Raw genomic sequence first — 219,916 nt, forward strand, 5'->3', positions numbered from 1 at the left:
AAGGCACTACTAGACCATAAGACTAATGTGCCTATGGAGTTCCGTACATATATCGCAACCGGTTTTCCAGTTATGCTGCGGAAACGAACCTGGTACAAAAATATGATATTTTCAGCAATGTTTCCATGGTTACGGAAAAAGTGCAAAAAATGAAAACCTAAAAATAGCAAAAGGCACTACTAGACCATAAGACCAATGTGTCTATGAAGTTTCGTGGAAATATCTCTTCTGGTTTTAGAGTTATGCTCCGGAAACGAACCTGGTACAAAATATGATATTTTCAGCAATGTTTCCATGGTTACGGAAAAAATGCAGACAATGAAAACCTAAAAATAGCAAAAGGCACTACTAGACCATAAGACCAATGTGTGTATGAAGTTTCGTGGAAATATTTCTACTGGTTTTAGAGTTATGCTCCGGAAACCATTCGTACGTACGTACGGACAGACGGACGGACGGAACCCATTTGTATATCCCCCGCCAACTTCGTTGGGCGGGGGATAAAAAGCACTATAGTCACAAAATCTGCATTAGCATGGGGTTAGAGACACTGAGTATCAGAAGAATAGATTAACTAGATATACTGGGGTGGGGTAGTTCTAGTCTCAAAGGACAGGGGGCACAAATTAGATATTAGGGTGGGGCAGACCACGGTACTTGTCACATGGATATAGGGTACAAGTCATACTGTGTTGGGCAGGCTGAAACTGGTCTCAAAGAATAGGGACAACATTCACATAGGGGTCTAAAAGGATAGGGTGCATCTTTCACACTGGTGTGGAGGAGGGGCAATGGTAATACTAGGGTGGGGCAAGAGGGACTAGTAATACTGGGGAATTAGTCATACTAAGATTGGGTACTACTGAGGGATGCTGGAGATGGTCAAGGGGCACATATACTAAGGTGTGCACAGGGTGTTAGAAATACTTACACTGGGGCAGCAGGCACAATAAGCATACTTAGAGCAGGGTAAAGGCATAGATAGTTATAGGGGTTGGGTTGGGTGGGCAGTTATATAATTAGGACCAGATGGCATGGGAGGGAGGAAATACAACTGAACATATTGTAGACAGATTTTTGGGGAGAGCACCAACTACAGACAGTTCTAGGGGGTGGATTGGTAGACAAGAGATCATGTTTAATGTAGACAGAAGTGTAGGAGGGTAAGACACATACAGCTAAAAACAAAAAAGTGACAGTTCATCTTGAATACATGAAGGATTGATGTTTAAAGGCATAGAGAAAAAAAGGATGTCATTCATGAGCAAACAAAACTGGTTGTAGTGCTGGTAGTGGGAGGGGGGAAGGGGAGGTCATAATGGAAACAGGGCGACTAAGGAATGAGTAGGAGGGAGAGCACCACACACTGAAATTGAATGTAAACATGCAACAGGAAGGGAGGGGCACAAGTCATAAGCAAATGGTACTAATAAATGGCACTGGAAGGAGGTCAGACTGTATCACATACATCTAGGATATTTAACCTCCGCTCTACAAAATACATACATCTAGACTGTTTAACATCGTTCTACAAATTCTCTGTTCTCAGTGTAAAAACGATAACAAATAATGCAATGATCAAAGTCATTCTAAATTACTAACACTCTCTAAAATGACAAATTTCCATCAAAATAGTTCATGTATGTTAAAACACTTTGTTTCTAAACAAATATTTTAACAGAATTTTGTACAGTTTCTCTGCCACACCAAATTATGTACTGTCGTCCCAGCCTTGAACATAATAAAACACTGGTGTAGATAATATTATTACACTGACCACAGTAATTGACCAGGGAACTGGACCATTCATTTGGTATTTTCAATATTCTGACAGATCTTTAACACCTACAGCTCTATCATTCTTTACCTGTTCATACACAATAGCTAATAAACCTCTACTCTCTTTATGTGAAAAAACTCTTAACTTGTGTCGGAGCACAACTTCCCATTTGTACTCAATGGCTCAATTTCTCTGATAATTGGTGAGAGAGATGTTCTGAAAAAAATCACTCGAAATGCTTACTGTTTTTTCCTATAAATGGCAAGCTTCCTCTTGAACCAGATGAACAAAGAAAGACGTTGGCAGGCTAACAATTACTCCAGTGAAATAACAGCCAATTCCTTAAGAAAACGTCACAAACAGTTGGCCAGCACCACTACCAGAGGCTGTGTAGTCCCCTACAGTACCAGACTCGCACTGACACTACAGTGAGGCAGTGAGATGCTCTGTACTGATGCCTCAGAGTGATTCACCTACACTGTGTATTGATTGTGATACTGTTTTGTTACCACTATAAATCAACATTTTATCAACATGGCCAGTAAAATGTCATGAGCACCTTACCCCGAGGAAAAATCTGCCCTGTTAGATACTCAACTAAATACCCAGCGCAGACATCAATATAATTAATTATGGCTGCAGAGCTAATTTTAACAAATGTGGAAATGAATGAGTCAACAATGTTTCTGCTTCAGTAGTCAACACTCACAGAACTGTGTTCACCGTCTCAATGTTTAATGACCATATATGTAAATTATGTGTCACAGGGCACTTTTTATCGCCACAAATAGATAATGATTTTAACCCTGATTGAGAGATTAGTAGGTAGAAGCTCAGGAAGTACTTATATGGCTATGTGATGCAGGAATCCCATAATGTTATAAAAGGTCAGAGTGACAAAAAGACAAAAATGTCACCCTGGTAAACGCAGGATTATCACAAAAGTGTAATGGAGAATCAGAGTTTTTCTGTACACATGCAGTATCAATATTGTATATAAGTGTTTAAACAAAACAATTAAAGTATCTTCAACAGATATACCGGACCATCCTTAGACATACTGAACCACCCTATTTTTAAGACCTACATGATCATCCTAAAACAAACTGGGCTATTCTAAGATATGCTACATCATACTTGATTATCTTTCAAACATACATGATCATCTTAGACATACACGATCATCCTTAGACATATTGAATCATTCTAAGACATATATGATCATCCTAAAACATAAATGATCATCCTAAGACATATATGATCATCCTATGACATAAATGATCATCCTAAGATATACTTAAATCATCCAAGACATACTGGATCATCCTAAGACAAATTGGGCTATCCTAAGATATGCTGCATCATACTTGATCATCTTTCAAGACATACATGATCATCCTAAGACATACAGGATCGTCCTAAGACAACGAGATCATCCTAAGACATACATGATCATCCTAAGACAACGAGATCATCCTAAGACATACAGGATCATCCTAAGACAACGAGATCATCCTAAGACATACATGATCATCCTAAGACATACATGATCATCCTAAGACATACTGGATCATCCTAAGACATACTTGATCATCCTAAGACATACAGGATCATCCTAATACATACTAGATCATCCTAAGACATACTGGATCATCCTAAAATAACAGGATCATCCTAAGACATATTGGATCATTCTAAGACATATTGGATCATCCTTAGACATACATGATCATCCTAAGACATACTTGATCATCCTAAGACATACTTGATCATCCTAAGATATACAGGATCATCCTAAGATAACTGGATCATCCTAAGACATACTGGATCATCCTAAGATGTTCTAGTGTACTTTACTGAGTATTATCTTCAGGAATGACTGTATTAAAGTTTAAAAGTGTACATGCCCTAAGGAATTGTGAAATGTAATTGTTAATGCTATATCTTGAGTCCGGAAGGAACCTATACACACAATCAAGACGACAGACTGATACAATAAGTTCAATCCTATTAATAATGTCACTTATATACAATTAAATATACATACATTTTACTTCAAAAATACTTCAGAACAGTTGTTCAGAATATGCATGTCATTCAGGACAGATCCTTAAACTGTCAATTTTCTGAATAAGACACAATCTGACAATGCAAGTTTAGTTTCAAAGTTTAATTTGTGGGTAAAAAAATCAACTTAATGAGAATCCTGGAATTCATAACATCATACAAAATAAAACCTTCCTCAGACTTTCATCATCCATGGACAAACACTTAGAAATATCAAACTAGGATATCCCTACCCTCTGTAAGGAGTGTGTTCTGTGTTGTGCTAAATAAGCCTTGACCGAGATTTTCAAAGTCAAAATTCCTCATTTCAAATGTAAATGCGAGTCATAATGGCCACATCTGAAACATTTACACCATTAAATCTACCAATAAAACCAAAATTACTCAGTGATGGAGTGGTGAATCTAGAGGACACAAGCTCTAAACTTGTATCCAAATTATAGTAAATTTAGTTTGTTTGTCCCCTCCCAAGATTTAGAAAATCATGCTCATTACCACACCCATATAGCTTCCTGAAAGGACAGGACAGTAAATGTCAGGCTACAATAATATCACCAGTCAGGCTGGCCATTATATATGTCAGGGGGATAGTATGTCACTCTATGGGAATGACAACTAGAAAGCACAGTATCATATTTATATTAGGGGGGGGCGAGGGGCTAGACAGCTATAGAAAGCACCGTATCATATTTATATTAGGGGGGGAGGGGTAGACATCTATAGAAAGCACCATATCATATTCATATTAGGGGGGCAAGGGGCTAGACAGCTATAGAAAAGCACCATATCATATTCATATTAGGGGGGGAGGGGCTAGACAGCTATAGAAAGCACAGTATCATATTTATATTAGGGGGGGGGGTAGACAGCTATATACATATATATTTATATTAGGGGGGAGGGGGGTAGACAGCTACCTATAGAGAGTACTGTACAATATAATATTTGTAATGTAACTAGACAACCACAGACAGTAATACCATATCAGGATACATTATACCAGATCAAAAATACATATTGAATGGTTTGGAAATAAGGAACCATTATTGGCATACTGGAAACCCAATTTATTTTCACAGCGACTTAGTTTCAAATTTTTATGCTTAACCATTTTTCACTGCAATTCCACGATTCACTTTACAGGTGATTTCTTTACATGAATTCTAATCACTCGCCAAATTTGTGAAATTAAAACACGCAGAAATAAGTTGGCTTACAGTATCCACTTGATGAACACTTTCACATTCAAACAGATGTTTGAAATGTACATTGTCTATGGGTGATTTGGGTAAAATACAACATCTATTGTATGATTTGAAAGAAAGGAAAATACCTGTTGAACTTTATCAAGAGGTCATGGCCACAACAACCAAACAGTCTACTGCACATCAATTCTAGCTGATACAAGTACAGTAAAAACCTGCTTTAGCAACCACCTCTGAATAAGAACACCTGTATAATGAGACCACTCTGTTTAGGTCCGAAATATATAGTCAGTTTAAACCCATTTTGACCTGTGTAGAAACACCACTCCCTTATAAAGACCATTTTCTCTTTGTCTTTTGGGTGGTTACAAAATGTATTAAACAGTTTAGAAATAACGACCAGGACTTTTTTTTTTTTTTTTTGGGGGGGGGGGGGGGGGAGAACAAGAACCTAAGGAACAGATAACCCAACACTAAAACAATATGTCTCATGTGGTGTTCAGTCTGAAGGGTAGGCTTATCTACATAGACATGCAAGTTTGGCTGTTAGCATCCACATGATCAACTGTAAGGGTCATGCAAAGTAAGATGTCTAGTGATATCTGTAATGGGAAACAAAGCATAAAAAGACAGAGTGTGGAAGAAGTGTTCCTAACAGAATGGGGTGAAATATCCAGAACCTCTGACTTGATATACTGTAAATGTACATATTTTAGTGGTTGTCATATTTTAGTGGTTGTCATATTCCCCCCCAGGTATTCTGTGCTGAAATAGATTGCATTAATTACATTACCAAGTATAAGTATAGCTATTACTATGAATCACATATGTCATATGGCACCAATGTGTTAAAAATCAATTCTGTGCTGAAATTTGACTGCACCAAAATAAGTATATTTGCAGTATTACAAGTACTGCAAGCCTACGTATAATTGTAGGAAAAGATGAAGTTATCAAATATATTTAATGGGAAATAAATCAAGCAGCACATTTGGGTGTGTATAAAAAAGTAGAGGCCGACATTTCTCTATTGTTTACCTGTAGACGGAGATGGATATGGTGGAACATGTCATATATGGATGACCTCACAAACACATAAATTGTCCAGGAACACTGCGGTCAGTCCTGCTGGACATCCAATACATCAAAAGGGTCACATTCCATCCCATGGACACATCATAACATATATCTCAGGTCAAAGGTCGCACTATATATACATTTGTTATTATACTTTACAGGATAAGGACAAAATTTATCACTTAGTCAGGTAATGCATATGTGTACAGCAGATCTGATAAAAAAACAACCCACGCTTTTCTGCCTAGATGGGACTTTTTTCACTCGATCCTATATATCCCTGTCTGTCTAATTACCAAGTGATCTAGCACCCATGTTTTGTAAAGTATATGCTTTAATATGCTGCTGCCCATTTATGAAGCTGCATATGTATAAAACGGGGCCACCAGTCTACATAATAACAAAATTAGCAACAGAATTGAGTTTTATCATTTTTGCCTCTGTAATAATCTGATTAAAGGTACAAATGTTTCAAATTAAGGGGAGATAATCTGACATGAAAAAAATAAATAAAAAATCTGGTTGTCCCAGTTTAAACTGCTTATTATTGCACATTAAAGATAAAAGTTAAAATATTTTCAATATCTTTTAACAATATTCAAGCACACAAATTGTATTAGTAAAATTATGAGAACATTCAGATGCAGTATTTTGACACCTATTTATATGAACTGAAGAACTATATCAACATCTTGCATCAATAATACCAATATCCTAATAAAGTGTTCAGTAAAATTCATCAAGCATTGATGTTGTGTTTTGTTACAGAAAAAGGATTTTATTTGGTTTGTAAGCTAACAAAACATTAATTTGTAACATTTACAGATTTCTGGACTTGTAATTGGTTTTGTAAGCTAACAATACATTAATTTGAAACATTTACAGATTCCAGGCCCTCGTTGATACATGTACTTATTCTAGTATTTACATTGAATACAATTAGCTGATTTAATCATTCAATCTTGCTAAAGTGCTTGCTTAATTGGCAGTATTACTCATCATCACTAGGAGTATATAAAGCTTTCCTAACCAAGAGTTTTGACATATTACTCATTAAACAAGCCAATATTTGTCTTATTTCTCTATCTTGCATACCATAAACAATAACAGATGTTATTCAATGTAAATATTCAACGATAGGTATTTTGTGACTGCGATTGGCCTGTAGAATATATATTAAATATTGTGTAGCTATACCCCGTATTAACCTAGAATTACTAATGATGTACCATTAGACCACCTTACCTTTCACTGCGTATTATATCCCTATGAATCACCTGGCCAGCCTGTTTCCAATAAATACTATTGAGTCACTACCAGCCTCTGAACCTAGACTGCTCAGTAAAATCCAGCCGCTCACCTACACGCTAACTCACAACTCTACAGGTATATCAGATTTTCTACGTTTTTTCCCTAGCCCGGGGAAAGTCAAAACAATAGTGACCCAGGAAATACCTAAGTAAGATAGGTATGCAGGTGGTAGTGCCAGTTACTCAAGCGTGACTGAACATCTGTAAGAGCACTCCTAAGGTGAGGAATTCAGACAATGGCAAGTTACACTCAAATAGCATAGTAAAAAGTGGACACCAACATCAGGTTACTCGTCACACATACAAGATATTTATAGGCCCTGTTTTTCATTGTGACACTAGAACAGGTAAGAAATGCTGATTATGTGCAGAATTTACCACAATAACCACTGGATTCCACCACAATGTAGCACCTATACAGGTAATACATAGCATCAATATCAGTTACTAAATCATACAGGTAATACATAGCAACAACATAAGTTACTTAATCATTCCAGGACTGCTCTCGTTTATCTGGGAAGGGACCTTTTTACCTCTTTTAGGAATAAAATTTGGAAAATATTTCTAGGATCAAACTGTATCTTTGGGTAAATTTGACAAAAATCTGACATGTTTTTAATTGAGATGGGTCTTATAATCTCCCATAGTTGACCTTAAAAATTCCTGCATACATACACGTCCATGTTCATTATACGAAAGTTATAAGGATTAGTTCTCTAGAAATAATGTAAACTATTAAATGTGACCTGTGACCACAAGATGTTTTATTATAGATTTTCTTTATTATATAGTAAAGTTTGAGCTAAATGCATGTCTCTATATTATTTCAGAATGCACAGAAATCCCAATAAAGCCTATTTACCTTTGACTAGATGTAATCAGAAAACAACAAAACCAATCCTAAGTAAAACCTTCATAAAAAAGAGAAATCTTCAGTAATTATGAAAATCATTTACCAATTTAATCAAAATTAAAGTTAAAATTAAAGTTTACGCCAAACCCTATTTATCTATGATGTAACAGAGAAAAACCTGCATAGTGCATAAAGGCATAACTCTCCAGACATTTTCCATCTCAGCGCTTTATAACTGAAAGTATTGATTTGATTTACACTCAATAAAAGTTTAATATCATATTAGCCCTGCAGATTTGGTAATGTGCCATTCCAAATTAGATTTTGTGTGAACCCCTTGAGAGAGTCCACTAACTAATTGGATCAGTTAAACAGTTCCTTAATTACACAACGTTCTGTAGAGAACATCGTCCTCTCTGTAATCTTACAACTAAACTCATGTTCATTTACACCATGTTATCGCAGTACAAACAGCTTTTCCGATTGTCTCCAGCTCGCCCTACACTTTGAAGTTTAAGGATTTTTCTTTGCTGCAGCAGCGGTATTAACACTGCACACAGATTTAAAGTTGTCACATTAATCTTGGTGCTGTAATAGCAGCTGCAATGACCTTGGAAGCATGTCTAGCATCTGCTGCTCTGGCCTTGGGAGACGTCTAGCATCTGCTGCAGAACTTTGGGGCAATTATCTAGAACCTCTACAATGACCTTGGGGCAATTGTCTAGAATCCCTGCAATGACCTTGGGGCAAGCGTTGGTCAGTACCTGATACTGCCCCATATGGGATTTGCTTGGGGTAAATGGTAAATTTAGGAAATGTCTCAAATATTTGGGATATTCTATTGCAGAGACTTTTAAAGGTAAAACATTTGCTTCATTGACCTTTGGGAGATATCAAGGTCACTGCTGCCTTGACCTTAAGAAGGTGTCTGCAATCTTCTTCAATCTCCCGAGGCAGACATCTTATGACCTTGAGAAGATAGCTTATATCTGCTGCAGTAACCTTGTAGAGATGTCTAACAAATGTTGATATGACCTTATGGCTAGTAGATGCTGCTGTGGTTGTCCAGGGTTCTAAAGTCTAGACATACACGACAATGGCCTTGGAAAGATAATGCCTAAGATGATGCTGCTGGAGACAGAGAAAATGCCAGTGATTGTAGGATTAATGCAGAAATTACATTAGAATGTCTTACATCTAATAATCATTGGCTATTGGGTGTTTTTGTTCCAGTACTGTTTCACAGATCAGTCAATAACAAGCTCAGACTAAAAGTTACACATTTCTACTGATCTATCAAAGTCTCCCTTCCCTTCTTGAGAGAGGAAACGTGACACTATAAAGAAACGGATGTGATAAAAAAAAAAAACAAGTCTGAAAATCGTAATGATAATGTGCTGGGTCTGTGTCCATCCATCTTAGTGTTTCCTCAGTCACCCTTTAGTTTTCTCTTGTGTAAATCCCCTTAGAACCGGCCTGCTGATCTCTATCTATATCCATCAATACACTAAAACCATTACTCTTGTTGGGATGTCAATTACCGTACACATAAAATCTTCATCGTGCTCTAACATGGTTTAATGTTCTGGAAGTCAATCCATAATATACACTGTGACATACAGTGGTACACAGTGCTTTATACAGTCTTGTTTGGTTGTCATGGCATCACAGGGTGAAGTTATCAGTATAAGTCTATCCAATAAGTCTGAGTCTGTCCAATAAGTCTTAATCTAGTCAATAAGTCTTAGTCTACCCAACAAGATCAAATCTACCCAACAAGTCCAAATCTATCCAATAAGTCTGAGTCTGTCCAATAAGTCTTAATCTAGTCAATAAGCCTTAGTCTACCCAACAAGTTCAAATCTACCCAACAAGTCCAAATCTATCCAATAAGTCTGAGTCTGTCCATTAAGTCCGAGTCTGTTCAAAACAGAATGGTCTCCATGTAAAAGAAAAAAAACATTTAGCTGAATAGTTTATATTTTTGATAATTTGATAAAACAGGAAGAAATGGCACAGTGTGGGTGACTACATGTGTACTGCCCGTGTGTTGAAGCCCTGACACTTAGCAGGGTTAGGCCACTTTAAGTATCAATGATATCTATGTCAAGTGTGGGGTCTCATGTACATCCGCAATCTATACAGCACTTTACCAAGAAGTTCTTTGGTTAGCATCTGTGTTCTGTGTCATGAATACCAAAATAGTCAGAAAAAAGTAAAGTGCAATGAAAGATCATGGTATACTGTAATTATTTGTTGACTGATCATCTAAATGCTTTGCAGGTCATTATTTCATTTAATAGCTAGAGCAACAAAATGTTTTTTGAAACATGTTTTTAACGAATATGCTTAAAACAAAGTAATAGATATACAGCAGGATGAAGCATTTTCAATTGACCAGCAGTTACCCTATCACTGTAAAGTCTATACGGTACAGAAGGTACTGAATTACATTGAAGAAGAACTAAATTTGCTGTCCCCTTATAACTGTCTTTAACTGTATTTGATATTTTAAATGATATTGAAAACTATTTCACTTCTTTCCTACAGACAATCATACCAATACAATTTCCATGAATTTTGGCTTATTTGGCTAATTTTAAAATGGAAGAAGAAAGAGAAAATATTGTTAAATTCTGTACATCTAACTTTACATTTGCCTCTAGAAACAATACAAAATGAAAGCCCTAAAATAACACGAAAAAATTGACTATGTCAGTATCAAAAGCTATCCCATACTTATTGCTCTCCGACTGCAAAATTTAACATTGCCTAAAACCAAATCATCTCCTTGCTGGATTCAGCAACATTATAGATATCATTATGACAGTCAATATTTTTTCATCCAAAAATTCCTCTTTGTACCCTACACAATCTGGAAAAATCGCTAAATGCAAAAACCCAAATCAGTTGATGTGATAAACAGACAACTAGTGCATCTACCTCTACTGAATGTTAGATGCACCAGGTAGATATGCTCTCAACTATTTCGTAATGAGGCATAAAATTGTGAAAAAATTATAATGATAAAAACAGCAGAAATTTCAAAATTAGAGAAAATGTACTTGCCCTTGAGAGCTTGCTGGTAAAACGTGACAGTAGTATAAACGCCAAACGCACACAGACTGCATGTAAACTGTGTTTGCATGCATTTATCTCTCGCAAATTCTGTATGAGGAAGTTTATTGGTCTCAATTGCTACAAAAGTATTTATTTGTGCTTTAATCAATACAAATTCAAGTACCGACTATTATCAATCTGATCTGCTGGGGACTTTGGGGAAATTTACTGATCAATCTACCACAGAAACCTGCAGTAACAAGGATATAAACGACAGCAGCCACTGATAGGCAACTCTCTGATAAAGAAACAGACTATTTTATAATGGTCTGTATTTTTCTGTGAGGCTACCTTGAGTCAGATAAAATACAATATCTAACATCAAATTATTTTAGACTCGTTTCTGATGGAATCCGATCCAAAGTTGATCACTTGATTCTGAAATAATATTGCAGCGCTCATTTTTATAAAATATTGTAATCAGGTAATAACTCTTATCACCTTGGGAAATTCTGAAAAGGTTACACTTTGATGCTTTTCTGATCTCTCCTGTTCAGTTCTAAATGTATTTCACACAGTAAGTGAAATTAAAACACATAAAACTATGACAGGTCTTGGAATATCTTTACGATATCCGGCAAATGAATATGGCTGGTACAAATTAAGACTTTTGAATGATAATGTCTTGGAAAATCATCTACAAAGAGGAATTCATCATACACAGAGGGTTCAAAAATAGAAGGACTAGAAAAGGCCATAGAAAGGTTAAATGAATCATTCCTAATTACATAAGTGTTAAGTATAAGAATGACTTTCGGAGAGGTTGTGAGACTGTCAATACTCCAAGCCTCTTTACAAGCCAGAGAGAAGTAATACTGCTATCTATAGTTAAGTCTGTTATCAACATTAAAACATCAAAATTGAAAATTAAAACTTGTAACCACAATCTAAGAAATATTAATTTCCTGAAAGGTTTGGCTCCAGGAAGGGTCCAATACACTCTAGCTTTTTAAGAATACCTACACAGAAAGCCCCATTTTTCCACAAAAAGATTAATGATCTAGCCTAGATAAGTACATAAATTAGATTCCATCAGAAAGAATGTTAAACACTGCTCTACTGTGGAAAGTAATTCATTTCAAATATTTCGTATTTATATGTAGGACATATGTTCTTTGAGGTGAAGTCTCTGTGCCACATGTAGGTTCTTCATATTAACAGATGATGTAAACAAGGCACAATGAATGTTTATACCATTTATTCATTTCAAGTATAACAAGTACAACAGCAACAATTCAAGGCTCACATAGGGAGAATCAGAGGCGGAGAATCAGAGGCGGAGAATCAGAGGCAGAGATTCAAAGAAATATCAAAGACTCTGGGATTCTGACTCTGGGACAAAGCTCAGAGCTAGAGACTTGGAGAAAAAGACTTAAAGCCTGAGACTCAGAGACCAAGACTTAGGGACAAAGATACAGAGCCAGAGACTCATATACAAAGACTCAGGGACAAAGATTCAAAGACAAAGATTCAAAAACAAAGATTCAGAGACCAAGACTCAGGGACAAAGATTAAAAAACAAAGACTCAAGAACAAAGATTCAGATCCAGAAAGAGATGGAGACAAAGACTCTGGGACAAAGACTTGAGTATTCAGAAACAGAGATTCAGAGAAGAATACTCAGGGACAAAGATCCAGTCAAAGACAAGGACACAGAGACAAAGTCCAAGAGTCAGAAACTCCAACAGGGAAAATCTTTTCTTACATTATAGGTTTTCTAAAATTCTATTAATTAAGTGTGATATTTTGATTTTAAAATGCTGTACATCCAAAAGAAATTTACCAAAATTCAGTTATGACATAGGAAAACAGGCAGATTTCAGTGAAGTGAATATGAAGCATAAATGCACTGATTGACCATTGTTCAATAGGAGATTTCAGAAAAGATGGCATGATGTCACAGAAAGTTTACATCCGGGTCCTCAAAGGTACAAACACAGTATGGCGACTAATAAAAACAATAACAGATACGTACAAATGTACATCCTTGCAGCGCTACACAATTGATACGTTGACAAAAGTATACACTTTCATATTTGCAAATTCCGATTTTAAAATAGTTTCTTATTGTTTCAGAGGTTACAGACATTTATATTTATAATTGTTTATTGCTAAATATATTTGTGTAGATTTAGTGTTAAAGCAAGCTTGTGAAGCGGTGCCGGGCCGTCACATGTACCCGCTTTTTGTTCACATGTAGAAATCCATGTTGTGAAAAAGTTATAAATAGATAATTGATATCAATGTATCATATTTCTGTTATACAGGAAAAATCTGTTCATAACACTATTTGATATAAATATAACGAAATGTGAACCACCTGGCCAGACCACAGCCGCTTGTGCATGGCTTTGCTGGTAGATCACCAGATATATTTATACATAATTACCAACAAACATCTCAATAAGTACTTGTAAAAGATACATATTTCGTTATTTCCCATGTATATCTTGTTTTAAATGAATGGTATAAACCACTGTTACACATAAATGAAGATGTATGTGTACGTACACGTACAGTATGGCTGCCGATATCTCGAAAAATAAAATAGTGAAATCGTTCAATTTCATGAGTTTATTTTTTAATTTTTAGTCACTTTTATTCCATGTGCTGTAATGTGAAGTCCCAAATTGAGATGATATTACTTTAAATAATTTGAATACATTTTAGATAGACTACATTTAGATTTATGAATATAGCTAGAATGTAATACTATAAATGCCGACCAGGACACATTGCGCACGGCTTCGAGAATCCTAAAATACTCGAAGTTTTGTTCAAAATATGATAAAAAGTAACTATAAAATGACTCATTTAAATGTCATTAACTTAATTCCAAAATTTCTGACGAAAAAGTTAACCAGAATACATAATTTTGTGACTCTGAAAAATGACGAAATTCGGGATCTCGGCAGTACTGTACGTAATGGCTGCCGTGCGCTTGGGGTAATCTACGAAGACAAATTCTAATTTGGTCATAATCACACATCGTAAGGTGTTTTACCAAGTTAGACTCAGTAATCGCTTATTAAAATGTCAGTATAATATTTGGGGAAACTTCAAATTTAATTTGTAGTTTCTGTCAATTTTGTAACTTCTGTCAATGTCTATACGTAGGTCTATTGTCGACCGTGTTTTTTCTCGTGGCCGTCAAAAATGGAGTATAAACAGAGTAAAATATATGAATACCAGAAATTTATATCTAAATATTATTGTTAAATATACTTATTTATCCTTTTTTATAACTAAAATAAACGCAATAGTTCTCGGATTGTCGTACTATTTATTACAATAAAAAGTTTAAGATGCTCCACCGCCGACAGAGCATAAATGATATTCATCATTTGAACAATAATTGGTGTTTAATCGTGTATATATATGCCTAATTAACACAAAAAATAACATAAAATAATTTATTTCGCCTTTGGTGCACGCACAATCATTACTTCATTCTATATAAGATATAGTGCCACGGAATTTTTTCGGGATGCAATTAATTATCTTTTATATTTTTAGCTTGAAGCAAAATTAGAAGCTCAGACTTTTCAATGGTGGTAATGGTGTAAAATAAGTAACTTTTGTAACTGAAGAAAAATACAAAATCGTCTGCTCCTGTTTTTGATAGTGAAAATTTTTTAAAGTGAACAGTCGGGCAAGGATGGCTAAAGTCGGTAAAAATGGTGTGAATGTATCCAGTATAATTTCTTATGAAATGGAAAAATAAAATCTCTCGCCAAAATCTGTCTGCGTACGAAGAAATTAATTTAAAGTATAGGAATCCCGGCTGACTATGTCCGTGGTTACATTTACACGCAGCCTCGCTTTCAATACTTTCAACTTTCCTTTACTTTAATGGTCAGAACTGGGAAACGTAAGCAGAACTTGGCCATCGTATTAATATGTGAAAACTTTTGGAAGGCCAATGAACGCATTTAGACTGCTTTTCTTTGCCCGACTATTCACTTTAACAAACATCGCAAGCGGCTTTGTTCCCACTATGTTTATGTGTAGATATATTGAGTTGTACCTTTGAGTGCCCGGATGTACCTTTGTGTGAGGTCATCCCCATCTTTTCTGAAATCTCCTATACATATGTTATAATATGACCATGTTATATCACCACTGATATGGGGAGTCCTAAAGACTAATCAGTAACTTATTACAAGCATTGATGTAATATTTCTCTTATCTCATGGATAAATATGATTTATACTGTATGTATTTCATTATCACAATTGTATCTAGACCACTCAAAATTATTATACAGAAATTGTTATCATAAAAACAATACTTAGCTAAAATAGTTATGATCACAATCACCAGGTATTAACCCGATTATTGGTATGTGACTATCAACAAATCTAGAATTTCAGTAGAACAGTAAATAAACATATCAGAATTTTGCACACCAAAGTTAATTGCTTTTATCACATGAGTTACTTCAGAACCTTGAAATGTCTGATGTTTATTTAATTAAGAGTTTATATATAGTACAAACCTGTTTTAACTTTTCACATGTGAACATGATTTGTTAGGTCACAAACTTCCCACAATGTCACCCACCTAATTTCTCAATTAGTCTAAAACCTTATTTATCATCTAAAATTTAAAACATTCCAATTCCTTGGCACAGTAAAAACTTTGGCAACATGCAATTTTAATCCTTTGCATGTTCAACAATTTCCTGTCTCAGCGAGGCTAACAGTGTAATCAATGCGGCAGTGACTGATGATGTAACATGGGTTTATTTAGATTTAATTGTATCTTCCATGCTGAAGTCTTTTTGCCTAATGCCTGTGTTTTCCTACTTCTATTCTCATTACCAGGGTCTCTATGTTTGATTTCTTTGTAACACAGTATGGTTACTATTTGGTTTTAGATCTCAGTATTGAGATTTTCATGATTTCATTATCGCACACTCTGCAAACATTTTTTTTTAATTAGGATATCTTTGAGTCTTTAATTTCATCAACTTTTCTCTTAACATTGCATAATGACAAAAAAACTTTGTAATTTGTTTAGGAATGTCAATGTGCTGTGCTGGTATATGGAGTAAAAGTCTAGTGATTAGGCCCATTTACAATTGCAAATCAGTTAATAGATTGACCACAGGACCATGGTTGTTGATGATTTCTTGCCTGAATTTTCATACTAAATTATCTCCCCCTAGTTTAAAACATAGAATCTTATATCAGGTAGTGACATAAATTTAGAAATTTTAGATACTGGTAAATAGTTACATATCTTAAATGTTAAGTTGTGCTAAACACACTTTGGTTTGGTTTGTTTATTTTTACGTCCTATTAACAGCCAGGGTCATATAAGGATGTGCCAGTTTGTTGGTGGGGGAAAGCCAGAGTACCCGGAGAAAAACCACCGACCAGTGTTCAGTACCTGGCAACTGCCCCACATGGGATTCGAACCCGCATCCCAGAAGTGGAGGGCTTGTGGTAATATGTCGGGACATTTTAACCACTCGGCCACCGTGGCCCCTAAACACATACCTGACATGTTGGCAAATTTGCCTCTTGGTCACTTAAGGTGAAGTCTAGTTTGTTAGATGTGTTGCATTAGTAATGGAAATTTGGCCAAGTAATCAAATGACAGAGAGAGGGTAAAGTCTCAAACAGAGTCATAAGTCAAATGATGTAAACAAATCTAAGAGCTGGTCTTGTTTAATTACAATCATGGTAGCAATTAGGTTTGAAAACATCTGACGTAATTACAGATCTGGAGTTGATCACTAACCTAGCTGGCACTTAATAGTCTCATGTTTCATTTCAATTTGATATACATGTATAATTCACAGGTGATGTGTGCCATGTTTATTTTCATTTAGAAATTTATAGCTGATGCAGCCATTGTGGGTGAACAAGGGTCACCAAGGGTCAAAGGTTATGTGTACTGTACAGAAATCTGTCAGGTCTAATTCCTGTTAGTAAGGACAGACTGGTGCATTTCCTGTTGTGTATTTCATTGTTTGATTTCCACTTCCTGCATGTGATAGACAGTTGATGTCATTAGTAAGACAGTCTGGCTATTGTCTACCTCCATCAATTTATTGTTTTTCAGACACACACAACATTTCTACCTCTATCAATGATAGATTTGTTTTCCGGCTTTCCTCCATCTTCTAAACCTAGCACATCCTTAAATGACCCTGACTGTTAAAAGGGACACAAAAACGGACAAACAACTATAAATCAATTCAGCATCAAAGTCACACATTAATGGAATATTTGTTTGCAAAGGTATAATTCAACGATTTAGTGTATTATTGACATGTTTCTATACAGAATCTCAGTAACAAAGATTGTGAAATGCATGATATGCATTTGTAGATATCTAATCACTATTTAAATAGTCAAGAGATACCTTTCATAGTGTAGTAATATGTTTGAATTCTATTTGGTTATTATGTCACAATGTTTTACATATTGATAAATTTACAATTTTACTACAGTTATCAGTCAAATCGCTGTGACCTTTCCTGTTATAGATAGTACATGTTTGCTTTACGTATCAGTGTTGCAGCCCTGTATACATGTAGCATGCATAAAGCTGAAACACACAAATCTGGGGTTTATGTAGCATATAGCCTGAACTGAAACCACATATATTTGTATTGCCAAATGATCTTTATACATAGGTAAATTGTGTTGTAATTGGCCAATTGGAGCTCCCAAATAAGTGGTCTTATTAAGGAGGTGGTCCTAATACAAAGGTGGTCACTAAGACAGGTTTGGACTGTAGTGTATACAGCTATAAAGGGCTTCAAACAGTAAGTTATAATGAAAAGCAATGCCATATTAATGGATTTTACTGCCTTGTTCAAAAGGTGATTGTCCAAAAAAGTCAAGCATGAAATGTAATAAAAAGATAAGAAGGACTGTCATATTAGGTAAACAAAACAATCAACAACTATCTTACATGCTAAATCATATCAGAAACAGGACTATATATGAACGACCAGAGACAGTGAAGAACGCAGATAAAAAACCTGACCCAGAATCCTAACATTCCAAGATAGTAAGTTGTTTTAATACAATACAAAAACAGGGGTATCAGCTCCTAGCTTGGGCCTCTCTTATAGCCTGCCACACACCAAATCACCATTCATCTTCTCACAGATGTACACAAGTGTAAACAATTCACACAATACAACTTTCTCTTCCTCACCAACCTGTGCAAAAGCTATGTTACACAAGCTATCTGGTGCAGTAGTATTTATAGCCCTACATCAATAGACGTTTGTTTTTTTGTTGTACGTCTATTTCAGTCTTCAATAATGAAATATTCATATCTGAATCCACGTTTCCATGCTCATCACAGCATATTGTTCCTTCAACTTCAATCAAATGTTTCATGATTCTATAATTACTTTTTACAAACGTTATAGATTTTTTCAGTATTTTTTATTTTTCGAAATTCTGGTGTGTTTGACGCTTAAATCGATTGAATACCAACACGAGAATAGTTCTAGGGAACACATTCTAGAAATTATCTAGGTTTTTTTGTACATTCTTGATAGCTGACATTTCTAAAGAAACATATCTTGAAGTTAATGGGTATACTGAAGAGCATTTTACCAACAAAGTGCTCACATTTTATCTGATGCATTAGCCATGTACTAGCCACGTAGGAAAAGTGAAATCCAATCCACTCTGCAATTTTTTTGACAATATCACAATTTACAGGTCCACTGCGTCATTTTTTATTGAGTTCTGCCTGTATGTCATTCCATTTCCATAGAAACCTTCCCAAAAGTAAAACCAATAGAGCATCTGTGTACTTTTTTAAGAAACATGAAAAAAGCGCACCTTTGATGACATAAAGAAAATATCTAATTTTATTCAATAACACCCTTGCATGTTCTCATGCCCATGGTGGTAAATTTCCTATAAGAACAAAATCTCTTGCTTTTTCTCAAAAGTATACAAAATATTGGCAGTTGGTTCTTTGTACTGTATCATAAGCTTACCAATTATTTCCCTGTATTCTGATATATATATTTAAGACAAGTCATTCAGATAAGATCACAAACTATCTCATTTGTCTTTCTCACTTATCATTATTAATACTTTTTCTTCAATTCCTGTTATTCTATAGTTCTATAGTTTGATCAGAAACAGTTGATGCTAAAACTAGTCATCTTGGTGAAGCAAGAAAATGGCCTTATTCATAAGAATTGGTATATGGTGTGCTGGTACTAACCAGGATAAATGGTTAACTGACACTAACCAGGGTAAATGGTTAGCTGACACTAACCAGGGTAAATGGTGAGCTGGTACTAACCAGGATAAATGGTTAACTGACACTAACCAGGGTAAATGGTTAGCTGACACTAACCAGGGTAAATGGTTAGCTGACACTAACCAGGGTAAATGGTGAGCTGGTACTAACCAGGATAAATGGTTAACTGACACTAACCAGGGTAAATGGTTAGCTGACACTAACCAGGGTAAATGGTTAGCTGACACTAACCAGGGTAAATGGTTAGCTGGTACTAACCAGGGTAAATGGTTAGCTGACACTAACCAGGGTAAATGGTTAGCTGGTACTAACCAGTGTAAATGGTTAGCTGACACTAACCAGGGTAAATGGTTAGCTGATACTAACCAGGGTAAATGGTTAGCTGACACTAACCTGGGTAAATGGTTAGCTAAATGGTTAGCTGGTAATAACCAGTGTAAATGGTTAGCTGACACTAACCAGGGTAAATGGTTAGCTGGTACTAACCAGGGTAAACGGTTAGCTGACACTGATCAGGGTAAATATTTAGCTGGTACTAACCAGGGTAAATGGTTAACTGGTACTAACCAGGGTAAATGGTAAGCTCATACTAACCAGGGTAAATGGTTAGCTGACACTAACCAGGGTAAATGCTTAGCTAAATGGTTAGCTGGTACTAACCAGGGCGAACCGTTAGCTGACACTAACCAGGGTAAATGGTTAGCTGGTATTAACCAGGGTAAACGGTTAGCTGACACTAATCAGGGTAAATGTTTAGCTGGTACTAACCAGGGTAAATGGTTAACTGGTACTACGGAGAGTAAATGGTTAGCTGATATTAACCAGGGTAAATGGTGAGCTGGTACTACCCGGGGTAAATGGTTAGCTGGTACTAACCAGGGTAAATGGTTAGCTGGTACTAACTAGGGTAAACATGGTATCTGTTTATTAAAATTCACCTCTCCCACTATGAGTGCTTTGTTATCTCTCCTATCAACACAATCCCTAAAGGTTCAGAGTTGGAATCAAGCCCAGACTATCTATCACCTTACAACTGTAGTACAGCTCACTTATAAGATGCTCCTCATGACAATTGACTGGTAGCACAAGACTTTCAACACTAAAGACAAATGTTCATAAGCAGGTACATTTAATGCTATCAAATCTCAGGGGTCGAAAATGTTCTGTTAAATGATATCCATCCAGATAGAATTCTCCTGGACCTATAATGTATCTAGACAAGATTGAAGTCCATATCTGTTTTGAAAGATTCTGATATACAAACATTGACTAAGTTTTGTGATTGTAAATTTTTAATGGTTTCTTTCATTTTTTATTATCAATAGACACTGGCATCATTCCTGATAATAAAGTTCATGGAAAAAACAAATGATTTCTGACTGATTCTTTCTGATGTATATATATGAAACATGATAGTATCAAAGCCATTAGCAGCATTGACAGTGTAGTTTTGCCACGGAACCATGGGTTAACATAGCAGGCTTGTCTGGTCAATTAAGCTAAAAGTCTTTCTATCCTTTAATCATCCATACAAATAATTGATTTTCCAATTTAGAGAATTGCAAAAGATTAATTTAAAATGTTGTGAATGCATAATCTGTACAACAGTCACAAGGCAACTGCATTTTCTATTTTCTGATCATTTGATCTGACAACTAAAACACATCCCTGGAAATTTGAGGAATCACTTCAAGAGGTCTGATTGAATACAATGCCTGGCAGTGCCAATAGGATATTCATACAAGGTTGAGCCAATACCAACAGTAAAATTCCAAAAAGATCTGCTCAAACATGTAAAACATTAGTTCTATTTATTTATTTTACGAGGACTGCAAACAGCCTTAAGACCACTAATTCTTCCTAAACACACCACTTTGATATATAGAATTGAATGTCCTGTATATAAGAATCATTATCAAAGTAAAAACCTTAAAAGAAACTCAAACATAAATCATAAGATTGGTTCTTTATGAAACATAGATGTATAACATAATCATACAAAAGGTATATATTGTGCCTCTAAGATGCTGTATTAATCAGGATGGCCATGACCTTCAGGAATTCAGATATATTCCAATTCAATAAATGTATAAATTCTGCTGATTCATTCCACCCTGTGTGTCAGGATATTCCTTTCAGTATCATAATGAACTACTTTAAGGCAAAAATCATTCATCTTTGCAAATTACCTTGGATTTTTTTAAAGCAGCATTAACCTCTGACCATCTCATTCATTGCAGTTCACTGCACACTTTTTTGTGAGGTAGGTGTTACACAAAATGTTATTATGAATTTTATCACCATAAAGTTTGAAAGTTACAATATTAGCAGGAACAAGTTAAAAATGGTTGCGAAACCATCTGGATTACAATTTGTTCAGACTGCTAAATTCTGTCTACTTAGTCAACAATCAAATCCTTCCCTGTCATTTCCACCATGATATTGTGAGCTTTCTCGACAATCAGCATCTGGATTATCCCACTGTATTAGACCTTTGACATCAAGGTCAACAATTAATGCACTTTCATTGCACATTAACATTAGGTGATGGCCAAATACCTTCATGTTGTAGTTCATTACAAAGAGACAAAACATTAATAATACTATAATGTTGTTTAATGTAGATTAAAACATAACCTTGTCACCATGGTAAAGATTCATCACAAAATGTTCCTACACATTAACAAAAATCTTGTATGTATAGATGAGTACAAGTTTGTGTTATGAGAACCACTGACACTCCATCAAAATTCCACACAAGTAAGTGTAGTAGTAGGACTTGTGTAACATCATATGGGAACTCTATACAAACACTTTCAGTGACCTTGTTTAGAAATGACCTTTCAGCATTGCTGTAACTTTAAATTAAGATGGAATTTTATACCAAATCTGAGAACTCCTTATCACGCCCCCACATTCCCATGACCTTGGGTGGCCAATCCAAAACACATCAGGTTTCCAACTCTAATTTTCTCAGGCAGTTCATGAATGAAAACCACATTCAGATTCAAGGTCCTACCATCTACTAACCTCCACATCAATCAGGCCTATTTAGTAATTTCTTCAAGAAAATTTTCAAGAAAATAAGGTAATATTTGAAAAACATGCAACAACACTAATATTTTGTTTATTTCGTATAAAGAAATTCCCTTCTATTTATCATGCATATATTGTCTTCTGTGACTTTGAGGAAGAAACCTTTGAGAAAAGGGGAAGTGTAGATAGAGGCACCGAACTGGGTTGATCATCGGTGACCAGGTAGCTCAATCAATAGAGAATCTGACTAGTGTTCGAAGGTAACAAAAAGGTTTATTGGTAGATAATCCGACTAGTGTTCGAAGCTCCTAAAGGTTTATTGGTAGAGAATCCGACTAGTGCTCGAAGGTCCTAAAGGTTTATTGGTAGAGAATCCGACTAGTGTTCAAAGGTCCTAAAGGTTTATTGGTAGAGAATCTGACTAGTGTTCGAAGGTCCTAAAGGTTTATTGGTAGAGAATCTGACTAGTGTTCGAAGGTCCCCAGGATTTATTGGTAGAGAATCTGACTAGTGTTCGAAGGTCCTAAAGGTTTATTGGTAGAGAATCTGACTAGTGTTCGAAGGTCCCCAAGGTTTATTGGTAGAGAATCTGACTAGTGTTCGAAGGTCCCCAAGGTTTATTGGTAGAGAATCTGACAAGTGTTTGAAGGTCCCCAGGATTTCTTGGTAGAGAATCCGACTAGTGTTCGAAGGTCCTAAAGGTTTATTGGTAGAGAATCTGACTAGTGTTCGAAGGTCCCCAAGGTTTATTGGTAGAGAATCTGACTAGTGTTCGAAGGTCTTAAATGTTTATTGGCAGAGAATCTGACTATAGTGTTCGAAGGTCCTAAAGGTTTATTGGTAGAGAAACTGACTAGTGTTCGAAGGTCTTAAAGGGTTATTGGTAGAGAATCTGACTAGTGTTCGAAGGTCCCAAAGGTTTATTGGTAGAGAATCCGACTAGTTTTCGAAGGTCCCCAGGATTTCTTGGTAGAGAATCTGAATAGTGTTCGAAGGTCCTAAAGGTTTATTGATAGAGAATCTGACTAGTGTTCGAAGGTCCCCAAGATTTCTTGGTAGAGAATCTGAATAGTGTTCGAAGGTCCTAAAGGTTTATTGGTAGAGAATCTGACTAGAGTTCGAAGGTCCCCAGGATTTCTTGGTAGAGAATCTGACTAGTGTTCGAAGATTATTGGTAGGTAATCCGACTAGTGTTCGAAGGTCCCCAAGATTTATTGGTAGGTAATCCGACTAGTGTTCGCAGGTCCCCAAGGTTTATTGGCAGAGAATCAGACTAGTGTTTGAAGGTCCCCAGGATTTCTTGGTAGAGAATCTGACTAGTGTTTGAAGGTCCTAAAGGTTCATTGGAAGAGAATCTGACTAGTGTTCAAAGGTCCTAAAGGTTTATTGTTAGATAATCAAACTAGTGTTCGAAGGTCCTAAAGGTTTATTGTTAGATAATCAAACTAGTGTTCGAAGGTCCCAAAACTTTATTGGTAGGTAATCCGACTAGTGTTCGAAGGTCCCCAAAGGTTATTTGTAGGTTATCCGACTAGTGTTCGAAGGTCCCCAAGATTTATTTGTAGGTAATCCGACTAGTGTTTGAAGGTCCCCAGGATTTCTTGGCAGAGAATCTGATTAGTGTACGAAGGTCCCCAGGATTTCTTGGTAGAGAATTCGACTAGTGTTCGAAGATTATTGGTAGGTAATCCGATCGACTAGTGTTCGAAGGTCCCCAAGATTTATTTGTAGGTAATCTGAATAGTGTTCGAAGGTCCTAAAGGTTTATTGGTAGAGAATCTGACTAGAGTTCGAAGGTCCCCAGGATTTCTTGGTAGAGAATCTGACTAGTGTTCGAAGATTATTGGTAGGTAATCCGACTAGTGTTCGAAGGTCCCCAAGATTTATTGGTAGGTAATCCGACTAGTGTTCGCAGGTCCCCAAGGTTTATTGGCAGAGAATCAGACTAGTGTTTGAAGGTCCCCAGGATTTCTTGGTAGAGAATCTGACTAGTGTTTGAAGGTCCTAAAGGTTCATTGGAAGAGAATCTGACTAGTGTTCAAAGGTCCTAAAGGTTTATTGTTAGATAATCAAACTAGTGTTCGAAGGTCCTAAAGGTTTATTGTTAGATAATCAAACTAGTGTTCGAAGGTCCCAAAACTTTATTGGTAGGTAATCCGACTAGTGTTCGAAGGTCCCCAAAGGTTATTTGTAGGTTATCCGACTAGTGTTCGAAGGTCCCCAAGATTTATTTGTAGGTAATCCGACTAGTGTTTGAAGGTCCCCAGGATTTCTTGGCAGAGAATCTGATTAGTGTACGAAGGTCCCCAGGATTTCTTGGTAGAGAATTCGACTAGTGTTCGAAGATTATTGGTAGGTAATCCGACTAGTGTTCGAAGGTCCCCAAGATTTATTTGTAGGTAATCCGAGTAGTGTTCAAAGGTCCCCAGGATTACTTGGTAGAGAATCTGACTAGTGTTCGAAGATCCTAAAGGGTTATTGGTAGATATTCAAACTAGTGTTCGTAGGTCCCCTAGGTTTAATGGTAGAGAATGAAAGTAGTGTTCGAAGGTCCCCAAGGGTCATGGTAGAGAATCTGACTAGTGTTCGAAGGTCCCCAAGATTTATTGGTAGGGAATCACTAGTGTTCAAAGATCCTTATTTACAGAACTTCTGTCTGAAGTTGGAAGGATTAGTGGTTCAAATCTCATTCTGGCTGCTACATTTTCTCCCTTCTGTTAAAGATATATGAAAATACTCTTGACTTTCTCGTATTGGATACTAGGCTCCATGGCAAAGAATGCACTTACTTCTAAGCTTTAATGGCAAAGAAATCAAAACATGTTATGTTCAGACACCAATAACTTGTGAAAGAGCTTTTGAAGTTTGGTAAGGATCAGTTGTTATTGCAGACGTGGTGTAGTAAGGAAGCACTAATAGCCAGGCTTCATTGTTTACAGAGAAGGTAAAGATTGAGTTTCACTTACTAGGTCTACGGCTCACTACTACAAAATCTACAAGTATTTTCACAGCACTGATATAATGAAGGAGAGACCTCTTGACTCCAGTCTCACAGATTGTATTTCAGTACTTGTCACATCTGCCTAAGATCTGCATTAGCAAAAGGCCAACACCATTAGAATCTCAAGTATTTCTCTCTTTCAGTAAAACTTGTTTTACAAATCCTGCAACATGCATAACTTCAATTATCAGAGGTTTTAAATCTTGATTTTCAGTTCACGTGCATATATGATTGAAATGTTGGCTCTGAGGGAAAAATGCCAAATAATGGTGCAACCAGAATCTATTATCATATCTGCAGTAGTTTTTTAAATTTCACATCCATATCATAATTCAAAACCCAACACTTCAAGAGAGCATAATTTTAAACAGTGCATCAGATTTCTCTATACAGTACAAATAGTTCACCCTTACAAGTTATGATTATTTCAAGGCCAATGATTTTATTTTCTTGAGATTTCAATGTCAAAGATACAAATGAACTTTAAAAAAAAAAATTAACCTTAGGTCAATAACAGACATTTCTTGAGTACATTTCATGAAGAATTCAATATCAAAATCAGATAAACTAAAGGATTAATGGCCAATGATATTTGAACTATCACAAATTATGTTATCAATCATGCTTTCAAAAATGTAATAACAAATATTGTTATCAAGTGTTGATATGTTATAAGATTTTCTGACCTTATCACAACATTTTGAATAACCCAGTAAGGGCAGTTGCTAAAAAATCCAGATATGAACATCATAAGTATAACTTAGCTCAGTTGGCCTTGAATTCAATCAATTACCTTAAATTACCCTCCAACTAAGTTTGTGAAGTGTCTCTAGGGGAAAATGGCTAGGTAATAAATGACTATCCATTGATTTGTCAAAGGATGTTAATTATCCAAGTGACCTTAAGAAATCTTTTTGTACCTGACAATAACAAGTAGATTACAAGTAAAATACCTGAATCTCTTATCAAAATGTTTTTGCCTGCTTTAATCACTGATGAAGTAGGTTATAATCAAGTGCTGAAATAAAAACAACTAAACTATCAATCAGTACGTATTTTGTTTCCAACCTTCAAAGACAAATTTGACAGAAATTCTTGCAATCTGCAAAATGTTGGAATGATCGAGATGTGAATAGCTTCCAACACCCACCTATAACTTGTGTGACCTGATCACCATGCTCTGCCGACTGTGGGGAGATTACCTCCTGTGTGGAGAGGAACAGGTGCCATTATTACTTCACACCGATGGAAAAGATTCCTCAATGAATTTTCTACAACAGATAACGTCAATGGGACAGAAATAGACCAGGATGATGCCCTACAACGTTAACAGCTTCCTTCAGTCTCAACACCAAACTTCTTAAAAAAAACCAACATTTTTTTGTTTTTTTTTATAAAGCAGATGAATTCACAGCTAAACAAATATACATGCAGCTGATTGTAAAGGGAGATTTAAGGTATCAATCGTTATAAGAGCTCCTCCCTCACACAAAAGGATAGGTCTGGTATGGAGGCCATCACTGACTTGTACAATGTTAAAGATTATCTTAAAGATCTATGGATATAAACACAACAGACCCATAAAAATCAAAAAGAAAAAATCAGAGAGAGACAATTTAAAAATCTGCGGATGTCCATCAGCGCAATCTGTTGAGATTTCTGAAAATTATCAGATGGATATATCTTCGAGATAATTCCGTCCACATCTTAGAAAATGTCTCCTGATTGCACAAGGAATGATTATTCTTTCTAACCCAAATACAGTAGAAGCATTGTCTATTGGAAGTACACAAATCCTTTCTTCTGGTTGTCCAGTTTTGAGTAATTTCCAATGTCTAAGCCAGAAACATTGGATCTTTTTAATATTCCAGGAGTTGGTTACAATCAAGCGTACCTCAATGAGAGAGCATAACCTATGTATTATTTTCACCCATAATTTCTATGAATTTATGTCTCAATAAGTGAGCAAGGCCCATATTTTTTCCATTATTTTCACATCATTTAATATTTTTTCATTATTTTTTAGTCCCATTTTTAACAGATTTGTTTCAATAACATGACCCATGCACTTTTTCTACCAGTAATTCTACAAAGACCTTTGGGACTGCACTACACCATACAAAAACTAAAACACAATACCTTCAAAGTGATTGGTCTGCCAAAACTACTTTCTTCATGATAGAATTTTATTTTATCATACTATAAAACTATAAATATGTTATGGCTGTGTCACAAGCTAGGAACACCATGTATCGTGTAGACTGGTGAACCTGACTGAGTGACCTCAGTCACCTAGCTCCCAGAGGAAGGAGAATAGATTTACTAGACAAAAGTGAGGATTTTATGGCCGTCTCTGTAACAGTCTGTAGATATTGTTTTGTGTCCTTAGTTGCCTATCGTTGTCTAGTATGAGGAAACAACCATCCATTCCATGGTGGCTGATGACTTGACGTTTCTTGATAACTTTGGCCTTATTAGGTTATAGTATACCTACACTGTATATTTGAGTTACCCCCGGGGCACCAATATCACCCTAAACATAGAACACCTTACTCAGACTTTCATCATCTTACTCCAGGGAAAGGTTTATTACAAGACAATGAAAATTACTTTTCTGGTAATTGCTGAACAGCAATAGATAGGCCCCCTATATACTATCCACTACAAGGGTGGGCAGTCTAAGTATTGATTCTCATGACGTGTCCCAAAATACTAATTGTGCCTCTGAAAACAGATACTCAAAACTCTCAAATCACAAAACTTCTTTCCCCTAATCATATAAAAATACAACTGATTGTTAGTTGAAAAAAAAACAAAAAAAACAAAACAAAAAATTTATTATTTTCTTTTCTGTAACATCAAAGTTATTTCAATGATTCTTATTGAGAAAAAAAGTTGTTGCCTACATATTCTGTTAATATTTATCGATAAGCCTTATAGAACATATTTTATTGGCATTAATGTCATCCCAGCAAGTATGGCGTTTAGCTTCTCTAAAGCACTGAGAAGAGCAGAGAATGAATAATTCATTATAATAGGTAGATGGGTAGCTTGCTGAAATCCCTAAATGCCTTGGTAGGCCTAAGTAAGGAACAACAATCAAGTTTTATCTGTATTAATGGAGACAAGGAAAAGTTATTAAAACACTAGCAATCCTTTCCTTTACCAGATGATCATTTAAAACCCATCACATCTTTTATAGATGAGGAGGTCTCCATTCCAAGTATTGATTCGGAAGCGGGAGGTGTTGGAGAACGGGCTAGAGATTCCACACACCAGAGTTTTCTTCAGGAGCAGTTCTGGTTTACTTTGAAGAATTCAAAGCAAAAAAATAAGCAGAGAAACAGAAAAAAATATATCTTAAAATGAAATAAAAACTAAACAATATATATACCCAGTGTCATTGAGAATATATATTTGAGTGTTTTTGATAATAGGCTTCGGTATTGTAGCATTGTTTGGCTACAGCATCCATATACTACCAAGGTCATGTAAAAAAAAAATGATAGTTATTTCTGGCGATAAATCAAAAATAAGAAATTCACTTTACAGGATGAAATACACATGAAAATTAATTTTCAAAAATAAAGCATCAAATTCCTTGTGGATCAGCTGTTGTGTTTCTAAATGTAGTTTGAGATGTTGAAGCATTATTTCGGTGGTGAGGGTGCCCTGGTGTGGTTGGACTAGTGCGAGAGACAAGCTGATGTGTAATACCTATTATTGGGCAGAATCAGAGAACTTACACAACTACAGGTGAACAGCCTGCTGCCTGGGGATTTAATTAAAGGTTAGAATACCAGAACCTCAGGGTCGACCCAGAATCCTCGGTCAATACCAACAACCATACTTCACCAATACAGGATAGCTCAACAAAGGAATTGGTTTTAACCACAATGTAACAAAATTTGTTCTAGATTTTAGCAAATTCAAACTTTCACGATCTGATTTCAGGGTATTTAGGGTTGAAGGATTACTCAATATTTCATGTACAAATTATTGCCATCACAGCAATGTCCCATGAAATTTAGAAAACATCATCCTCACACAGATGATTGGCTATACATATCTACTTCCTTATAGACCAAATTGTATCCTCGACCTTCATATAAGTGTCGAATGTAATCTTGTAGTTATATCCTATAGATGTACTTATATATAATCAGTTGTTACCATCCAGTGGCTACTCAGGATGTTTATATTGTGTGTCATCCGACTGTATTTTCCTTCTCTGTTAATTTCTGTAGATGTACATATATTTATAGAAATCAAACCTTTAGAATTTCAGGAAATGAGAGGAAATTACTGACATTATAACCTATTCCGGATATTTTAAGTGTCTGAATCTGATCACTCTTGGACTATGATATTGTACAATTTTAGAAATCACAACGACACGCTCAAGAATTTAAATATAGTTTTACTGAAAACAAGAAATTGAGAAAGATACAGTTGTATGGATATTTATTTATTTCTTATACTTAAACTGTGTAAAAAGTTTTTTAAAAAAAGTTGAGATAAACTCAAGCATAAAATGCCTTGGAAGCGTTCCAAGACAATAACTCATGAAGGTTTTTCAGAACTACCTCCTAATTTTTCTTAGTGTTACGTGCACATTTAAATCAAACAATTACAAAACCATGTCATTGGAATTCTGAACTTCCATGGCAGGCTTCCTTTTATTCCATATCATGTAATAATTACAAAATCCCCCCCCCCCCCCAAAGCCAAAAGATGTCAAAGAATTCCGAATCTGTTGGTACCAAATACTTGGCAGCCAGAAATTCCTTTTTCTGAAATTCTTGTGCCTTTCACTATTATCCTTTAAATGACATTTCACCAGTTTTTCTTTCAGCTCCAATATCAGTTTAATTAACTTTCACTGGAAGTATTTTTTGTATCACCATGACATTATCAATAAATAAAACAAACCTTAATTCAGCTTTATGCATTAGAGCAATACGAATCCTTTCCATGTGGCTGGGCTTTCTATTTCTACAGCTAGGCTAGAACCCATTAAATGGCTTACCAGAGAGTGCCATTAATATCAATGATTTGAATCCATGTTCCACAGCGCACACACCAAAACAACATCATGATGCATATAAAAAATAATCCTGTCAATTTCCCTCTCATGTAAAATTTCATGAAACTTTGAACAATCTAGTCAAACCTGTCTATAAAGACTACTTAGGGACAAGAAAAATGGTTACCACTGCCACAAGAGTTCTTCATACACAGATTGAAATGTGTCAAAATTGACCATTTAGGTACCTCTAAAAAAGTTGTCTTATCAAGCAGGTGGTCATTATACACAGATTGATATGTGTCAAAATTGACCATTTAGGTACCTCTAAAAAAGTTGTCTTATCAAGCGGGTGGTCATTATACAGAGGTGGTCATTATATAGAGGTGGTCATTACACAGAGGTAGTCACCATACAGAGGTGGTCAATACATAGAGGTAGTCACTATATATACAGAGGTGGTCAATACACAGAGGTAGTCACTTTACAGAGGTGGTCATTATACAGATGTGGTCACTACACAGAGGTGGTCACTATATAGAGGTAGTCATTATATAGATGTGGTCAGTATATAGAGGTAGTCATTATATAGAGGTGGTCACTACATAGAGGTAGTCATTATATAGAGGTGGTCACTATATAGAGGTAGTCATTATATAGAGGTAGTCACTATATAGAGGTAGTCATTATATAGAGGTAGTCACTATACAAAGCTTTTACTGTATTCATGTTCATCTAAAATCTGTCACAACACTTCAATGTCAATGGTTGGCCGATCAGTCATGTAATTAAGTAAACCAGTATGTTCTTATGTATTTTACTTCTCAAAAGAAACAATGGTCTATAACAACCTACAGCAGATACACAATTAGCTGGATAGCGGAAGATAACACTGGTATTAAGAGTGCCCATAAAATGTAACTGTTTACCAACAGGACAATTAAGGTAATGTGCTGGATATAAATGGCAGTTTTGTAAATCAATTGTGGACTCCATTGTCCAGGTCGGCTGGGGCTGTGGAGGAGGGTTGTGGTGGGAGTGAATCATCTGTTTACACTGACAAGTGCATGTGCTCATTGATTGACCTATACCCATTACGATTATTACTCCAATTATTCCTAAGGAGGCCCCGTTTTATTTACACCATTACCATCCTGGACAAGGCATCACCGATCTGGAGTGCAGAGTAAAAGAGGCTAGCCAAGCACCGCTTCCTTGAGTAATGGAAAAGGAATGGACAGGAGAATGGGAACTGGTTACAAAGTACATTTGGACAAATCCAATGGAGGGCAATAAAATTGTGCTAACGTTTCACTACCCATTAAAACCATCCCGAGTCACCATGACTATGGAATATTGAATACATAAAATTAGCATATTTTGTAAAACAGATATGATATGTTCAAATAATTCCTCTGTTTTAACTCCATGTTGCTGGAACAGAGTGAGCATACAATGTAACAGGACTGCAGTAGACATGTTTGAAATGTACGGGTCCTATGTGCACAAGTTGCAGGAGGCCTGCAGTCAACAAAGACAACCAAACAAAAGTGCACATGAGCACCTATCAGAAATAACATGTGCAGCAGACATAAAGAGAACTGCATATGCAACTTACAGAAAAAAAAATGCACATGTGCAGCCACAAAGAAATAGTGCACCAATACAGGTGACGTCCAGATGGTCTGCTGTGATTTCTGTAGTGCATGTGATAGTCTGTTTTTGCAGACAATGATCTGCCTGACTGGAGATTGAGCACGATAGAAATTAAATGCGTTAACATGGATTTAAAATGGATGCAGTGTTCCCTATGGCACATTGGGTTTCAATTCGGAGGATAAATGCAGAAGGCAATTAATGCCAGAACTAGTATAGACCTTGTACAAGGTCTTCTGCTCAATTTCCATGGCAGTACCACGTTTTATATACTGGCACATCAATCTTTTGTTTGTAACATCTAATACTAAAACATTAAACCTTACTTTCCTAGGTTTTTCATGACTTGGTTTCCAAGGTAATCTACTGGGTATTCACCTAATTGGTTTCAATATACCATGCATTATACATCAAAATTCTCAGCTTTCATACACTTTGTCACTAACATAATCTGTTGGTGATTTGCCTCTACAACCAAGGTTTGAACTAATCTATACCGGATATCACTGGGACCAGAATATTTGGACAATACAGCCAGGTTTCTGGATTATACAGGTTTAACTTACTTTTAATTTAAAATCAGGGAAAATTATATACAAGTATGCCAGAATACATAGGGATATGGATTAGACAAGGGCCAGTTTTGACAAGTTATACTGTACTCGGTTTCCTAGGTAATTTCTTGGGCAATTAAGGTAATTTGCTTTATTGGCTTCCATCTGAAACCAAGCATTACACATTGTTTTCCTAAGCTTTCTGCTTCTGGGTTTAACTGGTAATCTCTTTAGTATATATTTTTTTGCATTTTGCTGATATACATTTGAAATTAACTTTTCTACAACACATTTCAAATCTACCATATTCGACCCAAAAAGTGCCCAGGGCGCTTAAAAATTGAAGCAAATAAGGGGCACTTAATAGAAACAAATTTGGACTAGCCTATCATAACATTATTCTACAAAGTAAGCCATAAATAAACTTTCATGAAATCGGTAAGAAAACCTATACAGTTTTAAATATTTTCAGTTTGCATTTAATTTGAGAAAGTGAAATTGAAACCTAAAATGGGGAAGGGGCACTTATAGGGATGGAGGTGCTAATAGGGATGGGGTGGTTATGAGGTCGAACACGGTATACTTGGTTACCCAGGTAAACACTGAAGTAGTTTGTCTTATTAATATTTTTTGTTCTGAAACCATATAATAACCTATACTTATAGATTAAATATATAAATATTAAATTTCCTTTATAACTTAGTTTTTACATTTATCAGTATGTTAACGTAATCCAGCGGGGAATCATAGTAGCTAACTTTACCCTTTAACTGGTAATATAGAGGTTACCCTGGTCATGTTACAGGTAATTACAATGATTACCCATAATTACTTCCTATTCTGGGGCCCTTACATCATTGAAATATTTGATACAGCTTGATGCAAATAAAGGCTACTTATCCAGGCATGTCTTCGGCACTGAATTCTAAATCAAAATTCCCAGTATCAGATGGAGAATGATTAAGGCATGAAATAAAATTCTAACTAAATCAATATCGCCTTATAAAACTTGCACCTTATCCTTTTAAGTTTTATAGTCGTGTTGTCATGGAAACATTGACACCAACTCCTACGTAATGGCTTACAACAAACACCCCCATTTGAACACAAAACACAAAATGTGGCACTGAAACTAAAGATGGCCTATAAAAGTCTATAAGCTTGGCCAGGAGCAAGTTTTAACTAGGTTATTACATAAACAGTCATTCCTAGGCATGATTCATACCATCCTCCTCTCGTTTTACTTCGTCAGACAAAAAATAGACGAAAATCAGGAATGTACATTTATACAGAGATATATTTAGAAAGATATATACCACATATTTTACAGACAGTTTACCCAATTCATATTAGCTGTCTTTCTGCTTGCTCTCTCGCCATAAAATGGTTAGAGTGGAGATTTTTTTTTTGAAAAAATCTATTTGTTTTCCTTAAGGTTATAGGTGACTTTGAGAAAGTTATTGGGTTATAAGGCACAAAAATACAGGTTCAGGACTCAGTTGAGGAAGCCAATAACTCTTCTCGCATTTTTTTTTTTTTTATATATATCTTTATTTTGGAATCGCTATAACAGTCGTATTCCAAAAGTGAAATTTAAAAAATTTGCACTCTTATAAATACTGATTTATTTGTATGGTACTAGCTTGCCATTTGACCTGAAGTTGTTGATGCTTAAGACTTTCTCAGCTGAGTTCTTCACTAAATTATCTCCCCTAGTTTAAATTTGGATCAGACATGTACATTGTAGTATGGAGACAAAATTAATCAAGTCATATTTTAGTGATTTTTTTTCAACATTCTACAGAATGGTGGACATTTTAGTATAGTACATTCGCTATCCTATGATTGAAGCTACATACATCCTAGACCACCACCAGACTTGTTGAAAAGATTACTAATACATTATCAGATTACCTTCCTTAATTTGAAACTTAGGAAAATCTAAGAATTAGACATTTTTTCAGAGACAAAAATCATCAAACTTTAGCTAGATTGCAAATCTAGTTCTAGCATCTACATATATCCCTTTACAATAGGGTTCTACACATCACTATCTTGAGATCAATCATCAACCAAGTTGGAAAATGAATCACCAAAAATCTACCACTCTGACCAAAATAAAGAGACCTTGTCATGAAATCAGAACAAAAAGATTCAAGGGAGGGAAAAGTGTCTGTTACAGCCAGATGTAGGAAATTCCTGAGATAGCGGAGCTTCTTAATCCAAGTACAATTTACTCCTCTGATAAACACATCAATGTTATTTACACTCAAGATAAACAATATACCACTATATCCAGCTAATTTACCAATGATACAGTGCGAGTGGTGTAAGGTACAAATATTACATTCTATATGTTATACAGGTAATACATATATTTGTATTTGGATTAGGGTTGTAACAATTTCTCTCATTTCGAGTCCAGGAATGTGTCCTGCAGTTTATTAAACTTAATTGGAAAAATCATAAAATTTCTTCTAAACCTTACTACAAAATAATGAACAATCCTTTACTAGAATTACATACAAGGTCGCCATCATGTATTACTTTGTAATAAGACCAAAGATCAAGGTCACTCATCAAAAGTTGTTGATCACCCTTAAACTTCAACCTCATTTGATTTTTGATTTTTTTTTCATTTGAGAATCATCCTTAAAAGGCATGTTTATTCCAATGTCAGACATTGATGGACATGGATCATACATTTGAAAGTGAATTTATTTTTTCAGCAGATATTGGAAATTACCATTACACAAAAGACAATTCAGACATGATACACATAATATGTATATACCATGCACCTACCACAAATTTGAATCTGTATTATTTTGTCCAAATCTTAAGTCTACTGCTGTTGTATGTATTGGTATATATGTTGTGCAAGGTCTCTGCAGTTATATTGGTATACCGTATTTTCCCTATTAAGAGCGCCTCTTCTAATAAGGGCGCCCCCCCCCACTTTTTTTGCTGAAAAAAATCAACTAATTTCATACAATTTTTGTGCCAGATTGTGACGATTTGTCTTTGCAGATGCTAAAAAATACTGTTTCACATCAATCCGATGCTTAAAAGACATCCGATCAGCTTGTAAATGCACTAAATTTATTGCATTGGACAACTTAGGACATCTTTGCTAAGTGTTTACACATAGAAATAGCAAGAACGCCATGTCCAAAATAAAACGTGTCACTTGAATGTCCCACACATGTGTATGGATGAAGACTCACTGGCAACAACATTTTAGCGATGTCTATACAGGTTTTATGAATTCTTACTGTATATCTATGATAAAGGTTCCTAAATAACAGGAATGTTATCTTTTCTAAGCATTTTATTGTGTGCTCTTGTCGGTAATTCCCATCTGCCACAAAACGAAAGAAGCGATCGAAAGCACTGTCCACCATTTTGTGTGCGCATGGTAAACAAACAGGCTAGCATGAAATGCCAAAATTCCGTGAAAGAGACATATTTTACCAATGTTTAATACTTCTGGTGCATACATTTCTTCATAACTGTGTAATTTCAATACTTACTTGATTTCAAAACGTAAGTTGGTTATAGTAAGTTTCAGAAAAAACATGAAACTAAAAGCAAGATGACTATAGTCTGTTTCAGAAAAAAAACATCTTAAAGTGGTCTCAAATAACGGCGCCCCCCTTGGCCATTTACCCGCACCCGGTGCCCTCATTAAGGAAAATACGGTATGTTGTGCAAGGTCTCTGCAGTTATATTGGTATATGTTGTGCAAGGTCTCTGCCGTTATATTGGTAAATGTTGCACAAGGTCTCTGCCGTTTATATGGTATATGTTGTGTAATTTGTATCAGAGATTTCACCTGATGGACTGAACATGACTAATCTACTACTGTTATATTGGTATATGTTGTGTAAGTTCTATATCAGAGATTTCACCTGATGGACTGAACATGACTAATCTACTACTGTTATATTGGTATATGTTGTGTAAGGTCTATATCAGAGATTTCACCTGATGGACTGAACATGACTAATCTACTACTGTTATATTGGTATATGTTGTGTAAGGTCTATATCAGAGATTTCACCTGATGGACTGAACATGACTAATCTACTACTGTTATATTGGTATATGTTGTGTAAGGTCTATATCAGAAATTTCACCTGATTGACTGAACATGACTAATCTACTACTGTTATATTGGTATATGTTGTGTAAGGTCTATATCAGAGATTTCACCTGATGGACTGAACATGACTAATCTACTACTGTTATATTGGTATATGTTGTGTAATGTCTATATCAGAGATTTCACCTGATGGACTGAAAATGACTAATCTACTACTGTTATATTGGTATATATTGTGTAAGGTCTATATCAGAGATTTCACCTGATGGACTGAACATGACTAATCTACTACTGTTATATTGGTATATGTTGTGTAAGTTCTATATCAGAGATTTCACCTGATGGACTGAACATGACTAATCTACTGCTCAAGTTTCTGGTAAGTGCATTAACCTTTCCACAAGTTCTTTGTTGTTGTTGGTTTGGGTGGGGTTTGGCAGTTCTGGATGGATAATGCCATGAGATGGTATATGGAGTGATAATTATAGTATTGGTTACACAACAACAGAAGCATTTCTATCATAATATCAGGGACAATGGTGTGAAAAAATCTCAAAGCTTACTTCAATCTCTCTCAGTCTCCCTAAATCAGGTGAATTTCTCATAATCATTTATCATCTCTCCTAGTCTATTTCAATCACTCCCAGTCTGCTGTTTCAGAAGTTAACTCATCAAATCTACTGCAATCTTTCCTTGCTTCCTGTAATCTGGTGTATTTCTAGCATGTTACCTGCTGTAAATATCAGATTCCCTAGCTTATTTCATTGAGTTTTATTGTCTCCTATTATCCCCTGTAATATTTGAAAGTCTGTATCTTTTTCTCTCCTTGCTATCATCTGATGTATAATACACTAGTTTAAATCTATTTCTCTCCTAGCTATTACAGCCTGTATCTTTTCTCTCCTAGCTGTCATCTGCTGTATGTTACAGCCTGTATCTTTTCTCTCCTTGCTGTCATCTACTGTATTTTACAGCCTGTATCTTTTCTCTCCTAGCTGTCATCTGCTGTATATTACAGCCTGTATCTTTTCTCTCCTAGCTGTCATCTGCTGTATATTACAGCCTGTATCTTTTCTCTCCTAGCTGTCATCTGCTGTATATTACAGCCTGTATCTTTTCTCTCCTAGCTGTCATCTGCTGTATATTACAGCCTGTATCTTTTCTCTCCTAGCTGTCATCTGCTGTATATTACAGCCTGTATCTTTTCTCTCCTAGCTGTCATCTGCTGTATTTTACAGCCTGTATCTTTTTCTCCTAGCTGTCATCTGCTGTATATTACAGCCTGTATCTTTTCTCTCCTAGCTGTCATCTGCTGTATTTTACAGCCTGTATCTTTTCTCTCCTAGCTGTCATCTGCTGTATATTACAGCCTGTATCTTTTCTCTCCTAGCTGTCATCTGCTGTATATTACAGCCTGTATCTTTTCTCTCCTAGCTGTCATCTGCTGTATATTACAGCCTGTATTTTTCTCTCCTAGCTGTCATCTGCTGTATTTTACAGCCTGTATTTTTCTCTCTAGCTGTCATCTCGTATATTACAGCTGCTGTATTAAGCCTGTATTTTCTCTCCTAGCTGTCATCTGCTGTATATTACAGCCTGTATTTTTTTTCTTATAACTGGTCTCTGCTGTATGTTACAGCCTGTATCTATACCTCTTCTAGATTTTATCAGCTGTATCAATCTCTCCTCTTGCACTTCAATCCAGTCTCTCTCTTTCAATACGTATCTCCCAGTCTCTTGTAATCTTTTTCTGTTGTATATTTCAGCTGGTCTGTATCTCAGAGACATATACTAACCTCTGGCTCTGATAACATGTATATTTACTCAGCTTTTGTCAGTAATTACAATTTCCTCTTCTCACATATAGATTAGAGACAGGTGATTATTGAAGAACATCTTTCGCACAGATAGTTAGACTGTTCAGTTTCACAAATATGGGGAGATAATCCAGAAACTGATGACAGTCTAACCTTAATATAGTGACTAACTTCTGTGTAAATTGTCAATAATCATTTTCATGGCCCATCTGGACCACAATGGCCAGACTGAGTAATTGGGAGACATCTATCATGTGAAACCATTATTCACCTTCATATTTACAATCATACGATAATATCATAGAAAGTTTCTTTTCGCTATCACCAGACGCACATCTGTCAAACAATCCTATAGCAGTAATATATATCGTGACCAGAGGAAATTAGGGCTACAGAATCATTCTAACTATATAAACTTTGTTCTAGGTGCATCAGAGATGGGGTTATGGGGTGCAATGGTAACAATACCATGTTAAATGTAAAGTTAAACTATTCACTGTAATAGTCCCCCACATCAAAATCCGGGATGGGACCAAAGACGTCATAATGGACCCTGTGTGACAAGCCTTAGAGGTATAGCACGACGAGACACTTTTGATCATTACGTCGTGTCTAACCTCTAACAATCGAGGCAGGATTCACACGGCGCAGAAATGGGCTCGATATAAATTCAAAATTTCAAGTTGTGTTTACACTAACCTTTTATATCCTGAAAGAATTATCCCAAATCATGTTAAATCCAAAATTCAAAACGTCACTATTGCACTGTTATACCGAATTTAGACATTTCTATACCCCCACCACTATTTGTAAGTCTACCCGGTCGCCATTTTTACTCGGTTGTTACAAATTACGGAATGGTGACGGAAAGTAAAAGTATCATTATCTATGAAATATTTTGCAGTATTTCGACTAAAAATGCATCAATTCATTTAAAAATTTACAGAATCAATCAGAACTAATAAAAAAATACTTGTTTCCGTGCATACAAACAACCTTGGTTACCACTATTAATATTATCTTTCCATTTGATACACCGTACTATAATTTGATAAACCGGAAGTGACGAAAATTTGAATAGGAATTAACCTACATTTGTAGATTATACAGCGATGCTATGGGTCAGCTCTTAAATGTGTGATTATTCCGCGGATTAATGTTATGTCATACCTATTCTTATACCAGGATGTGTTCATGGATAACTACTGATTCACGCTATACATGTTTTTTGACATTCTGGTAAGTTTTTCACTTGGTAATTAAGTGTCAAAGTTCCGCTCTAATTCGAGGGCGGAACTTGCGAAGACTCGTATAGGGTTCGGGCATTAGATCTCGATATTGCACATCAGAAGTTTCTCAATATCGAGATCTAATATTATTGGATTAAATGGACCCTGTGTGACAAGCCTTATGGCTAATGCTAAAATTTCTTTCAAGAGAAATATAGATATAAAATATCAATATTTTTTTTATTAAAACAATCATCACTTCTAATCTATCAATCAAATTTATTCAACTATAAGCATTACATAACTATCAACAAATTTCAATTTCAGATAAACAGTCAATATTTCAGAGCCCAAACAAGGTACTTGTGCAAGTACGCGCACACACATGCATATGAGCGCATGCTTTGAACGCGTGTCTCACACTACAGGGAAATATCAATAGACACTTTCACACGAGAAATATCGAAAGCAAATATCAACTTACCACAAGATGTTTACAGCAACGTGTTCTATCTTCAACTGTTTTTCTGTGAAATCCTTAGATGGAGAATTAGAACTAGTCGTAGTTATAGACACTACATGCTAATTCTGCTATCGACAGCGTTCACGGTGACACACATCGCCGGGTCACGTGGTACGGCTCTCGTCTGCTAGGGGATTCAGTCAGGTTTTCGTCTCGAATTTCAACTATTTGACATCAATATTGTGTCGAATGTAGCATTATGCATTGATCATTCATCCGTATTAAAAAAGTGTTTTTGTGGCGGGGATTGCAGGGAAGTGTGCTTTAAAATCAAACTGTTTCATTTATCATGCTAGCAAAATAAAATTGAACGCGTACACAATTAATTTGCACGACCATTCAAGTTTGGACTCTATGAAGGAGCAATTGTAGAACAATAGGCAGACAGTTGGGCTCATGGCATGGCATTCCATATCTACATTGCAAAAAATTAAGACATTAGGACAACCTCCCCTGTGCCATAATCTGTTATATATTCTTATTTTGACCGCTTTGATAGTGAAAAGTCTATTTTACTGTGGGGATTAATGAACTTTGTGTTATTATAATTTTATCCTCCTTTGAAAGTAAAAATTCAATTTTACAGTGATGATGTTTCAACTTTGTGTTCTATTCAATTTTTTTCTTGTTTTGAAGGTGGAAATTCCATTATATAGTGGTACATCATCGCTAAGGCATGCACGTGCACCAAACTCGGTTGCGTTATAGTATCTCTTGCTCTTTTGGATCGTGCTCCATCGATATGTATTACATGTACAAACATATCTTTCAGAAGAGAATCATACAATTAGTTCAACTCAACGAAGATAGTCTTTTATGCCTATATTATAAGCTAAAGTAACTGGTACTCGGCATAATTTCATGTATGTTTTCATTCTTTCCTCGTGAGAATGTTTTAATAAACTAGGGAGTTTCCGTAAGTAACAAACAAAAAAGTTAGTTCTGGACATAAAAAAAACAACTATATATCATAATTACAGATCCAGTAATGTATTAAGATGATTGATAAAAACTAATGCCACGGAATATACCACACGGGTTTGATTTGATATGTAGAGGAGCAGCCCATAGCCAACATCGACCGACTGTCTGACAAAATCTCAGTTTTCTTTCCGCTCGGAAACGCAAAACTACTTCGTCAAAGGAAAGAAACCAGAGCCCTCAAAATGCTGACTTTTTTTCAACAGAATTCTAATGATAAATTATTTCCCCCTAATTTGAAACTTAGAAGTCTAGAATAAGACAAAAATTGTGACAACAAATTATCAAACTTTGGTTTTCTAATTTTAATGATGATTTTGATATATAAGAAACTGGTAACGAGCCTACAACATGATCAAACGCCAAAATTCATTTCGTGAAATGTCTCTTGGTCAAGTGTGACGAAAGTAACATTTGAGAATAAAGGGTTTTTCACTCCATAAATGAAGCTAAGTTATGCGTTCCATATAGATGAAAAATGCCACTACCTGTGCGATCCCGTGACCGGCTTCCATGACAGTTCAACGAGGGACTTCTTGGCCCCTACTCCATTTTTAATTGTGACATGTTGGTCATTATATTTCTTTCATTCGACATTTTACATCTGTTTGTTTGGGGGCCATCACATTAAGATGTCCGGTCGGATTTATCACACACATACTGACCTAAATATCAAAATGAATACCAGGGAAATATGACATGTTGATGAGTGGACATGACAACTATGGACGCCTGCACAGGTGGGAACCGGAGATATATTACCGCCAGGCGTTTAATGTTTACATTTTACCGCACCAGGTTGTTTACATTTTTGTGGGAAAAGAAAATTGTTCTTGAGATAATCATAAGCTGAAAGCCGAGCCTCTGGCTTTTGTGTTATTTGAGCCACAGGGACCTGGCACGAAAATTTTCAACCAACAGTGTACATCTGTACTGTTGGTTAAAAATTTTCGTGCCAAGTCCCTGTGATTTGGGCTATTGGTTGGAAGAAGATATTTGATATATTTAAGCTTCCCAATATCTTTCTAAACTCAAACCTAAGCGGAGTATCTCGAGTCCTTTGGATCAAAATGAAAATATATGGTGAAATTTCAGTCTTTTGAATATAGCATATTTCGACTTTATACATATCATCTACATTGCTATGCACGGTAGGAAGTCCTTGTAGTTAGCCGTATTTAACTACATGTCTCGAGGTTTTGCCTATATTGGGTTGTTTGGTGTCTTTAGTGACATGCTTCAGTGAGATTGCACTATAAAAAGGACAAGAGTATAAATACAACAGGGAGATACAACATACCGACAACATAACGAACATACTGCAGTCTCCCAAAACACACGCACTTCATGCACGCAACACGTACATTGCATACAGGATATTCCATCCACAGGCGTTTGGTTCTATAGACATTTTTCTCTATATATATTTATATGTAATACTGTGACAGTGTTAAGGTCTATAACTCGGCCGACCATATAACACTACCCAATTTCAGAAAAAAAAGTATGATTATTAACAAACCGTATAAGATGTGACAATGGGAATACTCTAGACCGACAGCCAGATAATTTATCTTTGATTTGGTATATGATACAACATATATGATGCCGTATAAATATCACTAGGTATCCAGAAACATCGGTAAACGGGCAGATTTGAAGTGGCCGGGCACTGTGGTGTCCTCCGATAAACACGCCAGGGCTATAATCGGTAGATGTCTATAGACCCACTGAACGCCTGTGGTCCATCCTTAACCCTGGCTCTTAATAGAACTAAAACCCAATCATGCATTGTAGTTTTTACATCACTGGGTTTGTAATTTAAATGAAAATTAATTAAACAAAAAAAAATCAAGTTTAACACAAAAAAAAATCAAGAAAACTATTAGATTAGCATAGGATCTTGCAAACCTATTCTCATTTGTCGTGTTTATCAAAAACATTAACAAAGCCCAACAAAAAAGCAATAGATCAAAGCAACAAAACGACAGAGAAAACAACACTAAAATATCAGAAACGACAGTACAGCAAAGAAGCGACAAAGCGACAAATAAACGATGGTACAACTACAGTTGTTACAAAGCAAACTACATATTGCAGCAACTCCTGACAATTGCATGAGGAAAACAAAACTATTAGATTCAGTCTCTCTAATAATTGATCGTTTTCCGTTCACGTTAATTCTTTTCAATTTAATATCAAATTAAAAGGGGCATCTTTCCCATCTGATTTCCGTGTAATGCTGCATTCGTTTTTGCTATCTTTGCAGTCATGCTGTCGCGAGACGTGCAGGCCTTCACTACAGAAACACGAACACGTGGAATATTGTATAGAATATATTCCTGTAAAAGCAAGTTTGTAAAACTGGAAGCTTAGATTTAACTTTGGGAAATGTTTTGTCAGTCATGTTTTGTAATGCGTGCAACACGTTTACATTATTCACAGGCGTTTGGTCTGTGTATTATTTATGTCTTAATTTAGTTCTTTACAACTCCAAGATGAGAAAAGGCACCAATAGTATTATTTTACATGTGCTTTTTCAGTGATTGTGACAATCAAGCATTACCCGTAGATTTACATAATTGTACAATATACAAAGGCAATTCTAATATATCTATGGTATGTAGAGCAAACCATTAAAATGACACACTAGGTCCCCGAGTCCCAATGCTGTTTGGTACGCAGTGGTATGGACAAACAACTGGTGTTCAAATTATGATGACGACGCCCACTACCAAGAGACATAAATGGCATTACTGTAGAAATGAAAGTTACAACATCCTTAGTTTGTTTCATGTCTTGCAGAAGAGAAAACGCTTATTGGGTAAATCTTCGAATAATAAGCGATACTAAATTGCGCAAGACAATTTTCTCTAATATTTTTTTCCGTGGAACATTGCCGCTGGATTTGTACCAGTCGCTAAGGCACAAAGTGTCGTTGCCATGTGAAATTATTAAAATGTGCGCAATGCGCTGGAGCCGACTGTCGCTCAAAAACGTAAAGCTTCCAGATCTTTTGAACGTTTGACATTTGTTCAGAGAGAACAGCACGGTAATTGCCTTGTGACACTTGGATGTTGCTTTATCATTGAGGGGAATCCCAGATATGGGAAGCCATTTTCGGTCGTTTGGGGTAATTTTGACACGAACGGTTCGAAAGATTTTGGCTTTTTCAAGCATATTGATATTTATGACGCGCGACTTCCTAGAAAAAATCTTGGCTTGATTGATGTCATGGACACAACAAAAGGGAAAATATAGTTATAACAAAGGCCGAAGCACATGACGGCTGATGCATTAATAATGTCAGAACAGAAGGAAAGATCTTCTAGAAAATTAGCGATATAAAATAAATAAATGTTGGTTTGTAATAATAATTTGTGATAATAACTATTGACATCAGTATGACCATGGATGGAAAACTGCCATATTTACACGCGTACACGGATACTTTTGTAGTACCTACAATAACAGATACAATCTGCGAACCACTGGGGTGACCGCCTTATATCCCTACGGCCCGAAGGCCCGTCAGTCCGAAGGCCCATCAGTCCTAAGGCCCGTTAGTCCGAAGGCCCAATAGTCCGAAGGACCGATAGTCCGAAATCAGATAAAAATCAGATAATATAATTGGGATTTATATGCGAAATGAAACAAACGTTTATTACAGTTTTCGATGCAAAAGATTTGTTGTAAACTTGCTAAGGTATACATAAATGTATGTGACTACAGAATTGATACGGAAAATGATATAAAACAACGAAATGTAGCGTATTTTCAAAAAGAGCATAATCTTGAAATACATAAACGTATTTGATATTAAAGAGTATTATTTTTATATGTATAATGCAATCCTGCTTAATATCCCCCCCTCCCAAAAAAAAATTAAAATAAATAAATATAAATGAAATAAATATCATTATGCGGACCATTTCCATCATTATGGGTAGAATAAACAATTAAAAAATGAGGAAGCAAACATAAGTCCTTAAATACATGTATATATTGTACAAAATAACGACGTTTACAGGTATAATAAAAGTCATTTTTCGGTAAGATTTGATTATATACATCATTTATTCATGGAGTAATGTTAATCCTAATGCAATACAGTGTACAAAAGGCTAACAATCGGACATTTTAAAGTTTGCATGTTTGTAAGATAACCAGTAGAATGTATGCTTGTGAGATATTCTATAAAATGTAAGATGTTGTTTTTATTATTGTTTTTTTTGTTATTATTATTTTTTTTTATTGTTATTTTGATGTAATTTTGACCTGGCATTAATGCATGAAGAAATGGCAACTCGCTGGCCATAGAAATTGTCAGATCAGCAGTGCCAAAATTTTTTTTCGTCAAAATACGTTAATTATAACAACTCTATAACTTGCAATATTTACTGATTTTCGGACTAACGAGCCTTCGGACTATTGGGCCTTCGGACTAAAGGGCCTTCGGACTATTGGGCCGTAGGGATATAAGGGTGTCACGGTAGCATGGCAAGAGACAATTGCTCTTTCTGCTCGGCAATCACGACTTGACTACTTGACTACATGTATCAAGTATACTCCTAATTCACAATTGCTGGTTAGATATTTTATATCCCCGTTGAACTATGGGGCAATTAGAAGCAAAATGTAATTTTGTAATGATGAATGATACACAAAAGTCGTGGATCTTTTAATTAGTTGTATATGGTATTGTTATTATATTTCCTAATAGTAATGGTCAGCATGATTCCGAGTTATTACCCGGTACATATGCCCACCTCTGCAACAAAGAGAAGCGTTAGTCGATACTAATAACTGAGTAGGAGAATCCTGTCTCTGATATCCGGATAATTAGTCCAGAGAAAGGACGAGCCGTGTATTGTAACCGTTTCTAATTTATCAGTTACCGTGGGTATTGGGGTGAGAAATCGATGTCGGGGTGTCGGGTTCCTAGACATGGAGTGGTCAGTCTAGGGTCAGGGAGAGTGTTATATGATTTATGCTTACGAAAGACATTTATTTACAGATAACACAAATAATCTCCCTTACAGGTAACACATAAATAATCTCCCTTACAGGTAACACATGTATAATCTCCCTTTCAGGTAACACGTTTATAATCTCCCTTACAGGTAACACATATATAATCTATTATCAATGACACATCTGATCCTCTCACTTCCGATATAATCTTTGCACCTACATGGTACCGCTGTCTAGCTGCGGTGGCGTAGCTCTTGACGACGGGCGGAAGATTTCTGACAAATAGTCGTCGTCAACGGAGTGAAGGCAGTGCATGATTCTATAGTTCTATAGTCACTGTCCAGAGTTTCTATCCATAGACCATTTATTTTAGAGGTTTTGGGTGTCTACAGTTTGAGGTTATCTAAAATGCCCGGCGATCTGGTCAAACGACCAGAACAATTTGGGGCTATAGCCAGACAAAGAAGGTGTCGGTCCCTTTGGTTGTATGTGGCATCCGTCAATAGGTATAGTTTATAAGGTTGGGTTCTGGAGCTCACAGAGAAAAATAATCGCGTTACTGTCAAAGAGCACCAAAAAGCCTATAGACTCACGAGTGAATATATTTTGTCAGTTGCGATAGACTTAAAGTCAATAGTCGGGCAAAGAAAACCAGTCTAAATGCGTTCATTGGCCTTCCAAAAGTTCTCACATATTAATACGACGGTCAAGTTCTTCTTAGTTTCCCAGTTCTGACCATTAAAGTAAAGAAAAGTTGAAAGCATTGAAAGCGAGGCTGCGTGGAAATGTAACCACGGACATAGTGAGCCGGGGAGGACGTTTTAGAATTTCCACACTTTAAATTCAATTTCTTCGTACGCAGACAGATTTTGACGAGAGATTTTATTTTTCCATTTCATAAGAAATTATACTGGATACACTCACACCATTTTTACCGACTTTAGCCATCCTTGCCCGACTGTTCACACCTTGCCCGACTGTTCACTTTAAGCAATCCAGCGATGGGCATTTTAGGACAACCAGTGACTGAATATCTTAGAAATTGGTATCTGAAAGGAGTTGGTCATCATTTCAATATTTATCGCATGGATATATGTACTGTATCCACATTAAAGATACTCCACCGCTGACAAATGGTATTTTTTCACTATCAAAAACAGGAGCAGACGATTTAGTTTTTTCTCTTCAGTTACAAAAGTTACTTACTTTACACCATTATCATCGTTGAAAAGTTTGAGCTTATAATTTTATTTCAAGTTTAAAATATCAAATATAATTAATTGCATCCCGAAAAAATTCCTTGTCACTATATGCTATATGGAATGGTGTACTGATTGGGCATGCACCAAAGGTAAAATAAATTATTTTATATTATTTTTTGCGTTAATTAGACATATATCTACACGATTAAACACCAATTATTGTTCAAATAATGAATATCATTTATGCTCTGTCGGCGGTGAAGCATCTTTAATATACATGTATTGTCATATTCCACTACAGTGATTTTTAAGGTGTCTTTTCCCCAACATTATTGTTTAATATACATGTGCTCTTTACCGTGTAGTTTTAAAATCGCGTCTCATACTTACGTATACTGTAAAAGAAAACGCCAGACGGTCACGTGCTCAGACTTTCCGTATAAAGATATTCATTCTCTCCCGAATTGATTTTTTGGGGGAAACAGAAAAAATACGGAGATAAAACCTCCATACCAAGCCATCAGTTGCCCATATATAGATTGTGTATTTATGGTGGAATCCCTGTGATCGCCAGGCAGACCTTCTGTGTTACACACGAATATAGGGACATATATACAATTATAATTAATGCTCCTATACGACTGGAAGGCTGTAAAACACGCGGTTTACAGCGACCAGAATGGGGGTTTTATGTCCAATCGGGCAAACCCATGTCCTACCAGAAATACTGTTCGTCACAAACCGTACCGTGTCCAATACACTATATAATAACAGATCAAACTACGCCAAACATCCAAACTCTACCAACTTTCGTTCGCAAGTTGGCGGACAATTGGAATTGGACGGCCTGCAATAGAGCCCCAGTGTAGCTTGAACAAGTATTCGAAGCAAGTGATTTCAATTTTACCAAGTTCTATCCAAATATTGTTTTGTGTGCACATCGCTATGTCGCCACAGCATAAAAGTTTCCAGGTGACGCTTAGACGACTACTAATACCTTTCTTATATCGATGATAAGGTTATATTACAGAAGGTTTACATAATTAAATAATCAATCTTCTGCTGTTGAAAATCCAAATGTATTGAAATTATATAGTATGCTGTATTCAATTAAATGTAAAACCGTTGCGTCATAGGTCTTTAAACGTGTGTTGTGGATTCATTTATACGTGTAAAGTACAATTTAGAGGACGATTTTAACCGATTTTTGATTGGGCTGGTGGTCCATAACTATTTGTAACTAATTCTGTGAAGTTACCCAGTCCAGAGTTTGAATTGCTCATTTGAAATAATCGAGTTGTGTATCCGAGATATTTTCAATACAAAATGATACTAGTTTCACTATCAGAACATCAGGAAATCGTTACAGATGATTCATATTCGATATTCCGTATTGCCAATGTCGGGGGTGGAGGATGGGATTGCTTGTTGTTCAACATGTCGCTAAGGAAACGCCATAAAAGCCGTTGTGGTTTTTTTGGGCATCAAGTCATTGACAAATGTCAATGTTTTTTTCTATCACATAGGCGGAATTCCATCACCTAAACATCTTCCTGTAGCAGACGACATTAGACACAAATGTAATTTACTTGATCAGTCTAGGAAAGATTTACATATTTGGTAAATTCAGACATGGAATTAAACGTCTGGAGACGCTTCCTCGTACACGAGATGACAGTTCCGTAACAGGACGAAGCAGCGATTTTTACACCAGACATCGCTTCCTAATTCTCGCTTCCTACATCGATCTTACATTCTTGCTGATTTAGCAATTTCTGGTAACGTACATGAGCAAATTAAGGAATGGTACGCCCGCCACGACATTAGATATTGTCGTTGAACCATTGCCTATAGGTATAAAGTCTATTTCCGTCGCTGTCTCCACATTGATAGGCTACGGTTGGTGATCATTTCAAATGGTAAGACGTAAATAATCTCGAATTGAGACAAAAATGATAACTTTAACACAGGCAACTATTCAGGTCAATTTCAGGTGAAATTAATTCAGGTCAAATTAAATTTACCTGAAAGAGCAAACACGTCTAATTCAATTCACCTGAAATTCACATATGAATATTTTTTACATGTCAGGTGAAATTGACCTGAAATTTTCTTCGTATGGAATTGACCTCAATTTCATGTCATTTTCAGGTGAAATTCAGGTCAAGCTCTTTCCGAGTCAAATTGATCCGAAGATAGTTTGACTGTGTATCGTTTTCGATTACCAGGCCAGAATCAGAAATGATGATAGAAATTGGACTACATTAATATATTGAATTTTGTAAACAGAACTCGACGATTTGGTGAATTGATGAAATAATCCACGAAATAAAATGAGATAATGTTACAATGACGTAGTCTATACTCAAGGGATATAGTCTTGCATCAAGATCTAAGACAACAGATCATAATAAAACTTATCTCATAGCTGTAGCAGTCATACGTATGATACTAAAGATGTTAGAATGTTTTTGATAATGAACTTGGTCTTTGGTCTGAAATTCAAGATGTGTTGATTCGGAATGAGGCCGATTGGAGCGCGACGTTGCTATTCGTTTGCCTCCATGATCTCTTTATTACAGATGCTCGGTAAGTGTGCGCCATATTACAAGTACCCGTCCCATAACGTATGCTTTTCCTTATCTATTTCTAATAATATTAAACTAAGAACGCTAGTGTTGACTGGTTTATTTACGTCCTATGAACAGCTAGGGTCATTTAAGGACGGTCTGTATGAAATGTCTGCATAGTTTGGTAGGCTGCGATATCTTCGTGTAGTATCTCTTGTCCGTTTTATAGTGCTATCTCACGGAAGCAAACCGTCAAAGACACAAGACAGCACACCTCATCCGGTCACATTATACCGACAACGGACAAACCAGTCGTTCCAATCCCTTTAAGCCGAATGCTAAGCAGAAGCAGAAACTGACAAGTATAAAGAGAAGAAAATCCAGCCATATACAGAATACTCCTGTGATCATTTTACTGACATATGCTGGCAACTCTATTGACCCAGTTATTGTAATGCATTTGTGTCAATAAATAATGTTTCAGGGGTCAATACATTGTTTAAACAACAATATTGACACTATTCAACAACGGTCCTAATCGTTTCCATAATGGCATTTTCATGCAGCTAGCATGGACAAACAACGTTTTAGTGATTACACACATTCATTATGAATCACATGGACTCTATTTATTGGCGTCAATAAGATGACCAGGGAAGATGACCTTCTCCTGCTGATGTCGATACAATAGAGTCGTCTATATCTGGGCGGGCTAGTTTTCATTGACCTCGTCTTTGACAGTATAAAGAGTAATTAAATGTTCATTAACATAAATAGCAGATCTGTTCTGTCAATGAGGATTCTGCACTAACCAAGCACTAGCCCCAGGGGAGATGTGCTACAGTAATCCATCTGTTGAGGGTCCCGTCCGCGCGCGGGCCTTTGTCTCAAACACGCGCGCACACATTACGACGTGACTAATCACTTGATCGATACCGGACAATGAATCACATTTCCGGAATATCAACTTATGTTGTTGAGAAAACAAATGGACAAAGCACTTTTGTATGAAAGCACAGACTTCAATTGATTTGTTGTTTTAGATAAAGCATTAAATCGATGATCAACTATCTGTAAATCACATCATTTAATTCAATAGCTTATACAATCCTAATGATATTGTTTGAATATAAATGTACCAAAACATTAAAGACGTTGAAAGAAAGTACAACACGTTTTAAAAATGCTGCAGGCAAACCAAACATGATCAATGTATACGGCATAAGGGAGATAACATGTACAGGCGTCACAATTATTGCTACCATAAGAAGTCATGCATGAAGCCATATTAAAATAACGATTCTTCCCCAGTTATTTATCGAAAGTTTCAGAAATTAAGATTTCCACGTTGACATTTAGTGATCCCTTTTAATTTATCCCTTAATAAGTGGTCAACAGTAAATCGACAAACACTAATAAGTAGTTTTTTTATATCAGAAACTTTATGAATTTAGAGAGTATACCATATCTAAATTGCTGGTCTCTGCTAATATCTAAATACACACACACAATATGTATGTTGTACATAGTTCTGCCATTTCCCCCTGAAATACTGCATATATATCTTCTTTCCGTATTTCCCTGGTGGGTCACACATGTATGATTCTAAGTCCCCTTTCATGTAAACCAGTCGGAACTTGTTCGGTTTATGCTACTTTAGGACATAAATGGACAAGAAGCTCCGAATAGACACATTTTAGCGGGAAATTCACTGATGTCAGCTGTTTTGGTAGGTACGTTTCCGCAAAGGCTAGCAAACGGTGTGTTCCCGTAATATAATCGAAAATGGAAACAGAAACGAAACCTATCCGAATATATTTGATATATATAACTCAGTTGTAAATCAACCAATCACCTTATTAATCTAAATGATGAAAATTAATGGTTTTCGTTTACTTACTTTTATATATATATATATATATACAGCTACTACATACAATGTATGTACATATTAAATACGTTTCTGCTATAATCCAGTAGATCAGAAATCCACAATGCTTGTCTTATAACTGATTACAAATTAAGTCTGTGTGAGACCAAATGATAGTGCACTGTTCTGTTTAATATGCATTTTTCTGTTTTTGTCATCAGAGATTTATATCTAAATCTGCAGTGTCATGCTTACATGTATGTTGCACACAATTTGTTTTTTAATAGGCCTACATCCTAGATACATCCTCCTTCGAACCAGGTTGTACAGTACTAACATGCCAAAAACAACCAAATACAAGTTAAAAGAAGTCAGACACAGCCCATTTAAAGATCAAACGAGGTCAAGGTCAAAAGGTTCATCAAATAGCAAAGGAACAAAAGGAGCAGAAAAGAGGTTAGGTTGCTTACAGAGTTCACAAGAAAACTAAACCCTTTATTATACTCTCTGACCATTACATTAGGAATGAAACCCTTTATTATACTCTCTGACCAGTACATTAGGAATGAAACCTTTTATTATACTCTCTGACCATTACATTAGGAATGAAACCCTTTATTATACTCTCTGACCATTACATTAGGAATGAAACCCTTTATTATACTCTCTGACCATTACATCAGGAATGAAACCCTTTATTTTACTATCTGACCAGTACATCAGGAATGAAACCCTTTATTATACTCTCTGACCAGTACATTAGGAATGAAACCCTTTATTATACTCTCTGACCAGTACATTAGGAATGAAACCCTTTATTATACTCTCTGACCATTACATTAGGAATGAAACCCTTTATTATACTGCTCTGACCAGTACTTTAGGAATGAAACCCTTTATTATACTCTCTGACCAGTACATTAGGAATGAAACCCTTTATTATACTCTCTGACCATTACATTAGGAATGAAACCCTTTATTATACTCTCTGACCATTACATCAGGAATGAAACCCTTTATTATACTCTCTGACCAGTACATTAGGAATGAAACCCTTTATTATACTCTCTGACCAGTACATTAGGAATGAAACCCTTTATTATACTCTCTGACCAGTACATTAGGAATGAAACCCTTTATTATACTCTCTGACCATTACATTAGGAATGAAACCCTTTATTATACTCTCTGACCAGTACATTAGGAATGAAACCCTTTATTATACTCTCTGACCAGTACATTAGGAATGAAACCCTTTATTATACTCTCTGACCAGTACATTAGGAATGAAACCCTTTATTATACTCTCTGACCAGTACATTAGGAATGAAACCCTTTATTATACTCTCTGACCATTACATTAGGAATGAAACCCTTTATTATACTCTCTGACCATTACATTAGGAATGAAACCCTTTATTATACTCTCTGACCATTACATCAGGAATGAAACCTTTTTACCTCTGACCGTACATTAGGAATGAAACCCTTTATTATACTCTCTGACCATTACATTAGGAATGAAACCCTTTATTATACTCTCTGACCAGTACATTAGGAATGAAACCCTTTATTATACTCTCTGACCATTACATTAGGAATGAAACCCTTTATTATACTCTCTGACCATTACATCAGGAATGAAACCCTTTATTATACTTCTGACCTACATCAGGAATGAAACCCTTTATTTACTTCTGACCAGTACATCAGGAATGAAACCCTTTATTATACTCTCTGACCAGTACATTAGGAATGAAACCCTTTATTATACTCTCTGACCATTACATCAGGAATGAAACCCTTATTATACTCTCTGACCAGTACATTAGGAATGAAACCCTTTATTATACTCTCTGACCAATGAAACCCTTTATTATACTCTCTGACCAGTACATTAGGAATGAAACCCTTTATTATACTCTCTGACCAGTACATTAGGAATGAAACCCTTTATTATACTCTCTGACCAGTACATTAGGAATGAAACCCTTTATTATACTCTCTGACCAGTACATTAGGAATGAAACCCTTTATTATACTCTCTGACCAGTACATTAGGAATGAAACCCTTTATTATACTCTCTGACCATTACATCAGGAATGAAACCCTTTATTTTACTATCTGACCAGTACATTAGGAATGAAACCCTTTATTATACTATCTGACCAGTACATTAGGAATGAAACCCTTTATTATTCTCTCTGACCAGTACTTTAGGAATGAAACCCTTCGTTATACTCTCTGACCAGTACATTAGGAATGAAACCCTTCATTATACTCTCTGACCAGTACATTAGGAATGAAACCCTTTATTATACTCTCTGACCAGTACATTAGGAATGAAACCCTGTATTATACTCTCTGACCATTACATTAGGAATGAAACCCTTTATTTTACTCTCTGACCATTACATTAGGAATGAAACCCTTTATTATACTCTCTGACCAGTACATTAGGAATGAAACCCTTTATTGTACTCTCTGACCAGTACATTAGGAATGAAACCCTTTATTATACTCTCTGACCATTACATTAGGAATGAAACCCTTTATTATACTCTCTGACCAGTACATTAGGAATGAAACCCTTTATTATACTCTCTGACCAGTACATTAGGAATGAAACCTTTTATTATACTCTCTGACCAGTACATTAGGAATGAAACCCTTTATTATACTCTCTGAAACCCTTTATTATACTCTCTGACCATTACATTAGGAATGAAACCCTTTATTGTACTCTCTGACCAGCACATTAGGAATGAAACCCTTTATTATACTCTCTGACCAGTACATTAGGAATGAAACCCTTTATTATACTCTCTGACCAGTACATTAGGAATGAAACCCTTTATTATACTCTCTGACCATTACATTAGGAATGAAACCCTTTATTATACTCTCTGACCATTACATTAGGAATGAAACCCTTTATTATACTCTCTGACCAGTACATTAGGAATGAAACCCTTTATTATACTCTCTGACCAGTATATTTATTGAAATAAGCTTTTTCATTATCAATACCTGTATTGAAATACTGAATCTTTCAAGTACTTTGAAAGATGCTTTTAAATTAATTCTAAAAAATAGAAGTTTGTAATTAATCAATTGATAAATCATCAACTTTATATAAATTTGACTCTGACAAGTCTTATTAAATATTTCAATGCTAAAATTGATGATTTCTATATGGACAGACAACCCACTACAAACCCTGCGTCCTTCCTGCTCACTGGCCTAGAAACACAATTCAATGCCAGTCAAAACATTAAGAATGCAGCAAAAATGAAACAGTATATGAGGAACCAGTTTGAGTTTTATGGTATAATGGCACCTGAATTAAAGATCATTACTAAAGAGGTAGGTAATCTAGAGTATTATATGAACAATGCACAACATTTGTTTTGATATGGCTGTACAGATACCGGGAAATGATTATAATTTGTTCTCTCTTGTAATAACCATTTCCATTGGTTTAAAAATTTATGTTATCATCTCATAATAATTGTCTCTGGTTGGCTTAAACAAGTCAACGGCATAATTTATAAGAGTTCATCAAGAATTACGGAATTCCCTAGGATTAGATGGAAATAATGTGTTCTGTTGCAATTTACTAAATCAGTCACAAGTATTATTTCCTTAAATGATTGACAGGTGTTGGGTACTGGACCAGAACTCACCCGCGACCAGGCACTTCAGTTTCTCTGGGATGCTTGGCAGAAACCAAACCGAGAATTCCAGATAATGGCAACTAATTATGCCATGAGCCATGTCGGTATCCTGATGGGTCCTGATGTGAAGTCCACCAAGCATTCTCTGGGTACCATACAGAAATTAATTACACATAAGAGTTGGTGGGACACGGTGGATATGTTGGCTTGTAATGGTACGTTATCATAATGAATTTATGTGAAAAATAATAATCATTTATATGCATACCTTGGTTTATATTTTGGCCCCGACGGAAAATGATTTTATTTGGCCCCTGAAAATGATATTTGGTAAAGTTATGATAATATGCCAATGTTTTACTTGGCAGTGATTGGTCAGAATGATTTGACAGGCATTGATTGGTCAGAATGATAATACCTGGTATGTCAATGTTTTACTTGGCAGTTATTGGTCAGAATGATTTGACAGGCATTGATTGGTCAGAATGATAATACCTGGTATGTCAATGTTTTACTTGGCAGTGATTGGTCAGAATGATTTGACAGGCATGGATTAGTCAGAATGATAATACCTGGTATGTCAATGTTTTACTTGGCAGTTATTGGTCAGAATGATTTGACAGGCATTGATTGGTCAGAATGATAATACCTGGTATGTCAATGTTTTGCTTGGCAGTTATTGGTCAGAATGATTTGACAGGCATTGATTGGTCAGAATGATAATACCTGGTATGTCAATGTTTAACTTGGCAGTGATTGGTCAGAATGATTTGACAGGCATTGATTGGTCAGAATGATAATACCTGGTATGTCAATGTTTTACTTGGCAGTGATTGGTCAGAATGATTTGACAGGCATTGATTAGTCAGAATGATAATACCTGGTATGTCAATGTTTTACTTGGCAGTGATTGGTCAAATGATTTGACAGGCATGGATTAGTCAGAATGATAATACCTGGTATGTCAATGTTTTACTTGGCAGTGATTGGTCAGAATGATTTGACAGGCATGGATTAGTCAGAATGATAATACCTGGTATATTTACTTGGCAGTGATTGGTCCAATGGTTATTAACTATCCTGATGACCTTGGACTTGTAATGGACAAGTGGATTGAGGATGACAATATGTGGCTGAGGAGAACAGCAATACTACACCAACTCAAGTATAAAACTAAAACAGATTCACACAAACTCTTTAGGTAATCATGAATTCTTTGTTTAATATCTGACTGCATACCCATCAACATATCTCAGAAAGTACTTAGCTTTCTAAAGCACACTAAACATGTAATGTGTAAGTTTACCTTGGATCCAAGTTTTGCATATTCCATTTTTCACCCAATTCAAAATGGCCGACAGGTGCACAATGTACTTTAGGGGTTTATCCTTCTTTCTTGGATCTTATGATCATCATGTTTGGTACACAAAATGATGGCTATATTATCACCAAAGAGCAATTCAGATTGCAATCAATCTTTCATATTAAAGTTGTCCTATCTTGCTTTTGTCTCCGATGAAATTCACTTGTTTAAAAAGAAAGGTAATAAAGATATTAGAACTAAATGTAAAGATGTGTTTGTAAAGTGTGTCTTACCCTCAGGAACATTCACATAGCTTTGCCATCATTTCTTGGTCTGTTGTTGCTAGTTTGATTTCATGTCCCATACACTTGTATATTAAACTGCATATTTGTATATTATGGAACACTTATTTTGTGGATTTAACAGGGACATGTAAATACAGAATCAAACTAGTACACATTACCATATCTTCAAAGCCTCCTAAGCATTTTCACAATAATATTATATTTCAATAAATACATCAGGTATACACAGGCCTGTCAGTGTTGGTTTTAATACCGTATTTGCCGCTTATAAGTGAACAAAGTTGTAGAGCCAAAAAAAACAAGAGGCCCAGAGGGCCTGTATCGCTCACCTGGTTTGTAATGCCAAGTAATGTTCTGAATATAAGTTCATTGTTTCTTTTCTGAAGGAATTTGAATATTTACCTCTAATTCCACTATTGGGCCCCACTCTTTCTGCTCCAGGGGGTCAAAGCCAAAATTTATACGAATTCTGTTAACCTCAAGGATGTTTCTGGCCAAATTTGGTTACAATCCATGCAGAACTCTAAGACAAGTAGCGTTTTATAGGATTTACCTCTATTTCCCCTATTGGGCCCCGCCCCTCCTGCCCCCTGGGGCGTCAGAGCCAAAATTTATACAAGTTTTGTTTCCCTTTCCCTAAAGATGTTTGTGGCCAAATTTGGTTACAATCCATGCAGAACTCTAGGACAAGTAGCGATTTTTAGGATTTACCTCTATTTCCCCTATTGGGCCCCGCCCCTCCTGCCCCCACGGGGGTCAGAACCAAAATTTATACAAAATTTTGTTTCCCTTCCCCAAAGGATGTTTGTGGCCAAATTTGGTTACAATCAATGCAGAACTCTAGGACAGGTAGCGATTTATAGGATTTACCTCTATTTCCCCTATTGGGCCCGCCCCTCCTGCCCCCGGGGGGTCAGAGCCTAAATTTATTAAAGTTCTGTTCCCCTTCCCCCAAGGATGTTTCTGACTCAATTTTGGTCGCAATCCATGCAGAACTCTAGGACAAGTAGCGATTTATAGGATTTACCTCTATTACCCCTATTGGGCCCCGCCCCTCCTCGCCCCCGGGGGGTCAGAGCCTAAATTTATTAAAGTTCTGTTCCCCTTCCCCCAAGGATGTTTCTGACCAAATTTGGTCGCAATCCATGCAGAACTCTAGGACAAGTAGCGATTTATAGGATTTACCTCTATTACCCCTATTGGGCCCCGCCCCTCCTGCCCCAGGGGGGGTCAGGGTCACAATTTATGCAAAATCTGATCCCCTTCCCCTAAGGAACTTTCTGGCCAAATTTGGTTGCAATCCATGCAGAACTCTAGGACAAGTAGCGATTTATAGGATTTACCTCTATTACTCCTATTGGGCCCCGCCCCTCCTGCCTCAGGGGGCAGGGTCACCATTTATGCAAAATCTGATCCCCTTCCCCTAAGGAAGTTTCTTGCCAAATTTGGTTGCAATCCATGCAGAACTCTAGGACAAGTAGCGATTGATAGGATTTACCTCTATTACCCCTATTGGGCCCCACCCCTCCTGCCCCAGGGGGGTCAGGGTCACCATTTATGCAAAATCTGATCCCTTTCCCCTAAGGAAGTTCTGGCCAAATTTGGTTGCAATCCATGCAGAACTCTAGGACAAGTAGCAATTGATAGGATTTACCTCTATTACCCCTATTGGGCCCCACCCCTCCTGCCCCAGGGGGGTCAGGGTCACCATTTATGCAAAATCTGATCCCTTTCCCCTAAGGAAGTTTCTGGCCAAATTTGGTTGCAATCCATGCAGAACTCTAGGACAAGTAGCGATTTAAAGGAAATGTTGACGGACGGACGACGGACGGACGCCGGATGCCGCGCCATGGCAATAGCTCACCGGCCCTTTTGGGCCAGGTGAGCTAAACAAGAGGCCCAGAGGGCCTGTATCGCTCACCTGGTTTGTAATGCCAAGTAATGTTCTGAATACAGGTTCGTTGTTTCTTTTCTGAAGGAATTTTAATATTAACCTCTAAATCCCCTATTGGGCCCCACCCTCCCGCCCCTAGGGGGTCAGAGCCAAAAATTTATACAAGTTCTGTTCCCCTTCCCCCAAGGATGTTTATGGCCAAATTTGGTCACAATCCAAGCAAAACTCTAGGACAAGAAGTGATTTATAGGATTTACCTCTATTTCCCCTATTGGGCCCCACCCGTCCTGTCCTCAGGGGGCCAGAGTCAAAATTTATACAAGTTCTGTTCCCCTTCCCCAAAGGATGCTTGTGGCCAAATTCGGTTACATTCCATTCAGAACTCTTTGACTAGTAGCGATTTAAAGGATTTACCTCTATTTCCCCTATTGGGCCCCGCCCCTCCTGCCCCCGGGGAACCAGAGCCAAAATTTATACAAGTTCTGTTCCCCTTCCCCAAAGGATGTTTGTGGCCAAATTTGGTTACATTCCATTCAGAACTCTATGACTAGTAGCGATTTAAAGGATTTACCTCTATTTCCCCTATTGGGCCCCGCCCATCCTGACCCGGGGGATCAGAGCCAAAATTTATACAAGTTCTGTTCCCCTTCCCCCAAGGATGTTTGTGGCCAAATTTAGTTACATTTCATTCAGAACTCTATGACTAGTAGCGATTTAAAGGATTTACCTCTATTTCCCCTATTGGGCCCCGCCCCTCCTGCCCCTAGGGGGACCAGAGCCAAAATTTATACAAGTTCTGTTCCCCTTACCCCAAGGATGTTTGTGGCCAAATTTGGTTACATTCCATTCAGAACTCTATGACTAGTAGCGATTTAAAGGATTTACCTCTATTTCCCCTATTGGGCCCCGCCCATCCTGCCCCCAGGGGACCAGAGTCAAAATTTATACAAGTTCTGTTCCCCTTCCCCCAAGGATGTTTGTGGCCAAATTTGGTTACAATTCATGTAGAACTCTATGACTAGTAGCAATTTAAAGGATTTACCTCTATTTCCCCTATTGGGCCCCGCCCCTCCTGCCCCCGGGGGACCAGAGCCAAAATTTATACAAGTTCTGTTCCCCTTCCCCAAAGGATGTTTGTGGTCAAATTTGGTTACAATTCATGTAGAGCTCTAGGACAAGTAGAGATTTAAAGGATTTACCTCTATTTCCCCTATTGGGCCCCGCCCCTCCTGCCCCCGGGGGGTCAGAGCCAAAATTTTATACAAGGTCTGTTCCCCTCCCCCAAGGATGTTTGTGGCCAAATTTGGTTACAATCCATGCAGAACTCTATGACTAGTAGCGATTTAAAGGATTTACCTCTATTTCCCCTATTGGGCCCCGCCCATCCTGACCCGGGGGATCAGAGCCAAAATTTATACAAGTTCTGTTCCCCTTCCCCCAAGGATGTTTTGTGGCCAAATTTAGTTACATTCCATTCAGAACTCTATGACTAGTAGCGATTTAAAGGATTTACCTCTATTTCCCCTATTGGGCCCCGCCCCTCCTGCCCCCCCGGGGGACCAGAGCCAAAGTTTATACAAGTTCTGTTCTCCTTACCTCAAGGATGTTTGTGGCCAAATTTGGTTACATTCCATTCAGAACTCTATGACTAGTAGCGATTTAAAGGATTTACCTCTATTTCCCCTATTGGGCCCTGCCCCCTCCTGCCCCCCAGGGGACCAGAGTCAAATTTTTACAAGTTCTGTTCCCCTTCCCCCAAGGATGTTTGTGGCCAAATTTGGTTACAATTCATGTAGAACTCTATGACTAGTAGCGATTTAAAGGATTTACCTCTATTTCCCCTATTGGGCCCCGCCCATCCTGACCCGGGGGATCAGAGCCAAAATTTTATACAAGTTCTGTTCCCCTTCCCCAAAGGATGTTTGTGGCCAAATTTGGTTACATTCCATTTAGAGCTCTATGACAAGTAGCGATTTAAAGGATTTACCTTTATTACCCCTATTGGGCCCCGCCCCTCCTGCCCCTGGGGGTCAGAGCCAAAATTTATACAAGTTCTGTTCCCCTTCCCCCAAGGATGTTTGTGGCTAATTTTGGTTACAATCCATGCAGAACTCTAGGACAAGTAGCGATTTATAGGATTTACCTCTATTTCCCCTATTGGGCCCCACCCCTCCTGCCCCGGGGGAGACAGAGCCAAAATTTATACAAGTTCTCTTCCCCTCCCCCAAGGATGTTTGTGGCCAAAATTTGGTTACAATCCATGCAGAACTCTATGACTAGTAGCGATTTAAAGGAAATGTTGACGGACGGACGGACGGACGGACGACGTACGGACGGACGGACGGACGACGGACGACGGACGCCGTGCCATGACATAAGCTCTCACGGACCATTCGGGCCAGGTGAGCTAAAAAGCAATTTTTAAACTCTTTCTGAACTCATGATCATGACACATTAATTTGTTACAGTAAACATGCGTATCCTTTTATACCTATATGTAATATGGAATATAATGCTGATATCAGAGGCATCACATGTTGTAAAACATCATTAAATCCATGGGATGAGGGCTTTACAACTTCAACTCCTTCTCCAGAAAAGGGAGAGGCGTTAATTACAGCGAACACGGTATGTAAATATTGCTCTACAGTTAGACCCCAACATGCTTCCATCAAGGATATTATGATAATGGTTTCGACATAAAAATCAAGAAACCACAGGGGCTTGTAATAGAAGTTTGGGTGTGCTGTGTACTTTGTAAAGGACCTTGTAGTATATGCATGGCACACCTAAACTCTCCCCACCCACCCAAAAAAACTTGTGTTACAATATATACATAGCACACCACACCCCCTCCCAATAGTTACAAGCCCCTGGGTAATAAACGGTGATATCTATGTTAAACAGGTATTGTCTTATGAGGAGTGAGGAAGAGGAGTTCTTTATCAGGAAGGCGATTGGCTGGGCACTACGAGAGTACGGCAAAACTAACCGAGACGAAGTGAAGACATTCGTAACTAAACATCGAGAGTCTTTGTCCAACCTCAGTGTAAGGGAGGCATTAAAACACATCAAGTAGACTTACCAAAAACTAATGAGCAAATTAATTTGTAACAAAACACCTTATCTTATCTCAGAGCCATTATTGAATAGGTTGATATCGTAAACTATCTCCACATTTTACAGAATATCGTTAATGATCATACAGCCTTTCAAATATGGAGTTATACATGCTGGGATAATCAAAAATATATTTTTAAATCAAGTTGAGAAAAACAATCTTTAAATTTATTGTGTTGTATATCATACTTCAGTTGTATACATGTTTGATATGTACCTGTATTAAATCATTTTTTATATAAATGTATAAGAAATATTTTGTATCTCTATACACTGAATAAATAAAACAATTTTAATATATGGATTTCAAATGGTTTACAGTTATTGAAGACTAATTTTGAATTACATGTCAATTGAGTGTCTCATGATTTGAAGCATTTGCTGGCAGTCCAAGCCAAAGTTTACGTCTAGTCTATCAGAGGTACTTCCCTTGGTTTCACTCCCTTCTTACTGACAAAATGATCAGAATGATCACTCAGTATTGTTACATTTTTAGCCCACCATCATCAGATGGTGGGCTATTCAAATCACTTTTTGTCCATGGTCCGTCCTTCCGTCCGTTAACAATTCTCTTGTTATCACTATTTCTCAGAAAGTACTGAAGGGATCATTTTCATCATCAATTTTATTTGTTTGTTCCCCTAGGGCCCTAGTTGTGCACATTGTGTTTTTGGACGGATCGGTCAACAAGATGGTTGCCAGGCAGCCATCTTGGATTTTGATAGTTAAAGTTTGTTATCGCTATTTCTCAGAAAGTATTGAAACGATCTGTATCAAAATTTGTATGACAGATCAGACATATCATTCTTTGGTGGGTGCCAAGATCCCTCTGGGATCTCTTGTTTTTTATCACATGCATTGGCTCATGGTTTTGTATGTTCGTGTTTAACATATACGGGTATTTGAAGGACACATTATAAGTCTGAACAAGATGGCTTAACATTTTATTAACATTTTATATCTGATAACATGCTCAAACGTAAGATTTCTTATTAAGATATTTTAAAAGTGTTGTTTTCTGTCTTGCTTGAAATGTTACATATCTCTGAAAAGGAAAACTACAAACTTTTAGTGTATGGTTCTGCTTGCTAGATCTTACAAAGATTTTTATAGAATGTGTCTGATCATTCCAATGTTCTCTAATAAAGCGTTAGTAGTAGTCAACAACAAACAATACAAGTAGGTGATTTCCTTTATGTATCAGGACATTCAAAGAACAGACTGTACTTTTACATGTATTTTGACATACGTAATATTTACAACATTTTAGGACAATTTGTCTTCATTTCCATTTCATTGCACTTTTACATAACATATATATATATCTATTACAATTCATGTGACAAGCAAATCATACTTTAACTATTACACAAGTCTTATCATATAAACTACGACTGGAATTAAATCTTGTAATTCATATTTTAACAAATATCTAAACACAGCCAGTTTAAGAACATTTATCCTACAAGTGATGTTGACATTGTCATTGTACACCCACTATATACATTTTGGTGTATTCAGACCTGACAAAAACTAAACTTCAGAATTTCAGCACAAGTGCCAATTTTAATGACCTACTTAAAAGTGAAACATTGTTTGAAAGACAAAGATAATTGTACCATTATTGACATCTTTTGTAAATATCTTTAATAATTAAACTTGCAGGAAAAAATGAAAACATATGACCAAATGTCTTATAATATAAGCTGTATTTTGGCTTAGGACAGAAACACTTTTTTTTCTCTTTTTCAACCCTTGCCAAAACAAAGAGGATATTTTAAGACACTTGCCATGAATTCTCTATGCTTATTTAATAATCCAAACTATACAAATATATATGACAATTCATAATGGTGAAAAAAATAGTGATGAAAAAAAACTGGAGGGAATGCTTACGAAGATTACATTGGTAATAAATTACTTTCCATGTAAGACACATATAAACTACTCATTGAAGAGAAAAGAACTGATTCAAATTTGAAATTTGGAAATTTGAATAACTGACACAGTACTCTGTATATAGACCAATCAATTCCTTACAAAGAAATTGTTTGGTCATACAATGTAGAAACACTAAAGTCACCAATGGTGATCTATTAGAAATGGGACAAAAATCAGTTACACAAGGTTTGGAGAATTAAGACAAGCAATATTGTGTAGTAACATTTGCTTGTTGAACTTCGTTGCAGTGGTTTATCCAAAGGATTGGCCTGGTCTTGTCATTATAATCTGATATATCAGGTTTATTGAAAGACAGGGCCAATGTATGTTGAATAACACAGATTTCTGTAATATTCACATTATACGATGCATAACTCAACATCAACCAACTTTACTTTGCATGTGATTTACTTTCATGAATTCATGAAAGGTTTTCTCCACGAATTAAAATCTCCATCATTTATAATTAGTAGGCCACAAAATGAAGTACAGTTTACAGTACCTGGGAAATTGTTTCTTTACATCAATACAAGTGTTTATTTCTTTGACGGGACATCTTAGTTTTACACTGTACCAGCATTTCATATGGCTAAACGGAACAGTGGGAAAATAAATTAGATAGCATTGAAAGTTTTGTATTTCCAAACTTGTTTATATACACTACAGTAGAATAAATAATCTGATATATAATCATCAACATACATATTTTAAATGACTTAATGATTCCAGTCATGCTATGGAAAAATTGATTTAATGAGATTTTGCCAGAATTTAATAGGATATGTCGTTTAAATATTTTACAAAAATGACATCTTTTAAAAGAGATCTCTAAACATGAACAAGATCATGTGACATGTACAGTAAAACAAACTCTATATATACAGTATAATGACCTTCATTTTAAATCATGAAAGACACCATTAATTCATAATAAATTCTTAGTACATCTAACAGGTTTTGCAGAAAGATATGATCATGTTCATCAAGACTTGAATTAATGGGATACAAATTGACAACAAATAAGGTTAAATTATTACAAATACAAACATTTATCTGGCCTTACCTTGCCACACATTGTAAGTAGATTTAAGTACACAATAATCATTTGGTGGCATTGTCATGATGAAACCAAAGTAGGATAATGCATCCGTATAAATTATCCCCCGTAAAAAAGTGAGTTTGTGTATATTCTTAAAATATAAGGAAAAGAGGTAAAACTGTATAGTGCCCTTTTCAAATTACAAAATAAATTGATCATTTATTCATTCAATAAATGAGATATCTGGCTAACTCATTAAATTTCAAAAAGCAAAACAGCAAATTACCAAATATTTAAATTTTGTATATTAAGAATTTAGATCAAATGATCAGTTTAGACAGATTAGCTAACAGCCAAACAGAACATTTACACATCACATTTAAAACTGGAATGCATTCGTGATTACTCCTGGTTTATACAGCCACAAGCACAAGCTAGAAGCTAAGTATACATTATTATCAAAGTCGGCAATAAAACCCAGGCAACAGTGAATCGCTAAAGGAACCTGGTGGGTTTATCATTTGGTTTGTCAACCTTACCACATTCTGACTATAGCAGTCACCACATTTTCAACTGTTACTTAAAGATAGTAATCTACCCAGGACTTCAATCATGATGTCCTTACAGTGTATTCAATCTCGTTACAAGTTGTCATCATTAACATTATTAAATTACAACATGTACAGCTACTATTAGTTTTAAAACCCCTATCCCAGTGATCTGATTGGTTACAAATGTGTCCCAGTTATAACCTAACTATAATTCTATTGTTAGCACTGTGATACCCGGAAACCATATTTGAGCTCTGAACTAATATCCTACTGGGTACATACATGGTACAACACTGATAATCATACTTCATGTTAACTCACTACACATACTGTCACCATGATAACTAGATGTCCACACTGACCAGTACAGAGTTGTCTCCCCTTTAGGGACTTCAATGTGTCTCGCATATATTTATATATATATATTTTTTTTATATTATACCATTCTGTCTAAAATGCTTCATATAACAATTGTAGAATAAGAAAGCTTTCCATTTAAACATGGCACACTTAACACATCAAAATCAGAATAGTCTGTTCATTTTTAAATGAAACATTTCTGTAACAGGAATGATTTTATCAGTACATGAATTCTGTCTTTGCAAATTACTGAGATATCTCCCTTCAGGAAAGAATCATTTATGACAATATTTTTTATGGGCAAAATTCACAACATTTTCTTTGAAAGATATGGTGTAATACTCACAAACACATGATGTCACAATCAATACCTGCCTGCAAAAGCAGATAGCTCTTTAATATGCAAAGACAGAATACAGCTGAAGGGAGCACTTATTTGTTACTAATCAAACTGATTACCTATAATTACCTAACATAAACACTTTAACTGATGTCACTGTAACATTTAACATGTATCCTATAGTACATGATACTATCAACAGGAATGAATCAAAAGTTACTTTCGTATGAGATTTACTTACAATGAACACCTGATCAGCACTTTTTACTACACAATACAAGTACACACAACAGTGGAGGTATCTACTGATGTTTTCCACAGTTTCTTTGTCCAAAGAGGACCTTGCTAATATCTCTAAAATATCTCTTTTAATAATGATAAAATATATTGTAGCCTGAACAAAATTGTGATTTTTTTCAAGTGCTCTAAAAACTGATGTGCTGTATAAAGTATCTGAATAATTCAAACAAAATGTTCTAATGTGAATGTCAAAGTTTTAAACAGAGAACAAATCACAAGCCGCCAATAGAACAAGCTCTTAAATAGTCTGCTTTAATATTATCCTCATAAAACTTAGAACACTGGTATGATATGTGTGGTATGTTCGTAGACATTTGACTTCTGTATATGTGTGGTATGTTCGTAGACATTTGACTTCTGTATATGTCTGGTATGTTCGTAGACATTTGACTTCTGTAAATGTCTGGTATGTTCGTAGATATTTGACTTCTGTAAATGTCTGGTATGTTTGTAGACATTTGACTTCTGTAAATGTCTGGTATGTTCGTAGATATTTGACTTCTGTAAATGTCTGGTATGTTTGTAGACATTTGACTTCTGTAAAGACATTTGACTTCTGTAAATGTACTTTATAGTCTGGAGCAATCCAATTTCAGCCCAATGTGATATTGTACAGGTTGATAACAACCACCATAATCTATAAACAATATACAGATAACATAACTATCATGTTTTAGGGCAGCATTGTTAGTGTAAAAGTACTGACATAACAGCTAAAATAGGTACTTTTATAGTATGCTGTACTGATCTATACATTCTATATGTCATACCATACTTATCCAACATTAACCCCATAACTAAAGATACCCCATCCAGGCTAGGTCTATTATTACCTATAGTACATGATACTATCAACAGGAATGAATCAAAAGTTACTTTCGTATGAGATTTTCTTACAATGAACTAAAGGCTAGGTCTATTATTACAAGTTAAAATCTCAATATAACAATTTCTTAGACATGGATGAAATCACTCCACAATTCCTAAGTTGATGTGTGTCCCCTTGAGCTTGTAGTAGAATATATGCAGTAGATTAGCACTTTGTTAATCCTGGTATGTTCATATGGAACAATGCCTGTCATCACAGTTCAGTAATGAAGAACTTTGCGTTCTAAATGTCCAAGCCATGTTCACGCTATATCAGAGCTCTGTTTGAATGGAAACATGAGAGCTCTCGCCTTCATGAAGGAAAGATTTGGGAGGGAGCTAATGACTTTTGTTGCCTCTGGTGTCAAGTTCTCGGCCGGCCGCACCTGTCGCATAGTGGAGTTGGTCTTCAGGTTAGCTAGGATGTTCTCTAGAGGCTGCATGGCTGACTTCGAGTCACGCTGGCCGTGCATCAACTCGGAGTCAAATACTACAACAAAAACAAAAAAAATTATATATCTAAGTTGAACAAGTGCACAATGACTTAGGTAAGTAAATTCTGTGATTTCCAATATGTATGGGTAACGCCATATTACAATCTACCTTATAGAAAGAGTATGGGTAACGCCATATTACAATCTACCTTATAGAAAGAGTATGGGTAACGCCATATTACAATATACCTTATAGAAAGAGTATGGGTAACGCCATATTACAATCTACCTTATAGAAAGAGTATGGGTAACGCCATATTACAATCTACCTTATAGAAAGAGTATGGGTAACGCCATATTACAATATACCTTATAGAAAGAGTATGGGTAACGCCATATTACAATCTACCTTATAGAAAGAGTATGGGTAACGCCATATTACAATCTACCTTATAGAAAGAGTATGGGTAACGCCATATTACAATCTACCTTATAGAAAGAGTATGGGTAACGCCATATTACAATCTACCTTATAGAAAGAGGAGAAGACCAATCTTCACATTTTAATTACAACAATCATGAGAGCTTGTATCAAAGAACTCGAAAAAACAACAAATTCATCTCTTAGCTAGAAAAAGTATTTAATTATATATCTTAAAATCTTTTACATTTCTTAAATTGGATAAATAGGATGAATTTGATTTTGCTATGTATGACTACACATCACAACAACAGGATTTATTCTATATAGCCCTCAAGTTTACATGCTATATATAAACCATGCATGCAAGGGCCCGATGGGCCTGTATCGCCCACCTTTGTTTGTCCTGGTACATACTATACACAGCCCAAGATTTTACACGACCTTACATGAATTGAAAGTCAAAGCCATTACCCAGCTTTGGTAGATCTTTAATCTATCCTTCTACAGGATCAATATTGAGTCATTAGATCTCAAAGTGATTAATAAGAAAAATTTAAAAGATTTAAGCATGGGTATTTCATGTGATCATGAAATTAGGTTAACGATAATTGATTTGAACAAACGCTTGTTAGCATACTACAAGCCTGTCTGACAGACTGAAAGAAGACCGACGTTTATGGGAGACAGAAAATATAATGGATGCTGCACCATAGCTTAAGCTCACTAGTTCTTCGGTGAAAAAGTTTCTATAAACATCCATCAAGTACTGGTTGCCCTAAATTAAGGGGCTTGTGGTTATGAAGGTGAAATAATATCAGTCATTTCATCTGTTTACTAAAGGTGACTGGACAAGGTTGACAAGGATATGAGCTGGTTTCGGGACCCATGGGTAAAGGACAATTTACTGTCGATAAGTGCACCTTCTGGTGATTATGACGTCACAAAAATCACATCAAATGATGATTTCATCATCACAAGGTGGTGGGACTAATTGATGGTATGTTGCACTTTATGTCGTTTTGGGATCTCAAAACCCCTGTATTGTATAACAACTCATTGTCATCACTGACTTTCAGATATACCAGAGTTACTTCCCATTACTTTCCCAGTGAAACGAAGAGAAGTAAGATTAACTAACTCTGATAGATCATAATGTAGCTAGCTCTTTATTGTACATGGTTATAATCAATTTATTTAGCATGTACCAGATAGATTTAACTATATTATTGATAGCATCACTGACTTAAAATTTATGTAAAAGAAAGGAGTACATGTATACAAACAATGGTGTACAACATCCATATGTCTGAAGGGAGGGGTTGTGCATGATATAAGCTTACAAGACAGACCTAGTGCCTAGAACAAAATAATTGTTTTATTATGCAACAGTTGAACATTAGCTTATAATTTGATTAGAATATGTACAGTGAAACCTTACTATAGAGAATAAATAACTGAAATTATGGCAGTGAATGATTTAAAATCGACATTAACTGTCCAGCATGTTGCTGTTCTGACGGACACCGTTACATATTACAGAATAATCTTAAAGTAAAGTGAGGTTTCACTGTACCGAGAAAGTTTCATCAAGCAACTTATTTATTAAGAAATAAAATCCACTCAATTAGGAAATTCATGCAACCTGCAAATAATTGATGTAATGAACACTTCAGTTATAATTTTAGCTTTAAACCATAAAATACAGTTGAGTACAATAACATTGATTAGGTCAGAAAGAAAATCATTCCCCCGGAAAACCACAATAAAACTGAAACAGATACATTCAAATGATAAGTGTCACCAATACATCTATAGCCTCTCAAAATGGTTCTTACCCCAGTCCCACTCATCTGTTGGTGGGAAAAGATCACAGGTTTTTGAGATGTGAGGTTATATTATTCCATACAAGGCTGGAAACTTGGTACCAGCATATAGAATTAGATACATGTCTATATATTGTCTATATTCAGTCAGAAGTAAATAGCTCTATCTCAGAGAGAATTAAAAAGATAAGCTTACAAGGATAGGTGTAATTGGGTAATCTTTAATGTAATATTTGTTATTTGTGTTCAATGCTGTATGAATACAACATGTTTTGTTTTATTTATAGATGTACTATAATGCTGTAAAGAAGTTTGTAATTGCCATGCTGATTATGTTTAATAATTAAATATATACATTGCTACTGTTAGCGTTCTACTGGTAATACAAGTAAATACTGAAAAATACAAAAAGCTGGAACTTTTCAAAAGAAGCATGCAATGAAGAGTTTTCAGCAAGAATACTGTAAATTCTTTAAGTTCATTTATAAATCAATCTATAAAAGCCAAATAAATGAGAGAGTATTAAATCAACAGAGGGATAACAATGAATCAATTTTGTAATATATAAATAATCAACGATTATATTTATCATACTTGCACTGTAAGAGAAGCATATAGAGTATAATAGGAAAAGGTTCTGTCTGACATTTGCAATGATTTGATTTGAAATTTACTGTTGTGAAAGAAAAATATCAAACAACTATCAAATTCTATAATGCCTCATGATTATCACAAATAATTAAGAATGAAGAAGATGCTTATTTTCTACAGCAATATTAATTAACTATAAATTCATATACAAGCAAAAAATACAATGAAAATACATGTATAGTTTAAAAAGAGATGAAATATCTAAAACAGCAGCCTACATATAACCCTACATGTATAAAGTCCCTAGAGCACAGCAAACCAAACACCCAAGTTAGCTCTACTTATAACTACACTCACTATTAATGGCAAGGCATTTAAGAAGCAATTCAATAGCCTAAGGATTCCCAGGAAAATCTATTCAAATGTTTTCAGATTTTCAAATAATGTATACATATATATATCGACATTTTACCAAATGTTTGTAAAAGAAATTATAACTTAAAGCATATATAATTAGGTATTCTAATTTCATATATGTACTGTCAGAGTAGCTTTAAACTATAAACAATCTATGTCTATCAATTTTGAATTCTGTATAAATTCTATTACTTGCTAATTTATTGATATCTAGATCTACTTATAATATGGTAATGAATTATTCCTCCATCTTTTATAATTTGAAAATTAATTTGTAAATAGGAAAATGATCCATGTATGGACTTAAATTTGAATGCAAGTGTTTGATTGATTTAACATCCTATAAACATCCAGGGACATTTGTCGGTTTAGGAGGTGGAAGAAAGTTGGAGTACCTGGAGAAAAACCATCAACCAGCTGTCAGTACCTGGCAACTGCCCCACATGGGATTAGGATTTGCAACCCAGAGGTGAAGGATTTCAGGCAATATGTAGGGATATCTTCATCACTCAGCCACCGTAGCCCCATTACATTTGTATATTATATAATGTAAGTATAAAAACAGTATTATTAGTAATAACTTGCCTGGTAATATTATTAATGGACCCTAAACCAACAACGTGTTAGCTAAACAACTGTGTGAAAAATGTTAATTAATCTAGTTCTGACATAACTTAAATATAATGTAAATGACTATAGTATTATAGATATCTTACCTCCCATCTTCGCCACCGCTTCTGCTTCTTTGACAACTAAAAAATCCAATTCAAGGCTTTTACTGTTGGCTGTAAGAACAGATTACATGTGTTAGTAGTGCCAGACCACTCCATGTGATTACAGAGTTAGAGTAACACTTATATATACATATAATTATGTACCCATGCTCACCAATAAGACCACCTTTTCATGATGGATTTCCATTCATACGAGGACAATTGTACTTTCCGTATAAAATTTCAAGGATTTCAATGGTCTAGTCCAAAATGCACACTGAAGATTTGAACTTGCTTGATTTTCAACATTTTTTTAACATTTTTGAACATAAAGAAAAGAAATTGAAATGCGTTAACATAGCATGCAACCTTTGAATTTCATGGAAAGAAATTTGTGTTAGTATGTAAACCTTCTGCTTTAATTTATTTATGGAGATTTTCAAATAGAATGCAGAGAAGTTATCCTATACTAATTTGTAGCCATATGTATAACCAATTAACCTTTTCAATGATGCTGTCAGGCACTTACATGAACATATAGTTACAATATAAATATAGACAGTGTTAATGTTAGAACAAAACATGCAGATCTTACAAAAGGGTCCAAAATATAAAGATTTTCACAAATTTCAATGTTTAATATACTAGATCATAAGCCAATTAGTAGTAGAGCATTCAGTTTAAATCTGCAAGATAGTGAGTTCTGGGTAAAACATCGGTTAAGAGATCTAAAAACGACGTGGGTAAAGTACATTTCACTGTCAGTCAGTTCTACCTTCCATTATTTGTGACGTCACAAAATTCACATCAAAAGATGACTGGAAGGCGGGACTAATTGACATTAAATTGTACTATACCTACATCATTTTGGGATCTTAAAACTTCTATATTGCCTACCACCTCCAAACTCCCTAGATTATAATTTTACAACAGTAGTAGTTACATTTACTTGCTTTTTAATAGAAGATCTATAGAATACCATTTTCGCAGTGCTACCTTTTTTAACAGCTTCAATAAATTACTATAGATGAAGTACAGTTGAATCTCAAACTCATATCTAAAATACTGTGTTCAATTTGAAGCTTTGTAACTTTTCATTCTATATTCAAGTATAATAAGACTCAATTTTTCTATTCAGCTACTACAGACTTCAAGTTACAGAGGTTTGACTACTAAATGTACTACTATATTATCATATTATGTTCTAAATTATCAATACTGATATGACGGACCCCATTTGTAATAACAAGACGTAAAAATCATCTAAGCATTCTAAATGTATTTTTTTTCCGGGGGAGACCCCGGACCCCTTAACACCAAATTCTCACGCCTTTGGGCGCTCGCAAATTCATCGAATGCATCGTAAAAACTCATCTCAGCCATTCTTAATCGTAATTTTTTAGCACCAAATTCTCACGCCTTTTGGGTGCTATCAAAATGCATCGTTAAACTCATATCAGCCATTCTAAATCGTAAGACTTAACAATTCTTCGCCGGGTACAATAATTTCATCAATATGCATTTGTAACGGTGGGGTACTTCCTAACAGTGGGTGCAAGTACCTACATATCTAGGGACTACTGGTGCAGATATGTACAGACACTATACACTTATTTATATATATTTCGTACAGACACTATACAATTATTAATATATATTTCGTACAGACACTTATTTATATATATTTCGTAAAGACACTTTACACTTATTTATATAAATTTCGTACAGACACTATACACTTATTTATATATATTTCGTAACAGACACTATACATTTATTTTTATTTCAATGTAGAATATTTTTTATGGCCAGCAGTACAGGTGTCAGTTTTATGTTTATTCAGCTTTATTTGATCATTTATTCACATGTTATCAGTTAACTTTGAAAAGGGCAAATAAGTCCAAAGGCCACATATAACTTTTTATAACATTAACCCATTCTCCATTTCTTTTTAAGAAATTATCAAAAACTTGATGTTTGCTTATGGAAGACAAAACATAAAACTTATTAATTTTTTATACTGAAAAAGTAATTAATTAAACAGTACTCAAGCTCTGTTTCACAAAAATAAACAAAAGTGTTAAGTCATTATTATCATATGCATTTAACACTACATTGTAATTTTAAAACACAACCATATTAGGAAATCCTAATTTAAGTTGTCCTTCAATTGAAGCCAGACACTCAATCCTTGCTGTGAGTTAGTTCAACTGGTCTGTGTAAAGAGAATCTGTGGCAGGATAGAGAGAGTGATAGACAGATGATCTATAAAGACAAATGGTAGGACAGAAACAGTGAATAAGCAGTAGTGATCCAACGATTGTAATGCTTCTGTCAATTAAACCTCTGAAATCAGACAACGCTTCACCTTAACCAACCTTTTATATATTAAATTCATAATAAATTGTAAAATGAGCCACCCCTTATATGAGCTGTAAAATAGGTATTGTTTGACCTAACCTACTACCTAGTATTTTGATATATTGCATATATATATTATATCATACATATATCTATACAGATTCTTGTACTAACGAATTCAAAAAATATATAAGAATATCTGAGTGTTCGCAGAGAATTCAAATGACTGAAGCATTAAAATGAAAACATCCATCTTAGCCTTGTCAGGTCTATTAGCATTGTACCGATAGATAGTGATCAAGTATATATTTGAATTTTAAATTAAATACCCAAAATAATCAAAACTTCCTCATTTTTACATAAGGAGAGAAAGATATGAAATCATAAGCAAAAGTCTGCAATCATATACTGGTGGAGTTGTTTTAGTACAGTGCTTGGATGACCTGGTTGGACCTTGGATGCAAGATGAACAAAAGAAAAATGATGGCTGTGAGAGACAAGCAGAGGAGAAAGAAGAAGCAGTAGAGGATAAGTGTATACATGTACCAATTTCTGCTGCAATGTCGTGTTCACTACCTGTAAATTTAACAGAGATGATAGCAGGTAGAATGCTGTGTATCAATGTGTCTTGTGTTATATATAGCCCCTGTACTGGAGTCTATGTATATTGTTTGTTTACAATAGTGTCACGATTTCGGTATATTTCCTGTCGAAACCAGTTCATGCGTTAGGTTTGGTTAAGCTAATTGGCTGGTAATTATTATCAAATGTATTGTTCATTTTTATAATACAGATTTTTTTTTTAAAGTACAAAGAAACATGTGATTAAAGTATAGTAAAACAAACTGATAGATAATGATCCTACCAATCTACTATATTCAGAGATCATAAAATTTTTCATGTTGCAATACCAGGTTGCAATATTCAAGCTTTTCTATATAATACTGAGCAATATATGTACATATATAACTGAATATATATACATGTACTTATGTTAGTATCCGATATATATACATGTACAGTATCTTCCATGCAAAAAACTTGTTGGCATATAAGCAGAGAATATATCTAATACCCGAATTTATTCATTACTTGAATTGCTCATGAAAATTCACATTAAATCTGAAACTCATTTAAAACTTAACTATATCAAAAGTTGAAACGATTATGCATACTACATTGGAAAGTAAATGGTAGTATGAAATCTATTTTAAATTTACATATATGTATGTCATGTTTATAATTGTATATTGAAATGTGCATATAAATTATTGTAAAGTATATATAAAGCAAGAACTAAATTAAAAACAAATTCATCTCAATGATTTGTAACTATAACATAAACGGTAAAACTGGGAAATGTAAACGTAAAAATCAGCTACAAGTTAGCCAGCCTGAATTAACGAAGGTGTAACTGTTATATAAAACCACCGCTACGACTGTCACCAGAGGTCGACCTGCTAAAGCACTGCATGCAGGTTATCTGACAGGGGATACACCAGACTATGGAGGTAGTACCGATGTACTTACCTTCCAGGGGGTTAGTAAGCCCACTATTGCTCCAATCAAACTGTACAGGCGGGAGGTCCTGAAATAGTCACGGTATAATGTCAGCCGGCATACACATATCATACCCTACTGCTGGGTAATTAGTAGGCCTATACCATAGTCTATCCACCGTCCAAATCAAATCCTCAATATTTATAATCTGAATCGCAATCTTTAATCAAACTTGATAATGATTTTAGGCAAAATTCAATAAAATTGTAACCAGCGTTGATCAGATTATGGTCTGTTGAGCAAATGATAGCAAAATTCATTCATCAAAGTAAAGACAAGAACTATGGTCATATGATTATTAGAATTCTGAGAGGGATATGGAATACAAGTCATTCCAGAATAATATAAATGTAAAACTAAGTATAGATAAAAAAAAGTGCTTGAAAAGGACCATTATTACAATATTCCTTTGACTCTATAAAAATCCTGGTATGGGTTTAGTTTTGTGACTATATATCTTAATAATGCTGAATAGATTCATATTGATTAAATATGAGTAGAAAGTGGACACAAGTTTTTGACAAACTATCAGGCATTGGGCTCTACAATGTGTTACCCGATTTCTAGTTTTGAAAGTGGCTGTCATTCGTTAGTATATACAATGCATGGGAAATTCAAGAACTTTAGTCAAATTTCAAAATTGAAATCTTGGATTAGGTATAAATGATGAACTGGATATATCATATATTTATATAAATATGTGTAGACACAATGATGGGCAGAGTATTTGATAAAATGACAAATTGGTGGATTTTTTTTTAGATTCTTGGAAATATAACTTTATACCAAAAAGACCAGCATGCAACACCACTACTTTATAGGGGACAATTCTATACTACATATTATACCACAAGACACCATTACATGCATCAGTGGTGATGTCATACCAGGGCTGATATGTATAGGTAATGTTACCTTGTTATCTCCCTTGTGACATACCATCAATTTTTTTTTATGACAAGGGATGTGTATTTTAATTTCTGTACAGTAAATAAGAAAATTCGGAGAACAAAAATGGAAGTAAGGATAAGAAATATAAAAAGAATACTTCTTACATAAATGTAATGGATGATATCGCAATGTATTGTATTAATTAGCACCTAAAATGTTGTATACCATGTCCCTTGGACATTTTAGTGTTGTGTCCATGTAGAGATATGGTTCATGTTTGTATAAGGTTTTCTGTTAGAAGGTGTAGAAAAAAGATGTGAAGGCTTGATTATAAAACACAAGTCAAGACAACACATACACGGAAACACAAAGGTGAGGATGAAAGAGAGTGTACAATGTTCATCAGACATGAGAGGAGGAAGGCACAATGTGTCACACATATACACGACAGATGTAAACATTCAGGAGGGTCAGAGAACAATAGATAATGCAGGGCTACACGATGGTAGGTACAGTCGTGTATGCAAAAGTTAGGAGTTGTAATCATGTCAGGATACAATTCTGCAGAACTCTTTATGTGACGCACAAAGAAATTGAATATTTTACTTTGTGATTCAGTAAATAAGGCTAATTCATCTTAATATTCAGGAATCATATTTCTGCCTTTTTTTTTACAAACTGATTTCAGCCAAAATTCCAACATAACATTTCCAAGATGCAGTGCACACTATCAAGAAAGGTGTTTTTAACATCCAAAATCAAACTACCGTTACATCATAAAATGTATATTTGATATGTAAAATCACAAAACCTTGGAAAATACTTCATACAATACTTTGTGTAGTCATGATTATTCCATGTGAAAAGCTCTGCTTGATTTAAAACATTTAAGAAAACATACATATATGATTTTTTCTCCTGATGTTCTATTTTTACCTGACTAGCTGGTTTGTCCTCCACCTTGGACGTGTCCACCAGTTTGTTGGCGTCTGATTTCGTCTCAGACGGAGGAGTGGGCCCCTTAGTTGGCTCCAACAGCGTCAGGTTGGCAGCGTACATAGGAACAGAAGGCTTACGATGACCTAGCAGCTAAAAACAGATCTTGTACTTCTTAATCACAGTCAATTTTAGTATCGTAATAAATCCTATGGTGAAAGTTGTTGTCTTCTCTTTAATAACGGTGACTTCAGAAATTGAAGCATGAAAACTATCTTTTTTATGGAATCTATGGTCTATATAAAGATGCCAGACCTTTCATTATGTGTGCTTGCTCAATGTGATAAAGTGATTGGTCTGTAAAGCTCTGGCATCTATATTGACCATAAATACTATAAGATGATAATTTAATGCTTATGTTTTATTATTTATTTACTTTAAAGGTCTATGCTTTAAAGTTAATGATGTTTTATCATGTAAACTGTTTATTTACAATGATTTAATCATTTAAGATGTAACAGCCATTTGACGGTGAACAGTTGATATTTCCATGTCAACGTCAAGATTTTAATGATGTAATTGTCATGTTTCAGACATCATTTAAGTCCGATAGACTTCACTTGTATTTGTAGTAATTGTGACATGTCAATGTAAATATAACTGAATTAACGAAAATTTCAAAATAAGAAATTTTTAAGTAGCATATTTAATATATATATCTGAATACAGGTAGTGAACAGTGAACTATTGTTTTGTTAAGTTGATATTGATAGGCAATATGAATACCTATTTGACAAAGTATAATTTTATCCAGAGCATCTAGCTTGTCAGGTACTTGTTGGAAAATCATACTTGGACCTTTATATCACTTATTTACTGTGGTATGAAATCTAACCTGATTGCCATATGAATCTTCAGATGACAATTCCTGGTTTGTGAGTTGGTATAAATCATTGTAATTATCACTATTATTACTTACGATGTTGCGGGTATCGATGCGTAGTGTTGTAAACAGTTTACTGTTGCTGTGAGATTCCGACCACAGCTTTGACAGTTGTATTGTACTGTTAGGCGACTTTAACTTAACCCAGATCTGAGGTCCAGTTTTGGATCTGAAAAACAAACACCAAATGCATATGTTCCAGTGTCAGTCCAGGTTTGACTTAGACCAACCATATATGATATAAAAGAAGCTTTGATTCTTTTCAGTCTATGCTTGTTTCATCATCCCTGAGCCTCAGATCCAAAGAAATGTTATGGTGACAAAGATGAGACAATGAAGTATGTTCAATAATTATATCATGGCTTTGTTTTAATTTTAAGATTGATTTTTTTTTATAGTAGTTTTCATTTTATTAAACCTTGTTAAGTACACGGCAAAGTACATTATTTTTGCTGAAGCAGTCATAGGAAATAGACAGTATTGTAAACACACTTACACTTTATTAATTTATATATGTACAGATCTTACTTGTCGTCCTGTGTTACTTCGTTTGGACAACAGTCGTCCAGAAGGAGAGGTGTTTTAGTCGCTGTATCATGGTCCGTTCCGACAAACTCCGGGAAACAGGAAGTGATCACCTCAGATGACGTTTGCTTGACCATAGGCTGAAATGTGAGACAATAACATAAATACATGGATACTGCTGTCTCTGAGACTTAACGTTATTCAATTTTAAAAGAAACAAATACCTCTGTATAGCTAAATTCTAAGATGCTAAAGATAGTAAGAGTCATATCTTACATAAATCTTACGTAACGGTATAAAATGTATCTTTTGAATCAAACTTTATATAAATCTTTAATTATATAAATCTTCCGTAATGGCATACAAGGTGTCTTTTTAATCAAACTTTATATAAATCTTCGGTATCTTATATATATCTTCTGTAGCAGTTACATGTAGATATACAGACCGTCTAACTCATCAATCATTAAATTGTCCATTGATAATTATAGGTTTAAAACATTTTTTTTTTAAATTATTTGGTTAATGTGTAACTTTTCAGACTTCTGTTTAAATCGGTTTAATTTAATCCAAAGATATTTGCTGACAAACCTTTGTCACTGCTGGTTCAGGTTGTTTGAATGCAGCGAAGCCACCAGAGCCACTGTCGGAATAACCCTTCGGTGGTACGGCGTGTTCAAAGTCCTCGAAGTCACCAAAGTCATCCTCGTTACTTCCTGCACCAACCTGGTCCGGAGTAGGCGGAGCCTGGAATGTCGCCCAATCGTCTTCATCCTCATTATCACCATCCGCTGCAGACGCTGATGGAAATGCATTAAAGCCATCAGATCCTGGCTTTGCCTCATCAGTTAGTACTGTACTTGTACCCGAATTATTTTTACTGGATTCAGAAGTAAAATGTGAACTAAAGTCAGCAAAACTATCAAAATCATCATCAACATCATTATCATTACTACAATTTCCTGAGTTAAAATCTAAACTTGCTATCTCATTGTTACTTGAAGTTGTTTGTGGAAATGATTCAGACACACTATTATCTGTAGGTTTACTACTATGGAAATCTGCAAAATCATCAAATTCATCATCATCATCATCATCACCATCCTTATTGACGTGCTTGTCATCAGATTTGCTTTCACCAAGCGTTGTTGGTGACTGATCAGTACCAGAATCGTCTGACTTAGTCACACACTGATCTGGTACACTAAACTGAGGTGCGGAATTAAAGTCAGCAAAGTCATCAAACTCATCATCCGAACCTTGACCACTAGGGGGTTCTGGCTCTGAACCCTGTTCACAGAGGGATTCCGGCTTGGTAAAGTCAGTCGCCTGTACATCTTTACTTTCTGAAGAAACAGAATCCTTACATAAATCTTCTTTGCTAATCACATTAACTTTTTCATTATTATCGACAGTTTGCTTTATAGAAATATCACAGTTTTCTTCTAATTTGGCTTCCAACGTTTCTTCTTTCTTTTCAGAACTGTCTTCTTCTGATGAACTCAAGTCTGTAAAAACAAATCCAGAATCTTTCATCTCTTGTGACTGTTCCGTAGATTCTTCATTGTCCTCCACTTTATGGAATGTTTCACTTTGTTCATCATCAGCCTTTTCCAATGCTGAAGAGTCTGAATGTTTCAAATCAATCTCGGTGGAATCCTGGTTTTCTTCCGGTTTGAGATGTGACTCTGCCTTACTAGAGCTATCTGTCGTTATAGAATCACTACTCTCGCTATCAAATTCATTATGGCCATTCTCTGTCACTTCATTAGACACCACTACCATACAATTGTCTTGAACACTTGGTGTATGTCTTGGACTGTCTTCCAGACATGCGTCACTAACATCTCCTTTGTCACTGCCTACCCTATCCACATCTTTTGTATCAGGAGATTCACCTGTACCCCTGACATATGCACCATGGTCATCATTGATAGTCTTATTACTTTCACTCTGCTCTGTTCCATCTCCTCCATCTGGACATGCCTCGGAATGGTGATATGTAGAGGTATCTGTAGATGAGGTACTTTGACTGATGTGTTGGTCGATACTTTCACCAGGAGATACTTGTTCATGTACGCTCTGCTCTGGAACAGAATCACTTATACTGTCTTTATCTAGCTCACTAATTTCATTCTCGTTGATGCTTTCAGATATCTTATCATTTGACACCTGACTATCAGAATGAAAGCTGTCCTTGCATTTACCATCATTGTTTTTCGTGTTTGGAATTTCAACATTGTCTTCTTGATTCTCTAACCTATCCATGTTTTCCATACTGCCTTTTAAAACCTCCTTTCCTACCGAAGAATCTGAATGAAAATCTCCAAAATCATCAAGATCAGACCCCTGTGTCTTATCTTCTAGTCCTACATTTTCGTCTGACTGAGGGAGTGGTGATATGTCCGTACTACACAGACCCGAATCCCCAGCCGATATAACACTACTGACACTGTCAAGATTACTCGACCGACTTTTGTGCATTGTTATATGCTGATCGTCACAGGACACTATTGGACTTTCTTGTACATTTTCGTTATTCACTTTGTCATCTGCAGATTTTAATGGCAATTTCATACAACCTGATTTAATGGAATTCTCTGTGTTACCTTCTGTTCTGGAATCATTGTTAAGTATATTATTATTCTCTGTCTCTGGAATCATGTCACCATTTTGTAAGCAGTTTGTCTTTGAATCACTTGCAAAAGCACTAAAATCTGCAAATTTTTCAAAATCACAATTTGGAGGTTCGTCTGGAATGTTGTTCCACTGATCATGAGCTGAAGACTGGTCAGAAAAAGCCTGGAAATCATTACCCACTGTGGCGGTTGCAAATGTCCCAAATTCATCATCAGCGTCATCCCAATCATTGAACCCTCCCCCACCATCCTCTAAAGGAGGGGGTGAGGACGACACCATGGGGATAAAGTTAGACATCTGGGCTGTCAGTCACAAAATACCCAAGCGACTGGATCCCTTCACATCATGTTCATCTTCTGCAAGTTCTTAAAATACCTGAAAAGAAACAAACTAACAGTATAAGAATAGCGGAATGAAACTTTACCGAACTGCTGAACTGCTAGCATAATTTACATTAAAGATGCATGCTCCACCGCCGACAGAGTAAAAACGTTACTCATCATTTGAACATTAATTGGTGTTTAATCATGTATATACATGTCTAATTAACACCAAAAAAAAAAAAATATAAAATAATTCATATTGCTTTTGGTGCATGCGCAATCAGTATTTCATTACATATAGGACATAGTGCCACGGAATTTTTTCGGGATGCAATTAATTCTTTTAAATATTTTTATATTGAAGAAAAAGTAGAAGCTCAAATTTTTCAATGGTGGTAATGGTATAAAGAAAGTAACTTTTGAAACTGAAGAAAAATACTATTTCGTCTGCTCCTGTTTTGTATTGAGAAAAAATACTATTTGTCAACCGTGGAGCATCTTTAAGAAATAATTAAAAATATAAGAATGTGCAAGGTTCTGGTGAGGAATTTTAAAGGATCAAATTTTTTTCAGAGCCAAAAAATACTAAATAAATTTGCAATGATATATGTTTTTCTACGTCACACTATGTTTTTTATAAAAACTCATCTATAGTATACCACAATATTGTATATGTTCAAATTTGTAAAAAAAAAAAAATCATAAATTACATTAATATGCGGGTTATTTTAAGAGAAAGAAGTATGCTCCCGACTGCGAGTTAAACTATGCTATGATGTTAGCATTTTTGTATATTCTGCTATGCTATACATTAATAAGCACAAGTATGACCAGGCCTTTGTAAACACTCAATATCATGTTATACAATAATTAAGCAATTGGCAGATGTAGCAGGTTTTTAATTGTAATATACTGTACATATTGATATGTCGCACTACTGTATATCAATATAATTTATAACATATGTCATATCATTACCCTTGTGCAGTTATATTATAATTTAGCTGTGATGACGTAGCTCTGAACGACGGACGGAAGATTATTTAATTTAGTTGGTAGATCTACAGCAGCAACTGTGCTGTCTGAGGTCACAGGTTCGAACCTAACTGGTTACACACTGCTCTCGCCCCTGTATGTTATATTTGGTGTCACAGACCAGGAGTCGACATTAACTATTTGATGGACTTGTCCCTTCGGACAGTGAAAAGAAACTATATATATATGTCCGAAGACTGGCTGCACATATATTGAATTACACTCACACTTTAAACAATCTGACAAGAAGATTGAGTCCGAAACCAAATCATTTAGCCATTATATACTCTGGACGTAATCTTTTCCTGTATTTCTTTGCGTTGTTATAAGTGGCATAATCAAATAAATATCAAATGTTTCATATATTGATTTTTTAACCCCATATTCATGCATTTAACCTCCCACACATAATACATACAAAAGGGATGTATTATCATCCATGGTCATAAACACATGTGTTCTAATGAGTGTTAACATACCTGTACAAATGTACATAGCCGTAATGTTTTTATTATAAATTTTGAGAACCACATTTTATCGTAAAATTGTCAGATTTGCTTAACGACACCGTATACGTAGCTTTGATATGAGACACCCCTTCAAAATGGATACAAGATATCCTTTAGAAATTCATTACATTAATGGCAATATTTGCTTCAAGATATCATAACGATGAAAACATGTGTTGGCTTCATATCTCGGTGCGAGTCAGTGTCATTTTTTTCAGTAAAATTGCCAAACGTCAGAAGGGGGTGGGTCATGTTGAATTGCTTTTTTCTTTACTTTTCTATGATACCAGTGACGAATATGTGTGAAATAATAGTAAATTTGTGGCGTCTAAAAATGTTAAGTTGGCAATTTCGGACGAATAATCATGGTTTACCTGAATTTTTTATGTCAACTGTGAACACGACACAAAACAGCTGCCATAGTGGATAATTTCCCAGAGTTCCTTGCAATGACTTCCGGTTTTGTTTTTTCACAAGTTAGCTCCCTTGCACTGTAATGTACTAGACACCCCGGTATCGTTTCACAAAGCTGCGTAACTTACGAACGTTCGTAAATATCTACGAAAAAGTTACGCAAAACTTGCGAAATTCGTAAGTGCATTTCACAAATGTTTTCGTAACTTTTTTGCGTAGCTTACGAAAAGACGCTGGAATCCTCGTTCCTACTGGCATTCTAAAATGGAATGATTTGGCAATTATTGAAAAAATATCGTTTAAAATCAAGTGTTGAGAAATATGTTATTAAAAATATATAATCATTCTTCAAACGTGCATTAAACCATTGAAACAAACTTGAACTGCATGTTTTCATCTTGTGGCATAATATATAGATCTATATACACTATTGTGATGTCACCTCTGATTGACCGATACCTCTGTCCATGGAATAATAGAATGAGGGAATGATGCACAATGTATTTAATGGCATTCTTAAAGGTTTGTAAACCTATTGGTGACAGCAAATGGCTTGAGTGTGCGCTCTTAGGTATGTACGAAGAATGTTGGCTTTTTTGCATTTTTTTGGGGGGTGGGAGGGGGGGGGTGGGGGGGCGGGTATTTTGGGGACTGAAACCACTTTAAGGTAGCTCCATACTTTTGGGAAAACCCATGTCATTTTTTTCTAACAGGTCTTATTTTCTTGCAATTTTCATGTAGATTTCAAATCTGTAAAGATAAATGGGTGTTCTCGAACTACTTTTTGAGATATTTGAGCTTGAAATATACCATCCATGCAAATTTGCTGACCGAAAATAGAAAAATTCGTAAAATTATGCTTTCTGTAATATTAGGGTGAATATAGTCTCGATCCTGTTGATTTTTTGTCCTAAATTTCTTACGATAGAACAATATACAAAACTATTTTATTTTTACAAATGCTTACTAATTTTTGTTATTTCCAAGGACCCTTTCTATACGTAATTATCATGTTTTGCCATATTTTCGCCCGTAAAAAATCAATGAATAGACCAAAAAGGAAATGAAAACCCATGTCAATTTCACAATATTTGTATATGATATGCCAAAGGTAATATGTTTTTCAAATATCATACAAAAACACGGGGTCCTCGATCAAAATTTCACAATTTTGTAAGCTTGAAGTTTGTAACTCGCAACCCTACCCCCATTTCATCCAGTGCTAAGATGGGTTATATTTGACTATTTTTTGAAAATCATGCCGCAAAAAAACATTCCACATCAGTTCATACGTTTTTGTGATATTATATCTGGTTTATGTCTGTTTGTTTTTATGATTTTCTCCAAATTGTGTGTTTAAAGGAAATCCGTATGCGATTTTTTTAGAATTCCGGAATTTCGGTCCGGCCGGGTCCCCTCTTATGATTTATAGCGACGAACGCCACTTCCGGTGTTTAAAAATCCATTCCCATTTACGACAGGGACCGCAAAAACCACAGAGATAGCATATAATTTTCACTTCACTGCTTTTATTTGATTTATTTAATGATTTTAAACATTCAATATTATATGTAGACAATTTTCACCCATTGAAAAAATATCCAAGTGTGATGTCGTGGCGTATCGGAAACCATTCTGGAATTCAAAACAACCTCCGCAACTTCCGGTATAGCGTCATATAAATTGGCGCGATTTTCAAAAGTATGGACCTACCTTAAGTGGATTTTGATAATTTCAATGAAACTTGTCAATACTCTTATAATCTTTATTTGGAAAGGTCCTTGGGAACGGAGGGGGGGGGGAGCAATTACGGAGGGGGGGGGGGGGCAATTGCATACACACTTGCGATCCATAACCCCCCCCCCCCACACACACACACACCCACACTTCCTACGCCCCTGTATATGTCTTGCATAATATATACAAATTCAATAAAATTTACAGCAGACAGTTCAGTTATATGATAAATTTGAGACAACGATCACGACCAATCATTTAAGTACAAATTACGAGTACAATGTAGTATTGTCAAACAAAAATACCGATTTAATAGGGCAAAGATTTGTGCAACTTAATTAGCATCGTCGGAAACCCACGAGTCACCGCCCTACGTTTGTCACAAATCACTCGTGGGTTTGAGTCACCGCCCTACGTTTGTCACAAATCACTCGTGGGTTTGAGTCACCGCCCTACGTTTGTCACAAATCACTCGTGGGTTTGAGTCACCGCCCTACGTTTGTCACAAATCACTCGTGGGTTTGAGTCACCGCCCTACGTTTGTCACAAATCACTCGTGGGTTTCCGACGATGCTTAATTAGATGCTCTCCAATATAGATGTATGTTACAGTACCGTGTAACTTATATATATAAATTAGACTTTATACAAAAGACATTGAAAATGAAATTCGTTAAATGCAAAAAAAGCCCTTTTTAGTAAAAAAAAATCTTTTACAAGACTTTAAAATGCAATTATGTACGTGGATATTGAAATAACTGCAGCATTTGCAAATATTATGTTAGAAGATCCAGAAACAAATCAAAGAGTTGCAACGTTTCCCAAGAAAGCTATGGATGAACTACATGTACATTTAGTTCTGGAGAAAAATACAAGGGTAATGAAGTTAAGTAATAGCAGCGAGTATGAAGTGATTACGTATCATTATTTACATGTAGTATTAAGAAACCTTATATGTAGAATATACACCTCCTGTCACTATTGGTAAATTAAAAACGTCAAACTCTATTACATCGTTAGATTATTTATCTTGAGCTTGATTTTGATACATTCACCTCTAACTTGCCACGGCTGATCAGTGGTTTCTCTGGGTACTCCAGTTTTCCTTCACCATCAAACCTTGTTGATGCTGTCCTCTATACTACTGTTTTTAAGTTAACGAGAACTGAATCGTTCTTACATGACACTGACTAGCTGTTAGTAGGACATTAAATTAAACAAATAAACAATAAACAGCGTACAATCCAAGACAGTCTGAACTGATCAATGTTAAAACAAAACGCTGAAATTATGATAGTTTAATTATTTAGTTGATATGATATATGTTTCATAACTATATCAGCAAATTTGGATAAAAGTACTTTGTGACCTTTTCTGTGTTAAGTACTTATGTACCTACAATGTATATGAGTTATCTGATGGACGACCAGGTGTCAAATGTTGTAGTATTACATACTTTTATTTAAGCCTTTTGTCTGTAATGTGTATGGCGACGCATATATGTATTAGATTTGTATGGTTTTATCAGAGACTTACATATGGGACTCCCATTTATATTTCTGAGGATTTTTACAAAAAACCCAATGTCGTTGTCGAATACCAGAAACAGATGTACAGGACATTTCTTAATGACACCGATTGGTTTTTTGAAAGTTTCAAAGGTTTAGCGCAACATTGGTAGAGGATAATAGTCAAAACATACGTCATAATATGGACATGTAAAAGATGTATATGTGTATTCTTTTAATGAGTAGCAAACACTGCCTGAATATTACTGAAGAATGTTTTTTTATTTACAAATGTTCAAAATTTTCCTAGAAAATAGGGATGGCCTACGTTAAATTAAGGTGGATGCCTGACAATAAACGTGGAAATATTTTGTCTCGGTGTATAAAGGTCAAATTTTTCTGGTACCTGTCCTACCTATATATTGCCACTGCCCCTTCAATATGACCGTACGTGTGGACATGTCTCAGGTCAAACTGAGAAACTTCAATATTTACATTCCTGTCCTTGTCCATTGATATACGGACCGTGTGACTCGCTCCTGTGAAATCTTTAAACTGTCAGGGACAATAGGACATTTTTGTAACTCTATAGCCAACATTACATACATCGACGAGTTGACACATCATAAGACCCCGGTACATGTGGATTGCACTGTATTATTGACTATAAGACAGACTTTTTAACCAGGTCGACCGGATATATGTAATCGATAATATGTGGGCTAAGTAATCCGAATAGGTCCCACGTCTGTATGCCGGGTCAATATCATCTTATTGATTGGTATTGCTTATCAGTCAGCTCACTGTCCCAAGAAAAAGTAAAGCATTGATGTTCCTGTACAATAAAACACACTGTGTGACTTTTGATTTATATAGGAATAATGTACATGTGATGCGAAGGGGATGGTGTTTGAGCTGACTGATTCATAGATGCTGGAGATGGGGGTCCATGGATGGGGAGGGGTTGGAGGTTGGGGAGAGGGCACTTCATGTGTGTCAAGCGTGCAGAGATCGGTAGACTTCATGATTATGGGTGGGAGAGCTAGAGGTGACTTGATGATTCTATGGCGATGAGGGTATTCACGATTCTATGAAAGGGAGAGAACAATGCCATTATTCTATACAGTCTAACCTGTTACCAACTAAGGGACCAAGAAAAAATGGTCTTTATAGCAAAGCGGTCTTATTCACCAGGTCATTATGAAAATGTGGTCTCTATGGCAGGGTTGACTGTATAGAAGGAGAGGACACTTCCAGGATTATATAGGTGGGACCGGATAAGGTAGTGGTAGTTCTAGGTAACTATTCATAAGAACTACAAATTATAAAAAATGGATAGTGTGACTAACATCGCGACAAAATCTGCAAGTCACGAGGGTCTAAAAATTAGTGACAGTCTACGGATATATTTTAGTCTATGGTATAGATGTGCATAGACGTTTTATTTAAGGCTCTAGAAAATTCAGTATATTCGGTAAAATGTGCTATAATTATCGAAATTTCCTAAACACATGTCATTTTTAGCCATTATAGGATAGATTCCTTTTGATTGCGTGGTGGGGGGGGGGGGGGCGAGAGGGGGGTTAGTAGGGGATGGGAGTGCATAATTGGGAGCGTATAATTATAAGAATTTAAATGCAATCCTAACTTAAATCAAATCGTCTTAATTTTTAGAGAAATACAATTCAATATACCTCTCTTTTTTATTTTCCTTTAAAATCTGCATGCATGCAAAATAAGATAAAGGATTGTACATGTAATCTGTCAAAAACATTAGGTTCACATGTAGGTCGCGCGAGGAGCACGTGAGGACAAGCGCCATGATATTTCTAATGTGATTAAAACAAACTATTTTAAGCTAGTGTATTTTTAAAGTTATAAATGTAAAGAATATCTCTGTGTAATCCCATCAAGTTTCCTGACAAAGAGACCCCATGGAATATCATAAGTGACTATACAACCACTAGACACCTCCGTTATAGTCTTAGAGAGGTCAGGGAGCGGGGAACCCACGTGTACAAACGTAAGAATCCCTAGGCTGTTATGGATTATATACTCCCACGTGTTCAGAGACTTAAAGCAGACAATATCTCATACTCCTCTGTTATGGTGTTATATTTCAGAAAACAGCCAGACTAATATTCACCATAAATAAGTTGTATATAAGGATCGACTTCAACACGTGTTACTACAGGCGAGTTGCTGACGTCAACCTTAGGGCCACCTGATATAATAATTATGAACTAAAAGAAATTAAATAAATATAAAATTTTACTAAAAGACAAATCAATGCAAATTGTGTAATGCACATCGTGTATAGCAGATGAACATGGAATTAGAAAACACTCTAATTGTTCTGTACTTGAAAAAAAATGTTATGCATATTAATTGAGCTAATGACACCTATTGGTAATTACACTAGTTTTATATTCTCAACGTCAGTGCACATTGGCCACTGATTGGGGTTAAATCTTCACACAAGGTCATTACTTTAACACATGATTATACTGCAAGTCTAGCACACACGTGACTGAAATGAGCGTGAAAAATGAGGGTCATTACACTAAGGAACATTCCAAAACATATTTTAGTTTAAAAAAATGTGGTTTTAGATGTGCATGATAAATCGTTTGCCATATTTGTTCAGCGCAACCGCACATGAGTTGAAATAAAGACGTAAAATCTTTGCTAAAGGCCAACCGAATACAAAGCCGATAGTCATATAAATAGGTGCAGTCACTATATATACAATAGTGATCTACAGAACACGACTCTTGTTTATTTGTAACTTAATGGCCCACTACCTTTCCGAAACGGCTTTTGGGATTTTAGAATTGTAAAATGAAATTAATGATTTTTAGAATCGTAAAAGTTATTAACTTCAAACAATTAAAAGAAATAGATTAAATGTAAATTTTCATAATATGGGTCGTATTATGTTTTCCGCCGTCGTTCTAATTATTCACTGTAAATATAGATCACGCATGAAAGCTTGTGTTTGTTTGGTGGTGCTTATCTTTTAGATATAATTTCTTGTACTATTATTGTTCAATATGAATATACTGCAGTCTCCCAAAACACGCACCTCGCACAACATACACCCAACACACATCATACATGGGAGGCCATCCTTACATGACCATAGCTGTAAATAGGACGTTAATCAATCAAACAAACAAACAAACAAATCATTTATTAAGATTTTTGTTGTTGTTGTTTTTGTTTCGGAAAGACAGTGTACCTTTAAGCATTCACATTATTTAAAATGGTAAATCCAAGGTGATGAAACCATGGAGTACCCACAGAAAATCACCGCTCTACACGACTATTTCCATAGGTGTGGGTAATTCGAACTCGCGACTCCATATTACCATGGCACGCTAAAGTACAGTATGCATTTAAGGCTAACGACCATACACACAATTAAGTGATGTAAACATTTTTTGAAGTATTTATTTTTGTTAACGCGTATTTATTACGGGTCAGCATCATGTTGATCACACATGTATTTTATCCAAAAGTTAAGCCAGTCAGCTTCCTGGAGGGTGACAATTGATGAGGTTCATGGTTAATGTATAAGAAACATACGTCACAAACACTGCGTTGTACTGTGTGAAGATTCATTGTTTAATTAATCATGTCAACTGCATATATCTGCTCAGACAAATATCTGTCGGTCAGCAGACAGCAGTAACGTGCGCGATCTACTTGAGGAAAATTCCGTGACGTAAATTGCTGAATAGATATACGTATACGTCTAACATAGATTAACTATATCCACAACTGAAACTATTTTGATAAACCACAACGGTAGCTTTAATACAGGAATTTCATCAGGCGAGTATTATTATTAGGTAATCAGTCTTCCGAATGGCACAACGGTCAAGGCAATTCATTATCTGACCTACATAAGACTATTAAATACAGTTAATTATACGGTTCATAGCCCCTCACACGTGTACACGTGTCAGATAAACGGCATACTAACTGATTAAGTTCTTAGTTCAGAAATACAGATCTATCGGATTATTAAATCTACGATATTAATACTAAATAGTTATAGCCACCCCACGAAGATTTCCATGTAGATCGCATCTAAAGATGTAATCCATATACTGACATATATAAATGGTGGTATAGCGGTACCCCCGGTGATGATAGTATAAGGAGTGTACAATTAGTGGTAGTGGTGACAGAAGTGTAATATTGGTGATAATGATGGGGAATTGTAATATTGGTGGTGATAGTGAAGAAGTGTAATATTGGTGGTGATGTTGGGGAATTGTAATATTGGTGGTGATGGTGGGGAATTGTAATATTGATGATGATGTTGGGGAATTGTAATATTGGTGATGATGGTGGGGAAGTGTAATATTGGTGATGATGGTGGGGAAGTGTAATATTGGTGGTGACGTAGAAGTGTAATATTGGTGGTTATGTTGGAGGAGTGTAATATTGGTGATGATAGTGACAAAAATGTAATATTGGTGATGATGGTGAGGAAGTTTGATATTAGTGGTGATGGTGGGGAAGTTTGATATTAGTGGTGATGGTGGGGAAGTTTAATATTGGTGGTGATAGTGGAGAAGTGTAATATTGGTGATGATGGTGACAAAAGTGTAATATTGGTGTTGGAGAAGTGTAATATTGGTGGTGATGGCGGAGAAGTGTAATATAGGTGGTGATGGTGACATAGAAGTGTAATATTGGTGATGATGGTGACAAAAGTGTAATATTGATGGTGACATAAAGGTGTAATATTGGTTGTTATGTTGAAGGAGTGTAATATTGGTGATGATGGTGACAAAAGTGTAATATTGATGGTGACATAGAAGTGTAATATTGGTGATGATGGTGACAAAAATGTAATATTGATGGTTACATAGAGGTGTAATATTGGTGGTAATGGTGGAGAAGTGTAATATTGGTGATGATGGTGGGGAATTTGATATTAGTGGTGATTGTGAGGAAGTGTAATATTGGTGGTGAAAGTTGAGAAGTGTAATATTGGTGGTGATGGTGACAAAAGTGTAACATTGATGGTGACATAGAAGTGTAATATTGGTGGTTATGTTGGAGGAGTGTAATTTTGGTGATGATGGTGGGGAAGTTTAATATTGGTGGTGACAAAGAAGTGTAATATTGGTGGTTATGTTGTAGGAGTGTAATATTGGTAATGATGGTGACAAAAGTGTAATAATGGTGGTGATGTTGGAGGAGTGTAATATTAGTCGTGATGGTGACAAAGGTGTTATTTTGGTGGTGATGTTGAGGAAGTGCAATGTTAGTAGTGATGTTGGAGAAGTGTAATATTGGTGGTGATGTTGGGGAAGTGTTATTTTGGTGGTGATGTTGGGGAAGTGTTAATATTGGCGGTGGTGGTTGGGAAGTGGAATTTTGGTCGTGACATTGGAGGAGTGTAATATTGGTGGTGATGTTTGAGAAGTGTAATATTGGTGAGGGTGCTTGGGAAGTGTAATATTGGTGGTGATGGTGGTTAAGTGTAATTTTAATGGTGACATAGAAGTGTAATATTGATGGTGATGGTGGATAAGTGTAATATTGGTGGTACAGGATATATAGGGAAATTGTTTTACCGATCCAATCGAAAATGACATAAAGAGAAGAATCAATAGGGACGTCACAATATTGATAAACAATGATGTGACGTCATGAATCAATGACGTTAAGTGTGAAGATAGCCTCATAATGAGGAAAAACGGTATAAAGCTAGTATATTAATAATCCGAAATAAAAGGCCAAAATAAATAAATTCAAAGTAAAATCAAAATCATTTCTATGGAATATATATTCAGCCACTATAGGGCCTTCTTCAGTCCGAAATAACACTAACACAACGTGTTCGTCTACATGTTTGTTTACATCTATTGTGTGCAGGTACGAAATGTCTCGGCCCGTTTGATGTATACGGCGAGTTATTTCGACCCAACATGCTATGTGCACTAAATCAACCCCAGTGTTTAAACAATGGTTATAACCACAAGATACTTTATCAGATAGACTCGTGTAGCCATAAGCATAACACTGACGTATCAAAAGGGGATATTATATGCAATCACATGCACGGTCGAAACGTCAGACATACCAGCTTTTCGAGGTGGCAATCGAAAGAAAAGTTTGACAATCGACTAAGGGTATGTTATTGTTTTGAGACAACTCGTACCTCACACTATTCTGTAGACATAGTGCCTATTACATCAAATCTAATAAAATAAAACACAGATTCCTATTATCATTACGTTTGATAAAAAGGATCAGAGAAAATCCCACTAGGGGTCACGTCCACGTGATCCTTGATAAAGACCAGTCAAATTGCTGCCCCCAAAACTTTCACACCTAAGGTCATCTCGCCCCAAGAGCACAACATAGCTTACCGTATATGTATACTGGGACGAAATGTCGTATACACTTGATGCAGCAAGGTGCAGAACCTACACGTGGTCGTGAGTACACGTGGTATAAAGGTCACCTGAACATGACATGACCCCCCCATGGGACGCTGTCAGATCCTCTAATCACCGGAATGGTCATAAGGATCTGTATTTTAATCAGATTTCCTATCACATATTGCTGTTCACAGTCGTGGTTCCCTAGTGACCACCAATCTCTCTACGGCAGGTTGCTCCCATTCTGACTTAGAATTGAGGAGCTTGTCAGCAACTGATCCGTGTATAGCGACCGCCTCTGAAACTTGTCGTTCGAGTGGCTTGGAGAAGGTCTTGATGACTTCACACTTGAAGTTTCTAATGTCACCTTCGTCTCCTGGGTGTTCTTCGAGCAAGTGCTTAGCCAGAGCATTAGAGAGATTACCACTCTCTACTTGGCGCCTGTGTTCCTGGAACCGGGTATAGGCATTTCGGCCGGTTTCACCAATGTACTCAGCCACTGTGTTGTGCTTGGCACAGATTTTGCATGTGGCTTTGTACAGCGCACCGGACCGGAAATGTAATGACCCACCACCAGAACCAGGGTTGCTCTGACACAGCACACACTCTCCTCGTTGACACTCATCACCAATTTTAGTGTCGGTACGAACAAGTTGCTGCTTGATCGTCTGCCCACCAGTTTCAACCACCCTGATATTCACGTCAAGTCTGGGCCCCTGTACCGCTGTCACCCCTCGCACACGTCTGGCAAGTTCTGCACCAGGAGTTGATGGTACGAAAATTACGGTGTCAGCTGGTCGAAACCACGAAGCCTTTTTCACGTTCTTCCTAGACCTGCGCTCATTCTCCTTCCAAGATCTATGCCGATATAGTGGCGTATCACCACGCTCGCTCGCGGATACCTGATTGGCATAGCCTCTGAGGGCAGCAATGATTACATTGGCCCTAAAAGACTCTGGGTATCCTGAGATCAGCATCATCTCTGCAAGATCCTCCATAAGCTCTTGGCGCAGTTCTGGTACCAAAGATGGTCGTCTGGTGTTACGCAATCGGCGCATGCCGTCCTGAATTAGGGATTGGCGTTTCACGGACACAGGGAGTGCACTGCGATTGAGGATGAATTGTGAGCTGGAAACCTCTTTCTTGTAGAACTTCCAGTCCACAGATCCATCCGCGTCGCGAATTTGGACCTGAATGTCCAGCAACGGCATCCATCCAGAATCATGGGCCGATGGATAGTCAACCTCCATTCTTGTATATGGGCATACTGAGTTGGCAACCTCTTTAATTATCTGCGCCGTCCTCTCATCTGCTGGTCTTATTCTATCCCTCTCCACCAATTCATCCACAATCACGATCTTGCTCTCAACAAACCTACTACCTGGTGGTAACGCCTCCACAACAAGGTTCTGGTCATCCACATAAACTTTGTGTACGTATACCTGGTGGTTAAGGAAGGTTGACACGGTGGCTGCTGCCATTTTCTGCTTGAACTGTCGGCACCAGAAAATCATATGGATCTTGGCTAACGCTCCAGATAATTTAAGACCAATGGGACCTCCTTTCTGTTGGTGGTATAAGTCTCCCTGAAACGTGTAAGTATGGTGGTTCATTACTATTTTGATCCCCTCTTCCAAGGCCAACGCGAACATGAGACGTGTCTCATCTGACCTAGGTACACTTTCACGTTCTCTAAATAGACTTTTGTCGGAGCCTGGTGGTCTTTCTCCCCTCCTCCTAGCTGAAGTAACTTCATCCGTTGTGATTTTGATGTCTTTGCCACGACTCCTGCGTTTGGGTATCTTATCATCAAGGCCAAGCACGTCTAGGTCCTTGCGTTTATTCTGATAAATGATCGCAAGATAAAGACCAAGTTCAACGGAATCCACAACTACCTCTAGGTCAGATCGAAGGAACTCCTCTCTCACTTCCTTCGCAACGGCGAAGGCATTGAGGCTCGGATACATGGCGGCAACATCCATTGATAGAGCTACTGGTTCTCTGGCACCATGAGCTGTGTTGTTATTGTACGATGTCACCGCTTCAAGTACATCCTCTGTGGATCGACTGATGACTCCGATGTCGTCAGCAACGTCTCCCAACGTTGAGATTATCTCAGAGAGAGTGTCTGAGAGAGGACCATTGATGCTCTCGTTAGCCCCGCATACCGGTCTTAGGGGATGACCACGTTCACTGGCCGTTTTATGGTCTTTCGGTAAACCATACAAGGGCGGTGCAATGCAATTTGTAGTGCGAAGTGCCTGTTTTACCCTGTCCGAATGTCGGTGTTGAATACCATCTGGGTCATCCCACCTTTCCCCCATTGTGAGGAACCTCCCCCATTGCAAAGCGTGAGCTCCAATCTCCTTCTCGAGTTTGTCGTGTTCCTCATGGCTGATAGTAGGATCATCATCGAGATGGGGCTGCATGAGTTCAATGAAATTGCTCATACTGAAGATAGCCGCCTTGCTGTTGGGAACGTACATAACAAGACTCCCGTACTCCGTTGCACCCACATCATTTTCTTGTTCTGTTTCAGATCGAATAGATTTCTGATTATGTTTCTTTTTAACTGAATCGCAAATATAAAATCAAAGGAATTCATGAAGAACTTTTGTGTACCCGCTAATTTATTTTTGACTTCAATAAAAGATAAGCATCAACTACTCAAAATTATATGGAATGCAAGTTTTTGTCTTTATCAGATAAAACTTAATTTAAATATGTGTTTTCATTTCCCATGATATTAAAAAAAATGTGGTACATATAGATCCAGAAACATATATACACAGAGATTCGAAACTCCTTCTTTGTCTTTGTTGACAGGCAGAGGGACCTCCGGTTTAAAGGCATTTTGCCTTGGCTAACTTCTTTTAAGTGTATTCTTTTAAACATGATATTTTTGGATCAACACAACGTTTAAACATTATATCATAGTTTGATGTCATCAGTTTTCCCGATTGATGCTATTTCATATGATTTTTGAAAACACGAAAATAATCAATTTTACCTGTTTTTTCGAATACCAGGCATTCAAAACCGGAAGTGCGTTTTGTTTTATTAATGAATAAGTTAAAACATTACTTTTTCTATCCAAAATCGTACGCAAACCATCTGAAAATTACTGAACTTTTACAACATGTCAAAGTTATTCTTTAATATTCAACCATTTAAGAGTTTATCTAATAAACCCTAAGCACATACAGAGGTACATCTACCGATCTGGAGGAGTTGCCAATCTCTATGTATTTATGTTTCTGATAGATCTTAATAGGTTTTTTTTTTAAATACAATGAAAATGAATTACATACGATTTCAACTGTGTAACGCTAGATCAAAATCCGATCTATATGAATCATCATATATAAGTTGTTCAGATACTATAAATTTATATCTAAAAGAGTATATCCTGTTAATTACACGTATACTAGTAATATCAAATGCACTATGTTATATTGGAGAGAACCTGTATAGGATTAGCTGTTGTTTGATCCTTAACTGTTAGATATTTTTTATGAAATAAAATTTGTTGAAATATTGAAAATCCAATATATTCTATATATTTTTCATTTACCTAGTTTTGAGACGGAAACAAAATGATTGAAAAACTACATCGTATTTTTTTGGTTACTTCAATATTAAATATCATAGATATACAGAATATCTAGGCCTCATACTATATATGTTGGAGTTACCTCCCTTCGACATTTACCTACATTTATATAACAATATATTAAAGAAGGTCTTCTTCCCAAATGTAAAAAAAATCAACATATTGAATCCAAACAAATTGATATGTACTTTAGGGGAATGACCTTTAAGATATCTAAGCGTGAAAAAATATACGCAATTGATTTACAATAGCAGTGCGCACGGAGTAACCTTTGACCTCACATTACACATGCATCCGGGCATTGGTAATGGTTTCACGCTGAAAGACTTGAATCCATACACAGCACTCGTGGACAGCGTATGATTGTTGTGCTTTGACAGCCTTCAAATGAGTCCAGAAATCCGTTGATTCAAATATACGACAAAGGTGAGATTTTTGTTTTACACATTTCTTATGTATAATTGCCTTTAAATTCGCTATTTACATTTTAAATTTTAATTTCTATCTACCGGTAAATCCATATCGATACAACGTGTTTGTGAAAAGCCGCATGCTCTCACATTTCATTGGATTATCGAAGTTTATGCTGCCCAATGAAATAGAGATTTCAAACCATCGCCTCTTTTGTATCTGTTTAGCTTATCTATGGACATTTTCTGTCATCAACGTTATGTACATTTTATTAGTGTGGTAGGTATCATTTTAATTGTTACAACTGTTACCCACGTGTCTCCACAAGATACCTAGCAGACGAATTTTTAGACTTCAGGTGTACACGTATACATGTACCTGTATGGCATATGTATGTCAGCTGATTTGTGAATGCACCATGTTATATTTCAAACTAATCGAATTATTCTAGCTCAAACTGTTGTTGATTTCGTATTTTGTGGGTACATTCTGTTTCATTATATGACAGCTCATCTTAGCCTAATCAGTAACCATATCCTATCTGAAAACAGGGCATGATTTAGCAATCTTGCCAATGGAAAATTCCCCACATTCTAACTGACGCAAGAATGGTATTTCTTAATACCGGTAGGCCTAAAAATGGGTACAATACAAAATACTACAAAGTTTTGCATCAGAAAGATTGAATTAATAAAGCATGTAGTCTACTACATATTATGTTTAGCAATAAACATTGAAAGCCCTGGTAAAACACACATGACATGGTATGTATTATAATGCCTGTTTTTCTTATATACTTTAGAATAGAAATAATTGTGTCACTATGACACTTTGTCGTGGATGCGTTGGGGCTTATCTGACAACTATAACTGCATTTTCATATCTTCTAGACATTTTATTGTTATTTTATCTGTTGTGTGTGGATGGGTCTTACTACAGAATATATGTCTCTCCCTCCTCCCTTTGCCAGTTCAAGATGGACTGTTAAAAATAAGATATTTGTTCTTTGATGGAGATGCTCTTGCCTCATCAAATGTAACATATTGATGGGATGAGGTAATTGATGTGGATTCATAATATCTTTGCATTATGTAATCTGTAACAATAAAAATTGTAAACTTTGTTGTTAATAGACAATGGTATTGTGTAGTTTCCTATTCTGTTCAAGCTTCCTGCTGTAACAAATAATTTCATAACCCTCACTACTGAATTCATTTCTCAGTTATCTCCCTTGACTTATGAAATTAATGATGGGGAATATGGAATGGCACAGGTTTACAATAATGAAATATGTTTTTCAGCAGAAAGAATTGTAAATATGCATGAAAAAAGATGTTTAAGAAATTGAATGTTTTTGAAACCTCATTCTATTTGCAAATTGCAGATTGATTATTACTAATTGTAATATAATTAGACTAATGTCAGAGTCTTGTGAATATTTCCAGCTAATACTAAGTTCTGGGCAGTGTTAAACAGACTTTTGTGGCTATAGTTGTATAGGGGAAAACAGATAACATTGATTTGTATCCACCAAATAAAAGATTGTGGTGGACCATTAGATATTAGCTATAAATGAATAGAGTAGAATCAATGTTTGATCAATGCTATCTAGAAAATCAATTTTTCTTGTGTCAAAAGTTTTTTTGATAAGTTTTTGTTGTTGCAATTGATTTTTACATGAAATGTCACAATATCAATACTCAGACACTATTAGACTAGAATTTCACTCAAAATTATTCTTTTTTGATCAAGGAATGATTATCGGTATTTAGAAAGTTTTTCATCAGTATTTTCTGAAATTATCTGAAAAGATAGGTATGTTTTGTAAAGGAATTTTAGATATTTATGCCATAAGACATAGCTACCTCATGATTTGTCTCATGCACTGATAATGTTGCTAAGCTTTACTCTTTTTTATCCTGGGAATTTAGTGATTATTACTGTTAAGATAAAAAGGTTGGTTGACCTTTGTAAATTTGGTAATCTACGAGGTACCAGTGAGCTTAGCTGACCTAAGGCAAAATATAAATCTGTGTTTAGCATACTACTATAATCTTGAATAATGTAACATGGGAAATTTGCCAGATTAGTGAGATTACTTACAAAAGCTATTAAATAGATAGTTATGAAAATAATGTATTAATTTAATCCACACCATTGTGACAGTCGATTAATTATAGTACATTTATTCTGAATTAATATACTACATGTACTTATAGGATGGAAACTTTTTGTATTTTTCGTCCAGTTATGTAATGTATGTTCAATAGAACTTTAATTTGGCAGAGAAAGAGATTTGATCATAAATAATAAATCATAAATATCATAAATGACATTTCCATGTTCTATAAAAGGCTAAAAGCAATCCCTCCACCCTAATATTATAGGCTTAGCTCAAAATCCTATTTAGAATAGTGATGAGTGGGGTTGATGTCTAAAAATAAAATTTAGTTCCATGGGGCATGGGTGGAGGACTTAGGGGACATCAATTTGCGTGTTTATACAACTTCCAACTCATTCTTCAGAAAAAGTCGGGAGCTTATGGGGGAGGGGCCCTAATTACATTGATACGATATATGAAGTAAATGTATGCTGTTAATCATTGCAACCTCCTCTTGACCTAAACAAATGACAAAGATGAATTCCAAATAAATCCTTAACATTGGTAGGTGGTTACTGAAGGTTTGCCAAAGTTGTGATTTGTAAATTGTGGTAACTGTTTATATAAATAAAAATATATATGGGTATATAATTCACAGTCTGGTATATGCGCTGTGTTGTTGTCAGAGCTTAGAGATCAAGTTTACTTGAGGTCTGGTGGCTATTTTAGGAAAGTGTGGAGCTGATATGTTAGGGACTAGGGCAGCTTCTAGTTTATTTCACAATCTCACAGGTATTCATCTACCTGTGTCAGCATATGTATTCATGATAACGTTAATATGTTAGATCAGGGTCTCCAGGGGATGGAGGGGTCATGGTATAACAGCATTTCATTTCTTACAAAAAAGATGGAAAGAAAGAAAAAAACACAACCTAAATCTGGATAAGAGTTTTGAGCATGTTACACCTGATAGTAGTGTAACACCATATCACTTGTGATCGACAGATGATCGTGATAAAGATATCAAATACGATGTCAAGAGATTTTAACTCCAGCCTAAGTTGACAGTAAAGAAAGGTGCTGCTGATTGGCTGATCTGTACTCCATCTTTATCAAATAGGTCACCAGCTTATTTATAATCCACCTCTATCAGTATGTGATTTTTGCACTTGAAGTCGAGGTCAATGGTGTGTTGGTCCCCAGGGTAGAAATAGTTTGACCATTGTGGAGTTATAATGATGATAGATATGGAAGGATGGCTAGTCTCCAACATTTGGTGACAATTTGGCAAGCACTAAACAAGGTAGGCAGGGTGTTATTTTACGACTTTTATTTTCACAATGCCAATCATTTGTGCACATGCAGTGATTTTATGCTTTAGTAAGTATTCTTATATCAGTCCTAAATTACCATATTAGTAGATTTTTTCTTACGAACTTGGAAAGAGCCAGCTGGATTTCATCATAATCCTACTATGCTAAGAGCAATTCATTTTTGAAGTCCCCAGGCCCTGGACCACATTAATACATCTGTCAAGGTTTTTTTGTACATACAAGTTATAAATAAGGTTGTTGTGCCATTGCTGTCATATTAAGCTACAGCCTCCTAAAATAACAGTGGTATATGTTATGAATGGTACAGTGCAGTGATGGATGATACCCTTTCAGGGTTCAGTGAACCAACATTCGTATGACATACACCATATAATGACATTGTACCAGGAAGGGGAAACAACAGTATTTATCTGTTTTGGAGACTATAGTCGACTGTATCCCAAACATAATGGCATGCATATTAGCAGATATATTTGGTATGCATTGGTTTCATTGTGATTAACGTTAACCGTAGGTGATTATGAGAATGAATGGAGTAAATGCTTGAGCAGTTATAAATTAATGTAAAATTTATGGATCAGATGCAGGTAAAGTTATGACAATGGTAAACATATATTTGTTCCCTTTGGCCTTTTTAGGTAGTCTTATACATTACTGAAGCTTACAGTACATTGACCCATCCGTACCATTAACCTGAGTTCCATTCATCTCATACATCATATTGCAGAATCTACTTTGTAGGGGGTAACGAAAGGTTGTTTTTACTTATCGCTTAAATTAAGAATGCATTTGATGTTTCTAAATGTATATTTAGTAAATTACTTTGGCACAGGTTTATATACTGGCAATTAGCTAATAATAAGCTATGTTTTACTGGTATTTTGAGAATCGGAAGCCAAGACATGCACTTACAGAATATAATACAGAACACAAGAGTATGTAAGGATATACCAAATAAAAATTAATTCAAAAGAAGTGATATATTAAAGAAACAGATCTTAGAAATTTATATAGGCAAGTTCTTATTATCTTTGACATTATCAATCTGGTGTAATTACCCTCAAACTTTGATCTTTTGGAAATGTCATGTAGTTGTGAGAGAAATGGGAAATACACATCTCGATTGGGGTTCAAATGAGAGTAAGGACATTCGAACATGAGCTGGTTGCTCTATCGATTGAGTTACTTGGTTACCGACTGGCCATTAGTGATGATCAAAAATCTTTAATACTCTTCCTTCCCTTTCTTTGCTCTGGAGAAAACACAAACTTAGGTTTGGTATTCACCTTTCTTGAAACAATGCTTGGTCACAGTAAACCAATGAAAGAAGAACGTAAAACTGCATGTCAAGAAGGTTTGAACCTGGGATCTCCATACGCTAATTGGATGCTGTATGCTGGTTGAGCTACTTTGTTGCTGCTTATTGACCTGACTAGAACCTTTATATTAAAAATTATCATCTTACGCATATTATATAAAAAACACCATTGTTTTCTGGATTAATGTTTCGACCGTTCACGTTCTTGGATCAAAATATAACCCAATCAAAATTTAATTTACGATTACTTAAATTCAAACACTAATTGCTTCTGGATGTTTTATTTATTTTGACATAACTTTCTTTAATAATAAATCATTAAAATATTTATTTTCATTGCCAATCTTTACAGATGAAAACTTAGGTCTTTTGCTCAAGTTCTGAATTGTGTGTGTTTAGAATAAATACGGCAAATGGCCAATAAAAGTGTGTTGGCGAATTTTTATTGTTTTAACAGTAAGGAAATGTTTTTAATGGCAGATAAAGTCTTTCTGTGACAGACTGAAAACACGTACCTAGTCTGATGGCTGCAGATATACCAGAGCTGATTTCCTTTACATTTGATGTGAACAAATTTTTTAATATGATTAAATGCTATGCAAAATGAAAATAGAAACATTTTTCAGACAAATAGTATTTGTTTCCAAAAGGATGGGTGTGAAAACTTTTTATAGAGAGATCCAATAACTGGAATCAATACTCAATCTTGTCCAGAAATAAAAATGTTTCTAAATAAAGATATTTGCCGCTGCGTGGGTAATCACTGAAATGTCTGACATTTTGGATGTACCTGTGACAATGAATAGATATTATGATTTTAAACTATGGATCTGAACACATGTACATAAACCCTACAAATGCACATTTACATTCCTAACACGTATGACATGTGCACAAGAAACTTTGAGAAGTGATTTACTTAAACCTTGTTAATTCATAGTTGGAACAACCTGTTTAAGTATAGTTATTTTGTTGGCCACATCATAAAGTCATTTAAAATCTGTTGTCTGGACAATTGAGTTGCTTAAATTGTTTTTAAAAAATCCAACTTATTTTTAAATTATTTTAAATATAAAAGAATAGGAGAAAATATGGAAGTTCAAACCTGTGACTTCCTAACACCAAATTAAATATCGAGCAACCGGGTCACTATGATCAACCCAGTCTAATATCGCTACATTCCTCTGTCCTTTCTCAAAGCCTTTCTTCTTTGAGACACATTTCAGAGACTCCTATATTACATTGTAGGTATTAACTTGGCATTTAGTAGGATACCAATTCTGTTTCGGGGGTTAAATAATGTAGTTAACAGACTGGCTGGGGTTTGGATCTGGGACCTCCAAACACTAGTCGGATACATACAATTGGGATTAAGGGCTCCAGGGTAGGGATTAACAATGCTATTTTCATCTGATGAAAAAGGGAATTAATATCAGTTTATTTTTATCAGAATTGACAAAGATTATTCATCACTATTCAATGGTGCATCAGGAGTATTTCACAACTTTGGACTTTTAACCAAGCCCAATGATCCAACTTGGAACTGCATTGGTTAACCAGTATCTGTAAATATGCTGGTATCTTTAATGCCCTTAAGTTGTTATTTCTTCACACTATGTCTAAATATCCTGTTAGTAGTTCTCATGGTAATAGATGTAAAAGTCCACATTTTATTTATTGATTTATTTTAGAAATAACCCGTCTTAATTTAGTACGATCAATTTGATGCTTCGAAGGTATAGTGTGTGGGTGTCATTATTAGAAAGTGAAACAGGAAGTTAGAAATGTACGAGTCTGTTGTGTTTCAATGTTGTATGTTTAATTTTAAATGAGTTCAGCTAAATTTGGATGGTTATTTTATTGTCATGGATATACATTATGCATGTATGTACATACCGTATGTTAAGTATCTGATTAAGACAAATGATAATTTTGTCGATTAATTGATATTTTTTTAACGTAATAGCACACTTTGAACAACAGCAGACTGCTAGTCTGATATATTAGCCTGATACAGTTGAATCATCTGGTTCAGTGTATTATAAATTCTCCCTTACTAGGAAATCAGTATCGCAACTAGTAAGTATCATCATCCTCTTTCTTCAGAAAATTTATGAAAGAAGGTCATGTCAAAGCAAATGATTTAAACTTTGAAGTTGCTTTATGACTTTTTCCAGAAAATGTCAAAATTAAGGGGAGATAACTTGACTGCAATGACCATTTCAACTTTTGAAGCACATTAGCAGTTACAACTTCCAGTAAAAGTTTTCCATAAACGATCCTGATGTTGATTAAGTTATACACATAATGGAAGCTAAACAACACGTTTAATTCACAAATGGGATGGGATAGATTGATTTGACAATAAATACTGAGGGAAGCAGATGATCACCCTGGCGAGTAAAGGGCAACAGAGGTCATATTTTAATTATAGGATTGACGTATCTGCCTAACGAGAAAGTACAGTTCTTTTGGGCTGTTTCTCTTGATTTGTGTTAGGAATCTATAGATTGGATTGAGTTAGCATTCTATCTCGATGTGGTATATTGCAGACGATTGATCGTTCCCTTCGCTAGCTCACCTAACCTCCGATGGCATTTTCAAGTTGGGCTGAGTATTGATTTGGCATTTGTCAGTGTAATAACCCACTAGAAAACAAAAACTGAACAAAAAATCTTATACAAGCACCAGTTTACAAAAATAGAAAGCAGTGCTTAGTCAATATATCTTTATCAAATTTAGTTAACATTATTTTCTTGGCAATATTGTAAATGAGCTTTGGCCGTTGGGCTTTACTGTAGGAGGTCACCATTTCTAAAGCATATCTCTCTAAATTAGGTATGGCTTGACATTTCTGTGATTAGATAGTGTGTTGTTGTGGCAAGCAATTTATACAACCAACACAAAGACTTAATAGTTTATACCATTTGAAATTCTTTAAAGTGCCTGCCTTTCATTTTTAATGGAGATCTCGCCTCTGTTGCTGATACTTGTGTTGAAATAATGAGTATTTTCACAGAGAATCTTCCTTTGAAAACCTGTACCTTGAAGTTTGTATATGGACATTGGTCACGTAACTACATGCATGCATTCTTGTGAAACGTAATGTGATGTTGATGAAAGTACTGGAAGTTAAGCGAGTCTATCAATCAATAAATGGTGAAGAAAACAACTTGTTTTCAAATGTCTTTTTGTAGGAAAAATGCTCAGATAATTAAGAAATTAATGGTCTAATAAATCAACCAATGCAGTTGGCAATATGGACAAGAATAATAAAAAAAACAGTGAGTGATTTTATTTAAAATGGTCCATATTTTCCCTAAGAGTCTGCAGAAAAAACCAGTGAGTGATTTTATTTTAAATGGTCCATATTTTCCCTAAGAGTATGCAGAAAGTAAGCATTGTGCTTGTGTATTAATTTATGAATATGAAGTAGAAATACTGTTAAATGTAACTTCTAAGGTTTTAATTCTAAGTTAAAACATACCAGTACAAGTCAAGACATGAACTTGGACAGTCGCACATTTTTAAAATCCTTCATAGTTTGTGGTTATGAAATGTCATTACCATTAATGGCCAAATTCGCAGCATGTGTTTTGCCTATTAATCTATCTATCTACTGGAACAACAACTGAATAACCAGGTTTGGTTTGGTTTCTTATCAACCACAAGGATTCCAAGTTCATTTAGGAGGGCTCCTCCTTTATCCCATGTATATGGGCTGAGTGTGTGCGTTTTGGGAGACTGCAGTATATCCGTGTTGTGTCTCCTTGTGATAGTGAGGTCTCTCCTGAATCGTACCTCCAAAACACAGCAGGATTCCTAGGATCTCTGTATTATATAGTCCTCCTAAGAAAGAGTGGTTAATGAGTTTCTACATGTTTACATGTGACATAACTCTTGTGACGAAAATAGAATGTACAAGTATTTTCGATTTATGTAATAACAGAAATAAAAATCTCTTTAAATGAATTACATTTCTTGTGATCTGTGATGTGTCCTTGAGTCTTTGTTCACTAGTTTACGTTCTCAAGGTTTTGATAGATTAATGCAAATTTAATGATTTAATTTCAACATATTTGCTGAGCACATACCCTGGGCAGGTAAATCAGAATAATTTTGATTAAGTGACGTGTTCCAATCTATTTTTCATTTTTTGTGGTTTTCTTTGAGAGGTATTTTGTTTGCTCATGTATTGATAGAAGCTGAAAATAAGCCAGATTTTTATAAGATTAAAATAAGAATAAAGATTTTGTATCCCCTGTGGATTCTTATATATCCTTGGGTCTCTGAGTATATAGATAATTTCCTTATGAGTTTCAGTATATTCCCTAGTTTCTACAGAATATTTTAATCTATTTTGAAATATAGCCTGCGCATGTAGAATTTATTGAACATGTATAAATGCAAAAAAAAAGACAAAAAAAAAAAAGACAAACAAAATTTAATTAAGACAGTCTGTCAGGGGGACACCTAAAATCTTAATTGGTATGTCAGATTTTATTATTATGCACCTCAGATAAAATTCAGCTCAAAGAATACTTATATGATTATTCATACAAATTTTAAAATAACAAATAAAGCACAATTTAATGCATTGAAAGTAAATTGCTAGGCATTATGCAGTGGATTTTGATAAAATGCATGATTGATATAATTTTTGCTGTGTATGCTATGAGCTGATTTCATCACAGCCGACGTTGTACCCTATAAATCTCGCTATTAAAATTGAATATTTTCTGTCTTGGTCTGACAGTGAATGACAGTTTGGCTATTGACACTCCATAATCTGTAGTTGGTAGGGATGTATTGGATGCTTCTAAATAGCATGGGCATTGTTTGCAAAAATATCAGAGTTATTGGCCTTTAATTTTGATATTTCCCCTGATAGTTATAGTTTAATGGTTTAATGGCCATATGGATTACTAACACTTGATTTTGTATTGTCATTCACACTACTGATTGAGAATATAGCTGCTCTGAAAGCTCAGTGGATTAAGGATGGAGATTTTTGTGTTGTTCAGCCATTTTAGCTGTTGTTCAGATTAATAAACCACAATCTTTGGGCAGGTATAGCTATCAGATATTGACTTGAGCTTGTATTTACTCTTGTTGAGTATCCAGAGGAAGTCCACACTCCTGTAGTTGACAGAGTCCTAAGTACCATAGTTCTAGGTAAGCACAGTACACCTGTAGATCACAAACAATGCAGTCCAACTATTACCTGTAACCAAGACACCCAACATGGACTGTCAGAAAAAAAACCCAACTTACTACTAGTCTCAGCGATTATTATATAAGTGGCAATGCAGCAAAGCTACTTGTGCTCTTTGATTATCAGTAGTCCAACACATGACCAAGTTTATTGTTGTACTTGGGAAATCTTGTAATGTGCACCAGCTATAAGTTTAGATATTAATTTAATACTAGGGAAAAAGTCTTATTAGTTATTAAATTTGATTAGCTGTTAACAGACAGCTGTCACCCAAAAAAGAATTTGCAATGCAAATATGGTTTGTAACATGTTGAAATGATATCAGAACTACAGTATAAGATGGTATAGGACCTATCTGAGGCACCAAAGTCAGGGAAGGACTTCGGCGGTCATATGGATAGAATATCTTTTTTTCTGATCCCCATGAAATAGATAATTGAATGTTTTATATGATTTAGACAAGATTTCAGCCATATTAAAACTTCAGGCCATTTGTTTCCTCATTTGCCACACTTTGTCATACAGAATTTGAGTGTTTGACTGAAATATATGTTGGAACCATTCTTCACCATCTGGTTATTTTGCGCATTTGATGGGAGTTGTCTCCCTTGAAAATGTAAGCTGCTAGAATCCCAATAAGTAGTTATCTCCCTTGAAAATGTAAGTTGATAAAATACCAAATAAGGATAAGGATATTCTTAAAGGGCAAGTAACTCTTGTCTAGATTAAGGTTTCATCTTATATCTTAGTTATCGCAAGACTAAAGAGTTACATCATGAAATTGAAATGTAGAATTTAACAATTAACTCCCAGAACAGGTATTAACTGTTTTCATGAAAACGTAGTTACTATCTAATGTCACAGAATGACTGATGTTACATGCAGTTTAGTGTCAAGCATCATTGTTGAAGGATTATGTGCAACATGACGGTCATATTCTTCTAAATAAAGCTATTTAACCCTTAGGTAGTTTTAGGTTACAGGTGAAAGAAATGGGTTTGACTACCATAAGTGATGTTAAATATCAGCCCTGATAAATGATGTGAGTTCCTTGAATCTACTGGACTTTATGTATAGTATACAGATGGGTGAGGTTTTTGTATAATTTCTGAATTGTAATACACTTATAGTGATAGGCACCACAGTTGTTTAAATGTACATAAATTATTACGCACATGTAATTAACATTCTGGCTTCTCTTGATTAGTAGGTAAAACTTCTCTGTAAATCCAGACAGATCTTAAAGTATTACTATAAGCTACAGTAGAATAAGGCTGAAAATCTGTCAAATTTGGCATCATACACAATTTTTCTTGTCTTTTTTAATTACGACTCATATATCAGCCCATACATAAATTTGGGTTATTATATATGTCTAACACATTTATATCTTTTCTGACCTCATCATAAATCTCCATGACAGCTAGCCACAGACTGTTGAAATATTCATATTTCATTTAAAGATTAAACCGCCCATGTTACACTATCATAAAAAATCCACTTTTCATAAAATACGTTTTACGCCAGATGTGAAACATACTATACGAGTTTACAACTGCTGTGTGCCTGCTACTATTGATAGGTTTTAGTGAATGGACAGTTGGAATTTTCCCACATTTAGGCCTAAGTTTAAGGTAATATGATACGGCTGCTGCTGCTGTAGCTACTGCTGGTGTATCTTCATTATCATTTGTTAGTGCATCGAAAAGTGCAAAGTCATATAGTGCAAAGGTTTTCCAGTGCATTGTGACAAAATATCTTTTTTTTTGTATTGCTGTGTTACAATGTAAATAAGGTTGAAAATAGTTTTATTGAGTTATCAATACATGTAATATATATATATATATATATATTATATACACAGTGTTGGAATGAAATCCTTGCTTGACTTGTCTGTAGGATATGGTGAGAGTATATGTTGGTGGACATGACACAAGCTTTAATTCATACTCATAACATTATTGGGTCAGTGGAGAAGTATTGTGTGTTTGTGAACCGGCATTGTGACACTCAGGTAGTTGGTCATGTCCTGAGTGAGGTTAAGTAAACAGCCTGTAGAAAGTGTATAAAGTGTATTTACTACAAAACAACTTCCGCACAGTGAGTATACACGTCATAACTATCTGTCTTTATAAAGTAACTAAAGCATTAAACTAGTCTGAATATCAGGTACTGGGTAAACAAATAATTTTTGTAAAGTGACAAAAATCAGTAAAGCTTGTCAGGGTAGTGTACCGTGACGTACTGGATACAGGCCGTTACAGCAGAGATTTTAGTGGTGGTTACAGAGTTTTTACTTTTATGGACTAATATCCTACTTACACTTGATAGACACCAAAACTACTGTTTGTACGTCTATACCATTCCAGCCAACATGCAATGAATGCAGTTTGCGTCATTGAGCATGTGTTTTATCACGGGGAGGCCTCTTTTGATGCGTGAGAAACTGACGTCAAGACACTACTGCCGAGTACTATTGGGCCAGAAATAGCTACACTTCGCCACAGCCAAGCTCGACTGCTATACATAGATGAAGGATTGGGATAGCTTGTAATCAATTTATGTAAAAACGGAGGAATTTCTGAGCTCACACTGGCAGAGAATGGAATCATAGCATACGTAAAAGAGTTGGTATAGCTGGAGTATATGATAGATAACTTGGACAGAAGCTATGGATAATCTGACTTCCTAGTGGCGAGTTCACAGGTAAGGGAAGGTGTAGTAAGGGATAGGATGAGGCAGCTGTGATTTCTCTCATACTCTCTATAAATGACACTTTATACCTTACTATAAACTGTATCGTTGACATTTTCAACATGCTGCTTTTAAGTATCTAAATTGGTAACTGATTGCTGTTGGATGCCTAAAAAGGTGTATATTGATTTTGTATAAGTGACAGCTCAGCAGTTGGGATCTGCTCGTTCTGAAGACAAACTTCAGGTAAACCAAGTAGAAAGATATTGATCTCCCTATACATTAATTGTGGGTGTTTCTTGTTGTCACCTTAGAAAGTTTATTCAGGATGAGAATCAATACAGTGAGAAATTCATTGCTGTAAAAATGTGTGGGAAGCGTTATAGCCTGCAGCGTTTAAATTGTAATTTTATTTACTTATCGATTTCTTTATTTCTCCAACCATTTTACAGGAGAAAGAAACTAACTTCTTTTTAAAATTTATTTTTCTGCCTCACTAAACATTTTGTTTCTGTATTGAATTGTCATTAATGCTCATTTATTCTATGTATTAGCCCACTTTAATGGTCCCTGGTAGAATTAATCTATTTGCAAATTTGGGTACAGCAATGATTGGTATTCATGAGTTAATTTGAAGGCATGCTCCCCTCTTTCTTGGCGAGACTTGGCTTTTGTATCAGCTGTTTTTGTCTTCGCCACATAAATCTTCCCAATCCGTTGCAGCAATGCCAAGTCTTATCAAGACCAGGTCCTTCAGTATAAGTAATTGCACGGTAGGCCCCTACCTGTGTTTTAAACTTTTAACTGGCTCACCTCAAGGACACATTCTAAGGGCCAATTCGGTGTAACCATACCTGGACAGTGTTGTACGTGTGAATACATGCACAAAAAGTACTAATACTATTATAATTCTGTGTGGTACTTCCTTGGAAGCAATGTGCAGAGCACCTGCTAGCTGTGGGGTGAACTTATCATATGGTTCTAATCTGTCAGGTAGCTTATCAAAGTCTTGGTGGTGTGGCCATCTAAGATCAACATCAGATACAGAGGTATGTTTCAGACATACCTGGTCTCCAACACCTTCTCATGTTCATACCTTAAGTGTTTTCTCCTAAATATTTACGGCAAATGAGATTCAGTTGTTTCAGGAAGACATTATACCGTCAGAAAAAATACATCTAGATAATATATAAAACATTTATTTGTGCATTTGTTCAGGAAGATATTTTAACACCAGGAAAATACATCTGAATAAATAAATGATGTACATAAAGAAATAATTGATTGTGTATCTATAGATGTTCATATTAAGGTTATAAATGGTAATAACTGGGATATATATACACACACGATACGATGACATCTGATACCTAAGGACGACAGTGTTAAAATTTCTACCCTAAATGCAAATCAGGAGGTTTAGAGCTTGGCAATCAAATTTAATTACCACAAACTTGATGATAAATCTTCCATGGAGAGCTATAAAATATTAAGACTTAAGTGAACTCTTTCCTGGTGTAGCTGTGCATATGAATTTTGCAGTACAGTCATTACATCTAGTTTTTAACTTTTATGTATCTCATTAAATATGCACATATAAGAAAGGCGTTCATGTCATTTTGAATGGAAATGATATGCAGAAGCTTAATCATTGTCGTCTTGTTCTTCAATATCTACTGCTCACACGATTCTGATATAATCAAAATTATTGTCAATGATGTTCTTTAAATCGACTACTGTAAGTCAATACAGTAATTTGTTGTAACTTAATTGAGAAATATTGATAAATTAATTACGAATGGAAAAAAAATCTATTTGTGATGAAATAAAGCGTACAATGTCATTTGACTCGAGCTGTAAGATTGACGTCATATCTGTGACCGTTTACTATAGAGGAATGTCATGGTTAGGCAACTCATTGTAAACCCTCTTTTGTTGTAATAGGTTGTTGGATTTCAACAAGAAAGCAGATCTTGAATTAATGCCAATTTGATAGGATTCATATTGATATCTGAGCACTGTACACAGTACTACGTCACTAATGCAATACCTCTACCTAGCCTCGTAGCTGTTAATCTGCATTATTGTAATCTCCTTCAAAACCTTGTAGTAGATAATACACAGGCGATACACGTACAAACGTCGTCCCCGGGAATTAGCGGGGTGTAGCATTTCTGTCTATACAAGAGATCTCAACTGTGAACTAGAGTATAAAACATAAAGATCGCTGTCCTAATCCGACAGGCTTGTGTTGTGTGAAGACCCTCGTATAACTATAGTTTGTACATTATGATACACAGGATTTAACAGGTAATGTCATAATTAGGCACTTATAGTTTGTAATTTTTATTGCATTGTTTGATTAATCAATTAAGATTTATTTAACTGCTTCTGTATGCAAAACCTTAAGTAGTCATTTAGGACTATAGGAGCATATTTGCAGTAGCGGTCGACTTGGCTACCAAATTGTGAATTCATGAATAGTTGTCTTAATTTGCATCACGTCATTATATGAACGTTAACTAACCTACGGTAATCTACGTGTAATTGTGGTGCACAGGTAAGTGTGAATGCCGGATTATTGATAGAAACCTATTAGTTGATTACTAATGGGATGGATGAGCTTAGATAATTGTGTGTGAGATGATTTAGTGTGCTGGGGGCATATATTGGGCATGATTGATGTAGCCACCTTGCAATCCCACCAGAGAATGCTGCCAGTAGATTCTCTGCCACAGTTTCAGCCTGGTGTATATTGGACTGCTGCTTCTGTTACCAGTCACTACTGTAGCTCGGCACATTCACCTACCTGGGAATATTGTAGTCTCTCGGCCAGTGTCGTGATACTGTTCTATCACAGCACTCTCAGATTCCGCTTGAAATTTTAAATGTGATGGATGTTGTGTTAAAACTAGAGAAGAAATAGTACACTATGATTTTGAATACAGAGCCCAAAGATGTCTGCCAATGTATTGATTTTCACCAATGTTTGACATTTTCCTGGAGAATTTTTGATTTAATTTTTCTTGCTTTTTGTTTTGTCTCTAAATAGGACTTTGCTGTTTTGGAATTTCTGGATTGCTGATTAAAGATACCGACGAGGAATTTTGAATCAAAATAAGGACTGACTGTAACGCAAAAACAACTCATACGACTCCAAACAAATTAGACTTTTTGGAGTTTTAATTTAAGACATAATAACAGTATAAAGTCATCGAGATGGATGTGGAATCGAGTGTAAAGTGTGAGCCTGGAAGCCCACTTGGACTGAGTAGGTGCACACAGCCCTCCTTGGACGAGAGTTTTGGTAGAGATGTATTCGCAGACTACAACGTAGACGATTATGGATCTGATGGAAATAGTGGGGATAACAGTGGAGACATATCCCCCTGCAGTATAGACAATGGAAAAATGGATTTTATATCCAGTTCTTTCTCTTCAGACCCCGAAAGTATGGATGGACCTAAACGTATATGTTTAGTATGTGGCGATATAGCATCAGGATATCATTATGGCGTTTCCTCTTGTGAGGCATGCAAAGCATTTTTCAAACGAACAATTCAAGGTAAGAATTTTCTTTCATCTTGCTAATTTATAAAACTGATTTATTGGAATTTTGTATTTCGTCATGAATTCTCTTCCACAGGTGCTGGCAGTGTGTTGTATATATATTTAGATCGGAACTAGAGCTGATTGTTGTGGTGTGTAGTGAAGCTGGATATATATCAGTGCATGTAGGTCGACTTTCATCAGAATTGACGTAAACCAAGATGTAGACTTGTTTGATCTGATTCACATCTCTCTCGGCACTGGTATTCTGTGTATACTTATCCATGTTTTGGCTGCAGCGTCAAGCTTTACCCAGAAAATAATGCCAATTGTGTTATCCCATTACTTCCACTGTTCAGTCTAGGCTACAATGGACAAGCCACTGACACAATACGGTCAACAGTCTTACTCCATTTACTTTTATCATACACCTATGAAATGATAAGACAGTCTAGCCATGAGCATCAAGCTAACCAGTAATGTGAATTGTCATCAAACCTAATGTATACCTTGTGATTTTTACACGTGTATTGCAGCATTACATGCACGGCAGGCAGTCATTCTAGTAATGATAGGACACCCAATCTAAAGCTTTTTTTTTGTAACAGTCAATATATATATATATATCAAAAGTACCAGATTGTACCTTGAAGGACCACAATCATTATTACATTTATTACAACACATAGATTATATTTGCTTATTCTTGCTGTTCTCAAATTAAATGGTCTTTCTGAGGCGATCATTTCTAGATTTAGCTGACTGGAGTGAATAGTGTCACTGCCAGAGCTACTTTCAGTACATTGGAATCCTTCCATGTATAGACGGACAGCTATTGAACTTGTCAATTTGCCAGACAAATCAGAATTGCTGACCAGAATCAATAGGGTAGAATGGTGGTAGGTGGCTGGATATATCCCCTATATATAACTAGGAATGGTGGTAGGTGGCTGGATATATCCCCTATATATAACTAGGTATGGTGGTAGGTGGCTGGATATATTCCCTACATATAACTAGGAATGGTGGTAGGTGGCTGGATATATCCCCTATATACTATGATGTTATAACTAGGAATGGTGGTAGGTGGCTGGATATATCCCCTATATATAACTAGGAATGGTGGTAGGTGGCTGGATATATCCCCTATATATAACTAGGAATGGTGGTAGGTGGCTGGATATATCCCCTATATATAACTAGGAATGGTGGTAGGTGGCTGGATATATCCCCTATATATAACTAGATATGGTGGTAGGTGGCTGGATATATCCCCTATATATAACTAGAATGGTGGTAGGTGGCTGGATATATCCCCTATATATAACTAGGAATGGTGGTAGGTGGCTGGATATATCCCCTATATATAACTAGGAATGGTGGTAGGTGGCTGGATATATCCCCTATATATAACTAGATATGGTGGTAGGTGGCTGGATATATCCCCTATATATAACTAGGAATGGTGGTAGGTGGCTGGATATATCCCCCTATATATAACTAGATATGGTGGTAGGTGGCTGGATATATCCCCTATATATAACTAGATATGGTGGTAGGTGGCTGGATATATCCCCTATATATAACTAGGAATGGTGGTAGGTGGCTGGATATATCCCCTATATATAACTAGATATGGTGGTAGGTGGAACGGTGGTAGGTGGCTGGATATATCCCCTATATATAACTAGGAATGGTGGTAGGTGGCTGGATATATCCCCCTATATATAACTAGATATGGTGGTAGGTGGCTGGATATATCCCCTATATATAACTAGGAATGGTGGTAGGTGGCTGGATATATCCCCTATATATAACTAGGAATGGTGGTAGGTGGCTGGATATATCCCCTATATATAACTAGATATGGTGGTAGGTGGCTGGATATATCCCCTATATATAACTAGGAATGGTGGTAGGTGGCTGGATATATCCCCTATATATAACTAGGAATGGTGGTAGGTGGCTGGATATATCCCCTATATATAACTAGGAATGGTGGTAGGTGGCTGGATATATCCCCCTATATATAACTAGGAATGGTGGTAGGTGGCTGGATATATCCCCTATATATAACTAGGAATGGTGGTAGGTGGCTGGATATATCCCCCTATATATAACTAGGAATGGTGGTAGGTGGCTGGATATATCCCCTATATATAACTAGGAATGGTGGTAGGTGGCTGGATATATCCCCTATATATAACTAGGAATGGTGGTAGGTGGCTGGATATATCCCCTATATATAACTAGGAATGGTGGTAGGTGGCTGGATATATCCCCTATATATAACTAGGAATGGTGGTAGGTGGCTGGATATATCCCCTATATATAACTAGGAATGGTGGTAGGTGGCTGGATATATCCCCTATATATAACTAGGAATGGTGGTAGGTGGCTGGATATATCCCCTATATATAACTAGGAATGGTGGTAGGTGGCTGGATATATCCCCTATATATAACTAGGAATGGTGGTAGGTGGCTGGATATATCCCCCTATATATAACTAGGAATGGTGGTAGGTGGCTGGATATATCCCCTATATATAACTAGGAATGGTGGTAGGTGGCTGGATATATCCCCTATATATAACTAGGAATGGTGGTAGGTGGCTGGATATATCCCCCTATATATAACTAGGAATGGTGGTAGGTGGCTGGATATATCCCCCTATATATAACTAGGAATGGTGGTAGGTGGCTGGATATATCCCCTATATATAACTAGGAATGGTGGTAGGTGGCTGGATATATCCCCTATATATAACTAGATATGGTGGTAGGTGGCTGGATATATCCCCTATATATAACTAGGAATGGTGGTAGGTGGCTGGATATATCCCCTATATATAACTAGGAATGGTGGTAGGTGGCTGGATATATCCCCTATATATAACTAGGAATGGTGGTAGGTGGCTGGATATATCCCCTATATATAACTAGGAATGGTGGTAGGTGGCTGGATATATCCCCTATATATAACTAGGAATGGTGGTAGGTGGCTGGATATATCCCCTATATATAACTAGGAATGGTGGTAGGTGGCTGGATATATCCCCTATATATAACTAGGAATGGTGGTAGGTGGCTGGATATATCCCCCTATATATAACTAGGAATGGTGGTAGGTGGCTGGATATATCCCCTATATATAACTAGATATGGTGGTAGGTGGCTGGATATATCCCCCTATATATAACTAGATATGGTGGTAGGTGGCTGGATATATCCCCTATATATAACTAGGAATGGTGGTAGGTGGCTGGATATATCCCCTATATATAACTAGGAATGGTCTGCTAACTCCAAACACCTCAAAGCCTCCAGGACCACTCAAACTAGCAGAGAAATTCGTCTGTAAAATTTTGCCATATGATGATCGGATTATCAATAATTAAAGTTAAATGTTAAGTCGCTCCTTTATTTAACTTTTATATTTATCACCTATAGATTTGGTTTTGTGCTGGGTTAGGCTACTGTAGGCCAGCTAGGATGTGATATAGTGGCTGTTTCTATCTACTGATATTGATACACATAAGGTACAGAGGACCTTATAGGTAATAAAGCTGTTAGTGAAAAGGTAACATCATACATTCCTGCTGCAGTCCTTTGACACTCTCTAGTTAACAACTCTGTAATTGTAGCTGTACCAATCTGAAATCAGAACCAGCCACTAATGTGAAAGGTCAATGAAAAGTATAAGGAACCAATTTTTCCTGTCAATGCAAGACTGCAACATCTAAGCTAGAGTTGGAAAGAAAAATGAAAAAGCCATCGATTAGCATTACATTTGAAAACTATTAAATATCAATATTATTTTCTTTTTGACAAAAAGATATTTAAAAAAAAAGATCTTAGATTCTATTGGGATATTGCAAGTCTATGTCTTCAGATAAGTAAGATAATATATATTATTTGTAAAGAGTATGGCCTTTGAATTATCAAGATATAATCCTCATTGCTACAAATCAACTGATGTTTAAATCAGTTTATAGGGCTACTCTAGATAGATACAAACAGTACATGTATACTAACATGCAAATGAGTATTTGAGCAGGAGACACTAATTTATCTCATACTGATTATCTGGTGCTTTTGTTATTCAGCCGTAAAAAAAGTTTAAAAGGTTAAGAAAACAGGAAAAAGAAAAAAACTGATATAAGTACACTTAGGCATTTAACCTTTTTAAAATGCATGCATGCACTAATAAAGCCTATGTTTTGATCTCAAAATTTGAGGATTGGCAGGTTTTTGCTCAAGACGGTAAATTTTAGTGACATATCCCCGAATGATTTATGAGTTCATTGTTCAATTACACCAGATTTGCTTACATTAAGTACCATTCAAATGAGAATGGATATATTAATTCTGGAATATTCTTTAAAGAATGAAGGGGATTATGATACAAAATTTGAATAAATGGCTTACACTCTAATACACTGTATCTTATTCCCCACCTATGTACATGTTTGTTGACCACTGCTAACTAGCGTTGGGGGTGTATAACTAGTCAAACACTGGCGTTAGGTTAAGTGACAGGTAGAGATGGTAATTATACGTGTATTTAAATATAAACGACAAGACAGTTGCCACTTTAACTACCAAACACAAGTGGATGTCAAGGCATATATTGATTTAATGAATAACTTATCATTTTATTAAGACTGCATTGCAAATACACCTGCTATGGACAATGATAGAATTGTGTGACTGTCCGGTACAGAGACACACTACTGAAGACTATCTGTAGTAGATATCGTAACAGCATTATATCTCCACAGGTATACACATTGTACGCTCCAGTAGCTATTTTAGCCAGGATAACTGTGTCATATGTTAAATGTATTTGCCTAACAAATCAGCTTACACCTATGGGTTCACACATGATACTTATAACCATACATAATTCCCAAACCATACAATCTGGGTCCTCGACTGGCTTGCAGGCGACCGAGGCCACTGATAGAATCAGAATTAGCAAAGATTAAATATTCGCCTGTGTCTATTATCTGGTGGTCATAAGTTGTTTTAAATACTATCTATACAATTTGTATAAACTACTTGAAATTTAAGACTGGAATATGTTCCTGCATGCTGAGTAAGTCACTCCTTTATAATCTGGCTGTTTTTATAATGAATTTGTACGAGAATTGGAAATCACACGTAATTAGCACTTCGAAAGGCTAAGGAAATAAATTCATGGCATACCTTCTTAGGCATTTTGGTTAGCTGTTTCAGAAGTTTGAATTTTGCATTGTTGTTTATAGCCAATGAGCCAGGAATTTCACTTTTCTAGAAAGAATTTTTAATAAGGATTAGTGATTCATTTAATAAATCCATTATTAATGAGGTATCAAAATGTACCCGTGGAAATCCATGCAGCAGGTTTTTATCTTCATAATTAGATTCATTTGACTGATCCCTTTGCAGCAGTTGGATACAGATGAGATACACACAGAGATAGTAATATGTTTGTTGTGGGGGTAGCTTGTTTATAGATAAGATGAAAATAACATATCAAGTTGTAACAGCTGTAATAGATCGGTCTGTAGTCATTATTATCATGCATTGCATTATTGCTGGCGTAACATAGCCTATCCTTAAGGTTTACATAGATTTTTGTCACTTCCTTTTAATGTCCAGGAAAAGCCAATTTATAATGTATTTCCTGAAAATATTTGACATACTTTAAGAAAAATGGCAATCTCAAAACTTTGAGAAACACAGAACTTTGACGTCACAGAAGTGCCCAATAGAACTTCTGAAACAAAACCCAAGTAGAAAATGTAAAGTATATAATACACTCAGATTGATGAAGACTTAGCCAAAAAGATAAAATTGCATGTCATTTAGGAAAATTATAGATTTAATGTCAGAATGGAGCACACACATTCTCACAAGAGTATTAAGTCAGAATGGTATACCTTCACGAATAGTGTGGCACCAATGCTTATGGATAATTGGAATCACATAAGAGATGGCAATGTCTTTTCAAAATATTGATTATAGTTAGTTCTATTACATAATCAATTGTATTCAGATTAGATTACATAGAATTTAACAGCATTCAGTAATATTGTATAATCAGTTGTAGGTTCTTTATAGAGTAATAAGTTTCATTGAAACCGGTGCTTACATAAAAGCTTTGGCTTGTGGCCAGTCGGCCTAAATTTTAACACAATATACTACAGAATACATAACGTCTGAAAGAGTGTCAAGCCATGCAATCCGATACTATAGTGTTATTAAGGTCTGACGTAATACTATTGGAGTTATGACGTACATAAAAGATGAAATTAATAAAAGATAACACTATATCTAGATTTAGGTTGTTAAAAAATATGACGTCTCTTTGATGTGTGTATAGGGAAAACTAGTGGACTTTTAAAGATATGAAATAGAAGCCAGTGGAAATTTGAGAATTGCCAGAAGTGTGAAGTTTCCTGGGAAATCATTAATTGTGATGAAATGCTATCCCATCTTTTTTAAGTTTGGTGTTAATGTTATTTATCAGTGAGGAAATCCAGCTTTCCAATGTGTTGATATATGGGTTGAATTGATTTCTAACCTGATATTTTTGTGTGTGATCAGCTAAGCCTCCAGCATCACTGGGTTGTAGATCACAAAGTCTTGTTGCACAATGTATGGAGTTGACAACGAAGGCCAAAGTGGCAGATATCATAATTGAATGTTGTCTGTCAATCCATCAGTGCCACTAATTGCTTCCCTTTTTCGCCAGTCTTTTGCAGATCAATTATTGGGCTTTATTTGTACTAGCTGTTGGCCACTGATATATATTGTATAGTTAGGCTAATACAGACCCACAACACTTTCTGCTTACATTAGGAAAATCTTATTAGATCAAATTCTCGTTCAACATTCAGTAATTTTGACATTGCCTTCTCTTCGTGTCAAATTTTGATACAGGCTTTCAGTGTTTTACACCATACAGATTGCTTTCTTTTAACCCATGGCTTTCTGTGCTTTCCCTGAAGGTAAACCATTTATCTGGCATCAACCATTTAATAATTTTTATATTATTGCTTTAGTGAACAACAAATTTCATTTTAGATGGCAGTTACTTGTATAATTAAACAGTTATGACGTAATTCTTCCATCTAGACTGCAAATTTTGCAGAATTTATATAAATGTGACATGTTCATGCCTTTGACTGTTAAACCACTTTTGGTGCTTGTGAGTATAATGATGGAAAGTTTCTGTCAGACATCTGATGACGAAGATGTCTTATTTGTATAGGAAGTAAGTAGAAGGTCTGTGATTATCAAGTGAATTATATGATTTATACAGGTAAAAATGAATATTCAAAAGGAAAGCACTGCAATTCATTATGTGTATGATGTGGTGTGTAGCGGTACTGACGTCACAAGTTGGACCTTAGAACCTGACGTCTCTCTCGCCGACCATATATCTCCTAGACAACTATCTTGACGTCAGGCACCATTTCCATAACCTTTGACATTTAGCTGTGAGAAATAGTTTTGAATGCAGAGCTCTATCTCTCTGTTGACTTCTATTACTATCTATCGCTACTGGTATATTGATTGAATGTGTACAGATTTTAAATACAGTCGGGGAAGGTTTTTTAGGAAAGATAATTAAACTATAATGTGTTTTTGTTTTGCTTTGGTGATGTTATTTTGTCATCTTTTGGCGTTTTGCATTTCTAAAACTCATTGATCTATTTTAGAATTTCACTTTGTCTTGTTTTCCTTAATACAGAGTTGCTGCCCTTTGGACTTAGTTGTTGCCCTTTGTTTTAGATAAATGATCTTATTTTTTGAGTGGAGGTGAGAAGGGAGAGACCTGTGCTGGACAAAATGTTTTTTTTTTATCATTATAATGTGATTATTATTTATACAATATCAAATGCTAATTGACTGCATTGCAAATACACTGTTAATGCAAAATTTTGTGTATACCCTGATAGTCTCGCTGCCTTCTTCCCATGAGTAATGACAGAGGTTGGGTCTTTCATTGAGGGCAAGGACCTTATCCCATATATAGCATGACTGACCCTTCGTTCAATTCATTTCAAATATGCTCATGGCTAAATATCAACAAGCTTCAGTTAACAGTCAATTAAATCCATTGAGAAAGACAGATAGCAGGATAATGCAGAGTCATCATGCATGTAGTGTTAAAGGACTGGCCAGCCGTAGTCATGTGTTTTCTGGTCGCCTTCATTAAAGGGATAGATAGGTTTGGCCTAGACTGTATGATATCTTTGAAAAGATAACCAGGAATAGATAATGAAGAGGACAATAATGCCAGCTCTTGTCTTTCAGATTTCTACTCGAATTTCCAACGAGTAATAAAATTTTTAGGAAGGGTCAACAGCTGATCGCCATGAATAGGCTGAAAAGATTTGGCTTACTGAAAAGTCTTGATATTACGTTAAGTCCATATTTAGATTTTGAATAATCCATAAAAAAAGTTTTGTGTATTGGTATAACACTGAGGTAACTTAAGTGTAGCAACTATTACCTGTAATTCTATCTGGGCTATCCTGTGACACTGTAGCCTTGCTTCATACAGAGGAAGCCTCCTCTTTTCTATATCTTTGTCAAACTTACAGAATATGTAATCACGAATCTGGCAACAGAAGTCTTAGGGGTTGAAATTTATTATTCATTATTTTTTTCACTGATAAATATTCATATGGGACCAAATTTTGTACGCAGTGACTGTAAATGTAGGTGTCCAAAGATTATGTATAGCGTCTCATTTATTTAAAGTGTCATATACCTCAATGAAGTGAAGGGTATTTGTCAAAAGACAGAGGGCAAACCCCAAATATGAAAAATGATGCCCTGTCTTATGAGGTTCTAGATAGGACCAGTTGCCTGTCTGTTTGAAAAGTGTCCGTAATAGCTGGTTTATATAAGGCTTAAAATACTAGGTAGATTTTCAATATATGTTTTATGTCGATTTGATAGCATTAGGCTTTAGATGAAGGCTTTACAAGTATGCAAGTAGAATACATAAGTTTTTGGCTTTTGATACAGATGTTAAAACTATGACAGTGAAAGATATTGTGTCTTTGCCTTAATGTTATGTTTTAAGCAATGAAAGCGGATAAGCAGACAAACCCAGAAATTAGTAGTTGCCTTTTGTTATTGCAAGGTGTGTTGATGGAGATGGAAGATCTCAGCAAAACCAGCAGTGTCATGTGAATTCCTGAAATAAGTCAATTTCATGGGGTCTTTGATCTGTGTTGGTTGTGAACACATCAGGTGTTGTTTTAACATCATTTCTTAATTCTTTCAAAACTTTGGAATTGCCCGGTTAGTGAAAACTTATTGGACATTTGGTACCAAAAAGTAAAACAAGTTCAGACAAGAAAAGAGCGAGCAGTATGTAAAACATACACCAAGTAGGTAATGACTTAAACGTATTGGTTAATGTGTGACAGTCGGTAATACCAGTAGCTTGGTAATGCTGTAGTATAAATAGCAAATGACTATTGGTAATTTGAGGAAGCTACAGTTTCTCTCTTCATTTACTTGTCTCCACTCCCAAGGTAATTATATTTGTAGATTTTGAATGATAAATCTTTTGAAATAAATCTATTTCATAAAAAATACATAAAAGCCTCAATATCAATGTTAATGAAACATCTCGGACCTATAAATAGTAACACCATAAAGTATATACTAAAAATATACAACTAGAGTAAGTGATACTTTGACAATGTAGTAGCTATGAGTCAGGTCCGTCTCGTCTACTGCTGAACTGTACATGTACCCTCTTGATCATAGTACAATAGCCCCACCAACATCCCACTAACTTATTGCTTGTCATTGACACTGTTGCTTTGTCTTTGTTATCTTCTCTCCTGATCTTCAAAACCGATCTTTAAAATCAGAGACTGGAATTTAAAAGTACAATATTCACTACTGGTGCATGTAACTCTACATTAACACAGTGATCAGCTGTCGATCAGCTGTTCTGTGTGTATAAAACCTTAAGGAACGTATGAAATGAGATAAAGATTTATTCCATAAGATTGTGTGTTTGATCAAGGCCTGACATTCCCTAGCAGTGAGAGACAATGTATTTTTCAGTAATTGTGCTCCTGTAATTGATCGTATAAGTTATATTGAAAATTAAACAAGCAAGAATACTTTTCCTTCAGTTTATTCCTTTAATTTGAACATAAATCTGATTGCATATGGAAGTCATTTGTAGTTTATGGGTGATTTGCATATAGATAGCATGCATGCCTATGCTCGGCTTGTTCCTCAATAGTTTTACTAGGTAATTTGTAGATCTAGGAGTCTGCCAACATGACATGTTTAAGGGAAACTGTCGTAGATATATCATGTATCTGACTTAAACAGTTACGTCAGCCCGTTATGCAAACTGTTCCCCAAAGATCAGACACAGAAAATATACCATTTCCATTGATAATTGACTCTCAGGCTATGTCTTCAGTAAACATTAACCAGAGAAATGATATTGGATTTATCTCTGTGTATATTTATTAGAACTCCATGTGTTTAATTCAAGCAGTCAGCTGTTATCTTGGTATCTAAATGTGCATGATGTGTGTTTTACAGAGTATATTTAGCCCCATATGTTCCTTCACAGGGCCATGTAATCTACCGATAACATGAGATTACTAGAATCGAAACTATTGCAGATATGTTGTGGGCTTTTGGAACACCTGTTATCAAATCTGAACCATAATCAGCCTATGGAAAAAGACAATGTATTAATATGATGTTCTTGAGTGATTGTTGCACCAGACTAGACCAGGGGGTCCTCAATCACTTCACTTGAGTCATAGCATTTAACCGCTAACAATGATTACTTAAGTGCTCTAGTTGTGTTAATCTACTTCTGCAAAGAGAATAATCTTGGTGGATTTAGGAGTTTAGCAGTCAATCTGTGTACCTTTGGGAATGATTAATTCACTCTGTCCATTGGGACTGACGATTCTTTCTTATGCAATCTCTCAGTTTTTATCAAAGGCAGAGAACAGATTGTTGTAGGCCAGTCTTACCACCTTTCTCATTGTAAGCCAACTCAGGTTCTTGTTGGAGGTTTGGAGGAAATCAGAGGCTAATTAAATCAGTAAAAAAGTAGCAGTGATTGGTGAGCTGGCCAGCTGTTCCTATTGGTCCAGGAGTCGTGTCAGTTTGGTACTAGCGGTCTTACTGTCACGTAAATATCAGATATTTATGAGAGCTCTTTCTTTGGGCATTGATTCAGTTGTACAAAATTAATTATCCTTTTGAAGATACCCATGCATCGCATGTACAGGCATGATTAGATAATGCCAGGCTGGAATCATGGCCAGGCTTCTGTGTAAAGGTTACACCGGATTGCATCTGGTGTATGTGAGGTTTTGGAAACCTATGTAGCACAAGAATCTTTGGGAACTTTGACTTTCCATCATTGTTAGGTCATAAGATGTTAGTAGTGGAGCAAGAACATGTGCTAATTTGTTAAGATAGATATAAAGATGTCGGTTGACTATGCCATTGCTGATATGGAGTTGTTTTCTTTCACGCATAAGAGGTAATTCAGAGGAATTAAATCTCTCTTGTTTATTGGTAACAATTATAGTAGTCTGTTGCTCTAATGCCATGGTTGTTCTCATTGGTTGATATTGATGAGAACTCTCTTGTTCCTTTTTTGTTTCATCTTTGTAAAATTTGAGCTCTTTTTCATTGTCCATCACTTTCAGAATGAATCTGCCCGTAGTCATTGGTTATTTTATTACAAACTATTCAATTACTTATTTCCATGGATGGGTTTCAAACGGCAGTAGCCATATTGAATGGTACTCAAAGATTACAAATGACTGCTGGTTCCTTGGTGATTACTTGGGAGAATGGGAGATTTTGGACAATGATCATTAATATTGACAAGAAGAGTGTTGTCATTGATCGGAAGCCTCTACAAATAGCCTGTTTTTATTACGTGACGTCTGATGTGGTGGGATTTGACATAAGACATTGGCGATGGTTCACCGTCTGGTGCTCAAACCTTGTCATGACTACAGAGCAGTATGTCATGTTATATATATAACTATACAGTCTGATGATGACATTGTCTAAAGCCACATAATTCCATAAGTGACATTTTCTGTTTTCCAACTGTAGTGATGTTGTTGCTTTTTATATATCCACACAATGCTGGCAGTGCCACTATCTGTTTTCTCGAAGTTGACGCTTTGTATTTTATCATATTTGGTTGGTTCATATTCTGGTTTCTGTTGGTTCTGCTGGTGCCATATTCTACACCCATACAACTCCTATAAGGACCACTTTGTATTTACATAAAGTTTTTGTGATGCCACTCTCACTATGCCACATAATTTTTTCAGTACTAATTTCTGTTTTTACACAGACTGGTAGTTCCTTTATCCTTACAATACCACCTACAGCAGTTCAAAACCAATCCCTAAACCATATCAGATTCAGGGAGTTTCCTAACAGATCTAAATCAATCCTGATTCAACAGTTGCTTAATGCATTGCGTATGGCTGCTATTCTCACAGCTGCAAAAAGTAATACACTTGTGCATTAAAGAGAGAATTAACCAAAACACCAACACATGCAATTGAAAACAATTTAATTGCAGGCAGTTTTCATTGTCATACAGGAGAAGTTATGTTTTCCCCCATCAAGAAACCTTTGTTTTCTGTGCGCAATTATCCAAAACTTCAAGACCTCGTATACCAAGTGAGTTTTCAGACGATGTAAAAATAGACCTATCAATGATGATGTTATTGAGATTTTACCACGAGTAGTATTCCATTTTACATGGAATTGATATTGATTAAAACCATAACCTTAATGTCTGATCTAAAGCAGGTGCTCCTATAAATTACTACGCTGGTGCAGTTAATGGTGACTGGTAATGACTGGTGCCCTTGCCGATTGATTCAACGCCTGACTGTTATTTGTAATAAAAGGTGGTTATGTGTTGAAAAGTTTAAGTTTTCTGTGTTGATGTGTCCATGATATGGCTATTAATATAATTTCCGTTTGTTTTAAAAAAAATTAGTTTGCCGTTTTTCCTATTCCTCACTTCCTGTTACCTTGACGAAGACAAAGGTGGACGTTGTAAAGATGACCTTGTATCACCTATCTCATTACCAGAGCCATTACGTGGGCTCCTTAAGGAGGTAACCTTTCCAAAGATGTTTATAGTTCAGTTGTTCTTAGAATAGCCCACTCATTGACAAGCGTATTGTTGGCGATGGGAAATCTATCATACTTAGATAATGTCCAAGAGGAAGTTAGTGGTGCTTCATTATTTACCAGAACCTAAGTGCAGATCTTCTTCATATTTTGCTCCATTAAGGTTGTTTTCATTATCACAGTCAAAAATGTATTTTTTTTAATTCAGGCCTGATGATTTTGGCCATGTCTTGATTTTGAGTTTCAAGACCCTAAAATAATAGTGCTGGTTTGCAATGTCTGAAATGCTACATTAAAGACAGAGAGCTAATTTGTCGAAGAATGATTACGAGATTTTGAAATCATTGTATACTGCAGTTGTAAGGTATATTAAAGATAATAGTATTGAGTTGGATCTATGTTCCTATGATAAGGTGTCAAGTAGAAGGCTGTATAGATCATTTCTAAGCCAGGTTCTGAATATAAATGGTCTATGTTCTGTGCTACCCACGGACAGTAATCCAGCCATCCAGCTTCAATGTTAAATAACGTCCATGTTTATCCTATTGATAGATTGATGGCGTCCAACCTTCCTGATCAATCAGTATTTTATTGAACCCTCGTCTAATGTCCATTCAGTGTTGCAGGAAATCAAATAGGATTTGTATGAAAGTCCTGGTGGCGATAACACCTACAAAAAGCTAAATCGTGTTTGACAAAACTATTGATATCTTTGTGAAAGGTCAGGCTTTTGAATTTATTTTTCATCCAAAATACAAATTAATCAGAGCATGACATTGCTGTTTGCGGTTGCCGGTTGAGTGCATTTGTAAATATCAATATACCTTTTACTTCAACACGTAGCAAAGATACTGATCTTAATGTGAATATTTCAGAATAATCCTGTAAAGCTGAGCAATATGTGGAAGTAAACATATCATAACTGCTAAAAAATACGTACAAAACAACATAACTCCAGCCATAGCTGGTGCTAATGAAGGTATGCCAATGGCAGCCTGTATAACGAAGTTAATCAAAATTTTTGATGCCAGTGAAGGGAGTGAATCTGATAATTATGCTGATTAGGCAGAATTTGCCACATAGGTTCGTAAACTCATGAAGTGTAATAATGCTGGAGTTAATGAAATGTTTTCTTTCAGTATGGTAAGCATGACATAAAACGCTAGAATTTTATGGTAAATGAATTGCTGCTAATACTGGTATTTGTAGACAAAGTGGTGATTTAGAGGGTGTTTTGGTGTGTCAGCAGAGATGGTAATTCAATAATGGGCTTCAGAAATAGTTTTAGGATCTGTCCATCACACCTATGAATTTTACTACAGGGGAGTTTAGTACCAGCCTATCGAATCAAAGGAAGATTTGCTTCAACAGAAAAAATAAAATCCCCAAACTCAACAAACATTTGCTGTTTTAATCTTTATTAGAAAAGTGTCGCCTAAAGAATGTTTCCTTTTGCATAAAAGATCTTGTCCTTGCATATATACTTTGCAAAATGGTAAAAGCCTACAGGAATATAATTGTTGCCATTGGAAAGCAAACTGCTGAAACATGTTGCTATTGAAACAAAAACCTGTTGAGGCATGTTGTTACTTGGAAATCTAGCTGAAAGTAAAATAATGAATGCTGAAACTCATTGCTACATGAAAATAAACATGCGAAGTAACCATTGTAGTATGTTACTATCAGGAAGAAGGTGATCATGAACTGGTAGACATGCATCCATTAGCTGGTGGACAGGCATTGATGAACTGATGGAGAATGAAGGAAACTCTTGTTTTGTAGTTTGAGAAAAAAGATAGCGATTAAGATGCTTAAACTATTTGACATCAATGCAATTTAGAAATCAATACATTTGTTTCTTTCAAAGATGATGGATGACATTGTTGATTGTTATATCTTTGATTCTTCCTTTGTATCAAGTGTTCCTCAGGTCATCAATCAAAGTTTTAATTACTCCAGCTTGAGTATGGATTAGGAAATTGCTGGACTCTGATGGAGGAGCTCACATTTTGAACTTAATCATAATTTTTTCATGTTTTGATTTGCAGCTGCATTAACAAAATCAGAATGAATGCATAAAATACTGCATGATCGGACCCCATATGAATACAAGTTATATGTAGGCCAATAAATTATCATTGGGTTTATCAGCCGCTCTATTTTTTAATGCTATGTTAGTTGTTTTTGACTTTGTTCCAATGGGTGAGATAAAAATGCTATTGATAACAGAGCCCTTGTTCAAGCTAGAAGTATGACAGATGGCGAGATCAAATGGGGCTCTATTGCATTAGACTTGCAACGGCTGACACTTGTGTTCAGGTTACAAATTACTGCACATTCTGATACGTACTCTAACTTTACATTTATAATCAGCTGAAAGCATTGGCTCTAGTGCTCTAATCATACATAATATCCGTGCATATGTTATAATTTTTGCATTACTATCAGCTATCTAAAATCATCTCTCTAATGGGAAGAGCAACAATAAACAATACAACAATAAACAATGGAAAAGTACTGTAGAATGGTTTTTACCAGTCATCTGTACTCAAGGTAAAGTAGACTAAAAAGTACATATATAAATTACATTACTATAGTATACTGTATCTAATGTTGTGCAGTGTGGACAGGAAAACAAATGATGATCGCCTCCTCTAAGGGTGTTTGTATATCAATTGTCACTTAATTTAGATAAATGGTATTAAATATACCTGTTTATCTGTATAGATTACCTCGCCCATCTCCAGGCCTATAATTGTATTCCTACAGTCTTCATACACTCATTACTGTCCATCTCTCGTCTCCCCAATACAACACACACCTACCGGACTCAGAGAGAGCTTTATGGATAAAAAATAGTCATTTGCGCATCAAAAGTTTCCTTCTGACGTGAAACCTGCCCTTAGTTTATTGATAGGTTGAGATGTTTGGTGAGATTGTTGGATGCGATTCTTGGCTTGATAAAGATATATATTGGAATGTAGGAGTAGAGTGTTCACCAGGAGATCGACAACTAGCTCTTTCAGATGGAATAGATAGTTTCAGCAGCCAAATTTGAAGATGATCATGTGGAGACTGTTTACTGGGACATTGGGGACTTGTATTTCAGCTTTCCGATTCTTCTGATGAAGAGGGCGTGCTGATTGATGATGATTCTGTTTGTTGCCTATACTTAACTTTATATTTGGAATGTAAATGTTCCCCAGCGATTGTCTGTCTGTGTTGTTATTCATTGACGTTGTATCCTTCACTATTATCTCAGCTGCTGTTGTAAAGGAGATATTTCTGGAACAGGTTTCTGACATTTTTCTCCCATTTTGTTTTTTTCCCTTTCTTAGCTGGCATCCTTCAACATATACCACATGTTGATGTGAAATTATATTCTCTGATAACTTTATAGAAGATTAGTTTACTGTCAGAATGTGCCTAACTTTCATTTGGCTGATTCAGACGTTATGTATACTTATTGATTTCCTATTGAAAAGAATCAATACACATTCAAGACCCAGTTATACAAGACCTAAGTTGAACTCAAGTTCAACCTTTCTGATATAAAATGGCTCCCTCTAGAATATAATGGTATACAAAAAAATCGGCCTGCTGTTCTTAATTGGAAGTTCGCTTTGCAATAACTGAAGACATTATTAGCAAAGAAGTCATTGAGACAATTGTTAATGTGTATAAGACTGGTTAACTCCAATGACAAGTTGAGTAAAGAGCTGATTAATTAAGAGGCCTGGCCAGATGATTTAGAGTAATTAGCGAGGAGTGAAGGGTATATTGGTAGGAGAGGGCACCTGTCACTCAGTCTGTGTTAGGTGTTACTTCATACCGTTCTTATCTCCTTAATGATAAAGCAAGTATATAGGCAGAGGCTGCAACACCAATCCAGAAGATATAGCTGGGTTTTTTTTATCATAAAACTGGCATCAAGTGAGGAATGATGAGATATTATAGTACAGTTCTGATAGCCCCCTTCTTCCCTCTATCAGAGATGTTGCCCATTTTAATTAATATAAGACATTATGGTATTGCTTGCCAATTTCAATATAAAAGTCTGATGTATTGATTTCCTCTCTTATAATATCTTGGGTAATGCTTGAAGGATTTGCCCTTACATTGCATGATTGTAGTAGTACTGATATTGATTGTGGATCTAAACATAAGAACCTATATTGGATTATGAAGATAAACGTTGGTCTATAGGATAAGTTGACCTTGATACTATTTAGATTTATGGGACTCTGGTTCACTGAAATACACAGGCAAGGTCATGATAGTTCAATTGAAATGATATTGATTGTAAGATCTAAGTTTGATAGCTTATTGGATTATAACTATGAAAGTAGGTCTGTTTGATGTATCAACCTTGATTGTAACACAAGCTTCTGGTACTGTTATAGCCAGGTTGTAGGGAGGTGAGAGTTCAAACATACAGGCACATTTGTTATAGTCATCAGAGTGATAATGGTCACTAACCTACCAACAACCAGGCTGGAATCTGTAGGATACATAAGATAACTGCTTCTCTCTTTAAAAAACACACACATGTTGAAAACCATTTGTTTACATGAGTTAACGGTAGAGCATACTAGAAAACATTGGCGTATTTATCTTTATCGTATCCACAATGTTACTGGCTCGAGGTGCAAATTAAACCCACTTCTGTTGATATTTACCGAGCAGACTCACACATGTGATGCCACCTCAGTGATCTCTTTTTTTTTGGTTTAGATAAAGGGCATTGCTGGTTCTGTGTGATTTGGTCGTGTAAAGGGTGTAGGCACTCATCCCCAACCTTGGCACCAAAGACGCTTGACAACCATTTATACATGTTAGTGTTACATGGGCTGTGTGCATGTGATACACCAGTGATTGCTGCATTATTACCTCCTGCGTATGAGGATGTCCTCATTATACCATTGTTTTTGAACCAGAGAATGTTGTACGTCATGGTGCCTTGTGCTTTTGTCATCACTACTGCTATAAAGCATTATATGGTTTATGTGTTTCCACTTGGCATTCCCTAAATATAACAGGGTCACCAAGTTTTCTACGCACTACTTTTGAATGACAAAGGTTGATTGTTTAATGATGAGGTACGTGGTGACGCAAGAACCTAAACATATGGGAGGATAAACAACTGTAGTAAAAAGACAATCAGATAGCTACGAATGTGGTTTTTTAAACCATTTCATCAAAGGAAAGAGAGGAATAGATAAAGCACACATCAGTGATGACGAAACATGCAAATGACGATATTGCAAATAACGAAAAAAAAATATGAAGGCAGTGATGAAATACATGTTATATGATTCACTACAGATGAAGATGTTACCACATCACCTTCTGATGTTCATTAAGCACTGCAGTAAATAAGCATATAGAAATGAGACAAGTACGAAAAGATCAGAAATGAAATATATAGTGTGATAATAAATAGATATATCGCCTTCACAGGTTGATTGTGTTTAGTAAAGAATGTCATCCAATACTATTTATGTTGTAGATAAACCTGTTGAGTGATAATGATACTTGGCACCCAATCTTTGATGGTGTGTACAATATAGCCTGCCTTTCATCGCTAATTACACTTTATTTCCCTCAGAATAATTGATGCTTTATACCTATATACTTGATTGACTTTATATATCAACCATCCTGTATAATTTAGTACCCGTCACCTTTCTAACATGATGCACTGCTATGTCTATACAATGCTGATGCCGCCAGGGAAACACTGAAGGAATATTGGTGACAGATTTCAATCTAGCTAGATTTATAGTCAGTGATAGAGCTATCCATACGATTATGATTTATCTGTAGCTGAAATATGGAAGGCAATGGATGGAATCGATAGAATGGCCAGAATGGCCGTAGGATTTGACCTCTAGGTACAGAAGGAAGTGTTCATTTTCTGGCCAACATTTTCCATCAGTTGATGTATAAGTGGAGTGTAAATGATGACAACATCCTGTGTGGCTGGCTTACTTAGACAGCCACAGGATTGAGATTGAAAGGTTAAGAATGCACACACACTCTTGGCTGGTATAGATATAATGGTCAGAAGAATCTTTGTTCTCCACTCTTGTTCTTCTTGTCCTTGCTGGTCATCCCTTTATGGGATTGCTTTGATAGATCAAACTTTAGAGACACCTTCATTGTTTGGGTGTACGTGTTACTAATATAAAAATCCTTCCAACCGTATAAGGCTGTAACCTTGACATTGCAGCAATATTGGAGTATTGTTGTCTTCAGTTTGGGTATCATTTCTGTAAGACTACTAGTTTTCATTATAGGCTCTATCTTTTAATTAAACTCTGGATCTAAATTCATTCAGGCAATATAGTTATGGAGATCTGTAGATATCTGAAAAACTTCTTTCATCAAGTTCTTTCTCACTTCTCTCTTTGCTTGTGAGTTTGATGTTGATGATTATTTGTTGAACTGGATAGGAACCATAAAACTGATAAAAACTGTTTCTAGTCCAAACACATATTAAAAAGAACTGTCACATACCAGAAGAACTATCACACACACCAGAAGATGGCTAACTGTCATTTACTTGCTGGATGAATGTTTTAGGGACATGCTGTCACCTTCGGTGTTTTGTCTCCAGTTAATCGATTTTGGTTTGTCTTGTAAGTTGTGCTGTGAGTTGAGGAAGAGCTACCATTACCACCTGTAATTGTATTAACCCATGGTTTGTATCCAGCCACTGCCATAGAAAATGTTCTCAACTCTCTGTCTGACTCGACACCATATTGCAGTTCTCAAAACAGCAGGTTTGACATTTACTTGAGCAGATACATGTGTATGTATTTCCTACCTAAGATGTTTTGTTGCTGCCTTGTCACATGTAATTATGTCTATATCATGCAATGTAGGTAATATGACGCAATATAACCCTAATAGGTGGCTGATCTTCAGCTTTTCTATTGCTGATAAAAGCAGACTCTAGACATTGATGTGCCATTCTAATAAAAGGGTTCAATGTTTGTCAATATTTCTTCAGTTTTGATGAAGCAGATGAAAGCGGTCGTATCCATGTAGTTTTACTAATTCTGATAAAAGTGGAGCATAACATGTCAATGTTTCTTCTATTTGGCTATATTGATAAAGGGGGATGGTGAGATGTCATGGTCTCTTTCAATGTCACTAATGTTCAGAGAGAATTCTTCACATCTTGGAGTGTTGACCTTGTAGAAAATTTTGTGTAGCTGCGTGATAAAAGATTTTAAGGCATGGCCTCAATATAATTGGGTTAAAGATCAATGCAGTCAAGGTAGGCAAATTTCGCAACACTGACCCGGAAATGCTCCCCTAGTCGTATGAATGACGTAATACATTCGTACAATTTGTGGTTTGGGCATTATCTATTTGACACATGTCATCTTATGAAATATAATTATGAAAACTTTAAAACTCATTTAAAGTTTTAAAAACGTTAGTTTTATTATATTAAGTGGTGAGTCAGATGGTCTAATGTAGACTAGCTAGCTCATTCATTTATGTATATTTCATTGTTAACTTTATTTCACGCTTGACATTAGATCAAAACCTCATATAATCTATATATAGAGCCCTTACCTAAAATAGTATCCGATTAACATAACCAGTGCAAGGGAATTTTGATGGAAGCCATATAAAGTGATATTGAGATATGTGTGACATGGGCAATCTGCCCTACAGATAAAACGGCCTGGCTGACAATATCTGGGTCGTTATAATACCTGTAGACTGGCCGAGCAGGTGATATCGGTGCAAAATAGCTCCTGCCATTGCAGGTCAAGGCCTTCCATCTAGCATGACCACAGGTGATTGTTTGACAAAGTGGTCACATTTATTTGGACACTTTAGATTAGACTTGTCAGTTTACAGATTCCATATATGTTGAGTTGACCGACATGTCATTCTCTCTAAATCCTTGTACATCAGCTGATAGTAAATCTGGTAGATCCATATCAGCTGACCCCACCTGGGTCGATTTCATCAGAAAACTTGCACTTGCGTTGATTTTGTTTATCAAACCAAACTCACAGGTCTTGTAAAGGGAAATTGTCATAGAATATACATTGAAAGAAAATTTTAATGCTTTCTTGTGGAAAGTATTTCAATAAACTCCAAACGATTGGAGGAATGACTAGCATTGTTCCATTTGCTGAATCTTTCACTAATGATGAAAAGAGACAAGCAATCTTGTAGTTCTGGTTTTCTCTGGAATTTTCAGCAATACTATTTCCTTTTTATGACTTCATCAAACACAAGGAAATATAAAACAAGTTGTCCTATTTTTCATGTTCAGCCTTCCTTTCAAGAGGGTGGTAACGTTCAAGGCTTATAGAACAGCTCCTGGTTCCTAAATACTGCATGCAATTGACACTAGTAGACTAAGCGCGGAGACAATTGAATTGTCTTACTCTGCTAGGGCGTGTTATTGTTGGCCCATGAGACCTGACCTTAGTGTACAACTGATACCCCACACGGCACCGTCTCTTCAGACTTGGGCCACTAGTGTAATACGATTACGCTGTCTTAGTAACAAAATTGGATCAGAGGGTGTTACTAAATAATTGAGTATGGTATTGTCAAGCATTGCAGGAGTTGGAATGAAGTGTTCTGTTGGTAGGTTGCATCGACTTGCTCCAGCATAAGTAGTCTATTAGTGTTTTGCAGGTTCTGCTTGTGGAATTTTCCATTATTCTGCATTGCAACCCTAGAATGTGGTTTGTCCCAGCAGACATGGTCTACGACTTACTTTACTTGTGTAAAGATGTGCTTGTTACCTATAAAGGAAGTTGCTTTAATTAACAGTCATTATGCCGTAAATTAATCGTCTACAATTTTTAAAAATCGTTGAGATCTGTCACTTGGATTTGAATAGTATGAACTTAAATATATCAGAGACCTTGCATACGTTTTGGCACTTTTATTACATTGATTTTTACTTAAATGCTATTAAGTACTGAATGTCTACTTGAAATTTAGGTCATTTCCACCATTGTTACTGTCAACGAGACATATAACATTTGGAGTGAGATGTGGCTGACACCAGTCTGGGCACTCAGTTTATGCCTTGGGGGCAAAGCTTACAATGAGCAATATATATCATCTGCAATGGAAATGCAGTATATGGCCAGATGTACCGTAGTGTCTGGTTTTAAGGCAGTAATGCTCTTAATTGGATGCAACATGCTGTACTAATGTTTTGAGTGATTTCAAAGGCTTTTTGCAATGTAATACAGTTCCAGAACAGGTTTTAGTTTCCTTGCACATACATTTTGGTCATTCTTAAGTACTGGTTAAGAAAGAGTTGGTATGGTAAAATATTGACAACCTGCATTTATGTTGTTAAGCATTTATTGAACAGAGTCCCTTATTCTTCCTTTATGCCATTTTAGTAGAGCTTTGCATAAAGGGCTGGCAATGTTTTAGTTTTAGAAGTATGGGGTTACTTTAGTGGTGTTTCATTCTGCCTTCGGACAATTTCAGTAGCAGTGACCTGGCCAAGACATCAAAAGCTTTTGGCTGCTTGGCAATGTTTTGGTTTTCGACACACTGACTGGAGCCTGGAATCTGAACTTGTATGATAGGTGAAGTGATCAGCATCATCACAAACCATCAGCACCACCCACACACATACCAGTAGTGTGTATCTGTTGGCTGACAGAGCCCAAACATCAATACAGACAGAGGTGGGGGGAGGGACACCAAACAAAGCTTCAATCTTCAATACTATCCAACTAATCTACGCAGCTTTCCTTCCTAAATGCCAAGCCACCATAACATACATAATAATATCTATACTCCAGACATTTTGGGCCTCCAAGAGCTGAGTTTTTTTGCCTGGAGAGTTCAGGTTGCAAAGATTTCTGTTCCACTGGCGGTTCACCTTAATTGGCCATCAGTGATGTTACCGGTGGGGAAGTGCATAGGAATGATTGTTTTATCCATCACAATGCTTACTCTAGCTTTATTCTCTGATTAGTCAATGATGCATTGAAGTTTTACAGATGAGTTGTATACTGGCTCGATCTGTTCTCATTCCTGAAATAGGACTGTCAGTGAAAGGAACGTCTTTACATAATTCTCCACTATTGATTTTGGTAGTATTCCATAGAGGCTGTTTATCTATTCAGATATTGTAGAATCAGCTTTGTTAAGAAACAGTTAGCCAATGGGTTTTTAACATCTTTACAGAGGACCTATGTGCACAGCAGGCTGTATCTATAATACACATAGTAGGTCTCTTTTATAAACAATACAACAAAGGCGCTGCACGATCTGTCTGGCATTGGATTGTGGCTCCGTTTGAAGAATAGTGTGCAGACTTCACTCCACCACAACCCTGTGTTTATCCTCATCTTTTGGCCAGACTTGTCTGTCAGATGGTACAGAAGAGTTATATAATGCTCTAGCACTGGTTGTAGGTTTGTAGTTCACCGTCGGAGTTGTGTCTCTTGCGGGAGTCAAGGCACCATATGGCATCTAACCATGCAATATCAGGACATTGCACTAATGCCTGTATATGGCCATGCAAGTGCAATGATTTAACCACCCATATGTTATTTTCCATTTCTTTATAGTAACATTCTTGCACTCCACACATTTATAATTCAGGATTTGATGGACATGTTGATACATGTTAACTAAAAATTAGAAAGTTTGATCTCTATATGTGTAGACCAATAACACACCATTTTCACACAAACAGCTACAGGGTATTAGAACAATAGTGAACACCAGTCTTGTAGTGATTGGCTGAGAATTTAGAGCCTTCAGGCAGATATTCTTTTACCATAAGGAATATATTGATGTTGTATGAGATCCATCAAGAAGCTTTCTTTACAAGTCCCTTGGAACAAACCTTCCTGATTATTGGGCTATTATAAGTGAAGTGTTTGTTTCTGTGTAATGATGGGATGTTCAGTGTAGGAATATAAATTACCCAATAAAGTAGAGAACTATCATAATAATTTGTCTGTAACATACTTGCATGCCCTGAATCTCTAAAAACTACAAAGTCTATTTCCTCATTCCTTCTTTCATGTGCAACCAATTTTATCAAATTTATGACCTGTAAAAGTGTTTTTTTCTTTAAACAGCAAAACGTGAATTGTGGGATAAGGCAAAGAGATTTATGAACAAAAGAATTGGAAGAAATAACACAATTATAAACAACCTTTCAAAACATCAATATAATGGCCCTTTGTGGTTTTTGATTTACGTATGAAGGAAGTTTGTTGTATGTCACTCTTAATGCTCTGAGTTGGTGTAAAGGTAATAGACCATTATACCTTAACAGTATTTTACCACATCCACTCATCAGCTATTTAAGGCAATACTTACAGACAGCTCAATGTCATTCGCTTACGTACTAATTCATAAATGGATTATGAAGTAAGTGCTGGTGGTATAGTTAGGTATCATTGGCATTGCATTAACACAGGGCTATATTAGTTTATAACTAATGCTGTACGGATCCCCAGTAATGGAACTGGATCAACTAGCAGCATGGTTTACTTGGCAACGTTTAACATTACCACGGTAATGGTGATAGCAGAGGAAGAAGTCTGATGGGAAGTTTTGTTAATGTCATAATCATTTCATCAAGAAATTGTATTGTTTTCAATTTTGTCTTATTCGGTGTTTAGTTTGGTTGCAACTTTCCTGTTTCTGACTTTGAACACTTGATATTTTAGAATGTGAATAAGCCGAAGATTTTACTTTTATAAAAATTCTGTATGGACTTGTATGGTCTCTTGTTCCCTTTTTTGCACTCTTGTAGCCTAAATAGTTTTTGACATATTTTTGTTAACAGCTTTTTTGAATGTTTAAAATGATAGATTTGCTTTTGATTGTGTGTTTTGACCATGCATGAAGGTTCATCAGGGACGCAGAGCCAGTGTCTTAGCTACAGATCAAAAGCGTAATCAGAGCAGAAAGGATAAATGACCTTTTATAAACTGTAATACTAGTAGGGTTTTTTTAAGCTGTGCACTTTATACATATCGCCACAGAAACCTCTGAAATGTATATAAAATACAGGTGATATACTTTACATGTGCAAATTGTGTGCTCATTTTATGATAATCATATTCAAGGCTACACATAAGGGAAAAAACAGCAAAAAAAAGGAAAAAAAATGGAAAAAAAATGGTGTCATTCTCACCCGACAGAATCTTTAAGGAATTTAAATCTTTTCAAGCTAAGGTATATTAGAAGTTTGTTTAGGGAGTATAAAAACATTGTGAAGGGAGTATAAAAACATTGTTTAGAACTTTTTAAGTCTTTGCTTTAGGAAATGATAAACCTCTTTTTTAAGTGAAATGAAATTGTCAATATTTGATCTCTTTTTGTTTGCTCGGTTAGCTTGAGATAAAAACTGTCAACTTATACTTCACTACCTTACAATACCAGAGAGCACTTGTGTCTCTAGGGTCCTCAATACTTTAGTTATATGCATTTTAACAAACCTGTCTGCCTTCCTTAGGTTGAATTCAGTATGCAAATAACATATTACTCATTTATTTGAACAGGACTTCTATAAGTTTTAATGTAGAACTTGTCATTCATAATTTCAACATTTTGCTTGTGGAAGTCAAGTATATGTGCATATTTGGTTGTAAAGAACATCTGATTTATATCTGGTTGATGAGTAGTCCAGCGTGCAAGTTTGATATTTATAATTGATTGAAAAGGAGGGAGATCAGTAATGCATGCAAATAAATTCCAAAGTTACTACTTTTGTATTCACAAGTAAAAGCAACAGGACTCTAAAGTTCTTTCCAAAAATACATTACTGAATTAGATGACACAATAGATACTCTGTTGATGTGTGATAGAAACGTACAGAAAAAAGTTTAAAATCAGATAAAAGTGCAAAATATCCTTATTTCTAGTTGTATGTATGCTAAAGCCAGAGGGTAACATTTTGCATTGTTATCTTGCCAAATGGCCATGCTTTAATCGTTTATCAGATGCCAGAGAGACTAGGGAAGGCAATGACTTGCTCTCATTAGTCATGGCCTTGACATACTGGAGACTGGAATTTTTTGGATGTTATGTATAAAGGAAATCTATTTAGGCATGAACTAAAAAAAACTAGCTGGAATGTATAATATTGTACTTACATGATATTGCATAGTTTTGTTGGTTTGTGTTGACGTCAGCAGTATCTAAAGTTTATCCAGTATGTCATTATTGTGTAACTGTATCTGGTGAACGTCATCATTTAAAATGTTTAATGCTTCTTCTTTTCTTCAAATTTCACATAAGACGATTTTAACACTTGTTTGCTTTTCATCTTGTTTCAATATATTACCATAAATGAATTAAAACTAAGATGTTTGCATTAATTGTTATAACATTTGGGAGTGAACAATAGAATGTTTATTGAGCAGGTCGGAAGAATCATTGTAAATTGCATGTACACAGGCAATAGTGGTAGCAGTAAAGCAAAACTAATCCCATGTATGGCAAAACGTATCTATACATTCATATATTACTGACTGAGCAGAATATTTCCAATGAATAAGTATGTATAACAAGTTAGTACTGGCCAATTTATCACCATCAGAATTTAAATGTCCGTTCAGTAACACCATTGTCTATAACAATGGGCAGATGGTAACAATACCACAAGCTAGATGTATCACTTCATGTCAAGGCCATTAGTACAATAAAAATTTTATAAAATTGAAAGAATTATTGTGTTTGTAAAGTTCAGTACAGCTACGTCATATCGAACCATTAGCGGGGCTCCGTACAGACTTAAAGGGACCTACTGACCCGAAAAGATTAAGGGATTAGGGACAATGGCTTAAGACAGTTGCGTCAGACAAAAAAATACATTGCCTTAAGATTTATATACAAAGAATTGTATCTTATTCATATTTTACGATTAACTGAGCTTGCATGTTTTAAACAATAGGCTATGAAGGCTGCCACATAAAACTGCTTTGAAAGCTTAAATATGATTGTAGGTTATTAGTTTTGATTCGTGTGAACTACAGTAACAGTAATAAGATTTACAGATAAGAATAAAATCCAGACGATTGTGGTCAGCATAAATTATAGTCGTCTTTACAACCGAGTGAGTCGGGTATAATTACTAATGCCTTGGTTCATTGACTTCCCATTGCTGGTTAATTGCTCCATGTGATTGATTGTGAGTGGGCTTTTTTGTATATGTCTTGATATTTAAATATTTAATGTGCTCAAATGGGCACAGGTTCACCTTTTTTCATACCTATTATCTATTTGCCATTAATTTCATTTTCAATCAGTTAAACCCACTTTTTGAACCTTTATATCCACTGATTTACTTCCGGTCTATAAACAATTGGTGAAAAGTCAAAAGGCAGAACTCTAAGATGACAGCAATATCATGCAATGTTTCTGACTTTGCTGGTTTTAATGATAGAAGCAGCCTTTCTTTGTTTTTTCTGTAAATAAATGTAGGTGCTCATGCACTAATACCTCATATTTGTGTATAGGTTATTTGTCAGCTTTAGGGGGAGGGAATGGTTCTATATACACCTATGACATGGTTACTTTAAAGTGGGTACTAATGGCAAGTCCTCCTAATGCTGCAATATATATGTACTGTCAGTAATATGCAAGACAAACTGATTGCTGATTATTAGTTTATGACAAACAATAGTATTTACAAAAAAAAAAAGGATGCAATATCCAAACACCCATCTCCTTTTTGTATTTTCTTCTTGTAGTGTCATAAAGCGAACACTGACCTTTAGGCAATGGGAGAAACAATTGTTTTTCCCTCCCTACCCCTAAGATGTCCTATAAAGCTAAATGTTGGAATGTTGGTTATGTGTATTTCATGTTTATGTAATGCATGTTATGAAGTGGTACCCCAGGCATTGGAGAGCTGGAAATCCCTGCCGGATTGTGTTTGGTGCTGCTATACCTTAAGTAAGCATTTGTGACGACAGCATATTGATTTAAGAGATGCCAACAGTATATGTCTGTTTCATATTAGGATATCATGATTCATTGTCTCAAAATTGTTTGCATTTCTATATGAGGTTAGGTATGAGTACTATGAAAAAAAGACAATAAAGTTTATTAAACATGAGGGTCCTGAATTCTGTCCAAATGTTTTGTATGGCTTGTGAAAAAGGCATCAGGAAATAGTACCAAAATGTTGCTTTGGTTCTACAGCATTTAATTGATACAAACCCAAATTTGTGAGAACAATCAGCTCAAAACAACTTCTACATTGTACTCAGGGTAAATGTTGTGTTTGATCTGTAGTAATATATAAATCTGAAATGAGGAATGGTCGTCTGTTGTGTTTGATCTGTCGTTATGGCTGGCTGTAAAAAAAAAAAAAAAAAAAAAGCGTTGCTAGATACAGTCACAGTGAGGGCGTATAATTAGGGTTGTCGCAGTCCATCGTTTCTGTCTCCTCCGGTTGGAGGATGTTCTCTGAGTGCTTGCTTCCTGGCATAGCCAACCCTCTAATAAAAGACGACAGTCGCTTCTTCTGATGCTGACGGCGTAGGATGTGATTTGTCTAGATTAAGCATATTTTCAACTTGATGTCTGTAAATTTTATTTGATGTTTTGACAGTTAGTTTGGTGCATGAAAGATGTTTTGATACCAAAGGGGAACTTAAGACAACTTTTATATTTAATAAATGTTGGCATTTTCAGTAATGTCTACATGCAACATGGTAGATGTTTATGTTTCTGCAATGAAAGTGCATTGATTTTATATTATCATTTTTTACCATGTACATAAAATCTCTCATAAATCCACTGCCAAACAAGTCTATTTAGTTTTAGTAAGTGTTCCATGCAATAAATATCTTTATACAAGATTTTATTTGCAATAATGCACATAACATACAATTTGTCAGATAATACTTTCTGCATACCAATTAAACACATCTTATGATACTTACAGCTACGTCATTGGATAGTAAAATTGTTAATTGCAAGGGAAGAACAACTGAAAAGTTAGCTGGTTGATTTAATGCTATTTTACAGTATTTCATTACCTGTATGATAGAAAAGACTTTCTATATATCATATCAAAGATGTAAACTTCAGCCATTGTAATAAACAGAGGTTAAATGTTGATTTATGGTGTTTCTGACGTCAGTATGACGCGCTCCTTACACATAGACAAAGTGTCTCTTTAATTCTATGCTGCATTATTTAGTGATACTAGTAGCATGATCAAATACTATTGTGTGCAGCTTAATCGCTATTTTGTGTACGCTGTAAAATTTTATATATTTAGTTTTTTGTAAGGATTGTATCAATTAGATTTTATTTACAACTCTCTTTGTGATTTATATTATGTTATGCCTCATATTTAAATAGAATAATATTGATATTTCCACCGGGGAAAAGCTTAATTCATGGACATGTATTTATATCATTTGTTTGCTCTCTGTGTGTTATCTCTGTATATAATCAGGTACATGTGTATAAATAATTATAAACTGCTGGATATCCGCCTTCCGATTATAGCTATACACACTCAGTACATCAGATGTTATTTTTTGGTTGGAGGCGTGAACTTCTGTACGTCACAAACGTGATGCCCATTAATGTACACTACACACGTCAGTTGCTATATTAAAAAAACCACTCCTGCTAATTGTTTATATTGCAGTTGTAATTATTTTCATTAATACAGGCAGACAATAAGTAAGGCGTTGTCAAGTAATTAGTATACAGGAAGAATTCTGATCTAGGTATATATATCTTCTAATTATATTTTTGTTAACAGATGTGAATGAAAAATGATATACTTTTATTGAGTCTCAAGAGAGATGTATCCATTGAATGTTTTTTGAGGATATTAAGCTTAAAACTACATTGCCAATGGAGTCTCTGCTCTGCTTAATTCCAAATTTTTATCCTAGAGTTCTATAGAGGCCATGGAATTCTTATAAAGTAGCACACTATTTCAATGGAATTCATACATTCATACCACAAAATCTCATGTATTCATATTGCATCACAGCAATGCGTGTTTTTAACACTAATATTTCAGCAATGTTACAGTTCTATTGCAGAGCCCCTCCACAAACCCAATGCCAGAAAAATGTTAAAAAGACAAGATTCTTTATCATATGGATACAGCACCAATAAAACAGATTTCTTTATGACCAAAAATGTCATAAACTGTAGTTCAATTACATTTCAGCATATGAAACTGAATCAGTTACCATAAAAAGAGTTTGAATGCCAAGAGAAACATAAATGAACCCGACAAGTCTGCACGGTACAATAACATTTCAATAATTGTGGATGAAGGCAGACTTCAATGTTATTAAGGCCTCATCAAGTCGTAGGCTGTGTCCTGCTGAAATGAGGCTGAGGGAGAGGTATTGTGAAACCTCCAACCTAGTGTATTAAGGTCATATAAACAGCTTCAACAACAGTCTAGGGACACCCGTTAATCTAAAAGGAATCAAGTTGTGTAATTAAATGGATTTCTATTTTGAAATAAATGTAATTAAACCCAAGACAGCAATGTTGTGTTACATTTTATATGTTGTCTTTTTGTATTTTCTTTGTATTTCTTGTTAATCTTGTTGAATACAAATTGTATTCGTATGACAGCCTGCTATAATATTTATGCTGCATCATGAAGAAGAAATAAGATTTCGATAGTTTGTTCTCATGCCAGGCTTGCCAGCTCTTTTTGATTCACTTACTGCTGCCTCTTGCATGGTTTAATCTACTCAACATTCTTTGGTATTTTTTACCTGCCAATTCAAACAGATGAAGGATATGTGATGGTAATTTTCTCTTCCTACACATTATTTCAAGTTGTGTTTCTTACTTTTAATGATAAGTCAGTGTTTTGGTGTAGCCTCCTTTCATTATGTAATCCAGTGACAGAAGCCTGTCAAATTCATCAACATGTTGGTATTTTACAGTCAATTATCCGCCTTACATAGAATCCAAAGATAAGGTGCAGTATGGTGCTATAGTAAACACAGCATTATCAGATCTTTGTTACAATGTCTAGATGTATGTAAGATAGGCCCTGGAGATTTCTGTAGCAATCACAGTCTGTATACAGTCTGGTACATCTGCACTGTATAAACACTTTGATGTCTCCTAGTTCTTCGTACACGATGGCCACATCAGCTGCCAAAAGAAAGGAGAAAAAAGAAAGGACTTGTAGTATCATCAATGGAACATGCCATGGACTATAGTCCTTAGTTAAAACAAATTGTTTACATGTACCTTAGCATATGTTGTTAGAAGGGGAGATAACTAGTGTTGAAAGATACAGGGGAGATAAGTGCAGAAGCCTCTACCTAACTTGATTTGTAACCATATAAGGCTTTGCTTCAGTCACGGTAGTTTCAATATGGATGCCACATTCCTATCAAAGTAGTTTTTGTATATATGTGATTATTGTTCCCATACAGTTATGGCTTTTCTGAGATCAATAAAATTTGGTGAAATTGATGGAGCTTGTTCAGAAGGTGCTGGAAAACTATTATCTCCTACATTAAGGTTCAACAGATCAGCAAGGTTATCACAATGTAAAAAGTGAAAACCAGATAAGCTGATTTTATATCCTGGTCTGACACTGGTTTAAGTATACAGTGACAGACGGAGGTTTTAAGCTATCATTGTTTTTATCCTGCTCCCTGAGATAAATTGTTTGATACGATGTTTTAAATGTCATCTGTGTAGCTTATACAACATCTACCTGGGTGACTTGATGTGTCAGTCGTAACGTCACTCAATCAGACATCCTAACAGAGATTTATAGTTCTGTCAACACTTCTCAAATCTGTTTTATGACCAACATGAAATCAATGATATTTCACACTGAACATGTATCATTTGTCATTATTCATTAGCGGAAGCCACCTCCACCGGAAAGGCAGTTATCCATCCTCTGATTTCCTGTCTCACTCAGACTTCGGGAAAAAGATACAGCAGTTTTTTCTGTATTGAACAACAAACTTGACTGTCATGTCACAGAGTGTATTAACGTTTTAATGGCTGTGTTGACGATACACATAAAAACATAATACATCACAGAACCACACATAGGAAGTTATTGTATGATGAACACTATCTACAACACTACAATCCCTAGCTTATAGTACAATAGATATCACTCAAGTTTAAATCTCAGACCACATTTCATTACATTTGGAAGTCTGAGGAGTCAGAGTCTTGTGGTGATACACTATTGCTAAATGTTATATATGTGATGTTATGATATATTGTATAAACATTAATGCTCTCTAATTGAATATATTGTATGATTATAATTTCCTGATAAGACAAGTGAATTAGGATGCTTTGGTTAAGGAAATATGCCAACCTAAACTGAAACAATGAAGAAAAATATTGATTATGTTTTAAAGCAAAAAAAGAAAGATTATTTATCATATGAATAAAGATTTTGTATCATTTTAGAAGCCGAATACGCTGATGTTATTTATGATGCAATAGTTATTTTAGTAAATTTTGTTTGGATTTCAAAGTCAAATGTGTTGGTATTTTTTTAACAATAGGACCCATATTGTAGGAGAGTTTGTATTGTTTTTGGTGGAGGATAGAGACTTGATACACAGGCAGATGGTAAAGGTTCAATGTACCCTTGATATCAAGAGATGTGAGGGATGTGCTAATTAACATCACTAGGTGACGGAGATACACCAGTCCTTACCGTTTCCTCCATACATATGGGATGTGACATGGAAAAGCTACTATTTTTATTCTGCTGAGATTGTGCCAGAGTCTGTCAGTATAGAAGATGCTCACAACACCTAACACATAGGCTTATTGGGGCCTTTGTACCCAATATCTACATCAGCTTACAAAACATCTGGTTACCAGGACCGTAGGTGACAGTGCATAAACACATCAGCTCTGTCAACAATTACCAACATATTGGCATACGTTTTCCTATTCTATTTAACGGGGATGATATAGGCTATGTTCCTTCAGGTGTGTTTTGTGTGATATCATCTATTCCAGAGTCGTAGGTGTCAACATTTTTTTTAACTGGAGATAGTATCAACAGTCAAGTTCAAGTTTTCCGAGGCCCAATATAAGTAAAATTTAATGAGATCCTTTGGGAAAAAAATTGCTCAGGGGGAAAATGATTTAAGTAGAGGTGAACTAGAAATAATGACGTATAAATAAGGAGCGTCTGATGATATAGTGTGGGATTTGTATGGCTTACTAAGAACATTTGTATCATTAGTTAAAATGCTTCTTTATTTTCTGCCAAGGGCCTATATAGATCCAGGATACATGACATGCAGTAAATCGAGCACACTTTATTATCCAGTTGCTTGAAGTTTTAAGTTGAAAAGTTCACAATGATTGGATAACGTAGCAGGTTTTATGATTAACAGATCTTCAATACATCTATCTATACTAAAGTCTGAAGCAACAAGAAAATTGGATTGTACTTTTATTAGGTTGTTGATGGTAGGGGTGTGCCAATACCGCCACCTCCATCTCCCAGTGCAGGCGTTAAGGGAATCATAGGAAAGACAGGAGACAGAGAGATCTGCAGGCGGAGAAAATACTTTCACTAAAAATGGAAATGTAATGGTAACACAATCCTTCTAACTTCAAAACAACATAATAATTTACATGCTAAGTATACCAGGCAGCTTCAATCAATTGTTTTAAATAAAGGCTGGCAACATGTAACAGAATTAGTTCCAGAGGTTATACACTTTTAGCATCAAATGAAGACTTGAGTGATATTTATACAATAGTAAATGCCAGATCTTTATTGGAGCTTTGTTATTTTGGTCCCCTGGTTGGATGTTTTCCTTGGGGGGAAGGTTCAGAGAACTTGAGTGTTATTGGGTGTGGAAGATGCACATGGAGGATGCATGGAAATTAAGTACTTGTAGCTTCACACCAAGAGAGAGAAAGAGAGATGCACATTGTTTATAATGAAAGCATGTAATACAGAGCTTGGCACACATCTAACTGTCTGGTGTTGGGCCAGGCTTAATGTGCCTGTCATGTCACTGCTGTGGTTGAGTTGTGATGCATTTCCTCCTCACGGAAATAGGCCGTTAGATGAATATAGCCATCATTGCATGTTGATGTGCTGTAACATTGTCAGTCAGGCCAGCAGGTCACACTCACCCTTAAAACATGGTATTTATTTCTGACCCGATTATACACCGTTAGGTACATAATTCTCACTGTCAATGATAGGCCTGCAGGTGAGAAAGGAAGCTTGATCTGTTGAAAGGTGCTATTATGTCATTTGAGTTTGCTGTTAAAAGTGCTGCTTAGAATCTGTCTGAGAGCATTATCTTGTTTACAAGTGGGTGCTTTTTGTTGTTTCAAGAGCACTGCCTGGCTTGAACAAGCTGTAGCCTGTTATGTTGAAGGCTCAGAAATAGATGGATCCACTGCAAAAAATCAAGGGAAGTAAAATACTAGAATCACACGTCTTTTGATTAATGTTGTCATACACACATGCACACGAGTGTTGTTTCAATATTGCTCTTCATTATTGGAGTAATGGAAAATATAACAAAAATGCATTTTGTGCCAACAGAAATTAGTTACTAAACAATGTTAATGACTTGGCAAATCTGCATCTTCGAGGCAGCACCCAAAAATTCTCTCCTCGTTCTAAAGATTTGTCATTTCATGGTTGAATGGTAAGCACCAGCACTTAAACATGATGTACTGCATAACTCATGTATTGCTACAGCCATCTTATGGTGACCTCTGACCTATTGATGTAGGTCCCATTCGCCAATTTAGGGTCAAATTTTCCTGTAAATCTGTGAGTTCCATCAGGCTAGACCTGCCTGGGATGTTGCAGATACAAGAATAGGTGTTATAATTGGCCCTCACCCAAACTAATAGACCGGAGACTTGCCTCTCATCTGAATGTTAGAGAAAAAACAACAGATGGCCATCCATTTATCCCTAATTATCACCCATAGATTTGTTTTCAGAGGGCTCCAGCGATATAACACTGAGTCCTAGAAGTATGCTGTGGAATGAGGGAGCATTTTGCTCTGGCCAAGTCCTCAGTATAGACCTGTAGACATAGTCCTGGTACGGTGGTACCTCTAAACCATAGGTGTCACTATACCAGAGGTCTTGTGGACTGGTTCATTACATTGGCATTCCCTGTCCGATAGAGGAATCTGCTGGGGTGTAATGATATCAATGATGTAGACTATCAGGTACCTATATACTGTTAAGTAGGCCTTGTCATTTATCACTGCTCTGACATGATATGTACTGATGGAAAAGTTGGGTAGGATTGTACCAGGTGGGAAGGTCAAGGCCGCCAGGTGGGGTGAACGACCTTAGTAATGCACTCTATTGTGTTTACACTTCAACAACTGTGATGCACACAAGCCTCTGTTTTTATACATACAGGCATACAAACAAACAGTTTCTTCACATGTGCTCCATTACAAACCTGTAGTGTTATTACAAGTGTGTATTAAAATGATACACTACTCCAATATGAATTCTGAATTAGTATTCAAAGGGAAGGAGAAATAACCTGTTAAAATAGTGTCTTGAAAATAGTTTAATGTAAAAATAATTCTTTTGAAATTGGAAAATGTGAAATAATTTCCATGGATGTTGTAAAAAAAAAATTATTTGCACTTGAACTTTCAGCAGGTACCATGTGTTGATTTGCATCAGTAAGCAAAGCAATGAGGAAATAGATTCACTTCTTTATGAAGCAAATGTGTAAACACCTTCATCATAAAGTGTGAAAACCAATAGCAGACATGATAATGAATTAAATTAATATACCTGAAAAGAATAATAGCTTTCTGTTTGAGTGCATTTCCATTTTACGTTGTGCATAATTGACTTTCAATTAGTAAAGTCACTAGGTGGAGCAATATTAAAGACACTGGATTATTTCCCTTGGCTACTTGACAATTTCTTTTGATCTAGGGGTTATGAACAATTTGTACTTTTCCTGTTTCTTTGCTGTCTCAGTTGATAAATTGTATCTATTTAAATACTTTGAAAATGCTAGACTTGGCTCTTGTGCAATATGTCTGAAGGAGTGACAGAATGGCTTCCATTCTCATTATAAAGCTGAATTTGAATTGGGATTTTATAATTAAAAACAAAATTATATACCTTGTCACTTGTGTAGTTAAAAAAAGGTTTATTGATTTAGAATTATGCCTCACCATGGAATGGGAAGTGGGGACTCACATGTGTTACAAATTAATGTCCATGCTGTCTTATTTCTTCCAGATTTCCTTTGGAGTAACCAGCATTTATGTCTTGCAGACATTTCTTTCTATTGCAAGACAACATTTATAAGATACATTAGAACACAAGCAAGGGAATACTGGGTTAGGAAACAACAAAATTTATTCAACTTTCTGTCTGATCAGTTGATGATCTGAGCAGACGACTGATTAATGTTACACCTGTGATGTATTCCGTGTGTGCACTCCCAGCACTGGGCGACACTGTGTAATAGGTGCAAATGGCTTATCATTAACATTTTTATATCGTTTTGAAACAAATTAAAATTAACATGTGATTAAAACTGTCTGGTACCGAGTATCTCACCAACAAACTTCTAAACAGGTTGTGTCTGTTTCGTGTTGGTAATAATTGAAGGATGCATTCATTGTCCTTGGCCTGTGAAGAGGATTTGTGTGTATAGAGTGCTATCTGAACTTCAACTAAGGTGTCTCTGTGAAGAGCATTCCTTGTTGAGTTTACTTATAAGCCACTTGAAAAGCCTCTTGAGTTTGCCATGTTTGACTAGAATACTTCCATTACTTATCATATTATCAGCTTAAGTGTACATGGTATAGAATAGGTTGGAAGAGAACTGTAACTTTATTACTTTATGGTCACAACTTTCAAGCCCATTGAGAGAATCAACTATAAAATGCAAGATTTTGTTGACTTGTCCAAGTAGTTGTACCTTGTGGTTTTGCCTAAACTCTTTTATAGACTGAAAACCCAAGTAGAGATGACAGTATAAAAAGCATACCCAAGCCTTTGATTTAGGTTTGGATAACATCTTTTCTATTTTTGAAACTTGAAAAGTGGCTATGAATTTCATCATAAGAAAGTTAATTTTAGCAGTCGATTGAAATCTGCAGCTCAGCTTTAAGTTAATTTTAGGCTATGGATTGATGAACGCTGATACGGCAGGCACCAGGATGTTGTGAAATAGAGAGACTTACTTGTCATAAAGTGGTAGAGATATAACTTTGGTCGCGTTTTAATGAGAGTGTACAATACAAAGGCTTTCTCTTCACACAGTCACAGTTATTGTGTATTGGTTTGGAAGCTATTGTCAGAATCTTGTCCAAATATCAAATACCAATATAAGGTTCAATTGAGGATCAGTCATGGAAGTAAAAGTAAAGTGTTATCTTTTTTCAGGCTATCTGGTTGTATATAAATGGAATCATTATACTGGCTTTGATGTTTTATCGTGAGGCTTACCTTTTGCAGTCTACCCTTACCACATAGATTTACATATGTACCACAACACTCTCACAGACTTGTTTGCTTTTCTCTCGCTCAAGTGTCAAATAAGCTTTACGATCTTCTGTCTGTCCAGAGTAGAGTAGAGGGATGAGCCTTTTGAGATTTTATGATTGGATTTTTGTTTGTGATTTTATGACAGAGCCTAAATGTATTATATATATGTATGACCACAGTGATATAGACCAGCTCAGCCTCAGTATCTAACATCTATTGATCTGATATCAGTCTGCTTGGTGTGTGGGAGGCAAGCTTGGGATAAGTAGCGTTGAGAATCGTGGATCAACACCAAAACACAATTAAATCATATTTTACATCAGTAACACTTTTATATCCTATTTGTTTTGATTGCTTTGAATGTGGAGCATACTTTTTTTATTGCTAAGAGTTTTTGTATCTACGTAATAGTTTGTGAGTTTGTGAAATCCCGTTGAGGATATAAAGTTACACAGTAAACATCTGACAATGGTACTCTGACAACATGTCATAGCTGCCTACACAACATGCAGGGCAGTATTGTTAAATTGATACATGTATTCAGTAACATTATATTGCCTATTGCTTTGGTGAGGGGGGTTGAAAGGGATATTTGCTTTTGTTGCAAGGCCAATTCTGTTGATATTGACTTGATTTTTTTTTTTTAAAGAATGAAGACTTTCATTGCATGCAATTGAAGAATGAATCTTGTCGTTGTCAAATCAAGATTAATATAAAAGAAATAAATATTCCCTTTGTATATATTAGCTATTATTTTGTGTCAAGCTGAACAATCCAGCATTTTCAGTTATGATTACAAAGGTTGTATTCATGCTTTTATTTAATTCTACTCTTCTTGTGATGTAGTATTAGTTGTGTCTTATCTACCTAACATTGTACTCGTTTGTATATTCCAGGTAACATAGAATATTCTTGCCCCGCAAATGGAGACTGTGAGATTACAAAGAGAAGAAGGAAGGCTTGTCAGGCGTGCCGTTTCCAGAAATGTTTACGTGTTGGCATGCTCAGGGAAGGTAAGCACAGCTTCACTCAATAATAAGATAATATAGTACCTTACAGTACATTCTCGGTACAGAGGTTTTAAATCTGGACTAAAGACTGCATGTGTCCTCTCCTTGAAGTAGGATATGGAGATCCTTGAAATGAACTGCCTCACTATTTCAGTCCTGCGATTGGCTGCAGTTGAACTCATTGTGGTGAAGGTCAGAACAAACAATGGGATCAAGGACATGCTAGACAATTGTTTTGGAAACCTCTGACCACTTTGTCACGTGTGAATGAAAGTTTAACAGATTATTTAGTGACCAAGTGCAGTAAACGATCAAACACCAATTAGATACACGTGACATTGTGTAAGGGTCAGGACTATAAGGCGCTGTGGTTGTGAGCAATGTTGTTCATTGATATGCTTTCATACATAGGTGACCAAACCACACATACTTATGAGTAACCAGAGCTTTTATACATACATGTAGCTGGCCAACCCACATGTTCTTGCACTTAAATGCACCATGCATACAGGGGAGACAATCAGACCGAACCAAAATCAAATTTACCCTGTTTACCACTGTAAGTGTAGCATATCTAAGTAGAGGCAATCATTTCTGCTGACACTAGCACAGCTTTGTGTCAGTTTTGGAGCTGGACCCAAATACTTTTCAAGACGGCCTAGCTATTTGTCAGAATAAAATTGCATTAAGAAACCTGTTAAGTTTCAGTCTAGACGCCTTTGTTTTACCAGATGTTTGAAGTAGTGTAAAGAAAAAAAGGAAATAAATACACATTGGGTTAATGACATCATACATAGGATTAGTAAGGTAGGAATTAAAGTCATCAGGCCTCTCATTTGGTGATTAGCTAGGCTATTTGTGTTTGGTAGAGTTATAACCCGTAGTAAACATGGACAATGAATCAGTGGTTTTCGAGATCCTAACTGACGCCTTACAGGGCTTACAAGGATTTGTTTTTTACTTTCATAATGGATTACAGAATCTTTTGGGCTTGTCGGAGATTAGCCAATGGTGAATGCCCAAGTTTAGCCACAAAGGAGTGTGAATATATCATATAATACAACTGTATGTAGAAACCACTAAAAAGATGTTGAGATGTTTTTTATTGCCAGTGTTCAAGGAGATTTACCTCAGGATCTTGTCATTTACATTAACTATTACCGTACTTGTTACTGGTAGTTTCACATGATGGTTTTGGACCAGACCTCAGCCTTATTATCTGGAAACCAATCATCACGGAGGTGAATATCCCAAGCTCCTCTGAGCAATGAACCAGGCATTACAATACTTAAAAATAGTAATTTCACAAAAGTTTCATTGCAAGCTCATTTTCATGCTTGAGATACTTCTTTTCATTTACAGAAATACTCTCTTTCTACGTGGCATTTAATGGAAAGGTGAGCATTTCAATGACCCTGTTCCAGAGGCTAAGCACATCTTCAAATTACCAAGATGATAATGTTATTAAGAACTTAGGGTGATGAGATATGCAGATTTTGACATTAAATCTATCTTTCTGTCACACCCGTGGAGACAACAAATTGTTTACTGTTTGGCTGGCTGCTGTTAAGAGCTGTTTATGTCAAAGTAGTATGGAAATGAGTGGGAGTGGGTGAAAAGGTTCCATCTTCACCTTTGACCTGTCCATGTGACCTTAAATACCTACCTGACGATGTAGAAATAGAAAACAAGTCGTCAAAATGCGACATTTCATAATTTGTCAACACTTGTGAATAAACACCTGAACTTTCACACCTCATATTTCATTGGGAAAGTGGATGTCATGGAAATTGCAGAGTGTTGCTGACAAGAGAAACAAATACAAGGATCACTGATCATGCCATACTTATATAAAATGGATTAGTTGCCAGGGGGGATAACTCTAATGCCTTCAGATTATTTCTGTCTCATGAGACTAGGCTAGTAACAATATAGTAATGTAGTAATGGCAACTATCTCTCTGAATCCTGGATGCTCTTGGTTGTTCGAGGTGATTGTTGATCAATCCACTGGATTTCGCTGTCTCCCAAAAGGACAGAAGATATTTATTTGTTTATTTAATGATTTTACATCTGCTGTTATCACCTTCTTGCTTTTGAGCAAAGGAGGAATGAATGGTTGATGTATATTTAATTCTTTTGGGTGAAATGCTTTTAATGGTGTTTTACAGATTCATCAATTCTAGTCACACATCAATAGCTATTCACATGCTCCTCAGACAACAATAAAATACCCATTTATTGCTGTAGCTTAAACTGGCAGAATGAATCTTGCTTGTCTAGAAGAAAAAAATTATCTTTGCAAAATATAAATGAAAGGTCTTTGGTAAATTCACCAAAAATTGCAATACGTGAAATGGTGACTCAGCTTGAGAAAAACATAATAAATATGTCATCTACAGAACTACAAGTCTGAATCATGTCCTGTGAGAGAACTCCTGGAATAGGTTATAAATATTCAAACAGAATTTTGTAATTGATGTAGACCTTGCAATATTGAAATTTGATTGCCAAAAAGAAAGATGTGTAATTAATTGTTAGAGACAATGATGCTCTATTGTTCTGTAGGGATCGAGCTAAGGTCTGCAGAAATGCTGACTTAGTAAACTTTTAATTAAAAAGGTGTTGTGGGGGCAAAAAGATCATAGACTGACAGAGTCTGATTTATATGTATAACAACATACAGGCATTAATAGGCAGTTCATATTCACTAGATATGTTAATATTTGACATTTGATTGTGCAGATCTGAATGTCTTGGGTGTTTAAATGTATATGTTACCAAAGTTTATCAATGACATATGTATATAGGTAAACATTCAAAGGACCCTCCTGGCAGGCAGCGGTATCGGAGCAATTCAAAATCTTTTGAAATTTCGTTATCCAGTTATTGACTAACAGTCTGCTAGATTGAAGATGTGAAGTTCAGCTGGTGTTCAATCATTTTTGTTCCCCGCTGGTTTATCTACACACAGTGCATAGATCACATAATGCCAGTATTTATAAAAGTTAAGCCATATTGGCAAGTCTTTAAGGAATGGTTTATTTGCTGATAACGGCAAAACTACCTGGAACGATTTGTTTTTCTTCTTAAGTGAAGCATGAATAAATCGGTACATGACCCTCCTGCACATTTAGTGAAACTCCATGATGTGAATTTGTGATGGAGTACAGATAATCAGTCTGCTAGCATGGTGTTTTGATGTTGAATACTCTGTCTGAGCATGTCCTTTAAAATCAATCTAGACCTTTTCATTCTAATCATCTGTTGCTGAAAAGCAGAATAACGATACAATTCAAATGTATCACAGAGCAAGAATTGTTATTTTGGCAAGCTCACAAATATTACGCTGAAAATATGCCAGATTTGCATTTTCATGTGATGGCCCAATATTGGAGGGGGCCGTCACTGTAGGGACAACATCGAATGACTGTTATTATTGATTCTGTTCAATAAATTGCTGCCTGTGCCACAAACCAATCATCTCCCATTAAATTAAATAGAATCTGAAAGTAACACCAAATTTGCTGCCTTCATCCGCACAGAGAGAGCGATGAAGAGGGAGAACGACTGTTAACTGGTACCGCATACTTGTGGTATGTTCTGGTCATTTGAATGGGGATCACGACGGTAGATAACATGGTAACCAAGCATCTCCCAAGAGAATTGGTTAGATGGCCAATGTGTGAAGTAGACGTGTTGGAGACAAATTGATAATGCCAAGCAAATCCTACCAAGCATTATGTGTTTTAGTGGTGAAAAAGGCCATAATTATATCTGTTGCATGTTATTCTGCTGTCTCTTTCAATAACTACAACTAAATTTTGAATCCTTGCCAGTTGGAGATATAAAAAAAACAGCCTTTAATATCATTAGGAAAAATTACAGATTAAAATAGATAAAAAAAAGTAGGTGCGTGTTGGTAAATGATACTATGTCATGCGATTCTTTTTGTGTCCATTGCATGCTGCTTGTAGGCTGTACATTATAGGCCTCTTGACATTCTTGCTTGTACAAAATTTCCCTTTCATGCGTCTGTAGAAAAAAGACCAAAGACTATTGTTCTTTTTAACTATTTACAGTTTATAGTCTGCTGAATGAATTGGCACATATTGTTTTCTGTTCAGAAGTCAGACGGTGCTAACGACAAGGAAAATTGAATGGAATACTCAGTTTTCTTTTTGAAGCTTAGACAATTATCATTCGTGAATGTCATTTGAATAGATTGTCAATAGTAAAATTTGAAAAGAAGAGTTTAAAATATACTTAGCTTTCAAAATGTCTTTTTGAGCCAGGACCTGACAAATAAAGAAAAAATCATTTTTTTACTTGACGGAACAAAAACTCTTCATGATTTTGCAAATTAAAAGTAACTTCAACCAAAAGTACATTTTCCGTTGCAAAATGTCCTCAAAGCTTTACAAACCACTGTATATTCAGTGACTGTCACAGAGAAGAAGAAAATATTGTATTATACATAACTGTATCTTACAGAATCCATCCTTCCAATCAATCAGCTCAAACAAATGATGTTCAACAAGCTAGGTTCAAGTAATCCAATCCCTCTTTACTCCTTGTGTATGATCTTATCCTTGGCCAATTCAATCTGGATATTCGGCACAGTATTTCATGGTGATTAAATGCATTAGTACACTACCGTAAACATACACTGTGTCTATGTTCTGGACATACGAAGGTCTATTAATTGTGTTTTAGTGGATTTTACAGGTCCCATCAGATAACCTCTATTGATTAGTTGTCGAATGGTCATTGCGGAAAGACCTTGCAATCACCTTCTCTGAGAATGATGCATAGACTTGTACTAGGGGCGAATTTGTTCCTCTCCTATGTCAGAAAAGGGGATGGTCCTTTCACTGGCAGGTTGACCCGTTAGGAACCCAAGACAAACGACTTGCACTGAAATCTATGGAGTACACTTTCGCTTCACAGCATGCTCTCACCCATGATTACTGTCATCCAGAGCCACATCTAATTGACCATTCATCGTCATATTTCAACTCTTGTTCTGCCAAAGTACAGAAACCTTGACATAATCAATGGGGAGGCATTGATCGGAAGTATTTGTCCTAAGGAGACCCGAGGTAGTGTTTGATGGAGCGATCTAACACTAATTTTTCCTCTTGGAAAAGGTTAGGCTTAAATGTCACTATACCAGCTAAGGATTATAAACACAAGTATGGATCAATCCTGGCTCTTCTTGTGTCAAAATCTAAAAGCTTTCATTACCGTTCATTAATTTGTGTGCCTAATTCATTTGTAATTAGCCCGTACATTAGAGAGCAATCCCTGTAGCTAAAGTGCAGATAGCTTGTGCCAGATATAATTCTCTGTAACAACTTATATTTTTAAATAAATGTTTTTGCAACAGCCAACAGTGTCCTCAGTGAAGTTGCCATGTCAAAGTGTTACTGATATAGTTTATGACGTAATGTTGGGTATGTTAAAGGATCTAGTGTACTGACAAGATTGTGATCCCACACACTCACTAAGTTTCTGGCATGGGGATAGAATAGTACATAGATTATTATTCTGGCATTGTTGTTCCCTTGTGCTATGAAGAAATGTACTAACATTTAAACACTGTATCCAAAGTTTGTGTTGTCCCTGTAGACCCCGGATAGCTTCTTTGGGCGGTGGCGGCATTGTCCACATTGTCTATTCCTGGCTGTTAATACAATGTTTTTCTTATACCAGTGATTTTATAAGATGTCAGTAATTGTAATGTATTTGTTCATTTCCAAGCCCCTGTCTGGTAATAAACCCACCCACACATGATTGTTTCTGTTAAATATTATTGCAGTCATTTAATCGACCCAGCCATAATTATTAGATGCTAATAGATATGCTGTATCTCACTGTTTAGCAATGTGCTGGCACCTTTGGTTCAAGGCAAGATTGGGAATTAAATATTACTGTCACATAATTGATTGGTTGTTAAATGATGAGGATTATTTATTGTATAACATGCTGTAATAAATAGGCTTTATTAAACATGATATTCAATATTTTAACATGATGTCATATACACTGCTTATCCTGCATTAGTTACTACAGAAAGATGAATTAACTGTTCTGTAGGTTGTGGGGCATCAAACTGATGCTGGCCATTTCAGTTGTATTTGTGTGTCTTTGGGATATATTATGTCCCTTGACTTGTTTAACAGGCAATTGATTTAACTGTTTTTATGCAAGGTTACAAGTTTGTAAGATGATTGTGGTTTGTTAGTTGTCAATAATTAAATTTCACATCGATGATGTCATTCATGAATATAATTGCTAGCTGAACAGACCATTTCATCTCTGCCAACTGAACACATTGTTTCCATTTTGATTTGTCAACGATTTGACTGCCGAGACATAAAATTTGTGATCATTTTGTTTGATTTAGTGATTGATGATATAGTGATATGCTCAACTGTCACAAATGATGTGTAGAAATCGGATTTGAAGAGACTTTCTCTCACCCCTAAATCCTTATCCCACCACTTTGTGACTTTGTCCCTTGACCATTGGTCAATATTAGAGATATAGTCTGTACTGGGAGTGAAGATTAAACTGACTCTGACATTTGATTGGTGTAAGTAGTATCCCTGGAGGAAGTTTGGATCCATTATTACACCATTAGCTTGAGTGAAGACCAACAGGTGGCTAGTCCCAGACAAGATATTGGGGGAATATCCTGCCTAGACAAACACATCAAAATCCTACTGAACATCCAGCACAGACAAACGCATCAAAATCCTACAGAACATCCAGCACAGAAAAACGCATGAAAATCTTACAGAACATCCAGCACAGACAAACGCATGGAAATCTTACAGAACATCCAGCACAGACAAACACATGGAAATCTTACAGAACATCCAGCACAGACAAACACATGGAAATCTTACAGAACATCCAGCACAGACAAACGCATGGAAATCTTACAGAACATCCAGCACAGACAAATGCATGGAAATCTTACAGAACATCCAGCACAGACAAACACATGGAAATCTTACAGAACATCCAGCACAGACAAACACATGGAAATCTTACAGAACATCCAGCACAGACAAATGCATGGAAATCTTACAGAACATCCAGCACAGACAAACGCATGGAAATCTTACAGAACATCCAGCACAGACAAACGCATGGAAATCTTACAGAACATCCAGACACAGACACAAGCATGGAAATCTTACAGAACATCCAGCACAGACAAACACATGGAAATCTTACAGAACATCCAGCACAGAAAACATGGAATCTTACAGAACATCCAGCACAGACAAATGCATGGAAATCTTACAGAACATCCAGCACAGACAAACGCATGGAAATCTTACAGAACATCCAGCACAGACAAATGCATGGAAATCTTACAGAACATCCAGCACAGACAAACGCATGGAAATCTTACAGAACATCCAGCACAGACAAATGCATGGAAATCTTACAGAACATCCAGCACAGACAAACCCATGGAAATCTTACAGAACATCCAGCACAGACAAACGCATGGAAATCTTACAGAACATCCAGCACAGACAAACGCATGGAAATCTTACAGAACATCCAGCACAGACAAATGCATGGAAATCTTACAGAACATCCAGCACAGACAAACCCATGGAAATCTTACAGAACATCCAGCACAGACAAACGCATGGAAATCTTACAGAACATCCAGCACAGACAAATGCATGGAAATCTTACAGAACATCCAGCACAGACAAATGCATGGAAATCTTACAGAACATCCAGCACAGACAAACCCATGGAAATCTTACAGAACATCCAGCACAGACAAACGCATGGAAATCTTACAGAACATCCAGCACAGACAAACGCATGGAAATCTTACAGAACATCCAGCACAGACAAACGCATGCATGGAAATCTTACAGAACATCCAGCACAGACAAACCCATGGAAATCTTACAGAACATCCAGCACAGACAAACGCATGGTAATCTTACAGAACATCCAGCACAGACAAACGCATGGAAATCTTACAGAACATCCAGCACAGACAAACGCATGGAAATCTTATAGAACATCCAGCACAGACAAACGCATGGAAATCTTCCAGATCATCCAGCATAGACAAACACATCAAAATCCTACACTTAGCCCATCTCCTCAATTAGAGGCACAAGTTCGGTGGTTAGGAGCTTAGCGTAGTTAATGGTGGGGTGACTGGGTGGTTAAGATGTCTGTCCACCTTGGGGTATTTAGTTTGAAACCCACTTTGGGGAGCTATACAAGGCTGGTGGCACTTTGCTTTACTTCACTTTCTAAACCTGGTACATTCTAAGGTAACCCTGACAAGGAAAACTTTACAAGCTAACTCAGGATCCTATTCCTTTTTAAGTATATTGGTGTAATTTAACCATGTACAAATGGCTATAGACCCATTGAGACATCCAGACTTTAAATGTAATTTAGAAAGAATATCAAACTCCATTCTCTTATAACATGAGATACCCAATTTTGGAAAATTTGAAATTGGTCTTGTCATTCTGTTTAACAAATTAGAGGGAAATTTTCAGCCTGACTTCCTTGTTACACCATCAATAACCAGATCAGTAGCTGAAATTCCAATCGCGATTTCCTTGTTGGATCAACCATAGCCCTCCGGAGCTGCTTTCCATATCGTTGGCCCTATTGGAAATCAGAGAAGCGTCAATGTTCATTCACTGGGGTATATATAGTTTCTCGAGTACCATACATTATCACTGCATCCTCCTTGTTGGGGATTAATCTACCAGTTTAAACAAACTGTATATCATCAAGTAAATGTTTTGTGGAAAAATCAATAATATAAAAGCTACAATATATTATTAGTATGTGTGCAATCTGCTTCCCTGATGACAGGTATTGATTCGGCATTCTTCACCGTGTTTAGACTGGGGGCAAACCTTCAGTTAATATTGTGTAGATATAGTCTGTGTATAGATCTGGCATGGACATATTCTCATTTATTATAGTGTTATTGGAGATTTGAGCAAACTTTGAAAATATTTTAATTTCCTAAATCAATATCAACATGAAAATATGTAGCCTTGAGTGACAAGAAATCTGGTACTGTTCAGTTTACAAATTTATTTTTGGCTCATTTGTTTATTTCCGATTGCATAGTATCTTCTATAGACACTTTGTGACATCATTGCATGATAAAAAGCAAGACAACACATGGTGACATCGATTCCATTCAGCAATGCAGATTGGTATCCTTGACGCTCTGATGGGATATTAGATTAAATTAACTGCAATTTAGATGAAATCTTGGAATTTAATCAAATATTCTTGCTATAAATATGAGAATGGAATGTGTTGCTCCTGTAATGCTTGGCTCGGTCTTCATCTCCCTCCAGTGATTAGAGCACAAGCAACATGGCCATACAATTACTGTAGTCAATTTGCCTTTAAATGTCAGAGGTAGTTTTTCTCGCACTCCCAACAAGCACCACTGGCAAGTCTTGGCCAGAACAAAACATCCAGTTTTAAGCATAGCTTGATGATCGGTGCCGTTTTTAACAAGCAATTAACTTGTGTTTTGCTGACATTAATATTTGCACACCTTCAACACAATGCAATAATATACCGCTCGTAAACAGTTATGCACCGAGTCTGGGAGGAAAATGATATTCATGTTTTCATAAGATGTGTTTTCTTCTCTGGCAGTTTAAACAAGCACTGCATGGTTACAGAAAAGCGACAAGGGATAGGCAATGTCTAGGCCTGGCTGTTCAATCAGCAAAGTCTATGGAGCGTTTCAAGGGGATTATTTTCTCTAATGTTCTTTAGCTCATCATCATCAGCAGAAGCAGCACTGGGTCAGCATCATAGGCATGTTTACAGTGCATAGAGTAAATGATTGATGTAGAGTTTATAGACATTACTATATCTACAACAGAACATCAGGAATTCTAGATCCTTGGATCAAATCAAACCCACAAATTGTATACATCAGAACATGTCTTACATTTGTGTACTGTCGCTCTCAACAGTTAATTATATACACAATTTATTATCTCTGTTGTCATAAAAACACCACAAGGTATGAGCAGATTAATAGCTTCACCTCCGCTCTATGTGAATGAATTCCACGTCACAAATCAGGAGTTATCCCTGTTGGCTCCATCATAACTGTGATTGTATGAGAGAGTGGCTGATGTAGCTACCATGACATGGTTAGGTTTTTATGGGGGATTTCTAGCATTGTTCGTCATACATTCTACTCGGAGAAATAAATCTTTGCTGAAAGGTGTATAGGGAGTATTTCTGTTTTTTCTGATGGAAAGGTATATAAAAAAAAAAGTAATTAATAGTACACACTGAGTTTTTTGCCTGACCGGTTTGACCAATTTCTCTATAACCTCAATTTTTAGGTTCAATAAAACAATGTAATCGAGCTAACAATAGGAATTTTGAAAAGTCTTATAGATAAAGTTAAGGATGCTTTATGCACAAATTAGGCAATCTGCTGTTAAGTTCTGAAGTCTAGCTCTGGTATTTTTATCGTCTCCTAGCTGGCAGTTCAGCCATCAAAAACAACACCCAGAACACTACGGTACCAACTTAAGTAACACCTGCGAACAACGTACGTCACAGCAGAATATCATTGAAAGGAACAGTAATAAGTCCTCATTACTTATGCATAGTTAGGCTAATCATGTGACTGATTTAATGTAGTTGGCAACACAACTTTGATTGTCCAGTTAAGTTTTGTGAGTTTTTCATTACCGTTTTATTGTTCGAAGTTAGTTGTTTCCCTACACAAGTTCCAGATTGCATGCCATTTAGTACAGAGTGTACAGAGTAAGAGGTTTGAGTGTGACGTCTGTATATTACTGTGTAGGTGTTTGGCAGAAACATATTGCCAGTAGCAGAATACCGAAGAGGCCTGGATCTGGAACGGTTTTATGTAAGCCAAGAAATTGAATAAATACATACGTATGTAACCACAGCAAACTGCTTTGATAATGGCATGTTTTCTTTTCTTTGGTTTAAAAAACTATTTGTAAGGAAAGCAAACAAGCCAATCTTTAGGTATTGTTACCTCAATAGAGCCCAGGCTCCGTCTGTAGACCATATCTATAGTGAGGTAGCCTTGACATTTAACTGCTAAGGAAACTAGATAATTATCAAATATTACAGATGGCTGAGTAACTAATTACGACTTGTTTTCTGCCCTTTTTGAATCTTCTCCTTAATTTGCCTGTAAGCCAAAAGCATTAGTGAAAGCATTAGTGGAGATTTCGTTGTATCGTTGAAGGGTGTTCAATATACATGGTGACTGCAGTCCTAACAGACATATTGTATTCTCCTGGACAGACAATTCCTGTAGATAAGAGGGTACAGATCAGATCAATACCAACAGATAGATTTTAGGAATATGTATGAGAGCTAGGCTTTATATACATGCCTTATATATATGCAGATTGACCCCTGTGGTATTGTGATACTGGGATAGGGGCCTGTCTAGATTTTTACCGACGGGACTCGCCACACTGATCTTCAGATGAGTAATGAGACTTCTCAGTGATCTTATTGATATTGACCAAATTTGGGTGTAATGTCCCGATCTGAAGAAGTCCGATCAGTGGAAGTGTGTAAAGACAGATGAGGAAGTTGACATCGACCGTGGTGAGACTAGAACATGGCGATACGGAATTTACACACAGGATGCTCGCATCAGCTAATTTGGACACAAGATTCTCCAGTAGGCCAGACACTACAGACAAATGTCAAGTAGCCCAAGAATATATAGTTTCTTTTACCCCTAATGCAGAATGATATACGGCTAATTAATCACGATTCCAGATGCATTTACATTCTTTCCGAGCTTATAAAACTAATTACAATAATGTAGGATTATTGAGTTTTGTCTTGTTAGATGCGAGCCCACGTTCCAACATTTGCGAAATCGTATATAATCAGGCATAAGCTGCTGGTCTCAAGTCTTTTTCGTTTCCAAACACTTCACAGAGTGCCTGTTTGACATTTCTTTGCAGCGTTCACTCAGATAAGTAAAATAGCATAATGCATTCCTAGATAATGGAAACACAGAACTAAACTAGAGATAATAGAAACTAGCGGTTGATATTACCACTAGCATAGACCTGCTGAAGCGAGCCCTAATACCAATGTACAGATAAAACTTATCGACCAATAACAAACATATATTGGATCTCGTCAAATAAGGCATTGATTTCTGATGACAATGCCATGCTTTCATAAAACCAATTGATAGGTTCCGGTTACTGCATTAGAATACACATAGATATAATTGATATGAATCCATAATTACTGGAAGGCCTCTAGAGGAGTAATACCTTTAAAACGGAATTAACAATGAGTTAAATGATTTAATAACTTGTATGGCCATAATAATGTTGACAGGTACATTGGATATAGTGTGGCCGACGGCTTTTTTAGGTTATGTGTGTGTTATAAACATGGTTTTGAAATCGCAGCAGTGGTTATGTCTGCCGGGTATAAAAAGATTTATTCTGAATATGTATAGGTAAACTTTGAACTGACAATACAAGGGCAGAGTAGATGATCTTTTAATTGGCTGAATCTCCTACTATTAAATTCACTACATGAAGGGTATGCTTTTTGTGTGGAACTCCTACTGGTTTTGTAGGCCTAGATACAGCGGGACACAAAATTCTTCTCCAGAACTCAGCGGTCTATGTTTCAGAAAACGGAACAGGTCCCAACAAGTGCTATTAGACAAAACTATTTCGTGTTAATGTTGAACGTCAGAAAATTTACCAGAGACTTGCAGCTCATTAAAGTGTTAAGGTGATACAACTTGGTAACTCTGTTACAGAGAATTGTCTGTGTTATAATAAAGTGAAGGTCCATTATAGTTACAGAGAATTGTCTGTGTAATAATAAAGTGAAGGTCCATTATAGTTACAGAGAATTGTCTGTGTTATAATAAAGTGAAGGTCCATTATAGTTACAGAGAATTGTCTGTGTTATAATAAAGTGAAGGTCCATTATAGTTACAGAGAATTGTCTGTGTAATAATAAAATGAAGGTCCATTATAGATACAGAGAATTGTCTGTGTTATAATAAAGTGAAGGTCCATTATAGTTACAGAGAATTGTCTGTGTTATAATAAAGTGAAGGTCCATTATAGTTACAGAGAATTGTCTGTGTTATAATAAAGTGAAGGTCCATTATAGTTACAGAGAATTGTCTGTGTTATAATAAAGTGAAGGTCCATTATAGTTACCAAGAATTGTCTGTGTTATAATAAAGTGAAGGTCCATTATAGTTACAGAGAATTGTCTGTGTTATAATAAAGTGAAGGTCCATTATAGTTACAGAGAATTGTCTGTGTTATAATAAAGTGAAGGTCCATTATAGTTACAGAGAATTGTCTGTGTTATAATAAAGTGAAGGTCCATTATAGTTACAGAGAATTGTCTGTGTTATAATAAAGTGAAGGTCCATTATAGTTACAGAGAATTGTCTGTGTTATAATAAAGTGAGGGTCCATTAAAATATTACAGCTAAAACACTTGGTAGTTTTACACAAAATGGGCGGTAATAGATTAAAAGTGGATCTCTATGTAATTAATTCATTTTCCACAACACCAGGTTGTGTTGGTGTTAGGTGATAATAGTGTACATGTATCTGTCTGTTAATCGGGGTACGGACAAAAGCCCCCCCGGACAAAAGCCCCTTAGGACATAAGCCCCTAGGACAAAAGCCCCTTGGACAAAAGCCCCTCCATACTAATGGAAAAGAGGACAAAAGCCCCTTCATTTTTTCAAAAAAATTAAATTCAAAAATATAGTAAAAAAAAATATAACATATTTTCTTATATCAGTTTTTTTTTCTTCAAATTTACATGTAGTTCAAAATAAGACACAATGTAATAATTTACTGGATTATTGGGATTTTACTAAAAATTTGATAAATTGATTTCATGATTTATAGAAAAAAAATGTAAAAAATTATATTGATGTTAATCTAATTATGACACTATATGATAGAAATATTTTGTAATTAAACATACTTTCCTAATTATCTATATATAATCAATGCAAACATCAAGCTGTTAGCCTGGTAGGTGTTATGATAAAGTAAACATTAATGGTTTCTTGTATATATAACATTCTAATGTCTATGTATACATGTTTTTTATTCTTTCTTTGGTATCAATAACTCAAAAATTAAAAGAATTCAAATGATCACATCATAATTATGCTTTTTTATTATGTTTGACACTCTTCTCTGATAATACCCAAATGTATCAAATAGCAATAAATATCTAAAAAAATAGAAATAAGAAAAAATACATTATTTTATAAAGAAGGGGCTTTTGTCCGGAGGGGCTTTTATCCTAAGGGGCTTTTGTCCGGAGGGGCTTTTGTCCTAGGGGCTTATGTCCGGGGGGGCTTTTGTCCAGGGGGGCTTTTGTCCTACACTCCTGTTAATCAATGACAGTTTTTTCTTGGTGACACGTGTCGTATTGATCATCAAATGACACATACTAGTTATCCTTAATACCTAGTGATATTTAGATGCAAGAGTCTCTAAAGTATTAAGTGAGTGTTTGAATTATGCCATAATATGTAATAACTGGGAAGTGGTTAATAGAATTATGGAATCAGAAATATGTTCTGGCCTTAGGATGTTGAATTATACTGCCAGGTACAGATAAACGAGTAAACAGCTCAGCCATATAATTGATGGATATCATTTTTGATTAATTATCAATTAACAAAACTGTTAAATAAACTCCAGTGTTCAATGGCTTATTGTTAATTTTAATTAACCCTGTTTTAACAATCACCAATGATCATTACAATTGCCATTATCAACTCAAAATTTTAAGATTTTTCCCCCAATCAATTGTCTTGCACTAAGGAAAGAAACTCATATACTTTCATGACATGGACGAGACTTAATTGAATTTTTTTATGTTTTTCTAGAACAGCCCATTTTGGCTTTGGGCAAGTAAACTTATGTAAAACAAGTGTTTCTCTGGCAGTATAATGAGTGCATAAAGATCAGCTCGCCTTTAATGATATCGTACTGGACAACTCCTCGATTCTAATGGCATTGTACCTACCGGGGCCTGCTGAGAATGACAACAGCAGTTGTATCTCCTCACCCAGGCAGACTGAGATGGCTCACAGTTGTAGGGGTGTTGACAGTTTCCCTTTTTACTGTCATACTCTCGGATCAGATCCAAACAGTGATCATGACCTGAGGATTGTTAACCTAATCGTCTACCATGTTTAAGCATCCAATTATGTAAACTCTCTACAAAATATGTCTTTGGTGACTTAAATTAGTCATGCACCTCTTCAACTCTAGGCCTTATTCTTGTCATTTTGTATAATTCTCAGGGTGACATTTTGACCACATTTGACATGGTAGGAATAAAATTATGATAATGTGAGAATTGCAGAATTTTTCCTTTGTCAGCGATAAGATGAGCCAACACCTGCAACAGTCAATCAAGTGTCTCATTTCTACTAAATTACCCCCGCTCATAGCGTTGACTTGTTTGTACAAAAATGCATGAAGCTGCACTGCACATCTGCATATTTGAAATTAGATTCATTTGTGTCAATTGCATCAAAAACAAAAAGTGTTATTAAATCTCCAATTAAAAATATTTAAATATGAATAAAGGTATTAGTCATGAAAATAGTTTTGAAATGGATCACTGCATTTATTTAAAACAATTGTGCATATATTTATGCATCCAATTTTCATTGATCTATAAGTGTCACAGTTTGTGATTTCAAGATGAGTGACAATAAGAGAACAGTTACTGTCGATCCCTGTCTTATGCCTTTACTGGTAGTATAGAACAGCCAAGTCTAATATAACACAGGTAGATCTTATAGATCATAAAACGTGTCTTCAACACTCTGGCCGGAGGAAGTGTCAACTGTCCCACTTCAAATATCACACACATGGCTGATTTACTTGTTTCGTCGTGAAATTTAAATAAACCGTCCATAATTTATATGGAATTACGTATAAATAATAAAGTGTGTCAGGCCTAACATATAATTATAATCATGATTGATGAGGAGTAAACTTATCAACCAAGTATCATTAGGGAGCATATGGAAGGTTAAATATTGTCTTTTTACAAATTATTACAAATTTAAAGGTAAAGTTTGTAATGATTTGTTTCTGGTTTTAGAATTTAGGATAGGCAAGCCAGAAAGACATATAGGGTAGGGGTATGAACGAAATTCAGACAAAATAAATTAAAAAAAAAATCATATTGATTTGTTCATAATAAATCTCTAAAAGTAAGTTAGAAGTATAGATTACAGCAAAAAAGTAAATTAGAAGTGACATGAAATTGCCATTATTGTGAAATGAATTGGTTTATTTTAGCACAAATTTGCCAAATAAAATGAAATCGTCACTTTGATAAACAGGTGTGTCGTAACCTCGTTTGTAGATGATATCAGGTAAAACAAAGAAGGATTGCATGTTGACTATTGTTAGTGATAACAAATCGTTAGATAATAAATGTGATTTTATCTGCTGTGACATACATGTAGTTTGTGACGCTGACGTGACGTCAGAGTGAGGGGTCGGTGAAGAGGCCACTATACTACTAGATGTTAAAAATTGGTCAGAGATAACTTGATTTTTATATTGCTTTAGTAGGCTACCTTATCTTATAGTATTTCTGAACTACTTACCGTTTTGCTTTTGTCCAAAAGATGGTACAGGGTGTGGGTTGTCCATATTTAGGTACATTTACATTGGAATAGAAAACAAGACGGCTACTGTATGTCCTCATTTTTTACTTGGAATTTTTTAAAAGGGTAAGAGGGAAGGTTTCAATAGCAATATCTTTATTTTCAAATGCTTTGCAGATAGTACATTTGTCAAGAGAAAAGAAAGCATTTTTTCATTTTCCCAATATTTTGCAAATTTGATTTTTAGCCCAAGGAGAAAATGTCCTTCTTTGCACTCGAACCAATTTATCAAAATCCTAGCTAAATTACACATGATATATGGTTGACAATTTAAATCCAGCTTATTAAGAGAAAAGAAGATAAATGAATATTAAGATTGTGGACATCATATATTCCTCTGGGTTCTGGCATTGCTTTCCTTTATCATTTTTATGACAGACGATGTGATTTGTGTGTAAGTTTACTATATGAATGTAGCTGTATCATTACCCATATTGCCATCAACACATGGTGGTGGACTTGGGAGTTCCTTGTGAGGAGATTATTAGTTGGCTGAGAATGGCTACCATATTTGTTAATGTAATCCTTATAACAATGCCACATATATGGTTTAAAGTAGACAGCCACCAGCTACTACAAATAACCCACTTGCCACATAATGATTCTTGCTGTTCACAAAGAGATAAGCCAAGTAGGCAAAGCAGTGACTACATGGACTACTGAATTAGATTCCTGAACATTTAATTGACCTTGACCTTAGAACAGTTCAGTGACATTGTTAAATCTTATATCTAAATTTGGTTGTGACTGGGTAGAGTAAGTAATGACTGAGAAGAATGTCACAGTAAGATGTGTTGTTGTGGCAGTAAAAAAAAATATTATACACCCATGCGTAGTTGATTTTATGAGGCTATTACTTGAATTGCATAAAAGTTTATGACTTTCATAACAAATCTAGCAAGCCCTGTTCAATTTTTCATTATATCTGAGAATGAGGCTTTCAATGTGCATTATCACTGTTTGATTGGCTGCTCTGTAAAGTTCATATAATCGTTCACTAATTTAGTATTTAAAGTTATCTTTGTCACAAATTAAATGTTCTTTTCACTATTTGGCTGACTCACAAAGATTGGCCTTTACAACAAGCCCAAGATTATATCAGGTAATTACACATGTAGAATAAAACGTTTTCCTAATTTGTATCATGTTAGAGTAATATGATTCAGAAGAACCTGTTTAATATGCAGTTTACAGTAGGTAAGGATGGGTAGTACCATATCATATGAAAAAGTCTGAGATTTATGTAGAAGTTTAACCATGTAAAATTATGAATGAATATAGGGTTTAGCTATCATATGTTATATTTGTCGCAGTGAGAAGGACTTCCTTCTTAATTAAGGAATAATTAATTATTATAAATAATTGCCTGACATTTTCTACACCTTTACATTATCATCAGCTGTTTCCTGTTCTTTATATGTACACGTGTGACATAATTCATGGTGTCTAGCCTGAATAAGTCTAGGACCTGCTGAAAAATGTGTCTATATGTAGCTGTGTCATGCCACCAAATATACATAATGCAAGCAATGCATCTCTTCCTGAATAATCGGCCTTGTCACACATCAAGTTAAAGTACATAATGGTATAAAATTGTAACCCTTATCTCAAGATTATAAAACTGCAGGTAGTTCTCTGAACATGGTACAAAATTGGCGGCATTTCTCTGCCATGTCTGGTAGTTGTAGGTGACTTAGATAATCTCCAGCTGTGAAAACTAGTGTTGTAAAACATTTAGAAATTAATTCTGGTTCAGCAGCCACTTATCAACTTTGTCTCTTGGTGTTTTCTGATCTAAAACTGTGGTTGTTTAAGAAGTGAAACTCGACTGGAGGTATCCAAGGAGTGGTTAAAGTTTCCATTAGTTTTCCACTTCATTTGTGCAAGCATTCTGCATGGGATGCAGGGTAGTGGTGAAAGAAGAAATATTTCTTCATTACTAGTTTAATTAGGTCTGCTCCTTCCTAGATTTTCATTATCTGTTCTCGGCCATGACAGGACATTTGAGAGAGAGGGGGATGGAACAAGAAGCAATGGAGACCAGCATGGTTTTGTAGGATAGAAATCAATGACAATCCAGATGTGTTGTCAGGACTAGCTGAGTTTCCTTGTAGCCTTGATTACATCCTATGAGATGTAGGGAGGTGTTTGGCCTGCCTAACCTTGATCTTTGTGTGTAAATCACATTGATTGGTATCAATAACACTCAATTGTAAGAATCCTGTTTGGTTCCCAGTATTTCCCACACATTTGGTTTGTCATTAATTGACCATTGCAGAAATAAATTCCTGGTGTTTCAAAATAGTATTCTTACAAGACATTCCATGACTGATTGGCCATTGATGCCTATGATTATCTTCTAGTGATAATAACATGTCTTTATATCTTGATTTTGATTTCTGGAAAGTTGTAGTACTTATGCTTCTTTGAACTTGGAAGTTAGGCAGTTTTCTTTACTTTAGGAAAGAAAAATCTCCATAAGGGATAGTTTTCTTGATTGCAGTATTGTTTACATAATTAGAAAATTAATCATCTTCAAAACGTGGTTATGGTTAATTTAGTTTTGAATTTTGTCAATAATGAAGAGTTGTACAAGTAATTTTCTTTTCGAAATCCTGTATTTTAATTGTGGCAGCCTTGACTTAAGAAGATGGGGTGACTGATGTGATGACATTCCTCTGTAATTTAGCTGATGAGAATCTGTCTAGCCATTCTGTGTAGGTTATATATTCAGGATATATTTAGCTCTTGCCCCACAAATATTGCCTAAATGTGTCCTGTATTAGCATTGTAAGTATGCGCCAGCAGAAGACCTCCCTGCCTCCCTACAGACATTATCCTATTATCATCAATGTTGACATACACAGACTAACTTGTTCTGCACTGGATGTACATGTTGTCTTAGATGTATTACTTCTGATAGGCAGAAGTTGAGTGTACCACTGTTTATTTACGATCTTGTTGGTAGTGGTATGAAAGTTCGGTTCCTGTTGTCTAGTTGCCATAGTCCCAGATATAAGTTTATGGCAGTGCTGATTAGTGCAAAAAGCAGCTAATTAATAGCTCATCAGAATGACAGTATAGCAAAGCCTGGCCAAGGTAGCTAAACCAGTTGTCAAGAATCAAGGGAGATAATTAACAATTTAATAACTCTAAAGAAACAGGGGAGATAGATATATGTTTACTTTTGAGCTCATCAAGAACAGGGAAGAAAGAAATGGTCTTTAGTCCAGATCTCATCAGGAAGAAAGAAATGGTCTTTAGTCCAGATCTCATCAAATTCAGGGGAGGAAAAGCACTTTCATAAAAAACCAGGGGGAATAATTTGGTATAAAACAATAGGTTTTCAGGAACAGGGGAGATAATTTGGTGTTTAGTGTGGAGTTTATCAGGAATAGGGGAGATAATGCAGCCTACACATCTGCTGCCCAATTTTATATACTCCTGCTGTTATTACTAATGTACCATCTGTCTGTATACAGCAATGTCAATGTTTACACTGTATCAAGCTTGAAGATTCCTCAACACACTTGATGTACTGCATTTGGATGTTGGATTATAAAGCTGATACAATATTACTAGCTATCTGTTAATGGTGCTATTGTTTACTTAGTTTGAATGAATGATTTAGATATAGAGATATGCGTTATACATATCCATCGATCACTTAAGTCTGGATATGTGTGGTCTGGGCCATTTCCTTTAGGAAGGATTATCTTCCTGTTACACATATCATTTACAAGAGCACAACAACAAACTCTGAAGGCGGTGTATGAATTCTTGAGAAAATCTATGATTTATTCATATCTGCTTTGTCACCAGTTTAGTGGAAGACAGTGAAGATAAAGATGATAACAGCTGTGATTTGTATCACCCTCAATGAACTTTGTCTGGTTAACCAATCTAACCCAAGCTCTATTGAAATGTTGCAGCAGCTCGATTTGGCCTGTAATATGTCAACATTACACAATTTAGGGAGCACCTGATGGTAGAGGTCAGTCTGTATTACATAGTACATTCACTACATCAGTCACTATCGTAGCCAGGTATAGTAGTATAGTAGTGTTATCAGACTACAAGGACACATATATGCCAGGCAACCATACACTCACATGGCATCCAGAATGTTAGGATTCGGAACATTAAGAAGGAATTAACCTTCAAGCAATACTCTATAATAATGGTCAACATGCTATCTTTAAAAAAAACCTGAAGGCAATAAGTCGTTTATGAACCCTCCTAATAATTGCTCTCTCAAAAACTTTGGCACATGATATCCAAAAAAGCTTAAGACATATTCTCATTTTGGAAAGTCTATTATGAAAGGATGAAGTCTTCAGATATGTTTTATATACATGTATGTGCTATCTGGAATAAATGAAGGCTTACTCTTCTTGAGAAAATACAGGACAGAATTGCCACATAGAATAAAAGGATTGATTTTTCTTAAGAAAACAGTAAATGTTTACCGAAATATACATGTATGACAAAGGCCTTCCATTTTATCATAGTTACATTAAATACATTAGAATAAGTCTACAAAAGCATTTTGTATGAAGAAAGCATGGAGCTTGTTTAGGCATAAGTTGTTATGTGAACTAGAACCATTTCTCTCGGATAATATCCATATGCAATCTTATGGATGGTGTTTTCAATCATATTATGTATATGTAGCTGAAATGAGAAATATCAGAATAAAATTCGTTTTGTGGATGAAGCAAATATATCCTGTCATTTTGTATTAGGAGTTTTGAATATACGTCAGAAAATTATGTCCCTTGTCCCTTTACTGTGAATGCAGTAGACATATTTGGCAGCTGATCTGTCCAAATGTTGACGTTTTCAGACAAGTTTGGTAAATCCCGATGGACTCTGCATTGACTGCACACGTCGGGGCTGGTTCTACAGCTATCCCCAGTCTTGTTAAATGCCAGAGGTCAAACCCAATGCAGTTTCCGCGATTTGGAAACAAAATCAGATGAAACTCCATCTAGTTGATAGGCGGACCGTCTGGGAAAGCGTTATGGAATGATGGTGTATTGATTTACCTTTGATGTAATGGTAAATAATGAAACATTGATGGGAAAGGATAGGCAGTCTCTGTCATAGTTAATAGGATTAGGTGGATAAACAGCTCACCTGACCTGTCATTCCACCAACCACTATATAACGTGGCAAAGTATGCAGGTGTTAAAAATTAAACAAATAAATACAAGACAAATTGTATTGCACTTTGTTTACAAGATTGATGCATACTAATGATTACCATTAATCTTCGTATATGTTTACATACCACTAGGAATTCCTACATATTTAGTGGTACATTAAAAGTATTGCATTTGGGGTTTTTTGGCGTGATTACAAGATAAAAACAAATTTAAGTTATTGAGGTAAACTATCAAAGATATCCCTATATGCATACATTTATATGTTTAAGCATTTATGTGTACATGTGGCTGACATGTTATTTTGCTCATAAATAAGGTTGTTTACTTCACTGACATTTAACCGCAGTCATCCACACATGTCAACAAACCATTCTGCCACCACAAACAATCGACATAGGAAACGTGCCAGAAATATGACTGTGCCAACATTCTTGATACCATTTTGATACAAAAACACTTTATACAGTATGTTAATAGTACAAGGGAAATAACTCTCCTAAAAAAATTGTCCCAGGCCTTGTCTCTCCATAGGAAAACATATGGCCTGCTTTACAGAAACACTAGACCAAAGGAACCTATAAATAGATTGATGAATATGGTCCACTATTTAAAAAAATAGCCTGCTAAGGAAAACATTTAAAAACAAAAAGGATCCCAACAAAGTAACATTCTATGATGCTTTCCTGTAAAAAATGTAATTATGATCAGCTGTTAAGAAAAACACTTATATTAGTTGATGAATGGTATATTGATAAAAATGGGTAAATTTTGATAAAGACTATGTTTACTAATGTTAGCAAACATAATAACATGTTGTATTTGTTTCTGTTTTACAGGTGTACGCCTTGACAGAGTACGGGGTGGTAGACAGAAGTATAAGAGAAGTTTGGACAGCCTCAGTCAGCCCCTTATACAACCCATACTGCCCATGGTGAAGAAAGCATGCTTTGAATGTAAGTAGAAACTTAAGTTCTACATCAGTACTTAAAAACCATTCACCAGCATGTACACTTAAGATGATCAAATTCTGTTTATTATTGCAACTGAGCCCAGTTTCACAAACTTTACTTAACTTGAAATTCCTCATACTGAAGTTAAGGAAATTTCCTTTACATAAGATTTTCTTAACTTCTGTATATGAAATCATTTTGCTAGTATTTCAGCAAATCAGAATCATGCAATATTACATCAGCGATTTCATTTTTAACGATATAACATAATATTTTATGCCAATGGAAATGCTCATTACAAGTAATATTGAATTATTAGAACTCAGTCACAGTTCTTAAACAATGTGCACATGTAGAGCATTAAATAGTGTTGTAGAACAGAAAAAAATGTTTGATGTTTTCTCATTACAGTCCAACATGAAAACAAGATTTTAACCCAGTTGCTGAACATTGAATCCCAGTTAGACAAACTATATGCCAACCCAGAACCAGAACTTGTTAATGATGAAATGCGATTTATAGCTGCTTTCTCAGACCTAGCTGACAGGGAACTGGTGATTACTATTAGCTGGGCCAAACAGGTGCCAGGTATGTACATACGTAATACACACATGCAGGTTTATTGTGTGGTGTGGTTGTGGTTTGGATTTTATTTCAAAACTGTTGGAGTCATAGTTTTTCTCAACTACTGTTAATGTAAAGAGGTGATGAAGGAAGCATTACAATTTTGTCATAAATGCTTGATATATTCAGCGATGCAGTGTTAAAAAAAAATTCAATAACTAAGTATGACAAAATATAAACATGTACATAAATAAAAGCTTGAGCAATTAAGCTCCTTAGCAGTAAAGACCTCTCTACTTCACTTATGTACCTTCTTTTTATGTAAATACTCATCATTTATGATTTCTTTGCCATAGATTTGATATCTTTACTGAACTAAATATTACTTGACACAGGTTTCTGTAATTTGTACCTGACTAATTGTTTATAATACTTGTCACAGGTTTCTGTAATTTGTCCCTGAGCGACCAGATGAACTTGCTACAGCACTCTTGGTTGGAGATACTTTGTCTGAATCTCGTGTTTAGATCCTGCCCGTACATTGGCTACATTCGCTTTGCTGAAGATTTACAAATGACAGTGGACGAGTGTAAAAAATGCCAGTGTAGCCCAGAACTTGATAACCTCACCCGCAAACTCGCCAAAAAATTCACAAATATGGGAGTGACAAAGGAGGAGTATCTGCTACTAAAAGCCATGACATTGTGTAACATAGGTATGATCTTATCATTTAAAGTTTTTACCATTAAATTGTCGTAGGTGTGTTTACGTTGAAGGTACTAAACTAGGACTGGGAGTAAAAATTTCATCGCTGAAATTCACTTACGTAATTTGTCATTCAAAATGTGCCGAAGATTGGGTATACCATCTGAAATGTATTTGCAGTATTCTAAACTGAAAGTTAGGTGGCCATGAAAATGTTTTAGCTCTAAGATAACTAGAATTAGAAATACATTAGAAGTATTTTTAACTTTTGTAGTTTTAAGATCTGTATTGATTCGTATAAGCTATGATCGGTACGATAGTGACTGAGCTGTGATTACAGCAGTGCTAAGAAGATAGTAATTATCGGGTAGAGAAAGAGATACATCTATTGACTTGTATCCATATTAGATGAGTGTGCACTTTATAGATCCTAACATGCAATATTTATCGGGGATGCAGGGCATGGAGGCGCATTGATGAGTCATTTGCTGCAGCCTTACCTCTACATCAAAATCTTATTGAGCTGTGCAGCTCTCTTTAATGTCACTCTTTTAACTTCATTAACTCTTCCAGCTTATTAAAGTAATAAATGACGGATACTTGTATTGACAATTACCAGCAAAAGGATTATTGTTAGAATGACTAAAGTGACATTTATCAAGGGTCATTTGAAATTTAGCTGCAGTATGAATTTCAATAATGCTTAAATTTCATTAAAGACACTTTGGTTAGACTTTAGGTTGATGCTTGTATTTCATAAGTAAGAAGATAAATGTACTGGTCTGTACTGACATAATTGTTTCCTTGGGGAGATAGGACACGCTACATTCACATTGCTCTGTATGTCAATAGTACTCTGTATTTTTTTAAATTACATAAACTTAATTTGTATTTGATTTTACAGATGTTGTGATCGAAAACAGTGAAGCTGTACGCAATCTTCAGGACAAACTCCAAGACGCCCTCATTGACTACGTGAAGTCTCGCTACGCTGGAAATCTGCGTCGCCTCGGCCATCTTTACCTTCTCCTGCCCCCACTAACACACATCAAGCTGCTCGCCAAACAGTACTGGTTTGATGTGAAAAAGGACGGACGTGTCATGATGCACAAGCTTTTCTTAGAAATGTTGGAGGCAGATTCTTGATAAATCACCATTAATTTAGGAGGAAGAAAGATTTTGTCTGCGTGTGATATTTTTATTATGTGCTTGTGTGGACCTAGATAGCACAAACTGCGGGAGCTGTCCGCGGCAGAATGGGTCGCCAATCCTGACGTCAGCGACAGACTCACCAATGTTCCTTGTGTCTTAGGATGGTAGACTTTTAAGTGTTAGAGATGTAGATTTATTTATGCAAAATATAAGATCCACAGGTTTTGCAAATGACGTTGATGGTTAGAAAAATAATGTCTGCATTGGAATGGTCATACTTGACTGCAAACTTTCACAGAAAATATTGTAGCAATATCTCTTTTGTTTAGAGAGTTATGTACATTGATACTGAGAAACAAGGTGGCGATGGGAAGGAACATTGGACCTGGTTTGAATATATGCAGTCACATTTTTTGTAGTCGTCTTACTAGCAAAGCTGTCAATGACCACTGCAGACATGAGGTTGCTGTTTCAACATGTTCACAGTGTAAATTAAGGATGTAGAACTATAGTATATGTGTGATTTGTATGTGTGAATACAAATATATATTATATAATATATATTATATATATATATATATAGAAAAAGATATATATCATGGGAAAAAACCCAGCTTGGAAGTACTCACCCTAAATACCAGTTTGTTATACACATAGAGCGGATCTAGATACCGAGCTAGAGTTGTGGTGCTCTAGCAATTATGGGGCTTGGTGTTGTCATGGAGACTACACATAGTTGAAACCATCTCACAGACTCGCTCGGTAAACTATCAACAGTGTGAGCTGATTGGTGGAATGATAATGTCCACTCACAGTGCTATTATAACGGACCAATCAAATGCGGCATTGTATCAGGATTGCTAACATCCACTCACAGCGCTAGTACAATGGACCAATCAAGTACTGCATTGTATCATAAGAACGTCTTCCATCTTAACTTATTTACAAGCAATTTGATTGGTTAACGCTATGTTTTGCATTTATATGATGTATTGTGACTGAACAATTTATTCACCATCTTAAGATGCAAGTACACTGAATGTATTTCACAGCCATCATAAAAGGATCAAAGATAAGAGACAATGTCCACATGTTAAACTTTGTACATATAGAATCATCAAGTACATCTGGTTACCCTTTGTATTACTCATCATGTATGATCCAAGGTTTTAATGATTACATTTTATGTGTGTCTAAATACCATATTCTAGGATACTGAAATCTGAGGTCTGAGTTTTAAACATTTGTTGTCCGTACTACATTTGGGGATTATAGTGATATGTGTTAATTAGATACATTTAAGAGATGTTTCTCTTAAAAGCCATGTAAAAACCAATGTATTGAAATTTTACTGAATTTCTAAAGGAAAAAAACTGATGCAAGAAATATAGCTGTGACATGAATTGACAGTGACAGAAATATAGGGTAGATTTAGGAGACATATCAGATGGTATTGGCGGCCATAGACCGCTAGGTAACCGCATCATCTTTATAGCCATTGTAGGGCGTCGTGATAGTAGAAGCTGTGTTACAGTAACACTGTGATAGTAGCTAGCCAATGTCTAAAGTCGTACTCTATATTTCAGATTTGTTTTCTATTTACACAGTCAGGTCATTTAGAAAGTACACATATATTATTATATATATTTAATCTTATATTACCCAGGAAGAACAGATAGCTGGTCGTGTTAGCAGTGGTGTGGATTATAACCAGTACTCCTCATCCTTGTTGTCTGTATCGCGTACTCAGATCTCATTGGTTAACATGTTTTTGAATGGCAGCATCAGAAGAGGTGGGCGGAGCCTATAGAGTGTGTGAGCGAAATATGATATGAATGTCATTCTATTTAGTAGTGTATTCCATTATCATTGATAGTCTATAAAAAATGTATTTTCATGTTTCATTGTAAAACCCGGGAATAAGGGAATGATTAAAAAAAGCTATTATGATGATTAATTAAAAAAAATAATGAAAAATAAATGAGAGGGAATAATTTTAAAATAAAAAAAATATCGAAAAAAAAAATACGAAAAAAAAACCCAACAAAACTATAAAAAAAAAAAAAAAAAAAAAGTGAATGCAGTAAACGTTTACATGATCAATATATACAACTTTGAAACTCCACATGGGAGAATATCTTGGAATAAATGGTATGAATTTGTGGCTATGAATCGAATCTAATATTTCAATATGTGCAAAAGAATATGATAGTTACTTTGCTCAAATTCCTGTTATAATGCCAAATATACACAAATATGCATATATTCTATAATACATATATGTATAAACATGTCATTCGTTGTTTTCCAGTAGTTTGTGGAAGACTGCATTGTTCTCGCTACTTAATTTGATACACTCACGATGCCGTCCCAGCTTTAACACATGGATTTATTCACTAATTTGTTTTCAAACTTGAAGCTGTTGGTACAAAACATTTTCTCTCTTCTAGTCAATGTATAGATGGAATTTGTTTAGCTTCTGTGACAAGAGTTGCCCCCCGATATACAAGTTCCATATACATATATTTAACTTCTGCACAACAGCTTCCGTTCTTGTGTAGGTCAAATCTTAAAGACATTCTAAATACATATTTCAGACATACCAATAATATCTTTGTAAAATTTGTTCAATCAAAAACTTTTCTATTTGTCATATTTCCAAATTCAGTCAGATATTCATTTGGATTCTTGTTTGCCTTTTTCAAACATTTGATTTTAAAGACGACATACATCATGTACTGGTAATTGCATGTTCATTGTCAGCAGAAACAAAATCCTAAATCAAAACACAAGTTTTATGTAACAATGAATTTACACATTTCTGTTATTCAGTAAATAATTTGATTTTGGACTATTAAATGAGGTTGCCATAGCAGCGTTTATCACACTGTATCATCAAAATCTACCAGTATGTCCTTGTTATAGTAATATATATTATACCGTGTAAATACATAGAAGTAGATTAAGTATCGCAGAGCAAGCTTTGTTAAACTACAAGAGTTATAAGACAATGTATGATTCGAGATAATTGTATACTAGTATTTAGAACAGTTGTGTGTGGTATATGAGAATGAATGACCACCCCATCCCTACATATGCAGTCTTGTACATAGTTTGCTCCGCCCACCTCTGTATGTCCATTGCTCACCCCGGCCCATCATATTCCTCCTCCTCCTCCCAGTCTGTGAGATAACCATTCCTTGTGTAGCATGTACATATTGGTCGACCTGCGTGTGGGTAGGTGTGACCTCATTATTATTATTATTATTATTGACGATGATGAGTTAGTCAGGTAATGTAGTCGTCTTTCATCATTTCATCACAGGTATCAAACTCATTCATCATTTGTTTTGTGCAAACTATTTTCTGAACAGATTCTGCACAGCTTACATTATAAAACAATACTTTCATGTCTTGTTAAGCTAGTCAACGCTGCATTTAAATCTCAGTCCATTTTACAACTATCCAGACTGTTAGCAAAGACAAAACAACACTGATCGTCTTGTTCAAAGACAGGTGAAAGGTTTTGCCTGGCACATCATTTGGTCTTTAGGATAGATGATATTTTCATAGTTCCATCAAATATGGTCAGTACTGTTATCATTGAGATTATTTATTGAAAGTGTTTGTAATTCATTTTTGAAATAAACGAGAGAGAAAAATGGCTGAAAGTCAAAGAAATAATTAATTTTCCATCTTAATTTTGAAGAATCTGATCCATTGATAAAGGTGTATTAAATGCATTTTTATTAGTTCTGTTATTCCAGTTTTTTATGTTGTGATATTTTGAACAACCCAGGTACACAGCCTGTCTGATCAGAGTATACCAAAAACATGATGATTTTTGCAGTTACGTGTGCAAATCTGTTCAAAAACCTTTGTACATTATTTTTTACTTGTTAAACTATGTTGAAGTGTGTTATTTTTAGACAGAAAAACAAAAAAGTTGAGAAAAAAAATATAGAAAAAAAAAGAATGTTATTGACTGTTATGAAATTGATGTGAATGTAAAGATGTTTAGGTACAAATTTGTATATATAGAGTTTGTGGTATATATCCATACAATTGTATGTTCTGTAATCTAGAAACATGTGACTAATCATATTATATTCCTTTCAAACGAAGAGTTACACTCTGTGTGATTAAATCAAGTAAATGAACCCTTCATTTCTAATTTGGAGGTTTTAATATGTTCTGTTTGATCGCTGATCAGTGATTCAACTAAACCCATACAAAGAGTGCTAAATTGAATCTTGTAGAAATCTGGTTTTGTTTTTATATTTCCATAGTGTGTGTTGATTTTTTTTCTCTTTAAGTAATCTTTCTTAACTTATTAAGTTTGTGAACAACTTGTTTTTATCAAAAATTAAGATATATGAGATTGTTCAATTGTATATTTATCTAAAAACAGAATTTAACAATTTTTCAATTGTGTTTCTAAGTGTATGTATGAATTCTACAGATCATGTTATGCTCCAAGATTTGTTAATGAGCCAGAAATTAGTTTTTAGTTGAAAGGAAAATAAGTAATTATGAAAAAACAAATATTAATATGCAAAAGAAGATTGTATACAGTGAGAAGATGCTATGTGATAGATTTTTTTTCTTACACGGAAGAGAAACGGGGCATTATTGCACAGCTTATCTTCATTGTTAAAAACCAATTAATCCTGAAACAATCTGTTAAGTTTGTTAATCAACAGTCTGGCTAGACTGTTTAATCTCCGAAATCAGTTATCTGTATGCAATATTTTTTAAAGGAATCGCTTTATTTAATTGAACACTGTTCAATGTTGTTAAGATTTATTTACGTCAAAATCATAAAAAAACATTTGAAAGTACTGCATAAGTAGTTTCATTTGTGATTAAAGCTATTTTTTCTCCAACAATCATTTTAATACGATGAATATTGATCCTTGAGAACTGATTTATACACATATGTGTCATATCACTACCAGGATAACCTGGCTAGTTACTGCAGTGCTAAAGTCAATGTCTCCGTTAATTTATTGTGAGTTGTAATATTTTATCAAATCAATTTTTATTCGCAGAATGATGATTTATACATTAGTAATTTTTAGCTCAATATTTTTTCCGTAGGAAGACTCCATGTGGGTTTTACTAACGTGCTGGTGTTTACCACTGGTCGTATGATATATCCTGCTTATCGTTTTTATAGACATATTTTGAGTATACTATTTTGTTCTATAATAGTTGCGTTTTTGACAACAAGTTCCTTTGGTAAAGCATTTAGCATACAAACTATGTGTTAACTACATTCCTGATAGCTGTTTCCTAGTGTATTTTGTTATGGAGTCGTAACGTCTTGCCAAGCCAACATTTGTAATAGCGCTGTTGTACTGCCAAATCAAGTCACATTAGTACAAATATTCATATCCTGCCCATTCTACTTCCTAGGGCAATGATCATCGAGTAGAAATTGCCTGTTTATTGTCAAAAGCTACTTCATTCCTGCTAGATACTAATATATAATCTGTGCACACTTCACTAGGTTATCTCCCTTGATCAGCCCGTGCTGTTGATATCCAGAACTGACCAAAAAGTATTCAGAGGTATACAGACTGCCAGCTGTGTAACGCTGCAACCAAAACAACTACATTCATGGATCTACAAACATTCTCATACTAAAATAAAATCTCAATTCATAGAAAAGACAAATAATAATTTTGTATAATGCATTTGACTCTCCACCTGAAGTTATGAAAATGAAATCCCAACTGATTAAAATTTTTCTATCACGAGTACATAAAGAAATACTGAATTGTGAAGTACATGTATCTTTTTTTTTCTTTTTTTTTTTTTTGGTGTGAAAAATTACATTAAATTGATAAATAAAATGTTTTTGAAAGGATGGGCCATAATGTAAAGGAATCATAGCTGAGTGGATTAGTCAGTAAAGAAAACTGAGCTATGGATAAGAGATGGTGTTTGGACGTAATGTCTATATTCTGTTATGTATATGTTAGATCACTTTGTGTGATATAAAACTGTCAGTATTAGGTGGAGAAGTGTTCTACATTAATGGGGTTTCATTTTTTATATATACCTATAATCCTTGATTATCATCTTATCTGGCACTTAACTCATTTACCCCTGAAATTCCAAAGTGGACTATTCCAGCCTTTGAACCAGAAGAATCTAAAAGATGTTCAGGGGTGAATGGGTTTATGATGTCATGTCAAGGTCAGTGTTGATCTACAACTGGAATCATGACGCACAAATCTGTTTGTTGGGAGTTCTAGTTCCTACACCATCTAGAAACATACATGTAGCATAATGATTATATGTTAGGTACCAAAGCTTTACGGGCAGAAATCCATTCAGTATTACAAACCAGGGTACCCCACACAACAAATCACAGCCAATGATCAAGAACAAAGAAGCATGCGTTGCCCTGGCCATTGTTTTCACCATCAAACTCCATTAGATACAAGAATTAGGAGGTCAATCAATGCATAGTTTGAACTGGATGCAAATGAACTTGGCAGGACAACTTTTAAATGTTATTATTCATTTCATATGTTTAATAATTTCTGTGTCCAGACTTCTAGTAGTTTTCTTTAAATACTGATATTAACATAATTTAAAAATAAATACTGAAAAATGATATATTTCTAAACATTAATATGTTTAAGAAAGTCACAGTTTGGCAATGGTAACTACAAAACAGTTTAAATTTTGGTATGAAGGTATTCACAATCTTCCAGAAAATTAAATAAGAAGGATAAGGAAACTTGAAACTGCACTTGTATTTACACTTAATTTCTAGAGCGATGGAAAACATTTTTAGGATAATTGTAGTGTTCTCAGAAAGAGGTCTTCAATTCCTGATTTCTCTAGCTTATGTTTGTAAACCTGTAGACATTTATACTTTACTTTTTTTTTATCAAGATGTCATAATCCAAATGTTAACGACTGTTCGGTTTTCTTTATAACTTAGTATTTATCAAGAGGCAGTTGTGTTTGATAGTTTATTGTTTTCTTTGGGAAACCCCAAAGAAGTTAAGTTATGCATGCTCATGAAAAATTTAAAATTCCAGATAGTTTTATTTTCTACCCCTTGAGTATTCATTTATATATTATGAAAGTGATAGTTATGAACTCATTTTGACAGCTAAGACCTTTAATTTATGGCTTTAACATAATGTGTTTCACTTTTCACTACAATATATGCTATGAGCATCAAAGAGAAATAAATTATTCACTGCATACAAAAAAAGCTGCATATTTATCAATAATTTTACACCCCAAGTCATTGTTATTTTTAGAAAATCATTTTACACCAAGATCACTATTTATTTTGCATTTTGCTGTAGATTCTATATTGATGTGTCACTACTACCACCATTATCATCAACATCATTAACCCCAGTGGTGGGGGCCGCTGGAGCATGCCAGCAACCCCTTACCCTTCACTCGACCCCGTTATTCCTTTCCAATCTAGCATATCCACCGTACGGTTATCGAAGGCAGCATTACAGTGTGTTCTGTTTGAATGTAGAGATGCTCCCTGGCTGCCGAGGGGTCCCCACCACTCCTCTTACAGTGATGGCTGATATGGTGAGAATCTTAGATTTTCTGCAGTAACATTGCATGTGTTTGGTATCAGATTGTTGCATATTATCAATATTGTGTGCATTTCTTTGTCATTAATTTCCTCAGAAGAAAATTATTTATCTAGTTTACTACATATATATTATGTCAAAATTTTTTCTTTTCCTGGATTTTGTTTGGTTTCACATGCATTTCATGTGAATCGTTCTGAAATAAAACAGCTTTCAAGTTTATATGGTTTCACTTTTATTTTTGCATTAAACTATTCAAACCTGTCCTTAAAGACTGCACAAGAGGCAAAGAAATTCCAAGTGGCCTTTATATACAGGTCAATTTGTGTTATCATTGGCGATTTTGGACAAAAGAAAATTGTCTTCCAAAGTAGGTGGCTGCCAAGGCAGGTTCCATACCTGGATACACACAAGCAATATCATCATGAATAAAGCAACTTAATGATTTGTTTCATGCCTATTGATAGCTAGGTTCATTTAAGGAAGCACCAAGTCGTTGGGCGGGGGATATACAAAATAGAGATATTTCCACGAAAATTCATACACACATTGGTCTTATGGTCTAGTTGTGCCTTTTGCTATTTTTAGGTTTTCATTTTTTGCATTTTTCCCGTAACCATGGAAACATTGCTGAAAATATCATTTTTGTACCAGGTTCGTTCCAGAGCATTACTCTAAAACCACAAGAGATATTTCCACGAAACTTCATAGACACATTGGTCTTATGGTCTAGTAGTGCCTTTTACTATTTTAAGGTTTTCACTTTTTGTACTTTTTTCTGTAAACATGGAAACATTGCTGAAAATGGCAGATTTTTGTGTAAGAATCGTTTCTGGAGCACAACTCTAAAACCAGCAGAGATATTTCCATGAAACTTCATAGACACATTGTTCTTATGGTCTAGTAGTGCCTTTTGCTATTTTTAGGTTTTCATTTTTTGCACTTTTTCCGTAACCATGGAAACATTGCTGAAAATATCATATTTTTGTACCAGGTTCGTTTCTGCAGCATAACTGGAAAACCGGTTGAGATATATGCACGGAACTCCATAGGCACATTAGTCTTATGGTCTAGTAGTGCCTTTTGCTATTTTAAGGTTTTCACTTTTTGTACTTTTTTCTGTAACCATGGAAACATTGCTGAAAATGGCTGATTTTTGTGTAAGAATCGTTTCCGGAGCACAACTCTAAAACCAGCAGAGATATTTCCATGAAACTTCATAGACACATTTTATGTAGGACTTCTAATTTTGTATTATGCCTTACTTTTTATTTAATATGCATGCAGTAAAACTCAAATATATCAAACACAATTACTATGAACATTCCCTTAATTCCTATGTAACTCGTCGCTGTTCAAAACAAATAAAAAATCGCACTGTTAGCTGCTGAACTTTGTTAAAGCTAAGATCAATTCTGGTATTTTTCAAAGAAGCAAATGTTTTCAAAGTTGGTTTCACTTTGTTAAAAAAAAACATAAATATGTTTAGTATATATTCTTCAATTGCAGTTGGGTTTTAAAATACTTTCCCTATACTCTTACTAGCATATAAAATTAATGCATTAATTGATTTAGCTCTCCATTGGCGGGGGATCTGAATGACTATGTCCTTGTTTAAAGTACATTAAACTCACGAGTGTTTTACAGCAATATAACTCTCAACCATCTGTCTGTACCTGGCAGCTGCTTCAGGGAGGGCTTCATCACAGAGGTGGAGGGCCAGTGGTAGATGTAGTGAAACCTCAACCACACTTCATATGATAGGTAATAAACAAAGTTTTGTTGATATTAATTTTGATTACAATTATCCAGAAGACTTTATGCAATGGCCTTATTTTAACTTTGAGATGGGATACAAGGCTTGACTTAATGTTACAAATTATATCAATAGTCTAGGCGATGACACATTATTATTAGAAATTATTGATACAACTTCGAACATTTCTGAACAACTACAAAAATTTTCTCATATTTGACCTTGATAGTGTGTAACATAAAACATTCGTTGTGTAGAATCTTTTGTTGTTTTCGTGGTTACTGCGGAACATTGAATATAAAAGCAATGAATTTTGTTTTTATATTCTATCAATATTGCTCCATCAGCTTACCACAAATATTTCTATCCATGAAAATTATATCAACGCTCCAAACCACGAAAAAAAAGTACACACAAATATTTCATGTTATGCAGTAGGTGATGTTCAATACCTTTATACCTTTCGAAAAGGAATATGGAAAACGGTTTTGACTATTAATTGTGATTATTTCTAACACCAAAACAAGTAATTAACAGTAAGCTGGCATAAAGATTTAACTAATATAGAACTGTTTGTTTCATGTATGCATATGAAAACTGAATGGCCAAGGGGAAGCAACTCATTCTCTAACACCTACTTGGTATCACAATTTATAAACAACTTTGAGTTAATATAATATAGGCAGGTATAGCAGACTATGGTTTACCAATATATGATCAATGAAAATTGCTGAATAACATTTATCTGGTTCCATTGGCGATTTCATAACAGACTAATTTATATCATTCTTAGGATAATTTATTCTTGCATTCCAACATCTGACAAATAACGGCAAAAATTAAAATGATCAATACTTCAATAATAATTAGCAATCTCCAGTACATATTGGCTATGTCATGATAATGCTGACATCAAACACAAAAATACCTTAAACTGATTAGGATCTGAATTGGCCTACTGTATAATCTCTAAGGTACAGACTAACAAGACTCAAAAGATATAATTGATCATATGGCTGATTGTATACTCATTTATACAATGTGTAAGAGATATAAAGGATGTGCTGCTGCAACACTTAACACACCGATCCGAGATCTGTGATTCTAGTTTAATAAGTAAAGAATTTACCAACCTAGCATGTATAAAAAGTAACCATTTACACAAGCATTAAGTTCTTTTATAAATGGAAACAATTCAACAACCCAGTAATAATTCCTAAACAAGAAAACAGTACGTAAACCTGTTTCACAAGAGCATGTTATCACATACTTCATTTCCATATAGTATTCATATTAAAAATAAGATTATGTGATACATATGCCAAAAGAAAGAAAATATACATCACACATCTGTTGCTGCAACTAGCAGTCTGAACATGCATCTTTAATATTCTTACTAGTTTTTTTAACTTTAACTACTAGAGATCAACAAGCTAAGGGAGATAACTTGTTATTCACATCAACAATTTTGCATCAATATTTGAACTATCAGGGGTGAAGCATTGATAAACCACATAATCTATATCACATGCTATAACTCAGCTCTAGATCAGTTTCATCAATATCCAGGAATTTTTTAACTTACATGAGAATGTAAAATCTCCACAGGAATGCATTACATAAGTTAAGGTTTAAGGTTTTTCTCAAACCTCCATAATGTTTCTATGGATATTATTAAAGTTAAAGAATTCCTTAAAGTTAAAGAAAATTCTTATACTCATTTTTTTCTTTTACTTCTAAAAACCTGTTCTAAATAGAATTCTAAATTAAGGAATGTTGATGAAACAGGGCCAGTTCCGGACCAAAGTAGCACCTCAGATTAAAACCCATTGTCTGAATTGAGTTCTTGATCTTCAGCCCAAGGTTCAATATTAGTCAAGGGCTAATAAGGCATATGTAACAAGCATGTTATATGGATTGTATCATGTGTTTAGAGTCAATTATAACAACCTATTTCCTTAAACTATATAAATATGCAAATGAATAACATTTTATGGAATTCAATAATCTTTTTGGCACTGATCCAAGGTCACAGCCGATGCAGTCAAAGGTCATCACAAGGTCACACTAAAGGTCATCAAGTACAAGACAGGGTGAGCTTTTGCGTCTTGTTCCATCATAGTAAGTATCTCCTTGTAATACCTCCAAGTCTATCAGCTGCAAAAAAAAAACAAGAGATCCCAGAGGGATCTTGGCGCCCACCAAAGAATGATCTATATCTGACAAAGGAAAGATGGATCTTTTCTCTACTTTTTAAACTTTTTCAAACATACTACATATAAAATTTGAGACAGATCGCTTCAGTACCTTTTGAGAAATAGCGGTAACAAACTTCAACTATCAAAATCCAAGATGACTCCTTGGCGGCCATATTGTTGATCAATCGGTCCCGAATCACAATATGCAAAACTAGGGCCCTAGGGGATCGGAACCTACATGTGAAATTTGAGAAAGATCCATTCAATACTTTCTGAGAAATAGCGATAACAAACTTTGAATATAAAAATCCAAGATGGCTGCCTGGCAGCAATTTTGTTGACCAATTGGTCCCAAATCACAATATGCACAACTAGGGCCCTAGGGGAACCTACATATGAATTTTGAGACAGATCCCTTCAGTACTTTCTGAGAAATAGAGATAACAAACTTTGAATAACAAAATCCAAGATGGCTGCCTGGCGGCCATCTTGTTGACCGATCGGTCCCAAAATGCAATATGCACAACAAGGGCCCTAGGGGAACCTACATATTAAATTTGAGAAAGATCCCTTTTTGAGAAATAGGCATATCAAACCTTAACAATCAAAATCAAAGATGGCGGCCATCTTGTTTTTCCTATCAGCCTCAAAATCTGTATGGCACAAATAGGGACCAAGGGTAACCTCCATGTGAGGTTTGAACAAAATTCCTTCAGTGGTTCTCAAGAAATATCAATAACAAACTTCAACTGCCAAAATCAAAGATGGCTGCCTGGTGGCCATCTTGTTTTTCCGATCAGCCTCAAAATCTGTATGGCACAAAAAGGGACCAAGAGTAACCTTCATGTGAAGTTTGAACAAAATCCCTTCAGTAGTTCTCAAGAAATATCGATAACAAACTTCAACTGCCAAAATCAAAGATGGCTGCCTGGCGGCCATCTTGTTTTTCCCGATCAGCTTAAAAATCTGTATGGCACAACTAGGGACCAAGGGTAACCTCCATGTGAAGCTTGAACAAAATTCCTTCAGTAGTTCTCAAGAAATATTGATAACAAACTTCAACTGTCAAAATCAAAGATGGCTACCTGGCGGCCATCTTGTTTTTCCGATCAGCCTCAAAATCTGTATGGCACAACTGGGGACCAAGGGTAACCTTCATGTGAAGTTTGAACAAAATCCCTGCCGCAGTTCTCAAGAAATATCAATAACAAACTTCAACTGCAAAAAATCAAAGATGGCTGCCTGGTGGCCATCTTGTTTTTTCCGATCAGCTTAAAAATCTGTATGGCACAACTAGGGACCAAGGGTAACCTCCATGTGAAGTTTGAACAAAATTCCTTCAGTAGTTCTCAAGAAATATCGATAACAAACTTCAACTGCCAAAATCAAAGATGGCTGCCTGGCGGCCATCTTGTTTTTCCGATCAGCCTCAAAATCTGTATGGCACAACTAGGGACCAAGGGTAACCTTCATGTGAAGTTTGAACAAAATCCCTTCAGTGGTTCTCAAGAAATATTGATAACAAACTTCAACTGCCAAAATCAAAGATGGCTGCCTGGCGGCCATCTTGTTTTTCCGATCAGCCTCAAAATCTGTATGGCACAAATATGGACCAAGGGGACCCTCCAGTTTGAACAAAATCCCTACAGCAGTTTTTAAGAAATAGTGATAACAAGCATTGTTTACGGACGGACGACGGACGGCGGACGACGGACCATGGACGCAGGGCGATTTGAATAGCCCACCATCTGATGATGGTGGGCTAAAAAAAGAAGGAAACACATATAAATGACTGGTTATCTATTTATAAACATCCATAAAGTCTACAGAAACAAGATAGATGGTATGGGAATACACCTTCTGAGCTTTGGTCTCCTATAGAGAGTACACACAGTATGATAATTCCTTGAGCATCCTAAGTGGTCTGTAGGTTACTATCACTGACACTATATCCATCCCTGGACTATCTTATAGTAAAACTGGAGGCAACAGAAAACACATGTAATTTGGTCCTCTGAGTAAAACCATAGGACTCTAAATTGCAAAATTAAATAGATGTGAAAAAGTTATTAGGAATGAAAATATGAATTTAAGTTGCAAGGAAAAAAGTTTATTTACCAAAGGAAAGTCAATTTTATAAGCAATAAGCCACAGAACAGTTTACAATAGCTATTTGGCAGCTTATTAAACACTCAACATATCAAATTGTAAAGAACCTACTTGCAGCAAAATATTTAGTTCAACTTTAGCTTTGGAATCTATATGGAATACTTACATTGATCTGGAATCTGTGGCCATTATTCTACATCAGGAAGCTTTAGCTTTCTTAATAGCTTCCTTGATCTTATTCTCTTTTGTGCTATTGTCCACATATCCATCACCGTTCTAAAAGGCATAAAAAATGTTAATAGTTATCAGAAACTTTTTCTACATAGTATCACTCTGGCTTTGAATGATTGGTTATTAAATCATTATCTACTCATGACATAAAGGTCTGTCATCTACTGGCTGACATGCCTTTTTAGAGTGACCAGTGAACAGAAGTAACAAGCCTGATTTTCAACTTGTTAAGCATGGGTTCCAAGAGAAAAACATGGACCTTTGGTCTGTTTCTGGCAACTGCCCTATATAGGATTCAAACTCAAACCCTGAAAGACTAGTGGTAATATGTCGTAAGCACTCAGCCGCTAGAGTTTACAAATGTGACACAATATAAGATACAATCTCGATCAGTTTCTACACTGTTGTATGACTGCCAGTGATGAAAATCCAATCAAAATGTCAATCTAATGATCTAGTGTAATAAACGTTCTTTTGAATAGTTATCATTTGACATTGTAATGTCTCAATGATGTCGTAATGATGAACATAAAAGATAAGAGGACAATAATTACCTTTTTGCTGTGGATGAGCTTGTTGTTAACCTCAACTTCAAAGTATCCAGTCACATTGGGTGTGGGAGTACAGCTCTGAAATTTTTATCAAAATTATCTTCCAAAGCCAAACAAACACAAGAGGCCCAGAGGGCCTGTATCGCTCACCTGGTTTGTAATGCCAAGTAATGTTCTGAATACAGGTTCATTGTTTCTTTTCTGAAGGAATTTTAATATTAACCTCTAAATCCCCTATAAGGCCCCACCCCTCCTGCCCCCAGGGGGTCAGAGCCAAAATTTATACAAGTTCTGTTCCCCTTCCCCCAAGGATGTTTGTGGCCAAATTTGGTCACAATCCAAGCAAAACTCTAGGACAAGTAGCAATTTATAGGATTTACCTCTATTTCCCCTATTGGGCCCCACCCTTCCTGCCCCTGGGGGGCCAGAGCCAAAACTTATACAAGTTCTGTTCCCCTTCCCCCAAGGATGTTTGTGGCCAAATTTGGTTACAATCCATACAGAACTCTATGACTAGTAGCGATTTAAAGAATTTACCTCTATTTCCCCTATTGGGCCCCGCCCCTCCTGCCCCCTGGGACCAGAGCCAAAATTTATACAAACTCAGTTCTTATTCTCCCAAGGATATTTCTGGCCAAATTTGGTTACATTCCATGCGGAACTCTGTGACTAGTAGCGATTTAAAGGATTTACCTCTATTTCCCCTATTAGGCTCCGCCCCTCCAGCCCCCGGGGGGCCAGAGCCAAAATTTATACAAGTTCTGTTCCCCTTCCCCCAAGGATGTTTGTGGCCAAATTTGGTTACATTTCATTCAGAACTCTATGACTAGTAGCGATTTAAAGGATTTACCTCTATTTCCCCTATTGGGCCCCACCCTCCTGCCCCCAGGGGATCAGAGCCAAAATTTATACAAGTTCTGTTCACCTTCCCCCAAAGATGTTTGTGGCCAAATTTGGTTCCAATCCCTGCAGAACTCTATGACTAGTAGCGATTTAAAGGATTTACCTCTATTTCCCCTATTGGGCCCCGCCCCTCCTGCCCCCGGGGGGGCCAGAGCCAAAATTTATACAAGTTCTGTTCCCCTTCCCCCAAGGATGTTTGTGGCCAAATTTGGTTCCAATCCATGCAGAACTCTATGACTAGTAGCGATTTAAAGGATTTACCTCTATTTCCCCTATTGGGCCCCGCCCCTCCTGCCCCTGGGGGATCAGAGCCAAAATTTATACAAGTTCTGTTCCCCTTCCCCCAAGGATGTTTGTGGCTGATTTTGGTTACAATCCATGCCAAACTCTAGGACAAGTAGCGATTTAAAGGATTTACCTCTATTTCCCCTATTGGGCCCCGCCCCTCCTGCCCCTGGGGGGTCAGAGCCAAAATTTATACAAGTTCTGTTCCCCCTCCCCCAAGGATGTTTGTGGCCAAATTTGGTTACAATCCATGCAGAACTCTAGGACAAGTAGCGATTTATAGGAAATGTTGACGGACGGACGGATGGACGGACGGACGGACGGACGGACGGACGGACGACGGACGCCGCGCCATGACATAAGCTCACCGGCCCTTCGGGCCAGGTGAGCTAAAAAATATGAAGTTGCATCTGTACTTTTGCTACTGGTACATTTTTCAAAAAAGCCATTTGATCTCAAAACTTGAAACTTTAATTTTATGATTCTGAAAAAAATATAATTCCATGCATATGAAAGATCTTTTCCCTCATAATTCCGTATTATACAAGTACACCTCTACTCCTTGCAATGAACAAAGTAGGGATATACTGGATTCAGGTTGTCTATCTGTCTGTAAATCTGTCAGTCCTGACGATGGACAGACTCCTCCTCCTAATTACATCCCCTGACGATGGACAGACTATTCCTTCTAATTACATCCCCTGACGATGGACAGACTACTCCTCCTAATTACATCCCCTGACGATGGACAGACTACTCCTCCTAATTACATCCCCTGACAATGGACAGACTACTCCTCCTAATTACATCCCCTGACGATGGACAGACTACTCCTCCTAATTACATCCCCTGACGATGGACAGACTACTCCTCCTAATTACATCCCCTGACGATGGAAAGACTACTCCTCCTAATTACATCCCCTGACGATGGACAGACTACTCCTCCTAATTACATCCCCTGACGATGGACAGACTACTCCTCCTAATTACATCCCCTGACGATGGACAGACTACTCCTCCTAATTACATCCCCTGACGATGGACAGACTACTCCTCCTAATTACATCCCCTGACAATGGACAGACTACTCCTCCTAATTACATCCCCTGACAATGGACAGACTACTCCTCCTAATTACATCCCCTGACAATGGACAGACTACTCCTCCTAATTACATCCCCTGACGATGGACAGACTACTCCTCCTAATTACATCCCCTGACGATGGACAGACTACTCCTCCTAATTACATCCCCTGACGATGGACAGACTCCTCCTCCTAATTACATCCACATTTTTTAGAGTTATGCCCCTTTGTTACAAAACAATCAACCAGCTACTACTTCTAAACTACAGCAGGGATTACAACAAAACTTGGTGGCAATAATCCACACACAGTGTTGATGTGAGTAATTTATAATGGAAGATGATACATCAAGCTATTTTTAAGAGTTATGCCCCTTTGTTTCAAAATGGTCAACTGATTACTCCTTAACTACTGGAGATATTTCAATGATACATGCATGTAAGTGGTGGCAAAAATTCTTATACAGTATACATATTTGCATAATCTATATCTTAAGAAGATACCTCCACCTTTTTTTTCAAGTGATGTCTCTGTATTACAAAAGAAGGGAGGGCAGAGGAGGTATAAGTAGGTCTCCAAGACAACAGTTCTACTTATTTCTATTAATCACATTGTTTATCTGTATGTATGTATCCTTATTGTGGTAATTCCTTATATGGTTATATATAAATTATTGATATTCATCATCAGATATACCTTATGCCGTACACAGTACAGTTTTAATTTGTATACATGTATAAAGTATGTACTCACCATAGAGACGTCATCACCGAAACTTTTTTTCAGCTTCGTCTCTAGAGCTTTGTACTGAAAATAATAATGAACATTAGATTTGGTCTAGTTATAACTGTAACATTGTATTACTTATCACTGTATGATATATATTGTGAAAGAACAAGGAAGAATTTACCATAAACTTACTGGTAACATCGATATCAATGAATATCATATATCACACAGGGTTGCAACTTCTCACATCCTCGGTGGGAGACTCACGATATTGAACAATTTCTCCCACAAAGATTTATCCCACGCGACGTGAGATGAAAACTCATGTTCAACGATAATTCCTCCCACCAACATAAATCATCAGCAAATTCAGATTTTTCTTTATACAGTTAAATCCTTAAATTGTGTGTTTCACATCTGAAACTTTTCATCTCTATTCATCAGTTTCTGCAAACATGCAAGTACTTATCATTATATAATATATATTGTGAAAGAACAAGGAAGAATTTACCATAAACTTGCTGGTAACATCAATTTATATTATATAACACATCTTATCTGAAACTTTTCATCTCTATTGGAGGGGGGGGGAGGGGTCAGTCTGACTATAGCTATTTGTACAATTTCTAATCCCCACCCTATAAGAATGCTACCATTGCATTATGAATGCTGTCCCATGCTTAGCTTCAGAGAAGAAGTCGTTTATATGAAAATAGCCAAACTGACCCCTTTCGGCCCCGTCCCTCAGGCCCCTGGGGGGTCAGCCCCATCATTTGTACAATTTTGAATTCCCACCCTATAAGGATGCTATCATTGCATTATGAGTACTATCCCATGCTTAGCTTCAGAGAAGAAGTCGTTTAAATAAAAATAGCCAATTTGACCCCTTTCGCTGTATCACATATAAGCTCACCTTGGACCTTCCGACCAGGCAGGTGAGCTAATAAAAACTCAAAAGAAAATTAACCCCTCCCATGAACTTTTCTGTGACGATATATTACTTCACAAAATATAAAATAAGAAAATATCAAACAACTTAAATAAACCATAACAGCAAATGTCAAAAGATGATTCCAAACTTATGAATTTATTCTTAAATTCATATAATCCTATATATATAATGTTTTGAATACATAATTGTAACATGTAATATACAAGCATATTTAATGTAACAAATTATACTGGTCGTTAGTAACTGTATACATATAAGTCTGCTAGCAGAAGATGGATAGTTGTCCAGCTGCCACATACACCACGAATCAATCAAACTAATATAGGAGTGTTTGAATTAGGATGGAATTTCTACACCAGCTAGCAATAATATATGACATAGATTTGGAGGACATGTTCTGGTATTTCTTAGACATTCAGTCTTATTTTCATTATCATGAATTAATTATGTACAATATTTTTTCAAGAACAAAGTGGCTTATTCAAATTAATCAAATTAACTTTAACATTGATGGGATGGCTTGGCGTTTCTGGCGCAGACGTGAAAAGATCAAGGGTCATCCAGAAATTCTGATATATAGTCCCGTAAAGGCTTGTCAAAACACTGAGCAATGCATGTATATGAGCTCTATTATATCGAAATACTGCTGATCATGGTATACACTACCAAAGACTTTTGTAGCAATAAGTCGAATGTCCCACAAAAGCAAGGTGTTATAGATAAACAAGTACATTTACATTTCCAAAGCAAAAATCTGAAGTTTATTGATAATAATTACAACTTCAAAACATCTATTTTGATGGCATCAGATAAAGGTTCTGATCAATACCAAACAAATGCAAGATTCCCTCAGTAAATCAATTCTTACAATGAAGATATATTTCAGATGTGACTGATAGCCAACTAATAATATAATGCAACTTTGTATATATACATACATGTGTGGTAATTAGTATAGGAAGACACCAAGAAGCATAAGATATCTTTGTTATAGAAATTAACATTTCATTTTATTTAAATTGTTCAGAAAGAGATGATAATTATAAGCTGTGGTAATAATGGCAAACTTAAAACTCTTGCGACTCTACGAAATTCTTCCCAATGGGAAAATTAAAAGGACAAAATGTTCATTGATAAGTAACTATGTGAAACTTGTCAAAGTGCATTAAAAACTGTTCCTTTCACTGATACAAATTAATTTGTCTTTGTTTATAGATTAGGGAATTAATGATGAAGCTGATCAAATGCTTGGTGTCCTGATCAATCAATGTCACTTACATTAATTATAAAAAGAGTATATATTGATGTATGCAGGCTCTCAACTTCCCAACAGGAGAAAAACTTATATGGTAACAGGTAACATGGTGTAACATGTGGTAGAGAAGTCAAGGACGGCCTTGTAGTAATTATAAATCACACACACTTTATACTGTCTCAGTTGAAGTTATTTACAGGTTAAAAACACAAAATCTTGTCAAAGGTTTAATAGTTTTTTATTCGTGCATTTCACACCTAGATCAAAACCGCTTTTATTAAATTTTCAAAATTGGAATGAAAAACAAGTTTGATAAGATGGTCACAAAAGTGTTTAGCTTACCGCTATTAATACTACATGTATCATCACCTTCTGACCAATTTCATAATCATTAAAATAAAGCAAATGATAATTTTCATAATGCAGGTTGCCTTATGTTTCTTGTTGTTATCCTAATTACTGCATGTTATTTGACTATTACTTTAATTTGCATAAAGCAGCGAAATTAACTGTTACTAGATTTCACATGAAATCTTGCATATATTTGGTGTTGTAATATAAATAACCTTTTCTATGATCATCGATGTATACCTATTTTCTTATGTCATTATTGCTTTTAATAAACTTTAATTTTTGTTTCAGAAACAGATATGCATGTACAGTATTTAGTATAGTTTATAGCTAATTATTGGAACTTAATGCTTGTAAACATATATTTTTACATGCTTAATTTATCACCATGTGAACATGGTGGTATTCAGACATTCACTTCAACTCTAATCACAGTTTCACTCTTCCAACTATGCATGATAAGTATTGAAGATGAGGGAAGGATCTTCCAACATCAAAATAATTATATATCTATGTGGGTTATGAGATCCCAAAATAACATGGGTAAAGTACAATTAATAATAACCTACGACTAGTCCCATCTTTCGGTGATTATGACGTAAAAAAAAATCACATATGTAGTCACAATCACAGTAAGGTAGAACTAATCAAGAGTAAATTGTGCTTTATCCACACTGTTTTATGATCCCGAAACCACCATATATGATACAGTAGATTATACTTACTTTAGGGGCGTACCCTCATGCTCCACTGAAATATAAAGAATTTGGTTAATATTCCTTTTTGAATTACAAATAGAAGTATCAGTTAATATAAGTAAATCAGGTAGAAAAATAACGGAAACTATTTACAGAACATCTGTTTCGTGTTAAGTCATATCAAGGATTTATACATGTTTGGTCATCATATTAAATAGTTTGATTATGTACAATATAATTATAACATTAATTATTCATTAATGTAATTCTTATCAGTGTATTTAATGTGTTTTAATCATATTGTCTGATTTAATTGAATACTAGATTGAATAATCATACCCTGCCTCCACTCTGTTCCTGGCAGGGTATGATATCCACCCCATTGTCTATAATGTTGCAAGCCCCAATGTGATCTACACTTTGAGGCTGAAAAAAAATATATTTTTTGGATAATATCTATAAGTAACTGTATTGTTCTGACAACTAATTATATATAAGATCATGATTTTCAAATCACAAACCTTTCAATTATAATTTTTCATCAACAATGCAAACACTACACACATATAATTCTGTTTGAATATGCTGCCATGTCTGATGATTTATCGAAAACTGTGACGAATAGGGCTGGATCAATATATCGATATACCGAAACGTATTGGTTTTTCGCAGCGTATCGAATATCGATATGCAAACATGCTGTATATCGCTGTATCGTTTTAACCAATCAACCTAGTGTTTTCGTTCGCTATCAATAGAAATAGGAAATTCCAACAAAATGTATTCTAAAACATTTCAATCAAAAGGAAGTGTTTATAGCATCTGCCTCACCTAGATGCATTAGAAATGACTTTTCATAACTAATCATACGAATTGACAGTAATTTATTTACACAGATGATACAACGAAGAAAATGTTCGGTAGGTTTTATCCAGGTTATATAATGTATTATCAAAATTGTCTTTTATTGTCACAGTATTCAAAACACAATGGTCAACTTAATTTGAAAAAGAAGTCCACTGTATCGTCAATATGAATCGTGTATTGTTTCAGTGTATTGTCAATATGTATCGTATCGCTTTAGACATTCCAATAACCAGCCCTAGTGACGAAATGAAACACTCAACAGGTAAAATGTTTTGAAGTTCAAAAAAAGACAATAATAATATATTATTATATTTTGCAGATGACACTTCTACGCAAAAAGCAGATAAACACTTAAATATCATTAAAACATATCTACAAAAATGATTTTAATAATGTTACAAATTGGGAATTTTTAATCGCAAAAAGAGCAGTTTTGGGAAAAAGTTACACATTACTGAACATGGTATTATAGGTGAGTAGATATTGTAAAACAGTAAACTGTGTCAATTTATCAAAAGGTGACGACCATCACAACAGTTTCAGAGTAGTTCTTTTTAGATTAAATGAGAGGAGAGATTTCCGGGATTTATTTGGTTTTCAACAATTTGATTTGGGAATTTTTCATTGTAATTGGGAAAAAAATAGGGAGGTTTGGCATTGGGAATGGGGCCGAGGTCGTTTACCGACCCCAGTTAGATAAGGAGAAAAATCAATGATAACTTACCATAATTGTTTTATTTTATCATATGTTGATTATTGTTCCAACATTTGGGGATACTGATCACAGAAATTTGTTAAAAAACTTGAACGAATCCAGAAAAGGACACTACCAATTATTCTAGATGTAGATTATAGTGTCCCAGGTGAACAACTGTTTGTCAAATTGAAATGGCTGCCTTTCACCCACAGGGTTGAATACAATGAATATGTCTTGATGTACAAAATTATGAATAATTTATGTCCTGCCTACCTAAATTGTAACATCTTAGTCAGTAATGTACATCCCATTCAAACGAGATCTTCCACAATGGGAATATTTGTTTTACTACGGCATAAAACAGCCAAGTTCAGAATTTCTTTTAAATATAATGGTCCAGCGCATTGGAATAACCTTCCTGCAAGAGTTACGGAAAAACCATCTCTTAACACCTTCAAGGTTGAATGCAGAAGGCATTTCTTCAAACTTTATAATAATAAAAATCATTGATTTTATGTATGGACTACAACTGAAATTTCTTTATCCATATCTTATTATGTGTTGATTTTTAAATCCTTTTTTTATAGTATTTCATGTTATCATATAACATTTACTTCTTGTTTTAATGTATGCTATATTAGTGTATAATCTGTCAAATTTTATTTTTTGCCATATTGGCATATATGTATATAAGACACTTATTTGTGTTCATTATTTCATTATAAAAATTGCAGCATGAGATTTTATGATTGCATGGCTTTTATGTGTACAATTATAGCAATTTTTTGTATTTTTTTAGACTGTGATATTATGATTTTGTTTTTTGTGATATGATAATTTAATATGTGATATGATTTACTTATTCTGTGATATCTTTGATTTCATTTTATATCATTTTATAAAGTTACGGTATGTTTATTATCTATGCTGTAAATACTGTACATTTTACAGTGTATATGTTCGACCACGTGTGAGAAGAGTCTTTGACTTAATGTGCAATCGAATGAAAATAAAGTTAACTATTATTATCATTCTATGGTACTAGTTGCCATATTTGGAGTGTGAGGCTTTCTAATGAGAAGCATCATGGCGGTCAAGTGAGTCGTGTTGGAGACGTCAGCCATTCAAATGTGCTTACATGCAAACATAATTTAGACATGAAGGTGGGTAAATAAATAATCTTTTTATGATAAAAATATTTGATATATATTTGAATTTACTTACAAATTTAGATGACAAACGTGAAATGTAACATTTTCACCACTATATGTTTTGCAACACTACCTACTACAGTTACTGTTATGCTATAATTATCAAGTTAAAAGGTGATGGGATCTGCTGTTGTCTGTTGAAGACCTATATTTAAATCATTAATAACGAAATCCTGAAACTGCTTTAAAAAAGTGTTATACAATTTTTGGATGTGTTATAGTAAATCAAATTTGACTTCAGTGACGTCGACTCGTCTCTTTCCACATGATTAACAAGTTAGTCCTCTTACATCTGTATTTATTTGACATTTAGTACTCGTGTTATTGTTAAGTTCTGTTTACTACAGTTTTGTAGTTATTCTTTGAGAAAACTGTTCGCGTATATAAATATTGAATTCTCAGAGTAATTTGAAGCTTTTCGAGGATATTTGTTGTGAAAATTGAAGTTTCTATGGCGTAATAATTCAAATAGGCCTAGTTACCATAAAGCTAACAAGTTACCTCACTGAAGCATTCAGTTTGATAGACTTGGGTTTCTAAGTGAAACTCGTCCCTTTAACAAAACTTTCAGAAATACAATACCCATCACAAATAATAAGGAACGTTTAACTGCTTACCAATACGTCACGTGAACATTTACAACCATTTTAAAGATCTGTGAGGTCGACACAGGTCCTGATATTGTTGAAGGACTTAAACCTGCTTGCAGTGCACTCAAACTGAGGATGTCGGTGTCTGTGAAAATTTGATACCTCGTTATATATGTCCGGTAACAAGTGATTACCTAATATTGTGATATATGGCATACGTGCATGAATTTCTCTAATTTCAAATCATAAGTTAGACATTTTTTAACAAAGAGTTTATATTAGCATGACAATTTAGATTTCAACCTCAGCGCACCCTTATTTAGCGACAATCGGATTGATTTAGCGAGTTACTTGTTAGCTAAGTTTTAAGGGTCTTGGTTTAGTTTTGCACCGGGCATCAAATAAGCTAAGAAATGTGGAGTTAGCTGATGTTGTTGATTTAGTAATTGTTATTTTTATACCATTCCTCCATTAATTGCAAATTATTTTTTCGCAAATTTATCCCTATTATACCAAGTTTAATTGATAACAATTCCTTTCTATTTCCTATATTTCGTATTTTCAACACTTTATTGAAACTGACTATAGGAAGTAGTTTAGTGCGCGCGCATCCGCTGCATAAGATTTAGCGCCATTTACGAGAGAGATTTTGTTGACAATCACTAAAAGGGCGCTAATGTAGGCTAATCAAAGTATTAGACTCGTTGTGCCGAAAAAGATGGCAGAGCTCAAGATTTTTAGTTTAACTAATGTACAAGATGCCCCAAGTCAACTTAGGTAAGTATGTTATATTAAACACGGATAACTTGACTGGGTTTTTTTTGTGGCGGAGTTCCATGGTAAATTTTGTTTATTGTTGGTCGAGATTACGACTCTCCTTCATCCAATAGGCCTAATATAGCAATGCTCAACCATATTTTTTTTATGACTTTATGCAGTCAAACTGTATCTAATATTGTTTGCCTTGTCTTTCTGATCACAACACAGCAAACAGATTGAAAATTGGATGAAAAACGAAGTTTTTATACATTTTTGAAAAAACGAAAATCCAACCTCCCAAAACTGCTTTTTTGTTAAATTTGAAAAAAACATGTACCTCGCTCATCCTCGGAAGTTAAATAGGATTTTGCTATTACTTTTTGCATATATATATGCCAACTGCAATGTTCTACTAAAAGCAGATCATTCTTTCATTTTTTTCTGCAAGATATTACAGCTTATATTATTTAATAAGTCCAGTAACAGTGCAGGGCAAGGGCTTGGTGGGAGTGTGACATCACTGTCGCTCTCAAATAGGTCTTGTGAAAATGGATTCCTACCAGGCATAACATAACCATAATCCATAATCATTTCTGTTTACATGAATCATACATTTGGAGATTTTTTATAAGATATTTCATTGCTGAATGCTATAACAACAATGTATGTAATACTTGGCTGTCTTTCATATCAATCAAAAGGAAAGCAATGTTGGTATTAAAAGCATAAATTGCACAAAGTACATGTATATAAAACATAGTGGTTTTAGGGACATCCATACAGATAAAATAACCAGGAAAACTAATCACCTGCTTTCTAAAATCATTTACCTTCGTGTTGTTTTACGTTCCTACCGACCCTCTTTTTTTGCAAGTTAATGGAAACACAGTTTTTTTTATTAGGCCTAAAAATATACAAAACAACAATCTAAATGGACAACTATAACCCCTTCCCTTGTTTTACATTCCCCCCATATACACTCTTTCAAAAGGGTTGTTGTTGTTGCAAATTTTCTGAAAAGAAATTACTTTATAACTATTTGTTTACGTCCAGCACTTTTTCATTTACATGTACTTCATTAACCCCTGCTCTGGCTCTGGCACTGCTTCCAAAAGGGGTTTCTCTGCAGGGTTCTCACTAAGTTTTTGAATAGATGGTTGAAAATTTATAATAGGTGGTTGAGGGCCACAAGCCCCCATAGGGCCAATACTTATTTCTGACAAAAATAGCCGGTTGTAAACAAGGAAATACACGGCTGTTTTTGCCGGCAACCGGCTTTTAACGAGAACCCTGCTCTGGTTAAAAAAATGCTATGGTAAACGTTAAATTTGTTAAAATAGTGTTAAAATAACTTAGATTTATGTATTTGTAAACTCAAACGGACGGTTTCCATATAAATAAAACTGTCGAGAAAATAGAAATTATGTGTGCCTGGTGGGGTTTGAGCGAGCTCTTGACACTTCGAAAGGCCGCCATTTTGGAATTAAGCGCGCCTACTGTCATTGACCCCATCTCGAAAAAATATACATTTTCGTATGTTTCCCGGGATTGTCAAATGTATTATTATATACTAAAAATACAGAAATGGTTAAATATTACAACTAGAACAGTAAGGGCATTTGACTCGGCTGAATTCAAGGAAGTAACAGTATTTCAATTTTTCAATAAATCGCCGTATCTTACCCCTCTGCCATTTCTAACATATAAAGTGAGGTTAAACCACAAGGATTCCGAATGAACAGATTGGTGTCACTTTTGCGTTTGTAAAGAACAGTTAGGACACATAAATCTTCCGGATAGTAAACCCATTATTTAGGGTACGTGTTTTCAAGCGTTTCGGAGATACCAAGACAAGTTACCTGCCCTTTGGTTGAGCATCGCTACCTAATATTAGACAGTACTGTATTGAGAAACTGCTGATGGGCAATGCCTATCAGAAGTTTTCATCGTCTTAACTCAAACATTGTTGGCGTAGATTACGGCTGTAACAGAAATAATCGAATTTCGACTGAATATTTTGAAAAGAAAACTGGTTATGAAGAGTAACAAAAGATATTTTCCTTTTGTACTAGGAATCGATGTTAGATCTTCATCTCGGCCCCGAAAAACGAGCTGGAATATCTAGATCTAGGTTAATTATTTCTATAGCTATCTTCGTATCGCTATCTTTCGTCTGTTCGTTGAACCTGACAATGTATTTGCCGACAAATCTTTTTGCGGAGCATTAAAGATGCTCCTCCGCTGACAAATGACATTTTTTGGCTATCGAAAACACGAACAAACGAATGAGTATATATACGTAGTTTCCTTCAGTTATAAAAGTTACTTACTTTACACCATTACCACCATTGAATAGTTTGAGCTTCTTATTTTACTCCAAAACGAAAATATCAAAAATATTTATTGAGCATGCACCGAAAGCAAAATTAATTATTTCATATTATTTTTTTTGTGTTAATGATACATATATCTATACGCAATTAAACACCAATTATTGTTCAATGAATGTGTATCGTTTATGCGCTGTCGGCGGTGGAGCATCTTTAAATATCTGTTAAAATTATTAAATGTTAAAGAAAAAGTCAGTAAAAAGAATACTACAAGAATAAAAATTATGTTTTAATAAGAAGTTATTTTGAATAATTCCATGACCTTGCATGGGTAAAACATGTATAGCAATATTACTTTGAAAATCAGCCTATTGCTCATATCTTCACTTTCCAAGATTCTGTGATAACTATAAAGTATGATTTTATACATTGTTGTTTCAGGGCTAGTGATGGTGGGTTCTACCAGTATTGTTCAGTTCCATTACCTGATCAAATGGCTGTCTTCAGCTTTGGTAAATTCCCAGAAAGTGATGGTCATGACGTTTCGGTTGAAGCCAGGTTTCATTACAAAGATGATGTTTTAACACTTGGCACACTCAATGAAAAGAACAGGTACAATATATCATAATATAATAACAATATATAGAATTGGAAGAGTCTGAATGCAACTAGTCAAATACAGCAATTTTTTTAGCTGCATTTTGGGCAGAATAAAGACCCCTTCCCTTAAAGATATATTGCAATATTCGACCAATTTGATATGAATATTTCCCTAATAAAAAGGAAAATCTGTAAATTACACGCAAGGATGAACAAAATATTTTCCCAATTTAAGAAGGAAAAGGCCACTGAAATGATCAAATATGAAAATTGCTGAAGTGTTTTTGAAATCTAGGTTGTGAAGTTGTGATTGACATATGCATTTGTATTGCAAATTAAAAATCTCACCTTACTCCCACTCCTTGAATGCTCCAGAGCTCTGTGTTGGGAGAAAAGCAATGGAGTTGTACCAGAGAGTATGGTATCTACAACTGAGAATGGTATGGCAAAGCTAGTGCTAGAGATCCAGGGGTTAACAAAGTCTTCGAGTGACGAAGAGGTTCACACAGTAGCAGACAGAAAAACAAAGACCATAAAGAAGACTGAACAAGAAAAGTCAGAGAATACACCACAGGTAAATGACATTGTCCTGTAATATCTCTTACTCAGTAAAACAAGTTCATACTAATATGTTACTGTGTAAAGGTCCTCAGTTTCTAAATATGACTTGACTCATCACCATGTTATGGTACTTTACATTCATTACTTTTGTGTTGCTTATGGTATGTACTAGAGGACAACATGTTATTCAATGATTACTTTTCAGGTTATTGACAAGAAAACTGAACCTATCAAACCAACTAAACAGAAGAGAAGGTGCAGTACAGGTAAAGGAGAGAAGACACCAACAGGACCATCCTCAAAGAAACAGCGGAAAAATACTCGAGTCCGAGGCTTAAAACTTAAATTAGAAAATGAATCATCATCAGAGGAGAAATCAGACAAAGAAAATGTCAGTATGGAAGAAAACAGTCCTGTGGAGCCTGAAAAGAAAATCATCCTTCGCCAACCTCCCAATCTTACCAAAGTCAGCCTGTCGTTCTGTAAAGATGTTACAAGTAGAGGTACAAACAACTTCTTATTATTCAATGTACCTTAAATCAGACTCCTTGTTTATCAGGTCTTGATTTCTTAAAACAAACTTAATTACTAGGAGTCAATTTTTTAGCTCAAGTTATTATGTAAAATATGTTTGAAACAAACATGTATGTGCTTACAACAAATTTGTGGCTATAAGGTAGTAATGTTAATTCCCTATCATGGTTTCTATAAGATGTTTATAGATATGTGCATAACAAACTATGCTTATAAAGAAATAATTTTGTTGTCCCAGGAGGTTCAGTAAACCATATTTTACTTTACAAGGAGAAAAAACTATGTTTTGCCAGGACATCATATAGTTTTAGGTTTAAGAAGAAAATTTAATTGGTTGAAAAATGTGTCGCCTTAGTCAGGGCTTTTGGGGCAGATAATAGGCCCCATTCCAAATGGAAATTATTTCAAATCTATGCCAAATTCCCAAAAAATACAATGACTTCACTCCTGGAAATTTCCTTCCCAATTTGCCAATTTCTTTCCCAAAATAAGGTAAAAAGACCCGGCCCCCTTCCCAATGAAGTGGGGGGAAAAACCTTGTAAGTTATTTTATCAAATTTCCATTCTCTAAATGGATGGCTTGTGCGTAGTGTACGTATTGTAAAATCAGGATTAGTGTCCAAAAAAGTGTTAAAATTAGAAAGTTTTGAGATTAATTCTCCTTTGTATGGAATTAAAGAAAATTTGTGTTGTAATAGGGCTGCTGCGATACGGCAGAAGCGTACCACGATATATTGTGATACACAACAACTGTATTGTGATATGTATTGCAATAGTTTGACCTTAACATATGTGGTGTTCTATTTTTTATTTGAGCGACATCTGAATCGAATGAAACAAAAGGGATACATAAACAAATACAACTTGCTGGTTTTGTTTTAATGACAGGACATTTTATTTTTATCTAATTAATGAAATTATGATAATAAGAAAATATATCGTAAAAAACCGGTACAGGTAAACTGTATCACGGTACAATAATTTGTGGTGGTGCATTGCAATACCCCAATATACCGGTTAACCGCGGCAGCCCTAGTTGTTAGGGGAATCAACCTTTTAAGATGTGATGGCCGTTTCTCAGAGCTTCAGAGAAGTGAAGTTGTGGTTTTAGACCATCACAGAGAAATCCAGCTCCTCCACCGGTGAGGAGTTTGGAATACATTGCTTCACCCAGGAAGACTGAGGACACGGTTGTCCCGTGTAGTTTTACTGGTTTTTGCGGATGTATACATCATCAAGAAAAATGTTTAAAAATCATAAATGAAATTCCAGAAGTCAGAATTATCATACGATAATATTCTAAATCACTCCATTTGCTGTTTAAATGTATTAATGATAATTATATATATATAGATATTAACAAAAAAGTACATGGTGTTTAAAATAAACCTGTATTGATCTACAAAGATTCATTACATACTAATTCTTACAGTGGGGCCAAACCCGAGTAGTCGATGGGGTCACAGTTTGTGTATGGTACATGAAAAGAAAATGGCAGTACTTGTCGGAGGTCAAGGAGAGAGACAACAACTCAGCAAAGATTCTGTGTGGACACTAGATCCAGGTAGGTCACTTGAATATAAATTTGTGGATTTATTAATTAGAGCTGGAATGGTAGATAATTAAAACATATGTGAGATTTAAAACGGGAAGCTCTGGAAAAAAGATTTTGAATCATATCGGCATAATAAATTAAAAAAATGTATGAAACGATTAGATATTAACTGTTTTGACCATTTTGCAGTGACAAGGAAATGGCGGTGTCCAGAGCTGAAGTCAGAGACCCAGAAGCCAGAGTACAGAATGGGTCACACAGCCTCCTATGATCCCATGGTCAACTGTATATACGTGTACGGAGGCTCAAAAAACCTTAAATGGTTCCACGACGTACACATGTTAGATATCGACGAATGGAAATGGCAGCAGCTTAAGGTAATTCTCACATATTTTCTGTACAGTGGATATGATAGAATAATACTTATAAGTTATTAAATCATTGATTTCAAGACTTTGGTTAAGGAATAAAGGACGAAATTGGAATTAAAGAGATTATGTTGGGACATAAGAAATATAAAGGTCTTAGACATTTGTAATGGAATTGTAAATGGTTAGGACACTTTAACCTAATCAATACATACAAATTATACTTCAATTAGTTAAAGACATACTAATTTTGATGGAATTAAACTGTTTGTTTGGTAAAGTACAGATAAACATCATCTTCTTGAAAAGTGGTATAAAGGGACATAACTCTGGTTTACATAGGAGAGGGACATCCACAAGGAATGAAATGTTGTGTTGCATACAGAAGGTAGATAACTGTACAATGAATATCTCTAACAGGTATCTGGAAAGGCGCCGACACGAGCCTACCACAGTGCGACACTGTACCGTAACGAGTTATGGATCTTCGGTGGAGTATATCCGCGACCAGACCCCCAGCCTGACGGCTGTAGCAATGATGTCCATATCTTTTCTCCTGTCATGGAGAGTTGGTACTCGCCTATCATCAAGGGAGAAAAGCCTATTGCCAGATCTGGGTAACTAAATTCAGTTGATTCATTGTGATTTGTACTAAGAATGGTTAGTACACACCACGCTGATAAAGTTCAAAATAAAAAATATTGTTTTGATATTTTTATTGATTTCCAACTGACCAAAGTCGGTTTATTAGTGTAAAATAAATTTTGTTCCCCGAAAACAATAGTTATATTTATTACATTGTCATGTATTATTGTGGCTATTTAAGATAAAGACTTCAAAATAATTTTAAAAAGATATGGCAGACTCTTGTAGAATAATAATGTTCTAATATTAACTTTCTGGAAATAACTTTAGCTCATTAATCTACCAAACATCTTTTAATACACTTATGAAGATTCTGTACAATCTGTATCGTTCATGTTTTCAGACATTCTGCCACCCTGATGAAAGACCAACTTGTGGTGTTTGGAGGCTGGGACGCTCCCTATGTTTACAACGACCTGCACATCCTTGACCTAAGTATGTAATTTGTCCCCACCATGAAAATAAGGAAGAAGGGAGTGTTGCTCATGTCTTAAGAGATTTCTAGTCAAATTTTTTTTTTACACTTGTTCATACTAGTTGGGCGACACCTGAAGGAATGTCGCGGATGAAATGAAGAGAAGAGAAATGGGAGATAACTCTTGTTGTTACTGTTAAACGGGGCCAATTTCATTAGGTTATGGAAAATATACCAGAGTTTGAAGTCATTTCAGGATTTTAGTCTATTTGACCCCTGTGACCTTGAATAGAGGTCAAGGTTATTTATTTAAACAACCTTGGTAGTTCATTATATGATATATACTGGCAGTTAACCTGAAAGATACATTTTGACTGATTTTCTATAAAAAAAAAACATTAAAGGAAGGTAATTAAGAAATGAGAAATCCTTTTAAGCTACATCCCCAATACTCCATGGGTTACTATCACTGACGTAATATGCACCCCTGGACTATCTCATAGTAAAAATAGAGCCACTTCAGAAGAAAAAAACTGACCAATCCCAGGCTTGTAAAAATCACTTGGCTACATTCTCAATATTCTATGGGTTACTATCACTGACGTAAAACCCACCCATGGACTAATATCTCATAGTACAATAGGAGGCAGTTCAGAAGTAAACAAGAGGCCCAAGAGGCCCAAGAGGCCTTGACAGTCACCTGAGTGCTGATAGAATTGCAAATTCGGTTCAAATCTTTAAAAAGCATTTATGAATTAAAAGAAACCCCTTTTGGACCCACTCCTCAGGCCCCTATGAGTCAGTCATGGAAAATGTGTTAATAGGATTCAATTGCCATATCATACTGATAATTCTGACATTTTATTCATTTTCTATTACAAATGACCAAATAATGTTCAAAAATGTGTTTTCCCTATAGAAACTATAGTAAATATGACCCCCTACCCAGGGGGAAATATGAGACCCCAGGGTCATATATAATTCATAATTTTTGTAAAGGACCTTAAGACCTTTCTATCTATGAAGAGTATTTGATTCTACCATTTCCAGAATTGCAGAAGAGGGTTTTTGAAGTTTTAGCCTATCCTATTTGACCCCTTTTAGCCCCATCCATTAGGCCTCTGGGGGTTAGTTATGGAAATTTCATTAATATGATTCAATGGCCATTTCATACTGATAATTCTGACATTATTTGACTCATTTTCTATTACAAAAGAACAAATAATGCTCAAAAATGAGTTTTACCAATATAAACTATAGTAAACTTGACCCCCTCCCCAAGGGGAAACGTTAATCCATCTATGAAGAGTATATGATTCTACCATTTCCGGAATTTTAGAAGAGGATTTTTGAAGTTTTAGCCTATTTGACACCTTTTGGTCCAAACCCTCAGGCCTCTAGAGGACCATATAATTCACAATTTTTATTGATCTTTGGCAATGAAAAGTTTCTGCAAAATTTCATTGAATTTAGTTCAGTGGTTCTTGAGAAGAAGACGAAAATGTAATTTATTGTCGCACGACGACGGACAAAAGGCTATTAGAATAGGTCACTGGAGACTTCGTCTCTGCTGACCTAATAACTGATACAGTCCTGCAAAGACTTCCTTTCAAGATTACAGAGAAAGTGACACCCAACTTCAAACCAACACAGTGAACCATATTATACAATTCCTTTGATGTACGTTAAATGATCTAATTACCTGTGTCTTCTGTTGCCTGCAGTTTCATTGACCGATTTGCCAGGTGTAATATAGCCACGCCTCTACTCACAAACACACGTGTTTCTATTCAATGTCGGAACAAACAATGTGGTTTGATTGACAGCTGGCGATCAGTTAATTATGAAATAGTGCAGGGGTAGATATTATGTCAGTGATAGTAACCCCTGGCGTATGGAGAAGGATTAGGCTATTACTCTGCTATTTTCTTATTAATAAAAAAAGGGAGACTTAAAATTTGAATGTGGCATTTTATAATTGTCCCTATGACATACAATTAAGCAATGAGTTCATCATAATTGCTATTGATGCCTGGAATATGCATTTTCATTAATAATCATGTAAAAGTCTCTGCTAGCTACCCCCATTTTTTTCGAAAAATAAGTAAAATATTGGTAATAATATACAATATCGCCTGGCTGGACACTTTTTCTCTTACAAATACATACATTTTAGAGAACAAGAAATGTTAAACAGTTTTTTACAGAGAAAAAAAAAAACAAAATAAAACTACTGCTATAATCAAGCTAAAATAACCAGAATTCATTTAATATGGATTACATGTATATCGTTTCATAATGACACGGCATCACAGATTTGAAATATATCATGTACTTATACATGCACATCACGAATTATCATGTAAAAGTCTCTGCTACCCCCATTCTATCAATAAGAAACTGTTTTTCCTCATTTAGATAAAAAAATTGTCAAAATATAGACAATATTGGTCTGACTGAATACTCAATCCATAACAAAACATAGCTTTCTCTGTTTTCGCAATTCTTTTAGTGATATTGAGCATTTTGCTAGAAATTATACCTTAAAAAATAAACAAATAAGCCAATTACCTCCCTTTATCCAATCCCAATGAAAACTGTTCATATGAACATTTTAAGAATATTAAGTTTTTAATTCAAAACCCAAGTACCCTTTTAAGTCAGTTGTCATTTTCAACCCTTGATGGTATACATGCATTTGATCATACTTACATAAGATATTTAACAATATAATGCTTTAATCAAGAAATGCCTTGGAAATGTATAATGCTAAAATAGGTGTTGGGCAATTAGGGTAATGGGTTATATAAGGTGCCAAGCTTTCTAATTATCATAACATTTATGAGACCTTTTATGAGAACTCTATTCATGGGGCCACGGTGGCCGAGTGGTAAAGATGTCCCGACATATTACCACAAGCCGTCCACCTCTGGATCACAAGTTTGAATCCGATGTGGAGAATTTGCCAGGTACTGACAGCTGGTCTGTGGTTTTTCTCAAGGTTCTCAGGCTTTCCTCCACCATCAAACCTGGCACATCCTTAAATGACCCTGGCTGTTAATAGGACGTTAAACTAATAAAAAAAGAGAACTGTATTCTACATTCGAATTGGAAACACATATGGTACCAGTTAATTAAATCATTTTAAATCCTTGATACTGCTGAAGGATATGAAAATCAGTTAAATAAATCATCACATTAAGGATCTATTTGTAGCTTTTATACATAAGCAGAAATGAATTACCTAGTATACCAAGCTCATGCTTCTCTTTTGTTTTATTAATCATTTACATGAATAGATAACACAGCATATTTAATTTTTATATTGAGGAAGATTACCAAAAATATATATATACAGGTACATGAAATAGTATTCAAAATAGTTACTGTTTCCAAGTGTTATTCATTACAGATGAAAAAAAATGTCAAGAGCAAGCAAATCATATATTTAAAAGTCTATACCTTAACCGAAATGGCTTTCAATTTATGATTTTTTTTTTAGATATAATTTTATATTTAGAAAAAATTTGAAAACATTTCTCAAATTCATAATTTATCTGGCTTCTAAAATGCTTAAAACTGAAGAGGCTGTTACAAGTTTGACATTCACTACTGTATAGTGAGTGTTATAACTAGGTCTCCTTTAACCTAGATGTACTGCATGATTAAAAAAAAACACAGAAAAACTGTTGTTATTTTGGAAATAAAATGTCAAAATATCCTTAAAGGCTCGTGGTATATCAAATTTTATAAATTTAAGTTTAATAAATTTCAAATGATGTAGCCATGAGTGTAAGATTCTATTCATCACATAACTAGTATTAATCAAAACATAGTCAAAACTTCAGTGATTCTGACAGGAAAAAAGGGCATCCGTGGTGCTTTGTTTAAAGCGCACCTTGACCTCAATAAATGACCACCAGATCAAGAGTCCAGGGGCACCAAGAAGATATCAACAACTTCCTTTACAAGGAAAAATCTTACAAATGTTCTTGAACATTGTTTATTTAATTCTAGATCTATTGAATCCTTGAGAGAATAGACAGGGTTTAAGCTCTGGGTCAAAATTTCAATTCTGTTTTATGTAAGAGTGGCGAAATCAGGCTTGGATTCGACGTGTCAACCGAGATAATCATACAAGTTACAAGATCATAGAGGTCATTAATAACTACGAAGCCACAATAGTGTTCGTCTTACAAAATTTATGACATGACCATGTTTAACATTGCTATAAATGGGTCGGTGTGATATTATACATGTATGCTAATTTTCACAACGCGGGTCAATCTGATGATTCCTGTCGGCATCCTAATTATTACGCAGTAGTTGACTATCACTATACACAACACAGCAAAATTGTGAAATGAATTTTCATCGTTAACATAATGACCTCACCCACCCAGTCTGTACAGTAACTTAAAGCCACACTATACGTAACCATCAACAAAATTTTAAAAAGTTAAATTCGACCCCGATATTGTTAGTATTTGTAGATGTAGTTGAAATTAAGATATATTAAACAATATTTATAATGTTTTTTTTAATAACTTTGATACAGCAGTTATTGAAAGTCAATACATGTAAACATGCCTTCATTTTTAACTGGTCGCCATAGAAGTTACGATTATTGCCGAACGGAAGTCGGAAAGTTCATGACCTGTTTTCGGAAGAGATCGAACAGACGTTACGTAGATGCGGTAGTGAGTCACATGAGGTTCTCGGCACAATGTCGGCTAACTTCGGCTTGTTTGACTAAGTGGGACCCACCTAGAGATGTTTAAAGATGCTCCACCTCTGACAAATAGTATTTTTTCACTATTAAAAACAGGAGCAGACGATTTAGTATTTTGCATCAGTTACAAAAGTTACTTACTTTACACCATTACCACCATTGAAAAGTTTGAGCTTCTAATTTTACTTCGTTAAAAATATAAAAAATAATTAATTGCATCCCGAAAAAATTCTGTGCCGCTATATCATATATGGAATGAAGTACTGATTTCGCATGCACCAAAGGCAAAACAAATTATTTTATATAATTTTTTTGGGTTAATTAGATATATATACACAATTAAATACCAATTATTGTTCAAATAATGAATATCATTTATGCTCTGTCGGCGGTGGAGCATCTTTAATATTTATTTGATTTTTATCAAAATATTCCTAATCATAATCGCTCATCTTGACTTCGATTTAGTCCTGTCTCTGCATGATTTACAACAGGATTTTTTTTTCAACATTCTTCTAAATCATAAAAAAATAAGAAAGCCCAAGCAATTATCATGTGTCATGTAAAACTGCAGTGCATACAAATGTACATGTATCTACAAAATGTACATGTAATAATGTTGATCATATCCATTGTCAAACTACATTGTTACCATTTTTTCTGGTTTGTTTTCTTTAGTTGTCTAATATACAGATTACTTGAAGTCATTTCGGTACCTTCTGAAAGTCATTTCGCCATGTTCATTTTATGATACCGAAAAGACTTTCGCATGTACCGAAATGACATGTAACGAAATCGAAGCTACGTAAGTTACATGTGAGCCTACGCACTACCGAAACGATATGTGCATGACTTTATGGTTTAACTACTAACAATTTAATCATATGCTCAAACAATATATTAGGAGATACATATATTCAAACGGCATCTGCCTCAAAGGCGGTACAGTTGTCAGTTTACGTGCTGTTAAGCCACGATTTAGAACGCATGCATGGTTCTGTTGTCAGACAGTCACTCGCGATGATGATCATAAACAGACTGTAAACAGTACCTAACGTTATATTTGCAGGCCTACAAAAACAATCAAATATATCTGATAATACTAATATCCACCGATAATGATATTGATGTCTATAACAAGTAAAATGAACAATTACTTACCTGATAATGCCGGATTTAACTTGAACATCAAGGCGGCTTCAACGTTTTTACTCAACCGGATACAAACAATACACATTCCTTATAGGGGGCGTGATAGTCTGCGCCATGATTTTGTGCGTTCGATATAGTACAAACAGATTAATTTCACTGTTGCACTTGTTGGACGCATTTTGTAACATAAATCTGATGATTAGTGCATACATTATTTACTCATTTTATAATATTTAGTCACTTCTACAGAAAATTTCAAAAATGTCACTCATTTTTAAATGGTACATTTGCCGGTCCAATCGGTGAGAATAGCTCCGAAGGAAGGCGTCTGGGACCCCGAAATATCTCGTCTGTTGTGGAAATTTACCGAGAACCTGCGAAATATCACCATTATTCAAGGCTGTATTGTGGTCGTTGTATGTAACATTTCCAAAAATCAGAAATACCGTTTTGTTCAGAATTATTTAGACTTTTTATATGTAGAGTCTCAGATTGCTAACTTTTTAAGTTATTTCACTAGGACGAATTAAACAGAAACCAGTGATCAAAATGCCGATTTTTGCCTGTTTGACCCAAAAAATATCACCTTTAAAGAATTTTCATAGCTGACACGATTATTTCAATCGATAGATCACGCTGAGATTAACTTACATTAAAATTTTTAACAAAATTTATAACATAGTTTCCTTATTACCCAAATCGCGAAAATAAGCGGGTTGATAGGTTTATTTAGCCGTGTTAACATTTCGTTCCAGAACGAAAACTCTGTTATAACATGGCTGACTTACACAAACGTGAAATAAAGGATTTGCTTTTGTATTTTTTTTACCATAATAGTTTTGTGCAGATTAAAATCTAAAACTTGTGTGATGATCTCCAGTATTTTGTTAATCTGTTTTCTGTTCCTGTTGTAGGCATGGTAGAGTGGTCGCAGCCCAAAGTATCTGGGACACCACCTGATCCACGCAGGTAAATAGTCTTTTTTAAAGATGTAACACTCTTTTTTTTTTTTTTTTTTTTTTCCTTAGTTTCTTGTATTATCAAATTGATATACAATGAATACAGAAGAAAGAATCTATTATTCTAAGTTTGTACAATATCTTTAAAACATTGCGAGGTAGTATCAAAGTTGTTTGTTTGTATTTCAGTTGGCATGCTTCCAGTGCACTTACTGGCAACAGAATCCTAATACATGGAGGCTACGATGGTAATCTGGCTTTGGACGACACTCATGTCTTTTGCCTTGGTACGTTACAAATTCTACAAATATTGGAAAATGAAACAAAAAGTTCAAACTGTGTATGCGAGGGATTTTAGAAATTTTTTGGTATTATTGGTGATGGTCCGTTTCTCAGAGCTTCAGAGAAGTGAAGTTGTGGTTTTAGACCATCACAGAGAAATCCAGCTCCTCCACCGGTGAGGATTTGGAATACATTGCTTCACCCAGGAAGACTGAGGACACGGTTGTTCTCTTGTAGTTTTACTGGTTTTGCGGATGTATACAGAATCATCTATAAGACAGCTGGATAAATTCAAGCTAACCATTGATTTGTTCTGTTATGATTCTAAAAAGGATGTTTTTGTCTGCAAAAATTTACATTGATGAAATGTTTCCTAAATGTTCACTGTTTATACAAATGATATGATTTATAACATTCTCCGTTATAATGTAACCGTCTGTCAAATAATTCTACATACATATTTTAATATCTAGCATTGATGTGTTATTGGTAACTGTCCTTTGCAGATTCCCTAACCTGGATGAGAATCCGCTTGGATCCCAAACCAATCGCCCGAGCTGGTCACCAGGCAGTCTGTCTCCCTTATTCCCATGACAATGATGATCAGGATGAAGTGTTGGTGTTCGGGGGTGGGGATAACGACGGAGCGTTCTACAGGGATCTCATCAGTGTCAATGTTGCGTTTAACCCAGAGTTGGAGATCGTAAATACGGAAAATGAAGCTCCCCCAATCCTGTCCGTTATAGATAGCAATGTAGCCTGTTGAGTTGATGTAGAAATTATTCAGGGAAAATGTGTAAGGCTGAACAAATGCAAAGCAATTCATGCATGATATTGATTTCTAGTTTATGTTGATTAATTTGTTCTTATAATGGCACAATCTGTTAAATTATTAAAAGTTTTTCATTTCATTATGAAAAGTAAAACGTCTCATTTCTTTGTTAAATATTTGTATATGTTAATATCATTTGCACAGCAATTCAGGAAAAATGGATGTAATTGATAATTTTGTTCTTTTAAGACGATTATGATCTGTTAAATTATCTTTATTCCTCATTCATGTCAAACATACGTTTTCATTGTTACTTATGTGGAGATTTTCCTATATTTGTTGCCAGCAAAACATTATGTTGGGTTTAATGGATTATTGTTATGAAAAGTGTTGAATTGTATACAATTTGTCTGAAGTTTGTTAGGAAATAATTTGTTGGAACAAAATCATGGTGTTGAAAATGTTCATGTTTTTGCCAATATTTTATTTGTATTAAATGAAGTCAAAACAATACTGATTAGGGGTTTGAAGAATTCATTATGTACATAGTAAACACAATTATTTTATTTGTAAATGTACTTTTTTTAAGTATAGCTCAATATTCCTCTCACTCACATTACCTTCGAATGTTTATCCATATATCAGAATTTTAAAGACTGTATCATGATTAACATTAAATTACTTATTTTTGGGCATGAAATCATATCCTTCTCAATAATGTTGTAGTGGTTGAAATACCAAATAAATAAACGGTTAAATAAAATTTATTAAATTTCAAATTGGTTGATTGTCTTGTTTTTACCCCATTTTAGGTTCCCCTTGGTACCTAGTTATGCATATTGTATTACATTTTGGGTCTAATTGAAAAACAAGATGACTGACAGATATCCATCTTGGATTTTGATTATTGAAGTTTGTTACTACTAAACTACTGAAGGGATCTCTCAAATATCATTTGGAGATTCCCATTTGTGCCTTTTTATCCATAGTGCATTTTGCAAAGACGCGAAAAGAAAGATTACTAAAATCATCTTTGATATTGACTTTATCATTGTTATTACTGGAATTTACTGAAGGATTTTTCTCAATTTTGTTTGTTTGATTTATTTACGTCCTATTAACAGCTATGGTCATGTAAGGACGGCCTCCATGTATGCGGTGTTGCCGTGTATATCGTGCGAGGTGCATGTTTTGGGAGACGGCAGTATATTTATGTTGTGTCTTGTATAGTGGAACTGTTGCCCTTTTTATAGTGCTATATCACTGAAGACACCAAGCAACACACCCCACCCTAGCTGCAATATTGTAGCTCAAAAGACTTTTAGACAGAAAATGGTGTCGTCTTTAGAGCTACAATTGGTGCCTATTACTGCTAATGATTATGCAAACCATTATAAAACGTTTGTTTGCATTTTATCGTACTTGTTTGATATCGCTTACCTACTAGGCAATAAAACTGAACCACATAAAATATAAAATTCTCATCGAAGCATTATATTTTTACATAATAAATATACGGCAAGTCACAAATTGTGAATTTGACGTGTAAGCAGTACGGTAGATATTAAGAATGGTAGTTATGTTTGTTTTGCACAAAAATAATAAGTAAATGCATGTATACGCATAAAAAAGTTGGAAACCTACAAAAAAGTATAGAAAACTGCCCGAGTGATTTTCGGAGGCAGTGCTCCACTACGACACATAGGGACCAATTCGTACCCGGCCGAAAGGTACTAACCCCACCCGGTCACATTATACTGACAACGGGCGAACCAGTCGTCCCACTCCCCGTATGCTGAACGCTAGGCAGGAGCAGAAACTACTACTTTTATAGACTTTGGTCTGTCT

General features: G+C 35.5%; 4 protein-coding genes and 1 long non-coding RNA gene across 21 annotated transcripts; 3 read left to right on the top strand and 2 right to left on the bottom strand.

Annotated features, from left to right (window-relative positions):
* The first annotated feature begins 39,813 nt into the window (after positions 1-39,813).
* LOC138318064 (uncharacterized) lies at positions 39,814-62,810 on the top strand. Of its 3 annotated transcripts, none has more exons than XM_069260129.1 (6): positions 39,814-40,102; positions 52,500-52,668; positions 55,417-55,579; positions 55,874-56,105; positions 56,944-57,091; positions 62,300-62,810. In XM_069260129.1, the coding sequence occupies exons 2-6, from the start codon at positions 52,550-52,552 to the stop codon at positions 62,469-62,471; spliced, it is 834 nt and encodes a 277-aa protein (XP_069116230.1). In that variant the 5' UTR covers positions 39,814-40,102; positions 52,500-52,549; the 3' UTR covers positions 62,472-62,810. The 3 variants fall into 3 exon arrangements, with proteins under 3 accessions (XP_069116230.1, XP_069116231.1, XP_069116229.1); XM_069260130.1 differs by lacking the exon at positions 39,814-40,102 and adding an exon at positions 51,957-52,071; XM_069260128.1 differs by lacking the exon at positions 39,814-40,102 and adding an exon at positions 52,049-52,075.
* Positions 62,811-63,692: 882 nt separating this feature from the next.
* On the bottom strand, positions 63,693-84,560 carry LOC138318066 (protein starmaker-like). Of its 12 annotated transcripts, none has more exons than XM_069260135.1 (10): positions 84,410-84,560; positions 80,120-82,543; positions 79,532-79,668; positions 79,040-79,172; positions 78,061-78,213; positions 76,204-76,261; positions 75,220-75,249; positions 72,316-72,351; positions 70,604-70,618; positions 63,693-68,400 (listed from the first exon to the last, which is right to left on the bottom strand). In XM_069260135.1, exons 2-10 carry the CDS (start codon positions 82,463-82,465, stop codon positions 68,174-68,176), a joined length of 3,135 nt encoding a protein of 1,044 aa, XP_069116236.1. In that variant the 5' UTR covers positions 82,466-82,543; positions 84,410-84,560; the 3' UTR covers positions 63,693-68,173. The 12 variants fall into 12 exon arrangements, 11 of the variants coding, with proteins under 11 accessions (XP_069116236.1, XP_069116233.1, XP_069116240.1 ...); XM_069260132.1 differs by having other exon boundaries at positions 72,316-72,384; XM_069260139.1 differs by lacking the exon at positions 75,220-75,249.
* Positions 84,561-98,013: 13,453 nt separating this feature from the next.
* LOC138318068 (estrogen-related receptor gamma-like) lies at positions 98,014-186,155 on the top strand. 4 transcript variants are annotated; one of them, XM_069260147.1, is made up of 7 exons: positions 98,014-98,139; positions 113,839-114,351; positions 152,916-153,032; positions 175,813-175,929; positions 176,338-176,514; positions 176,933-177,205; positions 178,100-186,155. In XM_069260147.1, exons 2-7 carry the CDS (start codon positions 114,006-114,008, stop codon positions 178,339-178,341), a joined length of 1,272 nt encoding a protein of 423 aa, XP_069116248.1. In that variant the 5' UTR covers positions 98,014-98,139; positions 113,839-114,005; the 3' UTR covers positions 178,342-186,155. The 4 variants fall into 4 exon arrangements, with proteins under 4 accessions (XP_069116248.1, XP_069116250.1, XP_069116246.1 ...); XM_069260149.1 differs by lacking the exon at positions 98,014-98,139 and adding an exon at positions 101,408-101,528; XM_069260145.1 differs by lacking the exon at positions 98,014-98,139 and adding an exon at positions 110,235-110,798.
* Positions 186,156-188,466: 2,311 nt separating this feature from the next.
* On the bottom strand, positions 188,467-202,562 carry LOC138318069 (uncharacterized). The gene is made up of 6 exons (XR_011207836.1): positions 202,432-202,562; positions 199,067-199,091; positions 195,808-195,861; positions 192,782-192,856; positions 192,163-192,272; positions 188,467-189,846 (listed from the first exon to the last, which is right to left on the bottom strand). It is a non-coding gene; the product is annotated as an uncharacterized lncRNA (long non-coding RNA).
* Positions 202,563-203,018: 456 nt separating this feature from the next.
* Positions 203,019-218,847, top strand: LOC138318067 (uncharacterized). Its single transcript, XM_069260144.1, has 11 exons — positions 203,019-203,181; positions 205,935-206,105; positions 206,469-206,667; positions 206,860-207,157; positions 208,621-208,752; positions 208,933-209,120; positions 209,532-209,728; positions 210,100-210,191; positions 216,970-217,024; positions 217,204-217,301; positions 217,803-218,847. The coding sequence occupies exons 1-11, from the start codon at positions 203,123-203,125 to the stop codon at positions 218,060-218,062; spliced, it is 1,749 nt and encodes a 582-aa protein (XP_069116245.1). The 5' UTR covers positions 203,019-203,122; the 3' UTR covers positions 218,063-218,847.
* The last annotated feature ends 1,069 nt before the right edge of the window (positions 218,848-219,916 follow it).

The sequence above is a fragment of the Argopecten irradians genome, chromosome 3, assembly GCF_041381155.1.
Source record: "Argopecten irradians isolate NY chromosome 3, Ai_NY, whole genome shotgun sequence".
NCBI lineage: Eukaryota > Metazoa > Mollusca > Bivalvia > Pectinida > Pectinidae > Argopecten > Argopecten irradians.

Bases quoted from the DNA above. Each gene is read 5' to 3' on its own strand.
- LOC138318064 (XM_069260128.1), top strand. The intron at 52,669-55,416 runs GTTAGGTTGCTT...CTATATGGACAG, and splicing joins ACAAAAGGAGCAGAAAAGAG to ACAACCCACTACAAACCCTG. The intron at 56,106-56,943 runs GTACGTTATCAT...TTTACTTGGCAG, and splicing joins GGATATGTTGGCTTGTAATG to TGATTGGTCCAATGGTTATT.
- LOC138318066 (XM_069260132.1), bottom strand. From the start codon at position 82,465: ATGTCTAACTTTATCCCCATGGTGTCGTCCTCACCCCCTCCTTTAGAG. The intron at 76,262-78,060 runs GTAAAAATAGAA...TGACTATTTCAG, and splicing joins AGGACAAACCAGCTAGTCAG to GACCTCCCGCCTGTACAGTT. The intron at 75,250-76,203 runs GTAAGTACATCG...TTAAATTTACAG, and splicing joins GCTTACTAACCCCCTGGAAG to GTAGTGAACACGACATTGCA.
- LOC138318068 (XM_069260147.1), top strand. From the start codon at position 114,006: ATGGATGTGGAATCGAGTGTAAAGTGTGAGCCTGGAAGCCCACTTGGA. The intron at 175,930-176,337 runs GTAAGTAGAAAC...TTCTCATTACAG, and splicing joins GAAGAAAGCATGCTTTGAAT to TCCAACATGAAAACAAGATT. The intron at 176,515-176,932 runs GTATGTACATAC...TACTTGTCACAG, and splicing joins CTGGGCCAAACAGGTGCCAG to GTTTCTGTAATTTGTCCCTG.
- LOC138318067 (XM_069260144.1), top strand. From the start codon at position 203,123: ATGGCAGAGCTCAAGATTTTTAGTTTAACTAATGTACAAGATGCCCCA. The intron at 208,753-208,932 runs GTAGGTCACTTG...ACCATTTTGCAG, and splicing joins TGTGTGGACACTAGATCCAG to TGACAAGGAAATGGCGGTGT. The intron at 209,121-209,531 runs GTAATTCTCACA...TATCTCTAACAG, and splicing joins GGAAATGGCAGCAGCTTAAG to GTATCTGGAAAGGCGCCGAC.